This window comes from Misgurnus anguillicaudatus, chromosome 22 (assembly GCF_027580225.2).
Source record: "Misgurnus anguillicaudatus chromosome 22, ASM2758022v2, whole genome shotgun sequence".
NCBI classification, from domain to species: Eukaryota; Metazoa; Chordata; class Actinopteri; order Cypriniformes; family Cobitidae; genus Misgurnus; species Misgurnus anguillicaudatus.
Genome location: NC_073358.2, coordinates 3,843,722 through 4,105,000, shown reverse-complemented (window position 1 = coordinate 4,105,000; position 261,279 = coordinate 3,843,722). Strand labels below are relative to the sequence as shown.

The 261,279-nt window shown below is 36.4% G+C and overlaps 24 protein-coding genes, 2 long non-coding RNA genes and 1 other non-coding gene across 43 annotated transcripts in view; 12 read left to right on the top strand and 15 right to left on the bottom strand.

Moving 5' to 3' along the window:
- Positions 1-232, bottom strand: part of ap2b1 (adaptor related protein complex 2 subunit beta 1) — a 56,432-nt gene extending 56,200 nt beyond the window's left edge. For both annotated transcript variants that reach the window (XM_073861048.1, XM_073861049.1), the window contains exon 1: positions 94-232. The gene's annotated coding sequence lies outside the window, so the exon portion shown is untranslated. The remainder of the gene's footprint in view (positions 1-93) is intronic.
- A 47-nt stretch (positions 233-279) lies between these two features.
- On the top strand, positions 280-4,361 carry pex12 (peroxisomal biogenesis factor 12). Its single transcript, XM_055200471.2, has 3 exons — positions 280-640; positions 2,164-2,699; positions 2,794-4,361. Exons 1-3 carry the CDS (start codon positions 512-514, stop codon positions 3,179-3,181), a joined length of 1,053 nt encoding a protein of 350 aa, XP_055056446.2. The 5' UTR covers positions 280-511; the 3' UTR covers positions 3,182-4,361.
- Positions 4,362-6,097: 1,736 nt separating this feature from the next.
- Positions 6,098-7,386, bottom strand: LOC141358875 (uncharacterized). Its single transcript, XR_012365386.1, has 2 exons — positions 6,866-7,386; positions 6,098-6,459 (listed from the first exon to the last, which is right to left on the bottom strand). It is a non-coding gene; the product is annotated as an uncharacterized lncRNA (long non-coding RNA).
- LOC129441226 (Z30 small nucleolar RNA) lies at positions 6,610-6,705 on the bottom strand. The gene has a single exon (XR_008643403.2). It is a non-coding gene; the product is annotated as a Z30 small nucleolar RNA (small nucleolar RNA).
- A 3,450-nt stretch (positions 7,387-10,836) lies between the features above and the next one.
- On the bottom strand, positions 10,837-19,823 carry orai2 (ORAI calcium release-activated calcium modulator 2). The gene is made up of 4 exons (XM_055200466.2): positions 19,676-19,823; positions 16,921-16,966; positions 15,102-15,337; positions 10,837-12,739 (listed from the first exon to the last, which is right to left on the bottom strand). Exons 3-4 carry the CDS (start codon positions 15,330-15,332, stop codon positions 12,167-12,169), a joined length of 804 nt encoding a protein of 267 aa, XP_055056441.1. The 5' UTR covers positions 15,333-15,337; positions 16,921-16,966; positions 19,676-19,823; the 3' UTR covers positions 10,837-12,166.
- Positions 19,824-20,807: 984 nt separating this feature from the next.
- Positions 20,808-34,605, top strand: prpf4 (pre-mRNA splicing tri-snRNP complex factor PRPF4). The gene is made up of 13 exons (XM_055200463.2): positions 20,808-20,960; positions 21,576-21,772; positions 21,896-22,082; positions 28,822-28,909; positions 28,996-29,075; positions 29,263-29,356; positions 29,446-29,540; positions 29,639-29,697; positions 29,811-30,024; positions 31,438-31,560; positions 32,818-32,925; positions 33,007-33,125; positions 33,471-34,605. The coding sequence occupies exons 2-13, from the start codon at positions 21,610-21,612 to the stop codon at positions 33,662-33,664; spliced, it is 1,524 nt and encodes a 507-aa protein (XP_055056438.1). The 5' UTR covers positions 20,808-20,960; positions 21,576-21,609; the 3' UTR covers positions 33,665-34,605.
- A 103-nt stretch (positions 34,606-34,708) lies between these two features.
- On the bottom strand, positions 34,709-38,424 carry rnf224 (ring finger protein 224). The gene is made up of 3 exons (XM_055200465.2): positions 38,048-38,424; positions 37,088-37,292; positions 34,709-35,149 (listed from the first exon to the last, which is right to left on the bottom strand). The coding sequence occupies exons 1-3, from the start codon at positions 38,125-38,127 to the stop codon at positions 34,868-34,870; spliced, it is 567 nt and encodes a 188-aa protein (XP_055056440.1). The 5' UTR covers positions 38,128-38,424; the 3' UTR covers positions 34,709-34,867.
- A 15,695-nt stretch (positions 38,425-54,119) lies between these two features.
- Positions 54,120-58,339, top strand: LOC129440886 (uncharacterized). Its single transcript, XM_055200462.2, has 2 exons — positions 54,120-54,271; positions 56,124-58,339. The coding sequence occupies exon 2, from the start codon at positions 56,224-56,226 to the stop codon at positions 56,515-56,517; it is 294 nt and encodes a 97-aa protein (XP_055056437.2). The 5' UTR covers positions 54,120-54,271; positions 56,124-56,223; the 3' UTR covers positions 56,518-58,339.
- Positions 58,340-66,507: 8,168 nt separating this feature from the next.
- pisd (phosphatidylserine decarboxylase) lies at positions 66,508-90,290 on the bottom strand. Of its 7 annotated transcripts, XM_055200461.2 has the most exons (9): positions 90,183-90,290; positions 89,700-89,749; positions 89,034-89,188; positions 78,820-78,985; positions 74,730-74,966; positions 73,535-73,673; positions 71,917-72,066; positions 70,957-71,117; positions 66,508-67,472 (listed from the first exon to the last, which is right to left on the bottom strand). In XM_055200461.2, exons 4-9 carry the CDS (start codon positions 78,931-78,933, stop codon positions 67,248-67,250), a joined length of 1,026 nt encoding a protein of 341 aa, XP_055056436.1. In that variant the 5' UTR covers positions 78,934-78,985; positions 89,034-89,188; positions 89,700-89,749; positions 90,183-90,290; the 3' UTR covers positions 66,508-67,247. The 7 variants fall into 7 exon arrangements, with proteins under 7 accessions (XP_055056436.1, XP_055056431.2, XP_055056429.1 ...); XM_055200456.2 differs by lacking the exon at positions 78,820-78,985; XM_055200454.2 differs by lacking the exons at positions 89,034-89,188; positions 89,700-89,749; positions 90,183-90,290 and adding exons at positions 83,169-83,619; positions 84,516-84,724.
- A 3,088-nt stretch (positions 90,291-93,378) lies between these two features.
- On the bottom strand, positions 93,379-106,262 carry LOC129440884 (uncharacterized). Of its 3 annotated transcripts, XM_055200452.2 has the most exons (10): positions 105,901-106,262; positions 105,300-105,411; positions 104,954-105,145; positions 102,168-102,488; positions 98,766-100,446; positions 98,575-98,631; positions 96,477-96,684; positions 96,217-96,350; positions 94,396-94,467; positions 93,379-94,323 (listed from the first exon to the last, which is right to left on the bottom strand). In XM_055200452.2, exons 3-10 carry the CDS (start codon positions 105,135-105,137, stop codon positions 94,053-94,055), a joined length of 2,928 nt encoding a protein of 975 aa, XP_055056427.2. In that variant the 5' UTR covers positions 105,138-105,145; positions 105,300-105,411; positions 105,901-106,262; the 3' UTR covers positions 93,379-94,052. The 3 variants fall into 3 exon arrangements, with proteins under 3 accessions (XP_055056427.2, XP_055056426.2, XP_055056428.2); XM_055200451.2 differs by lacking the exon at positions 105,300-105,411 and having other exon boundaries at positions 105,901-106,261; XM_055200453.2 differs by lacking the exon at positions 105,300-105,411 and having other exon boundaries at positions 98,766-100,443; positions 105,901-106,260.
- A 478-nt stretch (positions 106,263-106,740) lies between these two features.
- Positions 106,741-108,907, bottom strand: LOC129439400 (uncharacterized). 2 transcript variants are annotated; one of them, XM_055198008.2, is made up of 4 exons: positions 108,751-108,907; positions 107,944-107,993; positions 107,842-107,867; positions 106,741-107,755 (listed from the first exon to the last, which is right to left on the bottom strand). In XM_055198008.2, the coding sequence occupies exons 1-4, from the start codon at positions 108,780-108,782 to the stop codon at positions 107,435-107,437; spliced, it is 429 nt and encodes a 142-aa protein (XP_055053983.1). In that variant the 5' UTR covers positions 108,783-108,907; the 3' UTR covers positions 106,741-107,434. The 2 variants fall into 2 exon arrangements, with proteins under 2 accessions (XP_055053983.1, XP_055053982.1); XM_055198007.2 differs by having other exon boundaries at positions 106,741-107,758; positions 108,751-108,906.
- Positions 108,908-110,958: 2,051 nt separating this feature from the next.
- Positions 110,959-114,698, bottom strand: hspb2 (heat shock protein, alpha-crystallin-related, b2). 2 transcript variants are annotated; one of them, XM_055200446.2, is made up of 3 exons: positions 114,316-114,698; positions 112,128-112,229; positions 110,959-111,480 (listed from the first exon to the last, which is right to left on the bottom strand). In XM_055200446.2, exons 2-3 carry the CDS (start codon positions 112,219-112,221, stop codon positions 111,065-111,067), a joined length of 510 nt encoding a protein of 169 aa, XP_055056421.1. In that variant the 5' UTR covers positions 112,222-112,229; positions 114,316-114,698; the 3' UTR covers positions 110,959-111,064. The 2 variants fall into 2 exon arrangements, with proteins under 2 accessions (XP_055056421.1, XP_055056420.1); XM_055200445.2 differs by lacking the exon at positions 114,316-114,698 and having other exon boundaries at positions 112,128-112,396.
- Positions 114,699-114,712: 14 nt separating this feature from the next.
- Positions 114,713-119,757, top strand: cryabb (crystallin, alpha B, b). Its single transcript, XM_073860532.1, has 3 exons — positions 114,713-115,074; positions 117,399-117,517; positions 117,888-119,757. The coding sequence occupies exons 1-3, from the start codon at positions 114,885-114,887 to the stop codon at positions 118,068-118,070; spliced, it is 492 nt and encodes a 163-aa protein (XP_073716633.1). The 5' UTR covers positions 114,713-114,884; the 3' UTR covers positions 118,071-119,757.
- Positions 119,758-121,010: 1,253 nt separating this feature from the next.
- On the bottom strand, positions 121,011-125,634 carry cfap68 (cilia and flagella associated protein 68). The gene is made up of 4 exons (XM_055200448.2): positions 125,498-125,634; positions 123,732-124,003; positions 122,405-122,474; positions 121,011-122,319 (listed from the first exon to the last, which is right to left on the bottom strand). Exons 2-4 carry the CDS (start codon positions 123,972-123,974, stop codon positions 122,159-122,161), a joined length of 474 nt encoding a protein of 157 aa, XP_055056423.2. The 5' UTR covers positions 123,975-124,003; positions 125,498-125,634; the 3' UTR covers positions 121,011-122,158.
- Positions 125,635-125,708: 74 nt separating this feature from the next.
- Positions 125,709-126,801, bottom strand: mia (MIA SH3 domain containing). The gene is made up of 4 exons (XM_055200450.2): positions 126,638-126,801; positions 126,289-126,422; positions 126,029-126,139; positions 125,709-125,940 (listed from the first exon to the last, which is right to left on the bottom strand). Exons 1-4 carry the CDS (start codon positions 126,759-126,761, stop codon positions 125,917-125,919), a joined length of 393 nt encoding a protein of 130 aa, XP_055056425.1. The 5' UTR covers positions 126,762-126,801; the 3' UTR covers positions 125,709-125,916.
- A 2,942-nt stretch (positions 126,802-129,743) lies between these two features.
- Positions 129,744-143,492, top strand: bicdl2 (BICD family like cargo adaptor 2). 2 transcript variants are annotated; one of them, XM_055200443.2, is made up of 9 exons: positions 129,744-130,373; positions 133,179-133,394; positions 133,613-133,729; positions 136,392-136,538; positions 137,986-138,132; positions 142,127-142,201; positions 142,284-142,366; positions 142,564-142,678; positions 143,099-143,492. In XM_055200443.2, the coding sequence occupies exons 1-9, from the start codon at positions 130,110-130,112 to the stop codon at positions 143,273-143,275; spliced, it is 1,341 nt and encodes a 446-aa protein (XP_055056418.2). In that variant the 5' UTR covers positions 129,744-130,109; the 3' UTR covers positions 143,276-143,492. The 2 variants fall into 2 exon arrangements, with proteins under 2 accessions (XP_055056418.2, XP_055056419.2); XM_055200444.2 differs by lacking the exon at positions 137,986-138,132.
- A 2,409-nt stretch (positions 143,493-145,901) lies between these two features.
- On the bottom strand, positions 145,902-161,488 carry crfb12 (cytokine receptor family member B12). The gene is made up of 9 exons (XM_073861206.1): positions 161,319-161,488; positions 159,183-160,504; positions 156,257-156,370; positions 155,920-156,049; positions 155,603-155,781; positions 155,163-155,311; positions 154,884-155,028; positions 152,195-152,337; positions 145,902-149,326 (listed from the first exon to the last, which is right to left on the bottom strand). Exons 3-9 carry the CDS (start codon positions 156,315-156,317, stop codon positions 148,748-148,750), a joined length of 1,386 nt encoding a protein of 461 aa, XP_073717307.1. The 5' UTR covers positions 156,318-156,370; positions 159,183-160,504; positions 161,319-161,488; the 3' UTR covers positions 145,902-148,747.
- Positions 161,489-163,510: 2,022 nt separating this feature from the next.
- On the bottom strand, positions 163,511-166,787 carry LOC129440876 (mitochondrial import receptor subunit TOM40B). Its single transcript, XM_055200441.2, has 10 exons — positions 166,581-166,787; positions 166,115-166,311; positions 165,961-166,028; positions 165,753-165,845; positions 165,553-165,654; positions 165,360-165,465; positions 164,582-164,704; positions 164,371-164,447; positions 164,184-164,286; positions 163,511-163,897 (listed from the first exon to the last, which is right to left on the bottom strand). The coding sequence occupies exons 2-10, from the start codon at positions 166,257-166,259 to the stop codon at positions 163,758-163,760; spliced, it is 957 nt and encodes a 318-aa protein (XP_055056416.2). The 5' UTR covers positions 166,260-166,311; positions 166,581-166,787; the 3' UTR covers positions 163,511-163,757.
- Positions 166,788-166,997: 210 nt separating this feature from the next.
- On the top strand, positions 166,998-169,077 carry ufc1 (ubiquitin-fold modifier conjugating enzyme 1). Its single transcript, XM_055200442.2, has 6 exons — positions 166,998-167,155; positions 167,358-167,425; positions 167,526-167,589; positions 168,279-168,355; positions 168,463-168,553; positions 168,671-169,077. Exons 1-6 carry the CDS (start codon positions 167,033-167,035, stop codon positions 168,749-168,751), a joined length of 504 nt encoding a protein of 167 aa, XP_055056417.1. The 5' UTR covers positions 166,998-167,032; the 3' UTR covers positions 168,752-169,077.
- Positions 169,078-176,994: 7,917 nt separating this feature from the next.
- On the top strand, positions 176,995-178,974 carry LOC129439399 (uncharacterized). 2 transcript variants are annotated; one of them, XR_012365384.1, is made up of 5 exons: positions 176,995-177,309; positions 178,070-178,140; positions 178,227-178,399; positions 178,490-178,703; positions 178,803-178,974. It is a non-coding gene; the product is annotated as an uncharacterized lncRNA (long non-coding RNA). The 2 variants fall into 2 exon arrangements; XR_008642801.2 differs by having other exon boundaries at positions 176,995-178,140.
- A 4,086-nt stretch (positions 178,975-183,060) lies between these two features.
- On the top strand, positions 183,061-191,006 carry LOC129440871 (uncharacterized). Its single transcript, XM_055200438.2, has 3 exons — positions 183,061-183,366; positions 189,239-189,340; positions 189,416-191,006. Exons 1-3 carry the CDS (start codon positions 183,351-183,353, stop codon positions 189,961-189,963), a joined length of 666 nt encoding a protein of 221 aa, XP_055056413.2. The 5' UTR covers positions 183,061-183,350; the 3' UTR covers positions 189,964-191,006.
- A 45-nt stretch (positions 191,007-191,051) lies between these two features.
- Positions 191,052-198,010, bottom strand: LOC141358857 (interferon alpha-inducible protein 27, mitochondrial-like). The gene is made up of 3 exons (XM_073860673.1): positions 197,986-198,010; positions 197,661-197,822; positions 191,052-192,677 (listed from the first exon to the last, which is right to left on the bottom strand). The coding sequence occupies exons 1-3, from the start codon at positions 198,008-198,010 to the stop codon at positions 192,589-192,591; spliced, it is 276 nt and encodes a 91-aa protein (XP_073716774.1). The 3' UTR covers positions 191,052-192,588.
- A 1,742-nt stretch (positions 198,011-199,752) lies between these two features.
- Positions 199,753-205,563, top strand: LOC129440866 (putative nuclease HARBI1). Of its 2 annotated transcripts, none has more exons than XM_055200427.2 (2): positions 199,753-200,044; positions 202,115-203,248. In XM_055200427.2, the coding sequence occupies exons 1-2, from the start codon at positions 199,841-199,843 to the stop codon at positions 203,204-203,206; spliced, it is 1,296 nt and encodes a 431-aa protein (XP_055056402.2). In that variant the 5' UTR covers positions 199,753-199,840; the 3' UTR covers positions 203,207-203,248. The 2 variants fall into 2 exon arrangements, with proteins under 2 accessions (XP_055056402.2, XP_073716327.1); XM_073860226.1 differs by lacking the exon at positions 202,115-203,248 and adding an exon at positions 204,953-205,563 and having other exon boundaries at positions 199,760-200,044.
- A 1,477-nt stretch (positions 205,564-207,040) lies between these two features.
- gig2p (grass carp reovirus (GCRV)-induced gene 2p) lies at positions 207,041-210,918 on the bottom strand. 3 transcript variants are annotated; one of them, XM_055200434.2, is made up of 2 exons: positions 210,894-210,918; positions 207,041-208,166 (listed from the first exon to the last, which is right to left on the bottom strand). In XM_055200434.2, exon 2 carries the CDS (start codon positions 208,142-208,144, stop codon positions 207,488-207,490), a length of 657 nt encoding a protein of 218 aa, XP_055056409.2. In that variant the 5' UTR covers positions 208,145-208,166; positions 210,894-210,918; the 3' UTR covers positions 207,041-207,487. The 3 variants fall into 3 exon arrangements, with proteins under 3 accessions (XP_055056409.2, XP_055056404.2, XP_055056405.2); XM_055200429.2 differs by lacking the exon at positions 210,894-210,918 and adding an exon at positions 210,732-210,874; XM_055200430.2 differs by lacking the exon at positions 210,894-210,918 and adding an exon at positions 210,832-210,855.
- Positions 210,919-211,624: 706 nt separating this feature from the next.
- On the top strand, positions 211,625-217,269 carry fdxacb1 (ferredoxin-fold anticodon binding domain containing 1). The gene is made up of 5 exons (XM_055200426.2): positions 211,625-212,158; positions 212,695-212,851; positions 213,005-213,208; positions 214,411-214,569; positions 215,748-217,269. Exons 1-5 carry the CDS (start codon positions 211,984-211,986, stop codon positions 216,790-216,792), a joined length of 1,740 nt encoding a protein of 579 aa, XP_055056401.2. The 5' UTR covers positions 211,625-211,983; the 3' UTR covers positions 216,793-217,269.
- A 1,637-nt stretch (positions 217,270-218,906) lies between these two features.
- On the top strand, positions 218,907-234,508 carry alg9 (ALG9 alpha-1,2-mannosyltransferase). Its single transcript, XM_055200425.2, has 15 exons — positions 218,907-219,219; positions 219,908-220,043; positions 222,721-222,855; positions 223,211-223,281; positions 225,385-225,473; positions 226,012-226,147; positions 226,284-226,371; positions 226,506-226,611; positions 226,835-226,957; positions 229,389-229,543; positions 231,249-231,378; positions 231,472-231,619; positions 231,723-231,852; positions 233,092-233,222; positions 233,711-234,508. Exons 1-15 carry the CDS (start codon positions 219,068-219,070, stop codon positions 233,832-233,834), a joined length of 1,854 nt encoding a protein of 617 aa, XP_055056400.1. The 5' UTR covers positions 218,907-219,067; the 3' UTR covers positions 233,835-234,508.
- An 8,373-nt stretch (positions 234,509-242,881) lies between these two features.
- ppp2r1ba (protein phosphatase 2, regulatory subunit A, beta a) lies at positions 242,882-259,878 on the top strand. The gene is made up of 15 exons (XM_073860288.1): positions 242,882-243,041; positions 243,635-243,728; positions 247,080-247,177; positions 247,274-247,506; positions 247,748-247,895; positions 248,121-248,276; positions 248,410-248,524; positions 248,768-248,838; positions 253,683-253,817; positions 254,478-254,651; positions 255,260-255,320; positions 258,008-258,162; positions 258,291-258,433; positions 258,484-258,575; positions 258,657-259,878. Exons 1-15 carry the CDS (start codon positions 242,964-242,966, stop codon positions 258,671-258,673), a joined length of 1,770 nt encoding a protein of 589 aa, XP_073716389.1. The 5' UTR covers positions 242,882-242,963; the 3' UTR covers positions 258,674-259,878.
- The last annotated feature ends 1,401 nt before the right edge of the window (positions 259,879-261,279 follow it).

Below are 261,279 nucleotides of genomic sequence, written 5' to 3'. Positions count from 1 at the left end.
TGGATACAGGAAAATGATCGACTGTAAGGTTACACATCGCCCTCTCTTTTTACTACAGACAGCTAATGAAAACACTAAACAATGCAAACTTACCAGCGATATATTAACTGACGAGAAATATAAGGATATTTTGTGAATGCAGCCCTTTCCAGCAGGGAGATGGAAGATGCGGTTTTAGCCACAGATTGGTCGGCGCTGGAAGATGGAGCGGACCCGGAAAAACAAAATGAAGAGCGGAACGAACACGCAGGGAAAATGCGGAAAGTCGGAGGCTGTTAGATGTAACAGCGGAATCGAATTATAGTAATGAGAAAAGACATGGCATTTCGTGGAATTAATATTGCTTTTTTGTTTGTTTTATGAAATTTTGTGTATTTTTTACTTTTGTGGAAAATGTGAAAATGAACATTCTTAAAAGTTTTTTCAGTACGCGTTAGTGTTAACTGTCAAAGTTTCCATTATTTTCATTTTTGCTCGCTGATTGCGAAACATCTTCATTGATTCAGCAGTGATGGCGGAGAGAGGTGCACATTTAACAACTGCTGCTACTGCTGAAGATAACAGACCATCAATTTTTGAGGTTTTAGCTCAGGACTCTCTGATGAGTGCTGTCAAACCTGCATTACAACACGCTGTCAAGGTATTTGATCTATTCAATCCTTGTGCGTTTACGACATCATGTGACACATAAATTATTATAATTTTACTGTTATAAAAGATTCACTGACCTAGTAGTCATTTTTCAATGATTGACACTTAACATTTGTGTGATTTGATGTAAATCTTGTTACTGGAGATTAGGGCTGTCAAACGATTAATCACATACAAAATAAAAGTTTGTGTTTGCATATTATATATGTGTGTGTAATGTTTGTAATTATTATGTATATATAAATACACAAACATTCATCTATATATTTTTAAAAAATTACATGTATATTTGTGTATATTTTATATATTTGTTTATATATATAAATTCTTAAATTCATAAATGTATGTTTGTGCATATATATATATATATATGCACGCACACGCACGCACGCACACACGCACACACACACACACACACACACACACACACACACACACACACACACACACACACTCATTTTGGGATGTGGTCCTGTTCAAGACAATCTCCTGAACTCCAAACTGAACGTCAGAATGGGAAAGAAAGGTTTTAAGCATTTTTGAGCGTGGCATGGTTGTTGGTGCCAGACGGGCCGGTCTGAGTATTTCACAATTTGCTCAGTTACTGGGATTTTCACGCACAACCATTTTTAGGGTTTACAAAGAATGGTGTGAAAAGGGAAAAACATCCAGTATGTGTGGGCAAAAATGCCTTGTTGATGCTAGAGGTCAGAGGAGAATGAACCGACTGATTCAAGCTGATAGAAGAGCAACTTTGACTGAAATAACCACTCGTTACAACTGAGGTATGCAGCAAAGCATTTGTGAAGCCACAACACACACAACCTTGAGGCGGATGGGCTACAACAGCAGAAGATCCTGGTGGTGCAATGTTGTGGGAGATGTTTTCTTGGCACACTTTAGGCCCCTTAGTGCCAATTGGGCATCGTTTAAATGCCACGGCCTACCTGAGTATTGTTTCTGACCATGTCCATCCCTTTATGACCACCATGTACCCATCCTCTGATGGCTACTTCCAGCAGGATAATGCACCATGTCACAAAGCTCGAATCATGTCAAATTGGTTTCTTGAACATTACAATGAGTTCACTGTACTAAAATGGCCCTCACAGTCACCAGATCTCAACCCAATAGAGCATCTTTGGGATGTGGTGGAACGGGAGCTTCGTGCCCTGAATGTGCATCCCACAAATCTCCATCAACTGCAAGATGCTATCCTATCAATATGGGCCAACATTTCTAAAGAATGCTTTCAGCACCTTGTTGAATCAAACAGTTCTGAAGACGAAAGGGGGTCAAACACAGTATTAGTATGGTGGTCCTAATAATCAGGTAAATGTATATATATATATTACACACAGTACACACAACAATTATGCACGCACAAACTTTTATTTTGTTTGCGATTAATCGTTTGACAGCCTTAGATTCAACCATTCAATGCATCCACGTGTTACATTCTGCTTTACAGTAATAGAGCAACCCAGATATCAATGCTGTCATTTTTCACAGATCCTCGCCACATCTAACCCTGCTCGCTATGGTGTTCTTTGGAGGAGGTTTGATGAGATTTATGCCATCCTAGATTTGTTGTTGCAGCATCATTTTCTATCCCGCACCAGCGCCTCGTTTTCAGAGAACTTCTATGGTCTAAAGCGCGTAGGAACGGACAGCACACGTCCTGCGCACCTGGGGCTCCTCCGTAAGCAGCACTGGCGCTGTTTGCTCCTGCTGGCCCTCCTGCCTTACCTTCACAGGAAACTGGAAAAAGTTTTTGCTCGACAGAGAGACGAGGACGATTTCTCCATCCGCTTGCCGCAGTCCTTCACGCAGAAGTTGTACAGGGCCTTTCTGGCCGCGTACCCTTATGTGTGCATGGCCTGGGATGGTTGGGTGTTTTGCCAACAGCTTTTGTATGTCTTCGGCAAAGCACGGACACATTCACCACTTTTGTGGCTTGCGGGGGTTAAACTGTCATATCTAACTGCTCATGACATCCGCACCCTAGATCTCAAGCCGTCAGGCCCGACATTTAACCCCAGTCAAAGGTAAGTTTATAAAAAGTGCAAGTAGTGCGTTTTTTAGGAATGGGAGTCTTTATTGAAATATATATGAGTCTAAATAAAACTGTTTGTTTTTCAGCATTGCAGAAAAATGTCAGCGTCTCATCTCTACAGCGGTGGGTGGTGTTGCTGTATCACTTTCAACCAGCCTCTCGATTGGAGTGTTTTTTCTGCAGTTTCTAGAGTGGTGGTATTCATCAGAAAACCAAAGCACTAAGTCTTTGACCTCCCTCCCAACCCCTCCACCACCTCTCCACCTTCATAGCGAGGAAACGTCACAAACACACAACAAAATCTGCCCGCTGTGCAGGAAAGTGCGTACCAACGACACTGCCCTTGCGACTTCAGGTTATGTGTTTTGTTACAAGTGCATATATGTCTATGTCAAAGCCAATCATAGATGTCCCCTTACCGGCTACCCTTCTGAACTGCAACATCTCATTAAAATATACACACCTGATGGATAGACTGGTTTTACATGAGGCACATTTTGAATTTTTTTTCCCCAAATGCCATATTATAAACTAATACAGCAAAGCTCAGTCTCACAGAATTGCGTACCTATAGTCACATAATTTTTTTATTCTTTTTCTGTCACGAATTTCCAGTTTTTTTGTAATCGTATCGCGAATTTCTGTTTGTGTGTCAATTGTCAGGTATTGGTTGCTCAACTGTTTTGTCCTATTTTCTTACCATTGTCGCTTCGGTTTAGGGTTAGATTTACATAAAATGACATATTTACCCAAACCCAACTCTAATCCTAACGGCAGGCGACAATGGTTTAAAATTTAGAAAATATAAAAAAATAAATCAGAAAAAATAGTATAAACCAATACTTAAAGTGACATGCTAACGCAAACACCAAATCTAACCCTAAACCGAAGCGAGAATGGTTTGAGGGTGGGAAGGAGCAGTTGAGTGGCCAATGCGTGATAATGACGCGCAAACAGAAATTCGTGATACGATAACAAAAAATAATAAAAAAATTATGTGACTATAGGTACGTAATTTGGTGAGACTGGGTAGCAGAGTAATTGTGTGATTTTACATTATTTTTGCACATTGTTCAGATAGGCTACACCCATATGGGTGCTCCTTTAAATTTCAGGTAAGAATTAAATGTTTGTGGTATTTGATCAATGTAGTCTACAAATTTTAAAGATACAAATATTTAATTTGGCAGTGAAGAGGAGTATTAAGGCGGTTTACATGGCATGTTTTTGCTTTCCTTTAATTAAAAAAAAAAATTATATATAATGAAAGTAAATCTGAAATTTGATGGTTATGTTTTGCCTCACATACTGTTCTAAAAAATTCTTAATATCTGAATTACTAATGCTCATTTAATGTATCCTAAAATTGGAAATCAAATTTTCTATAAATGTACACACAACTGGAACTTTAAAGGCTACCCAAAATGTGGGGAATGTGACTCTTCATGCCTGGCTTGTAACCGGTTTAAATAATTTCCATGAGTGTTTGATAATCATGTCTATAAATTGATGCAATGGAAATTTTAGGTGAAGTGAAAAAATTGCCTCTCAGATGAAACCTTCAAGACCAGTGGTGTAACTGTGAATTCTTTTAAATGTACTTCAAACAGTATTTGTTTTTAATTGTATTATAATTGTATAAAATTGTATCAAAGCTTCTTGACTTTCATCTCACCACACCATTCAAATTGTAAATTTTTAGATTGGGCAGGTGTAAAGCAACTTTGGACATGTGCATTACAAGATAAACATTTTATTGGTATGTTCCCTGAGAATCAAACTGATATCCCTTTGTAAAGCATTGCACACAGGGTCATTATTAGGCATAGGTGAACTAGGCGGTTACCTATAGCTTCAGAGGGCGCATATACATTTTAACTGCTGCTTAACTCATGAACACTGCAACAAAATATAAACCAAATGTTGTGTGTTTAACACAGAATGGACAGCGAAATAATTTACAAGCATCAGACAGGAGGTGGTATGTGTGATGTGCCCAAAAGTATTGGAGTTTTTAAAGCCACAACCTGCTTTCCTCTGTTTTTAACACATATTTTTAATGATAATTGACGTATACTAATTATGAAGCAATGCACTTGTGATGATTTGCCCTTAAGAAAATAATCCATGATTAAACTATAGTAAAAGTAAATTTGTGGTTACTTACTACAAATAAAACTATGTTCTTACCATAATAACAATGGTATTTTATATGTAGTAAAACTATGGAAATACAAACGGTAATTAATGTGTCTCACAATGGATATGAAACATGAGTTGTGTCTATATGCTAAATATATTAACCCGATTGTGAGGTTTACTTCAGAAATGCTAATGTGATGTGCAGCGGTACAATTTTTCCACAATATGAAATTGTGTTCCTAAAGTAAAGTTGAATGTCGATGTATAACTACAGTAATAATGTTGATTCGGAATAAGTTTGTCGTTCACATAGTATGGGGCTCTTCAATGGGGCCCTTGATTCATAAATTTACCATTTTCAGCACTCAACAACACCATTAACAATTTTTTTTCCTTTTATACAACAAATTTAAATGCTTTGAATTTAATGCATTTTCACTGTAAAAAATTCAGTAGAAATTTGCAGCTGGGTCGCCGGCAACCCACCGCAGATTCAAATGTATGTTACCACCGGCAACATTTTGTTCAAAGCTAAATGAACACCAAACATTTACAAGTCTTTGTACAGAACAAAACTAGAAAAACAGCATCAAGCAAAACATTCTGTGAAACAAAATCTGAAGTAAAAACAGAAAAAGTTTGATGATTTCTGGTTCCCAGAATGCTTTGCATGAGGCTGTTATTGTATAGTTTTCTTCTGTAAAGATAAGACTTGTTAATATTTAAAATTTACTCAACTTTGAACAAACTTTTGCCAGTAAATAAAATAAATTTAAATCTACGGTAACTTACCGGCAACCCAGCTGCAATAACACTGTAATTTCTATGGATTTTTTTACAGTGTGCAATCAGGGCTGTTTCTAGCCATTTTGACACCCGAGGCAAAACTCCTATTGGCACCCCTCAAACAAGTTCAAACACAACAAATTATGTAAAAAAAAAAAAAACGTGACTTATGTAACACCTTTGATTACATGTTGCATATATCATGATTTTTGCATAATGTGTTTGAACTTGTTTGGGGGGGTGCCAACAGGAATTTTGCCTCGGGTGTCAAAATGGCTAAACAGCCCTGATTGCAACAGAGTTACAGAAATTAACCTGTACAGTAAAATTAAAAAAAAAAAAATTCGCCACTTTTAACCTATGCGAAACAGGAACAAGTTATATACACAATGCCTTCCACAGATTAACCCCTAAACCAACTAGACAAATGCAAATAATCTAGCATTAAAAAGGTACTCTGCATTAATGGAAATGCAATTTATACAATAAATATTGACATCCTGAAGAGTGTGTTGCAGATGGTGGAGGGATGTCCTACGTTGAGAAGACATCAGTAAAGTTTTCAAAAACAGTCACATAAGCTGCCTCACAGAAGAAAAGCCTAAAAACATAAGCAGACATTACTTGTTGCAATATTTGTGTACACATTACTTTATTAACATTGACTCAACAACAGCCTGTTCCTTAAGATACCCATCTCCCCAACAAAAACATAGCAGGGCACAGAAGTGATGCACTACTCCCAGACTAAAAATACAGCTCTGGAATTTTCTCAGACCCATGAAGCCCATGGGACCATGTGTTTGGTACTCACCAAAAACCTCCTGAAAGAAAGAAAGACACTCCAAGTTTGTTACTGCTGGCAATTTAATTGTTGGTTTGTAAAATCAAGCAATGCAAAGAAATTAATTTCCTAACTTCGTAGTATTTAATGAATATTCAAGCTCAAGTTTACCATAAACCTGAAACATCAATAGCTCAGAGAGAAGATTAAACTCATTCAGACCTTGGTCAGTGATGCCACAGGGCAACAATACCAAGTCAGTTAAGTTCTCTTACTCATCATTGCTGCAGACATTCTTACCATATCATCATCCTTATTAAAGAAATCAAGTTACAGCAACTTAAGTCAGACACTAATGGAAAGATTGTCCAAAAGCACTGTCAACTCCCATTATTCCATTTGTGCTGACAATTTGAGTTTTAAGCTATAAAATATTTGCTTCATACCTTCATGAATCCTCTTCAGAGCTTTTCTAGCAATACCGTATAAAAGTCTTGTAGAAATTAAAACATTTAATACATTTCCTAAGGCCGGTTACGGAGCAGCAGGATAGCGTTCCTCACTTTGAGACACAGCCTTTTGTAGTTTATCATGAGATTGGCAGCACTCCAGGTGCACCTGTTCCCACTTTATCATCATTAGCCTGTGACACGAGGCAACTACATTTGAATTTGTAATCATACCCTGAGGATCAGTGTGGTAATTGAAAGAATTAAGTAGTGTCAATGAGGTCAGAATTGTTTTTTAACAGGCAGTTCTCAAATGGTTTTAGTGCTTACTCAGTCAGTGTACAGACATGCAACATCATAAAACACAGTCACTGTTAATATTATAAACAAGAGCAGTGTTTCTCAACAGATCAAATTTTGTAGAAAAGTCATGCCGTGATGGGCACAACCATTTCATTTTGCTGATGCTGTATAAATATGTGAAATTAGAAGGTGCATTGTTTACTCAAATTTTCAAAATTTTGTATGCATTATAATATACGAACTTTTGAAATGGATCAAAACCTTTTTTATAAAAGTTATCTTGCCCTGGTCTAGTCTACAATCTGCATCGTATATGAGGAGCTCGGATGCAAAACCCTCTAAGACCTTGTTCATACTGTCAGTCCAAATCCAATTTTGGTGCATATCCGCTTGGAATCCAGTCACATTTAGTAACGTGTAAACGGCCCAAAAACTGCATGAAATACATTTTTTTGAAATCCATTTCAGGCTACAGCCAGAGGTGGTTTGAAATCCATTTCAAATCACATTTCCGGAAATCCATTTCAGTCTGACCGCTCCGAATAGTGCTGTCACAATGATTAAATAATTGTCTCATCGCGATTGTTTGACCTCATCGCCATGAAATCAGATCACCCCAATGATTGCACATCTCTCTAAAAAACACAAGAGGGAGCTGTAGCGCCTGCATAAACGAGACTGTATGGCATTCCTACAATGCGATACATTGCAAAGCCTTTTAATACAGTGGAAAAACAGCATTTAAAGAAATGTTGCAAAACTTTGATAAGCAGTATGAACTATTATCATTAAATAATTACTTTGAAATATGTGTATTAATATTCACTGTTAGGTAAACCTCGCAAAAGATTTAATTTGAATAATCACAACAATGTACAGACGCGATCGTGCAGTGACGCGATACACATCTGGTCCGAACTTTACTTCCGGTTTCAGTTTTTTAAATGGTCTGACTAGTTGCTAAACTAAACTCTTGAACAATACCTTGTCGAAATGTGTTGTTTATTTTGCTTGTTATATAAATAAACAACGTTTAAAGTACTTTGTTGTCATTTATTCTTAGCGGAGTTTACCGGATGTTACGTGTTGACCACGAAATCCGCTTGTTTATGTTGTTACTGCTGAAACCGTCTATAAAAATTATTTCATGAACAATCAAAATGTATGAGAATTAAATGTCAAAGCAATAAAACAGACAATTAATCGTCATAACCGCCAAAGCCATAAAACAGGCAATTAATTATCATATTTGTCACAATTTATTAAGCAAGTAACCATTAGCCAAATGTCATAATCGTGACAGCCCTAGCTCTGAGCACATTTGTGTAGCTTTTTGGTTACGTCGCGCTGTCACGTCCCGTAAACGCAACCCCAGCACGAACTTTGGAACAGTCTGTTTCTGACAAAATTATAGGGGTTTGGGAAAGTCCACATATTGGGGAATATTTCTACAACGTCAGACGTCGAGACAGATTGTCGTGCCATCGCGACGTCATTGCCATAGAAACAGTGCAGATAATCCGGAACACGGCAGAACGTTATACGCACAGATTAGTTGTGATACACAATATGGACAGTGGGTCTGTCAAATCGGATATGCACCAAAAATCGTATATGGACTGACAGTGTGAACAAGGTATTAGTGCTGCGCCTGACGTTTTCCTGTAAATAAGCATTTTTTTATCAGACTCTTAATGGATTCAACAAACTGGTATCTCTGAATGGCCTGAAGCTGGGATTAAGTGTATCTGAAGCTTAAGTATTTGATGAACATATACGTGCCAAGATCACTGTTAATATTATCTCATTTTTGACAGAGGTGGCGTTTAGTGGCGTTTAGCTCCTCTTATATAACCTGTGTCATTCAAATTACAGCAATAATATTGGCAAACCTAAAAAATAGCACTTTTGGGTCATTCTAAAGAAACATCCACTTTTGGTATGTCAAGATGTCTTAAAAATTTATTTATTTTTCTAACATTTAAATTTAGACCACAGTATTAGATTACTCGTTGACTATGAGTACACTGACAGCTTAATGATTTTTTATTTTTTGTGTGCACGTACTTAAAGACTGCATACACAATTTTTTTTGTCACTGGCGTTACCTTACTTCTTTAGAAATATTAAAGGTGTTTATGAAATATTATTTATATTTTTCAGCTTTAAAGCTTAATTCTTAAGTGTAGCAGAATTCACTGCATTTCAATTACCATCATGTCACATGTGAAAGATTTTATTTAATGTGAAAGAAAAAAACACAGTAACACCAGTGACACAACAAATCACCAGTCACTGGTGTTACCCTTGCGGAAGGTAACACCAGTGACAGTAACACCAGTGACAATTTTTTCCAATAAAAAAGGAGGTCATGCCGGTGACTTAAACTAAAAGCTTCATATGAAATCATGAGATAAATGAAGATATCTTATAACTAAAAAGAGACTGTGGACTTACCATGGGCTTCTCTTCATAGATATCCAGGAAAGTGAAAGAAGAAAGTCAAGTGATGTGATTTTTATTTAAAAATAAGAGCTTTTTTGTTAAACGGTAACACCAGTGACACAACTCCAGGGGACCACTACTTTAATAATATATTTTATAAAATTAATTTAGCATTTTGTTTTTTAATGTAATTTACATAATATATCTGATAGTTATGGACACATTATTGTATTTTAAATGGAAGAAAACACTGTTTTTGATCTCAAAATAAAGCATTTTCCCTGTACATGACTGTGGGGACAAGCACTTCTGTGGTGCTTGTAATTCTAATTAATTAATAAAAATCAAACATTCCTACATTGATGGATCAAGAAGGTGTACTTGTTCATAGAACATATTGTTTCATTTTAAAATGTACAAATTTTTAACCCCAAAGTGTTTTTCAAGTGTAATAATTCTGTAAAGGCTATAGGGACAGAAAAATTGACATTTCCCAATAACCCATTTATGTTTTATGCACTGTGTGACATACTTAGTTTGAAATTAAAGGAACAGTATGTAAGAAATTTATATCAATGAATCATAAAATGGCCCTGATATGTCACTAGACATTTAGAAATCATTTTCATTTCAAATACTTATATCACTGACAACAGTGGTCTGGCCAGGATATTGTCATTTAAAAAGTGGAGTTGCAGCCCTCAACTGATGTTTATGTTGTCATTTTGTGTATTGGCCACCAGTTGTGTGATTGCAGTACCAGTTTTAGCCACAAGTTTTGTTATTGCAATACCAGTTTAGGCCACAATCCTACATACTGTTCCTTTAACTTTCATAGTCACTGTCAACTTATCCCCAGCTGCAATCTCAGTGCATGTGCGCCTGCCAATCACAGCTATGAAACCCGACCATACACGTTTCCAGCATGATCAGCAACAAGTTCATTTCACCCAAAGCACAACTGGGTATTGAAATCAGTTTAAGATTCCAATACACATCATAAAGGAAGTTAATATACTACCATTCACCAGAAATGAGAATGGGGTTTTACATACTGGTTTAAAATATGCCATGTTTGACGAGATTATTGTTGGTTGACTCATTTTTAACAAGATTTAAAGGTCACAGACACTTTTAGGGCAAAAAACCATAAAAAATTATAGCAATATACCAAGGTTCCAGCATTTAAGTGCTCTTACCACTAATAATATTAACAAATATTATAAAGTAAACAAAATAGGTTGTGTTTATTTGACATAAATTAACATACAAGTACAGACGAAGTGTGTTATAACATGCTACTCAATAAAACACTTCTAATAATAATAATTCCCCACATAAAGACGCCAGCTTTCACACTACATGTCCATTGCTTATCTACACTGACAGTGTGGCACAATGCATCCGAAATATCAAAAATGACCAAAGTATTTATTTGCACACACGCAACAAGAGCAAAGTGCTTGCAAAAGCCCACAAGCAGAGTACATATGGTCAAAGTTTCCTTATTTGAGCATTTACGCTTTAAAGGTGCAGTTGTAACAGAAGTTGTGCTTCACACAGTTAATTCAATGATATTTGCATTCAAAACAAAGCGTCTGTGGTAAGAGATGAAATAAAAAAGCAAACGTCTGTAAATCTCGCATTGTGAATAGCTACAGCAGATCGAACGGATGAATTGTGAACTATACTACAAGTGCACTTTTAAGTTTGTCAATTATTTAAGGCAGGCAGAAATTGGTGCAACTTCTTGTCCCACTGGAATGTTTTCCTGAATTCGACTCACGATTGTAACTCGGCTCGTAATTTTCCATTTGTTCTTCTCAGTCAAGTTTTTTCTTTGTATTTGTGCCTGTTCTTTACATATTTTGGTGCAAGTAATCTTTGTTCTTACCATTAATGGAGAAAATTTCAGTAGCACACAGGAACAACTTCCCTTGGGTTTTGTGTAAAATATGGACATTTCTTTTGTGCTTGATTATATTATACATGCAGAACCGTCATCAAGACAAAAATACAGCATTACATGTAAGCCTAATGTAAGCGATAGTTGCGTCAAATGCAGCAGCTTTAATATGACAAAATGGAGCCTTTGTGGAAAATATGTGGACAACTCTGCAAAAACATAGACAATCGTAAGTGGTGTGTCATAGCTCATACAGGCATGTTTATTACAAAAGCTAGATTATTTACTCTTATTAGAAACTCTGGCAGTGAGTCTGAACCTTACTGAAAACAAGTTTAACTCATATGGTCTGTGGCACGCTATCGATCCAGGTTTGCATTGCAAAACTCTAAATGAAGACAAAAGCAAGCATTCATATGACATTCATTTTTCTCATTTAAGGCAAAAACATAAAAATGGCACGTCCAAATGACCTACAGCCTAAAGAAATATAAATAAATAGCCCTTTGCTGTTGAAATCTTGTAAACTTTCTCTTTTTTGCTGTAAAGCTTTCTCAGTTATCTTTCCACCAGACGACAAGTCGTGTCCCCTCAGAAGTAAAAAATATGACCCAAAAGTAGTAGATGTGCTCACATCCTGGACATCACACCGCTTGCAAACCTCGCTCGTGTCCATCCAGTTGCACTTTGATCTTGTGCAGTTCCTCGATCTCTTGATGGTGCCGCTCAGTTTTGTGGCGTACCAGTGAGCGATAGAAGTGGATGGTGAACACCACAAAGATCACTCCAACCGGCACCATGATGATGGTGGAGGCCAACGCGGCCTGCCACCCGCTATGCCCTGGCTGGACCACGGGCGTGGTGCAGTTCTGCTTCAGGGCCGCCAGAACCGACGCGGACTGAGCCCCAGAGTCAACCGGTAAGAACTTGATCCAGCAGAGAAGCACCACCTCTGCCAAGAACAGCAGAATTCCCAGGGCGGTGGAAAATCCCCAGGCGAGCTCGATATAGTAGTGCATCCTTTCGTGGGGAGACTCGGAGACGGAGTTGAGATTGTGGATGTTGCTGACCGCTTCGACGTTGGGAAGGATGCAGGTGCTGATGAGGAGAGCGAAGAGGTGGACGGCCACCAGTATTGTGGTACACACGCTGAAAGCAATGAGAAGGAATCGCGGGTAGTTGTACTGCATCTCCAACTGTACCTCGACCATGGCCACCTGGTCAGGAGAACATTGGGAAATGGAAAATGGTTGTTAAAAAAAGAAACAGAAAATATATAGGGTGTAGAGATATTAAGATTTATTTTTAAAGGTTATAAATGAACTTTGGTCTTTTTACGTTTGTTTAATACTTCTTTCTTCAAATCAAGGGTTGTAATTAACTTTAGATCTGGTAAATGTAGTTCATGGATTTGAAAAAAAATGAAAAATTAAGCGTGGATTGTGTAACTTATAGAAGGATCTCTTGACAGAAATGTAATATAATTTACATAACTATATTATCAGTGGTGTTGTATAAAGACTTACATAATAAACTGTATCGTTTTTATCTACATACACCACAGGTCCCCTTAAGCTTTGTTTATAGTCGCGCTTTGGGCCGCAAAGCGTGCGTGCGCGAGGGGCAACCTTCCGATCTCTCTAATGAAGCCAATACGTAAGTGACTTAAACTGCAATTCATCGACTGGCCAAGATGGCGACGGCAGGCAACGCCTACTTTAAGCTTAAAAAACGATCTTCACAAAGCAATGAGTGACGTCACGGACACTACGTCCATATTTTTATGGTCTATGATCTCAACAAACGGACAAGGCGTTTATAGTTGACGTGCTCGCTGTTGCACTATTCTTTGAAACAACAGGGGGCGACGCAAGCAATCGAGTCAAAAACAAACACAAAGAGAAGTCGTTCCTGGTGCTTGTAACATCATAGCTTGATATATAAATATAAGAGCACGAATAAAACGTCAATCTCTTAAATATGTCTTTATTAAACATTATCATTTCATTAAAGTTTTACAAAGTACAGAAATCTCAAGGTTTGCATTTTATTCCTCAACCAGTGGTACATTTACTACAAATATAAGCCAATAATTCTTAATCATATGTAAAGTTTTTACATTAAGACTGTCAGATAAATAGTATATGCATTGCTTTACATGGATTGATCAAAGAGATACGTCACAGATTTGCCTGTTCGGCCAAAATCGCTGATTGCAGAGCCGACCAGTCACAAAAATTGCCTTGCACACCTCCATGCGAAATGAGGTCTTGCACACCCAACGCGCACGACTGCCCACTCCACGTTGACGTCATTTTTTTATTTTTTATTTGCTTATTTACAGAATAAAATAACAAAACAAGTTTTAATCACCCCCACCCAACCCAACTCTCCCTCATTCATTCAAACCACAACCACAATCATCCACCCATTCGTAGTGTTATGATGAAATAAATAAAACGCATCATGCAAACAAAATTGATAACATATAAAAATATATCTCAATAATACTGATTAAACAAAATTATAAACAAAAATGCAATACAATTAGCAAACGTCATTTTTGCCGTTTGCCAAGCTTTACTGTCATGTTTCTACAAAAGCCCTAAATGGACAAACTGCTCTACAGAGCGTGTTTCGTCCCTACGTTGTCTCAGATGACTTAATGTTTGTCCTGTGGCGGCTACCGTATTCGTTTTGAAATTGAGCTGTTGGTTGCATTTCGCAATCTAACCACTAGATGCCGCAAGAATTTGCATATACCACCTGTAAAGGTGCAATATTGGCTTCTTGGAGATAATTTTAGATTTTTTTTCTAACCATATAAAATGCAATAGAAGATGCAATATATCCTTAACCTATAGATGGCAGTAGTATTAAATAGAAATGTTGATGCACACACGCACACCAAAGGTCTTCTCTGGTTCAAAGAAATTTACCCGACCCGAAATGACCCGAATCCCTTTTTACATGAACCTGAGGTGCATAATTAATTTTTTAAGAAAGACACCGACCCGACGGAAACCTGAGAAAATTAGACCCAGGTCCGACGCAACGGCAATTTTTTTAACCCGATTGGACCCGAATGTAACGGAACCTACGGGTGTGCAGTCTGCAGCCCACATGCACCAGTCAGACAGAAAGAAACCCTGATGGCCTCACAACCAATTTGGTCCGCTGCTCTATTTATTTTCACCAAGGTAACCACTAAAATGTGTATATAAAATTGATTAACAGGTCTGCTCAATGAAAATTAACCTACCGCCAGCCACACAACTCGATGCACACACGTGAGTTAGTTCGGCAAAAACACATTAATTTTAAATCACCCAAAACCCAATGCTGCTAATATAACACACAACCCATGTCCGAGGTACATGTGAAACTTTTACATCCGAACCCGCTTGGGTATCGGATCGGACCTCTGGTTTTCGGATTTAAGTGGACCGGTGAGACCTCTAGCTCACACACACTGACCAAGGCAAAGGTAAGAGACCAGCTTTGTGTTTAGTTCTGATGTGCTGCAGCTGTTTTTGAACAGAAATACATTCAGTGTACATTATTTACAGTAAAACTTACCATTGCAAAACCAGACAGTAAGGCAGAGGTTCGACTGGAGGCTTTGAGCTTAGCCCTGCTGAGGTAGAGTTTTCTCCATGAAAGCGCCTGGACCGAGTGGTGGTTGGACGTGACCAGCTCCAGATAGCTGCGGCGAACCCAGTCTCTATAGTCCATTCCACTGCCATCCTGCAGTCTGTCAGGGCATCCAGGAGCTGGAGAGCCCATTGGCACGTTCAGCTCACTGCTCATATTAACTGCGAAAAAAAGCAGATTATGTTTTCGTTAAAGTCAACTAAATTTACCTAAAAGTACAATGGTCTTATCTTTGAGAATAGACCCTTTAACAGCTCACGTGATACTATCACAGCTGCATGTGCATTTTGGCAACAGATATGGTGTTATTCCCCATTGGTTCTAACGTGAAAGTTTGTTATGCATCAAAATGTCAGGTTGTTGCATTTGGTTGCATTAATATAATATACTTATATAATATGTATCTGGCAACTTTATTTTTGGCCATCTGCTAACATCTTCTATCCACTCCACTATAGTACATGGATCTGGTAGCTGTGTTGAAAATGTTAATAAGTCATCTTTTTAAAATAACTTTTCTGTCTGAGTTGCTTCACTGCTGATTCTTGCCATACTTCCGTTGCCAAACTGCGCACGCATACGTTGCCACGTCATCGTGTACAAACAGTAAAAGGGTCTGGGTGATTCTCACGAAACCATTGAAACACCACGGCACTAATGATTTTAGCTTTAAAATGTGTAATATAGTAACATTAAAAAGCATAAGAATTAACACAATACTATGTTCTACCTTGCACAATGTGTGATTTCAACATAAGAATTTATAATTGTAAATTTTATCTCATTTTCTGCTGAAATTCTCATTACCGCAATGTGTCCGGCTGTGTTTGAACATGCGTTATGTTGTAATTTAATCAAATTAACACAAAAATATTAAGTAAAAAAATAAATGGATGTATTGCTAGACTACTTTAGATGACAGAAAAAATATTTACTGAATATTCTTGTATAATAATAATGAAGAAAAATTAGGAAAATGATGTGTCCATGCCTGATGTTCTCATCCTCCGCAACACTTTCTGAGAACAGTTTAAGCACACATACAGAATTTTAATAAAGTTTGATTTTGAGTGACCAAGCACATGGACCAGTTACTTCAAGATGGCTACCAGGTAAGATCATTTTTTTACAGTTAATTTGAAATATTGTCTTGTCAGAATGCTTACACGACATTTTGATTATCATTACCGCAACAGATGCTTATTAAATGTTAATTTAATTAATAGAAGCATAATACTTTGATTTTAAATGCATGTGCAGAATCTCCAAATTATGTTCTTTCAGGTTTGTCATGTCATTTTGAAAATATGTCAGTGTTGATGTTTTCTGACTGTTGCGGTAATGAGATTTTTTGCGACAAATTTTTTAAATTATGTTACAAAAAGTGTTAAATGATAAGTAAAAGTTTTTAAATTAATGTTCCCATTTACTCCAGACTTTGTTTTTCAATGTCTGGTGGGAAAAAAAGTAAATGTAAGCAATTTTTACATTTTCATGCTTTCATGACATTTTTAAAACCAAGTTTTCGTGAGAATCACCCGTCTATAGGAGCATGAAAGTTCGATTTGAATCATTGTTTTCAATTTTTGACATGACCTAGCTCAGATATCAAGGTTACATTTTAAAGGAATGTTCTTTACATTATGTAGGATGATTTAATGTAGAAACAGTAAAATGAAATAATAAAAAAAGACTTTAGCTGGGTTTTCACAGGTAGGGTCACACATTTGAAACTGAAACATACCTTACTGGCTTTGCCTTGCTTTAGGACTGTTTGTCACCACACATATCTAATTAAGAAAGTAACAGTAAGAAGAACAAATGAGTAATTATTTAAAATTTAAACAATGGCAGTGTAATACATTGTCACCTTCAAAACATTACACAATTAAAAATAAGAACAAACATCATTTCATAATAATTACAAGGCCCTATCCAATACCTTAAAACAGTTGTTCTCAAACTTTTTCGGCATGCGCCCCCCTTGTGCCTTTTGTGGCCCCCCCCCAAAGAAAATGTATGACATAAAACATTCTAAAACATAAAATTTGAATTAAACAAAACATTAAATTATACAATGTAGTGCTGTTGGTCTGAGATTTGATTACACAGAATTTATGATATATGATTAATGAATGTATTTTATAAAATGTCATAAAACTGGGGCTCCCCAGCACAATCTTGCAGCCACCCAGAGGGCCACGGCCCCAAGTTTGAGAACCACTGCCTTAAAAACCCACAACATATTTTCATGTAATATTTAAATTAATTCTGTACTTCATTACTTTATATAAGGGCTCAACGCAAATTTTTTTTATACTGGCCTGGTTTTCACTTGACGTGCCTAAATTTTCACTGCCCGCCGCCGCACCAAAAAAAGATTTTAGCGTCACATATAAAATAATAATTCAAAAGTCAAATATAAATTGTATACCTTTACATATTATTCATAATTTGTTAAAGGTGCAGTGTGTAATTTTTAGAAGGATCTCTTGACAGAAATGCAAAATAAAATACATAACTGTATTATCAGGGGTGCAAAAAAACCTTTCATTATGAACCGTTATGTGTTTATTACCTTAGAACGAGACCTTTTTATCTACATACACCGGGGGTCCCCTTACATGGAACTCGCCATTTTCTGCCGCCATTTTTCTACAGAAGCCCTTAACGGACAATTTTTTTTACTAAGTTGTCACCGACGATGACATGTTTGACTGGTGGCAGCTACTGTAGCTTCTCTATGCTTTTCAGAAGCGAGAGGTGAGCTATGGACTAAGCTGTTGGTTGCAATTCGCAACCTCACCACTAGATGCCACTAAAATTTACACACTGCACCTTAAGACAATTGGCGATTTTTTATGTATACTCTAATTCTGAAATTTCACGCAACAGTGTGCACAACAACTAATAAGGTAGGAGAAACCTCATGATGACTTTAAATGTGTCTCGATGGTAACATTGCATAGGAATATATACAAACAAACAGCCACAGGCAAAAAATATAAGTGACTGAGGGCGAAATGTTTACTGACACGAGCGTCTCTTACGTCTCTGGCCCCGGGCCATCAGGCAGTCCTTTATGTTGAGCCCTGTATATATTTTAATTTATATATTTTAAGCAGGTACATAAGATTTCACAAACTGATTGTTACCTACAGACTTCTAATCTGTGGCATCTACTAAAAAATAACAACTCAAACTCTTAATGTAGATTTTTTGGTAGATCTGATATAATTTGTGATTCCCTGAAAACAGACTGCTCATACAGTTTCATCATTATCTTCATAACCATCTGCACCAGACAAGCAAGACTGCTTTCAAATGTACTGTAACATTTCCAAACAACCCGTGTTATTTAGTTTTCTACTATGGCCTAGTTAAAGACATATTTCCGATCCACCCTATATAATATGCACCCCGAATCCATGCAGAAAAAATAGCAAATGTTATTGACAGACACACAGATTGTCTGCATGGGTCCCCCAACCCTTAGAAAAATTAACCATTGTTTTATTATAGTAAAAGTATAGTAACCACATTTTTGGTAGATTGATTGCCATTTGTAATGACAAAAAAATTTAAAATGTAAAAAAATAATAATTGTTTAAATGGATAGTTCACCCAAAAATGAAAATTCTGTCATCATTTACTCACCCTCATGTTGTTACAAACCTGTATACATTTCTTTGTTCTGATGAACACAAAGGAAGATATTTTGATAAATGTTTGTAACCAAACGGTTCGTGGACCCCATTCACTTCCATAGTAGGAAAAATAAAATAAAAAATAATACTATGGAAGTAAATGTTTATTTTTGGGTGAACTATCCCTTTAACTATGGTTCCTTTAGTAAAACGATGGTGTAGTTACTATGGTTTTACTACAAGTGCCATAGTTAAATTATGGTTAATTTTTATAAGGCTGACATGAAAGTTAAAGAACACAAATTGCTTGGTAATTGCATGTTTTTTTTATATGTACCATGGTAATACATTGGGTATAGTAAAATCACCTTGCATAATAATCAATAATCATTCAGTACCACAGTACATGCTGTGGTATCGCTTTGGTAATGATCTGGTGCTTAAATAAAAACTAGTCTGTGTGACATGCAGTACCTTCACATAGCATTTATTATAGTTTTTAACTTCGAAAAGATTATTGTGACTGCTGTGCATCGGCTATTTAAATGGGCATCAAAAGTGCGCCACGTCAGACGCAAAGCGCATCGTCTCATTAAAAGACCCAAATAAAACTCCGCGTCCAGAGCATTTATGCATAGATGTCCACTAGATACGCATTTTTACGACATTGTCGGCTGCTTAACTTGCAAATCAGAGCTAAACCAAATTACCGCAGAGCCACTGATGTTTTTCTCATTAGATTTAAGTTCCCTTCCTGAATATCAGATAGCGCTCCTCTGTCGTTTTAAAGAGACGCATCACAAATCACATATTTATATGCACATAACTGTCAAATGTGATCATAGCACCTACCTTTGCTGCTTTATAATATTTGTCTCCACATCCACAAAAGGGGGAATAAATAAACAGTGGATTTGACTTAAGAGGGGTAGATACGGACTGCCCCGCTGCACGCTCACGTTTCCGCTCACTAGCTAGGCGTGTTGGCTTTATGCTGCGCAGACTGTTTAGTGAAAACATCGAAGTACCGCGAGAGCGATATAAAAGCTGAGCCTTTGAGATGCTCTCGCGATATTTTAATATCATACGCTGAGTAATCTGCGCAAAACAGCACAAAGCCCAACACGCCTTCTTTCTTGCGCTGTAACGGTGTCACGTGATCTTCTTTACGCAAAGAGGGCGTGACCGCTGTCTTAAAAGGATGTTTAAACAAATTTGGGAGTAAACATAATTGAGTTAAAACCTAATGTTAACAAAAACATTCAATAGGGTTTAGTAACAGAAAAGTTTAAACTACAAGAGTCTTTTTTGCTCAGTTTTAAAAAAAACATTTATGTCCTAAAACAAAACAAACAAGGTTACCCAAGAAGCAAAATAATACAACTGCGTGTCTTGCTTTAAGAAAAATTAAACATCAAAGCAAGAAAAAGCTATTTGCCTGTGGGGTAAGAAAAATAATCACATTTAAAACAACAACAACAACGAACGCTTGAGCTAGCAAGTAAATACTTTATCTGAAACGATAAAATTTGAATGCGTGTAAAAGAAAATTAGCTAAACAAACGTTTTTATTATTATTATTATTAATAATAGTCATTTTTGTTTACTTTGCAACACACAGCTAGCACAATAGGCGGATGTAACGTAATTGTTTGTATTGTATTATTTCGTACATCTATTATTAAAATGTATTTGTAAGAGCTCGTGCTTCTCAAACTGGAAATAAAAATAGAAAAAATAAAAAAATTTTGCCTTTCAAAAGCAATACGCAGTAATCTAGAATAAAACGTACAAAATCTATATAAAAACACACAGGTGTTTTTGACAATCGTGCATTTTTATTGGACTTGTGTAGACTTAGATCTATTTTATTTTGTTTTTGATATCTGTGTATATTTTCTGTGCTCTGAAAGTTTTTGTGTCCAAGAAAAATTACATGTAGCATACTTTGCAACAAAGGTTAATTCATTAATTTAGCCGCTAGATGTCGCTATTTGTAATGAAGCCGAACGGATATGACGACATATTGTGCGCCGTGTGCCCGCGTTGCCTGATCGTGTTTGTAGTGCACTTTAGTTTTTAAATAAACACATAATTTTAAAGAGAACATATTTGTTCTTGTGAAGGAGGACAAGGGGTAAGTAAACAGTTTATTTAGTTGAACGTTATTGATCACGCATAAAATTTAGCATGGCTTTATGCAAAAAGCATTGATTGTGGCGGTGTTATGGTAAAGTGGTGGTATGGTAGATTGTAATGCCATAGTAGTGTATTTATTTACTATGGTATCTACATGGAATTACAAGAAGGTACATCAATGTATATGATTCCTGTCTCGTCCCACAGAAACAGAAGTATACTAAAGCATTTACTGTAGTGAAATTCCTAGATACTATGTTTCTGAACCCTACCGTAGTAAATATTAACGTTACTACAGTATTTTTTTTCAATTTACTATAGCTAATACTATAGTACACATTAACAAATAAATGAATTACTATAAAATATATACTATAATTTAATGCAACTGACATTATACATACAAAACTTGGTGCCTATTGATTTGTGATATTGACCTTTATGCTATATTATCATGCTATAACCGATATCCAGATGCTTATAAATTAAGCAAAAAATGGCCGATAAATATCGGCAGCTAATACATTGGTGCATCTCTAAATATAAGTGGAGCATAAGTAATGGATAGGGTGCTTAAAACTGATTATAATCTAGTACTATCTTGCTTTTTTAGTTAGATACTCTGCCGGACATTTTCTCTTGAAAAGATGTCGGATGAAGACGAAGCCCCAGTTGTGAAAAAGTCCAGGATCTTCTATGGAAGCCTCGAAGATAAAGAGAGAGAGCGTCTTAGCCGTGAAGGAACAACATCCACTGCTAAAGATGCCGTTAAAGCTGGCATTGATGCTGGAAATATTAATATCTCCAGCGGTAAGTTGAAATGGTGTTTAATTAAAACTGACAAATCAAGAGGATCAACTTTCTTAACTACTACTGATTTCTGAAACAAAATTTTGTGCATCTGTGATAGTAAATAGTTTGTTTTCTCCTCAGGCGAGTTCATGGAAATGGAGGACCGCATAAGTGATCGACAGGCTGAAGTATTGGCAGAGTTTGAGCGTAGAAAGCGAGCCAGACAGATCACGGTCTCCACTGATGATGTGGAGGTCAAGGCCTGTCTGCGATCTCTTGGCGAGCCAATCACGCTGTTTGGGGAGGGGCCTGCGGAGAGACGGGAGAGGTGAGTGGCCAATTATTGTGGTACCGCCTGGTGGACAGTTTAAACAGAAGATTTTAATCATATTACACACCAGTTACCAGGCAGGGACACCAAATCGTGTGATTTTGTCAAGTGACTGCTTTTTATTATGTACAGTAGTCATCTGACAGTCAGTGAGGGATGCATGGACTATTATTTGCAGTAGGGTGTGTGATGAGATCGTAGGGGTGTGACGAGATCTTGTGCAATAAGATCTTGCTAGATTAAAAAGTCACATCGTGGTGAAAAATACCTGATACCAGCGTAAAGTTGAGTTTGCACCTTTTACAGTGCATGCATTATATTATTCTGTCTCTTATTGCATGTGCTTTTTTGTTTTGGTGTCCAATAATGTTCGTTTGGAAACTTAACGTCTGGGGTGGTTAATTATTAACGTGTAAAGCTTCTCAGTTTACATGATTTAATGTCTGCATTTTCTTGCTCAAGAATTACAGTGGCTGTATAATTTTTATTGTAAAGAAGTGGACAAATATTAAATATAAAGTGGATTTAAACATTGGGTCTCCATCACTAATAATTGCGTAAGTTTTTCGTATTACGCACACTTGAACTTCTCACAAAAACATTCCGCCTAATTCACAACATGAGTTTGTTCTTATACTTGTTCTTATGTTAGTGAATTTGGAGTGTTGTACATGAGCGGCACGAGGTTGGTAATTTGCTTAAAACACGCCCAAACCAGCTCCATATAAAGCCAGTGCTGTCCACCATCCAGAGTAATATTAAAGAACTATTGGATGCGTTAACAAATTTTACATTTAATTAATATGACAGAGACCCGTATCTGAATCTAAAATAAAACATTCAGGAGATCAAGTGATTGACGTTTGGACTTCTCATTACATTAGGCATTAAACAGACGCTTTTATATAGAAATTTTAAAAGTGAGGAAGGAAATCGTGAACAATTGATCATTATGTGCATCTTCTTTATATGTGTGGGAAAAAAGTAAGCTATAATAATGTATAATATAATGTGTATATAATAATAATAATACAGATCTTGTATAATAATATATAATACAGAAGATATTATAATATAAAACAGTGTTTCCTCTAGGATTTTTTCCAGCTGTGGCGGCAGGGGGCGCCCATGATGATTATAAATGTACTTTTTTTTTTTTAAGTAGAATATAGGCTACAGTAAACTAACATGTATTTTTTATCATTTTCATGCTGTCATTTACTTTTCCTTATATTTATAGCATATTGCTTTTCTATGTTTAATCTAAACTGTATTTTCTTAAAAAATACGTAAGTTTTATAGCTTCATACGGATCGTTCATTGTAGTTTTAATGTTGTGTGCAAGTTCTTGCTCATGTTTAGCGTTACAGAGCTGTTGCAAAGTCACGCACAGTCCTGTTTGATAATCCGCACCGCTGTGATTTGACACAAAACCTGACCAGTTATCCGACATCAGCAGCAATTTTTTCCAGCATTCCACATTCAGCCTGTTTGACATAAAGAGCCCGACCCGGTCACACCGCAAATCGCGCAGCTAAATATAAACCTTTAACGTAGAGGCCTGCACTCCCGCGGGAGTCCCGCGGGAGTCCCGCGGGTCCCGATGCAAAACAGTGCGGCGCGGGACAAATTTTGAATGGTCATTGCGGGAGCGGGCGGGATTAAAGAGATGCACTTGCGGGTGCGGGCGGGAGGGATGATACGCTGCACTCCCGCAAATTAAATATTAGTTTATATTACAAAACTTTAGATTTATTTGTTAAAAGATGGGTAAATGTTTTCTGTCTATTAGTTTTTGTTAAACGTTCTGTTTAATAAGTGAGTCATTTTACTAATTTTGTTCTGTTTTAACAAAAAAAAAATATATATATATTAAGCATTCTTAGTAATGGAAAATTTTGTCTTTCATTTTTTCGTTATAACGCAGATAGCATCCATCGAATTCGTTTTATTAATAAAACAAACTGTTTAATATAAGTGAGTTTGTCATTGTAAGCCTACTATTTTATTGGTGTTGATTTTGAGGCTGCAAGGGTCGCTCTGATAATAGTTATACATTGCGAGTTATAGCAACCCCGTCTGGCGGCTTGATGTGAATATAATTCATATTATAAACGAGTGTATTCAACTGCAATATGGCAATATATATCCTCACAACATTATTATTTCTCAAAACTTTGACAAAAATTATTTTTAAGGATTAACTGTATTCTTACAGTTATTCAAAGATGCACACATTATTCCGCATATGATTTGAATATTAGTCGAGAGTATATAACGGCAATTAACGTCTTATATGCCAATAAATATCCACATAACTTAATATAACAGCATAATGAAATGAATAAAAGACGAGGAAGTAGGACTGGCATGTAAATTGTATTATTAGCAAAATAACTGAAATAAACTCTGAGGTAAATGCGCGAGGTAAACACGTTAAAATAAATGAGCAATCACCGTGGAAAAAAAACATTATTATCTCTCAAAACTTTATATGACAAAAATTATATTTAAAGGAAAAATTCTTACAGTTTTTCAAAGATGTAAAGAAAGTATTCCACATATTACTCCCGTTTATGAGCACGTTCATCTCTAGCCTCGCTCTGTTATGTAATCTCCGTCTTTCAAACAGGTATCATTTTGTAAAGTTACTTATTTTGGGAAATTATCCATGATTTGATGATTTTATTATTATTATGAAAATGTTTTTTTTTTTTGCAGATTGATTGCGATTTGTATTACCGTTTTACTACAAATACAAGACCTTTTTTTTAACACGGAGGGCCGGTGGTATACGAAATTTCACGGTAGATTTTTTGGTCCCACTCCGCCCCTGATATATATAATGAATAATAATTAACAAACATTTAACAAATTCATTTTATTAAGAAATGGAAATATTTAATGTAGCCTACTGGGTAGGATTTTAAACGTCTTTGCCAAATATATTTTCGTTTAAAATATGCGGTGTGTTTAATACATTCAGAAGGTGAAAAAAATCCTCACCTGCATATCCCTAAATCCAACACATCTTTGTAAGAACGTAAGTTAAGTCTCCATGTTATTTTTACATTCTGACTTTAAAGAACAATTTGGAAAAAGAGATCAGAGCAGAGGAGCGTGTAAATGCTGCAATTACACTTGCTCAGACAGCAGCTTATTTTTAAAAGATGCTGTATTTTATTGCTCTATTCGCCAAGTGTATTTTAATTGGCCACACTATGAAATTTATATTTAAATTCAGAACTTTTTAAAATATTATTCAATTAAACTTATTCAAAAACTACTGAAAGGAAATAAATGTGTTTGTTTCTATTTTTTTAAATGGTGGGTCTTGAGATTACTTGTTGGGTTGAAAAAGTTTGTAAACCCCTATAATACATATGCAAGATTGATCAAAGCTTTATCAAATCTTTTTAATTTTTTTATTAGTAATTATACCATGTTATTCATGTAGGTAAATAACGTCGTAAGATACGCATACTTTGTGTCCAAAAAGAATTAATATAGTGGATTTTTTTACTTATAACATCATATATGAAACTTACTTTATTTTCCAATAAACTGATGAGTTTTGCATCAAATAGATTGTTGATACTCTTGCAATAGATGATTTATGACTATTCACAGACGATTCATTGTTACATCTATGACTTAAAAAATTACGATTTGTATATCCTTTTCTTTTTAGAGACCGTTCGCATCAAGTTGCCATGTTTATTTTAAATCTTGATGCGCGGCAAGCGCACTCAAATATAGACACGTCTGAAACAAAACTCGTATTTTCAGGCGAACCATTGAAAAGAAGAAATTCAGTGCGTCCTGCGTTTTCCATTTATTTTAGATGTTAAGTTAATGGACTCGAATGCAAAAATTCTTCCAATAAGTGGTCGGGACTCAGGACACAATCAATTTGGGCATAAAGTGGTGGGGCTGCTGTGACTGCAGGCAGCCTATGACAGCAACCTTCAACCTGGTGGCATGACAACAACCGGCCTCGTTGCAAAAAAACAGACCGGCCCATCAGGAATTCTCCTTGTCCGATTAGCCATCTAGGCCTGTTACCATGTATTGGTAAGGAATTATATGTGCACGCACGTTTTTTTAAGACCTTTCCTGAGACAGAAAGTAAACATCCATCCATCCTGCCTGCGGGCATTTGCGGGCGGGAGCGGGACAAAATATCACAGATGCGGGCGGGAGCGGGACTAAAAATTAAAAATCTTTGCGGGAGCGGGCGGGAGTGGGACTGAACATTGCGGGTGCGGGCGGGAGCGGGACTGAAAATTGTGTCCCGCGCAGACCTCTACTTTAACGTTCTTCAGACAGAGCTTAAACACAAATAAGCCATTTAAAAACTGCTACCTATCGGAATCGAGTCGAATTTGGTCTTGGATGTTAGACCTGCAGTTTAGCCTACTCTTGCTTATTGAGTCCCGACCTGCATGTACAACGCAAATGACACGTTAATATTATTACACCCGTTACATCAAATATTATGCGGTTCACCCGCGGGTACCCCGATCCTGCTGTCTGAAAACATATATGAAACCGTCTCACCGTCTGCCTCAAGTTTTTATTACCAACGTCCGTCTCTTCCACGGGAATAATGTAAGTTTCCTTCCAAACAGATTTGACTATTAATGTCTTGCAGCCCCATATAAGTAGTATTCAGTGTTTAGCCTTTTGTTTTTGGACAAACATCTTATCATTTAATGTGAAACTTTGTGAGGGTCGATCTGAGGCACAGAAGATTGACTGACAGCTGGGCGGTCAGCAGCGCGCTGCGCTTATAGTCTATATTCTGAATAACTAATTGCCTGATAAGTTGATAATATGAGTACAGTGATTCCAAATGAATGTCCAAAAAACTTGTAATCTGTTAAATCGAAAGTTTAATAATGTCTTTTCTCGCAGCCCTGCGCTGCGTCCGTGTATATGCGCATGTGAAAAGCATACGCGTGATGACTTTGCAACTTAAAATACCCTTAATTTATTGCCATACAGATAAAAGTAAAATAACATTCGAAACTGAAAATTGTTTTTTTTATTTGTGTAAACTCACAATAAGGAGAAAACCTTGTGCTTATTTAAAATCATTAAAAACATTACGTGCTTTCTGCTGCTTTGGTTTAACAGCGCCTCACAAAAAAAGAACAGCAACTCAAATACTTTTTTATTCGTTTTGTCAATCTGATAATTGTAACATATTTCGTGTAGGTTTATTTATTTTATTATATTTCTCAAAACAGAAACGTAGCCTAATCATCATCTGATTTAAATCTATTTGTGCATGAAACTAAACCCATGAAGGAAATGATAATATTTTAGGAGATTTATTTATTATAAATGAGTGAACAACGCGAATCCAGAAAGGAATTTATTTCTTTAAAACAGCCAGTCTGGCAGGGGGGACATTTCGGTAGCTTTATTTATTTTGCGAGCTGCCGCCGTGGGTTTTGTCTAGAAGGGATACAGAAAATGCTGAAAAGTTTAGGATTAGATTTGGAGGTAGGATTTTTAGGATGAAAACAGCGGCTCTGGCTAAATGAGAGACAAATACATCCTAAAATCCTGTGAAATTTTGTGTTTAGAGTTGGGTTTGGGTGAAGGATTAGGATAAAACAGTGCTCATCAGGCGAGATTTCGTTTGCTGTATCCCTTCTATCCACAACCGCAGGCGTGGCGGGGATGTTTTAGGCGTGGCGGCCCGCCACGGTTGAATGTATATAGCGGAAACACTGTAAAATATAATCATGTAAATTTTATATATCAACATTATTATAAACATTATAATTATAGCCTCGTATTTGATTATAGTGTACGTGATTATTGCGTACGAGTGGTTTTATTTTTTTTATTTTGATACGAGAGTTTTTGTTGAATCTCGATTTGTTCGTAAATACGTACGCACATCTCACACATAATTTGTGCGTACGCATGCTTAATGAATCAGACCCATTGTTTGCATGTTCTCAGTCTAATGAAAGTTAAATAACAATCGCTAGGCTGTCGGCGGCCTCTGCAGGTATTTGTTATAATAGTAGTATAATTGTTTGCTTTTATTATATATATTTTAAGGTTTTTGTTGAAAAAATGTGATGCAGATACTTTTTTTAACCAAATATTATTATTACCTTATCATTGTTATAGTGTATGTCATTTTAAAGGTTGTTGCTCACATGGGTCTATATTTATTATTTAATACCCAAAATGTATCAAACTACTTCATAATAAATTACAAAAATACTTGTTAGTCACAGTCCTAATTTAGTAAAGCATTTTAAAATGAGGTGATTTCAGTTGAATAAAATAATAAAAAGTGTAAAAATCTTGTTTTCATGGATCTCGTATCTCGTCAGTTGGCACACCCCTAATGTCTTGCCTTTTTATTGTTGGTGTGAGTTTTTTTTTTTTTTTTTTAATACCCATGACATTATCAAACAACAAAAAAATTTAATTGTTATAAACATAGATTTGTGAGCATTAGGCATAGTTCACGGTATAAACAATACACATCATTTTTGTCTAAAACTTTATGATGGCAAGGACCTACACATATGATTAATTTTCCCTAAAATAACCCATTTCCTAAAATATATATCTATCTTATGTTATATATAAAGAAACATTTTAGCTTTGTTACATAAATAGGCCTTGTAATATTATAAAAACAATTTTAAGGACTTTTACAATATTTTTTTCTCTGAAATTTCGGGTCTGATTACATTTACAGATTGAGAAATTTTCTTTCGGTGGTTGGTCCTGACGCCTTGAAAAAATCAAAGAAAGAAGAGGATAAAGGAAAACGCAGTCAAGATGAAGTAAGCATTTTGTTGACTTTTTTATAAACTCCAATGGTTTTGACAGACTCGTGGAATGAGAATTGTTTTGCATGTGTTTTGCGCAGTATCAGCAGACGTGGTACCATGAAGGCCCTTCATCTTTGAAGGAGGCACGTCTATGGTTGGCCAAGTATTCACTGCCCAGGTAAACAAAATTAGTTTGTGTCATAGTTTAACATTAAACCTGGTTCTTGCCATGAACTTGGCCATAGACGCTATCAAAGGGTTATAAAAGAAAAACATCATACATATTAATATACCCAACGTTAATATAAAATCAAAATATTTATTTTGCACGTTTAACATATGGGATCTGTTTTTATTTGCTCTAGAGCAGTGCAGAGGTTAGATGATGCGAGAGCCCTTAAAGAAGTTCCAGAATCTATACGAACAGTTCGACAACAAGAGCTTCACAAGAACCTTAGGGTACGACCGCATGTCATAAATGTGTAAAAATTGAATAGTTATGTGATATTGTGTATATATAATAGTTAATGTTATTTTGTTTTGTTCAGAATCTAAATAACTTCTGCAGCCAAATTGGCGATGACCGTCCAATATCCTACTGCCAGTTTAGCCCCAACTCTAAGATGTTGGTGACGGCATCTTGGTATGTTATTAATGATTTCTTTTATTCATTTATTTTTTGATTGAATGATTATATTATGTGTAGTAAAATGTATTCCCATTAAATGTTCCCTCTTGTAGGAGTGGTTTGTGTAAATTGTGGAAAGTCCCAGATTGTACACTCGTTCGCACTTTAAGGGGTAAATATTTTCTAGTTTTAATGTTACGACAGTCCATCTTTTGTATGTTGTTTATTTCAAAGTTTCAGTGTGTTAATTTAAAGAAAGCCTTGATTTCACTTCTTTATCTTCAGGTCACAATACCAACGTAGGAGCCATTAGCTTTCATCCTCAAGCCACACTGACGCTGGAGGAGTCAGATGTCAATATGGCCTCCTGTGCTGCGGACGGCACTGTTAAACTCTGGAGTTTAGACAGTGATGAGCCTGTAGCAGACATCGAAGGGCACTCCATGAGGGTGGCACGAGTGGCCTGGCACCCATCCGGACGGTTTTTGGGCACAACTTGGTAATATTTTTGTATAATAGTACAATATAATTGAATCTTTCATGCAAGCAATATTCTTTGTAGGGCTGCAACAACTAATCGGCAAAATTAATAAAATTGCCAGCTAGGTCCTTGGCCTTTCTGCAGAGTTTTGAATTCGGCTACGTTTAAACTGTTTCTGCGCGTTCAAGATGGAAGGATTTGGTTAAAATGAAGAATGAAATGAAACCTTAATAAACTATTTAATTAATAAAAGATTTACTGTGAAAATCACTATACAATACTTTTGAAAAATTATTTTTAATCAATGTTGTTGGTATTTGGGATGGTTTATTTAGATTGCATTTCATGCTTTAATATTAGTATGTATTAATATAAAGTTTGTATTTTTCTAATTGTTGTAGGGTTTCCTAAAAAATAGTATTGAACCACAAACTAAGTATCAGCAGACGTGGTACCATGAAGGCCCTTCTTCTTTAAAGGAGGCACGTCTATGGTTGTTTTAAAGGGACCCTCCACTTTTTTGAAAATATGCTCATTTTCCAGCTCCCCTAGAGTTAAACATTTGATTTTTACAGTTTTGGAATTCATTCAGCCGATCTCTGGGTCTGGCGGTACCGCTTTTAGCATAGCTTAGCATAATCCATTGAATCTGATTAGACCATTAGCATCGTGCTAAAAAATAACCAAAGAGTTTCGATATTTCTCCTATTTAAAACTTAACTCTTCTGTAGTTATATCGTGTAGTAAGACCGACAAAAAATTTAAAGTTGCGATTTTATAGGCAGATATGACTAGGAACTATACTCTCATTCTGGCGTAATAATCAAGGATTTTGCTGCCATAACATGGAGGCGCAATGATATTACGCACTGCCCGAAAATAGTCCTCTGCTATTGAAAGTTATAAGGGGACTATTTTCAGCTGCTGCGTAATATCATCAAGTTATTATATTAGTAAAACTCTGTACTTAGCACTTTTAAAACTACACTTCTACACGTGAATACCCCAATTTTTACTGCCTTAATTCGATTTTTCCCTTATTATAGCTAAATGAGTAATATTTATGTTTTTATTCGATTAGTCGATTAATCTGAAAAATAATCGCTGATTATCGATTATAAAAATAATCGTTAGTTGCTGCCCTAATTCTTCGTAAAGGTGCTGTGGAAAAAGATTTATTGTACAATACTTTTGAAAAAATACTTTTTAATCAAGTTACCCAAACATAGTTCTACCAATTTTAGATTAAACTAATTTTAAACATCTTTTCTAGTCTTAATTAAATAGATTTTATTGTCGCCATCAATATAGCCTTAGAAGCTATATTATTTTAGAAAGAAAATCGCTGTACAGATATCTCCCTGCTTTGTCATATTTTCTTTTACAAAAGTTTAGTCTTTTCTAAAATATTTTCTATTGTTTCTTTTTAAGTTATGATAACTCATGGCGGCTGTGGGATCTTGAAGCTCAAGAAGAAATTCTGCATCAGGAGGGTCACAGTAAAGGAGTCCACGATCTTCACTTCCACCCAGACGGCTCGCTCGCAGGAACTGGGTGAGGGTCTTACGCTAAAAACTCCACTGTGCTATAAAGAAACAGTCGCAGCGTTCAGGGTTCCCACGGTGCCTTGAAATCCTTGAAAGTTTGAAAATCTGGGGGAAAAAATTCAAGGCCCTGGAAAGTTTTTGAAAAAATACCTACATAGATACAGGCCATTGAAAGTGCTTGAATCTATTTTATGCAAGAAGTTTTCTGGAAAAAATCCATATTATTCCCTGTGTAGTGTAAGATAATATCATAAAAATTCTAGACTTTTTAAGCACACTTGCTAAACTGTTCACTTTAAATGCTTATATCTTCTGTATGTGAATGTTGATTCATACGGCCAAAATGCTTTTTTGCATAGTTGTGTTTGACACATGAAAACGTCTCTGGGTATGTATGTAACTTTTGTGAAGGGAACGAGACGCTGCGTCTCTCTTGCCATACTTCCTGCATCCCTATAACGCCGTCGTTGGCAATATTTCAGATAGCGATATACTTCCTGGCTCCCGCATCACCCTGTCTTTGTCATTAAGCCTCACCATTGGTTGAATTTGATTCAGACGCACTTACCCCTGGAGACGTCACCAAAGTGTCACCGCAGTGACGCAGCGCAGGTTCCCTCAAAAGGGAACTTTAACAATGTATCTTAAAGGGGTAACACGGTGTAACCTTGCTCTCACTTGAAATTTGTCTCCACATTTATTCTTTGAATTTAAGGGTATTGGACCTGGAACGTCCTGGAAAGGTCCTTGAATTTAAAGTTAACTAAGGTGTGGGAACCCTGAGCATTGTTGCCTTCACAAATGTTGCATGGTCAGCAGTAGTTTGCCTTTTTATAGTTAAATTCATGCAGGTTAATGAAATCTTTTCTCTCATTTATTTAAAACATAATCTTTGCATTTACATGTATTCATTTGGCAGAAGCTTATATGCAAAGAGATGTACAGTGCATTCATGGTATACATTTTATCAGTAATGTGTGTTTACTAGAAATCTATCACATGATGAAGCCAACGCTTTACTAATTGAGCACAACAGGAACACTAATCCTTAATCTGTAGTCCATAATAAATAAAGATTTGTTAATGAAGGACATTGACATGATATTATAGAAAAACAAAAACTACAGTTAATACAGCATTTGCATTACCAGCCCAAAGTTTACACCACTCCATATTGCTACAATTCAATAAACCTGCTTAGCTGAATGAATGTTTAGAAATACAGTTTATATTTACATGTGATTGGGTATTGTTTCACACACAGTGGTCTGGACGCGTTCGCTCGTGTCTGGGACCTGCGGACTGGCCGTTGCGTGATGTTCCTGGAGGGTCATCTCAAAGAGATATACAGCATCAACTTCTCACCAAATGGGTAATAAAGAGCATGCCAATATTTGCTGATATTCTCGCTAGATTATTCTTTGTTTTTAACTGTGCAATCTTTTTCGTGTAGCTACAATGTGGCAACAGGAAGTGGAGATAACACCTGTAAAGTGTGGGACCTTCGGCAGAGGAGGTGTATATACACGATTCCCGCCCATCAAAACCTTGTGTCGTCCGTCAAGTTCCAGCGTAGGTGTTCAAGATCCATGCTAATTGTACAGCATTACCACCCATAGTTCACCTGTCACTCTTATTTATCATCACTTCACAAAACTGACAGCTTCACTTACTAAACATTCACATTTACTATTTATTAAATTACATTCAACGTGATTTATTAATTCCCAACTTAAAGTTGAGTTCATCACAACACCTGGTGGCTTTCTTTTGCATCTGTAAACAAGATCATCCCAACATTGAGGACATTAATAAATCAACTTGTCTACCTATACTTTATACATCTTTACAACCCCTTGTGATGAATTTGGTAACATCGTAGAATGATGTCAAGCTAATGCCGTCTTTTTCTTTTAGCTACGGATGGGCATTACTTGCTGTCTGGTGCGTATGACAACACAGCCAAGGTGTGGACACATCCAGGCTGGTCTCCTCTGAAGACTCTAGCGGGGCATGAGGGCAAGGTTATGGGGCTTGACATTTCACCCGATGGACAGCTTATTGCGACCTGTTCCTACGACAGAACCTTCAAACTATGGATGTCAGAATAAGATGATAATTTCTACTTTGAGGGCACTTGAGTGTTCGAGGGACGTTACATTGCTTCTGAGAGGGATGTCTTTTGATTTTGAGAGTAAATGTGTTTTATACCAACCTAGGTGTATGTTGAAATCTTCAAAGGCATAAATCATACTGTCATATAATGGGATACTCTAGCCAAATATCAAAATGACCCCATGATGCTCACCCTCAAGCAATTTGAGATGCATATGTCCATCATGTTTCAGATGGAACACATTTTAAATGTCCTTGCTTTTCCAAGCTTTATAATGGCAGAAAACAGGGTTTAGGGAACAACTTGTGACTTAAAACCTCAAAAAGTGCATTCATTCTTCACAGAAGAATTCCAATGGGTTAACATAAGGGTAATTAATGCGATTTTGTAAGAAAATATAAACTTTGTAAACCGTAGTGGCTAGCTTCCGGTAGCGGCGCCATCTTGGATTCACGCGAGAGTTTTAGCGTAGTGAGCGCTTGTTGCCATGGGTACTTTGCGCAGTGACTCGTGAATCGCGTGAGACCAAGATGGCGTCGTTACCGGAAGCAAGCCACTATAGCCCACAAAGTTTAAATTATGGATATTTTTCTCACAAAATCCCATCGATTACCCGCTAAAGACCTTTATTAATCAATTGAAGCCGCGTGTATTACATATGTCAATTTTTTGAGCTTCAAAGTTTTCTGAGCCCTGTTTTCTCCCATTATAAGCTTGGAAAAGCTCCAAATGTGTTCTTCTGAAAGATGATGGATGAGTACATCATTGGGTGATTTTGATATATGGCTGGGAGTATTGCTTTAACTTACAATTCTGTTTTTATTTTCTAGTTTTTTAAGGCTTCAGCAGAACACAAGATTTGTAAATTGCATTTTCATGCTGACATGTTGTCCAGTCTTTGACAATTCGCTTTGATTAAAAATATAAAATATCAAATGTTCTGTGTAGACTTAGTAGTGCTTAAAACAAACATTACGTTGTACCCTGATATACATTTTTCTTTTTACCATATAAGGTAGTTCCTTCCTGTGACAGAATCTGCAACCCAAATGCAACCTGTTTTATTGTCCCAGGCATTTATGTGAAGAAAATTCAGATTTCGGCAATTGAACAGTGCAAACATCCATTATTAGATGTGTCTGGTCAAAGCCATATTTTTGCAATGTCTGACATGGTAATATCAGCAGGTTTATGAACATTAGCACCACCAGCAGCAGAGCAGACAGTGCTTACAGCATGGGCTCCTATGGAAACGACGTTCGGCTGTTGCCACATTGGCCCAGGCTGAGGGAGGCTGATCTGTGATTGGCTGTTTTATAAAAGAATTCTTGGTTTCCAGCGGTGCTTTCTGGCTGTAGATTCGCTGGTTTTCAACCTCGGCTTTAACACCCAGAAATGCTGCCAGGTCTAGGTCGAGTCCGGTTGCGCCCCCTCGAGGAAGGGGAGTGTTCTGCCTGCACTGTGGGCAGGGGATCCACACCTATGGAGGACAATCATGTCAATCAGAAATGTCTGACATGGTGGAGGTGTAATATACAGTAGATCAGCACATTGGGAGATGAGGTTATGTCATATTGGTCTTGCTGTTAAGTTTTCTTTTTCCTGCTGTATTGTACAGAATAAAAGTTTTTTGTTAAATTAGTGTATAAATGTTTGCAGAGGAAAATTTAAACGTGGCAGGGCCTGTGGAGTAGAAAGTGGGCTTGTAGAAAAAATCTGTTTCCAAGCAGGTTTCCAAACCTTACTGCCCTCCCCTGGCCATTAGTTTGGACAAAATAACGTAGTTGTGCCCTAAAACAACACTGTTGGTTGAGCATGCATGGACAATCTGAACAAACAGAAATGTTTAACATTACCTTACAGGAAAATCAACCTACAAATTGCTTAGCTGGATACTTAAAAATAGCATGAGAGGAATTTATTTAAAATCAAATTCACACACATTCATTTTCATCATCAAAAAATTCACTTGAGGAAATAACAATTAGATATTTATTTGTTAGTAAAGTCTCTAGAGTAATAAATACACTGAGAAAAAGGGGGTGTAACCTTTTTAAATAAGTTCTAATATGTACCGTTTTGTTACAGATAGGTACCAATATGCACCTGTTATGTACAAATGACAACGTTTGTACCTCTTATTTGTGTACACCACCATTCAAACATCTTAAAACATTTATATATATATATTTTTTTCTAACACACAATAGATTTGAATTATTTAATAATTAGTAGTTAATGCATTAGCTAACATAAACTAAAAATGATCAATACTTCGGTAACACTTTACAATAAGGTTAATTAGTTAACATTAGTTAATGTACTACCTAACATGAGCAAACCATAAGAAATACATTTGTTACAGTATTTATTAATACTTGTTAATGTTAGTTAATAGAAATAGAGCTTTTAATTGTTTGTTTATGTTAATTCACAGTGCATTAACTAACGTTAACAAGATTTGATTAAAGTATTAGTAATTGTTAATGAAGAAAAGATTAATAAATGCTAAGTGCATATCATTATTAGTTCAGTGGTTCTCAAACTGGGGTCCACGGTGCCAGGGGGGCCCCAGCTTTATAAAATACATTAATTTATAATAAATTTTGTGTAATTAAACACAAAAAAAATATATAAGCCTACTAACCAACATCACTACTTTTATATATGTTTTGTTTAATTAAAATGTTACAATTTAGAACTGTTTTTGTCATAAATTTTCTTTGAGGGGGGCGAAGGAATGCACCGTATACCACACGCAGAAAAAGTTTGAGAACCACTGTATTAGTTCATGTTAACTAATGTAGTTAACTAATAAACCTTATTGTAAAGTGTTACCAATACTTCTACAATTTTTTAAATCTTAGTTCATGTTAATTTTATTGTTTACTAATACAGTTATAAAATCAAAAGTTGACATTGGCATGAACTAAGATGATTTATTACTAACATTATTATTATTAATAATTTATTATATTATAATAAATGCTTTTTAAACAATACTGAATGAATTTTCATCTATTATGGTCTCTTATTGGCTGCTTTTTCTTTAATATTCAGCCATATATAGTCATATATATATTTTTAATAAAATTTAAATTTTCTAATTAAATAAAAATGTATTGGCAAAACAATATTTTTTGTCTATAAAAGTAATTTCAAACATTTAAACACACCTTATAAAAATATTAAGATCATGAGAAAATTTCAGTCAAGCATCAAAAAGTCAAAATGGTTGTGTAGGCTGATAAAAATTTCTCATTTTCCTTCACATGGATTTCCTAGAAATACATAAGCTTATAAAACTCTACAGTAGATTTTTAGAGATCAGTGATATCCTTCAGCATTTTGATATGAATTTGTAGCAAACAAACACCTCCACAAAAGTATCAGATTATTACATAGATCAAACAAGCACCTGCTCATTGATGACGGTGTCCAGCCGCTTTAGACAAGCCTGGCAAAAAGTGTGACCACAGTAGAGTTTCCGAGGTAGTCGCTCTCCCAAGTTATACACACTGTAGCAGACGATGCAGTCCAGTTTGCGACTGTCCCTGGAGTTCTGTGGCCCCGTCTCCACATCTCCCTCGACAGGAGCTTCAGACACGACAACATCCGAGATCCTAAACAATGAGGTCAACATGATACAAACATCTCTTTGTATTTGCCCGAGATAGAGAAGACATTTGGACACTTCCTGGTTCTCACAGTGTTAATATGATGAACTAACTTTATACATCTACTAAAATGACCTAGAAAAGTTGTTAGTTCAAGTTTTAGAATGATTGTGTTGGTTTGGTATTTCGTTTATTCATTAAAAGTGTGGCATAAGTGTCCGAATACCTCTTGGGCCAGTATTGGGCCCGTACTTTTTTTTCAGATTTTTTTTTCATTTCACTCAACCACATGCAAGGTCAGCTAGTGCAAGCCAATGTGTAAGCCGAGCTGGTTGTATCTGTTTACCATTAGGGACAGTCCTGAATTTTTATGCATGTAAGGTTATAGAAAAAGCTTTTCATCGTCATACAATCCTTTGTATTTACAACCAGTCACAAGACAAACAACCTCGACCACACAATGTGCCTAATGAGCTTTAATGGACAATGTTTTATTTGCATAATTTTGTTATTTCATCGTTTATAGTGAAAGCATGATACGTCAAGATTGTTTGTAATCATATAATTCATTTAATAAAATAAGCACAATTATATGAAATAAGAATAAATATATACTTTATATTCAAAATACATTTACAATTTCAAGCACTTTCACTATCGTTTGAATTTTCTTCATCAGAATTAAGCAAAAACACAAACGGTATCATTATAAATCTATATATTTTAGTATTATATAAGCAGTTTCCGTGAAGAACGTCTACCTGTCCTCTTCCTCTCCAGGTTTATTTTCTAGATCCCCGGTCTCTTGAAGATCTGATGTCCCACTCACAGTTCCATCCATGTTTAATGTACCAAAAGTCCAATGTCTACTAACATTTTACAGTCAGTTCTGTCTTGGTTTCTCCATGGTTCACGTCCTTTGTCAAACGGTTTTACACCTGACTGCACTCCCTCTCTCGCTGTCACTGAAGTTCCAGCAGCTCTGCCTTTGTTGCCATTTGCTCCCAACCAACCACAACTGCCTCTCTGAAATGGAGGGCAAACAATGGTGTACCTCTCCAAAGCGTTTAATATTTAAGTACTCCCTGTCGCTGTGAACCTACAGTATGCCTTACACACACACACACACACACACACACACACACACACACACACACACACACACACACACGCACGCATGTTCCTCCTCCTGAAAAAGTGATTGTGGGAGGAGGTTGTTGGCTTTTTTAAACGAGTCCAGAGTTGCATGGAGTTCTTGTATCTCTCTGCTCTTGGCATTGACAACTTCATCATATGCTCTTATTGGATCCCATAGATGTTTATTGTATTTCTTATGTTTGTGAAAAAAGTCCAAATTGATGGAGCATAGACGTGGCTTTTGAGCAGATAATGGTTTAGTTATCTTACAAGAAACACAAAATTTAAAATGGAAAATGAAGGGCATATCGCTTTTCACTCTCAAGAGCTGAAATTTAAGCCCAGTCAGCCTGTCATCCATGCGTCGCTGCCAAACCTTCATCACCCCTACACTACAGCTATAGTACTGCATGATTATAACAACAGATAACTATCATTATTATTATTGGCCAGAGTCAAATTCGTGTTGCTAGAGATTTTCTCTCATCTTAAAGCTGTATGGGGTAGTTTCCCAGACAGGGTTTAGATTAATCCAGGACCAAGCCTTAGTTATATTATGACATTTAAGTAGTTTTATCAACCATACCTTACCAAAAAACAATGCTGGTGTGCATCTTAAGACAAAATAATGGCAGTGATATATGTTAAGATGTGTCAGTACTGAAAAGGCAGGTGATGGGGTGGTTTCCAGAACAGGGATTAGCTTAAGAAAGGACTAGGTCTCAGTTTAATTACACTGTAAAACCTAACAGTTAACTTAACTCAAACAATTTAAGTAATCTGGTTGCATTAGACCATTTAAGTTTTAAAACACATCAATTTAAGTACTGTGAACTTGAGTCATGTGCAATTATGAACATGCATATGACTCAATTAGTTTAAGTTCAAAGTACTCAAATGTATGTGTTTTAAAACTAATGCAATAGGTTTACTTAAATGGTTTGAGTTGAGTTAACTTTTAGGTTTTACAGTGTAGGAAATATACCTTACTAAACAATGCACAATGATTTTCAAGAAAAAAAATCTTAGTATTTTTTTCTTGTATTCAGTAAAAATATCTTAAAATTTTTCAATTAAGATGCTTTTTCTTGATGATCAAAACAACCCAAGAAAATAAGTCTAGTTTTTAGACCAAAAATATCAAATTTAAGTGATTTTGTGGATAAAACAAGCTAAAAAATCTGCCAATGGGGTAAGCATTTTTTTCTTGAAATTTTCTTGAATTTAGTGTTTAAGAAAAATGTTCAAGATTTCTTTTTATGTGTGCATGCGGTAGTTTTACGTGTGCATGCGGTAGTTTTAGGTGCGCACGCGAAACTAAACTAAGTCACGCTTTTAGACCAAAAATATCAAATTTAAGTGATTTTATGGATAAAACAAGCTAAAAAAATCTGCCAATGGGGTAAGCATTTTTTCTTGAAATTTTCTTGAATTTAGTGTTTAAAAAAATGTTCAAGATTTTTTTTACGTGTGCATGCGGTAGTTTTAGGTGCGCACGCGATAGTTTCACGTGCGCACGCGAAACTAAACTAAGTCTAGCTTTTAGACCAAAAATATCAAATATAAGTGATTTTATGGATAAAACAAGCTAAAAAATCTGCCAATGGGGTAAGCATTTTTTTCTTGAAATTTTCTTGAATTTAGTGTTTAAGAAAAATGTTCAAGATTTTTTTTTACGTGTGCATGCAATAGTTTTAGGTGCGCACGCAATAGTTTCACGTGCGCACGCGAAACTAAACTAAGTCTAGCTTTTAGATCAAAAATATCAAATTTAAGTGATTTTGTGGATAAAACAAGCTAAAAAATCTGCCAATGGGGTAAGCATTTTTTTCTTGAAATTTTCTTGAATTTAGTGTTTAAGAAAAATGTTCAAGATTTTATTTCACGTGTGCATGCGATAGTTTTAGGTGCGCGCTCGATAGTTTCATGTGCGCACGCGAAACTAAACTAAGTCTAGTTTTTAGACCAAAAATATCAAATTTAAGTGATTTTGTGGATAAAACAAGCAAAAAAATCTGCCAATGGGGTAAGCATTTTTTTCTTGAAATTTTCTTGAATTTAGTGTTTAAGAAAAATGTTCAAGATTTTTTTTTACGTGTGCATGCGGTAGTTTTAGGTGCGCACGCGATAGTTTCACGTGCGCACGCGAAACTAAACTAAGTCTAGCTTTTAGACCAAAAATATCAAATTTAAGTGATTTTATGGATAAAACAAGCTAAAAAATCTGTCAATGAGGTAAGCATTTTTTTCTTGAAATTTTCTTGAATTTAGTGTTTAAGAAAAATGCTCAAGATTTTTTTTACGTGTGCATGCGGTAGTTTTAGGTGCGCACGCAATAGTTTCACGTGCGCACGCGAAACTAAACTAAGTCTAGCTTTTAGACCAAAAATATCAAATTTAAGTGATTTTATGGATAAAACAAGCTAAAAAAAATCTGCCAATGGGGTAAGCATTTTTTTTCTTGAAATTTTCTTCAATTTAGTGTTTAAGAAAAATGTTCAAGATTTTTTTTTACGTGTGCATGCGGTAGTTTTAGGTGCGCACGCGAAACTAAACTAAGTCTAGTTTTAAGATCAAAAACATCAAATCTAAGTGACTTTGTGCATGAAACAAGCCAAAAATCTGCCAATAGGATAAGCAAAAAAGTCTTGAAGATTTTTCTTAAACACTAAATTCAAGAAAAATTTGCTTACCCCATTGGAAGATTTTTTTGCTTGTTTTATGCACAAAATCACTTACATTTTATATTTTTATAAAACTAAACTTATTTTCTTGGGTCGTTTTGCTCAAGAGAATTTTAAGAATTTAAGAATTTTTAGATATTTTTCCTGAAAACAAGACATAAATACTAAGAATTTTTTTCTTGAAAATCATTTTTTGTAGTGTAGGTAAACAAGATTAACATTAGATTGGCAAAAACGGTGTGTGTTATGTGAGCTTTAGGTTTACAAGTCACCTTTTAAAATCTTACACTTCACTGTGATGCCATTGAAGAACCATTTATTTGATATGTTTTTATAGGGAACCTTTTTGTGAAACAGCAAGGTTCTTTATGGAACCATTTAGCAAATTTTTTTCTTCTATGACATCATGAAGCACCTTTATTTTTAAAGAGTGTTGTTATGGAGATCAACATGACTAATACGGGCTGTTATGATGAAGCGAGCATATTACAAGTCATCGTGAAACACGTGAGAACATGTGAGATTCAGCGTCATCGACGTAATGCCATATTTGAACTTGGATATGCGATGTGTTTAAGATCAAAATGTAAATAGTTTTTCACAAGCATATTGTTTTGCTTTAGAAGACCAACTGGAGTAATTTGGATTACTTCAAAGGGGACTTATCATCATGAAAATCTGACATTTTCCATGTTTAAGTGCTATAAATGGGTCCCCAGTGCTAGAAAATGTTAAAAAAGAACAACCCAGTAACTTAGTTTTGGTAAACCATTCTTTGCAAGCATGTACAAAAAATAGGTTTTTGTAATTTGGCCCCCCTTGTGATGTCAGAAGGGGATAATGCCGCCCATTAATCTGCACTATCCAACCACAGCACTGCCATTTAGTGCAGATATTTGCATTTTAAAGGACACACCCAAAACTGTGCATTTTTGCTCACACCTACAAAGTGGCATTTTTAACATGTTATAATAAATTATCTATATGATATTTTGAGCTAGAATTTCACATGCGTACTCTGGAGACACCAACGTTTTATTTCACATCTTAAAAGTCTTGTGAAATGTCTCCTTTAATGATGAATGTATGTACTTTCTGAAGCTTTTAACATTAAAATATACATTTGATTTGGGATGGCATGAAAGTGAGTCATTTTTACATTTAGATGAACTATCATTTTTAATCACTAGATGTCAGCAAAGAGCAAATATTTCACTTGTTCACCTTGCAGTTATTATGGGTAATAAATCACAAAAATATTATTCTTTGCTCTATCGTCTAGTTAAATTATTAAATGATAAAATGTTACATATTATTGTAAAATGACATAGATGACACAGTAGTTGCTACCAAAACAAGAGTAAATATTCAGTTGAGAAAAAAATTTTTTTTGGACAGCATTATTTGCTCCTATCTGATTTCACGTGTTGTTGTTGGCTATGTATGAAAATATTTCCCAGTTCACAACATCATGCTGCTGGCAAAATGAGGGCGATCAGACGTCATATCATGCTGTTGTTTTGCGTATGTTATTTGGTTTAACGTTGTCCATACGTGTGAACTCACCTTGGAAGACACCATGCGGTTTCTCAAATTTCTCATGCACTCCTGATATTTATCTCTCACATTAGCAGATTTGTGTTGCTATAGGAAATGATGACACATGCAAATCCCATGACATCGTAAACAGAAAGATGATAACCATGCTTTGTAGATTTCTTCAGGTTGTTTGACTTGTGGTGACTGTAGGCTACTGTTAGAAGCTGGCTGTCTTTTTTAATTAGAGACTCTTTGAACAAGAGGAAGCTGTAAAACCAAAGTCTCTGAAATGTAATGGCTCCACCTCCTCCTCAGGGGCTTTTGGCTAATTCAAATATTTACTGTTTAATGAAGCTGGTGTTGTTTTAAATAAACTCATGTGACCAATGACAACCATTCCTAAGATACACTCTCGAGTTTACTTACATTTAATGATGACTTTTTTATACGAATAGCTAACTGGAAAATGAAAATTTTTCAATAAATTACCCACATGCCATCCCAAAACTAGTTTTGAGTTTGACACACAACACATTTTGAGTTGTAGTAAATGTCCAGTGTGTGTTTTTAGCGACATCAAGCGGCCAGATGGCGAATTGCAACCAACAGAAGCTACGGTGGCTGCCACAGGACAACCATGTCGTCGTCTGAGAGATGAAACGCGCTATGTAAAACAATTTGTCCGTTTAGGGCAGGAGTGGACAAACTTTTCTTACTCGAGGGCCACGTGAGATTATGAAATAAACATGTGATTTATTCCAAATCAACACTTTGTTTCTACTGTACTTCAGACTTTCAACTACACTTTTATGAACACTTTTCACTACTTTCATATTTTGAAAAAAAAAAACCTCACTGGATACATACATACATTTGTATTACCACAACTTTACTACAAATAAAATACCTTGGTGTGACCATAGTAAATTTGTCGTTACCAGTGGCGGCTGATGACTGCTCTTCTGAGGGGCGTGAATTGAAAATATGTGTTAGGAGTGTCATGTGTGTTGCTCATGTTATCAAATATGTGTTTGTTGCGTCTTGTGAACCATGTGCATCATGCATCTTGTCAAAATAAGTGCCTGCTGAACACGCGTCGAAACGGTTTATGATAAAAGAGAGTCTGATTACACGTGATGCACATGGTTCACTTGACGCGCCAAATACATATTTTGAAATGACAAGCCACACACATGATGGGCTACATGTTGTAACAAGCTTTGCATCGTGCTCCCTCAAAAAAGAAGTCACCGGCCGCCACTGGTTGTTACAAAAAAATATGTTTAATGTAGTTAAAGCATGCTTCATTTTCTTAAGGGCAAATCATTTCATGTGCTTTGCTAGATAATTATTACACATCACCATGATGTTAAAAACAGTGGTAAGCAGTTTAAAAATGGCGATACTTAATTCTTTGCAAATAACACATACCTGCTTCTGTCTGATGTTGGTGACGTGTTTTGCTGTCCATTCTGTTTTAAACATGCAACATTCAGTGTTTATTTTTCTATTTTGTTGTCTCACTGGCGCATTTTTTTAATAATAGCGACATTGCTGGACGTTGGTGGTATTGCATCAAAGTATCATAAGTAATTCTGGACCAAAATCCTTTACTGTTTAATATAATTATAAACTGCTTCGCGGCCCAGATTAAAGTCAGTGTAAAGCAGGGCTAGTCAGCTGGCGCCCACGGGCCAAATGCGGCCCCACCAATCATCTTTATCCGGCCCGCCGGTCATCTTTGTCTGATTTGCGTGGTTACATTTATCTTTCCACTGTACATGGTACGGCCGATAAACCGGAAGGAGAATCAGGAAGGGGGTGCGTGAGGTACCAACCATCTGCGGGTGCATAATTACGGATCCAATTTAAGCTTTGGATTCATGCGAGACTACACCCCATATGACAAGCCGAACAGAAGTGATGTATTTCAGTTTGTTGATCAAAACACTGTGTGCAAAGTGAAAATGAGTAATCCTTTTTTGTTAAACTTTATCAGTAACACTTTAATCCCTTAGAAACGATTGATTACTGATAAGTAGATTATTAAATTTGTACATTAAAAGGCGCTTGGACTGATATTAGCCTCTCTTCCATTTTAACACAATTAAAATGAAATTTTATTACTGACACTCCGACAGTCGTGTCCGGATAGTGTACAATGGAAAGGTGGTTTAGCCTATATATCTTTAAAATATTAAAAATAGAAAATATGAGTTTACAGTAATTAAAAGGCAAAATACTGGATACAAAGAGTTTTTTTATGTGACCTAAAACAAAAAGTAACAAAAACAACATACATATATAATAGGTAAAAAATATATAAAAGGTAAAAAATAGGCCCGAATTTTATTTACAATTTTTAAATCTGGCCCTCGAAGACGAGTAGTTGAAGCCACTTGTGTAAAGCATGTTAACAAGGCAGCTGACCATATTAATCTTCCAAACCCCCCGCCTGTTTAGTCATTGACTGATAAGGCAACAAGTCTTAAGGTTTTGGACACAGCTTGCGTCATATGTCACAATGCACACATCCCAAATCATTGAAAATAAATGACGTCCGGCTACTTTGTTCCAGAAACCTCTGACGGTGTGAACGCCCCTTTAGACCTCCATCTGTGTCTGTTGTGGGTTATAAATCTGATTGCCTTTGCCAGCTGAGATACAAGCTTTTATCTGTCAGGTATGTCAGTAGATAGCTGTGTATATGTAGACAAAGCTGTTTATGTGTTCCTTTATAGCTCGGTGGTAGAACATTGCGTTAGCAACGCTAAAGGTCATGGGTTTGAACCCAGGGAACACTAATGCACTGTAAGTTGCTTTGGATAAGAGTGTCTGCTAAATGCAAAAATATCATATATAACAATGGATACATATGTTCAATAGCTACAGGCTTAAGGACACTCCACCCTTTTTTGAAAATATGCTCATTTTCCTGCTTCCCTAGAGTTAAACATTTGATTTTTACTGTTTTGGAATCCATTCAGCTGATCTCCGGGTCTGGCGGTACCACTTTTAGCATAGCTTAGCATAATCCATTGAATCTGATTAGACCATTAGCATAAGGTGACCAGACGTCCCCGTTTTCCGGGGACAGTCCCGTTTTTTTGGTGTTCTGTCCCCGACTGGAGCTGTCCCCGGAAATGTCCCGTTTTACAGCACGTCCAAAAAAAAAACAGCAAATACACTAAAAAACCCGATCAACATGTAGCGTTTGTAGTACCAGACCGGAGCAATCATGTAATGATTATTTTCACCAGCGGAGGGGGCCGCGAGCTACTGATTACTTGCGCACGCCACTGATTTAGCGATGAAGAATTTACTACCAGACACCTATGCGAGACACAGGCGTGCCGCACAAGCCCTGAAAAGTGAAGCCAAAACGTCTCGATCGCCCCCCAGTGACTGGTCCCAGTATAGGTCATAAACCCCGCCTCCCCTTGTTATTCAATGGGACTTGAGACCAACAAAAAAATGTATTACACTTCAATTATCTTTTTTCCGAAGCTGGTTTCTGTCATTCACTGTAGTTTTTATCACGCTGATGTACATTCAAATATTTGTTTTTAAAATAGGTTTGTGTTTAGTTAGTTATTTAATGATATAAAAACAGTGGTGTCACGTCATGATTGACAGCTGTGATATCGTGTGATATGCGCATTCTACGAGAGCGAGGGCGGGGTTTTGATTTCGCGGCTTTACTTCCTGCTCACTACTGCGCATGACTGGTCCCGAAATCGCTGCTCAAGATGTCAGCGCCATATCGGGACACTGGCGGCTTTACTTTTCACCAATGGAAGAGAGCGAACAGGCATCGTCCATCTTTTTTTACAGTCTATGTGCGAGACACATGAGTTTACAATGCTATGAAATTAGCTGAAGTAGTACCTTAGAAGTCATTTTTGATGAGGTATGTCTCTTGTATAAAAAAAGGAAAAAAAATTATATTTAGGCTACAGAAATTGTTTAATTAATTGAATTAGAAACATTGCAAAAATGACTTTCTTATTAGTAGTTTTCTCTTGTTTTCAGTACGAATATAAAAAAATTCTTAAGTCAAGATGCATTTTCTTGATGGGCAAAATGCCTTAAGAAAATAAGTCTAATTTTTAGACCAAAATATATTAAATTTGTGCTTAAAACAAGCAAAAAATAAATAAATAAATAAATAAATTCAAGAAAAAATCCAAGAAAAATATTTTTTGCATGTTTTAAGCCCAAATTCACTTCAATTTAATTTTTTTTTGTCTTCAAGCTAGATTTTTCTTAGGGGATTTTGCTTATCAAGAAAATGCATCTTGATTTAAGAATTTCTAGATATTTAACAAGACAATACTATTAAGTAAGAAGTAAGTCATTTTTTGCAGTGAATCCACAACAATAAAGAGAACAAACTTTTAAAAAACGTTTTGTCCACATTTTTTAATTCATAGATAACAACAAATGAAATTTTAATGATATTTTGACCATTTAACTAGGAAATCTGGTCACCTTACATTAGCATCGCACTAAAAAATAACCAAAGAGTTTGGATATTTTTCCTATTTAAAACTTGACTCTTCTGTGGTTACATCGTGTACTAAGACCAATGGAAAATTATAAGTTGTGATTTTCTAGGCAGATATGACTAGGACTATACTCTCATTCTAGTGTAATAATCAAGAACTTTGCTGCTGTAACATGGCTGCAGGAGGCGCAATGATATTATTATAGTCCCCTTAGTAACTTTTAATGGCAGGGGACTACTTTCAGGCTCTGCGTAATATCACTACGCCTCCTGCAGCCATGTTACAGCAGCAAAGTTCTTGATTATTACACTAGAATGAGAGTATAGTTCTTAGCCATATCTGCCTAGAAAATCACAACTTTTAATTTCCATCGGTTCTTAGTACACGATGTAACTACAGAAGAGTCAAGTTTTAAATAGGAAAAATATCAAAACTCTTTGGTTATTTTTAGCATGATGCCAATGGTCCAATCAGATTCAATAGATTATGCCAAGCCATACCAAAAGCGGTACCGCCAGACCCGGAGATCAGCTGCATGGAACCCAAAATAGTAAAAAAATCAAATAGGGGAGCTGAAAAATGAGCATATTTTCAAAAAAAGTGGAGTGTCACTACTTTAGGTTAATTCAGTATTCAAATCTGTGTCTCTAGAGGTTTTAAGAAAGTTTTTCCTGGTTCTTATTCTCACTGGATGGGTGATGCTGTTATGTAAGGTAATGCATGGTGTTTTAAAGCCTTTATTTGCTCAACGGTTTGACTCACAGTTCCAATAATAGATCAGATGTTTCCTTTTTCCTTGTTTATACTAGTCAACATCTGAAATGAATGAAAACAATTCATTTAAAGTTGTTCTAAGACAAGAACGAGTATTGTTTAAAATAGTAAGACTTTTATGAAGGGGTTTGATCCACTTCAAATCTTATTTTTGTGTTGTTTTCATTCTCAAAGATTAAACATGAATTATAAAACCAACAGTAGTGTTGATAAGGGTTACACCCAAATGAAACTCATTGAATAAGAGAGCAAGAATGAGAAGCAAAGATTTACAAAGTGTGGAATGTGATTCGTCCACTTGGATGTTTGACTTTGAAGTTGCTATTAGCCATTCTGGGTCACGGCCACATGATTTAAATTAAATTATAATGATGCCACAGTTTCCACAGAATCACATGACTGGATTACTGGAAATATGGCTTTAAAAATCATTAACATATAATGTTTGCTGCTTGGTATGGGTGTTAATATTTGACCCTGCCTGTGAAAACCCTGTCACATAATCTCATTTTGAGATTTTGAACAGCAAAGTTTGATTCAATCAATCTTCATGACATTACTCAGTCAATAGTAAAGATATCCAAGTTATATTTTCACAAAATGTTCTTTTGCAGGATGATTTTATGTAAATCATGGGTTATTACATATCACTCATATTTACGGTTAGGGTTTTTTTTATATTAAACTTCATGCTACACAAATAATTAATACCTGAATAATAAAATCAAATTTTTAATTGGGATCCTGAAAAATAATAATAATAATAATAATATTTTAATAATAATAATAATAATAATATATTATATCTATTGCTGCATTTTTAATCTTGCAAGTAAAAATCTAGATTTCTTGATTTTCCAAAAATTCGATTACATTTATACTTTATCACACACAGTAAATATGATTTTCTTTGATATTTATTCCACTTTTGGCAATAATCTCATAATAACTCATCTATAGGGTTTCATAACAACATGTTCAGACACACCATGAAGTGATGATGGAAGCTTTTGATTATTTCTATTGTTTTGTTCAGCCTAACCACTCTTAGTCTTTTGTTACTCGTGTTTGCTGTTACCAGGGCTACCTTTGATTGAAATGGACTGAAGTGGCTCTCACACCTTGAAATAACCCACTTAACCTATGAAAACAGTACACGGTCATGCACAGCATCATCTCCCATACATATATTACATTTCAATCGTCTACAAGCGAGAAACAAAAAGTAAGATATAAATTAGTGAGTTCATATGAATTTCTTCAACTACTCTTCTTCAAGGGCCAGATTTAAAAATATGTAAATATGATGCGGGCCAAACTTTTACCCCGTTTTTTACACACACACACACACACACACACACACACACACACACACACACACACACACACACACACACATATATATATATATATATATATATATATATATATATATATATATATATATATATATATATATATATATATATATATTTGTTATAAGTCATGTTGTTTTTGTTACTTTTTGTTATAGGTCATATATTAAAAAACATGCATTTTCAAAAAAGATGCACACATCTTGTATCCAGTATTTTGCCTTTTAATTACGGAAAACTCAAATTTTCTTTTTTAATATTTTAACATCAATAATAGTTTAACATCATCTATGAACCTTGCATAAAGTACTGCAAGTGTAAATAATCAACACATGCATTTTTGTATCACGTTTCTTTTGTTTATAACTGTTTAGCTTTTCATGAAATTTCAGTTTAATCGAAAAATCGTTTTTACATAAGAAGCTCATTCCAGCGCAAGAGCCTTTAATCTGCGAATATATGTATACTTTATAATTTACCTTTCAGTAATCAATCGTTTTTAAAGGATTCAAGTGTTTCTGATGAAGTTAAACAAAAAAGGATTAATTATTTTCACCTTGCACAGTGTTTTGACCGGAACACACTGAATTACATCACTTCCGGTCGCAAAGCTCAAATTGTATCCGAAAATTACGCCCCTGCAGATGGTTTTTTATCCATCATTTGTGATGTACAGTGGAAAGTAACCATGCTGATTTTAAATGAAACAAAGATGACCGGCGGGCCGGATAAAGATGATTGTAGGCCCACCAAACTAGCCCTGATGTACACTGTGAGCAAAAATGGTCCTAAGCTGTCAGTGGGGCAGTGCCCTTTGAAAAGGTCATAATATGTACCATTTGGTTACAGATATGTAAACATTTGGTGTCAATATGTACTTCTGAGGTATTAAATCTATATTACATTTTTATTAAAAAAATTCTGATTATTTACTCACCCCCATGTCATCCAAGATGTTTATGTCTTTCTTTGTTCAGTCGAATCGAAATAAAGTTTTTTTTTTTTAGAAAAAATTCAAGGATTTTTCTCTATATAGTGGACCTCAACCGTGGATCTTTAGTTTTTAAAATTGCAGCTTCAAAGGGCTCTAAACGATCTCAACTGAAGCATAAAGGTCTTATCTAGAGAATTTTTTGCAAAAAAATAAAAATGCAATTTTTAATCACAACTTCTAGTCTTTCACTAGCCGGCGTGAAGGTCGTATGCATGATGTATGCAAACTACCGCTCCAGTGTTTACAAGTGTGGAGCAAGAGGACCGCTCTGACATTGTTGTATGTGAAATGATACAAATGAATGTCTTTGTGTCAGTTTATTGTTTAAAATGGTCCACAAATGTGCATTTCAAATATGTAACGTAATACATAAGGTCGGGCTGCCGAGTCACACGGCAAGAAGTTTCATTTTTTTGATGATGGGTTCGCTAGATACGACCCTTATGTCTCAGTTGGGATCGTTTAGAGCACTTTGAAGCTGCATTGAAACTGCTTTTTTAAATGCACTGAAACTGTAAACTGTTTAGGTCCTTTAATCCTTTAATTTAAACTTTTGAGGTGCAAATGTGCACTTTAAGAAAGGGCACCGCCCCAGTGACAGCTTGGGACCATGTTTCGACCACTTTTTCTAATGATGTATGCCTAAGTGAGATTATGTGAGACTGAGTTATAAAGTCAGGTTAGTTCATTTAGTCTTATGTCACCATAATGCGTTTCAGATGTAACAAAGTTAAAGCATCCTCTCTGACTTGATATTCAGCAATGGTCACACAGAAAGAATGTGTTGAAACCTGTATGTGTGCTTCATTCTTACAGCATTCCATGAGGACAATAACTACATGCATTGTGTCCAAACAGGAATCACAATGACAGGTGCTTTAAAATGACGTGTTTTTACTGCATGTGGTTACTTTCTGTCTGCATTTAAAGGTGGAAAGGTCTGGGATTTAAAAAAGTAAACAAATATAGTGTAAAGTAAATGATGTAAATCATGTAAAAAAAAAAAAATCAAATACTGTAAAAGTGATACTAATCATGTTATCTCCTTTAAAACCGGACCGGTTACCTTAATTCCACTGAAGCACACAAAATGGGAAAACATGAATCTCTGTAAACCTTTTGTATTGAAATACATTAGTCTCTTAAACAACTCGGGAGGATGAGAAGAATCATCAGGTTTTGCACAAACCTGTGGAGCCCATGGCAGCCTAGGAAGCAATTTTGAGTTGATAAAATGTCTAATAGCCGTCCAGTAATGGCAAAATTTGGGCTGTCAGTAAAAAAATTAATAGACGTTGAACCGTAGCCTAAATGAAAATGATAAATTAAATACATAAATACATCTCGCACGTTATTTTTGCGAAAATGACAAGTTTATTTTGGCTAGAAGTGGGTAACTCATAGCCGGACTATATCAATATAGATAACCTAATCGGTAAAATGCTGCTGGAGGACAAGTTCAAAAGGGAAACAAACCAAATACTAGAAATGCACCAGCTTGATTTCACAAGTAATCTTACATATTTTACAAGTTGGCTAATTCAAACGAAGTTAATCGTGCAAAAACGTACAATTCTCATGAAAAAAACAACAACAAAACCGTACCCCTAACCCCGCATCTAACCCCAACGTCACAGGGGTCAAGGCAAAATCGTACCAAAACTTACGAATGTGGTCGTAGACTGTAAAAAGATTTCGTAGAAATTACAGTGTAAGTTGCAGCTGGTTGCCGGAAACTTACGTTGATTTAAATTTATGTTCACTGTAAAAAAGTTGCTGTATTTTTGCAGCTGGTTGCTACAGTAACTTACTGTAAAAGATAAAGTCTAAAAATGTTTTATGTTCATTAACTTCGAACAAAATGTTGCAAGTTAATAACATAAATGTAAAATCTACGGTAAGTTACTGGCAGCTAGTTGCCAGTAATACCCAGTAATACTGTAATTTTTACAAAAATTTTTTACGGTGTATTTACTGGCAAAAGTTTGTTCAAAGTTAAATAAATGTTAAATATTAACAAGTGAAGAGTTTCGTTGCAAAACGAGATAAATCCATTTTTTAACATTTTTGTCAAAACATGTTTGCTATTTTGTTATCATGTTATTATTTTGTTTTATGGTGCTACTTAGCTGTATTTTTTAAGTTATGAAGGTTTATATCAAAACAAACCAACTGCAGTTGCATTGAAATTAATTGGAATGCACAACCAAAAAACGAGATTTCTGAACAATTAAAAAAAACTGTGTTTATCTCGTTTTGCAACGAAACTCTTCAAGTCTTTATCTTTACAGAGTAAAACTAAAATAACAGCCTCAAGCAAAGCATTCTGGGAAACAAAATCTGAAGCAAAAAAACAGAAAAAGGTTGATGACGATTTCTGGTTCCCAGAAGGCTTTTTACAGAATTTTTTTTACAGTGTATGAATTAATACGAATTAGCCAACTCGTAAAATATGTACGAATTCTCGTAAGATAGCGTTGGATGCACCGATATTAAATGTTCTATACCAGTTATTCACACTGTTATCTGCCGATACAGATAGATAGTGGTTATATTAACTTGCATTAACTAAATTCTAAAGATTTCATTTTTTTAGAATGTTATCCATACAATATTATACATTAAACTAGCGATGACATTTTCAATACATTTTCTGTTATGCGATCGACATAACTGTAGGCTACTTTCAAGCTATCGTAAAAAAATCACTTTTATCGACCAATTCCGATTATTGGCAGATATATTGGTGTATGCTAATGAATTCAGAAATGTACATTCTGAAATTGTAAATTCAGATTGCTATGATAATAACTAAGTTGGTAACGACACGATTGTATCAAATTAAAAAAATGCTAAATATTTCACTATACACTTTAAAAAATGCTAGGTAACTCGATAACTCGGCATTGGGTCAAAAAGGAACGAGCCCAGCCCACTGGGTTGTAATTTAACCTATGCTGGGTTGTTACAACACAAAATGCTATGTATTTTAACCCTTTGTTAGGTCAAATATCAATTTTGGGGGGTTAACTGTAGCCCAGCTGCTGGGTTTGTCCCTTTTTTATTGGTGTTTACTTTTTGTATATGCAAATGGTGTACATTGTAGATGCTGGAATTGTAGTTGTCTTTTAATTAGACAAATCAATTTCATTTTTAAAATGCAACGTGAGGAATGAGAAAAATGTCAAAATAGTATATAATGTCATAACTGCTGCACCTTTACACACCATAAGACTCATTCATATGTTCTTAAAACTTTTCTGATGTAATTTCTAATTGCAGGAAAGAATATAAATATGAATGTAGTGTCATCTCAACTATGCAATGAATGCGAACTTTGGTATTTGATGACGTAAATCAAACAATTACAGAATTTCCAGCTTAGTTTCAACAACGGCAAAACCTCAAATAGCTTTTCATTGTCTCTCTCTCTATCTCTTCCACAATAATTGCAATGTACTTCCATTAAATAGCCTCCACCATTTTCTAAATACAGTCTTATGTGCAGCAATGCTTAAATGTGAGTACTGATAATGTTTAACCAAGGTAAACAATTCAGGTAGCCAACTATGTGTACAGGAGGTGTAGTCTGGTACAGAGCAGTGTTTGTCGAAAAAAAAAATGAGCGTCTTGTTGCATAACATCATGCTATTAACTTGAAAACTAAAACCAAAGTGTCTGCTTGGGTTTCTAAGTTTGAATCTGTTTTGTCAAGTATTGTTCTATAATAATACACAAGTATTGAAATGACTCTCACCTCCTCCCCCACACACGCATACTTAAATTCCCAAGGGTGGGGTTACATACACATTGACTGCCATGTGTAAATAAGACTCACGGTCGATGGGCTCCACCCTCAACCTGGAAGCTCAGGGTTCTTTCACCTTCTTTCAGATACACGGAAGAACACAACTCAGAGGAGACAACGGTGTGCAGCTGTTTCAGGAACTGATACTGGACTCTCACGGAAGAAATCAGAGCCGGGCCTCCTCAGGTAAGAGACGTTTAATCTGTATTTAAGAAAATCTTCATTGTCTGTGTTTGTACACTGTAAAAAAATGCAAATGGGAGTTAAAACAACTTGGTTTTGCAAGTCAATTCAACATACTATTTGACGTTTTAACATTCAAACAAGTTGATATTGTTTAACTTAATTGGCTAAGTTAAAGTAACATAAACATATATATTGATTTGAAATCCTATTTTACAGTGTACATGTCAAAAGTATCTGAACAAAGAAACATTTGATTAAGACAAAGGCAAAGAGAGCATGTAAATGCATTTCAAGTATTTCCAAATATCAAAGAGGAAACTTGATTAAAAAACACTGCAATGTCCAATCAAATTGGTTATGCAAGTCAAGTTTTTGACTAGCAGCTGACATAACTTATAAATAAAGAATAATATTTAACTTAACAAATTTAATATTTAACTTAATTAAAGTTAAAGTCAAACACAAATGTTAATAGGATTTTTAGGTCTGTCAAAAGATTAATCGCGATTAATCGCATACAAAATAAAAGTTTGTTTTTTCATAATATATGTGTGTGCAATTATTTTATTATGTTATATACCTACACATACACATGCATGTATGTATTTGAGAAACTTTTACATGTGTATTTATATTTATTGAGATTTTTATATATTTTATATTAGCCTATATATAGATAAAAAAATATAAACATAAATAACATTTTTCTTAAATGTATACATTCGTATATGTGTGTATTTATATATACAACATAATAATTACACACAATAAACATACAAATATATTATGCAAATACAAACCTTTTATTTTGTACGCAATTAATCGCGATTAATCTTTTGACAGCCCTAATGATTTTTTTAAAAGGGACTGTAAGTAGGATTTTATTAATCAAAATCAATGTCTTTATTTATAAATATGTTCTCGTTGGTGTCAAATATACGGAGCCCCTAAGGGGACATGGAGAAAAAATGTAATAAAGTTTAGTTTCACGTGCGCACGTGAAACTATCACATGCTCACGTGAAACTTTCGCGTGCTCACTTGAAACTACTGCGTGCTCACGTGGAACTTTCGCATGCGCACGTAAAAAAATACCGCGTTTAGTTTCGTGTGCTCACGTAAAACTTTCACGTGAAAGTTTCACGTGCGCACGCGATAGTTTCACGTGAGCACGCGATAGTTTCACGTGAGCACGCGACAGTTTCACGTGAGCACGCGACAGTTTCACGTGAGCACGCGATAGTTTCACGTGAGCACATGAAACTAAATTTTTTTTAACTCCAATGTCACCTTAGGGGCTTGGTACAAATGACCTCTGCCGACGATCTGACTTTTCTTTGTAAGCTTAGAATTTCTTCTCTTTACTTACATTGGTCGGGTAAGTCCAAGGAGGCTTCCAAGTCGTTCTGCCGCATTTAATAAACTATAATAGCAGAGAGGGACAAAAAGCTACCGCAACGCGTTTTCGTTCAGAACACGCGAACAAGCTGAAAAGAACAAGGAGATCAGTGAGTAGATAACGGCTAACGTAGTTGCAACACGCATTTGGAAAAGCAAGGCGCTAGAGAGCACTATTCGTTTAAATGCAAAATACAATTTCACCACTAGATGGGGTAAATCCTACTTACTGTCCCTTTAAAGTGAATGGACAAAATGTATATTGCTATATGGTGGTTGCTATATTATTGTGCATAAGAATCTATATATATATATATATATATATATATATATATATATATATATATATATATATATATAAATAAAATCTTTGATGCACCCTTCTGGCATGATGCTTTGTCAAACCCATTTCTCCCCTGTCATGTAGAAATTAAAAACATTTGTTTCCCCCCCAGAAAAATCAGCTTTTGGATCAGGAATGCCTCAAATCCAGCTTTAACTTCTAAAACGTCCAGGAATCTTAAAGAAGCTGATTTTATACCTCAGCCAAACATCATGAATATCTCACTTGAAAACCCGTATGGTGACGTCACCATTCCCCGTGCCAAGCTGCGAGACGACTCCAGCACCATCATCATGAACCCCATGGCCTTAGAGAGCTCCTACAACCGCACTAATGGCACGAACCCTTACGGCAGCTTCAAAACGCCAGGGTCCAACGTGCCGGTTTACGGGGAGACCAAAAACCCCCCTGCTTACAGCACTCAGGGGACGTACACGGTGAAGGAAGATGAAGAACAGGTGGGACGATGCTATGCCTGTTGCTGTCGTTGCCGAAGGAAGAAATGAGACCTGCCTTCCAGTGCAAAGGATTATGGGTTGTAAAGGATTATAAAAATGCAATAGAAAATGGGACACACGGAGATGGATGAGCAAATGTCTCCCAAACCCGGTTAAACTGTGTTGTTTTTTTCATAAGCTACACATAACACTGTGCTAAAATGAATGGATTTTGTGAAGCATCTATGAAGCTATAATGAACTATGAAATGTCACCAAAAAGGGTTGACCTCTGCATGGTGACTTAAATATGTACATTTGGATTCATTTCTCAGACATCGCCTGTGTTAAATGCTTTTTGTTGAACCACCTTACCTTTGTTTGCCTGTTACAATAGCTCTGATGTTTCTGTGAGCAAGAGCAAACAATGACATGCGTGACACTTAATTTTAAGTACTGCAACCAAGTCAAACACAACACGATATACTTCACAAGCACAATGTTTGCAATTTCTGCTACAGGTTTAAAAACTGAATATATGTTGAGTGGCTGAGGGCCGGGTGGACTGCAATGATGCTGCTCATCTCTTCATTTTACATTTATATCTGGGTGGGCTCCTCCAAGTTTCTATGGATCAGGACGTTGGGAAACAGCCCATTTTACCTTGAAACTAAAACTAGAGGAAAAACTCTCATTGTTTTGCAAACAGAAACACAAAGAGACACTTTCAAACTTTCCAGATAAATGATTGTGTCATTGTAGTTTCCATTGAACAAGATTTGCTGGCTACTCCAAACATACAAATGAAACACTGTGACAAGGACCTTTACAGACTTAATTGCATATTAAAGAACACAAATACTAAATTGATTTAATGATAAGCCATATTGTACAGGATGCATTTAATAAAACAGGAACACGCACAAATTTGTAAACACATGTATGCCAATTGTTTATTTTATTTTTCAAATTAATCTATTTTTGATTTAACCCACCCAAACTGGTGTGGTCAAGTGAGTGGGGCACCTGAGTTTACTTCAATATTTTGCATTTAAATTTTAATCTATCACGACAAACTATACATCGTTGGTTTATATATATTTTTAAACCTTTTAGCAGTAATAATAATGCAGTGACAGTAATTTATTAATTTGTGACAAGAGTATGCAGCAAACCACTGACACCTAGTGGCCGTTGTTGGTAAAAGTCACAAACCTTTGTGATAATTTTATGTATAAAATATACTCTTTATTGCATTATTTTTATTTATTACAATAAATGTAAACTGTTATAACCTCTAGACACTTCCGTGAAAAACTTTAAACTGTTTTCTTTAAAATAAGACCAAGATTAGGCTTTTAGTCCAAAAACTTTATATTAATTTGAAGGTGTACATCACTTTTTCATCACCCCCAACATTAAAAAAGGTCCGCGCCAGTTAAGGGGTTAAAATTGATTTTATCTCTGTAAACAAGTGTTTCTCACACTGTACTTATATTAAGTAGTCATACGCCTAGTTTCCATTAAGGTGACTCAGGCGATGTTGATGATGAGAAATTCTTTGTACCTGAGTAAGCGCACGCAGTCCTAGCGGCTCAACCGGTTTGGGACACAGGGCCTGTAGTTCTTGGAATAACACAGAACAAGGCAGACCGGTCGGTTAAAGGTGTAATCAAATGTGTTACCTTGTATCTGCAGCACAGTCCTGCAAAATTGAAGTTTGTCCAGTGTGTACACTTTACAGTATTTACATAGACACTTTACTGGATTTTTGAACTTGTTGTTAAGTTTAATAAACATGAAATGAAGTTATTTCTGATGTCAATGTGTTTGTGCAAAAGAAATGATAAAAATGTATTAAACCTAAACAATAAAAAATGCTGCTAAAGTGATACTGGTAGACATGATAATTTATATCACCTTTAGATCAGAACTTTTTCAGCATTTGGCCCCCCTTGAGAACGGTGCATCCCTTCATATTCCCCCCAAGGAAAATTACATAAAACATTCCATAAGTTAAAATATGAATTAAACAAAACATATTCAATTATAAAATGTATTGGTGTTGGTTAGTAGCCTTATTTTTCTGAGGTTTTATTACATAGAATGTATGATAAATTAATTTATTTTATAAAATGTCAAAAAACTGGGGACCCCCCTGGACCATCTGAGGGTCCCCGGCCCCCAGTTTGAGAACCACTGCTTTAGATCATTTGTAGATGAACACAGCCAGAATTCATCCAGCATTTATATCAATATGCCAAAATGGTAATGCTGTTGATTAGGCTATACTTAAAATCAATTAAAACTTTAAATTTTAGGGGTCGTTGCCTGGACTAGATTAATCCATGACTGGGCCTTAGTTATAAAAGGACATTTAAAGGTGCAGTGTGTAATTTTTAGAAGGATCTCTTGACAGAAATGCAATATAATATAAAAATTTACATTATCATGGGTGTATAAATACCTTTTTATAATGAATAGTTATGTTTTTATTACCTTAGAATGAGATGTTTTTATCTACATGCACGAGGGTCCCCTTATGTGGAAGTCGCCATTTTGTGCCACCACGTTTCTACAGAAGCCCTTAACGGACAAACATTTTTGTCTCCGACGATGACATGTTTTTCCGGTGGCAGCTAAAAAAGCAAGGGGTGAGCAGTGGGCTGAACCATTTGTTGCAATTTGCAACCTCACCACTAGATGCTGCTAAAATTTACACACTACACCTTTAAGTAGTTACAAAAACAATACTGGTGTGCATCTCGAGACAAAACAAGGCACTGATATATGATATTTGAAAATTCTGTCACAATTTTCTCATCCTCATGTTTTTCTTAACCTGTATGATTTTATTTTCTGGTGAACACAAAAGAAGATATTTTGATAAATGATGTAAGCACACAGCTGATTGTAACCATTGACTTCCATAGTAGGAAAAACAAATACGATGCAATTCAATGGGCACCATAAACTGTGTGCTTACCATTATTTATCATAATATCTTCTTCATCATTTATCACAATACTTTCATAAATCTTACCAGAGGCGCCATGCCCATTCAAACTGAGGCACGTTGCATGCAACCTCAAAATCAAAGAAGCGTCCATTAATCTGTTATTTGACTTTTAGGGCCCTATTTTAACGATCTAAGCGCATTGTCTAAAGCGCACAGCGCAACGTCTAAATGGGCGTGTCCGAATCCACTTTTGCTAATTTAACGACGGGAAAAATCGTTTTTGCGCCGAGCGCATGGTCGAAAAGGGTAGGCCTATTGTAATGGGAGTATTTTGGGCGTAACGTGCAGTAAACCAATGAGAGTCACAGCTCTCATTCCCTTTAAAAGCAAGTTGCGCTGGCGCTATGTCTAATCCCTATTTAGATGACGGACTTTGTAAACTGAAAAACTAAACGGAGGTAGAAGATCCCCAGTTTAAGATTAATGTTAAATAATTGTTTTGTTTTTCCTTTATATTTAAATTGTTATTTTTTTATTAAAACCTTTAAAACCCGTTTTCTTTTACTCATGGAAGTAAAAAGCAGGCTTGTAATTGCTTTAAATGTATGGCTATCCAATATCATCAAAAAATAATTTACAAGTATGTAAGATAAGGTTTGTACTCTAAAAATACTTTATTTGTAACAAACAGGAGATAAAGAAATTACAAACGGCTCTCCTCACGTTTCAGCACTTTGGACAGCGGTTTTTTTTAGCAAAGAGTTTTTTTAAGCATTACTTACAAATGTTTCTCATCTCGCCATATCCACAGGTACATCATATACAATAAATCCGTGAGGTAGCATTAAAAAAAAACATTTAAAAACAGACGCATTTGTTTAAAGCAAAGAATTTATTTACATATCAGGCTACAGGTGAAGCAGCTCTTTGCGCCTTCTAACGTCTCATAATCAGTCCTCATTTATAAATATGTCCAAGAGACTCAATAAGAATCTCTTAAATTCAATCCTTTGATCTTTCATATTTAAAAGCATTTTTGTGCTGCTGCGCATTTATGTACTTTGTGATAAGCAAACCCGCGTTGTCCTCCCGTTTATAGGCGCATATTACTAATGCGCTCTTTAAATAACATAAAACATATTGCGCCATTGACTTTAGACTTTAGACCAGGTTTTTGTTGGTCAATGGCGTAGTCTATTTTAGTTGCCTCAAAATAGCAACGCGCCAACAATGCGCCTGAACACACCTCGTTTTTCAGACCAGAACGCCCATGGGCGCAAAGGGGGCGCAAACATAGATATGTATATAAAGGCTAGATGGCTCGTCCGCGCTGCTGGCCAATTGAGTGCAATGTCCGCATTTTGGCGGCCATCTTACGACAGGGTGCTCGCTCACTCGTAGCATTGAGTTTTAATGATGCAGGTACTTTTAAATGACCATAACTTGCTTAATTTTTTACCGATTTTCAAACGGTTTGGTTTGTTATAAACGTCAAAGATGTACCTATGACACTGCATACCTATACTAAAAATAAAAAATAAATTCATGAAACATGTTAAAGCATCCAGAATTATAGCCATAACGTTTGTAAAAACCCAAACCGTTTGAAAATCGGTAGAAAATTGAGCAAGTTATGGTCATTTAAAAGTACCTGCACCATTAAACTCAATGCTACGAGTGAGCGAGCGCCCTGTCGTAAGATGGCCGCCAGGTGATGCCGTTAGGGACTCCGCCTTGAGCCATCTAGCCTTTATATACATATCTATGGGCGCAAATGCATTTGCTATTTAAACAACGCGGCGCTAAACGTGAAAATTAGGGTGGAAACTAGCGAAAGACACTTGCGTCGCGCATTGCGCTGCATTGCGCCGGGTGTAAGATAGAGCCCTTAATCTGTTTAATATGCACAATAATATCAATTCTGTGCTGCATCCTTGTCACTTTTCGAAGATTTTCGCCGTTTTGATCGTGTTAACATAATTTTTTTTCCTGGCGGCAGGCGCTGCAGACAGCGCAGTCGCAGACGTCATAGCGTCTGAGCGCGCTCACGGGCTCTTTGCTGTTGCTGCATTTTGCTATCTGAGGAATTAAAACGTGAAGAAACACTCCCAACATTTCCAAATCCCAGTACGTACGTAATGTGCAGGTAACCTCCTCTGTGTAGAAAATGTATGGTTTAAAATGTGACAGTCTCGACCATAGATATGTATATAAAGGCTAGATGGCTCAAGGCGGAGTCCCTAACGGCATCACCGGCGGCCATCTTACGACAGGGCGCTCGCTCACTCGTAGCATTGAGTTTAATGGTGCAGGTACTTTTAAATGACCATAACTTGCTCAATTTTCTACCGATTTTCAAACGGTTTGGGTTTTTACAAACGTTATTAACGTGGCTATAATTCTGGATGCTTTAACATGTTTCATGAATTTATTTTTTATTTTTAGTATAGGTATGCAGTGTCATAGGCGCATCTTTGACGTTTATAACAAACCAAACCGTTTGAAAATCGGTAAAAAATTAAGCAAGTTATGGTCATTTAAAAGTACCTGCATCATTAAAACTCAATGCTACGAGTGAGCGAGCGCCCTGTCCTAAGATGGCCGCCAAAATGCGGACGTTGCACTCCATTGGCCAGCAGCGCGGACGAGCCATCTAGCCTTTATATACATATCTATGGTCTCGACGTTATATACATTTCTAGATTCATCTTGGTACAACGCCAAAGGTCGCCAGAGTTCACGGGGGCGCGGAATCACACATGCTCACATGTGAGGTAAAATTTGATGCAATGCGCGTTTCTCTAATAATTTTATCTACATTTTTTTAATCATTATTGAACATTAAAATCAGTGACGTGGCTATAGCTTATGTCATTTTCGTTGTTTATATACGGATTTAAAAGTACATTAATTTCATAGGATGCAGTTAATGACACAATTAACAAAGTCATTTATTAAAACTTAAATAAATAAAACATGCAGTTTCAGATGTAAATATGATACCAATATGTCATTATTCCGATTGAATAGTTGATATAAAAGTTAGTCAACACTTTTATTTTGGAGGTTTTTGCATGAAAGCAGGGGTCTTCAGATTGTTAGAAATGTAAGTGCCACGGAAAAGACTGAAAGCTCTATAATATTTCTGTGAGCTGTGAACACGTGCCCCCTTAAACAAATTGGTGCATGACGCCGCTGATTCCTACTATGGAAGTCAATGGATACAATCAGATTTAAAAAAAAAAGATACAATCAGATGTGTGCTTACCATCATTGATCAAAATATCTTCCTTTGTGTTCATCAGAAAAAAGAAACTCATAAAGGTTTAGGCTAAGAAAATGATGAGGGTGAACTACCCCTTTAACACAATTTAGCATTAAGTTAATTTAGCAATAAGTCAATCTAAATTCAATCCAATTCAATACAAGCAATTAGTCAACAAAATAACTAAATAAAAGAAATGTAGCCTAACAAGATGTAGTATTTTATTAAAAGTAGTCTTATATAATTGCTGCTGATTTAAAAGACGTCATTGCGTATAGACTGCAGACGGCAATGACCACCAGCAGGGGGCGTGCGATCACTCGGTGGCACCAAATTATCACCTTATTCATGATCTTCACACTTTTCCAAGCATTTCTTATACAAGTAATTTATACTGTACTGTTTGGTAGCTTTTTCTCATATTAACGTTTAGCTTAAATGTATTTCCTAACACTGCAAACCCTGATGCTCTCTGGTCGAATGACTATTTATTTATAAATACTTACCAGTTGTAGCATTTAAAAGAATGTGGTGAATTGGGAAACCAAACATTTTTACGTGTACCTCGAGGCAGTATACAGCACAGCCCGGGAGTTTTAAAGTGGGTAACTGATAAGCTTTGATTTTATGTAGCGTTCGTAAGAACACTATAATAAAAACATACTTTGTATTTTTGATTAAAGTTTACTTTTATTGTATTGGTAATAATCGGAAACAAAATGAAGGCAGAAATTACTGTAACACTATTATTCTCTGTGGTCTGTGCTGTGATTGTATCTGGAGGAGAGAGAAGCTTCTGGAAGGTGTAATATATCAGGCTGTGTGTCTGTGAGGAGGGTTTGAGGGGTGTTACTGCAGCCTGATGTCGCGTGTGTTTCTAGTGCTTTCTCGGCTATCCCGTTAAAAGAAGTCTTGTCTGATTTGATGGTTTCATTGTTTTTTTTTACAGATAGCACTGATTAAACATTTCCCCCACCATCAAGAGTTTCGGTTAGAATGTAAACACATAGGAAAAGCGTGTTATAACTGATCACAATATTTAATTACCAAATAGTCCCTGCTCGTGACAAACGTATTTTTCAAAGTATTATACTCCATGTAATCTATATTATATGGTAATTAAAATTACATTCATCATAATTAGAAACGATTCGTTTTTAAAATATCTAGCTTTAGGATCAGGCAACTGGACATGTGAAGCATGTTTTTACTTTTTTTGGCCAGTGTTTCCATACATATTACACGTATGAGTGCCGCAGAGATGACGTATTTTTGTAGTCAAAACCCGGAAGCGAGTTAGCATTTTAGCACTTGTTTCATCATTCAAGTCTTTTTTGAATGGGGTTTACTCTTTCAATAAGTTCTTGGGTAAACATAAGACCAAGATATTTTATTTTACAACATAAACCAAACCCAACCCATGAGTTTTTTCTTACATACATCATCACGCACAAAGATCTCAGAAACAACACAACATGGGCTGAATTCCCCGCAAAGATTCATAATTCAATTAAAGGTGTAGCGGAGGATTTTCTCGAATTTTAAAAGAACCACCTTCTCCACATTTAAAAAAAAAATGCAATTGCACAACACTCCTGATTGACAACTAGGAGGACCAATTTTGATCATCCACCCGGAAAAAAAAATCCTCCGCAATACCTTTAATTTCCTTATGAGGGAATTGATTTTAAAGGGGACATTTCACAAGACTTTTTTAAAATGTCAAATAAGTATTTGGTGCCTCTATAGTACATATGTAAAGTTCAAAATACCGATAAATTATTGTAACATCTTAAAATGGCCAGTTTGTAGGTGCAAGCAAAAATGTGTCGTTTTTGGGTGTGTCCTTTAAAATGCAAATGAGCTGATCTCTGCACTAAATGGCAGTGCTATGGTTGGACGGTGCCGATTAAGGGGCAGTATTATCCCCTTCTGACATCACAAGGGGAGCCAAATTTCGATGACCTTCTTTTTCACATGCTTGCAGAGAATGTTTTACCAAAACTAAGTTACTGGGTTGATCTTTTTCACATTTTCCAGGTTAATAGAAGCACTGGGGGACCCAATTATAGCACTTAAACATGGAAAAAGTCAGATTTTCATGATATGTTCCCTTCAAAAGTGTTTAATAAAGTTTGGAAGAGCTGTCGGAAGCTTGGTGTTGATGTCGGAAGGTTAGGTTAACTCATACTTTATCAAAGTTGTGTTCATCTGTAAAGATTATCTTGTTAAACAAAACATGTAGAGGTCAAACTTTTGTATTATTGCTCATAATACAATTTGTGTTTAACAAAAAGGAGTAATGGGCTTTTTGACGAAGGAACCATTGTCTTGTTAACTCTATAGGAATACGCTACATGTTTTGGTAGGCCTGAGATGTTCTCTCGCAAAAGGCCCATTTGTTTCCCCCATAGACTTTTGGACTATTGCAAAAAAATAAGCTGTGTTTATTGAAAGTTTATGACACACATTTTGTCCAACAAGTTTAGCTTAAAAGATGAATATAAATATTATGAATTTTAAAGTGTTAATTACAGAGCCCCTAAGGGGACATGGAGAAAAAATTTAATAAAGTTTAGTTTTGCGTGCGCACATGAAACTATCGCGCATGCACTTTCGTAATTAATTTACACTTCGTAATTTACACTTCAAAAGTTTCATGTGTGCAAGCGAAAATTTCACGTGCGCACACGATAGTTTCACGTGGGCACGAGAAACTAAACTTTAAAAAAAAATCTGCACATGAAGGTTTCGCGTGAGCACCTTATGGGCTCGGTAGTAAATGCGTTTACTAGAAACGTAAAACGCCTAATTTTGACTTTTAAAAGTCGTGTTCATTTGAGTTTCGTGTTCAAAAAAGTTGTTCATTTGGGAAGATTCTATAATCCAAAAGTCTATGGGAAAAAATGAATGGGCTTTAGTGTCCCGCTAACTTCCAGGGTGGCCTACAAAAATACATCATCCCTGCTCTATTTCTAGTAGGGATTTGGGATTTCATGTCAAGTCACTGCAGCTTACTTCTTGACACATCATGAAACACTAATAGCATGAAGGAGGGTTTTAATTTCTGACGGAGCCATTGCTAATATTGAGATTTTATACATTATTAATCCGCCTTACATAAAGATGGTCAGGCGTCATTGCCCTTCCAACATAAAATAAATTGTTTCTAGTCTACATTGAAATTTCCCTGCTTGTTAAATAACTTAATCATATTACCTAAATAACTTGTATATTACCAGTGGACCTGAATAATACATTGCCATTTATGCATTTGGCAGACGCATATCAAAGCGAATTACAGTGGATTATATTCATATACATTTTATCATCATATGTGTTTACTAGGTTTGAAAACACATGACCTTTTGCATTGCGCCCTACCATTGAGCTAGACGGGAACAATGATGACCACATTCATGCTTTTAAGTAGTAACACTATGGCACATGTCCATTAAACTTACCATAGTACCGAATGACATGATGGCGAGTGTAGTTAAAGACATTTAAACCACAACATTGGAAATAATCTTCAAAATTTATTAACAACACTTACTGCGCTCTTTACTAGTGTGTAACTAATGTCTATGTTAAATTCATTAATAAGACTTTTTTCAAAAGATTTTGATACTTTTTTAAAAAGTGTGGCCAGGTACACAACAGTGTTTTGAGGCAAACATTAGTACAGTGGCCCAAACCTCTGGTAGTACCACAAGCGTGGTCCAGATCGAAGGAGATCAAGAAGTGTCTTCATCCTGGTGTGGAATTAATCTGTTGAACTTTTCGGATGCTCGTTTAAACAAAAATGATCAAGAAAAAGACTCCAAGACCAAAAGTATAAGCCCAAAGACAATTCTCATTTATATCAAAAGGGCGAAAACATGTTAGTAAAAATATATCTTGGGTTTTTGGCACTAATCAAATTCAGATAAAAACAGTAGAGCTTTCTGGACCACCATAATAATCCTCACCGTTAATCTCCCAACTAATCTCTCTAAAACCAACGAGCAAAGGCAAATTTTTACATTAGAGAACAATGGCAGTAAAAATTGTTATCAGGTGGCAATGATTTTGTCAAAATTGTTTGCACCTTTGTTATGAGAAAAAGTTGGATGGAAAGAACTGAATTAAAGAGGTTTGATAAACCAAAGACTCATAGTCTCTTGTACATTCTCCTTTTTTTACATGTCTCAATGCTTGCAGAGTCAGCTGTGCAAAAATGACTCCAGCCAAAGGCAATATAGACAAAAAAGAAACAAAAAAGTTTCCTTAAACTCAATAAAAAAATAATTTAGCTCAAAACAAAAAGCTGGATGGTGTTTCAAGGCAAACACATTACATCTTCACGATCTAAGCTTTGCCTTACAAAGTATTATACAAGAAAACGACAAAAACAAGCATATAAATGACCCCAATGGCAACAATGCATCAGTGGTGGTTTGAGCGAGTACATATGAACGCACATGTATCTCAGTTTAAACAGAGCACAAAAACGTGAGTGTATTAGTTTCCGAGACCCTGAAAGCATCTGCACACGTCTAGTGTGTCCATCAATCTGTTACCCCTCTTCTCAATTTCACATTGTCCCGAGGGGTTCTCCGAAACGGATCTTTTGGCCCGCTTGCAAATTAAAGGTGAAATTTCGTGGAGCTTCAAACAGCAGCACGATAGTAGACCCCAGGTTGAATTCGCCCAGGTGCTCGCCTTTCCTCATGGAAATGCCTTCTTGGTTGTTGTTTGTTACGTAGCTTAAGTCATTGAAAGTCCCTTTGCTGTAGCGAGGGCTGTTCGTACGTAATTCCTAAATGGGAAAAATAATCTTGTTAAAATCTAAACGTTTTTATCCAACGCAACTTGCAGTGCATTCAATCTATACATTTTTTATTAGTGTTTGTGTGTAATTCCTAAGACTCGAACCCATTGCATTACAGTCCAATGCGCTCTGCAAGATGAAGTACAAAAATATTTAACACTGATGCACTACTAGGGTTGCAAAGGGGCGTAAATTTCCCTAATTTTCCATGGGAAATTAATCTGGAGTAGGGATGCATAACGATTAATCGCGATTAATCTATAGCAGAATAAAAGTTTTTGTTTACATCATGTGTGTGTAAACTGTGTATAATAATTATGTATATATAAATATGCACACAGGCATGTACAATTTTAAGAAAAAAAATATATTTATATATTCATATATTTATAATATATTATATATTAATACTTATACACAATATTAATTATTTATTAAAAAATAAAAATGTATATACACATGTAAACATTTCTTAAATATATACATGCACGTGTGTGCGTTTATCCATACAAAGTTGTTATACACAGTTCACACACACACACATGATGTAAACAAAAACTTTTATTCTGCTATAGATCAATCGCGACCAATCGTTATGCATCCCTACTCCAGATTGTAAATATTCCAAACTGAAAACTTAACGTGAATTTACAGGAATTTAGGGAAATTATTTGGAAATTTAGGAAAATTTATATATCATATACAAACATAAATAAACATTCGGTTTGGTCATAACAGGCATGCATGCAGGATAATTTTTTTTTTTTTAAGAATCCTGATACTTAAGCTGATTAAGTCTGGATTTATTTGATCAAATAAATGAGCATAAGAGACTTTAAGATAGTAATTTGTCCAAACTTTTGTGTGGTCCAGAAAGGTAATAAAAACATCATCAAAGTAGTCCATGTGACATCAGTGGGTCAGTTAGAATGTGTTGAAGCATCCAAAATAAATTTTGGTTCAAATATAACAAAAATTACGACTTTATTCAGCTTGTCTTCTCTTCTGCGTCTGTTGTGAAGCGCATGCGCGAGACTAAAGTCACGTGACTACAGTGACGCGGGTGACGTATGACGCGGCTGGCGTGTTATCTGGTGCGCCTCAGCTGTTTTTTTTGTGTGCCCAGGTTTCGTTTACAGTCTGAGTTAGACACACGCTGTAAGTTTGAAAAAGAAAAAACTTCGCAAATATGTCTGAGGATAACACGTAATTCGCTTCACTGCAGTCAAGTGACTTTAGTCTCACGCATGCGCTTTCACAACAGACACGGAAGAGAAGACAATGCTGAATAAAGTCGTAATTTTTATTATTTTTGGACCCAAATGTATTTTCGATGCTTCAACACATTCTAACTGACCCACTGATGTCACATGAACTTCTTTGATGATGTTTTTATTACCTTTCCGGACATGGACACGTACATAGATTTTCAATAGAGGGTCAACAAGCTCTCGGACTAAATATAAAACATCTTAAACCGTGTTCTGAAGATGAATGGAGGTTTTACGAGTTTGGAACGACATGAGGGTGAGTCATTAATATATTCTCCTATAATTCCCATTGAACGTTTCCAGCCTTGAAAATTGCCAGAATTTTGCAACCCTATGCACTACACCTAAATTTATGATGTTTATTTATACATCCTTATCAAAATCATTGGTTCTTATAAAAAAAAAGTAAACACAGAGCTGTATAATGAGATAAGATGGATAATGCTGTATAATGGACAATAGGCTGTATAATGAGATAAGATGAGGGCTAGATGAGGGCACACCCCGCTACAGGTTACACTGTTAATGCGGTACTAAAATCCTACCAGAGATATCACAGAAGAGATGGGCCATTCAGATACGAATAACGAATAAATTAAATATTAACACATCAACAACGCTGCTGTATTTCCACCATACAAGACCTAATCAAATTTTTAAAAGGTCAACTTGGCTGTAAAAAAAACAACAGGATTTGAGCTGATGAACTTCCGTTTGATACTGGATATAATTTTACTTCCAATTTGAAATATGTTATTGAAACAATCAATCTAGGCAAGAAGTTTGAGATATTTCCAGCTTTCCACATTTTTGACCCTGTCTGTGAAATCCAGGTTAAAGTCTAAACCTAAATATGCAATTTGGAGCATCAAAGATGATGATTTCCCATTAATTTCAATCTTTGGCAGTCTTACTCAGTCAATTTCAAAGATATCAAGGTTATATTTTCACAGCATGTTCTTTACATTATGTAGAATGATTGTGTTTATGTCTGGACACAGCTTTCATTATGTTACTATACTACACACAGATTACCACCACCAATCCACTTAATCCACATGCGTAGTCATATCACCCATTAACCCAAATTGTTACACAATCCTGATCCTGTCTTGCTCTCTGTTAACAGAGAGCTTCCCATCTCCCAGTAGGAATGAGGCCAAACCCATTTTTGTGGTGTAGCTCTATATTTCACAAATGGCTTCACGGTGTATTTTCAAAAAGAAAATAACACAACAGTGATAGTGATGCTGTGGCTTAAACAGTTTCTGCAGTAATTGTTGGGCCAACTGTATTACTGTTGTTTTTTATTGCAATATTCGGTAATGTCAACCCCAAACCTATAAACTTTGATATATGGCCTAAGCTCTGGGGTAACCAATAACAATGCTTATACATACAAAACTATTATAAGACTTTAAGACTATCACAAAGTGACTTATGAAATCTCTTTAGATAAAGAGGTACGTTTAGATCCAAACATTAGCTAGTTTGCATAATTTTTATTAAAACCACAGGCTACAACCATTAGGATTGACTTATCAGGATTGTTCATGTGGTTTGTCACTGCAAGCAGAACTTGCCATAAGCCCGAAAGTCAAGTTTTAAAACAATGGGGAAGTTCACTCAATATCATATTTCATAAAAACCTATATTGCAAAAGATTGTGCTGATAAAGACTCGCACATTTCACCACTAATGTATTTCACCATGTTTTCTGCTGAGTACAGTGTGAAGCGCAGCCAAAACCTGTGAGGTTTCTGCAGTCCAGCATTGTGCTGCTTATGTATAGTGTAAATAGTAAAAAATTGCAACCCTACAGATGCATGATATATGAAACAGCCCTTAAACACTAATCATGCTGTAGAAGCTAAAGTAACGGCGCTTTTCCATTGGATAGTACAACCTGGGAAGGTACCACACGGCTGGGCTCAGCTCGCATTACTTTGGCTCGTTATGCTTTTCTCCATTGGATCATCAAGTGCTGAAAAATGAGCCAATTTTCAAAAAATCTAAGTGTTCCTTTAATGTATTTTATAAAATGTCATAAAACTGCCCCCCCCCCAGGCCCCCAGTTTGAGAACCACTGCTGAACACAGTGGAAAACCCTGTACTGAACCGTACCGGGCTGTACTATCAAATGGAAAAGCGGCATAAATAAGAACAATAATGCCTTCGAGCAGATGTCTGAGCATACTAACCTTGTCAAAGTATATGCGTATAGATCCCACATTCGTTGCCCCTACAGCTGTGAGTGAAAAGAAGCCATGTGTCCACTCCCCGCTCAAGACCACACGCTCATTGTGGCAAAAAAGTTCCTTAATCCAGCGAGCAACCCCTGGGTTCACTGACATCAGAGAACCTGCAACATAAACACATACATAATAGAAAGTTATATAAAATAATGTAATAGTAGCAGCCAAGTAGAGCGAGAGTCGTGTTGTAGTCAAGACCACCTAAACCGAGACCAAGTCATGACCAAGACAGGCCGAGACCGAGACAAGACCAAGACTTTAAAGGGTCGAGACCAAGTCAAGACCAAGACAGGCTGAGACCAAGTCAAGACCAAGACCAGTGCAAGTCACTGCATTTAAACACTTATGATAAAATGTGGAATATGCATATGATTAGGCACTTCTTGTCTGTGTGTGTGTGTGTCTGTGTGCATGCGTGAGTGTATGCCATCAGAGAAGTTAATAAAATAAAAGGCATTGCAGATTTGTGGGAATTTATCTTTGTCTATAAGCAAATAAAAGTGATCAAAGAGCTTAAATCAACTTAACTATTTATTCTGAACTGTCTTTCCATGGCTTGCCATCCACTTAACACAATGCAGCTGTTTTTAGTAATAAAATTAGAAAAATTGTCATTGGGAGCAACTTAAACAATGCTTAAACAATGCCAACATCATATGCCAAACCTGAATAAACTGCATAAAAATAAAGATAAAAAATAAATTTGTGAAGAGCCATCAGTTGTGGTCTTGACCGGTCTTGAAATAAAATTCAGAGTCCTCTTTGTCTGAGACCGAGACAGAGTAAAAATGCAGTCGATTCCAAGACGAGACCAAGACCTTTAAAAAGTGGTCTTGAGACCGGTCTCGAGAACTACAACACTAAGCGAGAGAGAGAGAAGAGAGAGAGAGAGCGAGAGACACTGACCTGGGAAGTGTCGTCTGTGTGCCACTCTCCAGTCTGTAGGTGAATGGAAGCAGTGGTAGTCTCCTGGAGCCAGATATACTACGCAGTGAAACAACTCATTCCCTTCCTTAGTGACCAGGGATTCCTGGAACGTCCCAGGGTCTTCCTCATCTTAACAGGACACAGGAAATATAATGTAAATTACACGAATACCGATTCTCTGGAAGGAATGAACATGAGACTGGCATGGGTTTGGGGTGGGACTGTCTGTTGGGTCAACCAATGGCAAAAATTTCTGCTTGAATGAAAATACGATGAGATGCTATGGATTTGGATGTTTGTTAGAGAAAGCAATATACAGAGAAAGATAATGGAGAGCTTAAAGGGACACTCCACTTATTTTGAACATATGCTTATGGAACTATACTCTCATTCTAGCGTAATAATCAAGAACTTTGCTGGTGTCACATGGCTGCAGCAGGCGTAGTGATATTACGCACTACTCGAAAATACTCCCTTTCAATAGCAGGGGACTACTTTTGGCTGCTGCGCAATATCATTGCGCCTCCTGCAGCCATGGTACACCAGCAAAGTCCTTGATTTTTACGCCAGAATGAGAGTATAGTTCTTAGCCATATCTGCCTAGAAAATCGCAGCTTTTAATTTTCCATCGGTTTTCATACACAATGTAACTACAGAAGAGTCAAGTTTTAAATAGAAAAAAATATCGAAACTTGGTAATTTTTTTGCGCGATGCTAATGGTCTAATCAGATTCAATGGATTATGCTAAGCTATGCTAAAAGTGATACCGCCAGACCCAGAGATTAGCTGAATGGATTACAAAACTGTAAAAATCAAATGTTTAACTCTAGGGGAGCTGGAAAATGAGCATATTTTCAAAAAAATTTAGTGCCCCTTTACATAAGGCATATCGCTGGATCGATATGCTGGATAGTGTTGATGAAACATTACTATTAACCAATCAAATTTCAGAATTAGAGGCTTTAACACCATTCATAGATATCCATCATTTATCTTGGGTAAGAATTATAGATGTTCATTTCAGTTCATTTTCCCAACCGACAACCGCAGCTAATGTTAACTGAACATTAACCGTTAACCGATACGATTTTAAAGAAACAGTATGTAGGAATGTGGCCAAAACTGGTATTGCAATCACAAAACATGTGGCTAAAACTGGTACTGCAATCACACAACTGGTGGCCAATACACAACATGACAACATAAACATCAGTTGAGGGCTGCAACTCCACTTTTTAAATGACAATATCCTGGCTGGACCACTGTTGTCAGTGATATAAGTATTTGAAATGGACATGATTTCTTAATGTCTAGTGACATATCAGGACCATTTTATGATTCATTTATATACATTTCTTACATACTGTTCCTTTAATATTAAATTGTCATTGAGTAAAATACAATTGATGGTTGTCTGTAAAAACAATAAAAAACATTTTATTTTATTTAAACGCGCAAACAGCAGTAACAGATCAACAACAGAACCAGAATTCATACATGATAAAATTTTCACGCAAGATTACATTATCAATGAGCAAGCAATTCACTTTTCAGGAAGGCAAAGGCAAGGCTACTGTTTTTTAATAAAGTACTCATTTCTGTTATTCAGGAGACTTTCAGTACAGGTGCGGGGCCCGAGGAACGTCTCGAGGGAGTATGTCACACCCTTTACCTGTTCCACCTCACAGTTCTTTACGTGACCAAAATGAAGAATCTTGCCATCAGCTGGGCTGATCTATGAAGTGACAAATGAGACTTTATGAGAATGCAAACAACTTGAAATCTGGGTTTCCCACATTCAAATATGATTAGTGAATTTAAAACTAGTTTGGGTTACACATATGCACATATTTTAGTAATAAGAGCAGATGTGGACAGTAGTGAAGTATTTTTACTTTCTACTTGAGTACATTTTTCAAGTATTTGTATTTTATGGGGTTTTTCTTTGTACATTTTCAAAGGATAATATCATACTTTTTACTCCATTAAATTTCATAAATAAAAAAAGTTTTTGTTTAAAATTTTATATTTAAATACATTACACATAATTTTACTTAAGAAAAAAATTACTTTTACTTGAGTAAAAGTACAAAAGCATACAATTTTCTTGTAATTGGGTATTAAATTAAATTTAATATTCAATATAAAAGAATAAACAGTATGATTCTATGCTCTGGAATGTAGTGAAGTAAATGTTTTCCCAAAGACAAACACTGTACTGATAAATTACAGATGCTTGGAAAATGTAACACATACTTAAGTAGGCTACTGTCCACCTCTGTATTTCACCCAACAATGGGTTAACGCCAGAAATGCACCGATATTACATTTTCCCACCAATACCAATATAGCTGGTTATTCTGACGGATATCTGTTGATGGTTATATTAACTTGCATTAACTAAATTCTGAAGATTACATTTTCTAAATGTTATTCATTCATATAATGACCATACTAAACATTAAACTAGAGATGTTACTTTACATTTTCTATACACTGAGCTGAAATTCATTGCATTTTCCTGTTCACTTTTGATTGACATGATATATCAGCCATGACTGTCCTCTGTTTTTAAACTATCGGCCGATAATTACACATAATTACATGCAACTAACCCTAAACCAAACCCAAACCCTACAGTAAGTACATGTTGTCAAACTGATTATACTCACTTACTCAAATGTATAATTACACACAAGAGGACTGTAATATAAAATGTAAATCTAGTTTGCTCAGTCATTGAACAACATGGATATCTGATTTTAAGAATGGGCTTTTGACCCGGACTCACCACGCAGTGCGAGTCGCATACTGGTCGGACCTGAGGTTTGAGTTTGCGCCTAAAAAACTCTCCCAGGTTTCTGTAGTGCTGTAGATCTTCCACAGCCGCTTCTTTCATGTTGACCCCAAATGTCCATATATACAAATTGTAAATAGGTTTTCGTAACCACGTGGGCAGGTCCACCTGATTTAAACGACCCCAGGCTCTGGAGAGCAATCTCGTGGGAATGGATTTGTAGATCGTAACCTGCACCCAAATAAAAAGTAAAGAAACAGCCATGAAACAATTGTGGTCAGGAATACATTTACAGCAATCCTACTAAAAACTTTGGTCCACTTTGATGGTACCTAATGTATCTTAAAGCATTAATGTAGATAGGTAAATGTATTCTGTAAGAACACAAAGTGTGGGAGGGCTTGGACAAGTGCAATAAAGTTTGCAAAGAATAATTGAGGACGGGTCGTTGACTTTTTCAAAAATCATGCACACCCAACGCTGGCAATGCAGCACAATGCGAAGCGGAGTGTGCATTATTTTTAAATAATTCAAAGGACTGGAGTCAATTATTTTGCTTATCCCACACTGACCACAGACATGGCCAAGACATTGCTTTGGTGAAATTTGCATTTATCAAAAAATAATGCATACACGTGGAACATTTCTCAACCAATCAGAATAAAGCATTTAACAGCCCTGTAGTATAAATAGATGTATACAATGAACCATCACTTTTAAAATGCATCAATAAAATATTAGGCATATATAACATGGTACATGATGTGCCCATAAAAAAGTAATTTTTAAAGAAAGGACAAAAACATTTATTTTTAAAGAGGTGTTAATTCTAGTGGTCAGGTAAAACCCTGCAAAAGTAACAATAGCAACAGTGTTGCTATGAGTCCCACACATGCAGCAGCGAGCTGTACCGTCTACCGTTTCATCCGCAGGAGTGTTTAGATCAGTTTAGCCTGCTGATCATTATTGATGTGGGCATGGAGTGATCCTATGGCTGGGATACAGGACAGGATCTAGCCTGAGTGTTCGTTGTAAGTGGATTACAGTAGTCAGCTTCAATCTCTCAGCTGATAGACAGGATGCTAAATGTGGAAACTCTTACAGGGTGGTGGGTTGCAAATGGTTTAACAGCAGGAAGTGTAGGCATTTACATCACACACATAACTTTGGCAGAAGAAAAATTAGTTATAGTGCATTTAAGGTATAAGGTGTTTATGAAAAGTGACGGTTGTTTTGTGAACGTCTCTTTTATCATAAACCCTTTTGACGCGTGTGCAGCAGACACTTATTTTGACAAGACACATGATGCACATGGTTCACATGACGCAACCACTGATCTATATAAATGACTGGATTGCGCATGACGTCACAACTGTGAAGCCACCGCGCCGCCATGTTGGTATACCCAAACATTCTATTAAATCAATGGACGCGATCAGATTTTAATGATAAAACATCACTTTACTAGTCTTCGTTTTTATATCTGAAGTTACCCTCTACATTATTACAACATAAACGGCCTAAGCATGTACATAGTTATTTACTGAAAGTTGTACATTTTAGTTTTTAATCAGTTATTATACATTCATCTTCATTACAGTATCAGATCAGCAGACAGACCGCAGCATATTTAGTATTAATGACAAACGTGCTCATTCTGAAATCTAAACAATTAATCATGCTTTGTACCGTATGTTCATGCAATAATTTGCTGGTTTTATGTTATCTAAACTTACAAGTTACCTAAACTTATTTAGAGAAATAGCGCTGACCGTGTAGCTGAATGTCAAAAAAACTTTATTTATACCCGTGTCATTAACAGAATGCAGCAGACACACTCACCTTAACGTTTTTTTTTTATAAATCCATTTTCCTGCCCGATTAAAACATAAACACTGCAAATAACACCAGAATTAACAGTTCATTTATGTCACATATCCTAAAAATAATCTTGCGTGACTGATACGCTGTAAAGCGGGTGAATTTAAAACATGATTTTGAATGGAAGTCAATGACGCCCTCTGCCGGTTGGGTATACCAAGATGGCGGCTCGAACTCTGCGCTGGCTTCACCTCACGCTGTTACGTTAAGCGTTCAATGCGCCATCCAGTCAATTATATAGATCAGTGGACGCAACGCATTGATATTTTGGAATGACCATTGCGAGTATTTTCTTCAGAAAATTGGAGACAGTCTTATTTTTTAGTTTGCAGCACATCGACCTCAACGTGCAGTAACATCATAATTTCTAAATTCATCCCTGTTTGGATTCCAAGGAATGAATGGGGCTAGGCTAAATGCTAACACATTCACGACGTGCTGTACAAAGATTAAGTGCACGCATTGAAAAAAGATAGGGATGTATTAATTCGTCTAAGTTGAGGTAAGAACATAGTAAAATATTGTTCCCACACCTTAGTTAACTTCAAATTCAAGGACCTTTCAATGACTTTCCAGGTCCAATACCCTCAAATTCAAGGACTAAATGTGGGGACATATTTAAAGTAAGAGCAAGGTTACATCATGTTGCCTTTTAAGATACATTGTTACAGTTCCCTTTCAAAGGAACTGCGGTGACACTTTAGGGACGCCTCCAGGGGTAAGTGCGTCTGAATGTGTATATCAAATTCAACCAATGGTGAGGCTTAACGACAAAGACAGGGTGACGCGGGAGCCAGGAAGTATATCGCTATCTGAAATTTTGCCAAAGACGGCGTTACACGGACACAGGAAGTATGGCAAGGGAGACGCAGCGTCTCGTTCCCTTCTCAGGGAGCAAGAGTTACATACGTAACCTGGAGACGTTTTCATTTGTCAAACCCGACTATGCCAAAAAGCATTTTGGTATGAATCAACATTCACATACAGAAGATATAAGCATTTTAAGTGAACAGTTTAGCACGTGTGCTTAAAAAGTCTAAAATTTTATGATATTATCCTACACTACTTTTTCCAAAAAACTTCTTGCATAAAATATATTCAAGCACTTTCAATTAGCTGCTGTATCCATGTATATTTTCAAAAACTTCCAAGGGCCTTGAATTTTTTCCCCCAGATTCACAAATTTTCAAGCATTTCAAGGACCCGTGGGAACCCTGTCCTTTAAGTCTGTGTTTTCTGAGTTGTTTGATACACGGCGACACAGCCCTCTCACGTGCGTATTATATTGCTTAGTTGATCTGTCACCTGTGCAGTTCAGACATACCCGTAACCCTTATGCGAACATCAGAAGGTTTATCTGAAGGCAGAATAAGGGGAGTGGTCGCGCAATCCTGCCACAAGACTTTTAGTCATTAATTAGAATTATACATAAACAACATTTACATTAACAAGCAATTTGTATATTTTCTGCTTCAACTTCCTGACTTCCACTGGATATACGGTATCTGTTTAAGCATTAACATGGGGTGACTGGTGAATTTCTGACTGGTGAGAGCTATACAATAGTGGTGTCAGTCCCACCGTGGCACTCTGCCTTCAACTGGGCCTGGACACAAAGTATTTCTCAGTTCAGCACAGCTATCAGGGACAATGACTCTTTCACATCAGTCCAAATGGAGCACAGAGCTCAGCGGGTTCATATGCAAGTAGCCATCTGCTGAAAGCCCTTTTTGCTGACCTCAGATCAGATTTGTAGATCAACTTCTTGGGGTTATGGTAATGGTTCTCAAAGTGGTTCCAATTTATCAATTTATCATAAATTCTGTGTAATCAAACCAAAAACAAGTCTACTAACCAGCAGCACTGCATTGCATCATATGTTTTGTTTAAATCAAATTCTAAGTTTGAGATGGGGGGAGCAAGCCAAAAAGTTATGTATACAAAAAGCTGATCCTAAATATGTACTACCGTTATCTAGGGCATTACACCTAAACATTTTAATATTGTACCCATCATCACAGACACAGTCACATCATCAAACCCAAGCACCATCCTACGCACCTGTTAACACCCAATGCCTGTCATGATTTGAAAAGCAAAATGGGCCTTTACACTGATGGATATCAATGTCTCTGGATAGTGAGATATAGCACACAACTTCAGAGGTATTTGGGGTCTATTTGACATTTCCACCCATACTTACTCTGCTTGTGGGCCTCCAGCCCACTTTGGCGAGAGGTTTGAGTGCTCCGAATGGCAGGATGTAGTACAGGAAGGACAGAGGCCATGAGCGAAGGCGGACAGTAGGCCGGGACATGCAGCTCAGCTGACCTAAACGCCGCCGCAAGGCCAGTTGTGGGAACTGCAACCTGAACAACACAACCATTATGCACAAAAGTGCGCAAAACACCTAGCTAGTCACGTATAAAAATGTTTAAAACAGAAGATGTGAAAAGAAAAAGTGGAAAACAAAAGACGTATATCCAGATACTTTGCTAAAGGATAAATCTCACAAAAACACAACCCAAAATGAAAAAGAATAATATTTTGCTTAGAAAAAAATTGAGGCAGGTGAATTATGCTGCATTTACATTGCATGTTTGAAGTGACTCAATTCCGATTTTTTCCCTCATGTGGTACAGATCTGATATGACCTACAAATGTTTAAGCAAGATAAAAGCGCATATATTCCGCATAGAGGCCTTATCAGTCCCTCCAGAAAAACGTGACTATAATCGCACAATCGCATGATTTAACGCATAATCAGCCAAAGTCTTTATATTTATGCGGGGGGCGCATTTTTTCAAATATGCCACACTTTCGCAGCATAAACTGCAGATTTCCCTGCACAAAATTTGCGGGGCTTGCATGATTTCATAATCCCCGCATTTTCGTAGCAAAAATAACATACATCTTCGCAGAAAGTTGAAAAATGTTGCATTTACCTCACACAAGCGCAGCCATGTCCCCTGTTGCCATGGGAACGTTATGAAGTGACGCGATTATGTGACGTGAACATCATTGAAAAGCTGCAAACAGTTTTTGCAAGTTCCTGCCGTTTTTGAAAGTTCCCGCAATTTTATTGCATAAAATTCCATAAATATCCTGCATATTCCCTCGCATTTTTTAAGAAAACGTGCCGTAAGATCAAGGATATTTGCCCGCAACAATCGCAAAAAAAACTACGTTTTTCTGGAAGGACTGCCTTATTCATATCTGGAAATAAACCAGATATGAATCTGATACATGCATTCACGTCCACAATGTGAGCGGACAGATCCGATGTTCCCATCTCAAGACGTGTCGGGTATCATTAAAAATGCGATGCTAGCAAATGCGCCAACTCAGGTGGACACCATCTGCGTTAACATGACTCTCCTTAGCAGCACAATGGAGGACGACGGCTCCGCTTAGTGGAGTAATATTAAAGTTTTATGTCTTGTTACAGAAATAAAGCTCTATAATCTTATATAATCCTTGTGTCGGTGTCCATTGCATATCACAACATTTTACATCCTCTGTGGTTTAAGCTGTTCCGGGTCAGTATGTCTGCATTGAATTGTTTTGCCGATTGTTTAGTCTAAATGCTGATATCGGTTACGAGTCGCTTTTAAAAGATGATGTACGCAGGTTGTCAAAAAAAAAAAAAAAAATCGGATACATGGAAGAAATCGGAATTGGGCATCAAGAGTTGCAGTGTAAATCCAGCTTTAGTATGCCAGTTTAATAAGCAGAACTATTATATGTAAGCCAGGTGTAGGTTGGTTACTCAAGGTGCTTTGTAATGCATTTGTACATCCCAGCATCAGCTCAATCAATGGTGTGGGGCAGGACCACATGTATCTAACCAATGGAAGAGGTGGGAGTTTCATTTTTGTAAATTCTCATCCAAATGCATTAAGCTAATGAGAATTAGGGTAAAATCCCTGACAATACAAAAAAATCCCAAAACAGACTGAATAAGATTATTAAGGCAACTTTTTCTCTAGATATTTTGGGGGATGTTTTTGAGAGATTCACCCTATAAGAACGAAGAGTGCTGCTCTGTCAAGATAGCAAAATGTAGAGTTTATAAAACATGCAAAATTATACACACAACCCACTCACTCATACCAAAGACCAAACACAGCAGTCCATAGAGAGAATAAAAAGCAGAAGAACTTTAAACAGTGGAATATGTTTAAAATAGGAAAAGAGAGGAACAGCAGGTCTCCACAGTAAACCTAACCTTAAGGTTATCTCAACTACACGATCCACATCCTCTCTGATGTTCAGCTCATCTATGTGCATTTCCCCATGCAAGGCGAACTTTCACCTGATTAACACCTTTGAGGTTAATTTAGGATTTATCGTCACCTACCAAATAAACTTGCTCTAGAAATGATGTGTTACCCGAACGGCTAGACTATTTATTCAATGCTAACGTGCACGCAATCTGTTCAGTAACAATCATTTTGATCAAGTGGGTCATGATGTTTAAACAGAACTACTGCACCAATGAGGGATATCCACCATCATTTTATTCATTTTTAGTACCTGTGAGGGGCGATAACATTTCGAATTTTGGATCATAACAAATGTTGCATGTAGGCGAACAGAACAAGGTATGCAAAAATGGTTGCCCCTCTATTTTGGATACACTGCCTGAATAAACCGATGTCACCTGGTTTGACTGCATTTCCGACCGTGCACCTTTTATTGAGAACGACACTAAGAGCAAGTGCTTCTGGCTAAAGAGAGATTAGCATTAGTGTGTCAGTAAACTGGGTCATATTTGGCCCTGAAAGTGATGAGACGGCACCAACCATCCACGGATGCAACTATGTAGGTCTATCTATAGAATATAATACTGCGTCCACCCTAATCTGGATGAAAACTTGCACTGACCTGTACACAAAGAGGACTTAGCAATAGACAATCTAACACAAACACTCGCTGACTCACCTGACTATTTCAGAAAGAGGGGAAGGGAATGCTTTACCCCTTTCAAAATCTGTATTCTTATGTTTTAATACAAATGCATTGGGCACCTGCACACAGTGTATAAAAATGAAGACAGCATGAACTCAATGACAGGCTAGTACATGCGCACCGTGCAATGTTTTGATCTCTATCGTAGCTGGGGAAACATAATATCCTCATAATCATAAACAAAAGTGCATCATCGTATCCGCTGATCTCATGAGTGGGCTTCTGCTAGATAAAAGTATACATTTACATCAATGGGATCAAACACATAATTTTTGCATTGCTAATGCAATGCTCTACCAATTGAGCTACAGAAACACCACTTTTACTATATATACACAAAATGCCCCATCTCCTGTAGATCAGCCTAGTAGTCATTACTTTACATTATAAGAGCGCAAATTTAGAGACCAAAATTATAGTAAGCAATAACTTAGCAAAGCTATACCCTGACTACAACCCTGAAAACATGCTAAAAACAATTCAGAACCCATTAGCATCCTCATAGCAATGCCCTTCACATCCACTGAAATACAACCCTATAGCATTGCATTGCACGGGTATTTTCAGGAAATGTTATCATACTATAATATTTTTAGTTTACATAAGCAGCTATAATGGTTGTATAACCCAGCTTACAAACTGGATGACCCGTCTATGACAGCTCTGCTATGTAAATGTTGTTTTTATTGATTAGCTACTTTTCCTCTGATAATTCTGAAAGTATCCGGTATAAACTCACAACGCACCTCATTTTAACGTCTGGAAAATAGCGTGCAATGCTCTCTTGCATCTCAATGACTTCACACAATGACTACTGGTTTTCACGACAGCTTTTAGTAGTCAGGTTATCATTCAATACAATTTAAAGCATTCCTCCCCTTCCCCCAAGCTGTCCAGCGCACATGAATAGACCACCGCAACTGCGATTCAGGGTCCTACACATACTGTGTATCAAGTAGAAAGACAAAGTCTTTAGATTCAGACTTCTTTAGATTATCATCCGATCTTTGTTTTCATCTCTCCCTCTCTCTCCTATACAGCCCCCCCTTGTTTCTTCATTGCAGACACACATTGGCCAATCACTGGCTGAATATGAGCCTCCCTTAACATCTTACTCGAGAGAAACAGCATCTGAGGGTGGCCTGTTTTGGATGAAGCGATTTAGATCACCGCATCCGAACTGGCTCACTTGCGATTGTGACGAAGCAAAAACGTAACGTTACATTACAATTAGGGCAAACGGGGTCGCAAAGCTTTGTGGGACAGTGATGGGGGGCCCGGCGAGCTAGATCCCTTTGCACAAACTCAGTAGTCTGCATCCATCCCTGTACACTGATTGTGCCTCTCTGCTGGGTTGCAAAAATTAATTCAATCATTTGAAACAAATCTCTCCAGTTCACTCTAGGTCTCCGTAATCCCCTTCCTCTCTCTTACATGCACTTTCAGCCCTCAAATGTCTTCTCTATCCACAATTGTTCTAAATGCAACCTATTCTTTAAATTACTCCATCAAAGCAAAATTCACCTGTCATCTCAACCTGAACTAAGTCCAACATCACAATCTCTCTCTCTCTGCCGGTACCTGAATCGGCTCCGGTGGCTGAGCTGAGTAGAGACCCCTGGGGCTCCAGGGCCTCCCGTGCAGGCGTTGTTGGCGCCGTTTGCGGGCTCCCCTTTCGCTCCTGCCAAGGAGCCCAGCGGGCGGAAACGCCGCGCATCAACCCTGACTCTGTGGAGATTGTAGCAAGAAGGAGAGCTGTGCAAAGACCTGCAGCATCTCACCATTTCCCCGTAGCGCTCCGCAACGGCCCCTGCTGCTGCATTAGACCTTGATGACACATAATGACTGTGGAGGGATTACTGCGTATCGAGCTTTAGCCTTCTCTCACGCTCGGCCCGGTGGTTTTCTGCTGCAAAGCTCAAAGACCAGCCCTCCTGCTCGTCACGTGCGAGCTGCTGAACTCCGATTGGCTGCCTGGCTGATAGGTCCACCTTTTCCTCTAAGCCGCTGCTGAACTGAAGTGCTGGTGCTGCTGGGAAGGCGGCGATATGAAAAGGGGGGTGAGGGAGGAGTTTGTAAACAGACAATCCTGTCAGCATGTGCTCAGTAGATCCTGAATTCCATCTCTGCTCCCATCCCCCTTTCACCCATGTCTCAATAATGAAGAATAATTCAAGCAACTACATCCCATGTTGATAAATGTTTCCTAATTTCCAAAATTATTATTTTTTTACTTTAATGGCAGACAACAAAAACAGCTAATTTACAAATTGCTGAAAATGCTACAAAGTAACTTGCTGTTTACAATAAAGCCCACCCACTGCTAAGCAAAGTGAAATCACATGAACTTCACACAACAGGACTTCCTAAAAAACAGGAAGTATTTTTTTCCACTCTACAAGCATCTTTTGACTCACACAAATAAAAAAAAACTTACTTTAAAAAAAAATCTACCATTCAATTCATAATGACCAAAACATCGTTAGCATTAGCAATCTATTACTGAAAGATAAACGAATAAAATTTAAATATATTCACTATAAAACAAACCCCATATTTAAAGGGATACTTCACCGATTTAGCATTCAGCTTTGTATCTGTAGAAACCCGGCAGTATTACTGAATGACCATGTTTCCCTCCCTCATTTCCCCCTGAGAGGAGAGATATCTGCATTTTGGTTCTGCAAAAAAGTCCTCCGATGATGTAATATGACGATTTTTGCATCATCGGAGGACTTTTTTGCAGAACCAAAATGCAGATATCTCTCCTCTCAGGGGGAAATGATGGAGGGAAACATGCTCATTCAGTAATACTGCCGGGTTTCTACAGATACAAAGCTGAATGCTAAATCGGTGAAGTATCCCTTTAAATATAAGAAATATTTATATAAAGAAACATATATACTGAAGTCAAACCTTTATACTCACTCGTATAAACAGACACACAATAGAAAGAGATTCTCCTCAGCGCTCACAGTCTCCTCACTGACAGTTACTCGCATATGAAAAGCTTTATAACAGCGCGTGTTGCGTGACGTCACCATTAAACATTAGCCAGACACGCGAGGAAAACATTTCACTTCCTATTTAACGACTGCGATCTAATCCACTCCCTAAGCAGACATATAACAAGCTAACAGTCCAAGTGAGAGGGGTGTGGATATATACACACACAGAAAGAAAACATAAATGACAATCGCTGAGGAAAACGCGAGTTGACTGCGTTTTGCGCACTTGAAGGGCACGCCAAGGGTCTTTCTTTCCGGAAATAAAGAAACGTATGTGATTTTCATGGCTCTTACCGCAAAGTCTTCTAATCGGTCACATTAAGAGACACAATTGCCATACACCTTACAATTCTCACTTTAAGGGTTCTAAATAAATAGGACATAGGGATGTACGCTTATTGGCATGCGCCCATCACCACCGCTTCACAATTGTTTTCGTATTGCGATTGCTATTCTGTTGCGACACATTATTAGTGTTATCGATTCATTTTGTTTGGTCTGGTGTGACTAAACACATCATGATTCATTTTTGGTGATGTCATTTTGAAAGTGTTTATTAAACCGGCATCTGGAATCAGTTAAACAAGATAAAACGAAAGTGAATATTGCTTAAGAACATGCCGTATAAAAAAATTAAAATCGTATTAAAACATCGATTAAAATGGCGTCGAGGTAGTTTCGTGACAGAGAAGATGTAAAGACTATTGATTTTATTTATCTCGGTATCTCCAGCCGGTAAATATAACAAAGGCGGTATTGTGTGAGAACATTCTGGAGAAGGGAACACCTACACATAACGCGCTGTTATCTTCAGACGCTTTCCGATTTGTTTCATCACGGTCTCTTTGAAAAAGGATATGTCTGACGAAGCGATTAAACACAAATTGAAACAATTGAGATTGTTTAATTTATCGTAACTAGCCTACAGCACATGCAGTTTAAAATTATAGGGTTAATACTTGTTTATATTTTTACATTTTTGAATAATAAACTCATGCAACCTTAGTAATAACACAAATGTAATTTTGGGAATTATGAAGTGACTAAATAAAGTTCAAAATAAATCTAACTCTGTTATATTTTAGCATCTTCGGTTTAGTCACCTTTCACCTAGAATTTATTAAAATGTTCTCTTGGCATTTTATCAAGAGGTTTTTTTAGGTCTCGCCCTGAGAAGCTTTTTCAAAACACAGAGTTAATATCTACTCTGAGCCCTCATTGACATTTATCAAATGCGTGCTTTTCAAAAACATAAAATTGTACTTTTTATTGAAAGAAATCAGTGTTGTCACATATATATATATATATATATATATATATATATATACACACACACACACACACACACACACACACACACACACACACACACACACACACATATATATATATATATGTGTGTGTGTGTGTGTGTGTTAAAAAAAACATTTAACCATACACCCTTAAAATTACACGATTTTTAAAGGAAAACAACACAGTTTTCAATATTTTACTATGTTCTTACCTCAAGTCAGACTAATTAATACATACCTACCTTTATTCAATGTGTGCACTTAATGTTTGTACAGCGCGTCGTGAATGTGTTAGCATTTAGCCTAGCCCCATTCATTCCTTAGGATCCAAACAAGGATCAATTTAGAAACCATCAAACACTTCCATGTTTTCCCTATTTAAAGGCACACCATGGAACTTTTTGGCCACTAGGGGGTGCTAGACATGTATTTTTCACGTCTAATGCCCCTAGAGGCCACTAGCGCCGCAGCACTGTCGCAAAGGAAAAAAAGACAACTCTTTAGGTCACAAAGTGTGCCTTCCAGCCTGTCATATGAATATAATTTCATGGGTTTTATTTTATTTCAAATGCCAAACGTTTTCAAGCCAGTTGCGACGTTGGTCGCTTGGTTAGAGTTTATATTAAAAGAAATATTGCCTTAAAGGGGAATCGAACCCGGATCACCCGTGTTCTAGGTCCATGACGCCACCACGGCGCTACAATGTCACGTGATACAAGTCTCTCTCTAAACTCTCAAAGTAGCCTCCAGTAAAAAACGTAAAAAATAGTGTTCGGGCGCCAGAACTGACTTATATATGCAAGCAATATAACATTGCTTACTAGTACAAAAGCATGAGGGCCAAGTCAGCATCGGTCAGAAAACCCTCCTCCTTCTTTAGTTCATGCAAGCGAGTGAACGCTGGCCCAATATAATTGATCCTTATCCTTCTTTTTATTCTGTCACTCTCCCCCCGATGAACACAAAGAAAAATATTTTGAGAAATTTTTGTAAACAATCCGTTTATGATGGGGCCCATTCACTTCCATAGTATTCTTTTATCCTACTATGGAAGTGAATGGGGCTCTCATGAACAGTTTGTTCACAAAGATTCTTCAAAATATCTTCCTTCATATTCATCAGCACAAAGACATTTATACAACATGAGAGTGAGTAAATGACAGAATTTACATTTTTGGTTGAACTATCCCTTTAAAAATTAGTGCAGTCAATGTCAGGACATCTTTGTATAACTTCATCAATGAGACACGTGTTGGTCTCTGGTTGTTTGGATTGTGGCTTTGTGTTACTGTGACAGAAGTGTCCTGTGTGGCTTGTTTAAGTCACAAAGTTCACCTTACGAGTTTGGGAGGTCCTGACTTAACAGCATTAAAACAGTTTTATGTGTAAATATCAGTGCCCGGTGGGGCAGGTCATTCACGGGTCATACCGAGTGACCATCAGACAGCAGCTCCACGTTGGAGGATAAGTCTTCATCTCTTTTATGTAAAAGATAAGGATCTTTATCTCTTGTATGAGAAAGATAAGCGTACAAAGCACATTTATACAACATGAAAACTCGAACAAAACCGGCCAATCAGACACCGGTGACATCACAGCAGAACCTCAGCACACGCTCAGGTGATTCAGACACTCAAACAACAATTGGGAGCTTGCCAGCATTAAAGGCCATGTAACAAGTACAGTACATTACATAACACCTATACCTCAGTTATTGTACTAAAATACTAGTTATTGGACTTTAACAAACCTAGTAACAAAATGTTTTACAAACGGACAATATACAGCAGAATCTTTTACATTAAAGTCAAATGTGATTATATCTTCCTGCATTGCCAAACATAAAGCAGGTGCATGCGGCCTGTAGAGTTTTATATTGAAAATAAAAATGCAACAAAGGGAATAATAATAATATAAAGATTAGCCCCAAAATTCTTGATATAAGCTTCTTTACTGACATTCTTAAAACGGTGTCAAGCTGACACATGCAGGTTTGAATGTTTGCATACCCTGTATTTGACCAATGACACATCACAATATTAACTTTGTCACATCGGTAAACATTGGTAAATTAAATACCACTGCATCTTAATACACTACAATAACAAAATATTTGAATAACAGGCTGAGACCATATTTACAGCTTCATTTTATGCTGACTAAATTAATCATGGTAAACTTAGGGGTATGCACATTTTTATAGTAGTAACACTTTATTCAAAAGTTAATGTTAATTTATAAAATAATTAATACGACTTAATTCACATACAGGGATTGTTCGCCCAAAAATTCTGTCATTATTCTCAAAGGAAAATATTTTTGTAACTAATATTTTTCCTACTTTGAAACCGTGTGGTTACAAAGACGGCTCAAACTACATTTTTTTATGTTCAGCACGCAGAACAAAGAAATTTATACAGAATTTAAATAACATGAGGGTGAGCAAATGATAACAAAAATAAAATATTTTTATTTTTGACAGAACTATCCTTTTAATTCAATTGTATCCATAGTATACAATATACAATAAACTAAACTAAACTAAACTAAACTAAACTAAACTAAATAAAATAAATAAATGTATTTTATTCTAATTTTTTTTACTTTGAAATATTAAAAATTAACAAAGCTTAAAAATGCTATAAAAGTATAATTTCATGATAAGCTGATGCATTAACTAATGTAAAGTGTTAACCCCAACGTAAAAGAAAATGTGTAATAAAGTGATTTCTAAGAATCAAAACGCCGTTGACATGTAGACAAACAATGAAAGTGAGATAAATTACACTAAAAAAACGAAACTTCGAGAGTCCATAATAACATTCTTATACCCATTCTTAAATAATATATTATGTACACACATATTTAAGCATGGTTTCCTCAAAAATACCTCATTATCCAGAGACTTTGAGGACATTTAACACAGTGATACCATCAGTGTCCCTACCAAACTGAAGCTTACAGCACACAGCTTCCCATACTAAATGAATGTGGGGCAAAAGGTTGTGAATATGAAAGACAAAGCGTCTGCAATGTTTTGCAATAGTGTCTCATGACCGTTATTCACACAAACGAAACCGTGTAATGGTTTGCAAAGACACGACCAGTGAAACTGGGGTTCAGCCCAGAATGAGAGCAGATCCCACCTGAACTTCACTAGCTAGCCGTGGTGGCACTTCAACACCGATCTTTTCCAGCTGTCGATCTTTATATCGGCCATACTGGTCGTACCCCAAGTAACCCCCGCCTGTAGCTACGAGGAGGAACAGAGGACGTACGCGGGCTTGCAGACCTGGAAAGCCTAGTAACAAGGAAACAGCAGTATGTCATTAAATGTATTAGTAATATATTCATATATATGAACTCCCACATAAAATGCCCCCCTTATTAAACCCCCTTATAAGAAATCACACACTATGTGTACTATAATAATATATTATTTATAAGTTGCTTGCAAATAATGTATTGCATAAGAATACATGGCTACTTTTGAATTGCCGCCAATTGCGAAAGATGGTCCAGATGGTCTAGTTACATATCCGCCAGTAGGTGGTTTCACCTCATCTGAACTTCATGGTTAATCCTGACCGGGCCATGCCAAACAGCCAAAACTTAAACCATTGGCAGACAACAGTCGATCATAAATGACAACACAGTGACATCTAACGGCTTCCATAAGAAACTACACATAAAATTCCCATACGGTATATACTTAGTGCGTGGGTTTGTGAAAAATCGGAAAAGGCTCAGTATTTAAAAAAAACAAAAAAGTTTTTCAAAGACAAGATTTTATTGTATTGAATTCCACTGACCTTCTGGAGATGACCTTTGATGACTCCATCTGACACCGTGTAGCAAAAACCTGCATAAAATAAGAATTTTACACAAATATTTGAAAATATTACACCAGGCATAGATGTGCACTACATACATACATTCATTTAACTGATTTTACAACTGGACCATTTTTAAGACTATTTATTTATTAATGTGAACTGTTTTTGTACTGTGACTTTGCACGAATATTTTATCACTAAAATAAGCATATTATTTTTTGCAACAAACAAATTCAATGCAAATCAAACCAAAATCTGGCGATGTCTCTTTCGTGTTCCCTTAAAGGAGCAGATGACCCTGAGGTTTGTGTGTGATAGGAAGAGATTAGCTGTGACTTGACTCAACATTCAACTATCATTTTAACTCATTTGACAGATTCGTCAGATTTTCTGGATTATGGGATAGTAACGTCTAACACTGGAGCTGTTTATATGTCCAAAATATCATTAGAAATGTACCTGCTTTTTGCCGTCGCTGTCAGTTGGGGAAGAATCACACTACGGACGAGCGCTGCCATGCTGTTTGTATGCGGCTGAATTTCTCCCATTTCATTGTTGCGGGTTTTCTTTTCCCCCGAAGGCACACTGGCGCCACCTGGTGAAACGGAGCGGGCTTACATTCACAAGTAAAGAGAGCGTAAAAATAAATCATTTCATTTCGTATAAATAAAAATAAATTAATAAAAAATATCTATTTTTTTTGTTTATTAATAACTTAACAGAAAACTTTATTTAGCGTTGACCATGTAATATGTCCAAAAGCCATGGTATGGTTATGTAACTGTTTAAAAACTAATGCAAAAGAATGACTTTTGCAATAAAAACATACAGGGTTTTAAGTATTTATTTTTTACATTTAAAAAAATATAAATCACATAAAAGCATCGAAAGGGAACATGCCTTGTACGCGTCTAGCCTTATATTAACTTCCGGTCTCTGTTTGTTATCGTTCTGACGTGCGTTACCGAAAGCAACTATGGTTACGATAGTTAGCTAACGATTAACCATATTTAGCTAACGATACTTTTGGAAAATGCACCCTGGCTAGTATGAGGTAATTATTACCTGTACATTTCAGATGTTTTATGTCATTGTAATGAATTGTCCACTAGTGTTGCCATAGTTTCTAAAACCGGAAACTGAGGATTGAGTGGAAGGGACGAGTTGTTAATAGGGCTTGGGCGCCGCGTTGCATTCTGGGACGTGGCGGCCATGTTGGTGGCCTCTCGAATGTAATCATACAGCAAGTTGAACGAGGAGAAGCGGCAGAGTTGGGAGAATTAAAAGAAAGAAAAAAGATGTTAAAATCCGGAAAAGTATGTGTAATTTACTGGGATACGTTAAACAGGGAAGCAGGGACCGGTATGTGGACAAAATCGGAACTATTAACGGTTGGGATCCATATGAAAAAAGAGTCATTTAAGATAACAGCGTGGTTGTTGTAAGAGCACGATTTCACGCCAATCTGTAAGCAAAGTCACGTATGACCTAGCTTCACAACTATCTTAGTTAATGCAGCAGTTTTTGCTGTCAGCAGAGGGATAGCAACAGAAAGATGAATGTTGAAATGTTCCCGTATTTTGGGCGAGTAAACCGGGACATTTCCCTTATGTTCAATGTTGACTTAAGCTATATAAATTAATATTCAGATGTTATACTTCACTGTCGTATATATAAATGTCATTTATATGTCATGTATACACATTACTGAGGGGTTGAGGTTAATGTTTGGTTTCCGATATTGAATAAAACATAATGAAGTTTTGTTCTTATCTGTCATTTTTAATGTAAATTACTTTTAATGTGTTACTTTATTATTAATACAGCAACGGTTTACCATGGTTGAAAAAATAACGACAAATTAATCAAATTAAGACACACGATTGAGAGAAAGTATGTCTATAAACAGAGCGCAGCATGGAGCGCAGCAGTAAAGGAGGCAACCAACATGGCCGCCACGACAAGTAATGACGTCACGACGCCCAAGCCCTATTAAAACAGATCTTTTTTGTGTGGATATTTTATTACAAAAGCCATGTAAATATAATGGCTTTAAACATCAACAATATTTTTGGACCAATTAGCCAAGAATAAGAATGACAAGAATAAATGTGTTATTAAACACTATTTTATTCATAAAATATATATATAAAATCACATTGATTGACAGCACTCAAGCAATAGTTAGTGTTGGTCTGAGCAACAGCAGCAGCATCATCTAATAACACTGTGTAGGTGTGATAAGGAAATAAAATATAAATACAAACTGAAATTTTCCATTATAAAAACAGCCAGTTTCACTACATAGACGTGTAAACATACAACACATCTCTTTAAAAATAAATGTCTACAGGTTGTGTTCAAGTCACATCTATTCCTCTAACAAAGAGATGCTCTTCAGGTAAAGGCTCAGACTCTTTGGGGGATCAAGTGCAGATCATTGACTAAAAGCTATAGGTAGGTCTGATACTACATTACAATTGATAAAAAATAAAAAAAAACTGGAAACATTACACGTCATACCATGTAAGAAATGTTGCATTGCTCTTTTCATCAAAAAAAGTTGGTTCCGGCAAACGGAATGATAAACCTATTAAAATCTGTCAAATCCAATTATTTACATGTGCTTTAATGTCTGCCAGATATTCTTCTTTCTTTCTTTTCTTTTAAACGCCATACCAGCTTCTAAGGCTATAATTATGGCGAGAATGAAGTATAATTAAATAAAGGAAGACTAGAAAAGATGTTTCTGCCAGATATTAAGCCAACTAGTAAAAAGCACAGATGCACTGCAAGCATTTATTAGATGTCAAACATGAATAATTAAATGATGATGGTGATAAAAATATTCTTCCAACTAACAATATGAAAAAAGTGGTCTTGTCCTATTTTTTTATTTGTATCGTAACAGTACTAATGCAACTTTTGTAAAATGTCATATATCTGAAGCTGATTATGAATAGGCAGAAAGCCCTAATTTAATGCTAAATGCTAGAAGGTTGAAAAAATAAAAGAGCTAGAGAAAGACCATTTGAATTTTGTCTTTTTATGGCAGCTGCCAAAACAACAAATTACACACAAATGTTATATTTGTAGGGTAAAATCAACACAATGTCAAGCACAATTCGTAAAATTTTTACGACATGGCTAATTTGTATGAATTCATACGATCACGTAGGTACATTTTGGAGATTTGCTTTCGCCCCAGTGACACTGGGTTTAGTAGTGGGGTATCGTTAATGTTTTTCTAATAATCGAAAGTTTTTGTATGATTTACTTTGTATGAATTAACACAAAATAGTCACATAAAACCTGTATGAAAACCCGTGAGATCAGGTTTGGGTAAAATATAGTGCTGCCTCACGATTAGTCACGATCTATCGTTATTTGCAGAATAAAGCCCTTGCCCACACAATATATGTGGGTGCACTGTGCATAACAATAATTATGTATATATAAATACACCCACACACGTATAATTTCAAGAATTTTTTTTATATATTAATGAATTAATTAATTAATAAAAAAAAAAAATATATATATATATATATATATACAAACATGTATATATATACACATGCAAATGTTTCTTAATTATATACGTGTGTGTGTGTATTTATACATAACCATTATACACAGCACATCCACATACACCATGCAAACAAAAACTTTTATTCTGCAAATGATTAGTCGCGACCAATCGTGAGGCAGCACTAGTAAAATACATAAAAAATGCGTACAGTTACCGAATACTCCACAGTGCCTTATAAAAAACCTAATGTAAAAGAAAATAAATACTTACAAGATAGGACTTTTGTAGCCCTGTCCTGCAAATCCTTTTACAGAAGAAATAGTTTAAAAAAAATGTTTAGGTGATACCTGCTAATCCAGATTTACTACACATGAAAAAATATAACCTATACAATCCAAGCTGCCAATCTGACATTAGTAGTCTGGGAAGAGCAGTGCTTGTTTATCACCATATTTTTGAGATCCATACGGACCAAAACATCAGAAATCAACTCAAACACAGGCTTGATTTTTGCACCCAAGCGATGCTTAGGATCATCTTGTTTAGCAATGTGTAAAGAATAAAGAAACATTGCTAAACTGCAACTATCACATTGTAAGGAAATAAAAGTGCTCAGGTACAAGTCAACTATAATGTGCTTGTATTTTTTCCACATGCTCACACTGCTTAAATGTCTTTTGGGTCAGCGTACTTCATAAACTTTTGTAAATTCCTCTTTGTACTTTCAGACAATTAAATGTTTCCTACATTAATACCAAACTTTAAGAGCCTTCACAAGAATCAAAAGCATGATGTACTTAAACCTCCAGTCCTTGGCGAGTGAAGTAGTCTTCAAGTTCTGAAAGCCTCTCAATCAGCATTACGTCAAGGTCAACGTCATCATGTTTACCCCTTCGAGCTCTTCCCCGTGGCCCCTTTGCTCGTAAGGGGCCGAGATTTGTTTTAGCCTTGCGTTTTCGTGGCAGTGTAAAATCTGGAAAATCCAGAACTCGCTTTCGTTTCTGCTGGCCAATACAAACCAGAGCGCCATTCTTTTCTTTCGGCTCTTCAAAAATCGTCTCCAGGCATCTGTGTGAGAGCACTTAAAATTAATTTCAATACAAAAGCATTAAAATAAACATAGCAAAATATACTGCATACCTGTTGGGGGTCGGAGATTTGTAATTCTTGTTGGTGTAAATTTCTTCTAAGCTGAATTCCTTTTTCTTTAACCTTTTGGAATACAAATACATAAAGGTTTGAATTGACATTTAACGTACTAGAGAAGTCAAAACTCAAAACCAATGAGTAGTAAATGGTATTAAAATGTGCTACTTGGTGAAGGTCCTAACCTGGGAAGTTATACAATCCAAAAATACATTTTATTATTAAGTAAAGTGTCCTGCATGTTAATAAGACACTAAATTCCATATGCCATCTTTGCTTTAAATATTTGTTACAATGGAAAAAGTCATAATAATTAAGATAAAAATGCACATTTTAGTCATGTCACCAGGATTGTCCCCAAAATCTAGTTACATCATCTACATCATCTCATTTTCTTTCCTGTATTTTTTAAGAAATTGATGCTATGAATGTGAATGTCAATCTTTATGTTCAGTCCTATAATATTTGGTTGATGTTATCGGTTTATTTTAAAATAAAAAAATTGGTAAATCACTAACATTTGCTCTGTCTCTTCATGCTATGAGCATATATGAAGAGTTTGGTTCCAAAAAGAGATAACTCAAAATTTCAAAATGTTTATTATTATTATTATGTTATCCTGTTTCTATTGTGTTTATTGTGCTACTTAGCTGTATTTTTAGTTATGAAGGCTTACATCAAAACAAACCAACTGCAGTTAATATTAATAGGAATAATATATAAATATTAATAGGAATCCACAATCAAAAAATTAGATTTTTGAAAAATGTTATCTCATTTTGGAACCAAGCTCTTCATATATTTAAAGCAGCTATGAGGGTTCCCACACCTTAGTTAACTTCAAATTCAAAGACCTTTCAAGGAGGTGCAATACCCTCAAATTCAAGGACTAAATGTGGGGACACATTTAAAGTGAGAGCAAGGTTACATTGTGTTACCTTTTAAGATACAAATCCCTTTCGAGGGAACTCGCGCTGCGTCACTGCGGTGACACTTTGGGGACGCCTCCAGTGGTAAGTGTGTCTGAATGTGTATATCAAATTCAACCAATGGTGAGGCTTAACGACAAAGACAGGGTGACGCGGGAGCCAGGAAGTATATCACTATCAGAAATATTGCCAAAGACGGCGTTACAGGGATGCAGGAACTATGACAAGGGAGACGCGGTGTCTCGTTCCCTTCTCAGGGAACAACAGTTACATACGTAACCTGAGACGTTGTCATGTGTCAAACACAACTATGTAAAAAAGCATTTTGGTATGAATCAACATTCGCATATAGAAGGTATAAGAAGATATAAGCATTTAAAGCGGACAGTTTATCACATGTGTTTAAAAAGTCTAGAAATGTTATGATATTATCCTACACTAGACTGAATAATATTGATTTTTTTTCAGAAAACTTCTTGCATAAAATAGATTCAAGCACTTTTAATGACCTGTATCTATGTATGTATATTATCAAAAACTTCCCAGGGCCTTGATTTTTTCCCCCAGATTCACAAACTTTCTAGGATTTCAAGGACCTGTTGGAACCCTGAGCTATATTTCATGCATTTGTTGCACATGTCCTGTTACCAAAATGGCTCCGTCCTTCATTGATTAACCATTTTAAAAAATTAACTAGTTGCGGTAGATTGACCAATACTCATTTTGAAAAGTAAAATGTGTGTGTGTTATTAGATTTAGTGTTTAAAAAACTTCAATTTTGATGAATTACAACATGAAAATGGCACTTATTCGGTGGAATGGCCCCATTACTATTTGTATTGTGAGAACTACAATACTAAACATACTATAAGGAGAAAACGCTCACCTCTTTGGTTTGGGAAGTCCCATTGGAGTAAGGTTGGTATCTGGTTTGGGAACGGTCTTACGGATTCGAATTTGGGAAACTTTTTTGGAACGATGGCCAGCTTGAGTGTCGGCATGAGCATCAAAGACATCCACCTACAAGAAACATTGAGTTCAATTTAAACTTCACCAGTGTATAAAGTAAAATTTTCAAATAAATTCCCATTTGAGGCTTGACACATTTATAAAGTTTTTGTTTAAACAGAAAAGTTGATAGGATACCTGCTCCATTTCTCTAGATGCCCCTTGGCTATGCAAACCAGGAAATTTAACATTTGCGCTGACCACAGCAAAACTGGGCAAAGATTCAGCTGGTGAGCCTTCTAGGTGCTTGGGGCTGATGCCGTGTCGTGAAGGGTAATCCATACTTTTCTCTGGTGTAAGGTGTTTTTTTGACAGGTGACCCACTGATGAAAATGATATGGCTTTCCTATACGCATTAAAAGAATAAACATGTTTATAAGAGAATACCAGCTGATATATTTTCATATTCAATTACATATTTAATAAGCACAATTGTGGATTTTGATTATAGGCAAAAATATTGGTATAATGCTTCAAAATTGACAATTATTATGGTAAAGAAATGGCAATTTACATATACACTGCAAAAAATGATTTTCAAGAAAAAAATTCTTAATATTTTTGTCTTGTTTTCAGTAAAAATATCTAAAAATTCTTAAATTAAGATGCTTTTTCTTGATGCTTTATTCTCTTGGGTTGATTTGCTCTAGTTTTTAGACAAAAATATCAAATTTAAGTTATTTTGTGCATAAATAAGCAAAAAATCTGTCAATGGGTTAAGCAAAAAATCTTGAACATTTTTCTTAAACACAAATTCAAGAAGAATTCAAGAAAAATTTGCTTACCCTATTGGCAGACTTTTTTGCTTATTTTATGCACAAAATCACTGAAATTTGATATTTTTGGTCTAAAAACTAGACTTATTTTCTTGGGTTAATTTGCTTTAGTTTTTAGACAAAAATATCAAATTTAGGTTATTTTGTGCATAAAACAAGCAAAAAAATCCGCCAATGGGGCAAGCAAAAATCTTGAAAATTTTTCTTAAACACAAATTCAAGAAGAATTCAAGAAAAATGTATGCACAAAATCAGTTAAATTTTATATTTTTGGTCTATATTCTAGACTTATTTTCTCGGGTTGTTTTGCTCATCAAGAAAGGCATTTTAATTTAAGAATTTTTATATATGTTTTTACTGAAAACAAGACAAAAATACTAAGATTTTTTTTTCTCAAAAATAATTTTTTGCAGTGTACATTTAAGCAATTAGCAGACGCTGTTATCCAAATGATATGCATTCAAGCTGTCTCTATTAACTCTTTCCCCGCCATTGACGAGTTAACTTGTCAATTAAGACAAGACGCTTCCGTCGGAGCCGATGGTGTAGTGGGCAGTGCTCCGACATATAGTGCAAACGCACTTCCGGCGACCCGAGTTCGAATCCCAGCTCGAGGTCCTTTGCCGATCCCATACCCCTCTCTCCACCCTCTACTTTCCTGTCGTCTCTCATAAAAAAAAAAACTACTATCTATCAATAAAGGCAAAAAATAATTATAAAAAAAAAGACAAAACGCTTCCCTGCCATTGACGAGTTTTTCCAGCAATCCGTATTTCCGCTATTATCTTACCCAATTTATAAAACCATGGTTATTTCTAACTAGTTTAACCATGGGAAACAACTAATAGCATAATACTTTTCATCAAGGTGCACAATGTTCATAATAAAGAGGTGCTGGACAAACCAAAATTTGTATAGTAACCGAATGCACAGAATTTGGAAAGCACCGCAATCTGGTTTGGATAAAAGCATCTGCAAAATGCATAAATGTAATAGTGTTGGTGAAAAATTGTGTTGAGCAAAATCTTATGCTGTGTTTACACCAGCCGCGGTAGAGGCGGCAAGCACGGGTGATTTACATGTCAATGCAAAGACGTGATTAGGCATCCTGCGGCGCGGTACGTGCGAATTGAGCGTTGCCGCGGGAAAAGTTGAAAAATTTGAACTTCGGCAGATTTAACCAATCAGGACCTTGCTATAGTAGTGGTGTGATTACAGGAAGCGAGCGCAGTCTCAGAAGAGTCGCAGAAGCCCCTCCCATGACGCAAATTTATGCGTGAATGTCTCGAATGACTAGAATTTCACACGCGAATGAAGCGAGTAAACTCAAATGTTCAAGTGTCAAACTACACGCGAATAGCACGTTTTTACCGCCTCTACCGCGGCTGGTGTAAACGCAGCATTATAAGCTACATGGCAAGGGATCCTAGAGGTAATGTGCTGCAGGGGGATATGCCCACCGTGTTGTAGCTCTTTTCCTGCTGGTTGTAGCTTCTTGATCAGTTTGTCGTGTATAGCTAACAATAAAGAAGATGTCAATCAAAAAGCGTGGAATCGCAAGTGCACGCAGCATGCAAGCAATAATCTGATCTGATTATGTAATCAATTTTTTTTTAAACATGCAAAACAAATTTTAGGAGTGTTAACTCACTGGTGATCATTGTCCAGACCCGGTGGAGCCGTGTGGTCAACCAGAGGCCGAAAAGGATACAACTTACATTCGCCCAAAATCCGACTCGTAACCATATGGACGCCTGGACACGACAACTCCATGAGTGGGAAGTTGAGCCGTCTGTGCCGAAACCACAGTCTGAAGGATGTCGGGGAAGATAATGCCAGGACAGTGCTAACACCTGACCCAGAGAAGCTACCTTTGCTTAAAGCATACATGGACGGGGTGGTGGACCGAAAAAGCTGAGATAAGCTAGGACAAAATGCAGTCTCTTTACCCATCAATTGGTTGAAAGGTAATGCAATTGAGTTCCTTAGTACCGGTTTACAACTGTTTGAGGTCTTTTCTTCCAGCTCATGAAGGGACAGAGAATATCCAGAAACATGGCGATTCTTACCGCTGTAGTGTTTGAGCTTCGATACAGTTCTGCTGTAATCCGTCCATTTGTCTGGTAGTACCGAGTCATTTTTGGGACAGTTTTTAGACACTAAGCGATGGGCAGTGTCAGACAGCCGATTTAACAGTTTGTCAGTATCATGGATAGACTTGAAATCGGCACTAAGTGTTTTAGAGGAACCATTTCTTGGGAGTTGGGAATTAGGATGCGATTGCGGAAATGTCAAAAGTGAAGAGGTCTGATCACCTATACTTTTTACCAACTGGTTTGGTAAAGTCTGTTCACAGTTTGAACCTTGCAAAGGATGTTTTATTAAGCTGTATGAATTAATGCCATTATGTTCCCCAACTTCCTCACTTTGTCCATTACTACCCAACTTTGTGCTTTGTGCAGAATCGCCACCTACTTCTCTGCACTCCATGACTGCTGTACTTTTACTCAACGAGGTAGTTAAAAAACTTGGCTTCTCATTGTTTGTGCCCATTTTTATTCTTTCCTTTTCTTTGCTCGCTTCTGCTGTTTTATAACAAGCTTGAAAATTTGCCAAGGGAACTGAGGGGTAGGGCTGCCCTCCATGCGGAAAAAATAGGGTCATTTGACCGGACGATTCCTGCTGGCTGTTGTTACCATTGACTTTCCCAAAATTTGACTTCTCAGAGCTCTTCGTTAGTTTTGAAAACGAATAAAGAGGATCCATATTTGTATCCGACTTTGAGCCATTAGTACCTGAATAGTGCAGAAATTGTGTGCTAAGGGAAGGCACCTGCGGGTGTTCCTGTGCATGTAAACACTGATTAGTCTTGGTAGAGTCTGCTTTTCCCACATTATCGGAGGACTGTACTTCCTGTTTACAAGTCAGTACCTGGTTGTCATTCTCATTTGGGCTGCTGATCACAGAATCGACCGATAAGCTTAATGCGACTCGATCTTTCTCAGCTACCAGTTCCATTTCCAGGTCTTCAAAGTCTGACACAGGTGAGTAGTTACCCACCAAATAATTCTCAGTATGTCCCATAGAGCAGGTTTTCAGCATTTCAAATGAGGAGCCACTGGAATTCCCATTTAGTTTCGGACAGCTGGGTTCCTCCGGCTTGTGGACAGGACTTTGCGAGTTTTGGGAAGGAGTTGACATTAGCCATGAAAAAACAGGGTCCTTTTTTGGTTCCGGAGAGAGTGCCCCGAGAAGAGAATGTGGTGTAGAGGAGAAGGTGTTTTTTGAGAGGATTCCTCCGTCGTCTTTTAGGACTTTGATGTCCTCTCCTGCTAGCACACAATTGTTACAGTTAAATAAATTACAGATTTAGTAAGTATTAGAGATGCACCGATCGACCGACCAGAGACTTCAATTGGACGATTTTACGCATGTCTCACAACATTCCAATTTACGAGCCAATCCTTTTGTTGCCAGTTACGCAATTTCCTGGATTACCATTCAAGGCCATGTTATAGTCGTGCATAAGGTCTACACCGTAGGTTATCCATAGCCTGTGCATAGCCTGACGTGCACCTCACCAAATTTTAACAGCATGTCAGTTCAACGCAGAGTGCAAGCGCTGTGATTGGTCCACTAGAACCCCTCCCGTCAGGTAAAAAAACTGCATCATAGGTATTTTCCGTTTGTGACGGTGAGAACAAAGATTGGCCAAGTTGAGGAGTGATTAAACTCAAACTGCAACACTTGGTTTAAGAGCACTTTATCGGTTTAAATGAAAGACCATAATTTAAAGGGACACTCCACTTTTTTTTTTTAAATATGCTAATTGATGATATTACGCAGCAGCCGAAAATAGTCCCCTTAGTAACTTTCAATGGCAGGGGACTATTTTCGGGTACTACGTAATATCATTGCGCCTCCTGCAGCCATGTTACGGCAGCAAAGTCATTGATTATTACGCTAGAATGAGAATATAGTTCCTACCATATCTGCCTAGAAAATCACAACTTTTAATTTTCCGTCTGTCTTAGTACACGATGTAACTACAGAAGAGTCAAGTTTTAAATTTAAAACACTTTGGTTATTTTTAGGCGCGATGCTAATGGTCTACTCAGATTTAATGGATTATGCTAAGCTATGCTAAAAGTGCTAGCGTCAGACCCGGAGATCAGTAGCCTAGAAATCTAGACGCACCCTAGCGGCCGCAAAATATATTTGCTGCCAGGGTTTAGTCTAGGCACTCACAATACACTTAACAGCTCCAAAAACCAAAATTTGGTCAGGCCTTAACATGATGACCAAAATTTGGTCAGGGCTTAACATGATGACGACAGAGCTGCCTGCGACGGTTCCTACTTGAAAACAAAGAATGGCTGCTGCTGCTGGCGAACAGCTTTCTTTTGAAGCGGCTTTGGCCGCGACTCTGGAGGACTTAGACTTATGTTTTTCTTTGAGTGAAGAGCAAATAACCCTACTGAAGTCCTTTTTAAGCAAGAAAGATGTGTTTGGAGTTTTGCCGACTGGTTACGGTAAAAGTTTGATATACCAATTAGCTCCACTGGTGGGGAAACGCATGGGACTCATACGTCACCTTCTTCGTTGCTCTGATTGGTCATAGCGCTATCCTATTGCGTACAGAGGCATTTTGAGGGACAACCTTATATCCCGCCCCTTGCATTGAGCCGTTTGTGTGAAGAGTTGCCAGACCTTACATCTTGATGTAGGTCTGGCTAACCAGGCTAGGAGATCAGCTGAATGGATTCCAAAACGGTAAGAATCAAATGTTTAACTCTAGGAGCTAAAAAATACGCATATTTTCAAAAAAGTGGAGTGTCCCTTTAATGCAGTTTGGGTGAAAGTGCAAAGTTATTATTAAAGAAAAGTGGATTTTTGCTTGTAGCCTAAATGCTGTCAATTATAGTTCTTAGAAAGAAAATGGTAATGTGTAAAAATCGGAATCTGCCAAGAAAATTGCAATCGGTGCATCTCTAGTAAGTATTAATGTTTGCATTAGTAAGTAACTGTTTACTTTACAAATATGAACATTTACCAAGACTGTGTGCATGCGAAACACTGTGTACATTTGGAAAGCCAAATGACAAGTCCCTGCCCAGCTGGCCAACTTTACTGTGAAGCTGAGCCAAACTGCGGGTATGCGCACTGCTTTGTGAACACAGCTGGTCCATCCTCTTCTCCACCGCCTCGAGACGCTGCGTCAGAGAGCCGAGAGTATCGGTCAGCAGACGTTTCATCTCAGTCTGATGGGACACAAAAAGCTGTTCAAGAACTCCAAGTTGTTCTCCTGATGGGCCAACTGGAGGAGCTGAATTGAAGGTGCCAGATGTCCAAGTATGTGGATTTTGTGGACCCTCTGCAAAGCAGGGTAGGAGTAAACATACTCGTAAGCAGTGCTGCTTAGTAATGTCTGAAAACACTAAGACAATTACTACCAATTTACCAATGATTGTGCAATTTTAAATTAAACAAAAACAATACAATGCAATACTTTTGGAACCAATTTTTACCACATTACACATCTACAATGTTCAATCTAGTATAAATGTCTGATGATAATATCAATCAGACTCAAAAATGCTCTTAATAGGGTTTGCAAAGGACAAATAAAACCAGAAACTGCACATCTCATCAGATATTTTAAACACATTTATAGCGTCCACTTAAATAAACATGATTATGCAAACTGAACTAGCATAGAGTCTAAAGGGGATCGCACACCAGCCGCGCAGCTAAGCGCCGAAATGTAACACATTGTTTTCTATGAGTGTACGCACACTGGCGCCGACAGGTGGCGCCTGTCCGTGCCGCCCAGCTGTGACTCAGGAAGTTGTTCAAATCCCTGTCGCGCACAGAGCGCCACTCACATAGTTTAACATTAAATAACATCATATGTGTCCCACATCATTAATGATTAACATTGGCTGCTAACGTATTTTACATTTTGAAGTAGACGCTATCTGACGAAGCTCGCGCTATTTAATGTGCACTTCCGGTTTACAATACCCCCGAGTTCTCCTAGGCGCGACGCGGCGCTGAGCAGCGCGGCCGGTGTGCGATCCCCTTAAGGGTGTTTTCAGACCTGTAAATCGATTGGTTCGGTTTGAATTCACAAGGCAATGACCGTTTCTCAATATGTGTTCTTGGCTGTACTTGTGTTCTTGTGAAACTTCATCAGTCGCAGCCCAAGTACTGTTCCAATTCTAAGTTCGCATCAAGCCAAGTTCACCTCTTGATCCGCCCATTTTATCAAGGATGCATCAGGAGGCGACTTGTGCGAACTTATGACAGCCAAGTTTCCCAGAATGCATTTTGCATCAGTGGCAATGGAGCTTAAAACTTGCATGATATTCGAAATATTACTCTTTCTGTTCATAAAATGTAGTTTTATGAGCTGTTTAGTCGAGAATATAGATGAACAAAATTAAATTTTGGGTGATTCTCAAGAAATCCAGATTTGGAAGGTGTCCGGCATCAGAATTTTTAAAAAGCCCTTAAAGCCAATTTTTTTGCACATATAAGATTAAGGTCTGAACTTACTATAACCATTATTTTTAGAGAATTTAAAAAATATTTCCTATAGAATTATTTAAATTATCATAAAGATTATCATTACCAAAATTATCATTACCGCAACATGATATTACATTAAATATATGCATTTACAAACTCGGTTTCGGTAATGAGAACTAAAAGTTGGCTAGGTACTATGACAAACAAAATTTAAATTTTTATCTGGAGAGAGATTTTATCTGCTTACCTGGTAGCCATCTTGAGTGTCACAGTCAATTATGTCCCTTCCAACTATTTTTTTTGTTGTTGAAAATATTAGTTCCTTGGCGGCTTAAACAATGATTAATAATTGTTGCGGAGGACGAGAAAATTGGTCTTGAACACATTTATATTCCTCACTATTGTCTCTACTGAAGCTTTTTATTTTCTAGATTTTTTAATGATAAATATTTCCATGTTAAAGAACCCAAATTCAGTCATGGACACGTTCCGGTAATGAAAATTTTCCCGTTAAATGTGGAAAAAACAAAAGAATTGGTTTGTATGATGTCATTTGAAATAATGCACAAAATAGTACATGAAGAGATGTTTGTAACTGTATGCTTCTTATTTGATACTATTACTTTGCATTTACCTTTTTTTATCATAAGTCTAATTTCGCGAGAATCACGATATGTGGTCAGTTAGTAAAGCCTAATAATCTCTTTATTATTCATATAAAGTATGTTATTTGTTATTATCCTTATAACTGATGCTAAAGTTAAGTTTCATAACTTAAATCAGATATATTTTCTATATAATCTTAACACCGTAGTAAATTACCTCGCTTTACTTTAACTGGACGTTTTACTTATGTATGTGCTTATTTCATGTTGTAGTATTAAAATAAATGTTTGTGTTTTATATCATACTTTTGTAATAAATACATTAAAGCTAGCTAATCAAGCATATTTTTGTGTTGCCTTAATCACATATTTCATATTATGCAATTAAAAGACATGGCGTTGAGGTGCCCACCAGAATTCATCACCAAAGAGCTATCAGGTATGTTCATGGTTTAAAAAGCAATACGATGGCCTGTTCGTTGGTCCATTGGGTCGGATTGCTTTCATAGATTTGTTTGCGTTGTTTTGGTGGGGATCCGAGCGTGATTGCCCTGTTCAGTGTTCACATATGCCTAAATAAATCGAACCAAGGAAGAAAACGCACCAGGTTCCGAAATAAAGGCTCAAGTTTGAAAACACCCTAAAAGTACAAGGCTTTCTGATTTGTTTCGGAGGTCCCACTTTGAATGAAATTCTCTTGTACCTTTCTCAAAGACTGTGGACAGCTCATTGTCATCAGATTCAATCTCCCTGCTGGTTTCTCTGCATCCCATGGCCAGCTGCTCCTGATAAAGTGAGAAGTGGGAAGAACGTCGACATGGACCAGCAGCAGACGCAGGCACCTGCTCCGTCCCTTTCTGGTCAGCCGGAGGATTGGATAACATCATTTAAGGGACTAACAGGAGAAAAGAAAAAGATCAAAGTCGGCACACACAACCTATTTTGGGTTTAACACTTAGGAAGGTATCACAATGTTATAGTATAGACCTAATGCATTATTACATAGTAGTGAATTATTACCATTCCAATGTATGATGGTATTTACATACCCAAGTCTAATACTTAGATATTAGACAGTAACATCATGGTGCTGAATGATTAGGATTTTCTGCCATTTACATCTCACATACAGGATTCTTTCAAAACCACTAAAGGGTGCTCCTGTGGTGATTGAATAGAGAAGAAATTGATTCCAAATAAATATACGCAAAATTTATTGTCAGTACTAACCGAACAACGGAATTGTACATATTTTTAACCGTATTAACATAATAGTGTTCTTGTAGCTTAGTTGAAAGCGCATTGTATTTACAAAGCAAAGGTCAAATAGGTTCAATTCATAGGGAACGCACGTACTCGTAATCTATTTAGCCAACTGCGTAAATGCATCATTAAACACCTGACAATGTGCGCACACGTTTACGTCAAAAACGTATCTGGTCAAACTGCGATTGAATGAACAACTGAAAGCAACTGAACTTATTTTGTTTAACAAATATATTTCGTACGATATATTCCTCGTACGATATAATCTTCAGACAATTTAAAAAAAATTAATACTTTAGAAGACAATTTCTTCCCTAATACGTTAAGCAGGGCCCAACCCGATTTTAAATAAATTAAAAGCATTAAAAAATTTTAAACCAGTACCTTGATTGCTGCGTCGAACTGTCCCTGATAAAAAGGTTATCTCCGGTGATGACAGCGCGATGTTATATCACTAATACTTGCAGAGGCATCCTCCAGAGTTACAACTCGGATGTGATTCCTTTAAACCCGCAAAGTAATTTCCGGGGACTCTCTGGACTCATGCTCACACAGACGGACCGATTTGCTGGGCAATGCCGTACACAAATACACCTTATTTTTAAATTTAGCTCAATTTAAACTGTTAAACATTTAAGACATAAAGCTAACAACCTCCCTATCCCCACAATATTTTGCGAACGACGAGAAGTGACGACAACTACACATGTAGCATAACTTCCGGTTAGGCAGCCAATTCCGTTCCCTTCTGGAATTTCTGTTCCCCCTTCAGTCGAAAAAGCGTTTCTTCTAACAGCGCATGCGCAGGCACCTAAGAACAAATAGGTGTTTTTTTATTATTATGGTATAGCACAAATAAACAGCTGGGTGGAAATAAAGCGAGAAGATGATTATACTCCCCAAAATTCTAATATTGTAATTTTTTGTAATGGCTGTAGGGTAGATATGGACACAATGATCTCGATCTGCTGCTCAATTGATAGAGCATTGTGGTATCAGCACAAAGCTCATGAAAAGTACAGATACAGATTGAATGCACTATAAAGTTGCTTTTAATAAAAGCCATGGCTCGTCACTTCTTTTCTGAGGAGGCACGAATACGCAACTAGTCAAAATTTATTTATAGGCTGTCGTTAAATTTATTGACTTTAATGTTATCTTATCTAAGTATTGTATTTGTTGGACTTAGCAGAAGATAAACCTTGTTACTTTTGGATGAAGATTCACCATGTAAATCAGGTGATCCTGTACAATGAGGTGATCCTTCTGTGGAAAGAATTGGAAAATTGACTTAATGCTAAATGACAAGTCTGGCTAGATCAAAACCTGCAGGCACCACAAACAACTGGCATAAAATGTCTATTACATAATAATTTTGTTGTAAATACCATCAAACCATAAACATAACATTTAAATAGTTAAATAAAAAATAATATTTAAAGGAACAGTATGTAGGATTGTGGCCAAAACTGGTATTGCAATCACACAACTGGTGCCCAATACACAAAATGACAACATAAACATCAGTTGAGGGCTGCAAATCCACTTTTTAAATGACAATATCCTGGCTGGACCACTGTTGTCAGTGATATAAGTATTTGAAATGAAATGACATATTTCCTAATGTCTAGTGACATATCAGGGCCATTTTATGATTAATTGATATAAATTTCTTACATACTGTTCCTTTAAAATAAAAAAATATGTTTTCAAAATGACTGTTATATATGCAAGGTTATTTATACAGAATATGAATTGCACACTTGCAGACAGTGCCTCGCTCAAAGGCACAAATATGACACAGCATAAAAATATAAATATAAAAATAAAGGAAGTAGATAGCAACTAACATAATAGTTCATCATAAAGACCATTATCAAAAAGTGTTATTACTTTTACACAACTGTAAGTGATCATTCTACTTGTGAAAGGACCTCATCTTTGGCCTCTTTAGTTCTCCGGGAGGAATAAACAGATCTGCAGGTTCAGCTGGTGTTTGTGTATTTACAGGTGTTTGTGTATTCACAGGTGTTTTAAAGTCTATTGTCGCATATTCTGTGGTGCTGTGATTGTTGAAAGTCTTATTTCCTTCATTGGCTGAACTATTGGACTGTAGGACTTGAACGTCTGCGTAGTGTAAACCATCATCACCATCATCAATTTGCTTTCGTACTTTATTGACTCGGGCATACAGTGGATAACCTGTCACGGGGTCAAATAATTGAGGTTGGGCAGGAGCCTGCTATGAAAAAAAGTCCTTGTTACAAAAACATAAAGTTGATTTATTTTTGATAATATTTCCAAAGAGCAATTAAACCAACAGACCTGGTGAGTAGAAACCCTTGATGGACCTATAGCGAAAATAGTGTATTGTTATAGTTACAGTAATAAAAATTGTATTGATAATTTAAAAAAACAACTTGTTACCTTTTCTTTTTGTTCGCTTGTGTGAAAGTTTTCCTGGATTTATTCCCCATCTATTAAAAGCAAAGCAAGAAAGAAATTATTAATTCTTTATTTAACCAGGAAAGTTGTATTGAGACTTTACAGTCTCTTCTTCCAGGGAGACCTGATCAACACAAAACATTTAAATAAAAGACCAAGTGAAACACATACAATGTTTCTTTAAAACATATCGTAAAAGACATTTAAAAGGTAGATGGCATTGACTCTAAATTAATCCAAACCCAGCGAGCATAATATAAAAAGGCACATTTTTCAAATTCTGAAAATACTTTCTGAACTTTTAAGCAAATGAAGAACTGAGTAATGTTTGGTTTATTTGTTCTGAAGTGAATTTCCCTAAATTGCATAGTTGATCATTAATAGAGTTAGATGATGTTACATTTTTAACTTCCTTGTTTGTTCCAGTCTGATAATACAATGCTTATTTTCTCTTTTCTTAACACTGCAACCATCAATATTTGATTTGGTTTGGCTAGTCTCAAATCTCATTTTAAAAGCTTTTTTTATAACTTATTAAATGTAAAAAGAAGGAAATTAATTAAGAGGACATCGACGACCAATGTTTCTTAAAAGATTGGCATGTTAAATACGTTCAACGTGGGACAAACTATTATCTATTTAACAACACAAATAAACCTTGTTAAAAGTGATTCCCTACCCATCAAACAGATACCTATTGTATTATCCTATTGCATTGCAATTGCTAAACACTTTATACTCTGTCCTATTTATTACATTCAGCTTAAATAAACAAATTAGGATACTCACTTGTCTAATGTTTTTGTTGCATTGTTTCCCATGGCAGTCCTTGTTTTCAACGCACAGTTAGTCTGCAGTTGAACATTTGCCCATATTCTGCTTCCTTGTTTCTCTGTAACTGGAATCCAAAGAAAGCTATATACCTTTGTACCTCGCTCAGCAACACCCCTACCGCTGAGACTGCCCTTGATGTTGTGAATGTTTAACTACAGTATATCTGTCCTATTGCTAATGTTAGTCTTTGCAGTCAGGTGGTCATTCATTCATAACCAGAGAGAAAGTATATATGTAGTATAATGAGATCCAGTTGCACCTGTTTGCAAAGAGAAAAGGTTTTTTGTTGGGTTGGAAAGTTGACATATATAACATGGATGAACTTGTTTTACAACTTCCTGCAAATGGTCAGCTGTTTTTGCACACATTTTTTACTTCACTGGTTTAGGTAAATAGTGCTATGGTTGTTGAACCTATTTTTTTTAAGTGCAAATTTATTTCTTAACATGAAAATCATGAGACAGAAATGCAGTTAAAATAGTTTTGATTGGAATATATGCCCATAAGGCAAAACATTTATTTCTTTGCCCAAAAATATGTTTGATACATGCTAAACAAATTTTAAAAAAAGTAAAATAAAGTTTTGTTAAAATATATTTAGTTTTAACCTTCATATATTAAAGAATTAGTCAATTTTCTTAAAAAAAAAAATCCAGATAATTTACTCATCACCATGTCATCCAAAATATTGATGTCTCTCTTTTTTCAGTCGAGAAGAAATTATGTTTTTTGAGGAAAACATTCCAGGATTTCTCTCATTTTAATGGACTTCAATGGACCCCACCACTTAACAGCTTCAATGCAGTTCAAAATTGCAGTTTCAAAGGACTCGTAATGATCCCAAACGAGGCATAAGGGTCTTATCTTGCGAAACGATTGTCATTTTTGCGCGCGTCACACGACCGGAGGAAGACGAGAAGTTGTGGTTTAAAAGTGCATATTTTAAACTGCATTAAAACTGTCAAGTGTTGGGGTCCATTAAAGTCCATGGTGGCGAGTAAATTATCTGGATTTTTTTAAGAAAATGGACTAACCCTTTAACATATATTTCAAAATGTATTTCAGGGGCAACAAAAACATTTCCCATATGGCAAAAAATATATTTTCCTGACCAAAATATAAAAGTTTGTAAAAAATATATAAAGTATAATGGTTAAGCGTGTAGAAAATATAAAATTATAAGTACATTTTTGCAGTTGAAAATATATTTAATTTTAATCTTTTTAAACCTGTTATGTTTACAAGTTTTTCTTCCAATGCAATGTGAATATAAATGCTTTTAAATATATTTCTTTTTTAAATATATTACAAAATATACAAAAAATTGCCAAAAATATATTGGTAAAAATACATTTTTGTAAACATATTTAAAAATATATTTCAGTACATATATATTTGGCCATTTTTTATTTTAAATATATTTTGAAATATATTTAAAATTATATTTGAAAATATATTTTTGGTGTATCTTATTTATTTCATACACATCCTTTTTAATTTTATTTTTAGCTCTTTATTTGCCTGTACTACTTGGCTCGTGACTCGTGCTCATACGAGGGGCGCAAATTCAAAATATGTGTCCGGAGTGTCATGTGTGTTGCTCCTGTTTTCAAAATATGTGTTTGTTGTGTCATGTGAACCATGTGCATCACGTGTTTTGTCAAAATAAATGGCACACGCGTCAAAACCGTTTATGATAAAAGAGACGTTCATGTTCACAAAATACATGCAAGACACTCCTTAACAGTAACCTCTGATTACGCATGAGATTATGTGAGCATCTGGCAAACGCGATCGTCTCTTTTATCACAAACCCTTCAGACGCGTCTGCAGCAGGCACCCTCCTTGACAGGACACATGATTCACATAGGATTACTCGACGCAAAGAACACATATTTTGAAATTACGAACCACAAACATGACGGGCTACATACATGTTGTGACGAACTTCGCATCGAGCGCACTCGAAAAAAGAAGTCACCGCCGCCACTGCTAATCTGTAAATCTGATACAATGCAAAATTGTAAAAAGTGCTTTAGAAATTTGAATTGAATTGATATGTAACAAAAACTTTAGCACTGATTCATAGGAGCTTATGTAAATGGTTATACAACATTTTAAGTTACATAGGTCTAATATATTGCAAAATCTGTAAATTTCAACTGTGAGTAGAAATATTTATTTTTTGAAAACCAAATATTACACTTTATGAAATGAATGATGATATACATACACCCCAACCATAATTGAAAAAACAAACATATCCATTTTAGGAGCTCTTGCTTTCCTTCTTGTCCACTTTAATCTTGAGCTTGTTGATCTTGGGCTCCAGGTCCTCCGCTTTCCGCGGTGCCTGGATACAGAGTATCCCGTCGTGAGAGAGAGACACCTGCACCAGCAGCGGGTCTACACCCATTGGTAAGATGTAAGTGCGGGTAAACTCTCGGCTCACAAAGCCATGCCCGTCCATTCTCTGAGCGTGTCGCCCAGTGACTTCTAACAAGTTGTCCACTGTTCGGACACTTATCTCATCCGGCGTGAACTGGCATACATCCAGCAGTACTCGATACCAGTCGTCTTCACTTTCTACCTGGGAAAAACCTCTTTCGAGCTGCTTGTTGATGCGGGGACGGATGTAGTATCCATGATACAGGACCGGGGCCAATAGGTCCTTGGGAGTCAGTGCTGAATGAGAGGGTAAACAAATTAGTAAACATTGAAGCATGTATTGTACCTTAACAACAGCTAAAATAAAAAAACATGTGTCTCAGGTCTGTTTATATTGGTGATGCCAACTTTATAGGATTCAGATTTCACTTTGGTTTCTATTTGTGCCTGTGTTGTGTTATCCTTCTTTTATAAATAGATGTGGGTGGTGTCTTTGACTTTGAACTCAGTTCGTGATTCGTTGATATGGAGGTCAATTCGTAATCAGTGATAAAGCAGGGTTATTTTTGTCCATTTGACTTCATGTCATGTGTGGGTTTCTAAATATAAGTCGCTGCTTGGGCGTCACATTTTATTCAAAAAGTAAATGCTGCAATAGCGGGTGTCAAAATATAAACATTAATAAGAATATAGGTGCCACATTTGATCTACAATTATTGGCTTAAAATTAATTAAAAATTATTTTTATCCAAACATCTTAAGCAACTAACTGTTTATATAAAGTACATTTGATCAGTCAAGACACCCAAAGCACATGGGAAAAAATAAACCACAGGTGTACAACAATACAAAAATACAGAAAAAGTGCACAAATCTAAATGTTCACATCTATTTAGACTTTATCTATTCAAAAGGCGGTTCAGACTTTTAAGAGTTTCACTTACCTTCTGCAAAGTTCTGATCATAGATTCGAGGGGGGCTACACATCTCATAATCCGTACTCATTGGGTAAGCATGAGGAATAGTGCGATCCGCCATTTTGACTTCTGTAGGAGGTTGCCAAGATAACTAGAGATTAGAGAGCTGTCTATATTGACAGATTTCAATTACACAGCAAATCGTGTGAGAGACGCAGAACGGATTTAAAGGGAAAGTGAATGGCGCCAGGGGAAGAGAAGAGAGGTTGTGCACTTGAGCTGCAGACAGATACACCACGATGCTACAAATAGCTTATAGACAACTGTTTGGTGTTGCATAGCCCCAAATAGATTTTAAAATAGTAGATTTATACTTTAGATTTAGAAATATATAGGTTTGGTATAGCTTTATATAGAATAGACTTATAAAATAGATTTATACAGGTTTAGAACTTGGGGGTGAGTAAACAATGACAGAATTTTCATGTTCGGGTGAACAATCCCTATAAAAAAATTAAAAAAGTAGGTTACCTGACTGCCTTAAAATTTTGAGTAAATACACCTGAAAAGATTTAAGTTGACACAAAGTTAAGGCAGCCAGGTAACCTTACATGTTTAAATTAAACCAACAATTTTTTTACAATGTGGAAAGTTTTTATTTTATTTTAAAGGGACAGTAAGTAGGGTTTTAGGTGTTTTATTAATCAAAATCAATGTCTTTATTAATAAATATGCCAGTGATCTGACTTTTCTTTTCTTCTCTTTACTTACATTGAACGGGTAAGTCCAAGGAGGCTTCCATGTCATTCCGCTGTATTGATAAATAGCAGAGAGGGACAAAAAGCACTAGCCTATCAACGCGTTTCAACAACACGTTTTCGTTCGTAACACATGAACCAGCCGAAACGGACAAGGATATCAGTGACGGCTACCGTAGTTCCAGAAGATTTGGAAAAGCGAGGCGCTAGAGAGCACTATTCGTTTGAATGCAAAATACTATTTCCCCAGTAGATAGGTGTAAATCCTCCTTATTGTCCCTTTAAATCAATTTGATTTGAGTAATTATTTTGCTTTAAACTATAAAAAGTGAAAAGTTGGATCAACTTAAAAAAATACTTCAATTGGTAACACCTAAAAAATTTAAATAATTTCTTAATTTTTAACATTTTTAAAAAACTTTTTTTTAACTTAAATTGTTTTCCACTTAAATATATAAGTTGAAACAACTTAATTTTGTTGGTGTTACCAATTGAAGTAATTTTCTAGGTTGATCTAACTTTTACATTAAAAACATTAAAAATTCAAATCCATAATTTGATTTTAAAGATTTATTATAAAAACTGATTATTAAGTTATGCGGTTTTTTCTTTCAAAATGCTTTAAATCTATTGAATCAATATATAAATGTTCATTCATCTTTGCCATGTTATATTCATTTAGTTGACTAGTGGTATACACTGATTTAAAAAAATAAACATTAATGTCATATTAAGAACACTGTCATTGCTGCGGTTATACTTGGGACGTCGTCGCTGAACTTTTTTGACAGTAATCAGCTGTAAAATGTTTTGGTCCTGCTCGATTTTCTTTGGCTTTTTTCCTTCGCCCGAGTGACACTCACGTAAATAATTTTTTTAACGTTTCTTCCCCACCACATGAGAAAAACTAGGATTCCATGTGTATTCAACTCGCCATCATTGTTGTTTACAATGCGTGGAATGGTGTGCTGTGATTGGTTGAGCGGATTAATTGCATTCTGCAGAGAATGAAGAGTGGCGTTTGTAGCGGATTTGAAAAAAAAGGGAGAAAAGATGACAGAATAACATGATATCGGATTTTGCGTAAAATTAAGAATTCAATTTTTAATACTGACCTGATACAATACTGATTTTGGCAGTAATCAAATAATTTATCTGTCTCAGTATAATATGCATGCAACATTAAGTAAAAACAACTTGGTTTTGTAAGTCAATTCAGCCTATTTTAAGTTTTGACCTGTGACAAGTTGACATAACTGATAAAAACAAGTTCAAATGGTTTACCTTAATTTGATTTGCCATAATTGTTTTTAATATTATCAGTATGTCAATGGGAACTTAATGTGTTTTAAGCATTTCCTTGTAATTCAAAATAAAATCATATTTAAGCAGATGATCATAAAACCACCATCATTCTCCATCCATTCACTGACAACACAGGAAAAAAGACTGCTTACCTCACCAAAATGTCCAGTCAGTGTGCCAGTCTGTGTAAGTCCGGTGGTTGTTCATGGGGATTGACCTTGTATGGTGCTTAACCCGGCACAGTTATTGTAGCTGCATTCATGGGCTTCTGTAAAGACAAAACCTCTAAAGGGGTTCAGAACCTAAATATGCACTGACGCATCAGGGCATGGACATCCTAATCTTTGCTGGCATCAAATGAACAATTTGGGTGCACCAAAATGCCAAGGGTCTTTACTTCACCTCATCCACCAGGCCAGACAAACATTTCCAGTTCTATGCACGCATGAGACCATCAGCACTATTGGGGGCTTGCCATTTAATCCCGCTGGTATCCGGCTTCTAGATAAATACAGAGAGTGATAGTGGGCGCAGGGTAGCAAGTGGATGACAGTGGGAGGGACGGAGTGAAAAAGAGGCAAGCAAACAGTTTACATCATTATTCCAGAAAGATCCACAGCTGGCTGGTCTGACAGAGGCTGTTGGTGTATTTAAGTGCGCAGGGAAAACAGGCAGCAAGATTTTAGAGACGGGACAGTGCTGTAGGAGACCCAGAGACGAAATGGACATCGCCATCCAGCATCCCTGGTTCCGCCGCTCTTTCTGGCCCTCCTTCTTTCCAAGTCGGATCTTTGACCAGCACTTTGGGGAACACATCTCTGAGAGTGACATGATTCCCTCGCTGTACTACCATCGGCCTTCTTCTTTTCTGCGCTGGCCAAGCTGGATGGAGAGCGGACTGTCTGAGATGAGCTCTCATGTACTGATAAACAAACAGACTGATAATTTTATAGTTTTGTATTTCCCTGCAAAGTGATGTTTGTGGAACATCTGTATTCTGATATTTTATGATATTATGGTGCTTCCATTGAATGTTCTCTGCCCACATCTGGGACTTTTACATATGCAATAGCAGTAGTGTCTGGTTCATTATAAACAATGATCCTGTTGGATAACCATTCATAGCATTTCTTCCATGACGATATAGGTTTGATTTCTGGTATAAAAGCTGCAGCATCATTGGGCTGGTACCCTTTCATAATGTACCCAAAGAGTACATATTATTACCTCAAATCTAGATATTGGTACTTCAAAAGTACATATAAGAACTTGTTTAAAGGACAGCTTCTGTACCATTATTTTTGACAATTTACTCATTTACATGCATACTTTTCTTCTGATGATCGGATCACAGAAAGGACTACACCACCCCTTTCAATACGATCGAAATTAGCATCCGATTGCCCTTAATCGTATTGATTAAGGTGTTTAAATTATGGCTTTTCAATACGATTGAGCAATAATCGTAGTGATTATTTGCTTGCATGTAAACGTTGTTTAAACTAGATCCAGTATCTTTAAGACAACATGATGTCACGGAAAGTTGTGGTATAGTACGGAACCATAAGGGGACATGGAGCAAAAATTAAATTAAGTTTAGTTTCGTGTGCTTACGTGAAACTATCGCGGGCGCACGTGAAACTATCGCGTGCACATATAAAACTTTTCGTTCAGTAGTTTCACGTGCCCGCGCGCGAAAGTTTCACGTGAGCACGCAAAACTAAACTTAACTTAAACTAACTCCAATGTCACCTTAGGGGTTTGGTAGTATAGTCAAGCAAAATTTTATTAATTTTTTTCGTGCTTCAAGCACGAATGTCTTTTTCGTGTCGCTCAGCACAAATTACTATAAATCGTTTTTCTTGTCCGTGGCACGACTTTCTTTTCGTGTCATTTTATGTATGGTGTTCTCATTTTTCCCCTATTTTTAAATCATTGTCGCTTGGGGTTAGATTTGGGGTTTGGTTTAGGATGTCTAAAAATGTAACAGAAAGTGATTCTAACCCCAACCCCAAGCGACAATGATAAGAAAATGAGAAAAAAACCAATGAGAAAACAATAAAATGATTGTCATGGACACGAATAAATGAATCAAATTTTGCTTGACTATAACACGACTTTCCGTGAGATCAGTCTGCTTTAAGTGCTCACATTGGCTATATGTTTACATGCAAAAATTTCTCAATCCAATTGAATTTAATCCGATTGCAGGTTACGACATGTACATTCTATATCCGAACCAAACATCTGCACAGCAATGGTTGCCAGAGTCGCGTATCAAAACCAGCCCAATGGACATTCAAAACTAGCCAAAAAGCATCCCAATGACTATTCATAGCCCAAATACCAATAACTATTCAACGAATTCTTTCATCTTTAACACTCAGAAAAAAAAGAAACTTTAAAATAGCCCAAATCAGAACTCCTTCAAAAATCAGAGGATTTGGCAACTCTCAAAATTGAAAAGTCAAAGTTGAGTTGGAGAAATTTATTTTTAAGACGTTTTCAAATAGAGACAGTTTCAGCAGTAACAACATAATCAAATGGCTTTCGTTGAACAAACGTAACTACCGGTAAACTCCAAAAAGAAACAATAAAAAAACAATAAAAAGTATTTTTAGAGTAGTTTATTTCTTATAACAAGCTAAATAAACAACAAGTAGATGAACTTATTTCAAATCATAGTTAAATTCAAAAAAACTACACTGAGCATCGTTGCTACCCTTACGGAAATTAACCATGATTTTACTTCAGTTAAAACCCAAAAACTATGGTAACTGTAGTAAAACCATGGTTTTGCTATTAGTAATTAAAGGCGGGGTGCATGATTTGGAAAAGCGAGTCAGGCCGACTATCAAAACACACTTGTAGCCAATCATTAGTAAGGGGTGTGTCTTCTAACCAACATTGTTGCCTGGGTTGCGTATGTGTGGGGCGGGTCTATCAAAAGAAGGTCCAGATTTTATTGGAGTGGGAGCGTGATAGGTTTAGGTGATTTCAAATATCAACATTGGCTTTCAGATATTATGCACTCCGCCTTTAATACACCAAAAAAACATGGTTACTACACTTTTGCCACAAAAAACATGGTTTATTTTCATAAGTATGTGTAAAATGTTTACTATACAATGTATACATGCATATATAATGAATTTGTTTGTATTTTCGAACATTTATTGTGAAGACTCAACATGCAGTATATTACCTTTATATTTCCAATTGTTTCCTTAGATGAAAATGGAAAAGGACCGCTTCTTGATAAATCTGGATGTCAAACATTTCACACCAGAGGAACTGTCAGTGAAAATCAATGGCGATTTCATTGAAATTCGTGCGAAACATGAGGATCGTCAGGTAATACATTCTGCAACCCAATGCCTAACCAAACTACACACAAATCCTCTGTGTCTATATTGTTTCAAATTTGTCATCACTAAGATAACAAACATGGTACACAAACTGGCCTTGATGTGTTTCAAGTAAACATTGAGTGATTGATGCATGGATTATCATCTGCTCAAACACATTCAGAAATGTTAAAACAATTGGGGTAGTATATCAAAAAGTATACCTTTGCATCTAAAGAGTTAATATTTGTACCTCACAGGCACATATTGGTATCATAAATGGTACATATTAGTAAATGTTTTAAAGGGCAGTGCCCCATAACAGCTTTGGGTTACAAGTGTAGCCTACAATAATAAATGCTGTTTCTTTCCTATAGGACGATCATGGTTTTGTCTCACGGGAGTTTCTAAGAAAATACCGTTTTCCTGCTGGTGTGGATCCAACCTCTGTCACTTCCTCTTTGTCTTCCGATGGTGTTCTGACCGTGATGGCACCACGCAAGCAGTCGGATGCCCCCGAGCGCACCATTCCCATCACCCATGATGACAAGAAGAAGTAAAGCAGGGAGACTTCCAGTGTTGCAACTTTAATTTTTTTAGTGTTGCAATGTTCTTTGTCTTTTCCACTCACTGTGCTTCTACTCAATCTATCCTCCAATGCTCAATATGATCAGGCTACAGGGGAATGAATTACCGGAAGGCCAAATGATTAAGTCTTTGCTATAGTTTAGGCTGGTTATTGGGTTGAAACTACACCAGTTTGGCAGCGGTGACAACTTAAACGACTGTTAACCATTTTTATGGAAATAAATGGTTACAATAAAGTATTGTCTCTGCTGTTTATGCTGCAGTAGGATGTGACCCTGCCACCAAACAAAGGAGTCCTTTGATATTTTGCAGCCAGTCTATGATGTTGGTCGCATGACATGCAAATAAGTCTTAAGTGTGGGATGATTTTCCTTAGAATCTATTAGGAACAAAGATCTTCAAAAAGGTCAATAACAAGTATTTTATGAATTAGATAGCAATGAGTTGATGAGTTATGTGTGTTATTTGCCACATACACAGCATCGTCTTATATCCGAAAGAGCTCAGTTGAAAATGGTTGGGTGTTTTTTCTTATATTGTTTTTCATATCCAGATATTATAGGGGAATTAGCAAGTTATTCTTTCATTTAAGGGGGATCATTTTGGGACCAAAGGAGCGAGATAAGTGAATAAGTCTTTCTTTTGATGGTATGCAGATGTGTTTTGTTCTGACCTGTTGGCAATGAGAGATTATGATCGGTTGTTTGATTCCAATTTGATGTTACACATTGCATATTTATCCAGACATAGAGCACCAAGGGTTAATAACACCTCACCATTGCTTAATGCAGAGTTAAAGAAGTAAAAAGGCATTTGAATGTTATTATTCAGAATGAAGAACTATAATGAAGCTTTATTTGTTTGCTCATTTTGTACGTTTACGTATGTGTGTTTGTGTGAATAAGCGCCAACATTTTCACATTGTTTACAATCAATGAGACTATTCAGTTTCTCATTAATGGCTGACTTATTCAAATACAGTAAAGCTGCTAATACCAAACTGTATCAGTCGTTTTGTGATAAACTGGAAAATATCTTTATTTCCTCATATCTCCTAACTAAAGCAAAGGCCTGCTACAAAAAAACTGCTGCATTTTAACAACTATAGGAGGATTAAGTGAGATGGAGCATATGAGCATTTGAAAAAACTTTCCACTGCTTTCTTATTAATCACCGCTCCGAGCATTTCATTAACTTTTTAATCTCATGAAATAATTATTAATAAAATCTTTAGTCATTTAAAACCGGAGTAAGCTTCTTTTCTCAGAATCCAGCTGTTTTCAACAATGTGGGTCCTGTGTTCCTCTTAAAGGGGACCTTTTACAAGACATTTTTAAGATGTCAAATAAATCTTTGGTGTCCCCAGAGTACATATGTTTTCAAGTTTCAAGTTTCAATAATTTATTGCCATACAACTCGGTACACGTATAGGAATTTGCTTCAGTGTGCTCAAACAAAAAACATCAACAAAGAACCAAAAACGTAGAACAATATATACACACACAATATTCCTCACAGGATAACACTAAACACTTAGCACTTAAACACAGAGAACACAGGCAGATACAATTAAAAAGGACACACTGCTCGCCACATACCTGGATGACAGACCAGGAGATTATATTGGCTGGTGTCATGTTGAGACTGGCATAAAAACATATTATATATATATGAAGAGCTCTTTTCCAAAACGCTATAAATCCATTTAAATAGTTTTCAGAAAAAGTACATTTTTTACCTAGACCCACACATTTTGTGAATATTCAATTTATTCTGTTATAATTGTTTTTTTGCTCAATCTGAACATGTTGAATAATGATTATTAAATCAAACGACAATATTGTTGATTATAAATTCAAAGATAATTTCATTTTTTTTCAAAATGCTATAAATCCATAATTTTCTTCCATAAATTGATGTTTTTTCTTTAAAAAACAAAAAAACAAATAAGAGAACATCCAACATATACTCAGGGACTCTACTATAAATGAATAAGTAAATTATTCAGATTGTGATATACATTGGAGCCAGTATGAAATAAACAGAATTACACATAACTAACTATTACTCCCTCCACCATTTCAGTTTTCTCCTTAGCAGGGCGTCAGGAACCTCTTTTGCTTACACATATATATATATATATATCTCTCTCTCTCGTCTACACACAGTTTGTATTAACCTCACACACAGCGAGCTCCCCTCGTTCTGTTCTCAATGACATACCATGTAACAACGCGCTCATAATGTCCAATCCAAAAAGCACAACTTTACAGATGTCCCTGCATTGGTCACTAGCCACATTTTGTACTTTTGCACGACATTGATCAATGTATCAAACGACAGTCTGTCTATCAGCAGGCTATCGAACTATTCAGTACTTTTCATGATACGTTAGCAGGCTTCTTCACAGGAATTAAACTTTATCGCGAACGTACAAAACAGTATTAAACGAGCCAGTTCTGAAACGAAAGTTGTACATACCAAACACTTTGATGAAGATCGCCTTGCAAACGGGTACCTTCTCCGGTTGATGTATTAACATGACATTAATCCTCATTTTGAGTAATGAATGAACATAAACAAACATCTGTTCAGAGTGCCGCCATTGGATTGCGTCGAACGCTCATCGAGTTCTGATTGGTCGAGAGGATAAATCGCGTTTAGGCTAAAAATAGACTCGGCGCTTATCGCGTTTTGGAAAAGAACGGCATCTTGTACCTACATTTTAACAAGGAAATGTAGTGATTTGGCATGAAACGTTCATGGAGCAGTGAATAGGTTCAATACACAGCCAAATGACATGACAAACTCATTTTTTTTTTTTTTAAATGGCGTTTATCGCGTTTTGGAAAAGAGCTCTTCATATATACACTAAATGGGTGGTATTATCCCCTTCTGACATCACAAGGTGAGGCAAATTTCAATAAGCTATTTTTTTTACATGTTTGCAAAGAACGGTTTATCAAAACTAAGTTACTGAGTTGTTCTTTATCATATTTTCTAGGTTGACAGAAGCAATATGGGCCTATTTATAGCACTTAAACATGGAAAAATACAGATTTCATGATATGTCCCCTTTAAAAATATGGTTCTTGAAAGGTAATGTTCCTAAATAATGATAATGGTAGTATATGGGGCGCATAGTATAAAAGATTACATACGAGGTCAATGCAAAGACGCGAATAGACGCAAACTCGCGCGGGGTGATGCGAAATGCCCTAACCTCAACAAATTCACATGTATTACTTTGCCCACGGTGAGGCTAAACAACAACAGTATTTTTACAACACCAATAACAGACAATTGTGCTTTTCAACCATACAGGGGAGTTGTGATCATGTCTTACATAATGGCACTTTAAATCCAGCAAATAATACACGCTTTGCGTTTGGTGTGTACACCCAATACCAAATGCAAAGCATTGCGTTCCTGGATCTAGATTACTCGCAGGATTTAACGTTGTGTCATGCTAATTTTTCCCTTGAGTTGAATATTTTCAACACGCGCGAAGACGAGTTTGAGGCGAATAGCATGTGTTTTTACAGCCATTGCGCCGTCCAATTCGCATTGCCCCATGGGAGTCTATTTGCATCTTTGCATTGATTTTGTATGTAATCTACTCGCGCAAACCGTTGAATTCATCGTGTTCCTCGCTCAATGTTACTTGCTGGATTTAAACTTGTTTGTGGCAATTGCACCACCCTATTTGCGGCATTCACAAAATTTGCGTTTATTTGCGTCTTTGCATTGACTTTGTATGTACTCGACTCGCGCAAATCGGTGAATTCGCGTTTGGTGTGTACGTCCCATTAGAGTGTATAGACATATAAACACATATACAGAACTGTATACCGTTTGTTATCAAATATGGACTTAAAAAAACACAAGTACAATATATTTAATATAATTAAGACACAATCTGACAAAACTAAAAACAGACACACACAAACATTGGTATTTTTACATTTCTACTAGACATGCAGGTTATTCCAAATAGCAAACAAACCTTTCCTTAAAACTGTAAATGAAACAATGATACTGACTAATTTGGTTATAAGTGTTAGCGTGAAAACATGCCGACAGATTTCCCCTGCACTTGATCTTTTCTGTGTTCAGGTTGTTTAAAATCCAGTCTGTAACAGGAATTTGGCAAACACTTAATGTGTTGGGGGTCCAGCTCTGGCTGGTGGCTTGGGAAGCTTCTGGACTCTTTCTTTGGTGCTGATAAATATAAAAAAATATTAGGTTATTTGCTAAGAAAATTTAATTTGTATAATACTTATAACATTGTTTATAAAAAACTTACTTGTGTAAATTGGTCGCCGTTCATCTTTGTTATAACTAGAATGATACGTTGTCTCAAAATGATGAGAGAACTAAAGAGGAAACAATTTATAACTTATTTTGTGATAATGCACAAAAACATCTGTCCCTATGTATTTCCACACGTGTATGAATGTGTAAATGTCACGTGGATTAAATAACAATTAAGCCAAAAGTGTGACATAATTGATGAAACATTTTTGTCCAACTGAAATGCTTTGAAATGCACAGCTTTGTTTGAGTCGTTGACTTATTAATTTCCATTAAAACAGGAAGTTAGGGTGGGGCATAGCTAGTGGCCCCTCCTTCTTTTAAAAGAGCCTGTAGTATTTAGATTACTTTGCATTTAATTGATCATAAAAATCTGACGAAACCTGAAGTCTTGAAAAATTATGTAATAAATCATTGATCTGTATTGGCAGTTTTAAATGTGCATATCTTCTAAATGCAAATTTTATGTTTACCCTGCTGCAAAACAGCTGAAACCAGAGTAAACTGTCTTGGAGTAGCAGGCTGTTTTACCCACTGTTTAGCTGGTCAAATATGTCTTAGATGGTGGGTCAGCTGGTCTTGACAACCTGACCAGCCAAGATCTGCCTGACCAGCTAAACCCAGCCAGTGGTTAAGCTGTTTTTCAGCATGGCTGAGGCACATTCCTTTATAGATCTCAGTTCCAACTAGTGATGGGCGATTTCGAAGCACGCTTCACGAGGCTTCGAAACATTTACGAATCTTTGGTTTCGAATCAGTGGTTCGGAGCTTGTTTCAAACTGGCCAAAGTCACGTGATTTTAGCAAACGATGCTTCATTACGTCATAACTGTTTCGAAAATCCGACGATTTACCACTAGGGGGAGTTTATCACACATGACCAGTGTAGGTGAACTCGGGTCAGTTTTATTATAAAAGTTCATAAAACATTCATCCTTCTAATTAATAATAACACTACCAATTTGTCTACTTTTTGTTTATAGACAGATTTAATGACAAAAATATGCTACATTAAAAAGAGAGTTCGTTTTAAGTGGTTGCCATATAAATAAAACTAAAAACACAGAATACACGTTTAATTATGTCTTAATTAAATTAAATACTTTATTTTTCTTAAAAACATATTTTTAGAACAATCTTGCTATTATTTTTTAAAAAGTTTTGGACAGATCTAGCTGCTTTTACACTATTTTCACCAGCTGATGTCGCCAGCGTCTATGGTGTTTCGAACGCTTCGAAAAACTGAATCAATTTGTGAAGCAATTGGTTCAATTGATTCAAAGCTTCGAAAAGCTTCGTTTCTCCCATCACTATACCAACCTGATGCGGCAGGGGGCGTCGCAACGCCACAGTCCGTCGAGTGTCAAGTCTTTCCTCACACCAGTTGCCAATGAGGGTGGCATTTGAATACAAGTCTTCATTAGTTGAACAACGCCAACCATACCTGCGAAATTTCTCCTCATCTGTGAAATCATACCAGATCTCACCCTGCCCAGATGCTCGAAGCATGTGATGAAACGGAGGGCTGGTTTGTATCTGTGAAAATTCCTTGTTTGTGGCCATCGTAACAGACAAAGCCTCTTACTATTGAGCTATGAAAAGAATAGAGAAATAAATTATTTTAGCCTTTGTCTTTCAGATTATGTATTTAGTGACGACTCTAAAATGAAAATTCTGTCATCATTTACTCAAATTTCATGTTGTTACAAACTTAATTTCTTAAATTTCTTTATTCTGATGAACACGAAGGAAGGAATGTTTGTAACCAAACTGATCATGAGGCCCATTCACTTCCATAGTAGGATAAAAGAATACTATGGAAGTGAATGGGGCTCACAATCGGTTTGGTTACAAACATTCCTCAAAATATTTTCCTTCGTGTTCATCAGAAGAAAGAAATTTATACAGGTTTGTAACAACATGAGAGTAAGTAAATGATGAGAGAATTTTCAGTTTTGGGTGAACCCTTTAATCTATTCTGTAATAGGCTATACAATTTTAAAATTGTGCATTAGGCCAAAAGTGGATCAGTATAGCTTTCACAGCGTATACTTTCAGTAAAAAGAAGTTATTTTTAAATTAATAATTATTATAGATGCAAATTAAAGTGTTTTGTAAAAGACATTGTTTTGTCCAGAAATTCTGATTCCTATCATATGTGAGGAAGACAGGACATGTTTTAAGTTTATAAAAAGTTTAAAGGGATAGGTCACCCCAAAACTAAAACTCTTGTTGTTTTGGATTTTCAGGATGCTATGGGAGTGGATGTGACAGCAGTGACTTTTTTTTCCGAGGGTGTAGGATGCGAAGTTCGTCACAACATGTATGTAGCCCGTCATGTGTGTGGTTCGTCGTTTCAAAATATGTGTTCGGCGTGTTGAGTGAACCTATGTGCATCAAGTGTTTTGTCAAAATAAGTGCCTGCTGCAGATGCGTCTAAATGGTTTATGATAGAAGAGACGCTCGCGTTTGCCAGATACTCGCATAATCTCATACGTAATCAGAGTTTACTGTGTGTGCAGCAAGCACTTATTTTGACAAAACACGTGATGCACATGGTTAACATGACGCAAAAAACACATATTTTGAAAACATGAGCAACACACATGACACTCCGAACACATATTTTGAATTTGCATTAGAGCAGTCACGAGCGCCACTGTGTGACAGAGGCGGTTACCATCCACTCCCATTGTAACCAGAAAACATATCAAGCTTCAAAATTACCCAAAAGTGTCAAATAAATAACTCTACTTGACTTCTGGGTAATATGACATTTAAAGAGACATTCCACTTATTATCCTACACTACACAATACTTTTTTTTTCCAGGAAACTTCTTGCATAAAATAGATTCAAGCACTTTCAATTACCTGTATCTATGTATGTATATTTTCAGAAACTTCCCAGGGCCTTGAACCCCCCCCCCCCAGATTCACAATGCAACATTAAAAGTTTACTACAATAAATTTTTTAACCATTTTCAAAATAATGTGATAAATGGTTTAAAAAATGTGATAAAACAGATGAAAATTGTGAACACAAAAAACTAAGTTAATACTATATTACATTTTTTAAAGCACTCACCTTGCTACAGGAACGGCACATATACACCCTGTCTGAGCTTCCTTTGGTCTCCATGGGAACACATATGACGCAACTTTAGAAACCAAATACCTGTGAAAGTCGCACCTAGATAATTACATGGCAGATCCAATCAATCCTTGTTTGAGCAGAAATTGATTTTTTCTTTCAGGTGCTTTGTTACCACAAACATCACATGATTCATTTTCAATGATTTCAGACCAATAAAGCAGCAGCTCATTTTAATTCACACATGCATTTACAGTCTCAAGCAAACCGTTACTCAGCACAGTCCTAAATGTTTTTAGTACTGTAAAGGTAAGTTGCATATTATTGGCAATACATGTAGCCTATACAAACGTCTTAAAGTGCAAAGTGGAACTAAGAATTGTGTTGCAATTCCTTGGGAGAATCATGCAATCCTAATGGCAGTAGAAGTCCCATTTCTGAAAAGAAAAAGAAAATTAAAATGACCACTTGTAGATTCTTTCTATTTAACTTGATTTTTGTTTATGTTAGGCTAATGGTACGCACGGTAGTTGTAACCTCAACCTCAGCAGGCGTTAATGCATACGTCTCTTCAACAACACTGCTCGGGAAATATCCCAGACGAGCCTCCTGAGCTCCATAATACGACCCTTGAACCTTCAGAAACAATTATCCTCTTTAATACATCAGTTTTACAGGGAAGGGTGGGGGGTGCATTTATTTTTGCTCATTTTGTAAAAACAAGTAAAGCATAAGTAAAGCAGTTTAGACCTCAAATCCCATTATAACACAATACTTATACTTACACTTCCAGCCCAGAAAAGGTTCCCTTGGTCTTTCAGCATTGCATACACATAGACAATTTGGCCTTGGTAGATTGGTATGAAGCGACAGTCTTGTGGATAATAATCATGTAGAGCTTTAGCAATGAGTATAGGATCTGTGTACACACAACCACACAGTTTAATGAAGAAAAATTGGCATTACACAGTGACAGCATTATCATGCAGTGTGGCATGCTAAACTCGCTTAAATAAATCAGACTTTGATATAACATTATAAGTCTCGCATAAATTTGCACCCAAATTACTCACTGTGCGTAAACACAAAATTCTATTTTTTATCAAAAAAGTTGAATATGTTTGCAGTACTCACAGTTACATTCTGAATCAGCGCATAGCTTCTTGTCTGAGAGCTTTGGCATATGCCTGGCAGCCGGAGTTGCCAGTGGCAGAAGACAGCACAATACCAGGAGAAAAGTCCAGTTGTGCCCCTCCATCTCTGTGTTTGATTCTTAGTTAGTCTGAAAAGTGGACTAAAGCTCAAATGGGAGGGGCCAAGTTGAAGACAAGATCCTCCCATTTTTAGAAAATATTTATATTTAATATTAAATTGCAATTAATCAAATGATCTGTTTTCTCAGATATAACACACAAGAAGATTTTTTATTTAACTTTTAACTTGGCAACAAAAATGACAAAAATGTACCATTTATTTGTAAATACAAAATGCAAACTATATAGCAATTAAAATAATACAGAATCTGATTTATTGTGAATAAAAGTGACTTATTTATTGTGCATTGAAATTGGTAAACAAACCTTTTTTTAAGCTGAGGTATATAATCTGAATCAGGACCTTTGGCAGTAACTAGCCTCTTTCAGGGTATGTGAGAAAAAACAGGAAATAGTGGGTGTTCAAATACTGTTTTTTTTCTATTCCTGCCTCATTTCCCATAAATACACACTCGATTCACACGTTCAGTCCACAGGTAGCACCTAGGTACCAAAACTGGAGCTGTTGCCATCAAGCAACAAGCCGTCCTTTCACAGCAGTTGAAAACGTAAAAATGTATGATCACTTTGGAATATTATAATCAATACAAAAAATATCTTATTGCATATCAAATATAATATGGTTTCTATTGAACTGTTAAAGGAAACAGATTTTTTATACAAGTATACCACCATTTATCTTAACCACGGACAGGCAGCAATAACAGCCACTGAATGGGTTCTTTATATTTTTTAAGTCAACACTTCATGTGGAAAACATTTGACCATAGTTTCTATGCCAAGTCTTAATTTTATTCAAGCTGAAAATGGCAGGTTAAAACTATTATAAAAATACAGGATTGTAATCACATGATTTTAATGGTAAACAACAACACTTCATTTTAGGACTTGCACAATGAATGCACAAATGAAGCCGCAATACGGCTATGTAACAAACCTAGTTGAATTAGATGATTTATTATTATTATTATTATCTTTATTTATGGATCCTATTTAAACCTATTTTCCTCCTTTTGATGTATTTTGTGTATTTTATTTTATTTTTTAAGTTGTATGTGTACGTTGTGATTGTGTGAAGCACCACGAATGAATTGCCCCAAAAGGGGATAAATAAATCACTAAACTAAACTACAATTTTCCTTTTTTTTAATAAACAAAAGACGTAATGATATCAAGATAACAATTCAGAAATTATTTTAGATTGGAAAATAAATGTTAACCGGACAGATATGCTTCATGTCTTTTCATTAACACACAAAGTGCAGACACATAAAGTGAAACTATACAGTATTTTAGGATGTAAAACGGTATTTTAATATAAATATAAGGAATTGGCATGTTATATTAAAATATTGCACTTTAAAGCATTAGCATGTTGAGAAGTTAGATTTTTTTCAACCAATATAAGCTTTTGTTTACTTAATTTTGAGAAAAAAATAACCGTAGTTCCAAATAGGCTTCGGCGTCGCAAGAACCCACAGCCGTATGACGCATCATATTTCGTCTCGCTCTCGCGATACTTTGACGTCATCCGGCTGTCGATCCTTGCGGCGCTGCATGAAGTCGAACAAGGTTATTTTTTTATTTTTTTATTATATATTGAACAAACATACAACATGACAAGACATCCAAAGAGGTAACATATTTAGGAATTTGGTTTTACATTACACAGAGAAAATAATAAAATAAAAGAAAACCAATTCAAAATAAAATAAAATAACAATAAATAATAATATTAAATAAATAAAAGTGAGACAGCATATACTAGTTCAATTTTCAATTAACTTCAATTCATTGGCGTATAACAGTGTATCTCTACATTTTCTGTTATCAATACATTGAAGAGACTCAATATATACATCAAAGTCAATCAAACAAGGTTTTAAATAATTTCTTTTACTTTTGTGAATATGTATTTTTCCAAATAAAATCATAAGATTCATCATAAATTTAACAGATGGATTTTTTAATTCAAAATATAAGATAGTTGAACAAGGCTAAAATCACCTGTATGTCTGACACCAGCGTCACCGGCTCCTCCCACCGAGTCAGTGACGTTTCGGGTAGGTGTGGCATAATTAGCCACAGCAGCGCTTCCAAGGCGACCCGTAGTTACCTCCCTGTCAGCCTGCCTACCAAGTTTGGATCAGGAACTTCACAGGTGAGAAAAACAAAGCGTTATTTATACTAAGTAAACAATTGGGACATTTATGCCTCGAGTGAACGTTTTCTTGGCGACTTTAGGGGGAAACATTTTGATAACAAATTCCTTTGAGTTCTTTAAATTGAGACTTGCAGTTAGTTGATACGAACTAGTATTTGGATTGTTTGAGGTTAACGTGTATACATTAAACCATTGAAACATTGTATTAACAGTTTAAACGCCACGTCATTGAAATCGTTTGATAATAACCAGTAAATGGTTAAGTAGAAACATTTTAAGTAGATGAGGTGCTGGTTTACATGACGTCAGTATATATGTCATCCTATCCCTGTTTCCTCTATCCAGAGCCACAGACAGGGAAGCAGGTTTTAATCCAACAACTTTTCATTTAATGTTAAACGTAAAGATATATCTGCAATATTTCAGTATTGTTCAGGGCTATTTATGACTTACCTGTCTATGCTCCTTAAAACCTGTTTAGCCATTGTAAGGGGTGTAGTCACCGGGCCATGGAGGAGTCTTGAATGACTACTGGAATGTGAAAAAGACACTGAAACTTTGTTATGTTGGTTATGTATACAAAGGAAGCCAATAGACAACAAAACATGGCTTCAAGGCGATGCTGGGTACAGTGTCGTGCCAACATCCATGCCATTGTTTGTAATGAAATGTATATTTATAGAAACAGAGAGAAGCTCAAGGGAGTAAGATATTATGAATGAATAAACTTTTTGCTTTGTGTCTGGAATTACGATGCTAAGTGCAAATGCAATTATTACTTATTTAATTTTTTTTTCAGTAGAAATATACAACGAAGGTCACCGAAAAATCAGACGATAAGTATTGAAGATAACACCCTTAGAAGAAGTTTCAGTACGCCTCAAGATCCACCCTACACCTGACACACACCTGGGTTGATCACAATTCAAAGGATGTACAAAGCCAGCTAGTTGCACAATAAAGAAACCATTAGTAAGTGTCAGATCCGTGCCACCAAGTGCGTTTTCGAACCCTACCTTAAGGAGAATACAGGAATCGGAAAACAAATTACATTTGCCTTACTAAGAGTAACCTAAGATGCAGTTTTGCAACTTTTGACACTGGCACAACCTGTAAGATCGGGAAGGTCATTGGGAGTGCTGATCATCACTGGACACGAAAACAACCCATGTATTCATCCAAGAAGGAGAACCTACCCTCTCCCATCCTGGAGGAATCATTCTTTCCTTTCTCTTCATCGAACTCTTCCTCTAATCAATGCATCATGGCTCCTGCCATAGGGGCGGATGATCTTCTCGCCTCACCGCAGGATGACCGTAGCCCGACGCTGCTGGAAAAGGACCTGATTTTGGCCGCAGAGGTGGGACAAGCTTTGCTGGAGAAAAATGAGGAGCTGGCTGCCCAGCTGGAGCAGATGGAAAGGGACATGGAGGTATGGGCGATATATACACCTAAATTCATATCTCGGTGATTAATCTACAAGGAGGAAAAATTTTAACATATAAGTCAAAGCCTCATTTGAGATGTCACACAATAAATATCAAATTTAAAGATAGGGGTTTCCTCCCTGTTTGAAAATACACAACAAGCAAGCTGGGCGGAAAGCTCACGTATGACCTCAGTGTGAGAGCTTTCGTTGTGATAAAGGAGGGTTATATCAGATTAGGCATGGTCCGGTATGAGATTTTGGCATTATGATAACCTTAAGCAAAAATACCACAGTTTCACAGTATTGCGGTTTTGACATTGCACCACTAAAATGTGTTATTTTTAGACGCCTACGTAGGGATGGGCGATATGGCCTAAAATCCATATGCCGATATGCATTGCTGCCTCTTGCGATATGTATTGAGATATGTTGCTTTTAATAGACTCGTTATATGGACCCTTAGGAAAGCCAAACTGCTAAATGTATTTTTTTATACAAGTAAACCATTATGGCCCTGGTAATGTCAATCCATCTACTAGAAAATGACAACAGTATCAGAAGCATACAAATCAGCACTACGCTGCCTCTCTCTCTCTCTCGTTTGCTCACGCATGCGCGCGCACACACACCGTGGATCAGCTCCTGCGTGAAGGCAAGAATGCACATCCTGGTGAATTTTGGAAGTTACACGACTGAGCTGCAGCGGCCTGGCATAAGATTTATAAAAACACATTTGAGAAGAAAGGCGCAACGACTCTAAAAGACTTGCGTGTTTCACAATTAAAGACCATAATGCCAATTCCGCGCGTGGAGCAGCAGTTAACTTATGTGCGATCTACCCGCATTGCCTTTGCGATCGACTGGTCAATCGCGATCAACGTATTGGACACCCCTGCTCTACAGAGTATATTTTCCGGCTGCTTGTTGGACAGCTTAAATCCAAACCAAGTCCAAATAGTAGATGTTGCACCGGTCTTTTCACGAGCTCCTCTATTTCGCTGACGCTTTCAGCCATGTTTATTCAAAATGACGAATATGATGATGCGTTGCAGCCGGCTGCAGCTCGTGGCTCTAAATTTTGCGGGTAGATTGTGTAATTAACATGCATTATCGCAATAGAATTAAAATCTCTATCGTATGCCAATTTTGTATCGTTTATACCGCATATCGTTTATATTGCCCATCCCTACGCCTATGTATACAAACAACAACTTTTTAACTGGACACAATTAGGGATGCATAACGATTAATCGCGATTAATCTATAGCAGAATAAAAGTTTTTGTTTACATCATATGTGTGTGTGAACTATGTGTGAATTATATATGTATAAATATGCACACATGCATGTATAATTTTAATAAAAAATATATATTTATATATTAAGTATTTATATTTATTCAATTCAATTTTATTAATATAGCGCTTTTCTCAATTGGTGATTGTTTCAAAGCAGCTTTACATTAATACAAGCAGTGAAAAGCACAGAAAATCGACACATAGCACAACATAGTACACGATAGCACAAGCAGCTAAATTTGTTGCGGCTATGAATCAACATTATAAGCGTGCGTGTTACTAATGTAATGTAAAGAAGTTACGCTACGTTTATATGTGTATATATAATATACATTATACATAAATATACAAATGTATATACACATGCAAACATTTCTTTAATATTTACATGCATGTGTGTGCATTTATCTATACAAAGTTATTATACACAGTTCACACACACATATATGATGTTAACAAAAACTTTTATTCTGCTATAGATTAATCGCGATTAATCGTTATTAATTTTATTTTATTTTTAAGAAACATAAAATATGTATGCCGGGCAAAAATAAATCCTTTTAAATTATAATTTTCTTCAAAATATATATATCTTTTTTATAATATATATTAAATGTAAATTACATGACTTAATGATTTAATTAATTTTGTGTAAACACAGCTCATACTTTGGAAACGGTATTCATAGAAAATGTTAGTTTCGAAACCTTGACTCTTTAAAACCTTGGTATACCTTGAACCCGGTAATCGGCCCATGCCTATAGACCATACCAATATAGACGGTATAGTCTCATCACGTGTCCTGCTGGGAAATAATACCGATATATTACCGAAGATATACCATCCAGCTCTAATTAATTTGGATATGGTAGTTATAGTGACCTGATGTGGAACTGTGTGTTGAAAAGAAGCTCTAAGATTTTGTCAGATTGCTAGCTTGATAGCTAAATTGTTTTATTCTATTACAATAAATACGTGGGAAAGACACAACAACATCATAACCCAATAAAAACACCTAATGTATCCCACAAAATATACCAATAAACCATGAACATTTTGGAAACTAATTACTACTGGTAATCTATACCAGGTACTAGAAGTATTGCTACATTTTAAAAAAGTTAATTTTTTACACATTGTTTGAGTTATGCCATTATGTGTCATTTTAACACGTGTATCACGTTTTGTATCAAAACAAATAAAAGGGACAACACAAGTTCTGTTAAAAGTTACAACTAATGTGTTGTTCCAATAATAACACAGATGTGTCTAGTTTGGGATAACACATACACTGTGTTGTCCCTAAAATAAAACAGATTCTGTTGTTTTGTTGAGTGTAAGTAAATAAGGAAAATAAAAAATAAGACATATAAGTGTGAACAGAACATATTGTTGCATTTCTTTTTATGATTTAATGAACCTGGAAAGATAATCAAAATTCCAGTGATAGGGAAACTTACATCATATCTCTGATTTAGCAATAAACAAAATACGTGTGTCTTTATAACAGGCGGCACAGCAGGAGAAACACCTGCTGCAGCGACGCCTGGAGGTACGAGACCTGGAGGCAATTCAGCGGGAAGCGGAATTACAGGCTGACATCACGGCGTTCCGGGAGCAGCTGGATCAAAAGCACGCTCAGAGTCGCGACCGGCGCCGTGAGGAGAGCGAGCAGCTCACCCAGCTGTCCAATCACAACCAAAAACTTGTTGAACAGCTGGCAGAGGTGATCAATCAGAAGTCAAAAACTAATACCACCCAAATAAAATGTCTTTTCAGAGGCATTCAGCTGTCATAGGCTAAATTTGTTTAGTGACGTTATGATAGAGGTGGAATAGAGGGTTGGAATGCAGAAAAGCGAGTTTAGGTATCTGTAACATTGTTGTCAGCAGTCCCAGAAAAGATGGATTTGGTCCAAACTTTCTCTCTCTCTCTTTCTTTCAGGCGGTGTCTTTAGAACACACTTTACGGACTGAACTTCGTACTTTAAGAGAAGAAATGGAGGATTCGAGTTTCAGCAAATCTATAAGCTCTGCTAGACTGGAAAGTCTGCAAGCAGAGGTATAAATAAGCCACGTAATGACTCAAACCAGATGGTCCAAATAGTAAAAGACCAATGTATCTACCATGCCAATTATATTTGAATTATTATATTGGGTTTCTTAATAGCCAATACCGAAATTGAGAAAGCAGTGTGGCCAATATGAGGCTGATAAAACACAAACACAAAATCGGAGATACTAAATAAACACTTATTATGCATAAGATTTATAAATATACCCTTTTTAAATAAGCTACTAATGCAAGACACGTACTGCCGATATGTTATTTTGAGGTACTGTTTAATTAAGACTTTGCTGAATTGAATAATTTTCATAATTTAAAGGGGGCCTTTAATGAAAATCTTGACTTTTTCCATGTTTAAGTGCTATAATTGGATCCCCGGTGTTTGTATCAACCTAAAAAATGTGTAAAAGATCAACCCAGTAACTTAGTTTTGGTAAACTAAGGTCATTGAAATTTGTTTCCCCTTGTGATGTCAGAAGGGGATAATACCGCCACTTAATCTGCACTATCCAACCACGGCACCACCCTTCACAGCAGAGATCAGCTCATTTGCATTTAAAAGGACACACCCAAAAATTACACATTTTTGCTCACACCTACAAAGTGGCAATTTTAACAAGTTATAATAAATTATCTATATGATATTTTGATTATAGAACTTTACATATGTATTTTGGGGACATCAAAGATTTATTTGACATCTTAAAAAAGTGTGCCCTTGCGAAATGTGCCCTATAAATGTTACATTGGCTTCACATCCAAGTGCCTTTTCATTATGAACAACAAATTTAAAGAACAGAAAGGTTTTTCGGGCGATTGAAATAATTTTTGCTAATTTTACCCATTCCTAAAATTTTGGTAAATTTACTGAATTGGTCCAAAACTGACATTTTCTGTTTTTAGACGTTTTGTAAATATTATACAAATTAGGTGTAAAAGTTAGCACATCTGCATTCTTCTTACTGGCCATTATTAACCTGTTTTCGTCCAAAGTCTGAGGCTACCATATTTTGCTAATGTAAATAACTTTAATTGGAAAAACTAACATAAATTGCTTAGTATTTGTCGTATTTTGGTTTTCTTTAAAGGGCACATATTATGCAAAATTTACTTTTACAAGGTGTTTGGACATAAATGCAATCCCCAAACCTAATCAGTCTCATTAGACATGCTGTTTTAATTCTCTTATCAATGTGATGTCACACTGATAAAGCCCCACCCATGGCCACTGAATGACAGTCCTATATTACCATAGTTTCCGTCCTCAGGAAGTTGTATGCTGTCCTCCATATCTTAATAGTGAGACACTATTGTTTAGACTGTATTCACAGGAATCAGACAGTGAGGGCTTTTAGTTAAAACAGATCTGTTTTAGTAAGGGAGTGAGGAGCAGTACACAAAAAACACACAAAAGCTTTTGCTCTCACCCAAATAGGTGTGTGACTTATATTACATGTTGTAAATGGGCATAATAAGTGTCCATCCCCACTTAGGAATGTTAAAAAGATGAAAAAAGCTCAGTAAACTTTATTTACATAATTAAATGCAAAAATACAGTGTTCCCCCATATATATCAACTAAAGCCCTTTTCACACAGACATTCCGTAAAATACACGGGAAAGGCACCCGGGATTTTTCCGGGATCCTTACATTTTTGTTCATTCACACTGCCACGATTACCCGGCATCTGATGGTCCCGGAAAGACACGTGATCTGTTGAAAGTCCCGTCCTCTCTTCTACGCAGCGTCTGAAGTTTGCATATTATATATTATTTCTCTCTCCAAGAACCACTAGTGTGCATTTTTGTTTATGATAAGATTATAAAGGAGCGTGTGACGTGCCGTTCTAATGCTGGTGAATGATCTCAGCTTCAGAGTGGATATTTGACGAGCTCCCTGATCTCTGCTTTATTACAGTTTTCAGACATTTCTCATCGTGATTTTTTATATGCATTTAAAACCCGCATTTTGAGGAGCTGAACGATATATCTTGTTGGGATGACGCGCGGGTATTTTCGTTTGATCTCCGTTTCAACGCAGTAAGTAATGAGCTAACTTACCTGATATCTGCTTCAGTCCAGTTTGCTGACATTTCTCATCGTGAATGTTGTAAATCCTTCATTTTAAAGAGTTGAACCAATTTCATGTTGCCATGACACGCATGTTGCCTCACTACGGCACGTGTGTCATTGTTTATGCGTCTCATTTATCATTTCCTGATAACTGCGTCAATATAGTTTGCAACATTTCTCGTGGTGAATGTTTATATGCATGTTATCTCTCGTTTTAAAGAGCTGAACCATAACTTTTGTTGCGATGATGCGCGCCTCCTCACTACAACACGCCCATTACGGCATTCTTTCGGCTTCTTGTTCACACAGAGGGTTATCCGTGTATCTGACTAGGTCCTCTTTCCGGCAACGATCCCAGAAGATTAACGCGATGAGTTTGTGTTCACACAGACGCTTGTCTGGCAATTTTACGGGTATTTTCTGGGACCAAAGGTCTGTGTGAATGGGGTTTAAACATGAGCATTGGCCTACATACAGTATAGTGATCAACCGCAACACTGGACAATATCCTATAAGGAAAACTTCAGCATTTGTGTTGAAATATGTTGAATAACATTTGTTTGCTTTTGATTTCCCAATTACAGAACACGGTTTTAAAAGAGCGATGTGCTCATTTAGACGACCGGCTGAAATCAACTCAAGAAGACAATGACCGTCTGAGATCTGAGAGGGATGGATTAAGAGAGAGAGTGATGGATCTACAGACCAGCCTGAAGGATAAAGAAACTGAGGTGATTATGATCTGTTAATGTGACTGGGGAGGGAAGGGATCTGTTGGTAGGTAGGATATATTCTGTGTGATATTTAAATGCAACACACACATTTCAAATTCAGACCATACAGTACATTCTACGTAAGAACAGATTGATGAGACTATTTCCATCTGAATGTTTAGTAACACGGTCAAGATCGGAACATGCGTGGATTCAGTAAATCTACATTAAACACATGCATGTTACACCTCAACGCACCTGCTTGCATGCTGTTTGTATTTGCATGTAATGAATAAAGCTTACATGAGCTGCGGTATAATCGGTGTTGCATGTGCTCTTGGGGACGCGGGTTTGAATCCGGCCTATTATGACTTGATCTCGTTCAACTTCTCACTTGAATTTTTTGTATACTAACACTAACCATAATAATAAAATGAACCATTATATAACTTATAACATCACCTGTTGGGATTCGTAATGTTTAAGAACAGTATAGGATAAGCTGTGTCATCCCGATTTTTTGTGACATGACCACATGGGCCCATCATATGCAGGTGCATTTAAATGACAGAATGATAGCTGAAATAACATAACTCTACACACATCAGAGGTTTTGCGTACACTGCAAAATCCCCTGTGTTAAATGAACACTTCTGGGTGTTTAAAAAGTAACACTGAAGCAGTGCAATCTATAACTTTATCCTCTCTATCACCATCTCTTACTTGTGGAGTTATTTATTAACTTAGGTTTAGATGTTGGCTGTTTCATTTAAAGTCGATTATGGTGATTAATGTTTGTTTTAGTTAGACTTTTCAGTGTAACACAATTCTTCAGAATATAAAACTTCTATGAGAGTGCTGGGTATCACATTATTGACAGAAAAAGATGCTTCTGATACGTGTGCAAACGCTAAATTAATAATTACATTTTCTTGATGATGATGATGATGATGATATTTAGACTTATGTACGAACCACCAACAAAGAATTGCACTATAGTCTTTCTTTTCCATAACAAAAAAGTTTTTCCAAACACAAAGTTATAAGAGTTAGAAAAAACTAACAAGCTAAGAGTCACGTCCAACTAGAACAAACACTGAACACCATGGTCGTGACTGAATGAACCAGCCAACATCTAAACTCAAGTTAAGAAAATGGATCTACTAGTAAGATGTTAAATGCAATTTAAGGTTTCAAACAGAGATGGTGATGAAGAAAGTTACAGATTGCAGCAGTGTTCATTTAGGGATTTTGCTTTGGACATGCTGCAAATCCAGAATATGTTATCTCGCATACTATTTAGGATTGATAGGTATGCCAAATAAATTGTATGCCAATTGGGAATTTAGGATGCAGTCTTTGTTTCATGGCACAGCTTTGAATGCTGGTCAGGCTTTATAGAGCTCAGACTGAGAGCATCCACACTTGTAGAGATTCAGTCCAGCTGTCTCTGGCTCTTTCACAGCTGGAACAGGAGCACAGCATAGTGTTTCAGCTGCGCACAGTCAACCGTACTCTGCAGCAAAAGGTTGAAGCTTTGGGAGAAGAAGCCAGTCTGGGGGAGCCTACCTGTTTCCCTTTGTCACTTCAAAGTGAGATCCAGCAGTCTCAGGTAGCTCTTATCCTTACTCGTGCTGGATGCTAGAAGTCACTGCTGCTTAGTCAAGGGACTAATTTGCCTAGGTGTGCATGCTTACAATAAGTTAAAATAATAGTTCACATGAATATTTTGCACACTCGCACTCATGCCATTAGAGATATGTATTCATTTTTTCATTTTTTTTTCAGTTGACGAACCAATTATTTTATATTAAAATGCCACAATTTTATTTTCATACGTAGGGCACAGAATTTTTATTGAATGAAGCTCTAAGCTTATACATCCATCATTAAAGCAATTTAAATGACTTCAGGGGGTTAATATATGATACGAGAGAACTTAACCATCATATTAGCAGAAACTTTTAAAAGAGGACACTTGATTTGACCTTGATCGAGGGTGAGAGGTACACAAACACGCAGACAGTAGCTGCGTTTCCATTACCCTTCAAATTGCGCAAATTGAAGTAGCGAAATGAAAATGCGCCCAGTTGAAACACAGCAATTTCTCAAAACGTTTTAATGCCAGGGTGAGGTGGTTTTTCAGGCAATTTGAACAAATATATCGCAAAACTGCAATGGAAACATTTACAGGTCACCTGACAGGCGTAAAAATCACATGATTATTCATTACATATGGCGTGGTATGTTTGTTTGGTGGACAAGACAGAGGAGTGCTGCGTCCGAAACCGCCTACTACATACTATATAGTACGCGAAAAGCAGTAGGCGAGGCGAGTAGTATGTCCGAATACATAGTATTCGAAAAACAGTATGCGAAAAGTACCCGGATGACCTACTACTTCCGGTTAGATTTTGCAGCGTGCATACGATGGACGCTTCACTATCCCATGATGCCCCGGACGAGGAGTTATCCAACGAAGAAGAAGAGGCACGCGGCTGTTTTCGCGCTGAAATGACACGACGTGATGACGACGTATGTCACGTGATGTAACAACATGGCGGATGTAGTACAACCGAATCTCATTCATACTACCAGGATTCATACTATACAGTACCTACTGTTTTAACGCCAAGTAAGCAGGTACTTCATCTAATTCAGTACCTACTATACAGTATGCGGTTTCGGACGCAGCCGAGGTGTGGTCATCTTTATGTGGGATCACAAGAACCGACAAGTGCATGACATCAAAATATCGCAAGTGCGATTTGGGAGTCGATTGGTTTTTGAGTCGCCTACGTGGTATTTTGATGTCATACGCATGTTGGACTGCACGGCGCCGTATGAGGCCGAACACACCCGCCGTCATGGTTTTTGTAATGAATTACGTTCAAACTTACGTTTTAGTCGCATAACATCGGTTAATGGAAATGTCGTCATTTCGCAAGAGTTTTTTGTCAACATTTAGAAAATAACGCAAGTTTTGCGCAAAACTTTAATGAAAATGCAGCTACTGAGTAAGTGCAATCCCCAGTTGTTCCAAGCAATGTAAACTTCTGTCACCATAATGGAAGGCCCGCCTCTCCCCTCATTTATTGGACAATGGAAAAAACGCGCTGTTGGGCCCTTTTCTTTTAAACTTTTTTTAAACTTCAGGCGCTCAGCGCGCTCCTGCAAAAATGCACGGTGCGGCAGGCGGCAAAAATGCGAGCTGTTCAGCCCGCATAAACAGCCCGCATAATGCTCACATGCGTTCTGTGTTATCCGCCCCTAATCCCAAGTCAAAGATTGAAATTAAAGTGAAATCAATTATTAAAATCAGTTCGATTGAGGCTTTAGCCTGGCAGGGTCACATACTATAACTTTTCTAAAATTGGCTCATTGGCATGTCTTGTGATAAACTATCATATAACAACTAGTCACCAGACATGCAAGAATAAATGAGATTGGAAGTTATTGACATGCGTTTTATGTCAAATTAATCATGTTTCTCTTTAAATACATCTGAGATGGCATGAGGGTGAGGAAATGTTCATTTTTGGGTGAATTATTCTTTTATAAATGGCTTTATTCTAATCTTTTCGTTACTAAGGCAGTGTACATATTTATTATTCCTCTTTTGAGTGCTTAATCCTGTTCTGTTTAGTTATTCTACAGTAATGACAACCTTATTTACAATACATCTATAAAGTATGTACAGAATAGAACCAAATATCACATTTGAAATGTCTTTCTCCTCATATGAAAGACAGAGACAGAGATATATGTGGTTAATACCACCAAACTTTGGTGTCTGAGTAAGTCAGGTCTCAATGTTTTCCATGCATTTAAGCTGAACACACTGAAAACACTGGTTGAGTATTTGACAAATAGGAATCAGTGAGATGTGTTATGAAAGTGTGGAAAGAACAGCAAACTGGACCTGCAACCTACAGCAAAAATAAAAATTTGATTTATGGTCATTTTGGTAAACTCTTGAATTTTCCCTCTGTATCTTTGCAATGCACCATCCACACTAATAAATGACTTAAAAGGTGCAGTACATTTTAGGAGGAAAGAAATGCAATAAACACCTTAAATAACAATCAGATATGTTTTTATTACCTACGAATGAGCTGTTTTTATCTACATACAGCACGGATCCCCTTACATGGAAGTCGCCATTTTGCACCGCCATGCTTCTACAGTAGCCCTAAATGGACAAACTGCTCTAAAGAAGCATGTTTCTTGTCCTGTGGTGGGTATCGTAGCTTCTCTGTGTGTTTCGAAAGGGAGGGGTTGCTCTGGACTGAGCCGTTGGTTGCAATTCGCAATCTTACTCCAAGATGGCGCTAAAATCTACACACAGCACCTTTAACATAAAATAACATCTTTTTGACGTCTTTTAAACAAATTGCTGGACGATAAAATATTTCTACATACTTTTAACACTTGATAACAACAAACAGCTTTGTTGGCATCTGTATTTATTCTTTACATCTGTCAATGGTTGCTGTCAATGGTTGCATTTAAAAAACGTGTGTGTCTATGATCCATAAGTGTTACATAAATGTGATCCTGGAGCACAAAACATAAGGGTCATAAGGGTCATGTTTTTATTGAGATTTATACGTTTTTTTTGTACCCATGTTGGGTAAATATTGGACAGAACACACGCTGGATTAAAATTGATCCATTTTTAACCCCAACTGCTGGGTTATTACAACCCATGGCTGCATAACAACAAACCAACATTGGGTCATTTTTAACCCAGCATTGTGTTTTGTTCAATATTTACCCAACATGGGTCAAAAATAACCCAGCCATTTTTGTGTGTTGAATAATAATAAATAAACTAAATAAATAAATAATATGTATGGTTTGTTAGGATAGGACAACACTGCAAAAGGTGACTTTTTTACTTACTATCTTTGTCTTGTTTTCAGTAGAAATATTTAAAAATAATTTTTTGTGCTTAAAACAAGCAAAAAATCTGCCAATGGAATAAGACATTTTTTGCTGAATTTTTGCTTTGAAACCTTGTATTAAGTAAATTCAAGAAAAAAAGTCTTATTCCATTTATTTTTTTATTTTTTTGCTTGTTTTAAGCACAAATTCACTTAAATTTCATATGTTTTGTCTAAAAACTAGACACATTTTCTTAGGTCATTTGCTCATCAAGAAAATACAGCTTTATTAAAATTTTTTAGATATTTCTACTGAAAACAAGACAAAAATACTAAGAAAGTTTTTTTTTTTGCAGTGAATATTTGGCTGAGATGCAACTAGATGCAAAAATCTAAATATTGAGATAATCTCCTTTTAAAGTGGTTCAAATGAAGTCCTTAACAACACATATTTCTAATGATAAATACATGTTCAATATATCTTCATGGAATATCTTCATGGAACATGATCTTTACTTAATATCCTAATGATTTTTGGCATAAAAAAAGCAAAATTTTTACTCATACACTGTATTTTTGGCTATTGCTTCAAATATACTCGTGCTACTTATGACTGGTTTGGTGGTCCAGGGTCACAAATGTGCTTGTTTCTTTCTGTCACGTTTTGAAATGTCAATGAACAGTTTTCACTCAGTTTTGTTGTATTTCAATCTTCGACAGGCCAAAGAAACCATCTTGGCCCATTCGGCCATTTTACAAGTCAAAGAAGAAGAGATCCAGAGGTTGCAGGAGGAGGTTAGGCCTTATTTCATAACATGTGACATCACAACAACACGTGTATAGAGTGTCTATATCTAACACTTTGTTCAATCACCAGATACAGGCCAAAGAAACTGAATTAGAGGAGCTGAGGGAGGAGACCAAGCTGTTTCGTAACAATCCTGGTAAACCTACGTACAGGTGAGAACTGGATCAAGGTGCAGCTTGTTGTATTCAATGAAAGGTGTGGTTTTGTTCTTTGTGTGTTTTGTTGAAGTGATAATCGGCTGATTTGTCAAAGACGGAAGGGCACGTTTTGTACGAAAGACTGGAATGTGACATTCATTGTTACAAACAAACACAGATTTATTTACATTCCTATTTTGTTATTAATGCAGTGCCTTGGAGGAGGAGATCATTTTGGCTCGGCAAGAACGAGATGCACTTAACCAGCAACTTCTCAACACCATCAAACACAAGGTGGCACTGTCACAGGAAGTCGAGTCTTGGCAGGTTGGTATTGTTTTGACATACAGTATATAAATTATGTTTTGTTAGTAAAGAATTATAAGTTTTTATAGCTGTTGTACTTGGGATAGCGATTTAAATAAACCCATAACAATAAGTATTACATTTGGCTGGTAGAGATAAAAATACAAAAGCTGTCACTGGGATGGTACCCTTTAAAAATGTCCATATATGTGCTTTTGAGGTACTTATATGCATAATTTACATACAAAGGTACGTAATTTTTAAGTGTCAGTGTAGAGACCAGAATAAACTTTGGGTTGGGCTGTTCCAGAAATCAACCACATAGCAATCCGCTAGCAGTCAGCAGTGTTGTTAAGTTTTGCATGGGGACGCACCTCTCACATCATCTTGGAAAAAATGCCTGGTCTTTTCCTTAAATTGACTTGCAAATTTGTGCCGTAGGAGGACATGCGTCTGGTGATCTGCCATCAGGTTCAACTTCAGCAGCAAGAGAGGGAAAAGGAAAAGGACATGGAAGAGCGAGGTTTTCAGAGAGGCTCTCGAACCACCAGGTCTCTGCGGTTACGTGGGGAAGATGGAAGGAAAAGCTTTTTTTCTTCACTATTTGGGGGAGATTAATTGGAGGACAATAAAGGAAGTTATAGTTGATTGCATAATATTAAAAAGCTGTGTATTTTTGATTCAGCATTGTAAATAATTTACAGAATCACCCAGTTGTGTAAATAGAAATCAATTAATGTACTCTACTTTGGCATTATTGCACATTGATGTTGATCGCTATTTATTTTCGGTGCAAACTTACAAGGCATCAATTTAAATAAATATATAGCATGTGTGTGTGTTTTGACTCTTTTATAGATGGTGTATATAATTTTATCTTTAAATTAAAATACATTTTTATACTGTGTTTACACCAACCGCGTTTGAGGCATCAAAATCGCGTCTACCGTGCCTAGTTTGCAGCTTGAACAGTATGAATGCATTCAAAGGCAAAATCTGCTTCTTGTGGGAGGGCCAAGTGCTATGCGGTTGTCTGTTTGCAAGATGGCTGATGTTGTGCATTTATCAAGAGAGTTACCGGTTTGTATTTGGTCACCTTACTATACTGGGATAATAGTTAAAAAAAGGCGGAAATGCCGCTGGTCGATAAACATCACTCTCATCACTGACACTCTTCCAAGCGAGGTCCTTTTTATTCCTGTCTCTATAGAAATAAGAACTTGTGTTGTATAGCTCCGGGTTACTGCTCACAGACAATATCAATCGTTCCTTCATATTGAATGAGTGACTCAGGGCGGGGGCTGCCTCCACAGCAGCAAGCAGGCTCCTGATTGGTTAACGCGACACGAAAATCCGCCAAAGTTAAAATTTTTCAACTCGGGCATCAGACGCAAATTTGCGTCAAACGCAAAATGCACCATTTGTGAGTACCACGCCAGGCGCTCAATTCGCGCGAACTAGATGCACAAATGAGGTGGAATCGCGTCTACTGCGCCGCGCTAAACACCTCATTCGCGTTGTGAGACCTCCAGATGCGCGTCAACGCGTCTTAACATTGACTTAACATTGAAATCACTCGCACTTGACGCCTCTACCACGGCTGATGTGAACGCAACATTACAGGCGGCTTTCATTAAGGAATAAATCTGTAGTAAACAAACATGTAATGAAAACCTCTACAATTTGATTTTTACACATGTGACCCTGTCTGTAAAATCCAGGTTAAAGGGGTCTTAAACTACTCTTCTTCTAGGGCCAGATTTTAAAAATGTAAATATGATGCAGGCGAAACTATCCTCCGATTTATATATATTATTTTGGTAACACTTTACAATAAGGGTTCATTAGTTAACTACATAAGTTAACATGAACGAATAATGAACTGTATATATAAATATAATGCTTATATAGCATTTATTAATCTTTGTTAATGTTAATTTTCAACAATTACTAGTATTTTATTAAAATCTTGTTAACGTTAGTTAATGCACTGTGAACTAACATGAATAAACAATTAAAAGCTTATTTTTATTAACTAACAATAACAAAGATTAATAAATACTGTAACAAATGTATTGCCCATTTTATGCAATTGGTTTAAATTTCAAGTAAAACTTACTTTTTATCTCAAAATTATGAATTTTAAGGTCATAATTATGACTTTTTATCAAATAATGTCATAACTTCAACTTTTTATCTCTTAAGTCATACACTGAAAAAAAAGATTCATTCAATTTACTAATTTTTTGGGGTAGGTGGTTGCAGTCAATTTATTTAAGCTACATTTAAACAAAAGTTTTTTGTTTTATTTTGTATTTAAATTTTTTTTGTTTAAATGTAGCTTAAATAGATTGATTGCAACCACTTACCTTAAAAAAAATGAGTAAATTGAATGAATCATTTTTTTCAGTGTAATTTCGACTTTTACCAGAACATGATTTTTTTCTTATGTGGCGGAAATGGGCTTCCATAAGTGTTACTAATAAAGTTCAACAAAAAAGAATGAATTATTGTCACCTTGCACACAGTGTTTTGATTGGAACAAACTAACAAACTTTTTTTTATGCATCCAAAGCTTAAATCGGATCCGAAAATTATGCACTCACAGATCGTTGGCCCCCATGCAACCCCTTTTTGACTCTCCTCTTGGTGTATTGGCCATCATTTGTCGTGTACAGTGGAAAGGCAAATTTAAAGTAACCACGCTAATTTTAAATCGGGCAAAGATGACCGGCGGGCTGGATAAAGATGATTGGGGGCCCGCAAGTTGACTGCCCCTGTCTTAGAGTCTAATTATGAGTTTAGGATTTCACATTAATTTCAATCTCTGACAGTATTAAAGATATCAAGGTTAAATTTTCACAGAATGTTCTTTACATTGTGTACGATGAAACAAAACAAAAACTGATGTTGGCTGGATTTTTACAGGCAGCGTCATAAATCACACAGTTTTTGTACTCTAACCTCACTACCCATAAGCAAAGCACCTACAATGAGTAAAGAATAATTGACAACGGGAAAGTTGAATTATTTGAAAATAATGCACACCCAAGGTTTTACCCGAAATTATTTTCAAATAATTCAAAGGACTGGAGTCAATTATTCCACGGTTACCACAGACATTGCTTTGGTGGTTAATTTAAGACATTTGACACATTAGGTGTGAATTTATCTATAAATAATGCATAGTTGTGTAACATTCCTCAACCACAATAATTCAGAATAAAGCATTTAACAGCTCATGATAAACAGTTTAATAATGCATCTATATAAAAACAAAGTGTTTTACAGATAACATCATATGCATGTACATAAACATTTTCACATACATACAGGAAAGGAGATGACATAAAAAATTAGCAGTACATGTTTAATAAATTTAGTGCACTTCAAGATGCAAGTTGCAAGCAAACACAGTACCCTACACTAGTGATGTCATTACAATCCTTAAATCAGATGTCTGCCATCCGACTTAATTCACCTATGTGCCTGCTGCGTTAGGCAGCACTACATGCAATCCAATTTATGTTATACTGATTACAAGATTTAAATACTTCACAATTTGGGTTTACATTATGCATTTGTATCACACTTTTATCCAAAGCAACTTAAAGTGCATAACATGCATATAAAGATACAGTTGTCGTTTTACATTACATGATATTAGTATGGCCTCATTTCTCAGTAAACAACAGACAAAAATAAATGTAAGGTTTGACAATATCCCTGTCAAATGCATTTTTTCCTTGTCTGAAGGAAATGACTACAGTCCAAACCAAAAAAGACTAAATTACCAGTGTCAGACACTAAAAACATTTGTATTAGTAATATACCCGACCTTGCCTGTATGTTCATACGTGTATGCATCAGTATATAGGTTACACACACAAAGTATGAGCAAGCACAGTTTTATTACTGATACTTAAATATGATATTCAATAGAGTAGACGAGTAGCCGCAGTAAATTGGCAAACTTCCAGGTCAATCTGATATTAAGCTGCTTCATGTAGCACCCAGAGTCTGTCATCAAAGTGTCTGGCATATACAGTTAATAATACTGGATTTTATAATACAACAAGATCCAAAGATATGTAAAAAAATAAAACACAGCTAACTCAAGTATCTGGAAAAAAATGGAGTGTCCCTTTAAAGAAATATTAACATTTTTATAAAAATATGCAGATAATTTATTCACCCCCATGTCATCCAAGATGTTCATGTCTTTCTTTCTTTGTTTAGTCGAGAAGAAATTAAGTTTTCCGAGGAAAACACACCAGTATTTTTATCACCAGTACTTTTAAACTACAACTTCTCGTCTTGAACTAGCAAACTAAAAAAACTAAACTAAAAAAACAAAACAAAACAAAAAACTTTTGTTTAAATGTAGCTTAAATACATTGATTGCAACCACTTACCTTAAAAAATTAGTAAATTAAATGAATCATTTTATTCAGTGTATGTAAGGCACATCACACCCCACTAAACACAGGACGTCGGATAGACATGCAGATCATGTCTATATTGGGTCCGTCGGTCCATGACCAATTCTGGACATCTATTCGACGTCCAAACTAGGTCCACTATTTGGACGTCCAACCATGACCCTACTTGGGCGTCATATTTACGGGCAACATTTGACGTTTGAACTGAGTAATTTTTTGGACGTCATTTGGACATCTATGACAGGCCTATGTCTATGTTACATGATTAGGCCTATAAAAATGTGTTTATTTACAAATTTCAGCATTATTGTACCAACATGATTAATACATACGAATAGCCTATTTTTACAGTACTGTTTTTTCTGCTTTCTTGAATTACATACAAATTCATCTAAATCAGTGGTTTTCAAACTGGGGGCCGGGGATGGTGCCAGGGGGCCCCCAGTTTTATGACATTTTATAAAATACATTCATGAATTCTGTGTAATTAAACCTAAAAAATAATAAGACAACTAACCAACAGCACTACTAGGTATAATTTTATATGTTTTGATTAATTAAAATATTACATTTTAAAACTGTTTTTGTCATAAATTTTCTTTCGGGGGGCCGCACGCTGACAAAGTTTGGGAACCACTGATCTAAATGTACAATTAAAAATCTGTAATTAAATGTGTAGTTCGTTATATTAAAAGTATATGACCATACTAACAATTTAACATGAAAATATTTTCACATATTCTCATAATGTTGAGTTCATGGTATGAATGCAATAAGTGTGCCTTATATACAATGTGAAGCTAATGCAAGACGAGAAGTTGTGGTTTAAAGTACACTGAAAAACATGATTCATTCAATTTACTAATTTTTTTAAGGTAAGTGGTTGCAATCAATTTATTTAAGCCAGTGGTTCTCAAACTTTTTCAGCGTGTGGCCCCCCTTGTATATGGTGGCCCCCCTTCGCGGCCCCCCAAATTTTTTTATAACAAATTTGTTCTAAAACATAACATTTAATTAGACAAAACATATTAAATTATACAAAGTAGTGCTGTTGGTTAGTAGCCTTTTTTTTTAGGTTTAATTACACAGAATTCATAATAAATTAATGTGTTTTATGAAATGTCATAAAACTGGGGCCCCCCTGGCACCATCTTGCGGCCCCCCGTTTGAGAACCACTGATTTAAGCTACATTAAAAGTACATTTAAAGCTACATTTAAGTTTTTTGTTTTGTTTTTCAATTTTTTTCAAAATGTAGCTTAAATAAATTGATTGCGACCACTTACCTTAAAAAATTTAGTGAATTGAACATATTTTTGGCGAAAATGACAATTGTTTCGCTAGATAAGACCCTTATGCCTCGGTTGGGATCGCCCAGAGCTGTTTAAAGCTGCATTAAAACTTCCACTAAAGTCAACTATATGGAGAAAAATCCTGGAATGTTCTCCCCAAAAAACTCAACTTCCTCTCGACTCAACAAAGAACGACATAAACATCCTGAATGACATGGGGGTGAGTAAATATCGGAATTTTTTATAAAAGTGGCGTAATCCTTTAAGGAACCATACAGTCAAAAATGGTTCTTCTTTGCCCTCATGTAGCATTTTTATTTTTAAGAGCACTTCAAGGGTTGACTTGACTGGTTCACCTCAAGTCCTTGGATCAGGCCTCGGCTCATAGCCATCACCTGTGAAAAAATCATCCCACGAGACATTGTCTTCTTCACCAGACGCCACACTTTCATGGCTATTGTCAGACAGTAGAGAAGACACCTCACACTGTCTCTCTGATAGACAATCTCTATCCAGCATTATATTCACAGTGCTTATGTGTGGTGTTTCAGATTCAGTAAACGGTAAAAGGTTTGAGGTAGGACATAGGCTCCTGACAGTGGCTCCTGAATGCATATAACCATTGCCAATTTCAGATATGTTTTCTTCACTCACATCCATATTAGCAGCTTCCTTGTAGTTTAATAAACATGGATTCAATGTTTCGGCATCCTCATAAGGTTTTGGTTGGTGAACAACAGCTTTTTGCTCATCGACGGATGATAGATTAAGAATAACATTTGTAGACTTCCTCGGATGATATAACAGAGTATTGTCCTCCTCAGATGCAGAAACACAGTCCTCGGTGCTTGTGAGATCATTCGACTTAGTCTGTGTAATTTGATGGAGATTCTCCAGACCAAATTTTAGGACTCTTTTAGTTCCTGGGATGACACGCTGCAAAAGACATGTGAATGATAACTGAAAACTATGAAACAATTATAGGTTATTATATATAATTTACACTCGCGGTGAAAAGTTTAAACACACTTTACATTTTATTTTAGTACAAGTAATGAATTCCTTTAAGGCAGGGTTTCCCAAAAGAATCGCAGGGGGTTTCGTGAGTTGAATTGAAAAAGCCCATGATATACTCACCTTCAAGCAATCTGAGATACATATGTCCATCATCTTTCGGACGAACACATGTAGAGTTATTTTAGTAAATGTACTTGCTTTTTCAAGCTTATAATGGCAGAAAATAGGGATCAGAGAACAACTTTTGACTTTCAAAAAAAATTCATCCATCCTTAACAAAAGTGAGGGGTTAATAAAGGTCTTCTGCAGGTAATCGATGCAATTTTGTAAGACAAAATATCCATATTTTAAACTTTAAAAACTGTAATAACTATTGAAGAGAGTCACTGCGCAAAGTACCCATGGTGACCGTGTGGATTACTTCTGTAAAAGATGAATGCACTTTTCTGGAGTTTAAAGACAGAAGTTGTTCCCTGATCCCTGTTCTCTACCCCTAAAAAAACCTGCAAGAGCAAGAACTAAAATAACTCCAAATGTGTTGTGTTCGTCTAAAGATGATTATAAAACGGCTCGTTCTGGTTCTTCATTCTGATTGGTTGAAACGCATTCTAAGCCGTGATAAAATACCCCGGTAAACCCACGGTTCAGACTGCATCACAAGTATCACTGCGCAACTGTTGTTGCGTACTGATTTATGAAAATAAACACCACAGTCTTAAATTTTTCTACCTTTGCACAATTATGGCGATATCCAGATAAATGTCAATAAATATTGTTGAGTCATTTCGTCAATAAAGAGAAAACGTTATCTGAGTTGTTTTTGTCTTATTGATATTTCCGCTATTATCCACTAGATGGCAATCTTACCCAACTTAAACACTGATGCATTCACTCGACACAACAGCGTTGTGGTGGATTTAGCGTGTAAGTTTTGATGGCTCTGAATCTGATCTCTTACAAAAGTTCTTCACAAAAATGGAATTATCTCCGCTTTTAGTTGAAAATTTGAGAGGTGATAACTGATAAGAGAACAAATGAAGGTAGGATGAAACTTTTTTGTTGTTGTTGTTTGAAAGCGGATGGTCTGTTCTTTTATTTGATATTTTATGTTTATTTAAAGAAGATCATTTCTGTAAAGCATTAAACTAAAACTGGGTAGCACGCTGACGGGGAAAGAGTTCAGCATGCTTCCAAGCATATTTGATCATCACTTCAACAGTTGCACGATATAAATGTTAATGTATAAATTAAATTAGATGAATGTTGATTTATAAAATAAACACCACAGTCTTAAATCATATTTTCATTGTGTCTTTGCTGCGTCTGTGTTGGTTGGGAACTGCGCTCTGTTGCAGCCACACTTGATTCTGAGGAACTACTTTGTTTGGCGGAAGAGTAATATTTGTACTAATATAATTACAAATTATTTGGGTTTTATTTTATAAAATCCCGCTAACGTTATGCATATGATGTAACCATTTTATAAACGCAATAAACCCCGCAAAGCAGCGGGCTACCAGTGCACTCCACAACAGCCAAGGGGGTTTAGGCACTCCGCTTCGTGTCGTGCCTAACAACGCCCCTTAGCTGTTACAAAATGCACTATTAACCCACTGCTTCTTGGGGTTTATTGCTTTATAGACACATGTATGTCAGATTGCTTTAAGGTGAATAAATCATGGGGTAATTTTGATATATGGCTGCAGTGTTTCCCAAGCTGGGGTTCGCAAACCTCTGGTGGTTCGCAAGGGAATTGCAGGGGGTTTGTGAGTTGATGAAAAACAATTAAATCAAAAAATGTAAACAAATAATTTTAAAATTAAAAAAGCTAAACAAAACTCTTACTAACAAAAAAATATATTTTGTATATTATACAGTGTGTACATTTTTTACCAGATGATGGTCCAATAACAGCTAATAATAACAATATTTATGTAAAAAAAAAACTACTGATAATTTTTTTTAAATGGATGTGATATTAAAGGTGCCACAGAATGCATTAAAGTAATCTGTTAAATTGTTCTCCGATATCTACATAGAATGTATGTGAATTTGGTAAGTGCAAAAATACCTAGAGACGGTTTTACATTTACAACCATAGGATTTGCCCTTGAAGAATGAAATGGTCTATTATTACCTTATTTGAAAGGGTCATGAATAATAATGTTGAGCTCTGCTCTGATTGGCTGTTTCACAGAGCAGCTCCTTCAGTAGCTTTGGGTGTGTGTATACAGAACTTATTTTTGAGTCTGTATCAGATTTTGATGAATAATCAATTGTTTAGAGATTCTTAATGGACATTTCTGAGTGGTAAGTTTGTGTTTTTTTCAATATGGACCTGCCAAATTAACTGTAACGTCAAACTTCAGCCTAAATGCTAGCATATAACATTATCTAGCATATAGCGCTAACTCAGCAGTCACAACTTTGTTTTTAGCATTGTAACAACATTGTACTTAATTTAATGTTGGGGCGTGTTATGTTGAGATTGGCCTGTTTTCCAGCGCCATCATGCACAAGGTTTATATTAGAAGAAGGAAACAAACACGTTTGAGGCTCACAATATGTCATTATCATGTAAAAAGCTCATATTACTTATCTATGTCTAGATAAATACAGTTTTACATTCTACAGCACCTTTAAATTACTTAAATATGAACAAAAATGTCAGGGGGTACTTCAAGTCAATAATTTAGGCCAAGGGGGTTCGGCCGACAAAAAAGTTAAAACCCTGCTAAGTAAAAGGAAATATGCGTAATGGACAATGATACTTAAGTATATACATACCAAAGCTTCTGGAATCCGGAGATCCTTTATTATATATTTATATCTATATCTCTTGTAAACACAAAGACAACTCAAAGTAACTGCAATAAAGAACACTACAGTCACAATGTACACCAATCCACCTGAGGAGCGTTCAGAAGAGTCTGTGAGTACATGGAGATTATTAGGATTTTGAAAGAAAGAAAAGTTACAATGCAAATAAATGTTTATATAAAAGAAGTTTTTTTTTTGTTTTTAGCGGCATCTAGTGGTGAGACCCTAAAATGCAACCATTGTCTCATGCTGCGTTAACACCAGCCATGGTAGAGACATCAAGCGCGAGTGATTTCAATGTTAAATCAATGTGAAGACGCGTTGACGCGTGTCTGGAGGTCTCGAGGCGTGAATGAGGCGTTTAGCGGGGCGCGGTGGACGCAATTTCGCCTCATTCGTGCGTCTAGTTCGCGGGCCTGCCGCGGTACGCGCGAATGGTGCTTTTTCTGCATTTTGCGTTTGATGCGAATTTGCGGCCGAGGCCCAAGTTGAAAAATTTATACTTTGGCGGATTTTTGGGCCATGTTTGTTTGTTTGTTTGTTTGTTTGTTTGTTTGTTTTTTATTATTTATATAGCACACATAATACAACAGAAGTTGCCCAAGGTGCTTCACAAACGACAAGCTAAAACACTTAAAAAAACATAGATACAAACAATGCAGTTTAAGAAAACATAAACAAACAAGAGACAACATAAAAACAAGAGACAACAACAGATTTTCACACTTTCACACAATGACCAAGTCGCTTCCGACTGGCCCCCATGCTACCTCTAATAAATGTGTCTTCAACAGTGACTTAAACACAGCCAGCGACTTTACTGACCTAATCATGTAGGGGAGTTCATTCCACAATATGGGACCAACTCGAGAAAACGCTCTGTCACCTTTTCGTTTTGAATTTGTTCTTACAGTCACCAAGACTGTTAACCAATCAGGAGCCTGCTTGCTGCTGTGCCGGCAGCCCCGCCCGGAGTCACTCATTCAACATGAAGTAACACTTGATATTGTCCATGAGCATTCACCCGGAGCTATACGACACCAGTTCTTATTTCTATAGAGGCAGGAATAAAAAGGAATTCGCATGGAAGAGTGTCCGTGGGGACATCAGGCAACCTGGTAAGTTGTAAATACACATTTCACTTTTGAGTCACGTGACATTTATTGACCTGCGACATTCCTGACGTTTTTAAACTATTTTCCCCCTATAGTAAGATGACCAAATACAAAACGGTAATCAACATCAGCCATCTTGCAAACAGACAACCGCATAGCACTTGCCCCTCCCACAAGAAGCGGATTTCGCCTCTGACGCCCGTCAAATGCTTGCTTTAACTGCACGTCGTCTTCGCTCTAGACGTGCAAATGCATTCAAACTGTTTGAGTGGAAAACTAGGCGCGGTAGACGTGATTTTGACGCGTCTAGTGTAAACGCAGCTAAAGTGGACATCTCACTCCTTCCTTTCAAAACGCATAAAGAAACTACGCTAGCCGCCACAGGACAAACACATCCTCGTTTGAGACAATTTAGTGACAAAATGCGCTCTATAAAACAGTTTGTCCATTTAGGGCTACTGTAGAAAGATGACGGCGCAAAATGGGGAAGAGGATCCGCAATGTATAGCCCTGTCCCAAATGGCACATTCCGAACTTATGGACTTCCTCAGAGTCCACACTTTGATGACATCATGTAGTGCAGATCTTAGAGACCCTTGACGCGAGTCCACTAGGGCGCACCGAAGTCGAATTTTGGGACAGACTCGAGCGTCACCTTGGAAATAGGAAGAGAAGTTGCCCATCAGTGTGAACTCCTCCCATCCATCATCGGATTTGTCTGATTGCTCGCAATTACTTCTGGGTTGGTAAAGTGCGCAAAGCCTGCAGCAGTGCGGGCTTCGCTGAAAACTGCATCAAGGGTGCAAAGGGGGCGCTGATGAGCACACTCCGGAGCGTAAAAATTACCCTACTACGGACTCATAGACTAAGCAAGCACGCGCAATTTACGGCAACGAGACCGAAAGTCCACATGAAGTGCGCCATTAGAGACAGGGTCTCTGTATATAAAAACGTTTTATTTATTTTGTAAGGTCTTTATATACCACTGATTAGTTATGTATATTATATTCCATTCCGTCCTTCTAAAAGTTACACAAAGATTTTAAAAGTGCATTAAAGGTATTGCAGAGGATTTTCTTTTTCCGGGTGGATCATCAAGAGTCCTCCTAATTGTCAATCAGGAGTTTTGCGCAATTGCATTTTTTTTTAAAGTGGATAAGGCGGTTCTTTTCCAAAATTCGAGAAAATCCTCCGCTACACCTTTAAGGCACTATTTTAATAAAAGCAAATCTGTGACTCAAATCTGTGACTCTAATCTACTATCAAGCATACTCATTTAAAAAAATGTGACTCTGCCTGTGAAAATCCAGGTGAAGTTTTTTTTGTGATTTACAATCTTCTACATGAGCTCATTCTGTGAAAATATAAACCTTTAAATATAAATCTTTAATATTGACTGAGTAAGTTCATGTCAAAGATTAAAATCAATGTGAAGCCAATAAGTGAAATCAAACTTTGATGCTCTTCATAATTAGATTATAAGACTTTATCCTGGTTTTCACAGGCAGGGTCACAAATTTGAAATTAAATTTGTCCAGTACCTGTGAGAAAGAAGCACTTGGTTGTATTGTAGTTGTTTTCACGCATGGCCATTTGATGACTAGCAGAAACATTAATGCAGTAGTTGCCAGGAGGCACGTCATGAAAAGTGTAGGGAGATGTTGAGGTTGATTTCTGTCCTACACACTGCCAAAAAAAATAAAAAAACATATTCAATTGTGAATACATACCACATAATGAAAAAAACTGTGCATTTTGAAATTACAAAGTAGTAAGTTGCACAAACATGGCAACAAAATCCTATAGCATAGGGCATTTACCTTAAATTTTCCTGCAGGATCGTTCTCAAAAAGATATAGGAGGAACTCCAGGGGTTTGATTTCCTGGTTTAATTCCAGCCTATGACTGAAATTGATGGTAATATTCTGCTGATTAGTTGAGATTTTTACCTCCGGGGAACTCAGACGAGCTACAGAAAAAACATACAGGGTCAAATATTCATGTCATATAGAGCATTATTCTTTGTGCATTTTTTGGCATGTATGTGTTCATTTTAATCCAGCGCTGGGTCAAAAAGGGGATGAACCCAACCCATTGGGTTGTTATTTAACCTATTGTTGGGTCAAATATAAAAATTTTCTGGGTTAATATAACCCAAATGCTGGGTTTGCCCTTTTTTGATTCAATGCTGACCCAATATTTTTTTAAAGTGTATTAATATTGTATTTATTTAGAATTTGTGTAACATTTCTGTACTCACTGTCATATAGCTGAAAAGTCTTTAATGTAGTTGTCCAGTTGGAGCTTGTCCGGTTAAGCATGGTCTTGACCCTCACAAAGTATTTTGAGAATTCATCAGGTTGTTGGTCAAAGGTCAGGTCACACTTCAGCGTGGATATGTTACCGCAGTTTGCAGAATGATTCCATTTTCTTACAGATCTACACAAATAATTCATTTTTGAATCATCATTGTGAATACTATTAACCACAGAAAATCTATTTGAAGTGTGACAATACACCACAAAATAACCAATTAGGCTACTGATGTTTTAAATACGGGCATTTAATGTACAGTACATGCTTTCTACAGGTGTAAACTCCAAGGTATATGTGGTGCCAGAAGGGTTTCCTGGTGCAGGAAGCCATTGAACGGTAGCCATCAAATCCAAGACTTCCACAGTCAGGTTGATTGGAGGAAGGAGCATTGCTGTAAATAAATACAAATAAAAGTTTTACATTCAGCGGTGTGTAAATGAATAGAAGGAATGCGACTGTCAACATGACAATAAATTATGTCAACCACGCATAATACAGTATGTGCAAAACATGGTATGGTATTTTTACTGACGTCAGAACTAATATTTCAGGTGCATAAAAATTGTTTATTGTAATCCTGTTCAGGTTTTTATACAACCTTTAAATGGCATCGGGCATAGGTGGAGAAATGTGAAGCAGCAGGTTATAAACCAGTTCATTGCGTCGTCAAACCCTCATAAAAGGGAAATCGAAAATGTTTCCTGCATCTTTCCTGCAAAACATATTACAATGTACTTTGATTTAAATAAACAAACATAAGTAGAAATGCTAAATATAAATATGCCAATTTTAATATGTTTGCTGGAGAACCCACAGATCAAATTTGGCCAATGTTAATTGCTGCTAATAAAATGGTTATTGGTTTCTCCAGGGTTCATTTTAGACTAGGGCTGCAACAACTAATCGATAAAAAGTGATAATAAATGTAGTCGTCAACGAATTGTATAAAAGCAAGGCAGAAACTTTCTGCGGGTTGATGTTTTTCTGTGAGTTAGAAATTCATTAGATGTTGGTATTTGGGCTGCTTTTGAAATAATTTTGAATGGGCATTTGAGCTGGTTTTGTTACACAGATCTGGCAACCCTGACAGGATAATGACGAAAGCAGAAGCACAAACAAATGCTGGTTATTAAAGTTTTCATTTCATCCTATAATATAAGTGAGTTTGTATTTAGAGGCCAAGCACAGACGGCGCGGAGGCACCTGTTGTATCTGTTCTGGTTCTTATTAGTTTTTACTTCCGACTGGGGGTCTATGGCAGCCCTTGGGGGTCTATGGCAGTCTATGTCCTTACGTTTTTGCTTATAACTTCTGACCGGTAGGTCCTAGAAATGAAATTCTTGTTTCTTCTGATTCCTTGGCTCAAGACTTGCATGCACAATTTAGTAGTTTTGAGATAGAAAAATGATAATTTTTGCCTAAAAATACTGCAACAGTACATCTAAAACCTTAAGTCATCATTGATTAATTCTTTAATGGCTTGGAGTATAATCATTGGTGGATGTCAATTCATGCCCTTGCAACCAATGAGAATACCTTATCAAAGTTTTTGCAAGAGCTACACTCACCTAAAGGATTATTAGGAACACCTGTTTAATTTCTCATTAATGCAATTATCTAATCAATCAATCACATGGCAGTTGCTTCAATGCATTTAGGGGTGTGGTCCTGGTCAAGACAATCTCCTCAACTGCAAACTGAATTTCAGAATGGGATAGAAAGGTGATTTAAGCAATTTTGAGCGTGGCATTGGTGCCAGACGGGCCGGTTTGAGTATTTCACAATCTGATCAGTATACTGGGATTTTCACACACAACCATTTCTAGGGTTTACAAAGAATGGTGTGAAAAGGGAAAAACATCCAGTATGTGGCAGTCCTGTGGGCAAAAATGCCTTGTTGATGCTAGAGGTCAGAGGAGAATGGGCCGACTGATTCAAGCTGATAGAAGAGCAACTTTGACTGAAATAACCACTCGTTACAAACGAGGTATGCAGCAAAGCATTTGTGAAGCCACAACACGCGCAACCTTGAGGCGGATGGGAAGACCCCACCGGGTACCACACATCTCTACTACAAATAGGAAAAAGAGGCTACAATTTGCATGAGCTCACCAAAATTGGACAGTTGAAGACTGTAAAAATGTTGCCTAGTCTGATGAGTCTTGATTTGCGTTGAGACATTCAGATGGTAGAGTCAGAATTTGGCATAAACAGAATGAAAACATGAATCCATCATGCCTTGTTACCACTGTGCAGGCTGGTGGTGGTAGTGTAATGGTGTGGGGGATGTTTTCTTGGCACACTTTAGGCCCCTTAGTGCCAATTGGGCATCGTTTAAATGCCACGGCCTACCTGAGCATTGTTTCTGACCATGTCCAAACCTTTATGACCACCATGTACCCATCCTCTGATGGCTACTTCCAGCAGGATAATGCACCATGTCACAAAGCTCAAATCAAATTGGTTCTTGAACATCACAATGAGTTCACTGTACTAAAATGGCCCCCAGAGTCACCAGATCTCAACCCAATAGAGCATCTTTGGGATGTGGTGGAACCGGGCTTTGTGCCCTGGATGTGCATCCCACAAATCTCCATCAACTGCAAGATGCTATCCTATCAATATGGTCCAACATTTCTAAAAAATGCTTTCAGCACCTTGTGGAATCAATGCCACGTAGAATTAAAGGCAGTTCTGAAGGCAAAAGGGGGTCAAACACGGTGTTAGTATGGTGTTCCTAATAATCCTTTGGGTGAGTGTATGAGTGTATATCTCTGCATCAGAACATCGTAGAGACATGGGGGTGGGCTCTATTGACTCATTAACACCACTTTAACATTTTGGCCCCGGTAATTGCTGCTTGCAGCTATATTTGTTTGATGTTGTTGGGTTTTCATAGAAATAGTACTAACCACAAACTAATCATCTGTTTTAATAAGGCGGAAATCCAGGTTTTTATTACTGTAACAACTCATGTATATCACTTTAACATCATAATAGCTTATTTATTTTGTTAATAACGAATAATGTTAATTTTCTTCTAATGTTAAAGGTCTGAAGTTAAAGAGTAAAATGAGTTTATTTATCTGTGGCTAAATTTTCCCAGCACATTCCTGTAGACTCAGTTTGTTTTGTTTATTTATATTTTGACAGGTTTTACTATTTAAAAGCTTTTATTAAAGGTTTAAAATATCAAAATAATAAAGATTATGGTAAAACTTTGTACTAGTGTGTGGCTTTTGCTCTTTTAAAAGTACACTTTTACACGTAATTTAGTGCCTTATTTAGCAATAATAAGAGAAAAATCGAATTGAGTAAATATTTATGTTTTTATCCAACTATAGTTGATTAATCGGAAAAATAATCGAACGATTAATCAGTTATGAAAATAATCGTTAGTTGCAGCCCTATTTTAGACCTAAAGGTACACAGAACAATTTCACTTTTACACTTATATACAGAAGTTACACTTAGAAATATAACACATCTTTATAAAACTGATCAGTTGTAGCAGATGTACTCACCAGTTTTTAGTAATCTAGTTCCTGCTAAACAAAATCTTCTTGAGGACAGCTTATGCGCTTTACATACCAGCAGCATGCTGACAATGTGTGTAAACAGAACGTTTGTCAACTCAAAGAGATATTTCCATATGTGAAAAACAAACACTTTCAGTCTATTCCATGAACGACGTTCGACAATATGTCAAAAAATCCAGGCTTCTTTAGTATTGATGTGTTTTGTATTTAAGCCGCTCCTACTACCTAAAATAGGAAAACAGGTTATTCCAGTGCAGGGTGGAATCTCACCTGTTTACATCCACCCAGAACCTTTAGCAAGATGAACGATAAGCATTGTCAACTCGAAATTAATACACTGTTTACATTAATGAAGACCATATTTATTATCCAACTTATGTCCACAAGGAATGTGAACATTTATTTGATTCAAATAATAAATATTTGTTAAAGCTTATTTTCACCTAGCAGCACAGCTGAACAACAAACAAAGTGAATAAATATTATGGAACTGATGATCAAACATGATCTGTTAAATAAAAAAAATGGCTTTCTGTGCATTTCACAGTGATTTTACACCACTGTTACTTCCTTATGCACTTCATATACTAACCAGAGGAAAAACTAATAGGGCATACACACCAAACGCAAATTCAAAAATTTGCGCAAGTAGATTACATACAAAGTTAACTGAAATGGGGCGATGCGAATGACGTGAATAGGGCGATGCAATTGCCACAAAAACACGTTATATTTGCCTCGTTATATTTGCCTCTTCGCTTAAGTTGAAAATATTCAAATCAAGCAAAAAATTCAAATGACATGAACTTAAATCCCGTGAGTAATCCAGAGCGATGAACTCTATGCTTTGCATTTAGTGTGTATGCAGTATTATCGGGCGTACACACCAACGTGAATTCACAATTTGCGTGAGTAGATTACATACAAAGTCAATGCAAAGACACGAATAGACGCAAACTGGCATGGGGCGATGCGAATGACGGGAATTGGGCTATGCAATTGCCACGAAAACATGTGATATTCACCTCAAACGCGTCTTTGTGCAAGTTGAAAATATTCAACTAAAAAATTCTCATGACATGAAGTTAAATCCCGCAAGTAATCTCAGGCAAGGAATGCTATGCTTCGCCTGTGGTGTGTATGCAGTATTATGGGGTGTACACGCCAAACGCGAATTCAACGATTTGCGTGAGTAGATTACATACAAAGTCAATGCAAAGACACACGAATAGACACAAATTGGCATGGGGCGAAGCTAATGACACAAACGGGGCGATGCAATTGCAGCGAAAACACGTGATGTTCACCTCAAACGCGTCTTTGTGCAAGTTGAAAATATTTTAGTTAAGTTAAATCCCGCAAGTAATCTAGAGCGAGAAACGCCATGCTTCGCATTTGGTGTGTATGCAGTATTATGAGGCGTGCACACAAATTGCGGTAGTAGATTACATACAAAGTCAATGCAAAGACACAAATAGATGCTAACTGCCACAAGGACAATGCGAATGACGCAAATCGAGTGCCGCGATTGCCGCAAAAACGTGCGCTATTCGCCTCAAACGCGTCTTTTTTTGAGTTGAAAAAATTTAACTCAAGCGAAAAATTCGCATGACATGAAGTTAAAGGAACAGTATGTAAGAAATGTATATCAATTAATCATAAAATGGCCCTGATATGTCACTAGACATTAAGAAATCATTTTCATTTCAAATACTTATATCACTCACAACAGTGGTCTGGCCAGGATATTTTCATTTAAAAAGTGGAGTTGCAGCCCTCAACTGATGTTTATGTTGTCATTTTGTGTATTGGCCACCAGTTGTGTGATTGCAGTACCAGTTTTATCCACAAGTTATGTTATTGCAATACCAGGTTTGGTCACAATCCTACATACTGTTCCTTTAAATCCTGTGAGTAATCCAGAGCGATGAACACTATGCTTCGCATTTGGTGTGTATGCAGTATTATGGGGCGTACACACCAAAGGCAATTTCAACGATTTGCGTGAATAAATTACATACAAAGTCAATGCAAAGACACAAATAGATGCAAATTGCCGTAGGGCGATGGGAATGACGCAAATTGTGCGATGCAATTGCCGCGAAAACACCTGATATTCACCTCAAACGCGTCTTTGTGCAAGTTGAAAAAATTTAACTCAAAAATTCGCATGACATGAAGTTAAATCCCGCAAGTAATCTAGAGCGAGGAATGCCATGCTTTGCATTTGGTGTGTAGGCAGTATTATGGGGTGTACACACCAAAGGCAATTTCAACGATTTGCGTGAGTAAATTACATAAAAAAGTCAATGCAAAGACACGAATAGACACAAACTGGCGTGTTGTGATGCAATTGCGCAAATTGGGCGATGCTATTGCCGCAAAAACACGTGATATTAGCCTCAAACGTGTCTTCGCGCAAGTTGAAAGTATTTAACACAAGCGTGAAAATTTTTCATGACATGAAGTTAAATCCCGTGAGTAATCTAGAACAATTAATGTGATGCTTTGCATTTGATGTGTATGCATTTTTATGGGGCATTTACACAATTTGCGCTCATAAATTACATCGTCAATGCAAACACACGAATAAATGCGAACTCGCATGGGGCGATGCGGATGACGCAAATTTGTGATGCGATTGCCGCAAAAATGCGCTATTCGCCTCAAACGCGTCTTCGCGCAAGTTGAAAACATTTAACTGTAGCCTCTTATGGAACGGCTGAAATTCCACAAGGGAGCGTATTTGTTCCTCAGACGTTGCACAATAAACGTGACTTCCGAATATATTTTTTATAAATCGTGAATGAAAAGTGAGATTCGAACGAATGTCCGTTAGTGAACTAATTGTATACAGTATTTAAATCGTAATTCGGTCAGAAATGTCAAGATTGCGAGATGAACAAATTGTTTTGGATTAAAAGGCTTGGATATTCCATTTTCTTGGACTTTTGGGGATTTATGAACAATTTGTTTTGGACAATTTCACCGAAGCAGATAAAGGGAAGATTTTGAAGGTAAGTAAATATCCTATATCGGTGCCGCCCAGGTCAGGTAACTAACAACTAGATTACAGTTTTATGACTGCTAAAAATCATATTATGCTTTGTGTGTGTGCTTAATGGAATCCCGAAAGTCTAAGCTTTCCAACGATGTGCCGCATATATATATATATATATATATATAATGCTTCAAAGTTACAATGACGTAATGCAGCCTCACGTGTAAGGGAGGGGGTGTACCGTGTACGGCACAGTGTTCCTTATCAGGTTAACGAAAAATTTGCATGCCATGAAATTAAATCCTGCTAGTAACCTTAAGGTATATATGTTTCGCATTTAGGGGGAACGCAACATAACATTAAATTGTTATAAAAAGTAACAGCTGCAACTTTGAAATGAAGGTACTTAATTGATCTTATAAAAGATTCTTCATCTGGTTTCCCATAGCCAGATAATCCTTATAGTTAATTGTTTATACATTTCATAACTTTATAATTTTTCACTTTATGACATAAAGCCGTAAAGGCAAATCAGAAAACAATCTGTACTAATGCAGTCTAGTAAATCAGATGCATATTATATTTCACTGTACTCTTAGTTATGCTACCTATTTTTCATTTTAATAAATTTGACTTTTTATTAAATAAAAATGTGAAAATCACCCATTAACATCGTTAAATGACTTTCTAAATACAACCAACAATGATGACGTCATCAAACTATTTGCATAATGTATTGCTATTTAATTAATTTTTTACATCTAATTAACCAACTACTGTATAGCAGCCTTTTCAGGTGAAGACAGACATGAAACTATTGTAATGAGGGGTAATGAGGTCATGAAATTAGTCAAACCCTCTGTGACTGTGAACCAATAGAATCTATGCATCACGAGCGTGTGCACTAACCAATGTGTCACAGCTCTGGGTTTGATGACAGAAAGTCCTGTTATATCCACAATGAAATATAAATAAATAAATAATAATAATAGGAATGAATCTGGTTCATTGATTCAACTCTGATAAGCCCTGGCCATCCACAATTCCCCATAATTCCCTTTTCTTTACATTCAAAAGGTCGTACTGCATGAACATATGTCAGTGGAGGAAATGCCTCGATGTAATAAATAAACTAGTTTTGTGACTTGTCCCTTAATAATAGCCTTTGCTATCCGGTCCAATAAGAAACTCTTTCATTTACGGCAAGATGACTGACTGTGTAGACTGTTACACTTCATCCCACAATATAGACGGTCGTTGTCTCTTTCCTTAAATCGGACAATCTCCTGTTAATCCTCAAATTATTTGCAGGACAGCATGGAAACATCCGGCTTTATTAGACGGGACAGAAGTGTAACATCAAGGAAATCATGGATGTCTTTGTGTTACCAGTCTGCAATCGAAACACTTCATCCCTGCTCGCCATGAACACCACGACTGTCCAGGAAACCAAACAGGGCGGCGGTCAGCCTCCGCAGTTGGTGGTGGACCGATTAGGCAGGCATGAAGGTGAATTTGGATGTTCTTGAGTGGTGCCGCTATCGAGTTAGGGTTCATATCTAACCTACATTGACTCCAAGGCCGACCTGCAGCTTGTCTGCTCTGTGATTGACGAAGGCTCCCATGATTAACGTTGCAGGAAGAGGACAGAGTCGCTTCTCGAGAACCCCACCGATGATACAGCGGCTGTCCAGCATTCCTTAAAACAACACAAAAAAAGACATTTTCTGAATCTACGCAACACGTTGAATCATTTTTACTCTTCACATTAGACATTATGTGGGTTGTAGTCATTCTAATTTGACATAAAGACAAAATGCATGCAGTTGTTTCATTGCATTGCGAATGATTGAATCAAATCACCATTGTGGATCATTTTTAGGCCGATTTCACCCCGCAAAACTTGAGGTTGGGTTGTTGAGAGTGTATAAGAGGACAAGTTTAGCATTGATAGGGTGTAGTACAGAAAGGGTTAAACATATTACCTTTAAAAACCATTCTAGCTTCCGGAAGTTCCATTTGGTAACCAAAAGAGAATGTTGTCTCCTGGGTCCTAGTGCTCGCCTCAAACTCCACTCCCACCTGAATCTGCAGAGATTACTTAAACAACTGTAGCATTACAAATACTATTACTGCTACGTCACGCCATTGAAAATATCACAGGCATCATACCTGTTTGTTGGCCTTGTGGTAGTAGCTAGCATGCGCGCCTCCCTTACCAGCATTTAGTGTTGCCACCCAATTTGGCCCTAAGACAGAAAATATTTGAGAGTCATATCTCAAGTTATTTATAAAAACAAGAGGAAGTTTTTCATAAACAGGATAAGTTGCTGTTATACAATCACGTGATGAGCACCGATCTAAAGCAAATATTTATTCTAACCCGAGTATTGGCCAGCCAGGGTAAGACTGCCACCTTCTTCTGCACGACCGCGATGGTACACCAGCTCTCCCCCCAGTACCAGCTGTGGGGATACACTCTGAAGAAAGTGCGCAACCATGATGACTGTTACAAAAAACAAAACAAAAGTGGAAATAGTTATTAAGGTCAACCAAGAGTAGACAAGATCATTGACATATTTCACCAGTTAAATTAACTCTTTCCCCGCCGGTGTATTTAAAAAAAGTTGCCAGCCAGCGCCAGCCTTTTTTATGATTTTTACAAAAGTTTAATGCGTTCCAGCTATCCAACGGATTTCGTTGTTTTATTAAAAAATGTCAAAAAGTGGTAACGCAGCTCTATTCAAATGTAAATACATATATTGAAAAGCTGTCCCTTGTGTTTAAATTGCCAAGTGATCTATGAACAGGGGCGTTGTAAAACTGCAAATTCTATAGATTTAAAGGGGACATATCATTTTTTTAAAAATTGAAAATTGAGTGTCCCTTTAATCTGCACTATCCAACCACGGGACTGCCATTTAATGCAGAGATCAGCTCATTTGCATTTTAAAGGACACACACAAAAAAGTAATAGCAGGTTTTTTTTTTTGCTTTGATTTGTAGCCTACCGGTTTGACTTAATGAACAGAAACTGCACGTCATCAACACAGGATGTGATGCCAATTATCCTGTAGATATACCTGTTTTGCATGAAAGCCATTCTTTTCATCTTACCATAACACTTTCCTGGTATCTGATAAGCATTCACATGATCATACCTGATTCTCTCAGAACATCAGGGTTGGCCATAGTGACTGCCGCCGTGAAGTCACTGCCCCTGTATTCAGTCTCAAACTGCCACGTGACAAACTGTGCCTGCTGAGTCTATCAAAATATGAAGTCCATCCACATAAATGACCAATGACACAATGTTTGATTCCACGTAACTGCGACTAAACCTTTAATACTAACCTGAAAAACTGCTTTAGCTCTTATCTTCTCACTTAGATGGAATAAAGAGTGTGCATTTAGGCTGCCAGAAGAGTCCATTTCACCAATAAGAATAGGGGAGTACTTAACAAACAGATCAGAGAACTAAGTAAATATCATACGTTTTAGAAATATGTAAAAAAAAAGAAGACCAGAGGCAGTGTTGGATACTGGACTCTTACTGTTTCTTTGCTGTCAGCGTCTGATTGTAGGTGTTCAGCATGTAAGCGATAAGCAGATGGAGCAACAGCACTCAGGTGAAAAGTGTGGCTGACCTAAGATCAGACAAATCTACAGATGTGTAACATAATCTTATTTAAAGCTAAATGTATTGAAACCACATTAGACATGAACACTATTAAATTCATAAACTCAAAGATATGAACAAACCTTGAAAAAACTGCTAAGAGTCTTGTTAATCACCAATTTGACCCCTTCAATCTGCTGTGGAAATACATCTAGATTGAAACAAACAATTACAATTACAATCTGACAAAAACAAATTTGAGAAAAAATTTTGATAGATAAAAAATAAAATTCAGACCTTTGCAGCTGCGGTGAAGGCCATCAAAGCTTCCCGGGTTAGGCAACCGTCCATCTCTTCTGTCAAACCGTGACAGGGGTCTTTCTTGGGGAAAGGGTGAGTTCTGACGCCCCGGACGGGTTGACAAGGCCAGCACACTGCCCATGGGAACCAACACGGGCAAAAGAGAGGGTCACACTCGTCCAACCTGTGGTCACCTTAAAAACAGTAATGCATAATACACATGCATAATATTAGATGAGGCATGATTCATTAATTATTTCAATATGATGATAACCATTCCACATCATGAAAATGAAGTCAGTTTATAAAAATATTTATTTTTTACATTTAATTTTTTACTGTAACGTTTACAAATTTTTGCATAATTATCAATAGATTTAACCGTCTCATCTAAACAATGATCTAATATAGTCATGCATTTGGGAGCATTTTAAGGTTTGGAAAGTGTCTCGTTTTTACTTACGCTGAATAAATGTGTGCTGTGCTATTAATATATAATACCTTCATATGCAAATATGATACGATATATATGCAGAAATCAAACTAAATTTATATAAATGCAGTGATCGCTGCAAGAAAATAAGATTAAAGGATGCTGAGGGATGTAATGACAGCTCTACTGGAGACTTCAGCGATAGCGGAAACAGCTGATCAATGCGGTTATTTCAAGAGGAGCAGCTACAAAATACCTCCGTGCGGAAACACACTGCCGTTCATAGTTCCACACCCCGATGAAATACGCTAAAACCTATATTTGATTGATTAATTAATCTTATTTACCTTTTTAAAATAATAACATATCATATTTATGTCATTCTAAACACGGTAGACATTTTAATTTTAATTCTAATTGTAAATAACAGGCCGTGACGTCATGTGTCACGCACTTCTGGGTTTCTCCTCCTGATAGTCAACATGGCAGATGAAGCCACTAGGAAAGTAGTCTCTGAAATACCGCTGTTAAAAACAAATTCAGGACCAAGAGACAAAGAGTTATGGGTTCAGAGGCTTCGAGAAGAATATATGTCCCTAATTAAGGTAAGTCATATTTTTATGGAGTTTTAAAACTAGCAAAAAGCTAACAGCAGCGACATGAATGAATTAAGATACGTGTCATTACTTTTGATAGCAGACATATGTTTTAAAGTAGATAGACGCATAATGTCTCTATGTAAATTTGTTTTAGATATATGCACATGTTTAATTCATATGAGTTATACTTATTGTGTTGTTTTTTCAGTATGTTGAAAATAACAAAAAAGATGATAATGATTGGTTCCGCCTAGAGTCCAACAAAGATGGCACAAGGTGAGTGTTTTGCTATATTATCTGATTTGTCTCTTGTTTGCATATATACATAGTGTCTTAAGCGTTTATTATTAAGCATGAAATATGTTTTTTTTTGCAGGTGGTTTGGAAAATGCTGGTATATTCACGAGCTTCTGAAATATGAGTTTGACATAGAATTTGATGTAAGACTTTTGAAAATTCAACCACTTATTGACAAGTCTGTGACACATGGGTCGTTGTTGGCATGACATTTTAAGCTATTGCAGAATTAAACATTGGTGTGATGTAATAATTTATCAAAGGTTAAAGGGTACATATCATGAAAATCTGACTTTTTTCATGTTTAAGGCTATAATTGCTTTGATCAACCTAGAAAATGTAAATTGACATTTGTCTCCCCTTGTGATGTCAGAAGGGGATAATACTGCCCCTTAATCTGCACTATCCAACCAGGGCACTGCCATTTAGTGCAGAGATGAACTCATTTGCATGTAAAAAAGACACACCCAAAAACGGCACACCTGACACCTACAAAGTGGCAATTTTAACATGATATAAAACATTATATGATATTTTGAGCTAGAACGTCACATACATACTTTGGGGACACCAAAGATTTATTTGACATCTTAAAAAAGTCTTGTGAAATGTCCCCTTTAATAAAATGTAACTTTCCCAATTGATATATAAGCTCAGTTATCAATATGCATTTGGTTTTTATGACCTCATATTAATTGACAGACTACAGGGAATGTACATTATTTAAATTTTAAATGTACAAATGTTGTAGAAAAGTTCATTGACGTGTTCTGTCAACCTCCGTTTATATTTTATCATATATATTTTATACTAAATTTATCCCAATGTTTAGATTCCAGTTACATATCCAGCCACAGCTCCAGAGGTTGCTATTCCTGAGCTGGACGGAAAGACGGCAAAGATGTACAGGTTTAGTGTGATTCATATGTTTATAAAAATAAGATATTTATCGGAATTGTATATTTTGTTTACCTTTTCTATTAGATCATCGTTCCAAGCTCTTTTTTTTATTATAGAGGTGGCAAAATCTGCTTGACAGATCACTTCAAACCACTGTGGGCAAGAAATGTACCAAAGTTCGGGTTGGCTCATCTTATGGCTTTGGGAGTAAGTTGAACAAATATGAATATATATATATATATATATATATATATATATTCTTATATATTATATAATATAATATACTGTATCCTATTTTAATAACCAATCTGGGTTTTTTTTAAGCTTGGACCATGGCTTGCGGTTGAGATTCCAGACCTCATTGCAAAAGGCATTATTCAACATAAAGATCAGCAAAATAGTTAAACATTGAAGTGGATTTTGCATTTAACTACTTTAACATTGTAACTGTAAACATTAAAGACAATTAACTTCAATTCTTTGTTTTGCCACCTATGCGAAACTATGAACATCAAATTCACCTTTGACATTTGTACAGATATCTATTGTAAGCCAAGTTGGTTTTAATATTATAGGTTTTTGTACTGGTTGTAAAATGGAATGTGTATGCTTTTCATCAGTAAATCATGGTACTGATGTGGGACCATTATATTTTTTGGACTAGGAAAGACTAGATTACAGCCCCTTAGATGAATAGTTCACCCAAAAAATAAAAACTTTTGCCATCATGAGTTTCTTTTTAAGAAGATATTTTAGGGTTTGTCGCTTTTTGACCCAACGCTGGGTGGAAAATAACCCAGCATTTTTAAGAGTGTACCGTAAACTATGTGATTACCAGAATTTATCAGATTATCTTTTGTGTTCATTAATATATTTTTTATATCATTATATCTAGTTATTAATCTATTTAATGATTCCCTTTTAAGTAAACAAAATTATTTGCTCACAATTTTTTTTCCGAGAAATATTCTGAAAGAATTGCAAGTCTATAAGGCATAATTTAATGTAAAAAAATCTACTTTCAAACTCTTACATCACTTTTCTTTATAATTTGCAATTGAATGCTACCGAACTAGTTATGATAAATGTTAAATATTAAAATTACAGAATGGGCACCATTACATGGGGGGGGCAGAGTATGCCAGGCATATGGGCCCATGAGAATGCTAGGACAGTCGTTCTCAAACTGAGGAGGGGGGGGGGGGTGAGATGGTGCCAGGGGTGCCCCATTTTTATGACATTTTATAAAATACATTAATTTATCATAAATTCTGTGTAGTAAAAACCTCAGAAAATTAAGGTTACTAAACAACAGCAATATGTTGTATAAATTAATATGTTTTTTTAATAATGTTTTATGTCATACATTTTCTTTGGGAATGCACAGTACAAAAGGGGGGACGCACTGCAAAAAAGTTTGAGAACCACTGTGCTAGGTGACAGTTTTATGACATTTTTAAAATACAATTTATCATGAATTATGTTTACTTAAACCTAAAAAAATAAGGCTATTAACCAACAGCACTACTTTGTATAATTTAATATGTTTTGTTGAATTAAAATTTTACTTTTTAGAACAAATTTGTCGTAAATTTTATTTGGGGGGCCGCGAAGGAATGCACCATACACAAAGGGGGCCGCACGCTGAAAAAGTTTGAGAACCACTGTGCTAGGGGGCCCCCACTGTCATCACTTTTTCGTTTTTCTTTTTTAGTAACTGTACACGTTTCAATTACTAACACTAGTTAAATTTAATACTACTTTTAAAAAAATCCACATTTGATGCTTAATTTCTATGTCAGCAACATGTTATTGTTATTAACATGAACCAAAAGCTACACCTGCAGCGCCCCCTAGACTTATTATAACAGCACTGCAGACAAATATTCCAGGGGCACACAATGACAAACAAAACAAGCAGTTTGTATCATTTATTTATTTATAGTCACTAAAAAAGGCAAAAATTAATATTGGGCCAGCTTACAATTCTGTAATCGCAATTGCATATACAGTTTTAGCCATGCACAAAGTTTAGCCATCACTATTACAGTCATGTCTGGTAAATATTTAAATCTTACCATATTCATTACCACCACCAAGGTACAACAAGATTATTATTATTCTGTACTATATTGTTGTTTTATATTTAAGATAAAGTAAACCGAAATCAAATAAACAGAAAGACAAGAAAAAATAAACAGAATTAGAGATATAGAAAGGTACATCACTAATAAAAAGTTTTTTAGGTGGGGCAATATATTAATACAATGCATAGTAGAGCCAAATGATGAGTCTGCAAATATAATGTTAAGTGCAGAATGAAAATCTCTATATATTGTGTTAAAGAGTCAGGTGATAAAATAGTGCAAACTTTGAAGACAAAATATTACAATCTTAAAATGCTGGCTTATTTTTAACCCAGTGTTGGGTCAAAAAGGGCTAAACTGAAACCATTGGGTTGTAATGTAATGTTTCAACTCAAAATGCTGGGTTGTTTTAACACATTCTTGGGTCAAATACAAACATTTTCTGGTTTCATTTAACCAAATGGCTAGGTTTGTCCTTTTTGACCCAACGTTGGGTTAAAAATAACAAAGTAATAGAGCAGTACAGAAAAAGATGAAATCACAATATGAGAGATAATTATCTAAACGTACAGTGTAATGTTATTAGGAAATCTACAACCACTACCCAGCCAACATTGATATGTGGGCCCAATGTGGGTCCCATCTGGGCAGCATGGGTTACATGTGGGCATGGGCTTCACATGGGCAAAATATGTGGGTCCCATGTGGGTTTCCCTATGTGGGCCCCATATAGGTTTGCCCATGTGGGATAATAATGTGGGGCCCTCGTGGCACCTATGTGGGAAAAACATTTTTATGCTTGAAATACATCTTTATACATTTACAATCTTAAAATAATAACTTTTGGTTGATTGTCACTTTTATACAAAGAGCAAATGATATAACAGATATGATTCTGATCAGTATAAAACCTTTTAAATAAAAATGCATTATTTTTTACATTTAATTAACGTTGAGATGTGGGTCCCATATGGGCAACATGGGTTTAATTTGGCCATGGGCTTCACATGGGCAATATATATGGGTCCCATGTGGGTTGACTATGTGGGTCCCATATAGGTATGCCCATGTTGGATGATAATATGGGACCCATATGGGACCTATGAGGGCAAAATAATTTCATGCTTAAAATACATTTTATATACATTTAAACTCTTAAAATTATTACTTATGGTTGATAGTCACTTTTATACAAAAAGCAAATAATATCACAGATAGGATCTGATCAGTATAAAACATTTTTAATAAAAATGCATTATTATTGTTTATATTTAATTGTGATATTTATAATGTTTACCTGCCAATTATTAATTTTAATTTGCACAGCTGACCATGAGTGAAAATAAGAAATGTCAGAAAGTTCATCAGTTTGTTAGTGTGTTAACTAAAGAAATGTTTCAAACATTCTGAAAGGAGTCTGATTAGTGGAGTCAGGTGTTTCATATAAGGAGATCTGCTCACTCCTACGACACATTACGCTTGACAAAGTAGTCCTGCTTGAAATGTTCATAATTGTGATTTTTTTTTCACATAATATAAACTCTCATTTTAAATCATCTTTGCTAAAATAGGCAGACTTTTAACATTACAACTATAAAGATGATAAACATTTAAATGACAAGAATTCACATTCAGGCGCAAGGATACAGTTTCTACCAGTCTATGGTTTCTACCGGAGCAGCAAGAGTCTCTCACAACTGTTACACTTTTTCTGAGTTGTGTTTGTAGAAAATGTAATATACGGTACAAGTTCACGGACTGCACAGCGATGAATCAAAGCAAACATTGGACATTTAATGAGTTTGGCTGTGGATGCTTTGGAAGTTCTTCATAAAACGTTTGAGCAAAGATTAATTGATGATCTGGGGCCTGTTGCACAAAAGTAGAATTAAGACAGCCAGGATAAATGACTGACCAGAGGGGTATTGCACAAAAGCAAGATAAGGGATTAAGCTGGGATTTTCCAGTTATCCTGGCTGAATTTAGCCCTGACTCGGTTGCATGAGGGGAGGCTAAATTAATCTAGATGAAGTTACTATGGAGATTTACTCTTTGCAGCTAGCCTGCTCCAGAGCAGGCTAACAACCAGGCTAAGATTAATCCTAGTGATTAATTTAATTCAAAGAACTTTATTAATCCCAGGGGGAAATTGCTTTAATGTTACAATTATAGAAAAGAAAGAAATTAAAGAAAAAAGAAATAAAAACATAACTGCCCATCCATGATTTAAAAATTAATAGATAAGAAAAAAAAACTATAACTTTTCCCGTATAAAAAAAGGTAATTTACTTACAATAGTGCATTGTCCCAGCACTTACAAAGTGGAGTTAAACAGCCTCATGAGCACAGGTATAAAGGATCTGCTAAAACGCTCAGTAGAACACTTAGCAGTGATCCGTCTCTGACTAAATGTACTTCTCTGTTCGGCCAGCACCCTATGTAGTGGGTGAAAGGGATTGCTCAGAATTGAATATAGTTTTGACAGTATTCTTTTCTCAGCCACAACAGAACAGAGTGAACAGAGTTCAGCTCCATACCAAGTACAGAGCCAGCGCCTCTAATGAATTTGTCCAGTTTATTTCTGTCCGCCACTTTCATACCTCACCCAACAGACCCACAGACACCACAGACTCATAAAACATCCACAGCATGGTATAGCAGACTATACCATTTCAGATAAATCACTTCTACAAGATTGCAAGTAACAGGAACAGATTACTCCATAAAGTGTTACATAAGGGCAGTCACAGTAGAACAGGCATTATTTTGTGTAACAGTTTTCCCTATTTTTTTGGATGCAGTGGTTGGCACCCACCCCTATGACAGATATATAAGATTTTTTTAATGTTAAACTAAGTACAGACAATAAAATATGTCAGCAGATACTACCTTATGTGTAGATTTATTTCTGCAATCAAGCCATTAGCATTGCAAAATGTCATTGATCTTGATTTTCTGAAAGTGATGGATGGTCCAAATTATTATGCACATGCTATTTTTGTTTGTTTTTTTAAAATAAAGTCAGTAATTTTACAAATTGTATTTTAATCTCAATAGTTATATGACATTGTGTATGTTATTCAATTTAAATACATAATTTGACGTATTTAAAATCTCAAAAGATACTTTATTACTTAAAAAATATGCAAATTATGCTTTTCCAAATTATTATGCAAAATGCACTTTATCAAAATTCAGTGTGTTAAAATAATCCACAAAACAGATATGTGTCAAATGTGCTGCATAGACAGATAATAAAAAAATCATTGTAAATCAAATAATGTATTTAAGACAGGTTACATAATTATATATGAGCATGTTTTTGACATGACTTTTACTGTCCCATTTATTAAACTTGTAAGTCTACAGTTTTTGTCTTTATTTCACTTGAAGATGCTAGTATTGCATCCCAGAGTTTATGTTTGAATATGAATTATAGTGCTGTCCACCTCACAGATCTTTCATATAATGATAGTCCATAAAGAGGTCAGCGGATAGTATTCATACTGTACCTTAATTTTTTTCTTATTTCATGGCCATATTAAAATAGTCAGTGTTGCTTTTTTGCAGCATGCTATATTGTATTATCCTGCATGAAAGTAAATTAATTTCAGAAGACATGATTCATTTTTTTCCCATGCCCATCTTTAGGGTACTCTACATATCTTCCAGATGTCCTTTTGGCCCCCTCAGGGGACCTACCATCTTACTTCCCAATATTCCAGTCCAAACCAGCCTTGTTTGAACATGGTGGCTATTTACCAACAATCCAGAATATACTATTCAGTGTTTTATAGCATGTCAATGAATACAACTGTTTGAAAACTTTATGAAGCTCACAGTAAATGTAGTATTTTTGGAAGCTTTAGTTTGGGGGTGGGGTTGAAATCCACTTGTATGCACTGAAGGATCCCATATTGAGGGCTTCTTGGTATTACAGAGACACCAGCATGTTTGCTTTTTAGCAGTGGCATTTTTTATTGTTGCCTTTTCCTAATATTTTCCTTAAAAAATTCTTCATGGTCAAATCCTGTACATAAATCTTATAATAATTCAATGATTTCTGTTTAGTTCCACCAAATATAAATTGTTATAGGAAATAAATGGCTTTATTAAGATAATGCACACTTTTTGCATCAAATACTGTAGATACACATAGTAGTAGTTAAGTGTTTGCAGTTTCATGATGAATTTTTATCAATTTTTGCATCAGTGATTCTGTGATCGATCCCGTGGTCTGTTTAAGAATTCCGTCAACGTGCACTTATCCTAGCTAGCCAACCTGACTTGACATAGCTGCACGTTCTCATCCTGGCTTAGCAATCGTGCAACAGACTTAGCCAGGATGGGCTGATTAAACTAGGTCAAGCTGGGCCTTTTCTGTTATCTATGGTGTAATATTTGTGCCTCAATCCTGAGCGAATAATTTTAAGTTTTGAGCACAGAGAACTATATTTTGCAAGCACATTACATTATATTTTGAACAGAAATTAACAAATCGCAAAAAAATTCGTTTGAGCAAATAAAAAACGATTCCGTGCTCAATAAATGTATATGCTTGTTTGCTATTATCCATATATTTACGTGCAGAAATAATCCGTGCTCTCTCTCTCTCTCTCTCTCTCTCTCTCTCTCTCTCTCTCTCTCTCTCTCTCTCTCGCAACCTCTTCTGTGCGCGCTCAACTCGATGCACACGCTCGCTCAACTTACAACAGCTTAACAAGTGTGCCACAAAATCAACCAATCAGAAAACTAAAGGTAAATTTTGATTGGCTGTTGGTCTCCAACCAAATCGCTAGTATAACCTATCTACAGCATCCCGGAAGCTTACTGAAACAAATAAAAAAAAATAACTGACTACAGCACTAATGGATTAAAACACATTTTGGTAAGTTTTTTTTATTATTAACTTAAAAGTGCCTTGATAGTTTTGTGTATTATAATGCTGTTGTGTTGTTTAACTTACAATATTATATTGTGACTAAAGTTAGCTTGACTTATCCTTTTCAAAGCACAGCTGCAGACAATGCCATCAGAACAGCAACCCTTAAATGTCCCACCACAGCCACATTTGAGTAGTTTGTAATATTTTGGTTAATTACTGTGATTATTACCTTTATTTTGTTTGTCTGCATTCTTAGCGTGCAAACTACATTTCGTTGCTTACGTTAACTAATTTATATAAAAAAGCAGTAGGCTAACTCCCAGGATAACTTTATTTAGCAAACTAAGCGAACAATAAAGGCTTAACTTTGTTCTTCATAATGATTTAAACGTTATTTAAACTTATAACGTTACCTTGAATGCACATTGCTGCCAGAAATTTCAGATGTTAAATTGAAATTGGTCTTCTTGAGGCTTAGGGAGGATGTATGAGAGTTGCAATCAACATACAAAGCACATGTATTCCATTACAGGAGCAAGAACAGATATGTTAATAGTTACATTAAGTAACATTTTGCATTATTAGCAGAATTAAAATAGTAATTCATTTAAAAAAAAAAAATTAGTTAACGTAAGCAACGAAATGTAGTTTGCACGCTAAGAATGCAGACAAACAAAATAAAGGTAATAAACACAGTAACTATAACCAAAATATTACAAACTACTCAAATGTGGCTTTGGTGAGACATTTAGGGGTTGCTGTTCTGATGACATTGTCTGCAGCTGTGCTTTGAAAAGGATAAGTTAAGCTAACTTTAGTCACAATATAATATTGTAAGTTAAACAACACAACAGCATTATAATACACAAAACTATCAAGGCACTTTTAAGTTAATAATAAAAAACTTACCAAAATGTGTTTTAATCCATTAGTGCTGTAGTCAGTTATTTTTTTAGATTTGTTTCAGTAAGCTTTCGGGATGCTGTAGATAGTTCTACCGGACAGGCTTTGTGGCCAGTTGCATAAACATAGCCGTGACTTTAAGACTGCGTCTTAAGAATGATTCTGACTAACTAGCAATTATTTAGGGCTAATCAGTCTTATTATTTGGATTTAAATTAGACCAATCTACCTTTCTATGGAACATACTTAAAACAGTTATGATCAGTCTTGAAGAAAAAAAATCATGACTAACTTTTAAGACTAGTCTTAAAGGTTTATGCAACTGGCCATTGGTTATACTAGCGATTTGGTTGGAGACCAACAGCCAATCAAAATTTACCTTTAATTTTCTGATTGGTTGATTTTGTGGCACACTCTTAACGCTGTTGTAAGTTGAGCGAGCGTGTGCATCGAGTTGAGCGCGCACAGAAGAGGTTGAGAGAGAGAGAGAGAGAGAGGTTTGTGAGAGAGCACGGGTTATTACTGCACGTAAATATATGGATAATAGCAAACAAGCAAATATATTTATTAAACACGGAATCGTTTTTTATTTGCTCAAACAAAATTTTTTTTTGCGATTGTTAATTTCTGTTCAAAATATAATGTAATGTGCTTGCAAAATATAGTTCTCTGTGCTCAAAACTTACAATTGCTCGCTCAGGATTGAGGCACAAATATTACGCCATAGTTATCCTGGCTTTCTTAATTCTACTTTTGTGCAATACCCCCCTGAGCTCAATGAAGCCAAAACAAGTGCGTACAGGCTTAATTGGTTGCACAAAGACCAAGCCAGGATGATCAGACACGGATTCATCAAGCCAGGTGAAACCAATCCTCGATAGGTGCGCGCTCACGGCTCACTCAACTAGACCCCGCCACCGATCACAGATTCACCGATTCACCATGGCAACTAGCGGCGTTCTTTTCCCCGTCAGAGGCGCAAATCCATACGAGGAGGTAAAATACATAATTAAGAAGAAAGGCAACACCGCCACAGTGATAAAGCAAAAAGAAAAACCGTGGCAAAGTATTGCAGACCGCCTGAATGCGTAAGTAGTGCACAATTACACACTCACCGCTCTGCTGAAACATCACAATTACAATTAAAATATTTAATTCACATCTCCAAAAACGCAATTGTACTCTGATAATAAAACAGTTCATATTTTTATTGAAATGGACTGCAAATATGAGTGAAATTGTGTAAAGTTACTCCATCACACTGGATAAGGCTTCAATAAATTATTATGACAGCCTTACATTAATTTATTACTACGCTCATTATGTGCTTCTTATGTTGTCCACCGTTGACTTTTTTCTGCTTTTATTAATGTAAAGCTGGTTTGAAACAATGATGCAATTGTGAAAAGCGATTTATAAATAAAATTTGATTGAATAAATAGATGAGCTATTAATAATAATCAATTTAATTTATAAAGCGCCTTTCAAAGGACCCAAGGTCACTTGCTCATTGCACTGCAAAAAATGACTTTCTTCGTGTTTTTGTCTAGCTTTCAGTAAAAATATAGAAACATTCTTAAATTAAGATGTATTAAAAGTTTTCTTGAAATATACTTTTTCATAAACACTTAATTTAAAACAAATTTTCATATTCCATTGGCTGATTGATTTTTTTTCCCTTATTTTCCTAGGTCATTTGCTCATCAAGAAAATGCATCTTAATTTAAGAATTTTTTATGTTTTTAATGAAAACAAGACAAAAATACAAAGTAAGTCATTTTTTGCTGTGTGACTCCATTGAATGTTCTTGTGTGATAAAGAAAGTCTCTCTCTTTGTGTGTGATGTAGATTAAATATGACCGGGCCAAAATGGTCACAGCAGTAGGTCAAAATCAAATACAAGAACATTCTGCAGAATGGTAAGGGCCCTGACTAATACTTAATAATGCACAAGCATAGATTGTACCCAGAAGATGCCTGCTTACACATTGTCTGTATGTTTTAGCAGTGAAAAAGAATACCCAGAGACAAGGCACGGGTGGTGGGTCACCAAAAGCTGAGCTCACCCCAGCAGAGGCCAGCTTTGGAGCTAAATAAAGGCAGGCCTGTTGGAGGGGATCCCTGGGGGAAAAGAGACAAGCATAGGTCCCTCCCAAGATGCCACCCGCTTCAAACAAGGTATGTTCTTCCATCTCTACATGGGACACAATCACATTCATATTGAATCTATTTGGACTGTCTGACTTTGGTTTGCCTATTGCCTTGCAGTGTCTGGCAGCACTGTGTTCCTGTTAAAGCCACCAGCATGAGCACAAGACGATGCTGATCCAGTGAGTACTCCATCAAAGGCCTGGCATGTCTTGTCTACTAGCTTCAATATGAATCTGATTAAATGTGATAGGGTCAAGGCCCCATTTCATCAGCACATAACGACGACGATGATGATGAGGAGACCATCTCTCTGGATTCCAAAAGGCATAAGGTATCATGTCAAACTTGTGAAAGTACTATATAGTCTACATATATAGTCTGGTGAGGAGTCATCATTTGGAGCCATCACAAAATCTCATTTCTTTTACAGGACCCAGTGTCATTGGTGCACTGGACTGCACACACATAAGGATAAAAGCCCCCTCAGGTGGCAGATTTTGTAAATATGAAATCTTTTCACAGCATTAATGTTCAGGTGAACATAACTTTTTGATCTCTTCCATTGAACACTGGGAAAATGGCCTGGCTCAGTCCATGACTCCAGAATCCTCTGTGACTTGTGTTGTCCTCCACAATGTGGCCTGCCTGAGGAAGGAGAGGGCCCCCAGAGTGCCGCCAACCATGGACTGGGACAATCCGGAAATCTTCCCTGATTACAACAGTGGTCGGCTGCTGAGAGACCAATATGTGTTGAATTATTTTAGTTAGTATGTGTGCTTTCAAATTTTTTTTTGGCCTCTCTTGATGTTTGTGCTGTATACTGTGTGTATACTGTTTGTAATACAAGCTTGCAGGGATGCTACTGCATCCATTAATTGTCTTGTTTTCAGTTGTCTGAAATTGTCTGTTCAGTTAGTGTGTGTATGGATTTGTCCTGCATTTATTTCAGTGTGCAGACATGAGGGGGTGTTATATACAGACCTTTGGTTGTATAATATGATTTGATTCTGTGCTTTCCATCTTGTAGAGTCACTGTGTGACTTCAGTTTCGAAAAGAGCTGATGGTTTACCTGCTTTGTTTTGCCCTTATTCAATAAAGGAACTTAATGTTACACTTTGTGCTTTTATATTTATATGGAATGTGTATTTTATATGACAGAGTATAAGGGCCACACCGAGTAAAGGAGAAAGTCATACATTTGAGGCTGGTTCTTTCTGTGGAAAGATGCATATTGTTCTTACAGTCCTGATACTTGTAACAATTTGATGCTGATGTACCAAAATATTAAGTATGTCCTTGTTTCTGAAACCATACTGACGTACAATTTCACGAAATGCCCCACAACTGTTATTGTAACAACTGTGCTCCTCTAAAACAACAAGTTACAATATTACAACTTCATCCTTTGTGGCCCTAATGTTCTATCATTTTATATATATATATATATATATATATATATATATATATATATATATATATAGCCTCATTCTATTGGAAACTGTAAATTATCTAATGATAGCCACATTGTCAAACACTCATAATTTATCCAAAATTATTGAAATTATTAATCATAAACATAAAAAAATGACAGTGGGTCTAGTTATATGTGATAACAATGTATATTGGGCAGTGAAATAACTATTGGTTTTCTGTTTGTGGTGACTGCTGACTGACATAAGGGACGAGATTAAATAGATCCTGGAATTTAGCCTGGTCTGGAGCAGGCTAGCTCCACAGAATAGATGGTAATTTATACCATAACATATCCTCCTGCCCCCTATCCAGCTTTAGTGCAACCGGATCACGGATCAATTGAGCCAGGATCACTAAGATATCCCGGCTTAATCCCTTATCCTAGTTTTGTGCAATAGGCCCCAGAATTAAGACCATCTCCATAACAGTGAGCAATATTTGTGTTGTTTTTGAGTCTCAAGTATTTTAAGAGTTTGACTTCTTTCAATGCTTATTTTAAGTGTTATGTTAAATTGTTAGTCATTACCTGCATTAGCAGTTTTGAAATGTTCATGATTATTTTAGCATTGAAAGTGATATAAATTGACAATAAAGTATTTTGATATTGAACCTTTACAGTTTTTTTTTTTCATTTTTCATATTGCACCTCCTTCATGTTTTGTGATGTTATAGATGAATGAACTGTTGAATATTTATGCTGAAAACTGATATTTACCGAACTGAAATTATTTTGCTTTATCGGTTTTCAATTTAAAACAAATATATTATTTAAGTAAATCACAATTAAGCATTAAAGTATAATTATTACATAATAAGGGACCAGTCCAGTACCCATAAAAAACCCATACTGGGACCTGGTAAATAATGTGGCCTTCATTAGTGGGGCCAATATGGGCCCCATGTGTGTTGCCCAGCTGGGGACCAACAGAATAATGAACAATGAATTCTCTCAAGATGAAGAGCAAAAAACAATGTGTAATTTGTAAATGTCCTATTCTGCATTTTGTATAGATGACCTGATTTTTAAAACTGTTTTTTTTTTTTTTTCAAATAAACTATTCAATACACAGATAGTATCCTTTTTGAAGCTGCATTCTTTTGCTTGAGTTATTCATAAATTTTTACCGGAACGGTCAGATAGCGTTTACATGTTTATGACCAGGGAATGGGTTACCTCCGGGGCACGTTAAATCATGTACTCCTACCACATTCCAGCCTCTGACAGGGTTAATCGACGCGTTGAACTTTTCATTTATTTTTCATTCAGACCTTCTTGGCTGTAAGTGGGGTTAAAGAAAGGACCTTATCTAACAATACTTCTATTCATTTTGAGTTCCTCCTGCTGATCCATTGGGCCAGTGCTTCTCAAATAGTGGGGCGGGACCCCCAGGGGGGGCTCGAAGCGACACCAGGGGGGGCGCGCGAGACCCCGGGGAAAATTCTTTTTCAGGAAGTGATTTTTTTTGCACTGTCACTTAAAGACATTACACCCCAATCACGCTGATAAGCCGCTTGAATTTTTATTATTATTTATTGATTATATTTAATTGAATTTTTCAGTATCAAATGGCCAAAAAATATTATATTATATTATATTATATTATATTATATACTGTAAATAAGGATTTTTTTCAGGCAAATTGATGCATTTTAAGTCTTTTTTGTTATAGACTAAAAAACAAGGTAACACTTTATTTTACGACCCGCAAAGTACCGCGTAATTAAACCGAATTTACAGCGTACCTATTTGTAACAACAGGGTACCTCTACAGTACCTACTTGTAGGTATAAGGGAATAATATTTTAAGTTTGGGGTAATACGGGGGTAAGAATATATGGAAAATTATTCTCTAAGTATTTCATAACTACAGGGTACCTATTGTAATATTACGTGGTATGTATGACTTAGTCAAGTCTATGGGGAAATTATGTTTTATTTTTGTATTTTATTTTATTGTGAATTTTTCATATTGACTACTGAGTGTTGTATACAGTCGATGTCTACGAGCCACATCGGCAAATAAATATAACAGCGCATCACTTTTATTTTAGTAGCCTATATTACTTGCTTTTAATAACAAAAGTCCAGCTGATTTAATGTGGTTATCTTTTTTTTAGGTAAGTACAATAAAAATAACAACTTATTCCCTATTTACCAGGAAACTCTTACATTTGCGGACATATTTGAAGTGGTGCTTTGCAATTTATTTACTTTTATTTCAAATGACACAATAATGACCACAAAGCAGCACGCTATTTGTTTATTTTTAATAGGTGTTATCATTGGTAGAATAAAACTTTGCAACGTGTGTAAACACAAGTATTTTAGCCAAATATAATTTATGCAATGGCAAACCAGAATGAAACAACAGCAGATATCAGCTCCCGCTAAAGCAAAAGACGACTACATGCGTAGGCTAGCAGCTAGGCTACTGCGCAGGTGTAGAGCGCGCGGCCGTCTGCAGGAGGTTTTCTGGAACGCGATCCTGAGGTGAAATTTCTTTAGAGGTTTTAAAAACCGTGACAGAAAATAATTGAGAAGCACTGCATTGGGCAGATTTTTGTATTTTCTGTGTTTCACACATGCATCTCTTAATGTCTTCCAAGCTGGAACATTACAAAGCTTCCGGCCTCTGACAAGAGGCATGGAATTGTGACAGCAAGGGTAGGTTTATGTATAACAATAAACAGCAAGTAGGAAATGAAAAATATGTTGTCAGGAATAGAAAAGAAGATACAGCAATTTCACGCATCCGAATGGGTCATACTAGATTGAATCATTCTCTGTTTAAAATAGGAAAACATGAATCAGGGCAATGTAATTATTGTATTCAGCCAGAAACCATAGAACATGTATTAATAAAGTGTAAGAAATATGAGAATGAAAGGTTAATACTCATTCATGGGTGTTGATGCATTAATAAATATATTATATATTGTATAAATATATATATAATATAAATATATATATTATAAATATATTGAAAGAACAAGAAAAACAAAGTATTATATATGGTTCTATTATAAATAGGAAATAGGAGTATTTGATAGAATTTAACCTTTATTTATTTATGTATTTTTACTGTTACGCGAATGTCATACGCCTACCAGTGCTTCACACTCCAGTCCAGTTGGTGGCGGTAAATGCACCATAAGTTGGTTTGCCATCCGCCATAAAAAGTCAATAGAAGAAGAAGGGGCGCCCCCTCCCATGAAGGTCGGAGCCAGCTGCAAATGGGTGGAGGTTTAGCCGCAAGTGGGCTGTACAAACTTCCAGAGGATTCACCACCGTCCCATTTGAAGCGGAAACTTCTCCTACTTGCACATTTCTGAAATCCCTCCTACTTGCGGCATAAGCTCCTCCCCCTTGTGGCATAAGCTCCTCCCACATGCAGTCTCCGGGCTGCAGCGATATATATACTTGGAAACCATCATTCGCTATAAAACACGGAACCACCCGCTTTCATACATCCAATTCAACAACACATTCAACGAAACGTAAAGATGGCACACTGTGGCGGTAAGTGAAGCGATTTTATTGTTTCTGTTGGCGTGATTACAAATTTTATGAGAAGGGGTTTTAACATTAAGTGGCATTGCATCTTACGCACAGAAGCCAGTGGCACGTGCCACTACGTTTTGTGGCTCGTACCAGTGGCTCGTCGAGTGGCACGTCGAGTGGCACTCCGGTGTCCAATGGCTCATGCCACTTTTTAGTGGCTCGTCGAGTGGCACTTCTGATGTCCAGTGGCTCACACCACTCCGTTCAGTGGCTTGTCTAACGTTACTGATAGACACATGTCAGTAAAACTTAGGTCTGTTGGATTGAGGCATGTGGCACTAATACTAGTCACCGATCGAGCAACTTACGCGTGCTGCTGCTATGTTCATTTAATTGTGACACAATGATTTTCTGTGTCCTTTTTGACTCTGGTGTTTCAGGTAACCGAATGCGTAAAATGCATCGAGAGCTAAATAGGACATCTTGATGCTCGTTCAACAAGGGATTGTATGATCATAATTCACAATTTAAGTATTAAAAATTTAAATATTTAAAATGGGAAGGCAAATATTTGATATATTTAATAAAGCACAGCATTTGTCTGAGCAATATTGTATAATACTGTTAGTTTTTAATATATTATTTCTAAATGTGTTAATTGTGAAAATTTAGTCTGTGAGTGGCATGTTTTTTGTAACCAGTGTCAATGTGTTGTATTTAATAAAAAGTGTCATTTAGAAGAATCTCGCAGAATATTATAATAATTTTTCTTCAAAGTAGGCTACCGCATTTACACAAATGCACGCCAAAACAATAGGTGTCAGTCCAACCATGTTGGTAGTTTACAACATACTTTTTTTTTTATTCACAATTCTTTACAAATACAATTTACAAAATCTCTCGCTGGGAGACTTATGTGTAGAACAAAATTGAACACAGTTATAACAGAATAAAGTAAATAAAATAAACAGAAATAAAATAATTTAAAATAAGCATTAACAGTCCATAAGGCATGTCAAAGTTATCCACATAAGTATACTGTTCTCAGTCTACAATTTTCCTTAAATTAAAGTTACATGGAAGCTTATAAATTATAATGACAAAAATGTTGCGACATCTTCACATAGAGAGTACATCTTATCACTGGAATTTATCAGAAGTTTCAAGAAGCAAATTATTCCCTCAATTCAATTTTAAAAACCGGGATGGATTTTTGTTTAGCCATTTACATTTGTGAATATGGTATTTACCCATAATTGTTATAATATTATAAATTCTAAACATTTCTTTGGGAAGATTTTCATTACCAAAAAGAATTTGCTTTAACTGTAGTTGTGTAATATTTTCCATTTTTGTTCCCAACCAGTTCATGACATCTTGCCAGAAATGTTTTATCACTACACAAGAGAAAAACAAATGTTCAATATTTTGTCTTCCTGGGAACAGAACACACATGGCTCCACTTCAAAACCAAATCTCTTTTTAAGCATTTCTGCTGCTGGGTAATATCCATTTATAATTTTAAATTGCATTTCTTTAATTGTAGGAGGTATAGGCCATTTCATGAATTTTATCTGACATTTTGTCATCATAATGCCTTATTTTTATATTTTGATCAAAACCATAAAATAGTTTACTTTTGAATATTTTGCTAATATAATTATTATTACATTTTTTCTATTTAAGGGAATTTGATTTAATTGCAATTTAGGCAAATTTATTTGACTTTTTGAAAAATGTAGATAGTTTTGTATCATATTTAATAAAGCTATTGGTATTGCTTTACATAATCTCTTTTTGAACTTTGTATATTAAATTTCATTTCAAAATCCGTAAAACTAAGAATGTTCATCTAATATATCTGTGATAAAAATGATTCCATTTTCAAACCAATTTCTCAGAAAAAGTGATTTCCTATTTACTGTTATTATTCTATTATTCCACAAGGGGGAGCCATGTGGTGTAAAATTATGAGTAAATACCATCTTCCAATAATGAAGAACTTGTTTATGAAACTCAGACAATTTAACAGGCAAATTGGAAACCTCGAAATCACACTTTAAAAGAAATTCTAAACCTCCCACTTTATTAAAGATATTTTTGGGAATATGATATAGAACTAGGTTTATCTAAAAAACCTTTTATCCAGTTAACTCTAAAAACTTCAAAGTCAATTGTTTTCAACCCCCTTTACTATAATCCTTTACAAGCTGTGATTTTTTTGATGTAATGAGTTTTATTACGTTAGATGAATTGATAAATTATAGTATTTGCTTTTCTTATATTATGTGAACTAATATAAAGAGAATAGCATGGGTAAATTAATTTAGATATCCCTTCTGATTTTGACAACAGGTTACGTCCTAAAATAGGAAAATCTCTTGTTAACCAATGATTTAAATTCCTTTTTATTTTTTCAAATTTCCCAATGATATTTTTGGATTCTCTTATTGCCAAATTTTTTGATAAATAAATGCCCAAGTATTTTACATCATTCTTAACTAGAATCATCTCCAAGTTTGTTTCAATACAATTATACAAAGGTAATATTTCAAATTTTTTAAATTAAGGCAAAGGCCTGAAGCCTTGAAAAAAACAGAAATCACATTTAAAGCCTTCTGTAGAATTGATTTGTCCTTTAGAAATATCACTGTATCGTCAGCAAATTGGCTTATTTTCAAATCGGTGTCAACCAATTTTTATCCCTTCCAGGTCTTTATTATTTACTACAAAATATGCCAAAAGCTGCGTACAAATAATGAATAATTTTGGGGAAATTGGGCATCCTTGCCTTATTCCACAAGAGACATTTATTCTAGGAGTGATATCTGATTGTAATAAAATATAACTATATATTTGGTCATAAAACATTCTGATTACCTTACAAAAACTGTTACCAAACCCAAAAAGTTGGAGCGATTTCAGTAAAAAAAATCATGTTCTAAGGAATCAAATGCCTTGAAAAAAATCAATAAACAATATAAGGCTTTCTGTGTTAATAAGGCTTTGGTAATCTATCATGTCCATAATTAGTCTCACATTGTTATGAATTTGTCTACCTTTAATAAACGCTGACTGAAAACCATCTATTAATTTATTCAAGACATTTTTTACTCTATAGCATATACCAAAGCTAGTAGTTTATAATCATTACAAAGTAAATTTATAGGTCTCCAATTATCTAGTAGGTAGTTTACATCCTATGTTTAAAAGCAATGTCCTATTACATATTTTACAACATGATATTTACACGGTGTTGACAGTGCAAATACGTCACGTGCCCTTCAAAATTACATTTTATATAGATTGTTATCCATAAGAAATAAGGGTTGTTAATTTTTACAAATTATTATTTCACAATATTTATGAGAATTAGTAATTATTTTAAATAAATTAAATTATTTCAAAGCAAAAAAGATTTTTAAGTAAGCTCCGACAGAAACACTTTACAAACGATTAAACCAATCAGTTATTTTATGCATTTCAAATGGATCTAAATGTTGCCTACAGTATGCTTTAAGAGAAGGGGCAGTTTTTTTTTTACTTCGATCTCATCTTTCATTTAAAGGGTGTGAATATCTAGACTCACTTAAATTAGGCCTACTACTTAAAAAAATAGATAAAAAAAATATTAATATAAAGGAAAGGCACAATGTTCACACGACCATGGCTCAGACAAATACTGTGCTTTATTAAATTAAAACACTCAAAATATTATGCATTTCCATTTTAAATATTTACATATTGTGATCATACAATCCCTTATGAACGAGCGTCAAGAAGATATATATAACTCTCGAGTCATTTTACGCATTCGGTTACCTGAAACACCAGAGTCAAGAAGGACACACAAAATCATTGTGTCACAATGAAATGAACACAGCAGCAGCACGTGTAAGTTACGCTCGGATCTGTAATGATCGATCGCTGACTATCAGTGCCACATGCCTCAATAGAACAAACCTAGTTTTACTGACATGTGTCAGTGTACGAGCAACTAAACGGAGTGGTACGAGCCACTGGAAACCGGAAGTGGCACGTGCCTGTGGCTTCTGTGCGTAAGATGCCTTGCCACTTTATGTTAAAACTGCTACTGGATTTCTTATTATTTAAAATATTGCTAAAATTGTCACCATGATGAAGATTTTCTGATTTGTGTTTTTCTGCTTATGTGGATATAAAATTAAAGGAGCCGTATGTAAGAAATGTATATCAATTCATACATTTGAATAAAATGGCCTTGATATGTCACTAGACATTAAGAAATCATTTTCATTTCAAATACTTATATCACTGACAACAGTGGTTTGTCATTTAAAAAGTGGAGTTGCAGCCCTCAACTGATGTTTATGTTGTCATTTTGTGTATTGGTCACCAGTTGTGTGATTGCAGTACCAGTTTAAGCCACAAGTTTTGTGATTGCAATACCAGTTTTGGCCACAATCCTACATACTGTTCCTTTAAGTTTCTAAAAACTCTTTGTCTCTAAACTTAGCGCTAGGCTACGTTAAACCGGTTGTAAACCTGCAAGCTTTTATATGATATTCTCGGGGGCGGAAATGAGCTTTACTACGTTTTTTTTCTCATATTTCTTATTATTTAAAATATTGCTAAAATTGTGAGATAGGACCAACTGCAGAAGCGCAGAACCATTCGTCATGGCAGTCTGAGACTGACAGTCTGAGGCCGGAAGTGGCGGAGTTGTAATCTCAGATCGGAGATGGACGGAGAATGATTAAACGTTAAAATCTATTAAAATGCTTTTTCATTCAAATCAAATGCTCAAGCTTTATTTTTTAAGATTTGTGTTAAATTTATTTATATTCATTACACATAAAAATGGATAATAAACTATACATTTAACTAAAAAAAAAACTATTAACAATTGTCTGTAGCAAATAACAAATTTTACGTTTTACATTATTTTACAGAAATACATAACACGCATAATTTACATGCATACGTGTGTGTGTATATATAAAATATAATTAATCTCAAATGGCAAAAAGTGCCTCAGTCATTCTGAAATCGCCCTATATATTTATAAATAATATAATAATATACAGTTGCATTTCAAATATCGTAAATATATCTTTTTAAATTAAATCTTTTTAATACATTTCTTAAAACAAGCACAACACGCACTCTGATCTCACGGTACTTTGAAGTCGAGTGAATCACTCTGTGCAAGCATTTATTTATTTTTTTGCTTTTTTTCATCGACGTGGGTCTTGATCACAGCTCCTGATATAATGGGTATGATTTTCTAACAAAGTTAGCGTCTGTACGGAGCATAAAAGACAGAAAACCCGCATGCCTGCATAATCATACCACCATATTATTTACAATATTGCTGGGCAAAGATTAATCGCGATTAATCGCATAGAAAATAAAAGCGATTTTTTTTTGCATAATATATGTGCGTGTACTGTGTCTAATAATTGTGTATATTTAACCACACACACACATTCATGTTTTCATTTCAGAATTGTTTTACTTATATATATATATATTAAACATGTAAATATATATAAACATGTAAATGTTTCTTAAATACATAAATTAATGTGTGTGTATTTATTTATACATAATAATCACACAGCACATACTCTTATATTATGCCAACAATCACTTTTATTTTGTATGCGATTAATCACGATTAATCTTTGCCCAGCACTAATTTACAACGACACAGAAGTAGCGGAATGCAAAAATAAAATAAAAAAAGAAGTAGCGGAATGCCTTATAAGGCCCACTTCTGGCCTCAGACTGTCATGACGTATGTTTCTGCGCTTCTGCAGTTGGTTAGTATTGGAAATTGTGAAGATTTTCTGATTTGTGTTTTTCTGCTTATGTCGATATAAAATTAAGTTTCTACCTCTGGTGATAGATCTGACCGTCGAACACGAGGGGGACAAACTGATAGATCTTTCAGATCCCTTGCAGGAGGAGGGGTTCGGCGTTGATGCAGCAGAGGTCCTACCACTATACGGTGAGTCATCTTTTGACTCGTTGAATATAAACTGTATTCGCAGCTTGCTTATTTCTGCTATGTTTACTCACGCAGAAAACTGTCTCGGGTGTAGCGATTGCGAGCCTGGCTGTAGCACCTCACGCCAGAACGGATGTGGTCGTTCATCTTGGGCTGGTGATCGTAGCGCATGCGCTGATGATGAGGCAGACTGGTCCAAGTCGCAGATGAACGCTTGCGATCAAGCTTCCTGGGCTGATGACAACGGATTACCATCGAGCGGTCAGCAGACACCGAACACTACTCATCCTTCTGTTGATGAAAATAATGATGAAAGCTCAAAAAAAATCCTAAAAGAAAATCCTCAACTGGTTCATGAATTTCGCAACAGAATACTGGCTCAATATGAAGAGATAAAAAAATATTTAGACAATTGTGAGCGTGAGCTTCATAGAAGATTTGACACTTTCGACCGCAAACTACAAGAGTTAAACGATCGTTTATGCCAGATTTACGTTCTGCTAGATGCTCATGACGGTGCTGTTCAGACGAGTCTAGATAGACAGCGTTCAGCCATAGAGGAAATAGCTCATCTTCTTCGGTGTTTATTGGTGGGTGGCAAACCAACTAGTAGGTGCATTTAGTAGGTGCATTTAGTAGGTGCTTCATGAGGCTTCGAAACATTTACGAATCTTTTGTTTCGAATCAGTGGTTCGGAGCTTGTTTCAAACTGGCCCAAGTCAGGTTTTTTTTTTGCAGTCAACAATGGTACAATGAAATATATGCAATTAAACAAAAGTATAACATTTTTTAAATCAACAAGCCAGAGTTATATAAAATAAATAAATAAACAAAGAGAGCGAGAAGGGAAAAAAAGAAAAAGAAAAAAGATGTCATTCAATTAGCAATGTCATATTTGCTTGCAATCATGTGAGCTCTGTCAGATTTTTTTACTGTTACAGTTCTTTAGCATAGTACAGTAATTCTTAAGCTCATTTTTAAAGTGAACGAATTTTGGTTTGGAGTCAGACCATTTTACTTTATGAATGTGAAATTTCCCCAGTAAAATCAACATCTGAATAAGATATTCCTTTTCTTTATCAAGTGTTTGATCATTGAAGTATATTAATATGTCCAGTCCAGTTTGAAGGATCCTACCTTAGATCCTCACGTGCAGAATGTTTTTATTATTGTGTTTTTTTTATCTTTAATCATTTATTTACATAATCATCTTGATCATTAGTTATTATCCATTTAATTATTGTATTTGATTATTTTATATTATTTTATCATTATCAATTTCATTATTATCAATTTTATTATTACATTATTGTTTATTAATTCATTTATTCATTATTGTTTTTTATTCATTATTCATTCATTATTATATTTCTGTATTTTATTATATCATTCATTCATTCATTGTATTTCTATATTTTATATGTCTCTTGGTGGTTCAGTTTCACATTTGGGAAGTTTCATAGAGTTGTTCTGTCTGTGTGTAAACAAGATAGATAAAGAGAATGTTTATGGAAGCCCAAGGTCTAAGGGATGTTACAGCTGAGCAATTTTGGTTATAACAAGTGCATTCTGTATTCCTGGGGTGGACGAGGTTTGAACATTGAGGCATATGCAACTGAAACTAACTGTCCATCAATAAAACTCTGTTCTATTTTATCATCTAAAACCTCCGTCTCACGACTCTGTTTACGACTCTGTTTATGCTCTCTTCTAGCAACAATTGATCAGCCTTGTATCTGACAGATGCTTTAACAAAGTAAACTTATATTTTCTGACGTGATCTGGTGTACGGGGCTGGATCGTTATATTTTTTCTGTGGTGTGGAGACCAGATCTAACAAGGGGCACCATTACGGGGGACGGGGTTGGGGGGCTGAGTATGCCAGGCATATGGGCACATGAGAATGCTAGGACAGTGGTTCTCAAACTGGGGGGCATGAGATGGTACCAAGTTTTATGACATTTTATAAAATATATTAATTTATCATAAAAAAACTCATAAAATAAGGATACTAAATAACACCAATATGTTTTAATATGTTTAATGTTTTGTTTTAGAATGTTTTACGTCATACATTTTCTTTGGGAATGCACAGTACAAACGGGGGGCCGCACTGCGAAAAAGTTTGAGAACCACTGTGCTGGGGGCCCCCACTGTCATCACTTTTTTATTTTTTACTAACTGTACACGTTTCAATTACTAACACTAGTTACATTTAGTACTACTTAAAAAAATCCACATTTGATACTTAATTTTATGTCAGCAACAATTTATTTTTATTAACATGAACCAAAAGCTACACCTGCAGCGCCCCCTAGACTCCTTATAACAGCACTGCAGAAAAAAATTCCAGGGGCACACAATGACAAACAAAACACGCAGTTTGTATCATTTAAAATTGAGTCACTTAAAATTAATATTGGGCCAGATTACAGTTTTAGCCATGCACAAATAAAATTTAGCCAGCACTATTAAAGTCATGTCTGGTAAATATTTAAATCTAACCATATTCTTTACAAGGTACAACAAGATTATTATTATTATTCTGTACTATGTTGTTGTTTTATATTTAAGATAAAGTGAACCGAAATTAAATAAACAGAAAAATAAGACATAAGAAAAAATAAACATAACTAGAGATATAGAAAGGTACATCACTAATAAAAAGACCAAATTAAACAAAATTTTTAAGGTGGGGCAATATATAAATACAATGCAAAGTAGAGCCAAATGATGAGTCAATGCAAATATTATGTTAAGTGCAGAATGCAAATCTCTATATATTGTGTTAAAGAGTCAGGTGATAAAATAGTGCAAACTTTGAAGACAAATATTACAATCTTAAAATGCTGGCTTATTTTTAACCCAGTGTTGGGTCAAAAAGGGATATACTGCTTGTAATGTAACCTAGGTTGTTTCAACTCAAAATGCTGGGTCGTTTTAACACATTCTTGGGTCAAATACAAACATTTTCTGGGTTAATTTAACCAAATGGCTAGGTTTGTCCCTTTTTGACCCAACGTTGGGTTGAAAATAACAAAGTAATAGAGCAGTACAGAAAAAGATGAAATCACAATATGAGAGATAATTATCTAAACGTACAGTATAATGTTATTAGAAAATCTACAATCACTATTTAACAGATGTTGAGAAAAACAGCTATGCAATTATTACTATTTGTCTCAATCGAAGAACTTATTTTAATTAATGAAGACAAGATTTAAAACTCAAATCCTCGGTTACATAATTTACTGGCTAAACATGCTTACAACTGCACCCACGGTGGCCCCCACAGCACCCACGATGGCATTGCCAATGAAAGGGATTCCTGCCGCACCTAGAGATAGTAGTAGTAAACATAGGGGACACACTGCCAAAATGATTGATGGTGCCCTTTGACCTTAGGGGAGGGGCTGACCTTTTGACCTGCGAGGGAGGGGTGACCTTTGACCGGACCACCCACGTCGTGAACCTTTGACCTCCGGGGAGAGGCTAACCTTTGACCGGACCGTCCACGACGCGTTGAACTTTTAACCGGTACGCCCACGTCACGTTGACATGTTTATGTCCGGATTTATCTCCGGGGCGTGTTAAATCATGTCCTCCTACGATAAAACAATAAAAACAGTGTGGTCTTCATTAAAAAAAAAAAAATGCTCCCATCATAATTTATATAAGGTGGGGCATAATATGTATAATAAAAGCCAGGGAAATCAGAGTTACGACAATCACAAACATGGATAGGCCGTGCAGCTCATGCGATACTCCGGTGAGTGAATGGTGAAACAGCACGGAGCATCCAGCCACGGCGACGAAAAAAATCAACCTTCAACATGCATTGAAACTCCAACATGCACCACCCCAGAACGCGCGACATCGCTACAATCCGCCATGCTGGCATTGAAATACCGCGAAACACAATTTTTTTATGTGAAATGACCAAAGAAATCAAGTGTTCTTTCTTTTCTTTTAAACGTCATCCTGACTTATGAGGCTATATTCATGGTGAGAATAAGCTGTAATTATATAAAGCAAGATTAGAAAAGATGTTCAAAATGAACTTTCTCTAATAATTATGTATGGACACGACCGATCAAAAAACATGTTCAAAAGCATCAACACAATAAAAAAGGTTTCTCACAGCGGCAGATGAAATACAATCCAAAAGAATAAAGAACAATGAACTCCGCCAAGATGAACATTTTGTAGGATTTTCTCTAGAGAGTAAAATTTGAAGTGTAATTTTTAAATGTCCTATTCTGCATTTTGTATGGATGACCTGATTTTCAAAACAGAAGTTATGTTTTTTCAAATAAAAAAGTGGTCTTCTGCCACTTACACAGATCGCAGTCCCCAAAGTTGCATTCCTGAGAGATGCTTCCACTCCGAATCGTAAATCGTTTTGGTAGTGCCCGTGTGAGGACCGAGATATTTTGTTTTGTAACTCGTAAAGCATGTCCAGTCCTCCTGCGATAGCAGGACAGTGTTTATACAAGGGGCCTGCATTAATGCAGCTTGCGTTGCTTTCATCATATTAATAAGTACAGCATAAGTAAAGACAAAAAGACACATACTACAAAACATTACCTGTCTAAAAACTGAGACTTTTAACTTTAGGTTATTAGTATATTAGGTTTAGTATAGTTTTCAGACTTTCAGAAAGAACTCATCAACTTAAAGAATAAAGCACTTATCAATCACATTTATTTTAATCTCAAAAACTCAAGTTTACGTCTAGTATTTATTATTGCACCTGAAATACAAGTACCTGAGACATGCTTACACTCCTTAGCCAAAACACTGAGGGGCAGTTTCCCGGACAGGGATTATCTTAATCCGGGACTAGGCCTTAGTTTAATTGGGAAATATAACTAGTTTTAACAAACATGCCTGACTAAAAACATTACCTGTGTGCATTTTGAGGTAGAACAAAGGGCCCTGATGTATTTTAAGATATGTCAGTGCAAGTTGTTTTCAGTTTGGACAGCTCTTAAAAATGTTTTAGTCTAGGACTAGTCTAATCCCTGTCCGGGAAACCGCCCCTAAAACATTTAGTGCTTTTGCATTTAATACAATATTCAACAACACTTGACAAATCACTCCATACAAGACAATCAAATTATATACATTCAATGAACACAACATACAAAGTCTAACTTCATCACATGCTTTGATGCACTCATTTCTCTGTCTCTGTTGTTCTTAGTTGTCAGTTATCGGCTATGTAAACTGTGTATTAAACTCACACTACTCTTTACCCAGAATAACATGTACTTCTTCCGTGGTGACAAAGCGAGGTACATGATTTCTTTAATTTATATAAACACAAGTAAACTTTTTTATTGTAAAATAATCAAATAAAATAGTAAGACTAAAGACATAGGCCAGGGGTCTCCAACACGTCGCTCGTGAGCTACTGGTAGCTCGCGTCTTAATTGAAGGTAGCTCGCTCGCGGGTTTATTTATTTATTTATTTTCTGTGGTTATGGCGCATTTGGATGTCTGGTTAGTGTTACAAGCGCCTGTGGTAGTAAAGACTGGGTACGTGTTTGACGTCGCGTTGAGCTGTGTAGACCGGCGTATCATATGACATCAGTAATTTAACATGTATGATTAAAAAAAAACAGATAAGTCCGCGCACTCGTGCCGGACGATCCGCGTAACGCGGTGAAGCCCGCGCCGCGACCACGTCCGGACGATCCGCGACGCTGTGAAGCACGCGCCCCGGCAACCGGACGATCCGCGCAACGCTGTGAAGCTCGCGCCGTGGCAACCGGACGATCCGCGCACATCTCGAGTCGAGGCACTATGGTTAAAATGGATGCCGTCATTTTCGGATTCATTTTTGATACAACGAAAATACAGTCGTTGTCACAGGTTCAATGGGTTATTATCATCTCATATTTAAACATCAAATGTCAAGAGATACCAGAGAGCCATACGTGACATACATGCACATCCCCATTATGAATTAAAAAAGCAGTAAATACTCTATGTTTGGATCATCTTTCTAAATCTGATCTTTAATAATTGATTTTTTTTTTATTCAAAATGTGGTATTTTTGGACGAATCCTACAAGAGGTGATAAAAAAGTATTAAGACAACATGAACGTTTTTTTTGTTGTTGTAGGATGTGTTCTTTCATTTGATGTATCGTATGTTTATGTTTAAAGAAAAGCATTTTCTGGAAGGTATTACAATTTTGTGAAAAATAAAAAAAATGCTTGCACTGGCTGGCAACTTAAAAAAAAAAAAAAATGCTGTCAGGAAAGAGTTAAAATCACAGTGAGTTAATAGACCGGTGTCTATTAACTCACTAATTTAGGTATAACGTGACACAAGTAGCTCTCGACCACTTTTATTTTTTAGAAAGTAGCTCTCCAATGAAAAAAGGTTGGAGACCCCTGCTATAGGCTAACTGATGATCCTTACATATGAAATACCCGCACAAAATCATCTAGGTATAGCCTATTCTTAAAGCGACGTTGGTTTTATTACACCATAATATAAGAAAAATAAATCAGTATATACTATAAAGATTCACTTTGCTATCATTTTCAACTAATGTTGATTTATTGTGTTGTACTCAAAACATCTGAACTTCAGTCAGCTTTTTGGGGGGCTGATCATAATGCATCTTGTATGGAGTAATTTGTCAAACATTACCAAATATTACATTAAATGCACCAAAAGTTTTAGTGCCTTGGCCAAGGAGCGCGAGCATGTCTCAGGTACCTGTATTTCAGGTGCAATAATAAATACTAGACGAAAACTTGAGTTTTTGAGATTAAAATAAATGTGATTGATAAGTGCTTTATTCTTTAAGTTGATGAGTTCTTTCTGAAAGTCTGAAAACTATACTAAACCTAATATACTAATAACCTAAAGTTAAAAGTCTCAGTTTTTAGACAGGTAATGTTTTGTAATATGTGTCTTTTTGTCTTTACTTATGCTGTACTTATTAATATGATGAAAGCAACGCAAGCTGCATTAATGCAGGCCCCTTGTATAAACACTGTCCTGCTATCGCAGGAGGACTGGACATGCTTTACGAGTTAAAAAAACAAAATATCTCGGTCCTCGCACGGGCACTGCCAAAACGATTTACGATTCGGAGTGGAAGCATCTCCCAGGAACGCAACCCCAAGGACCACGATCTGTGCAAGTGGCAGAAGACCATATCTTTCTATTGAACAGTTTATTTGAAAAAACATAACTTCTGTTTTGAAAATCAGGTCATCTAACATTTAAAAATTACACTTCAAATTTTACTCTCTAGAGAAAATCCTACAAAATGTTCATCTTGACAGAGTTCATTGTTCTTTGTTCTTTTGGATTGTGTTTCATCTGCCGCTGTGAGAAACCTTTTTTATTATGTTAATACTTTTGAACATGTTTTTTAATCAGTCGTATCCATACATTGTGCTAAGATTATTAGAGAAAGTTCATTTTCTAATCTTGCTTTAATTACAGCTTATTCTCACCATGAATATAGCCTTATAAGCCAGGATGACGTTTAAAAGAAAAGAAAGAACACTTAATTTCTTTGATCATTTCACATAAAAAATTGTGTTTCACAATATTTCAATGCCAGCATGGCAGATTATAACAATGTCACGCATTCTAAAACGGTGCATGTTAAAATTTCAATGCATGTTAAAAGTTAAATTTTTTCGTCGCCATAGCTGGATGCTCCGTGCTGTTTCGCCGTTCACTCACCGGAGTGTCGCGTGGGCTGCACGGCCTGTCCATGTTTGTGTTTGTCGTGGCACTGATTTCCCTGGCTTTTATTATATTATGCCCCACCTTATATAAATTATGATGGGAGCATGGAATTTGTTTTGATGAAGACCACTTGTGTAAACACTGTTTTTGTTGTTTTGTCGTGGGAGGACATGATTTAACACGCCCTGGAGATAACCCCAGACATAAACATGTCAACGTGACGTGGGCGTACTGGTTAAAAGTTCAATGCTACACGGGCCGTCGGTTCAAAAGTTCAGAGCAGCGTGGGCGGTCGGTTCAAAAGTTCACGACGTGGGAGGTCCGGTCAAAGGTCACCCCTCCCTCGCAGGTCAAAAGGTCAGCCCCTCCCTCGCAGGTTAAAGGTTACCCCCTCCCTCGCAGGTCAAAGGGCACCATCAATCATTTTGACAGTATGTCCCCTATATTTACTACTGATAGTAAATAGGAGTAAAGAAACAAAAAGCATATATGATGTGTAAACTATAGTTAAAGCTGCGTGCGCTCCATGCACAAACTGTTTCATAATACTATTTTACTGTTAAAGGATTTATTTCATGTTGATTTTTGCTTTACCAGCTGATTGAAGAAGTGCTACCAGAGATCCGCCTGCGACCCCCCCACCACCAGCAATAGCTGCCAATGACATTAAAGAGGAGGCAATAGAACCTGCAGTTATTCCACCTGCAGTGAAACCAACAGCAGCCAGAGCAGCAGGAGCTGCTGCAATTGCTGCGACTGTCAATAGAAAGATTACATATTTCTTGGTTCAGAAAGATACTCATAATGCAGATCATTGTTTATTCCATAGAGTGTGTAAATGCCAATAAAACATGCAAATAGGTCTTATGTTTTTTGATAGTAACAAAATAAGCCATTCAAGGATAATATTTGTTTCTACCTGCTCCTGTACCTGTTGCGAACATAGTAACTAAGAGGATGAATAAAAACAGAGAAAAGTGTTTGTTAATTGCTAATAATTTAAAAATGATATTTAAGAATGTACATTTCAATTATATTTGATGATACTTACAGCTGGGGTTCTAAAGCTCTACTGGGTGGATATTTTCAAGGAATGAAACTAAAAGTTATTAAACATAGACACACCACAAAGACAAACATTTAGCCAATGAATGGAGCTAGCTGGAGGCAAAACAAAGGGAAAACTGAGGTTTTATGTGTATATAATAAGAATTTAAAGGACAAATATTTCTTAACAAATAACATAGTGCATATTTTTGTCTGTAAAACACCTATTTCTTATGTTTATAAAGATTTTAAGTATTATTTGGATACAATATCTACTTCCAGCAATGTTAAAGCCTTTAAATTGTCAACATTGTGTGCATCTTATAATATCTGTTCCTTCCAATAATGCACAGTTGACTGTGTACTCTGTGACTTTGTGCCTGGTTGTTTTATGATGCAAATTACTCCTGGCCCTTTTTTAAAAAAAATGTGTCTGTTTTTATTTTATTTATTTTTGTTCCTTATTTTTAGTCTTGTGATTTTGTTGTTAATACGGTTACTTGTTGATATTCCTATTATTTTTTTAAATAAATAAAAGTATTTTAATTACTAAATACATTTTGTAGAAAGTAATGCTCAATTGAATATATTTTTGAATTTGGAAATATATTTAGTTTCAACCTTCATATATCAACATATATTTTAATATGTATTTGAAGGTCAAGCAAATATATTTTGAATTTTACATCCCATATGGCAAAAATGTATTCTTTGCCAAAATATATTTTATATATTTGCTAAATACGTAAATTTATGAAGTATATTTTTTAAATAGAAAATATATTTAATTTTAACCTTTTTAAAACAGGTTCATAACATAAATAAAGTTTTTCTGCCAGTGCAACGTAAATATATTTCATTAAATTAAAATATATATGGATTGCTAAATATATTTTTAAAGCTTTAAAATGTATTTATTTATTTATTAAATATATTTTAAAAATATATATTGGTGAAAAAAAATATTTTTGTAAACATATTTCAAATATAGTTTTTGGCCATTTTTGTATATTTTGAAATTAATAAAAAAAAAAGTTTGCCTATGGGATAATATTTATTTATATGGTATTTTGAGCTACAACTTCACATAGGTACTCAAGGGACACCAAAGATATATTTGACACCTTAAAAAAAGGCTTGTGAAATGTCCCTGAAAAGCATCCATCCATCATAAAAGTAATCCAAAGGACTTCCTTATATACTTCTAAGAAAACCATGTACAACTGGGAAAGGCATGAGAGTAAACGATGAGAGACCTTTTTGTAAACTATTCCTTAAAAGAACTTGTTTAAATTAAAAAAATAAGCTTGTTTGACTTCTAAAGTTTATGTGCTAGGTGGAGGTTTGTATAATATTTTAAGCCATGTGGTCTTTTGAGATACTGCATAGATTGACCACTAGATGTCACTAAGTGATTACTGTGGGTTAAGGTTAGTTGTTCCTGTGAGAAAGAAGAAGCAGTGAAGTTTCTTTCTTTGGCTTCAAGAGCCAGATGTGAACCATGAGCTTCAATCAACTAAAGTTCTGAATTACGTTATATAATAGTAATTGAGTAATCATTTTACAAGATACTACAGCTTTTAACAGGCAAGGCGGGGTCAATACCACTAAACCCCGCCCCTAAGGCGGCTCCCTGGATCAAACGTCACACAATCCAACCCATTTCAGCGGGAAGAAGTAAATAAACTCACCAGACCAAAAAGCTGTGTAAGCTTGTTCATGTCGTCATGGAGAGAAACGAAGAGGCAGCTTGTTTGCTCATTTTGCTTTGTGTCTGGTGGAAGATGAGGCAGCGAATCCAAGATGAGAAGATAAACGCTGAGCGGCGTTTACGCAGACAGCGCATGTTGGCGGCGAGGCGCGAGAGAGCGATGCAGAGACGAGCGTGCGAGTTGCAACGACAGCGAAAACGACAACTGTTGATGGCAATGGTAAATCTTTTCTTAATAAACATTATATAACTTATTGTTTAAGCGTAGCTGACATTAGCATGCAGTGGCCTGTTACAGCACGACGAACTAGAATTCTTGATTCTGATTGGCCAGTCGCGACTACATTCCGAAATTTGTTATTCGATAAAAAAAACCTCACATAACACGCTGTTTCTGCTTATCTCATGTTAATGTGGAGCACATATAAAGTAGTATTACATCATTCCTTCGTATATCTAAAGAGTATTTAGTTTAATCAGATTTATAAAAGACAGACCAGGTTTATCCTTTAGGCGTAAGTTAACGTTACCTCGGGCGGAGCGAGTCACGAGCAAGCAACACAAACAAAACATTATCCCACTATCTCTGGATGACCTTTATGATTCACTACATGTTGGTATCGTTACATTTATATGCACTTTGACAACAAAACGCAGACGTTTGATGCAGTTTTACTTACCATTTGTGACTCATGACATTTTAACAAAATCCGAAAACGTGCACAACTCCGCTTCTACCCCGGATAAACAAACTATATCCATCGTGTTTCCATAATGCTGGGTTATTTGGGAAGCTGCACAAGCTTAAATTTCCCTCACAAACACACTTCTTTGGTGGCGTTGATTTCGTGTCAGTTCTTGGTTGGTGTGCGCTATTCAGGTTAAAGTGCCCATATAAGGACTTCCTCTGTACTTCCTGCACTGAAATTGCCAATAAAAGGAATACAGCAAGATTGTTACATGGATCGTTGACGTGACATTAATTATTTTGTGTCCATATGGTTCATTTAAATGTGTATGTGGCGTTAATGTGGTGTAACCGGTCCGTGTCAATTGTTGTATTTTTTTTAAATATAAATGTATTCATAAAAATGTGGGATAAAATATAATCATGTAGTTTAGTGTAATATGATTTTTTTTACATACATTTTTAAATAATTTGTCAAATATTATTTAGAAAACAGAGCTGTTTTCAGCATGTCAGACTCGGGACAAATATTACAAAAGCGCATTAAAATGTACATTTAAAAATAACCAATGAAATTATATTTAAACACTTTTGATGATTATGCTTACATGCCATCAAGGTGGATAAAATATTTAGTATTTCTCATTCTTTGGCGCAATTGGGCGGTTACCCCATTTGACATTTTCAGGTCCATTCAGTCTAAAATTTTATAAAATGGTGCAAATGTAATTTTTATTCCATAAAATTAACATTTACACCATGGGCATTGAAATAAACCTCATGTGTGCTATTTTTGAATTTCTCGTCTTGCCAAAACTTTTGTCACTGACCCACATATGAATCTTTCATGTTCCGAAAACTTGTACAAACCCTGGCGAAGTGCATTCGGCACAGACATGCGTCACACATCCAACTACTTTTTTTGACACTTTGCCTATGTTTAGCATGAGGAATCCAACTCTTAAACTGCGTTAATGAGTCAGAATGAATGAAATTCCCTTAAACCCCCCTCCCCAATAACAGCCTCCATGTTCTGTGAGTAATCTTGACAGTTTAATATTTATAAATGTAAATAAGCAATTAAAAGCATGTATGGGAAGAATAACATAAATGGGAGAATGAGTGATTAAACCAAATTGCATGTTCATCTAACTTTAAACTAGTTTAAACGCTTCCTCATGGAAGGTTTTCGCTAGGATGTGCTTTTCTTCGTGGAAGGTTTTTATTTCTTACAACTGAGAATTTTTTTTATTAAAACAATATTTTGTATGCATATATTTACAAACGTGGCATGTAGCATTGTAATAAGCGGGATCATTTACATCCAGCAGATTTTTGTACTTTCTTTAACAGTAATATAATATACCTTTCATCAGTTACATACCAGATGATGTAAATATACTATATTTGCTTATATGCTATATTATTTATTTATTTATCTATTTAACATTAGAGAAATAGTGTTTAATGTGATAATGTTTACCTCTCATTACAATACAGATGCTGCATATCCCTCTTGCTATGTATACGTGTTTACTGTATTCGTGTATATCTTTAACACAATTATTGAAGTAATGTTTACCTTCATTTAATATTTTTTAGATGATGCATCACTATTACACCACTATAAGGCGTCCCCCCAGGGTGTGGGCCTACCCTCGAACAGGTGACTGGTGGGAGAACACCGCACAAAGATTCACAGATGACCAGTGGCTGGAGGACTTCAGAGTTTCCAGAGACACATTCACATACATTTGTTCAACTCTGAAGTCTGCACTACAGAAAAAAGACACGCGATATCGACTATGCATACCTCTGGAGAAACGGATAGCCATTGCTTTGTATAAACTGGCATCATCTTCCGAGTACGGCACGGTGGCTAACCTGTTTGCTGTCAGTCGGACTTCTGTTTGCCACTGCGTGCACGACTTTTGCAAGGCTGTGATTGCGATTCTTCGGCCAAAATTTATCCAAACACCCGACCGGGCCAGACTTTCTGAGATTGCAGATTTTTTCGAGGAGAAGTATGGAATTCCCCAATGCGTTGGCGCTATACATGGCTGTCACATCCCTATACTGAAACCTTCACAGTACGAGTCAGATTTTGACAATGGAGAAGGCTGGCAATCCATAATTTTACAAGCAGTTGTGGATGGTAAAGGGATGTTCTGGGACCTGGATATTGGACAGCCAGGGAGCAAAGATGACTCTAGTGTCCTGCGAAAGTCACACCTTTGGACTTGGGCCACAACTAGCGATGCATTTTCTAGCAGAGTTAAAGACGTATGCGGAACGGATGTAGGCTACTTTATTCTTGGTGACTCTGCTTACCCATTACAGAGATGGTTGTTAAAACCATATCCTGGTACTGGCAGGATTACAGACGGACAAGAACTGTACAATGCAAAAACAAATCAAGCTCATTGTGTGGTTAAGCAAGCATTCGGGAGGTTGAAAGGGAGGTGGAAGTGTATCAGTAAGAAAAATAATTGCAGTGTTAATCTTGTGATTGACATGGTGGAGGCATGCTGTACACTACACAACCTGTGCGAATTACGCATGGACAGATTTTTGCCAGAATGGGGTGCTGATGGTGGTAAAGTTCTTGAACGACCACCTTGTGATGTTGATGATGATGGGTCAGATGCAAGAAATGCCCTGGAACAGTTGTTCATGCAACAACAACAACTGTAAGATATTGTGTTTGTTTGCTACAAATAAAACAGTTTAAATGAAGTTTTGGTGTTTTGTGCCAAAATGAGTTACTTTGTGCCCAGCTCTCCCCTACATGTGTTCCTTAGGTTTAAACCAATGACCTTTTGTGCTGCTAACGCAATTCTCTACTTTGATTATTTCGCTACTTTATTTTGATAGTTCTTAATTTGGACGATTTCTGTAGGATACGTTTACAGAGTCTGAATACAGTACACATCTGATTTTAAATATGGCCCCTGGGGTGAACTGCAGCCCTCCCTACATGTGCAATAATATTTACTTAAAAAAGCGAATGGTTGTCCAAAAGTCACTAGTCTTTTTGCTATGCATTTGTAGTTAATGTAGTATTACGTCATTCCTTCGTATATCATAAAGAGTATTTAGTTTAATCAGATTTTTTAAAAGACAGACCAGATATAGTTAAGTTTTAACAGTATAAGTTAACGTTACCGCGGGCGGAGCGATTCACGAGCAAGCAACACAAACAAAACTTTATCCCACTATCTCTGGATGACTTATATGATTCACTACATGTTCATTTCGTTTACATTTATATGGACTTTGCAAACTAAACGCAGACATTTTATGCAGTTTTACTTAACATTTGTGACTTATGACATGCCCAATTTGAACACAAAACCCAGCGTTTAACAAACACACGCACGCAACTCTGCTACTACTCCAGATAAACAAACTGTATCCATTGTGTTTCCATAATGCTGGGTTCTTTGGAAAGCTGCACAAGCTTAAATTTCCCTCAAACACACAACCTCTTTGGTGAGGTTGATTTCATGTCAGTTCTTGGCTGCTGTGCGCTCTTTAGGTTAAAGTGCCCATATAAGGACTTCCACTGTACTTCCTGTACTGAAATTGCCCATAAAAGGAATGCAGCAAGATGGTTACATATGAATCTTTCATGTTTGAAAACAACTTCCTGAAACTTGTGCATTCGGCACACGTCCAAATGCTTTTTTTGACACTTTGCCTTTTGTTTAGCATGCATGAGGAATCCAACTCTTAAACTGCATTAAGACAGAATGCATGAAATGCCTCCCCCCACCCCAATAACAGCCTCCAGGTTAATTTCTCACAAATGAGCTAAAAATGTATTAAAACAATATTTCATGTGCATATATTTACTAACACGGCAAGTGGTCTTGTTTAAGCAGGATTATTACATTCATTCAAGAGGTGATGAAGCCACACTAAATTGGCGACACTGGTTGCACTGTGATTGACAAATTGCTTGTCTGTATTTGGCTCAAATTGTCTAAGTAATTTTTTAATCATACTGCAGTTTTATAATTTACAGCAAATTATTTAATTTCCCCAGTTATGGACCACAGACCACACATGTGGAATGATTCTATTGTTACATCATTGTAGAATGTGTTATGATGTCATCAGTCTGCCAATCTATACAAACAGCACTCGGTTACAGAAATTCACTTTGCAGTCTGCATACTGATCGAGTCGTTTTAAGCAAAGTAAGTACAAACATCTTAACAACAAAACAAGATAATCATTTTGGTCACCCTAATTACACATATTTGTTAATTGGTTTATGGAGGAAAGCAGCATCACTTTAAAAAGATTTGAATGTAAAGTTTTGTGGATTGTAATTTGTATTTAAGCAGAAACAATGCAACCTGCAATATTCAGTCTTATCCACAATTAAATTTGTGGATAAACATTCCCTTCAATTCAGTTTTTTTCCTGTTACAGATGGCAGCTCAGAATACGCAAATGAAAGACAACATGGTGGTGATAGTGATGGGCAATCAAACGCTTAGACTGGTTAAAAAAGAACCAGCCTATTCGATTTATTGCATCACTTCTGAAGTCACCGATTCAGCCACTCAAAAGGACATTTATCAAGATCTCCCAAATGTCCCACTGTACGCTGACACCCCCAGTCAAAAAGAGGAGGTCTCCAAAACCTTGACGGACCGTTCCATGGTTAAAAACTTTGGGCAAGACCTATATGACAACCTAGTCCATGCACTTCAAGGAGAGGGATCTACAAGTTTGACAGCAGGGAGCCCAGCATCACCTGAAGACGGCAATGTCATCCAGGCCGTGGTATCAGATGTTGTGAAACTATGTGGAGCGGTGGAACCTGAACCCTCACCGGAAAGTGTTTCTGAGACGGCAACACTTCCAGAAACAATCGGAATGAAGGCAAAAACGGTGAAGACCTTCTTTCAAACAAAGTGGAACAGGGTGAAACGTCCCTTCACCTCCGGCCTGAGGTCCGATAAAGTTACACCGTTCAACTAAAATGAGATGAATGTATTCTGTTCTATGCAACAAATAAATTTTATGTGCAACAAAAATTATCTGTGCAAATTTATGAAAAATACAAGATCATTGCACTGGCCACAAATACATGTTAGGTTGTAGAGGGCTTACTTCTTGCATTAGCTGGGCGGCATACTTTACCAACTCAACATCATATTGTGGAGGTTTCTCGGACAGGGTTTAGCTTAAGGACTAGGCCTGAGTTATATCAGGACATTAGTTTTTACAAACATACCTTACAAAAAACAATACTGGTGTGCATCTTGAAACAAAACAATGGCACTGATATATGTAAAGATATGTTATTGTAAGATGATTTTAAATTAAGGCAGCTCAAAGGTGTATTTTAGTCTGAGACTGGATAAGCCCAGTTTGAGAAACCACCCCATTATCATCATATACTGTTTTTGATAGTTACCCAATTCAATGCAAAAGTTGCAAAAATGCAACTGAAACAGGCAAGACAAATATTTTTATTGTATTTACTACGAATACTACAAACTAAATTTTTTTTTTTTTTGCTTACGTTTGAAACTAGCTTTTTAGTACAAAACATGTTTTGCATACATTTGACAGGTCTTGCACTGATTTTGTAATTTGTTTTGACACACTAAAAATAAATGATTCTGACCCTACTTAAATTTAACATAATTAAAATGTGCGCATTTAATCTATTACAATATTATTTTTGTTTTAATGAAAAGTGTGTTTTAAATCAACTTACGTGAAGTTGACTCATTTAAGTTGGAACTATTTGTGTCGTATTAAAGCAATATTGCTAAAACTGGGCAGGGATTTCCCAGCATGCTTTGCATGAGAGTAAATATTAAAATAACAGGTTATTTTATGCCGTTTTAATTAAGATAAGAAAATATAAGATTATGCCATAATCAGCATCTGTTTTAGTGTTAGTTATGGTTAGCTTGCTAATGTGTGCTGTATTATAACTTCATATTTTGAAATTTGGATAGAACTAACATGATTAGATAATAGTAGCATTGGTGAATTTAACTAATTTTTACGCAGATCAACTTAATTTAATTGTGCTTAAGGTAACTTAAAACAATTGAGTAAGTTCAACTTCAAATTTACCACTTACTTCGCGTTACTCTATTTTTTTACATTTAATGTGTAACACACCTTCTGTGTTATTATTCATTGTGCTGCCCACCACGGTCCTGCAACAGATGAGAAATGTCTTGTCTGAAAGTGTTCATTTTTCACAAAATAGAGTAACGCGAGTAACAAACTCATTTAAATTTCAGTAGTTGTAACTGCGTTACTTGATTTAAAAAAATACTTTGTAACATGCTTGTTACGGCTAAAAGTAGTGGAACTACAGTAACGGAATTTCTTTGTAAGGCGTTACTCCCATCACTATTTTTGTGTTGTCCCTTTCATTTATTTTAACATGAAATAATGCATTAAATGGCATGACACACAGAATGTGTAAAAAATTAACACATCATTCATTTTTTACAGTGAAGTTATACTAACACAGGACATGTGAGGTGAGAGTCATAAAAGTTTAATCCCAAAGTATAACACACCAGGGGGTCAGCTTTATCCAAATTAACATCATTTGGAAACTCTTTGGTCTTTAATATCAAATATTGACTTATACTGCATAAACCACCAAGATTTACAGTACTACATTTTAAAATCTTAAATGATTGAAAGAAAGTGTTGAAATTGTCTAACCTGAGAATAGAAGCAGGAAAAACATGATTATGAAAATGTTTTGCCTGATTTAAGTTTTAACATGTTTACATTTTCACATTCTAATAGGCTTGGCAAACAAATCAAAGAAAGTAAAAGTAATTGATAAAAATGTGGCATATAGATGTTTCACTTTCCTGAGAGGTTTGAAGAAAGAACAATGTAAACTTATATTGATTAAGCACTTTTCAGTTCAAATAAACTTCATGAATTAAGCATTGACATATACATTATTTATATTTACATAAAGCCCCAGGTATTACACCTGTGTTTGGTCATAAGAGTGCAGACAGTATCTCCACACCCCCAGCAGGCCTGTACAGAATGTGCCGGTCCAGGTTTACCATTACAATATTGACAAGCACCCGAGTTTGCAGATTTCAAGAAACTTTTTGGGTTTGAAGTAATGAGCTGCTTGAGATTATTTAGGATGGCTGTGTTTGGTGCTAGAGCGATATCTACGACCTCAATTCGCTTTGGGTCCCAAACACAGTCCTCTTCTAGACCACTTGGCACAGCTTTCATGCCGCATTTAGGTGGGACCCAAGCGGTGTCGTAGCCAGCGTTATGCCAGGTCTTCTGTAGTGGATGGTTGTCCTTATCGATTCGTTTAATTTTTCCGCAGTCTACACTTAATTTAAGCACTACTCTGTCAGTAGGTGGGGAGTTCAGAGGATAGCGTTCTGCTTTCTTTTGATCGCGGCTCACGTAAACTCCAGGTCCCAGCATTCCATCTGGTGATTGCGTGAAGCCATTTTGTATGATCAACTGAGCTGTTCGGACTTTGGTGCCATGATACATGGTATAGCGTTTGCCAGATGTGGCTTCCTGATCTGCCTGAAGGTGACTGTCCTCGTCATAGTGCACCTCCCAGCCAAAAAATTGGATGGAGGACATTTTGGATTAAAAGTGGTATATGCTGTGGATTAAGTGCATAAATAATTAAATAAATATTATGTTAATTTAAAAAATTATATTACCAGTGGAATCTTAATTATTATTGTTTTCCATTTTAAGTCATTAAAATGGGTATCAAAACAAAACATATATACCGATCATACCGATCAGCCATAATATTATGACGACCTGCCTAACATTTCGTAGGTTCTCCTTTTGCCACCAAAACAGCCCCGACCATTTTTCCTGCTTCCAACACACCAACTACACTAGTTCTCAAAGTTGATGTGTTAAAAGCAGGAAAAATGTACTTTGACATGGGCCAAATTGTGATGGCTAGATGGGTCAGAGCATCTCCAAAACAGCTCTTGTGGGGTGTTCCTGGTCTGTAGTGGTCAGTATCAAATGAGGTCCAAGAAGGAAAAGCGGTGAACTGGTGACAGGGTCATGGGCGGCCAAGGCTCATTGATGCCCGTGTAGTCCGATCCAACAGACGAGCTAGTACTGTAGCTGAAATTGCTGAAAAAGTGAATGCTGGTTCTGATAAAAAGGTCTAGTGGAGTCCATGCCTTGACAGGTCAGGGCTGTTTTGGTGGCAAAAGGGGGACCTACACATTATATTAGGCAGGTGGTCATAATGATATGGCTGATCGGTGTATACTGTATATGACCTGCCTGTCAAAACCAGGCCCAAAGGAAAACACCACCGTTTTTCAATGTTTTACTATGTTCTTACCTCAACTTAGATGAATAAATACATCCCTTTCTTTTTCAATGCGTGCACTTAAAGGAATAGTCTACTCATTTTCAATATTAAAAAATGTTATTACCTTAACTAAGAACTGTTGATACATCCCTCTATCATCTGTGTGCGTGCACGTAAGCGTTGGAGCGCGCTGCGACGCTTCGATAGCATTTAGCTTAGCCCCATTCATTCAATGGTGCCATTTAGAGATAAAGTTAGAAGTGACCAACCACATCAACGTTTTTCCTATTTAAGACGAGTAGTTATACGAGCAAGTTTGGTGGTACAAAATAAAACGTAGCGCTTTTCTAAGCGGATTTAAAAGAGGAACTATATTTTATGGCGTAATAGCACTTTTGGGAGTACTTCAACTCGGCGCAGTAACACCCTCCCTCTCCCATTATGAGAGGGAGAAGGGGAGCGGACTTTTCAGGCGAGTCGAAGTACTCCCAAAAGTGCTATTACACCATAAAATATAGTTCCTCTTTTAAATCCGCTTAGAAAAGCGCTACGTTTTATTTTGTACCACCAAACTTGCTCGTATAACTACTCGCCTTAAATAGGAAAAACTTGATGTGTTTGGTCACTTCTAACTTTATCTCCAAATGGCACAACTGAATGAATGGGGCTAAGCCAAATGCTACGTGCACACACACAGATGATAGAGGGATGCACCAACAATTCCTAGTCAAGGCAACAACATATCTCAATACTGAAAATGAGTAGACTACTCCTTTAATCTTTGTACAGTGCTTCTTGAATGTGTTAGCATTTAGCCTAGTCCCATCCATTCCCCAGGATCCAAACAGGGATGAACCCAGAAACCACCAAACCCTTCCCTATTTAAATATTATTACATAAGTAGTTAAACAAATAAGTATGGTGGCACAAAACAAACGTGGCGATGTTTTAAGCAGATCAAAAATGAGAACTATGTTGTATGGTGGAAGAGCACTTAGGTGAACATGGTCTTTAAATAAGGAAAACATGGAAGTGTTTGGTGGCTTCTACATTCATCCCCGCCTGGATCCCAGGAAACGAATGGGGCCAGGCCAAATGCCAACACATTGAAAACGGTGGTGTTTTCCTTTAAGTCTCATAATCTAATTTTGACAGTAGGAGCATCAAACCATACTGAAAAATCCAGCTAAGATCAGCATAAACTGGTGAGCTGGTTAAAGCTGGTCTCTCAGCTTGGTTTTAGCTGGTTTTGCTGGTGAAGCAAGCTGGTCTAGCTGTGTTTTGGTCTCTTTTTAAGCTGGTCTAGCAGTGTTTTGGTATTTTTTTAAGCTGGTCTAGCTGGACTTAGCTGGTCAGGCTGGAAGACCAGCTGACCCACCAGCTTAAACCAGCTACTGCCACCTTAAACCAGCTAAAACTAGCTACCAGCTTATGCTGGTCTTAGCTTGAATCTTCATAAAGAAAGTTTGATTTCAACCATTAGTTTTACTATGATTCAATCTTTGACATGGCCTCACTCATCAATATTAAGATATCAAGGTTGTATTTTCACAGAATGTTATAAGATGACTTTTACATGTAGGGTACATAAATACACTACAATTTAAAATAACTCTACCTTTGTTAAGACAACATACGTAAACACAATTTACATGTATTTAACAAATACGTAAACATTTACCTTTTAATAACATTTAAGCCTACATCAATATCTTTAACTGGTGTTGTTTGCTGTTGTTTAAAATTAAATAGCACATTACGTATTGCAATAACAACGCGTGTCCACTCCAAAAAAAAAAGTATGTGAAGTTGTCAATTTAAATGGTTTTTCGATATCGACACATAAGTTTTTTTTTAAATACTACAAAAAGAAAAACATACCTTATACGATTCTTGTAGATAAACAAATAGGAAATGACACGTATGTCTTTCGTCTTTGTCTATGCCTATGCGTTAAGCTTACTCTGAAATAGCAACAAACCTTTCACTTTCATTTCTTCTTTACCAGTCTAACCCATATAGACTGTAAAACTAGGATCTAACCTTGCTTTAAGGAAGTAGGAATCTATGGAATTATGTATCAAAAACCGACAACGGATACATCTTGTAACATTACTTCACATGAATAAATTACGTCAGAAACAGTGCTGTATCTATCTTTAAATCATGTTATTTAACTTTTTAATGTTCGTGGCGTGTCAATCAAACCATATAAACCTGCCTTCTTTTACTAGCACTCTTTTTATTGGTCCGAGGCTATGCTTTTTGGAACGCTCTCGCGATACTTTGATGTCATACATACGCCGACTGGAAGACTTCATCCGGCGCTGCAAGAACTGACCTACTGTCTATGGAACTGACAGAGCTGGATGACGTCAAAGTACCGCGAGAGCGATTCGAGAAATCTTACGAAGTAGTTTAATTTCGACTCGCTCTCGCGGTACTTTGACGTCATTCGCTTGTCAGTTCTTGCAGCGCCGTATGAAGTCGAACAGGCTAATGTGGGTCTAGCATGGATATAGTTTCTAAATACTAATAATACTTCTATTAATTTAGCAAATTATCGTATGATGTTAGGAGAATATAATCGTGCTAATATTTTGAAATTAATAAAAAAAAACTCAAAAAAAAATAATAATAATCGTGCTAATATTGTGCGAGCACTATTGTTCTTCGGAATGCTTTTTTAATCCCATTCAAATCCAACGTTTAACAAAATTACGAAGTGAATGCTGCATCGCATTTTAATTTATGCTAGTTTTTAAGGTTCAGGGGGCGTCGTTCCGTGCGTGCTGTTGCATGCGGCACGCGTTCCCCTAGGAACGAAACTTCGGCGCTGCGCGGTAGCAAATGACCGACCCCCTCTTTCTCAACCGCACTTTCTTACGTAAACGGATCAAACACCGTGAAGAAACCCTTGCTCTTTTGTAACCTTTGGTTTTAATGTTGTAATTAGATTTCAGCATCTAAAGCGACAGATGTCATTAGGCGTCATGGTGACATCCACACACAGTGTCTATCCTGGTTAGATCGGTCTCGCTAGTCGATTAAGCGTCGTAATGCTTACTTGAAATATGTTGAAAAGTTATGTTTTAATGTGACTGTTCGCTGTGTCGTTTAACGTTACGTGGAAATGTTCAAGACACGCGAATTTCTACTTGTAGGGGAAGGCAACTTCTCGTTCTCCGCAGCCTTGATCGAGAACGCGGGCGACGGTGTCGTTGTGACCGCGACTTGCTTTCAAAGCGAGGAGGATACGAACAGACAGGAGGGTGCCGCATTAAACATACAGAGACTACGAGAGAGAGGTCAGTCATTGTTTGTTATGCAGTCTGATATTATTGCTGCAAGATTGCCGTATGTTCTTATGGGGATTCCGGTTGCTCAGTAGATAGAGCATTACGTAAACAGCGCAAGATCATGGGAACATGTACTAAAAGGATAGGGCATTGCGTTAACAGCGCAAAGATCATGGGAATATGTAGTAGCCCACTCATACCTTGAATGCAGCGTTATTCGCGTTGGATAAGGCGCCTGCTAAGTGCATGAATAAATTACTTTGCTTTTGTCTTTGTTTTCCTGATGTATGCAATTGAAAAGATGTTCCCAGTTCGCTTTTAATCTACCCACAGATGTTCGGTTTTGTCTCTAATATAAGCATTTTCAAGGATACCCATTATTTCCACACTTCAAGTATCATAGCTTTGAATTTGCATGTCTGCGGCCAAATCCATGAGTCGGTTGCTATGAAACGGGCAGGGGGGGGGTTAAAAGCCTCCTTGAATTCTTTATGATAATTCTCAAGATGTCTTGATTTAAAGATTAATTCTGTGCTTGTTTTTAGGATCAATAGTTCTGTTTGAGGTGGACTGCACACGCCTGAAGGAGTATGAAGACATCAAGCATCATCTTTATGAGTGCGTAATCTTTAATTTCCCTCACTGTGGGCGTAAAAGTGGTGTGAAGAAGAATCGCATTCTGTTAGCGAAATTTTTCCAGAGGTAAGATTGATACTCCTGTGGCATCAAGGTCTTTAATGTGCATGTTACATAAGCTTCACTTCCAGTGTTGTGTAAAAATTATACTACTTTTTTGTGTTTAGTGGTCCTCTGATCTTTTATTTATAATGCATGGATGGTTCGTGTTTTTTCTAGTGCTATTGCAGTCTTGAAGGACAATGGGGAAGTGCATGTCACCTTGTGCAACGGGCAAGGTGGCACTCCATGTGACAGACCAATAAGAGAATGGCACAATAGCTGGCAGGTGGTTGCCATGGCAGCAGAAGCTGGACTAATTCTAAGTGAAATTCATCCTTTTGACTGTCAAATGTATCAAGGTTACAGATGTACAGGTTACAGGTAAACAACTTCATGCAATGCTCGCCTACACCGTTTGTGACCCTGCCTGTGAAATTCCAGCTAAAAGTTTCATTTCAGTCATTGATTTCGAACGTTGATATGCAGTGGTGGCCGGTGACGACTTTTTCGACAGGTCACAATATGTATTTAGCCCATCGTGTGTGGTTTGTCATTTCAAAATGTGTGTTTGTTGCGCCATGTTAACCATGTGCATCACGTGTCTTGTCAAAATAAGTGCAGGTTGCACACACGTCTAAAGGGTTTATTAAAGCAATAAGCCCCAAGAAGCAGTGGGTTACCAGTGCATTTTATAACAGCTAAGGGGCGTTGTGTGCCTAAAACCCCCTTAGCTGTTATAAAATGCAATGTAACCCCACTGCTTCGCGGGACTTATTGCTTTTATAAAACGGTTACTTCATATACATAGCAGGATTTCATAAAATAAAACACAAATAAGTTGTAATTATATTAGTACAAATATTAGTCTTCCGCCAAACAAAGTAGTTCCTCAGAATCAAGTGTGGCTGCAACAGAGTGCAGTTCCCAACCAACACAGACGCAGCAAAGAAAGAAAGACACAATGAAAATATGATTTAAGACTGTGGTGTTTATTTTATAAATCAACATTCATCTAATTTAATTTAGGGTTAGGGTGTGGGTGAGGAGACGGGCAGCGGAGTTTTGAACATATTGCAGCTTTTGTAAATCAGTGGAAGGGAGACCATATAGGAGGCTATTGCAATAGTCGAGTCTTGATGTAATAAATGCATGGATGAGGGTTTCAGCAGCAGATGTGGGCCATAGACGAGCAATATTTTGCAGGTGGAAAAAGGCAGTTTTAGTGATCTGTCGGATATGAGGCTTAAATGTGACACATGATGCACATGGTTCACATGAAGCAACGGACACTTATTTTGGAATGCCGAGCAACACACGACACGTCGAACACATATTTTGAATTTGCGCCCCTTGAAAGAGAAGTCACCAGCCGCCACTGTCTATGTGACCTTACTCAGTCAATATTAAAAATACCAAGATTATTTTTTTCACAAAATGTCCCTTACGTTATGTAAGATAAATCACAAAAAATCACTTTAGCTGGGTTTTTTACTTGCTGGGTCACATTAATGATGTCCTTCTGATGTTAAAATGTTATTTATCATAAGTTAGTGTTATTGGTATTCATTTATTTCCTTGTTAAGGAGTCAAGACAAAGGTTTTCATGTAGAGGGAGGTTTGACGCACATGTTTACTCGGAGTCTCCCATACACCGTGCCAGAGAAACTGAAGATGGAGAAAACAATTGGGAAGGAGACAGTTTGTTTTGAGATTTCAGCAGAGTTGTCTGAGTATTTAAACAGGTGATTTTAAATTGTTGCTTGATGATAAAATCATTTAAAATATCTCTAAAGTGTCTTAATAATATTACATTCTATAAAAAAAATCTATTTTCAGGATGCCTGTTTTCAAAGAATAAAATTTTTAAAACCAAAAATCTCAGACAATCAGCATAAAAGTCCACACTCTTACAAAATTATAGCCACATGATGTAAAAACGATAACGCTTATTGCCATTTTTTGTCTTTGATGAGTGAACATAACCAGAAATTCACCTAACTATAAAAGTATAAATACCTTCAAAAATAGACAGCTTAAACATTTTTACACCTCAAATAATCATCTGCAATTAAAAAAAAAATCGACTTACCTCCTTGAATAATTGGGACATATCATGAAAATCTGACTTTTTCCATGTTTAAGTGCTATAATTGGGTACCCAGTGCTTCTATCAACCTAGAAAATGTGGAAAAGATCAACCCAGTTAAGTTTGGTAGTTGGCAAGTTTTGGTAACCCATTCTCTGCTAGCATGTGAAAAAATAGGTCATTGAAATTTGGCTCACCCTGTGATGTCAGAAGGGGATAATACCGCCCCTTAATCTGTACTATCCAACCACGACACTGCCATTTAGTGCAGAGCTCATTTGGATTTTAAAAGGGCACACCAAAATTTGCACATTTTTGCTCACACCTACAAAGTGGCAATTTTAAAGGAACAGTATGTAAGAAATTTATATCAATTAATTATAAAATGGCCCTGATATGTCACTAGACATTAAGAAATCATTTTCATTTCAAATACTTATATCACTGACAACAGTGGTATGGCCAGGATATTGTCATTTAAAAAGTGGAGTTGCAGCCCTCAACTGATGTTTATGTTGTCATTTTGTGTATTGGCCACTAGCTGTGTGATTGCAATACCAGTTTTGGCCACAATCCTACATACTGTTCCTTTAACATGGTATAATAAATTATCTATATGATATTTTGAGCTAAAACTTAACATAAGTACTCTGGAGACAACAAAGATTTATTTTACATCTTTAAAAAAGTCTTGTGAAATATTCCCCTTAAGTAAATGTGTAATTTTTGTAACATACATGGAAATGTGTGCATATCCTTTTGTCCATAATTTATGGTGAGTTTAGTATGTACCTGTATATTAATGTATTTTGTCAACCCATTCCTCTCTGCTAGGAATTTCCTTGGTCCGCAGTCACATCATCCTGTAAAAACTGTCCAAGAGTTATTGCTCAGAGAGTTAAAATCAGTTTGGCCCGTATGCACCATAAACAAGGAATTCCCAGAACTGGTAACCTGCCTACCAGAAACGCTTCAGGAATATGACCCCAATCTGTCCCACTCAGAAGTTTACTGGATTAAACCAACACATACCTATTTATTTGACCAGAATGACCGTGAGCAAGTAAACGGTGAGCCTATGGATGATCAACTGAGCTTTACTGGCAGCTATGCACTACGACCATCTCTGCTGTTTCATGTCCAGGAGATCACCCAGAATGAAGACTTCAGCCCTGGAACGCTTCATGCTGCCAGTGGTCTGGTTTTTCAAAGAGTACCCATCTCCTCGAGCCGTTCTTCTGCTTTCCACCAGCTCCTATTGGTGGGAATGTTCCCCTCAGAATCCCACCCTCTCAAGTGCTTCCGGGATTCTTTGGAGTCGCTGCTCACAACTTACGGTGTCTCCTTTGAGGAGATGCAAACAGGCCAGCAATTTTGGATGAATTCAAAGACGCTTTCAAAATTTGGACGCGTCACATCACTGCCCTCCTTAGCTTCAGACCTTGAAGGTTCACAGTTAATTGTTGTCGCAATAAACTTAGACCATTTGGCTACTCTGATCTTCGGCATCTCTGACTGGCGCTTGCTGTGGAGCGCAGACCCTCGCTTTCTCCGGCAATTTGAGCTCAATCCCCTTGGAGCTTTCTGTCCGTTTTCCCTGTACCCACCAAGCTACATACATGACATCAGTTTCTGGATGGATCCAGATAGCTATGAGGAGCTTGATTTCCACGCAGTTATACGAGAGGCTACTTTGGGCGCCGTTAAGGATGTGGTGTTAGTGGACCGCTTCAGACACCCGCACATGGGTCATGCAAGCCTCTGCTATAGGCTCACATATCAGTCACCAGACCGTGCCCTCTCATACAGCCAGGTTTTGGGATTACAGAGTCAGTTACGGAAAGTCTTACCAATGCGTTTACAAGTAACCCTACGGTGAACTAAAGAGGCTTAAATAGTGGATTTACAGAGCATATCAAAGATTATTTATACAGCTGTATGTTTACAGTATATAAGCCTAAAGGTTTTATATATGTTAAAGCAGATGAGTGATTGTATACTTCACTTAAAGATTTGTTCTGCACAATGCACAGACATTTCTTTTTTTAAAACTGAATGTATATTTTTAGTGTTTACAATGTGTGTATTATGTCTGGTAAATTACTCAGAAAATGAAGTTATTCCAGCTGTTTGATATTGTGTTTAATCACAATATGTTTACATATTGCTATTTTTATTCTAAATTAAACATATATTAAGTTATTAAGTATCAAACATTTTACATCGTAGCATCACAGGGTTATAAATCTCAGTAGTACAATGCCACATCCTCTTGCATTTGGTGAAATTAAAATGTTAGTTATATAATTGCATATAATTTTAATTTTGCATGTTAAAGCAGTTGCAGTAATTAAAAACTTAGTCTGAAGCTGCATTTAATACTGTGATACATTTTTCATAATATTGTGTAATTTGTGACATTTGTGACTTTAAATTGTTATTGCTGTATATAAAGGAATAATTCACCCCAAAATGAAGCTTAAGTTGGATATATTTCAAGTTTAAATATGATGTTAAAGGTTATTTACAACAGCTATCATATAAGTACAGTACTTTCTTTCTGCCCTTATTTTATGAAAAATATCAGTCAGGAACTGCAGCAACATCTTCATTTTTGGATGAATTATTCCTTTAACATTTTTATATTAAATATAACAATGACAGGCATGAAATCCAGCAGTAAAGAAACTTATGTTTAGGACTGCTGTGTGTATAATCCTAGGGCTCCTCGTGGGAAATGTTTACATTTTCTTAACAAATTAAAATTAAAATGCCATACATGTCTGTGGTTATTCATAAATAGATAGAGACTGTAATGTTCAGTCTCAAACAATGCGTCATTAAATGGCATTGGCATGTATAAATAAAACACACACTGTAAAAAATACTTTGCTGCCTTAACATTTTTTGTTTAAATCAACTCAGATTTACAAGTCATGTCAACAGAGATGAGATGTCACAATTTATAAAATATAGTTGAGAAAAGTCAACTTAATTTTATAAGTTATAACAACTCACCTGTAGTTATAACAACTTATCTCTATTCAAGATAAATAATAGTAAGTTAAAATGACTTGTAAATCCGAGTTGATTCAACAAAAAAATTTACGGCAGCTAAGAATCTTTTACAGTACAGCGACAAAACCAAAAATCATTATTTTTGGTAATACCAGTTTTCGGACATGATAATATAGTTTTTTGGTCATGTTTCATTGAAACTGTAGTATTCTGTATCTTGTAAATGTCCTTGCTATATCATCATTTAGGTAGATCAACCATTATTATTATTTTTTTGCAGATAGATTACCATTTATATTACCACAGTTTAAAGGGATAGTTCACCCAAAAATAAAAATTCTGTCATAATTTACTTTGTTGGAACAAACTGTATACCAGAGGTATCCAACCTTTTTGTGAGCAAGGACTACCACAATGGATAAAACAATGGCTACTTTTTTATATAGTTTACTCAAATTTTTTTGTTTTACTTGTTAATTTTATTTTATTTTACTTGTTGATATGTTTTATCATTTTTTGTATAAATGTAACATACATAAAAAGCCAAGCTAATATAAAAATATGTAGTAATATCACAATTAAGGCTATTAATGTGCTTGGGGGGGGGTAACTCACAGACTCGGTGCGGGCAACATGTTGGAGACCTCTGCTTTATACATTTCTTTGTTCTGATGAACACAAAAGAAGATATTTTAAGTAATGTTTGTAACCAAACTGATCATAGGCACCATTGACTTCCATAGTAGGATAAAGAATACTATGGAAGTGAATGGGGCCTCAGATCGGTTTGGTTACAAACATTTCTCAAAATATCTTTCTTCTTGTTCATCAGAACAAAGAAATGTATACAGGTTTGTAACAATAAGAAAGTAAGTAAGTGATGACGGAATTTAGATTTTTGGGTGAATACCCCTTTAACTACAAATGTGTTGGTGCGCTTGCTGTAATATGTGTTGTTTTCATCATCATTTTTTGCGTCATTTTATGTCCTATATGAGTAACATTACCATTTTCACTAGTTTAATTGTTTAAACAGATAATAGTAGGCTAATTATAAGAACTAATTCTCTATGGCTCCCCATTGAGTTTCGCTGTGTTCAGTGTAATAATGACGCCACGCGCCGCCAGTAGAAAACATGGCGACGAAGGGACTCCGTCAACGCAACAGACGGGGAAGCAAACAAGATGCCAATAACGTAAACAACACACCTAGCACAGACAACCGAGCGACGAAAGACGACAAATGTACCGAGGACAACAAGTCTAACGTTAGTGACCAGCGAAATGAGTAAGTAGCCGTAAACCCGTCCACAGTTCAAGCGCGATCTACTGTAATGCGATGACAGCTCAGTGCTAGCTTCATAACACCAGGTACGATAAATGAGTAAAATAAGGTGTAATCTTCATAGCCTTGCATCGGAGAAGACGTGAATGTTAATGTGCGCTATCGTGCTTGTCGTTTTAAAGTCGCTTTGTGACACGTATACGACGTTTCCATTCATCCATTCACAGCTGATATACCCGGCGGTATGCAGGTTAACACATACCATTAGATATGTCAAAACTAGAATCATTTTGTTCACTGACATACTATTACAGTTTCTTTTAAACTGCAAACATGTCTTTGTTTTTAAAGAAGATAGTGCTGACTATTTTAATAACGAAACATAAACATTCGGTGCTGCCAGCAGTCTAGGTTGACATAAGGCGCGCGTGTCCAATTTCATAATCGTCATCATTAGTTGCCCAGGTAAATGGAATTTCACCGTTGACATCATTGTCATTTTTATGGGATCATCTGCTGTACATGTTTATCATCTTTACTGATAATGCAAATTACTTATTTGATTAATTTATGCCTGAAAAAGTACAATAAATAACCCTTTATGACACTGTGCTGTCTCCCATTTGCTTATTAGTTTGTATCAAGATAAGCACATTGACATTTCCTCCTATACCCCATCTCTCTATTACAGGTCATCCAGTAAGGCAGGACAGGTGTGGGCTCCTGAGGGCTCCACAGCCTTCAAGTGCCTGGTTTCAGCCCGCTTTTGTGCCGCGTTACTCAGTAACATCTCTGACTGTGATGAAACCTTTAATTACTGGGAACCAGTGAGTTGCACATTTTTATTCTTCACCATTTTATTTTATATATTTATGGCTTCAATCAATGTCTCTGTATATTGACATCTATTCAATGTCTCATCATTTGTACAGTATGCTGCTAGGGTACTACATTTGTCTTTCTTCCATGACATAAGTTATAAAAAAATATGATTTGCATTTATGGTAATATTCAAATTCTTGTCTAGTAAAAGGTTTGTAAGAATAAGTAGGGGAGAGCGGGTTAAGTTGTCACATTGTTCATAAATCGAACACTATCAGGCACATATCAAAAATGAAATAGCCACCATGTGTGACGACTTCTTCTATAGTGAACTTCGTGTTCACATGTGGTCAAGAAGATCTCTTTAATCTGACGTTAGCACAATTTTCTTATTTTTTGGCTTAAAACGTAAAAAATGAGCTGCATAATGATTATTCGCAATTAATCGTTTGCAGAATAAAAGTTTTCGTTTACATCATATATGTTTGTGTACTGTGTATAATAATTATGTATATATAAATACATTACACACACATGCATGTATATATTTAAGAAATGTTTACATATGTATATACATTTGTACATTTATATTATATAAAAATACTTAATATATATAAATATATATATATGTATGAAGAGTTTCGTTGCAAAACGAGATAAATCCATTTTTTTAGATTTTTGTCAAAACATGTTTATTATTATGTTATCATGTTATTATTTTGTTTTATGATGCTACTTAGCTGTATTTTTTAAGTTATGAAGGTTTAAATCAAAACAAACCAACTGCAGTTGAATTGATATTAATTGGAATTCACAACCAAAAAACGAGATTTCTGAACAATTAAAAAAACGGATTTATCTTAAACTCTTCATTATTCGGGCTAACCCTGCTTCCGAGCAGGGATTCATAATCCTAGGTTAATTTCAGGGATAACCCTGCATCTAAATTACGATGTGACACGATCCTTAACCCAGCGTTAAAAGCAGGGTTTAGAACAAAGATAACCAAGGGTTAAGTGCAGTGTGAAAAGCCCTAGAGGTAATGAGTTAAATTTAAAATGAAAATCAATAATCATTCAAAGTAGTTCTGTTCTTCTTTTTCAATTCAATTTATATAGCGCTTTTCACAATTGGTAATTGTTTCAAAGCAGTTTTACATTAATAGAAGCAGGGGAAAACACAGAAAAATCGACAGACGTCAGTGCAAAATACAGCGGCTGGGTGATTCTCACGAAAACTTGGTTTTAAAAATGTCAAGCATGAAAATGTAAAAATTGCTTAAATTTACTTTTTTTTTCCCACCAGACATTGAAAAACAAAGTCTGGAGTAAATGGGAACATTAATTTAAAAACTTTTACTTATCATTTAACAGTTTTTGTAACATAATTTAAAAAATGTGTCCTAAAAAGTCTCATTACCGCAACAGTCAGAAAACATCAACACTGACATATTTTCAAAATGACATGACAAACCTAAAAGAACATAATTTGGAGATTCTGCACATGCATTTAAAATCAAAGTATTATGCTTCTATTAATTAAATTAACATTTAATAAGCATCTGTTGCGGTAATGATAATCAAAATGTCGTGTACTGTAAGCATTCTGACAAGACAATATTTCAAATTAACTGTAAAAAATTGATCTTACCTGGTAGCCATCTTGAAGTAACTGGTCCATGTGCTTGGTCACTCAAAATCAAACTTTATTAAAATTCTGTATGTGTGCTTAAACTGTTCTCAAAAAGTGTTGCGGAGGATGAGAACATCAGGCATGGACACATCATTTTCCTAATTTTTCTTCATTATTATTATACATGAATATTCAGTAAATATTTTTTCTGTCATCTAAAGTAGTCTAGCAAAACATCCATTTATTTATTTTTCTTAATAGTTTTGTGTTAATTTGATTAAATTACAGCATAACGCATGTTCAAACACAGCCGGACACATTGCGGTAATGAGAATTTCAGCAGAAAATGAGATATAATTTACAATTATAAATTCTTATGTTGAAATCACACATTGTGCAAGGTAGAACACAGTAGTGTGTTAATTCTGATGCTTTTTAATGTTACTATATTACACATTTTAAAGCTAAAATCATTAGTGCCGTGGTGTTTCAATGGTTTCGTGAGAATCACCCGGCTATGATTAAACTTTACAAGCGAGCATATTAATAATGTAACGTATAGAAGAGGGTGCTAAGTTAAGCCTTTAAGTTGAGTTGAAAAGACCCCCTAGGAGAAAAACCTCCAAACCTTTTTAGCCAGGAGGAAAAAATCCTAGGAGGAAAAAAACCCTTGGGAGATATATATGTGTATATGTAAACGGACCTACTTTTTAGATAATTTAGTGTGACAACTTACCCGCTGATGGGGCAAATTGTCACAAGTGAACTTTCTTTCTTCAACTGTCTACAACTCCGTAATTAGATAAGATATGAAAATGTAATGAATACAACATATGTGACTTCCTTCTATTATTTGGTATGAGATTTATACCATTGTGATGTATAGTGCTCAGTAAATGTTAGACAGTATGAAAGTGTGACAACTTACCCTGCTCTCCCCTACATCTTTTTCCCTGGAACATAAACTTCTCCAACTAGCAATAGCAAGTGGCAAATCAATATCATTCATAGGACATTTTAAAAGTGACTTTGTTTCATTTTTCCTGACCAATTCACTACCTGCTGTACGGAACAGGGATGCAGACATGGGAATATTCCCCAGCCTATGCGATTCGCTCCTACGCGTATCTATGGCTCCATGCACTTCCTGCCTACTTCCATGCCAAAATACTACAAACCAACAAAGTAATTTATTCATTAGCCCAAATACAGTACTAGTTAACCCCACTGGAATGTAAAAAACAAAACAAAAAAAGCTTATGCATAACCAGTGTAATTTGATGTGTTATTGCTTTGGTACCTCCAATGTTACATTTTATAGAAATGTCACATTTTAGCATCTCAGTCACAATCATTTTCACGAAGACTTCTACCTTTACTTTTAAATAGCAAAATCTAAAATGTAATTTAGTTAAGTCTCCTTGATCAAAGAATGTTATATAGATATTTAGGTAAATGCAAGTCGATTTATCAAGCCTGTATAAACTACTTCTGTCCTGTTTTGTCTTTCACATGTAGTTTTTCTGTTCTTCTAATTTAGGTCCTTGTGTTTTACTTCCTGCGATGCATGTTAGCATTTACCTGTTGTGTATGTGAGCTCTACTTCTACAAGTAAGTGCATCATCTTACATATACCCTACATATATATGGTTACACCTACTGTGTATACGGGTCATAACCACTGTTATATATAGATCAGTAGTCATACCACAGTATTGGCCCACCTTTATTAAAATATATATTCAAATATAAATGCAAAATTAAATCTGTCCCCTTATTACATTAGGAGTGGAACCAAGGCGGTATTAACAATCATTTATGATGGTTATTGTACCACCGCTATGAAAATATATTATGTCCATTCGAAAAAGCACCAAATTTATGCGGTATTTGTCAATTTTCCCAACACACCACATTTCACCTGGCCACTTTGTTCTTATTTGACAGTGATGTTACGGTACATTCACATGGGACGAAAGCGTTAACGCTTGATGGAAGGCTTGTCTGAAGCGTGGCCAACGGCCAATCACAGTGAGAGACAGAGCGCAGCGCGTCATAACCTGAAAACCACGCCCACCGGGGGGAAAGCAATCCAACCGTCTCCATTGACTTTGTATTGCGAGAAGCCGCCTCCTTGTCATTTCTGGCTTATAACAAAAAACTGAATAATGCCTAAAAGCTGCTGTGTGACAATATGTACAGCTAACAAGCCAAAGAACCCAGAAATAAGTTTTTGTAAGCTGTCAAGCCGTAAAACCCAGTCTTTAAGGAGAATAAAGTGGATCGCCGACTACGTTTCCCCCTATTGGATGCAGTTTTACTAATAGTAGTACTATGAAAAGTTGCCTGTTTCCATTTCTGTGTCTTTAAACGCTCGTTTTTTGAAGTCGACAGCTTTTTTTTGGCTTGTTAGATGTACACCTTGTCACACAGCAGCTTTTAGGTATTATTCTGTTTTTAAGTTTAATCTGTAAATAAGTTTTTATAAGCTGTCGACCCCAAAAAAGAGCATTTAAAGACACAAAAATGGATACAGGCAACTTTTCATAGTACTTCTATTAGTAAAACTGCGTCCAATAGGGGGAAACGTAGTCAGCTGACAGCTTATAAAAACTTATTTCTGGGTTCTTTGGCTTGTTAGCTGTACATATTGTCACGCAGCTTTTAGGCATTTCAGTTTTTTGTTATAAGCCAGAAATGACAAGGAGGAGGCTTCTCGCAATACAAAGTCAATGGAGACGGTTGGATTGCATTCCCCCCCGGTGGGCGTGGTTTTCAAATTTGCATAACTGCGCTCTGTCTCTATGCTCCGGTCTTCCATATGCATAAGGCGATCTGATTGGCTGACGCCAAGCGTGCCGCACAAGCCCTGAAAAGTGAAGCCAAAACGTCTCGATCGCCCCCCAGTGACTGGTCCCAGTATAGGTCATCGCCTCCCCATGTTATTCAATGGGACTTGAGACTAACTAAAACATTTAATTTCACTTCAATTATCTTTTTTTCGAACCTGGTTTCTGTCATTTATTGTAGTTTTTATCACGCTGATGTAAATTTAAAGGTTTGTTTTTAAAATAAGATTGTGTTTAGTTAGTTATTTAATGATATAAAAACGGTGGTGTCACGTCATGATTGACAGCTGTGATATCGTGTGATATGCGCATTCTACAAGAGCGAGGGCGGGGTCTTGATTTCACGGCTTTACTTCCTGCTCACTACTGCGCAGGACTGGTCCCGAATTCGCTACTGCGCAGACTCAAGACCCAAGATGTCAGCGCCATATCGGGACACTTCCGGCTTCACTTTTCACCAATGGAAGAGAGCGAACAGGCGTCGTCCATCTTTTTTTACAGTCTATGGCTGAATCCCAAACCGCCTACTTGCATACTATATAGTACGCAAAGCAGCGCTTTTTACATACTATATAGTATGGAAGTAGGCGGTTTGGGATTCAGCCTATGGCTGACGCTTGCGTTGCGATGGCACTGACCTGACGCCGACGGATCCACAATTCAGTTCGGCAAAGCATGACGTCGCCCATTAAAAGTGAATGGGCAGCATAAATACTTACGCCCCGTGTGAATGTACCGTTATAGAAGTTGTGAATCTGAAAAATTAATAGGACAGTTCTTCGAAAATGAAAAAGTTACTGATAGTATTGCTATGATACCAGTATTGTGTTTTGACCCATTTATTAATTTTGTGGTTCCACTGCAGGGCTGTGTGTAAAAAGTTTGGCCTGCATGTGGGGCGTCTCCTGCTAGCATTCCTCGTCTTGAGTGCGGGAATGTTCTGCTCCTCTGCAGGTGAGTCAAATATTAAAGAGGACGTATCGTGGAAATCTGACTTTTTTATGTTTAAGTGCTATAATTGGGTCCCCAGTGCTTCTATTAACTTAGAAAATGTGATAAAGATCAACCCAGTAACTTAGCTTTGGTAAACCATTTTGGCTCCCCCTGTGATGTCAGAAGGGGATAATACCACCCTTTTAATCTGCAGTATCCCACCACAGCACTGCCATTTAGTGCAGAGATCAGCTCATTTGCATTGTACAGGACACACCCAAAACAGCACGTTTTTGCTCACACCTACGAAGTGACATTTTTAACATCTTATAATAAATTATCTATATGGTATTTTGAGCTAAAACTTCGCATGCGTACTCTGGAGACACCAAACGATTTATTTGACATCTTAAAAAAATTTCATCTTGTGAAATGTCCCCTTTAAATAATATGATCACAGGACAGTTGTTATTTTTGTCCTTCTTTGACACAATTGTGGGTATAAAATGCATACTTACACTGTGTGTGTGTGTGCTTGTGTGTATGTGTTTATATGCAGCTTTCCTGCCCAGTACCTTTTGTATGTACAGTACAGTGGTAGCTATGACTGGCTGGTTCCAGGGGCGCCCCAGTCTGGCTGTACTGGGTATTGCAGCGGGTGCCATAGTGGGCTGGCCCTTTAGTGCCCTGCTGGGGTAAGTAAGATGTAAATATTTGTTGTATTTATAGAATAATTATTATAAACTGTCATATGCAATCTATACTATACTGAAACAAGCCAATAGTTCATATCAGTTATCTGTTAGCAAATGTTGACTTGTGTTTTTGCAGCATACCCATTGCCTTTGACCTCCTGTTGCTGAAGAGAAAGTGGAAGAGTTTTATCTTGTGGACTCTGGTGGCATTGGTGCTTTTTCTGGTTGGGAAACGCATTTATTTTTAATATCTTTTGATCTGCCTGGCGGCGTCTAGATTCTGTTTATATGAATGCAATGTGAAGGTGGCATTGTAATGAATAAAAAACACATTCTCATTGTTTTATGTTTCATGCAGGTTCCTGTTGTTTTGGTTGACAGCTACTATTATGGCAAGCTGGTAATTGCTCCCCTGAATATATTACTGTACAATGTGTTCACCCCTCATGGACCGGATCTCTATGGTAAGTGTCACATTTTTGTGTTGAATTTGTTGTGCCTGTCACAAACACGTCTGGGCTTTTGACTTAAAAGTGAAATATTTAACCATTTGAATTCAGTTTGAATGAGGTGTGTTCTTATTTTACATGGAAATGAGCCACTATTTGTTGTTATTATTTTTCAAAGATAACAGCAATGACCAATGCTTATACCTTTTTTATTAGTTGATTTGTTTTTTTCTCGTAGGCACAGAGCCATGGCATTATTACTTTGTAAATGGTTTCCTGAATTTCAACATTGTATTTGTGTTGGCCCTGTTTTCTCTTCCTCTCACTGCGCTTATGGAGGCACTTCTGCAGAGATTCAATGGTACGAATTTGTGCTTATGATGTGTACAAGATTTTTTTTAAGTTTATTAATTTCACTTTTAAGGCAATGCAAAGGTTATTAGTCAGTAATTGAAATGCCTTATTTTCATATTCAAATGTCACTTTAGTCATTTTATTGATATTTAACATATTTGACTGTCTTTCGATGCAAAACCCTCTAAGTGCATGAACGCTTTTTTGGTATAAACCTCCACTTATAAAAAAATTCACCTCTTTGGAAATAGAAAAGAGTTACAAACAGTGTTTGAGTTATGTCAAAGATTACGGGGGTCCCCTAGCTAAGCCCCCCGCCCAAGCCCCCCTCCGTCATTATAGGGTCGCTGTGATTTCACAAACTAAGATGGTTGTGAATTGAACGTTGCCGCGGCAAATGCGCGAGTTGAAAAATGTGAACTTTGGCGGAAAAACACGCTGCGTTAACCAATCATGAGCTTACTCTAGTAGTGACGTGATTACAGAAAGCGAGCAGAGTCGCAGAAGCCCCTCCCATGACGTAAATGTCTCGATGACTTGAATTTCATGCACAGCTTTCACGCGCAAATGAAGTGAGTAAACTCAAAATGTTCAAGCGGCAAACTAGTCGCGGTAGATGCGATTTTGACGCCTCAAACGCGGCTGGTGTGAACCCACGGTAACAATTTACCCTTCAAATTAGTGTGAAATAATAGTTTGAGAAGAAGCCTCTAATCCAGGGGTGTCAAACATGCGGGCCGCATGATGATCTATACAGTTTTATTAAATATTAAATACATATTTAAAAACCCTTTCAGATGGGTGTCTAGTTCGTTTTTAATCTGAGAGACTTGCGGAAAGCAGCAAAACGCGGAACATAGACTAAACACGGTGCCCAAAAATCTTGCTGTTTTATTGTTACCGCTCCGCTAAAGATCCACTGATTCCGGCGATCCACTTCGTGTTTTCCCGACCGCTCCGCAGCATCTCTGTGTCGGTGTCCACTCTCTGCCTGTAGAGCGAAGACGACAGTTTCCGAAGTTCGTTGCATTAACAGGTAGATTCATTACATTAAATCAGTTGTTAAACCGCAGAATTAGTAATTTGTAAGTTTGTTTATGTATTTCTTCCGGTAATGATTTGCTGTCGGTGTTTTAAAAGTGCTAAAACAACAACAAAATATCCACATTCTTAGTACTAACATTACAATGCTTGTCTAATCGATTTAATGTTCCCGATCAGTTCTAAGTTTATATAAACATTAAATTTGCTGTTGTTGGCACACGTTGTAGAAAAAAATTACAAAAAACAAGAAAGTGCCTTCACAAAATAACGACAGAGAAGGAAAAGGGAGGCTGCTAAAGGCAGTTCAACATTGCAAACATGGATTCAAAGCTCCATCAAGCCAACAGGTAAATCATATTGAATGTTTAGCAGACTTTAATTCTTGTTATTATATTTCCCATTATAATCACTTGTCTAAGTTGATGCTAGTAATATAACACATCATATTTATAATACTTTATTAAAACCATAATAATAGTACCACCCCACTTAGTGCCATTTTTGCTTTTGGGCCACTGCCCCATGTAGCATTTTCATTTTCTAAATGACTGTTCTCATTACAAATATATATTCCAAAGAAAAGTGAATGATTTATAAATAATTTTGGCATTAAGGCAAAAGAAGTTAAATTAAAGCTTTTCAACCTAAGGCCAGTGGGTTTTGTACAGATGTAAATTTGTGTGTATAATATGTACAGTATGAGTGTGACTTATGAAATGTAGTTTTCACAGAGCTGTGTGTTTCTCTAGTTTTCTTGCTAAACAAACTAATTAATTGTTTGTTTAGTTAATTTTAACACAATTATCAGCACACTAAGGTTTAAAAAAATTATCCGGCCCTCACTTCGTGCCGTCATTTACCATCCGGCCCTCAGCCTAAAATGAGTTTGACACCCCTGCTCTAACCCAAACAATTTTAAGAAAAACCAGGGGAACCCCTAATTTATATTTTTGTGCTTAATAAGGGATCCCTCAATGCTTATAGGAGGTCCGGGCCCCCTCAGCCCCCCCCCCCCCCCAATTCAAACACTGGTTACAAAACATTGAAAATAATTGATCCATGTCAATGCCACATTCGGGTTGCACTCACAAAAGACACAAGTTTAAATGTAATCCACAGTCGTATTGTGCACTGTCATTCATCCGCTGTGCACGACGTGGTGTTTAGTGGATTCTGCTAGCAAAACTGTATTTCTGAATGGGCTGAGTTTTTGTATTTGATGAACATATAATACGTGCAGAGAGCATTCGATTATTATCATATCTTATTTTTGACGTAGGTGGCGTTTAGCAACTTTTGCATCTGAGCTCCTCATATGTTGTTTGGCAGTATATAAGATATTGTGTAATACCACAATGTAAACCACTTGTTCTGACTTATTGCATGTATTGCAGTACAGAACCTCGGCCGGCCATACTGGTTAACCCTGTCACCAATGTACCTGTGGATGCTGGTGTTTTTTACTCGGCCACATAAAGAAGAACGCTTTCTGTTTCCTATCTATCCTCTCATATGTTTGTGCGGGGCTGTGGCGCTCTCCTCACTTCAGGTTCGTATTTTTTTCTGGATTCTGGTTAAACATTTGAAATAACAATGCATTGTTCAGTAAAATCAGTATTTCATTTATCTATTTAGCTGTGTAATACAGTCAGCTAATGTAAATAAATAAACTGCGTATAGTCAGCTGATGTAAATGTCATCTTGCTTACTACTGCTACTAAAGTACATTATGGTACATAATTATTTATCTAGTTGACCATAATTACATGGATAACTGTATCTTCTTATGTTAAAAAAATTACTATCATGGTGTCATGGTAAACGGTTTTAGATGGGCTTTGTTTATAATTCTAAGTCAGTAATTATTTAATCCATTTAGCAGATGCTTTTATCCAAAGCGACTAACAGTGCATTCAAGGTATACATTTTATCAATAGCTTCCCTGGGAGTAAAACCCAAAACCTTTGCAGTGTTAACTCCCATTGATGTAGCTTAGTGCTGCTGTCTTATAATGTTATTAAATCTTTTTATTACACGGCTCATTGGAATGCTTAATTCTGATTGGCCAGTTGTGACATTTGCAGGTTTGTTATTCCTAGATTACAGTACAACCACTGAAAACAAATAACACGATAACCCGCCAGCATTTTTTGTGATTTTTTTCAAATGAAAGAATAGACCCCCTGCTTTTAAGCAAACAAACAAACAAAATGGGAAAGAAATGTTTCATCTTATCTTCATTTGTTCTCTTTTTATAACCTCTAAAATATGGGTAGGTTTCTTCAAAAATACAAAATTTTGAGCAAAAAGCTAAAATAATTGCATTTTTGTAAAATATTTTTGTTAGAGATCCAATTCAGAATGATGAATAAAAATTAATAAAATTAGCATTCCTATAAAATTAATTAAATTAGTTTTTGCTTCAGTTTTTTTATAAATTGGGTAAGAGCTCCATCTAGTGGATAATAGCGTAATTACAGATTACCGTAAAAACTTGCCAGGAAAGCGTCATTGGCAGGGAAATGGTTTTTTCTTTATTGACGAGATAACGCGAAATAGTTAATACCTACACATATGATGTTTTATTTACAAATTATTAAACCACATTGTCTGTGACATTTGAACATTTTGTCTCATCTTAAAACCGAAAATAAAGCTGTTTTCCTCGCGGACGACCTGCATTTGTTAAAAATTAGAAAATAAAATATTTCAAATCAATATTTATTGTTCCTTACCTTACTTCAGTGCTTCTCAAATTGTGGGGCGGGACCCCCAGGGGGGGGGCTCGAAGCGACACCAGGGGGGCGCGCGAGACCCCGGGGAAAATACTTTTTCAGGAAGTGATTTTTTTTGCACCGTCACTTAAAGACATTACACCCCAATCACGCTGATAAGCCGCTTGAGTTTTTTATTATTATTTATTGGTTATATTTAATTTAATTTTTCAGTATCAAATGGTCAAAAAATATTGTACTTTAAATAAGGATTGATTTTTTTATTTCAGGCAAATTGATGCATTTTAAGTCTTTTCTGTTACAGACTAAAAAACAATGTTAATAAAGTTATTCTTTGTTGTAAGTTAATTGATATTTCTTTTATTTGTGTTTTCTTTAATGTTAATAAGGATACAATGTTTTGCAGATGTGTAATTTTATAGACAAATTATACTATTTACAGTCGCGGCGGAGAGTTGGAAATTTGAGTATCATATTTAAATAAATAATTTTCGTACCTTTTTGTGTTTATCTACATAGAAGTGCTATCACTTCATATTCCAGCGCTATCGTCTGGAGCACTACACCATCTCCTCCAACTGGCTGGCTCTCGGCTCTGTGCTGCTGTTTGGAGTGCTCTCACTGTCCCGTTCTGTGGCTCTCTTCAGAGGTGAAGACAAATTATCAGATTCATTTACACACACAATCACTGATGATGAGGAGAGAAGCAACTAATAATAATGATGTGCTCGCTGTCTGTTAGGCTATCATGCACCTCTGGATTTGTATCCGGAGTTTCACCGCATTGCTAAAGACCCCACCATCCACATGGTTCCAGACGGCAGACCGGTTAATGTTTGCGTAGGGAAAGAGTGGTACCGCTTCCCCAGCAGTTTCCTGCTTCCCAACAAGTGAGGCTGCATTCAAGTTAAAAAGGAATAAATCTGTAATATACAGTACATTTTAACACTATTTATCCTTCTCACTTTCTTTTGCCTCTTCTTTAATGAACAACTGGCATTTACAATTTATCCAGTCAGAGTTCAGAGGCCAGCTGCCGAAGCCGTATGCCAGCGGTCCTGATGCCACCTGGATACTCCCAGCAGACATGAACGATCAAAACCTCGAGGAAACGTCACGATATGTGAGTGTCAGACTTATTAGCTCTTTCCCCCGCCATTGACGAGTTACCTCATCAATTAATGCAATTATCTCAGCTTTGTGCTCAAAATTTGGTATTTTTGAAGAAACCTACCCATATTTGAGAGGTGATAAAAAGAGAATAAATGAAGGTATGATAAAACTTTTTTGTATTTAAAAGTTGTTCTTTTATTTGATATATTGTTTGTTTTTATATTTAAAGAAGAATTTTTTTCTAAAAGGGATTAAACTTTTGTAAAAATCATAAAAAAATGCTGCCGCTGGCTGGAAACTTAACCCTAATAAGACCCTTGGTGTCAATTCTACCCCCAAGCCACTTTTCTTTAGTTTAAAAACATGGTTTCCTTTATCTCAGTGGAATACGATTTTGTGACTTTTCCAGAGTATCTGTCAAGATTAAAAAAAAAATAACTGGGCTTGATTCGGTCGTTCTAAAGAGGCGTAAAAAAATTCACTTAAATAAAAGAAAAACACTGGCGGGGAAAGAGTTAAACTGTGTTAATAAGTCAGAATGCATGAAATACCATTAACTCCCCCCAAAACAATAATTATTTTTTTATAATGTTTTTATATAATTTTGTGTTTGTTTTTACAACATCTCATATTAAAATAATAATAATAAAAAAAAAATAATAGAGTTAGTCTATTATTACCTGAAATTCACAAATAATTTTTGTAAAATGCATAATGTTATTTTTTTATATGGTACTTTTGTATAGCTCTGATAAATATATATATATATATATATATATATAAATATATATAGTTCTGATAAAAAGAAATATGTATACTTTGTAATGCACTGTTGTTTTGGATGAAAAGAACATCCATCAAACATTAAAATGATTGAAATGACTCCAGTGAATAGGTTTTCTGAAGTGAAATGATGCATTTGTAATAGATAGCGATTAATATTTTGAGCTTATTTATTAAAATTGAAACAAGCAGATCTGAGCAATACATTCAAACTTGATGGAGCAATAACTTTTTTTTACGTTTAATGACAAAATACTGAATATGAAATATGCTAGTTGTGAGAATCTTTGAGATTTGTCTGCATTTCTTTCAAAGGTAGATGATTTGAAATGTGGGTTAAATTAGTCTTTTAATAATAAGCATTATCTAAAATCCTTTATGTAAATGTTTGTATTATTGTTCGGGGTGTATGTGACAAAGTTGGGTTTGTCACTAAAAATTATTTTTAATGTTCTCTGACCCACAGGTTGACCTAAAACAGTGCCATTATTTGGTGGATCTGGCCACAGACATAGAGGCCCCTCGAGAACCAAAATACGCCGCTAACAAAGAGGAGTGGAGCGTTATTGTTGAAAAGCCTTTTCTAGACACTACCGGGCAAGTATACGTGTACTGTGGATATTTAAAACCATGCTTGATCCCAGTGGATAAACGTAATTTTGATAAATAATAATAATAAAAAAAAAAAATTTGCTATAAGGGTCAAAGGGTATTTAAAAAATTAATGGTATGTTCTTGTCCACTAGAGGGCTCCCTTGTATTTTTATATATTAATACTTATGACATCATCGTTAACAAGTCCTCAATCATCCTCAATCAGTAGGGTCTGTGGTTGTTGTTATTGTTTTTTAACATTAGAAGCTTTTATATATAGTTCGTAATTTATGAACATAAATTGCATGATGTCATTAACCATCATTTACTCATAAATCAAAAGCCACTATCCTAAAAAACCCATTAAACATTCCAGAGGGAACCAGTGGTTTAAAAATGCTTATTCTTTTTTTATGGATTTTGCAAACCTGCGGCTATACTGCCATTCCTGATCCTGGTACTTTTCTTTTTTATTCTGTTCTCCCACACAGGTCCTCGAGATTCTTCAGGGCCTTTTTTATCCCTTTTCTGTCTGAGCAATACACCACCTACAGCAGATATGTCATCCTGAAACCACGGCGACCCAAAAACACCCGAAAAAGAACGCAACTGTGATGTCCTGCTCCTGCTGTCGTCATCGTCATCATCAGCATCTCTTCTAGTGCTTTGTCATAAAGCCCCAAATATTCCTCCTCACAAACTCAGTCTGTGCATACATGTGTATGCTTGTTTGTGTATGTGTGTACGTTTTTGGTTTGGACCAAGTGTGGCGTTGAACCATGCCGAGCATGGATGCCTTACCCATTTTACCAATAGTGACCCGATCATCTTTCTTCCATTCTGCCTACTGTTCCTTTTTACGACGTAGCTTAACATAAATGCCTGCTCGGGCTTCTCGGCATCCTTCAAACAGAAGAGTGCTTTCTAGAAAACCCTTTAAGGACAACAGTCCATCATCTTCCGTTTAAAATCTCATCTGATCTGGGACGTTCAGCTGTACTCCATGAATGCAGGCCCAAACCAGATTTCATTTTGCATCATCATCTGGTGTTCAACAGTAGACATGAACTTCTCTTAATTTGTCCTGTTTGAAGAACTGGTCCAAGGAAGTTGCACCCTCTCAGGATGTAAGATGCACCAAAAAATCTTTCTGTGCTTTGTTAAAGTGGACATTGTGAAGTCAAGTTGCACACGTGGACAATGAATAGTTTACATTCCAAATCATGTTTGTCATATTGATCATGTCAATGTTAACTGGGATTGAATCAAATAAAAAACAGATTTATTGAGTTTGGGTATGCCATCACAAAACGTTTTTGTTTTTGGAATAGATGCATTATACATCATCCTTGTGAACCAAAAGTTTTGCATATCATGGAAAGTGTGGAAATACCAAATAACCATTTCTAGGCTTGTAAAAAAAATAGTAATTATAAGTATTTATTTAAAAAATCAGTAAGGTTGTCCACAATAATTATACTATAATTATAATTATAATTAATTATATCTGACATTGTTTTTGAAAATATACACCTGTATCTTGTATGCATGTATATTTTCAAAAACAATGTCAGATATAATTAATGAAATCATTGAAAGTGCTTGAATCTATTTTATGCAATAAGTTTTCTGGGGGAAAAAATCCATATTATTCCCTGTGTAGTGTAAGATAATTTCATAAAAATTCTAGACTTTTTAAGCACACGTGCTAAACTGTTCGCTTAAATGCTTATATCTTCTGTATGCGATTGTTGATTCATCCCAAAATGCTTTTTTGCATAGTTGTGTTTGACACATGAAAACTTGTCGGGTTACGTATGTAACTGTTGTTCCCTGAGAAGGGAACGAGATGCTGCGTCTCCCTTGCCATACTTCCTGTGTCCCTGTAACGCCGTCTTTGGCAATATTTCAGATAGTGAAATAGTTCCTGGCTCCCGCGTCACCCTGTCTTTGTTGTTAAGCCTCACCATTGTTTGAATTTGATATACACATTCAGACGCACTTACCCCTGGAGGCATCCCCAAAGTGTCACCGCAGTGACGCAGCGTGAGTTCCCTCGAAAGGAACTGTAACAATGTGTCTTAAAAGGTTACACGATGTAACCTTGCTCTCACTTAAAATTTGTCCCCACATTTAGTCCTTAAGGTTATTGGACCTGGAAGGTCCTTGAATTTGAAGGTAACTATCTAGGTGTGGGACCCCTGTGTTTACAATTTTAACCCTTGTGCATTTTTCCAATTCACTACCCTTTCGTGTTGGCAAAAATGGCCACTAAATTAAACGGCTGTAAAAATGTATCAGATTAATATTTTTTTCAATTTTTGCATAAATCTGTTAATCAACCTCAGTACTGATCAAAACTACCAAATGTTTCCAAAAATGTCATGATTTTAACTCTTTAATTGCCAAGCTCATAAGCGATGCCACTAATTTGAGGAATAAAAAACACAAAATGATTTTGGTGCCACATGGTGATCAACAGTAAAAATGACAAATTTTACTTCTTTGCAAAAGGTAAAACCGCAAAGAATCAAAAATGCATGATAATGTGTCATGGCTTTGCAATCAAAAAATGTTGTTATAATGGAAGTCAATGGGACAAAAATGGCCACAAACAATAAATGAGGAAGAAAAAAATAAAATATGATGCTGCACAAAAACTAAAAATGCATCAAAGCCAATGTTTTTACTAATCTACATGCCCAAGACTGTGAAAAAGGTAAAAGAAAATCCAGTCACTTTTTATATTGAAAATCTGTCATGTTGTGTGTTTTTTCCCAAATCAGTGACACCACTTATAAACTTGGCAATTAAAATCATGGAATTTGATCAGTACTGAGGTTGATTAACAGATTTATGCAACAAAAAAATTGGAAAAAAAACATCCGATACATTTTTACAGCAGTTTAATTCAGTGCCCATTTTTGGCCACTAACAACACGTAAGGGTAGTAAATTTGCCCACGGTATATTGTTAAGTTTTTGAAAAATTTCAAAGCGTTTTCTTAAAATATGTGTAAATATAAGATTTGTCACCAAAAATCATTCCATTTGCTGAAACACAGAAAGATGTGGCCAAATTAAGACTAAAAAATAACAAAAATGGCCCCGTTAATGCAATAGTAATAGACTAATAAACTAATGGGCTATTGACAACATGGGCTGTTTTTAAACGGAGGTAACATTTGTATGAACCTTTTTAAACAAATTTTGTAATTATATATATACTGCTAAGGAATGAGCTTATGTGATATAATGCTATTATACAGAATATATATATTCTGTATAATAGCATTATATCATTATATTCGTGAAAAGCAATAATGATGCCGAAACTGCTAAGGAATGAGCTTTTGTGATATAATGCTATTATACAGAATATATATATATATATATATATATATATATATATATATATATATATATATATATATATATATATATATATATATATATATATATATATATATATATATATATATATATTATATATTCTGTATAATAGCATTATATCACATAAGCTCATTCCTTAGCAGTTTCGGCATCATTATTGCTTTTCACGAATGCCTGAAATGTGTATAGAAAAGTCACAAAACCACCTAGAGCATGAGTCTTCCAAAATATTGTTAGATTTTTTTTAAAATAAGGGTAAAATCTATTCCGTAAATTAAAAATGTTATGTGATATGCAGCATGTTAACAGTATGTGACTGCAACAAAAAATGTGTAATGTAACCATTATAACAAAGTATGTAAAGCAGATCTGGTCCCTGCTCCTCCTCCCTATCCATTAATAAGGGGTCCTTGGCCTAAACAAGGTTTAAGACCTCTGATATAGAGCCACTTTATGTTATAAACATCTTAAGCTTTCTTCAGAAAGTCTTCTCGCAGTATATTTGCTTCATGATGTATAGTTATTTGATGCAGGTGTACGTTGCACACAGATCTGTCACTGAACAGCATCATTTAGAAACGCAAATCATTTTCCCTGTGTGTCACTGATGGTTCTGTATAAGAAACAAATAGGTATGCTCTCCTTGATAGATTGTGGGTGTATGTAAACATGCTTTTTTGGCGATGAATGTTGAGGGATTATTAAGCTGTCTACAGTGACGACATCTTAAGCCCCACAACACTACAGGGAACCCTGATCCTTTTTAAAGCCTGGCATTGAGGCTGTACCCTATGACGCAGAAAACCCTTTGAAACATAGATGAGACATACTTTCCCAGGAGCTGCCTGTTCTCTGCTTTTTAATTGCTAAGTAATTAGGCGTTAAGTGGAGCAAAAAATCCAGAACAACAAATGTTTCAAAAGTTGACAATTTCAAATGCACTGCATATAAACTTTACCTTTAAAAGACTTCTGTTTTTCAATTTCAGTAAAAAGGTTGTTACTGGGTCAGTACCCTTTAAAATGTCCTATATGTACCATTTATGTATAGATATGTATACTTTTGGTACTAGTACCGGTACTGATATGAACTCTTGATGTACTTTTTGAATCCACCTGGGACCATTGTTGACCTTTTTTCTGACAGTGTTTATATTAATTTTCTTTTACAAATTTTATTATATTGGTGGTACTGACTAAAATCCAGCATTTTTACTAGGGCTGTAATACTCTTTATCTTAATGCAATGGTCTAAAAATTAAATGCATTCATTGTGGAAATTAATAACCAACTCAAAATAATTGTAGGATATTGTTATAGTTAGTTTCAGTATTATAAATAGGAACAAAATGATTCAAACTTAATCAAAACAATGACCAGATTTTAAAATTCTAAATGCATTGCATAGTAGTGTCATTATTTTTAAAGAATCAAATAGTATCTCTGTTAGAACAAATATCTTCAACATATTTTTACATTTAAATTACTTTTAATTTATTTCACATTACTGAAGTAATACAATACAGTGGCGTAGCGTCTGGGCATGCAGGGTATGCACGTGCAAATGGGCCCGGGCCAATAGGGGGCCCGGCCCTGGGCCCGCCCCAGCTTTTAATTTACATTTTTTTCAATTAATTTTTGTTTTTGGCAGCAATAAATATAATTTTGTATGCATATCATGTGTAGTGATTTCTTATTTCTCCGTAATGTCTAATTTCTACGTCAGATCTGCGTTTATTATTTTTTTGCACTCCGCGGCTGCCATAGACTCTTACGCCATCATTTCTTTACATGACGCATCGCCGTGCCAAAAAAAAGAAAACACAGTGTGAGAGGTTACTATAGCGGCTATCTATGTGAACATTAAGGATGGACAAATATAAACAAAAGTGGGGCCTCGAAGAGAAAATAGAAGGCGGAGAAGTTAGTCACGAGTCAAAAACTACACAAAACATTTAGTTTTTCTTTATTTAAATCTACCTTTTAAATTAAAAAAGTAAAGTAAAAATATTTGACTACCTTATTAAAAGTATATGTTGTTAACAGACCTGCGCGCCACAGTTAACAGTGCCAACGGGCAAGGTTGGGGGGCTTTGGCTCAAGGGGGCCCGTAATTTCTTTTGCATATGGGCCCGGGACTTACTTGCTACGCCACTGAAACAATATATAAATTTAAAGGGGACATATCATGAAAATCTGACTTTTTCCATGTTTAAGTTCTATAGTTGGGTCCCCAGTGCTTCTATCAACCTGAAAAAATGTGAAAAAGATCAACCCAGTAACTTACGCCGGTTTCACAATGCAAGCCTGAACAGCGCGTAAGGAGAGCATTTGCTGCGTGTGGCCATTGTGCTTTCTGTGCTCGCATACTGTGCAGTTTAATAAAAATCTCAAGTTCACATTACTTTATTTTACATGCATTTATGAGCAAAACTTTTCAATGCGCCTTTTGACGTCAGTGTAATTTGTTTAAAATTTGTTTCGTGCTGTTCTAATCCGTGTAATGACAGATATAGACACAATTATAGACATAAAATTATAGACATTATTAAATCTGTTTCTCTGAAGTTTACGATAAAATGAAACATTACACTCAGTGATTGACAGTATGACGCAATCGATCGTGTTTCCCTTCAACAGTTTAAGCATAAGATTTAGATTTATAGATGTATCTATAGATTATTAAGATAGATGAGGAGTCATTTAGTGCTGGGCAGAGAGTGAATGACAGCGAAGTCAACAGTGTTTTTAAATATTTCATTGCTTTCTTTTAAATTGCTCAGAGGCATGACTGTTTAAAATACACTTGGCATCACATTCATGATTCTATGGTGAAATACACTTTTTGCGTCAATCCACGAGCATTTAAAACCATAAACAAAGCCACTTTAATTGAGCGTAAGCAGCAAAAATAGAGCCGCCGCCGAAACGACCGCCGCTCCTGCTACGCGAGGAAACGCTGCTCACGCATACGGTGTGCATGCTCTAACTTGTTAACATGGGTGCCGGAAAAAAACATGTGCCGGATACGCGCTGTCCACGCTTGCGGTGTGAAACCGCCGTTAGTTTTGGTAAACTTTTCTTTGCAAGCATGTGAAAAATAGGTCATTTGAATTGGGCTCCTCTTGTGATGTCAGAAAGGGATAATACTGCCCCTTAATCTGCACTATCCAACAACAGCACTGCCATTTAGTGCAGAATTCAGCTCATTTGCATTTAAAAGGACGCACCCAAAAACGGCACATTTTTGTGAAAACCTACAAAGTAGTAATTTATTATCTGTGGGGTATTTTGAGGTAAAACTTCTCATATGTAATCTGGGGACACCAAAGACTTATTTTACATTTTAAAAAAGTCTTATGAAATGTATATGTTTGTTAGCCATGCATTTTATATTAAAGTATCACTTTTTGCATAAATTGAACATTTTCCTACATTTCTGTATATGGTTTATGTAACTTTAATTAGATAGGGCACACTTGGCATTTAAAACACATGTGTGTTCCACTCTTTAAGTCCACATTTAGGTCAGTGATCCACTGTCTGCACAGAGATGATGAAAGTAGGTAAGTGTATTGTCCTGCTGTTTACTTCTCAGTACTGGAAGGATCAACCACCTGGCACTTTGTGTCGGCAGATGACAGAACAAAACCACCCTTTTAAAACAGTAAGCCTGTTTTCATGCAGTGTATTAAATGGGGCAGTGCAGGCTGTCTTTGCTCTCTCTCTCAGTAATACCATTTAAAGGTTTAGGGTCACTTGAGTAAAATGTTTTTCTTGATTTTACGTTTTATTTAAAGGTGCATGTGCATGCTTGGATGTCTAAAAAGCAATTTGATAGACAAAAATAGAATTAAAAAAAATAATAAATAAACACACATAGCCTTAAAGCAAACTTAAAATTGTATTTAATAAACTTTTTATAATGGTCACTGAATAATAAAAGTATGTTTACTTATTCTAAAACCTAAAAAGGTGACCCAAAACTTTTAAATGGTAGTTGCAAAGCTTTAAGCCTACTTCCTGAAAATGCAGAAAAAAATCAGAGCTTCAAATACAGTAGATGTCATTTTATTGTGATCTTGTTAACCTCCCTAACGCAGGGACGGATTATGGCGATGATGTGCCCTGGGCACGGATGTCTCAAAGGCCCCCTTTATCAATTTTTTGGGCAACAGCGTTGCACTTGTATGCACAGGGCTCAAGTGTTGGTTCGCCTCTATGCCCCATCTTACAGGATTAACAATGGCACTACGCGGGGAGAGAATGCACACAATATTCTGTACTTTCACACCAAAAATTGGTTTATTTATATCTTACCAGTATCTGTCAACATACAACATACTGTACAACATACTCAATCAAAAAGATTCTGACCTCTCCAAATCATATCACAGGAGAAAATTCCATAAATATTTTACATTTCTACATTTAGAAGACATTTTATTACATTTCATGTGTAACTGTCGTTCACCACAGGCATTTAGGGGCTGGACACACCAAAACTTTTAAACGCAGCTGAAAACACCTTGAGGATGCCGAATGCCAGCTGTTTTTCAGCCGAGTGCTTTGGTAGCTGTGATACTTCAGCTGTGACCCGGTTGGTTGCTGTGGTAATGTCCTGCCCCTCCTCCACTGTAACTGGACGGCTGTGTGAGAACTGATATTAACCAGCAGAGCTTTTCACTCAAAGTTAAATATTTTTGAACTCTCGGCGCTGAGTGCGAAAAAACCCAGAGCGCCGGTTTTCAGCACGGAAAAAATCCGCTAGCTTGCTTATTTGAAAAACGCCGAGTTTCCATTGGAATCAATTGAAAACATGCGCCGGCCAGGGGCGTAAAAGCTTCGTGTGTCCAGCCCCTTAGCTTAGAACAAAAAAGTTGGTTTAAAATCTTAGCTAAGGGGTATCTTTCTCGATTTCCTCTGAGAAAACGCTTCCACAACATCATCAAAATCCAGTTCCATCACAAGATCGCATTCAATGGCCATTAAAGACAGTGAATGTCATTGACACATTTTGCTTCTTAGTTCATTTTTTACTCTTGCCATTAGAGAAAATGAACATTCTCCTTTACAGTTGCTGACTGGCAGGGTGAGAAAAAGCTGTCCTTTTTGTGCTTTCTTATCATTGATCCACTTGGTTGTGGTTTTAAACTCATTTTTGTTTTTGAGTAACCGTCTTCTACGCGTGACTTTTATATTACGCAATGCTTTTCACTCGCCTCTAGATGTCATTTTTGTTTTTGAGTAACCGTCTTCTACGCGTGACTTTTATATTACGCAATGCTTTTCACTCGCCTCTAGATGTCCCTCTCAACAGCGCAGCAATACATTAAAATTATTATTTGATTTATTTACTAGTTAATACTTTGCAACTGCAAAAAATCAGATTATTACTCAATATTTAACACAATTTTACTGAAAATAAAATTAAAATATTTATTTGAAAAGAATAGACACAGTAAATTTGACAGGGCCCCCTGCTGGCCCAGTGCCCTGGGCAAGTGCCCAGTAGGCCCGTGCGTTAATCCATGCCTGCCCTAACGTGCACAAATAGCGTCTTCAATGTCAAGTCACTGTATCAGGGCAATACAGTTTTGTGAAGATCATCCTTGTTTAAAACATGAACGAACAAAAGCAGGCCTAGAATGAATAATGGATCAGTGTGTTATAATTAAAAACAAATTAGCAATTGAATGCAGAGCAGACGGTACAGGCAGGTCCATTTAATCATACAATACATTTTTTTTGTGCATAATGATTTTCTCAGTTCTCATGACCCTGTATATTTTCCAAAATATTGACATTATTGTGTTTTTTCATCATTAATGCGTCCATTAACATATAGGGAGATCTTGCCTGTTGACATCTACCCTACTATTTTTTCACATGATATATGATGTGTTATCTGTGTTATGGTTTATTATAGTTATACATTTCAACTAAGATACAATATAATAATTAACATTTCTTTATGTGTTGTGGTGTGTTCTGGTGATGCGCAGATTGCGAATGTGTGCACCAGATGAGCGCGCATCAGGGTTCTGGCTAGAGAAGATACAGCTATGGACAAATCTCGCGAGATGTTGGTTTTAGAGTTGGACTATCCCGGAAAAAAAGCGGTTCTGGCTAGACATTATACATCGTAAATGCCGTGGAAATTTGGGTTTGTGTTAGGGTTGGGGGTAGGATTAAGGAGAAAACAGCACTAATACGACGAGATTTCACGAGATTTTGGCCGTAGCTGTATCCCTTCTAGTCACAACCGCGCATGCAGGCTCTCTCTGTCACTAGGCAGCTGTAAAGAAACCCCGTAGCAGGAACTAGTAGCCAAACAGCCGTTAGCATCCAAGATGGCGGGCGCAGACAGCGACGATTCTCTTTACCCTATTGCCGTATTAATTGATGAATTAAGGAATGAAGACGTTCAGGTAAACTGAAATATGCATTTTCACGTTAACTTCACGTCTGAGAAACGGTCTCGAGCATTAATAGCTGTGTACAACTAATATGAATCCATAATGTGGGCCTGTCCTAGTTTAGCTAGTCGGCTAACTGTTATGTAGACCGGTTGAGAGGCGATTCTGAAGGATTACATGTATCAAGTTCACAGGCAGCTAACACATTCAAGTCTCACTTTAGTAAAACTTAATTATCTTTTAAATAGTTAAACCCCATGTGTAAATTAGAAGTATTAAGTTACGTCTTTTTGTGTACTTTGTGTCATTCGCTAAACTGTTAGGTGTTCAGTTATTTACCTAGTAAATTAGTTAGGTAATTAGCTTGCTTACTAATATAGAGATGTTTAAGCTCAAAAATCCTCAGCTCAAAGAACACGATAGGAGATTTATAAGAAAAAAATAAGAGCATTTTCTTTTTTGTTGTTTTTGGTAAATTTTTCCTTTAACTGTGAAAGCAATGAGTGCTGGCTTGTTGTTCAATAAATTGTCAGAACAGGTCAGCAGTTTGTTTTGCTTTACTATAAAAGCACTAATTTTTGACATCTTGTCTTTTTTCTTGTTAGTTACGGTTGAACAGCATTAAGAAACTGTCCACCATTGCCCTAGCCTTGGGTGTTGAGAGGACACGCACAGAACTTCTGCCTTTCCTCACAGATAAGTTTCAGGGACAGTGCTGTTTAATATTGGTAGTTGGTAATTACATGCAAGCCAACTACCAATATGCAGGATGCACCAATGTATGGGTGCTATAATTAGGTATGATGACCAAATTTTCAAAAACCCCAAAGTTCAAAATCCCATGACTAGACAGAGCAGACATTCCCATTTACAAAGATACCTGGATTGTAAAAATCCGTTGAGGATTGAGAAAGTTGATATTTTTAATATATCAGAGGAAAAAGTTATATATGAAGAGTTTGGTTCCAAAACGCGATAAACGCCATTTAAAAAAAAAACGAGTTACTGCCAAAATCAGTATTATATCAGGTCAGTAGTTAAAAGTAAATTCTTAATTTTACCCAAGATCCAATATCCGCCGTGTTATTCTGTCATCTTTTCTCCCTTTTTTCCCAAAATGCGATAAACGCCACTCCCCCTTTTTTACAGAACGCAATAAATCCTACAGCGCACCATTCGCGCAATGTAAACAAACAATGGCGGCGCGCTGAGTACACAGAGTCCTAGTTTTCCTCATCTTGTACTTCGTGATCAACAAACAAAACAAAATAATACTTTAATTGCATTGATAAACCTGTGATGGTTTTCTGTGATGCGAAAGAAACGTAAGCCATCAACATCTAATAATTTCCCTGAGAGGCACTCGGGAGAAGGGTGCTTGTTCTCCCGACAACATCAAGTTTCTCATGCTAACACATTGACCCGAGGTGATCTTATTAATAACTTTACATTATTTTAATAAAAGTCAACGAAAATCGAGCTGGACCAAAAACATTTTACAGCTTATCGCTTTGAAAGACGTTAAGCGACGACGTCAAGTATAACCGCAATGACAGGGTTCTTAATATGACAAAGTGTTTTGATTAATGACATTAATGTTTATATTTTTACTAAGTGTGTTCAACTAGTCAACTAAATGAATATAACATGGCAAAGATGAATGCACATTTATATAGGCTATTGATTCAATAGATTCATAGCATTTTGAATAAAAACTTGTCATGGAAAAAATAATCCGTTTTTATAATAAATCTTTGAAAATCAACTTATGGATTTGAATTTTTTATGTTTTTATAACCTAAAGATGCTATGTGAAAGTTTGTAACAGAAAATAGTTGTTTTCATCTTGTCACTTTCTTGGTATAGAAAACACGTTTTTACCAAAATTTGTCAAAATGGATTTATTGCGTTTTGGAACCAAACTCTTCATATGGATGTCTATGGAAGGTGTGTGACTGAAAATGCTGCTTATTCACATGTTTTTGCTTGTAACTTTCTCATTTCATAAGATATTTGCATGAAATTTTAACAGAGGTAGAATTTTGTTAGTTTTTTTACTAATGAAATCATAAACATTTACTGTTTTAGTTGAAATGGGCCATTTAGTTGAAATTAGTTTGTCAGACTCAGACCCATGGTTTTCACACCAGTCGCGCTTGAGGCGTCAAATTCGCGTCTACTGGGTCTAGTTTGCCGCTTGAACACTTTGAGTTTACTCGCTTCATTCGTGCATGAAATTCTAGTGATCGAGTCATTCATATGGTAATTCGCTTCATGGAAGGGGCTTCTGCGACTCTGCTCACATCCTGTAATTACGTCACTACTAGAGCAAGCTCCTGATTGGTCAACAAAGCACATTTTTTAACTTGCGTGTTTGTCACAAAACGTCTCATCGCGCCGTGAGACCTCCAGACACGCGTCAACGTGTCTTCACATTGACTTAACATAGAAATTACTCGCGCTTGACGCCTCTACTGCTGCTGGTGTGAACGCAGCATTAGAACGATGCCTGCATATTCTAATGTTCTGACGGGACTTTTACTAATCTACTACCACAAACGTGAAGAGGTCTTCTCGGGTCCAAAGAAATGTACCCGACCCGAAATGACCCGAATCACTTCATACCCGAACCCGACGTGCATAAATAAAACATTTTTAAAGAAAGACCCGACCCGAGACAAACCCGAGAAAATTAGACCCGAGTCCGACCCGAACTAGTGAAATTTTTTTTTTAACCCGACTGGAACCGAATGTAAACGGCACTGACGTGTGTGCATTCTGCAGACCCACGCGCAGCAGTCAGACAGAAAGAAACTCCGGTGGCCTTGCAACCAATTTGGCAAGCTGCTCCATTCGTTTTACTTTGTTATCTGAAGACGACACCAACGTAACCGCTAAAATGTACATTTATAATTGACTGACATGTTTGTCTCAACGAAAATGAACCTTCCGACAACCACATAATGTCGCAGATGAGGGGTTTGAAAAGGACATTGACGCACACAGGCGAGAGAGTTCGTGTCCGAGGCACATGTGAAACTTTTAGACCCGAACCCGATCGGGTCTCGGGTCGGACCTCGGGTTTTCGGATCTAAGTGGACCTGTGAAGACCTCTAACGTGAATACCAAATTTCCGTGATTCATCCTTCTCCTCCATAGGTTTTGATGAAATTTCATCAGTACTAAGATAAAAAAATCACAATGTACAGATTAGCTGGCCAATAGCTGGGACACAGTAATTTTCAGATCTACGAGTTTTGTACAAAATCATAGCGTTTGAGGTAGGCAGGATGTCTGGAGCTACAAAAATGTGGAAAATGTTTTTTTTTTTGCCATAAACCACGTACCATAAACATACCATAAACACGAATGCATTGTATTTTACCAAATTTACAAAATAACATTGTTTTTTAGCAATGAAATATGTCCCCAAATGTTTGTGTATGATATACAAACATAAATTATTTACATTTCCAAGTAAGTTTCCCATTTGGAATATTTCCAAAATTTCCCAGATGAAGTTCCCATGGAAAGTTTCTGGAAATTTACGCCCCAGTTGCAACCTTACATATTAGTCAATCGAATATTGGTATCAACACAGATATATATATAGCCAAGCATCTCTAGTTAATAATAGTTAAAGGAATAGTCTACTCATTTTCAATATTAAAATATGTTATTACCTTAACTAAGAATTGTTGATACATCCCTCTATCATCTGTGTGCATGCACGTAAGCGCTGCAGCGCGCTGCGACGCTTCGATAGCATTTAGCTTAGCCCCATTCATTCAATGGTACCATTTAGAGATAAAGTTAGAAGTGACCAAACACATCAACGTTTTTCCTATTTAAGACGAGTAGTTATACGAGCAAGTTTGGTGGTACAAAATAAAAAAGCGGATTTATCTCGTTTTGCAACGAAACTCTTCATATATAGCCAAGCATCTCTAGTTAATAATAGTTAATAACTTCAAAATGCTTGTATCATAATTAGGGCAGGGTATCGATAGTAATTTGCTGCTATTTCTTTAATGTTGTCCTAAACAGATACCATATATGATGAGGATGAAGTTCTGCTTGCCCTTGCTGAACAACTGGGAAACTTTACCTTGCTGGTTGGAGGTCCAGAATATGTGCACTGTCTCCTGGTAATATTCACAGTGTCTTTTTATTAAGAAATTTATCGTAAGAAATAATTATGTAGTATTCATGTTCTTGTCACTGACTGTCCCGTGTGTTTTCAGCCCCCTTTGGAGAGTTTGGCAACGGTTGAAGAGACAGTTGTGCGTGACAAGGCAGTAGAGTCCCTGCGCAAGATTTCTCACGAGCACTCCCCAGTAGACCTGGAAGTTCACTTTGAGCCCTTGGTAAAGCGTTTGGCCAGCGGTGACTGGTTCACATCCCGCACCTCTGCCTGTGGACTTTTCAGTGTTTGCTACCCACGGGTTTCCAGCACGGTCAAGGCCGAGATTCGACAGTAAGTTTGTTTTTGACGTTTATTGCAAAATTAAAACGGATTATTGACATACAATCCAGCATCTTGGATCTTATTGGTTATTTTTTATTGATTTGCCTTTTTTTCTATTTAACCTATGTTCACAGTGAATAAGCATGTCAATGTAAATAAGCTAAATATAATTACAGAACTGTTATGTTGAAATCTTTCTTATATGCTGTTTAATTGGAAACATGTTAACACACGTACCATCTTTCCTCAGGCACTTCCGCACCCTCTGTTCCGATGACACTCCCATGGTGCGACGTGCAGCTGCCTCCAAGCTTGGTGAATTTGCCAAAGTGTTGGAGTTGGACTATGTTAAAAGTGACATCATCTCTCTCTTCACTGCACTGGCATCTGATGAACAGGTCTGGTTTCAATAATACTTTGTAAAATATACACGCGCTAATGGCGTCATTACTGAAACCACAGCTAAAGGCAATGCGTGCGTGTTCCATGAAACGACCACTGCAGTCTTGAAAAGTTTTCATTGTGTTTATGTATCCAGGTGCTACAGCAGAAATGTATTATAACTGTATATCTGATTGCCAACATTTCTATCATGAATTTTTGTATGTCGCATTTTTTTGTAGGACTCTGTCCGCCTTTTAGCTGTAGAGGCTGGTGTGAGCATTGCCACCCTGTTGCCTCAAGAGGACCTGGAAGCTCTGGTAATGCCCACTTTACGCCAGGCAGCAGAGGACAAGTCCTGGAGGGTCCGCTACATGGTTGCAGACAAATTTTCTGACGTAAGACGAAAGCAAATCACCTCTTTCTCTACCCGATCTACAACTTGATCTGAATAACTAGTATCGACCCTGAAAAACACATTATTTTGAAATTGAAATATGTAATGACATGCTTGTCTCTCTGAATTTATAGTTGCAGAAGGCCGTGGGTCCAGAAATCACAAAGAATGATCTAGTGCCAGCCTTCCAGAACCTTCTGAAGGACTGTGAGGCTGAAGTCCGAGCTGCTGCTGCAAACAAGGTCAAAGGTGAGATAAGATGCTGAATCCTTTTAATCTTGACTTTTACATGGAGATGTAAAAAAAATTAAGATTATAATTTCTTTTTCAAAGCCTTAAATGTATTCACACATAGTCCAATGGTTTTCAAAAGCATATTAAACTTTACTGTGGTATCGAAATTGCTACAGAAAATCCCAAAATTGCACAAGCATTAGTATTTGTAACTAAACCTGGGGTGTCCTTAACAGATTATATTTTTTTCATCATTAGAGTTCTGTGAAAATTTACCAGAGGACAGCAAAGAGACCGTCATCATGACACACATTCTTCCCTGCATCAAGGTAAGATGTGGTTTTGTCAAGGCTTGTTGTTATTCATGTCAAACATCATCTCTCTGCCATCTGTCACTTGTAAGGATGAATACTTGAGCTTTGTTGCCCTGTTTCACATTAAAGGAATAGTCTACTCATTTTCAATATTAAAATATGTTATTACCTTAACTAAGAATTGTTGATACATCCCTCTATCATCTGTGTGCGTGCACGTAAGAGTTGGAGCGCTCTGCGACGCTACGATAGCATTTAGCTTAGCCCCATTCATTCAATGGCACCATTTAAAGTTAGAAGTGACCAAACACACCAACGTTTTTCCTATTTAAGACGAGTAGTTATACGAGCAAGTTTGGTGGTACAAAATAAAACGTAGCGCTTTTCTAAGCGGATTTAAAAGAGGAACTATATTTTATGGCGTAATAGCACTTTTGGGACTACTTCGACTCGGCGCAGTAACACCCTCCCTCTCCCATTATGAGAGTGAGAAGGGGAGCGGTCTTTTCAGGCGAGTCGAAGTACTCCCAAAAGTGCTATTACGCATAAAATATAGTTCCTCTTTTAAATCCGCTTAGAAAAGCGCTACGTTTTATTTTGTACCACCAAACTTGCTCGTATAACTACTCATCTTAAATAGGAAAAACGTTGATGTGTTTGGTCACTTCTAACTTTATCTCTAAATGGTACAATTGAATGAATGGGGCTAAGCTAAATGCTATCGAAGCGTCGCTGCGCGCTCCAGCGCTTACGTGCACGCACACAGATGATAGAGGGATGTATCAACAATTCTTAGTTAAGGTAATAACATATTTTAATATTGAAAATGAGTAGACTATTCCTTTAAAAGAGTAGTCCACTTTAAAGATGGGGTCCATTGACTTTTCATAGTAGGAAAAAAATACTATGGTTAGTCAATGGGCCCCATTTTTAAAGTTGACTACTCCTTTAAAATTGGTGTGCCTTGCCAATCCTGGATCAGTTACAGGCAGATAACTCAGCAGATGTTTTCTAAGCATTTAAGATGTAAACCAGATCAGACTAGCAAAGGGTCTGTGTGTCTTAACACTGACCTACAAGCTGTAGCTAGGGTCCGTTTCGGTTTATTAATGTCATTGGATTGTAAACATTTTCGAGTGGTGTCTTGCTGTGGACTTGGACCTCTTTGAGAGTGCTTATGCTTTTGTATTGGCAATAGGGCTGGTCCGAACACCATTTTTTGAGCTTTGAAGCTTCGGTAGTAATCAACACCGAATATTCAAAGCTTCGGAGGGAGCGGGCTGAACATATTCTTTTCTCTAATAAAGGCAGGAATCTCTGTGTATGTGTCTGTTTGCATTTATTATGTCGAGAACCGTTCATCCTATTGACTTCACGCGTGACGGATGTGTTGCTGCCAAACGAAGGGAGTGCAGTGTCGTATTTTGTGCCATATAGACAGACGACACGTTCAAAATAACCGGACTACAAAACATTGCGAGTCGGGATTGCGCCTTTACGCGTGCAGGGCTTATATGCTTCGGGAACAGTCACTGCACTAGTGATACAAAACACAAGTCTGTTTTTTGAAAATACGCTCATTTTCCAGCTCCCCTAGAGATAAACTTTTGACTTTTACCGTTTTGGAATCCATTCAGCTAATCTCCGGTTTTGCCGGTACCACTTTTAGCATAGCATAGCATAGCATAATCCATTGAATCTGATTAGACCATTAGCATCGAGCTAAAAAATAACCAAAGAGTTTCGATATTTTTACTATTTAAATATAGATATAGATGGTAGGGGAGAGCGGGGCACAACCTAACACTTTTTGGTTTTGGTTCAATCATTCAAAAAATATTTGAGTTTGATTAATTATATTTTTACACAAGCAACACACACGTCTCTGCTACAAATGAACTTTTGAAGTTTGTTTCTATTACTTACCATTATTGGAAAATTACACCAAACGTGACAGAAGTGCAAACGTTACAACTTACCCCTTAGAGGTGGGTTTAATTGTAACAGGCAGGGGGTTAGTTGTTACACTTGCTAAAAATTTGCAGGCAAATATTTCAATACTATTTCGTCTATATACTTGAGGTGGATATTGTTTATATATCTGTCTATAATAGACATGTATCCACACTGTATTCATTCATCCAGCCCTTTTATAACAATAGTTCAATTATAAATGGATACAAATGTCTAAATATGTGAAAAAAGCAGCACAATTGACAAAAAAAATTTTTTTTTTATATGTGACCCAGTCTGTAATAACAATACTACAGTTTCAAAAATCAAATTCTGAGATGATGAGCAGTCTGTTTTCTGTCATTCATTTCATTATGATTTCAATCTTTGATGTGACGTTATTCAATTAATATTAAAGAGATGAACAAAAATAAATTTGACACACGATTTTTGATAAGACAGGCACATTTATTTTGTTGGCAGGCAGCAATCATTCGTGTGTAGCCTATTTAAAACAACGGCAAGAATTACGCTAACTGTTTTCGTATTGTAAGTGCTGAGGGGTTAGTACAGCTTTACAATTAAAGGTGCAGTGTGTAGATTGTAGCGGCATCTAGCAGTCAGATTGTGAATTGCAATCAACAGCTCAGTCCACCTTTCACTGAAACGCATAGAGAAGCTACGGTAGCTGCCACAGGACAAACATGTTGTTGTTTTAAGACAAAACAGAGTAATGCAAAAAAACGCAGTTTGTCCGTTTAGGGCTACCATAAAAACATGGCGGCACAAGATGGCGACTTCCATGTAAGGGGACCCGCGGTGAATGTAGATAAAAATGTTTCATACTTACATAATAAACACATAACAGTTCATTATGTAAGGTCTTTATACACCACTGATAATATAATTATGTAGATTATATTGCATTTCTGTCAAGAGATCCTTATAAATGTTACACACTGCACCTTTAACCCGCTGGGTCAAAATATTTTCAAGACCACCAAAAAAGTTGCTAAGACCTGCAGAGATATTTCAAAACAATGCTATGTTTTAGTCAGCAAGACACTGATTAATATGACATGGCATTGGATTTGGTTTCTTACACACCCAACATAGAAACCGAAAAAAAACCAAATGATGAAAAAAATTACTTGCATGCCACGAAAACACTCGTTCAACAATAACTCTCTGGAAAAACATTTAACATTTCCAGTAATTTGCGGGAGATAATTAATAATTGGAAGCATGAAAAAAACAGAAAATTAAAACGCTCAACCTCGTGCAACAATGTAAACAGTCCGTGTTACAAATAACCCCGTGTTAGTTTTTGCCCCACACACCCCTATTATCTCATCCTGTATCCCAAAAAAATACAGATGTTATGGGTTTTATAAGTTGGGTAATCCACCACCTGGTGGATAATAGAGGAAATACGGATAGCTGGAAAAACTCGTCATTGACAGGGAAGCGTTTTCTCTTAAAGGCACACCATGGAACTTTTTGGCCACTAGGGGGTGCTAGACATGTATTTTTCACGCCTGGCGCCCCTAGAGGCCACAAGCGCCGCAGCACTGTCGCAAAGGAAAGGAACTGGCCAACCTTAAAACTAAACTAAAAACTAAACATTTAAAACGCTAAACGATCAACATTTTGAGACAACAGGGAGAAACGCAGTCATGTTACAACTTTCTGATGAGGAACTCGTCGTGGCAGAAGCCATTTCTCAATCTGAAGGTTGCAGCCTCCGGATGTCGTATTTCTAAGCTGTATACGTCATCAAGACTGTCTTATTTCACAATATTAACAATTACAAAGTTGACTATTATACTTAGTTAATCCTAAATTGTTGCAGTATGCTTATGACTTGCGAATGTAATGCTCAGTTTACCTTAATAAACCAGGCTTGATGACGTATGCAGCCTGCATATTTGACCTCCGGAGGCTGCAGCCTTCCAATTGAGAAACGACCAGAAGTATTTCCTTGCCTTTTTCCAAACAAATATTGTCTCTCTCTCCCTCGCCACCAGGATTTTCCGCAATTGCGCTCGTTTTTCCTCTCTTTTGTGTGAAAATTGTCGCTCCAAATCCAAGTAAACTGATGTGTTTAGGTCTGCCGCTTTGTAATACGTCACGTGAGTGACAGCGGAACGCAGCAAATGAGGAAGAGAGAAATGCTCGGATCTGATTGGTGAATGAATAGGGTTTGGTTTTACACTGTGTGAGTTTGAGCAAGTTTGACTGCTATAGCATCCTGGATCGTCATGTAAATACCATAGACACAGTAAAAGAAAGGTAAATACGTGAACACAGCGAACTATAAGCAAGATAATCGCCGTCATTTATAAAGAAGATCGCATTTATGTATAAATCAAGATCGTGAGTTTATATAAAAAATTGCCTTAAAGGGGAATCGAACCCGGGTCGCCCGTGTCATCGGTCCGTGACACTAACACGGTGCCACAGAGTCATATAATAGAAGTTGCTCTCTACACTCCTTAAGTAACCTTCAGCAAAATTCACATTAAAAACAAATTGTGAGGAGGAAGTGACGTATGCCGTAAAGCAGTCGAATTTTGTAGTTTTTTTGTGCTCTGGTTACTACCAGAAACCCTAAGTTTTAAAATACGAGTTAAACTAATACAGACCCCGTCAGGCTATGGTAGACATGTTATTCAACCTATTTAAAGTCGATGTACTATCACAAGGGTCTTGAAATTTTATTATGAAGGTTGAAAAATTACATGGTGTCGCTTTAATTTACAAGTGGGGAAAGACTTAAGTGGATACATGAAGTTGATAAATACAGTACAGATCTTGGTGTTGAGTGCTTGTTTTGATTATTGAGAATTGCTTTGATCAAGATTGTATTGATAAAATTGTATTGTACGGTTTACTTTTGTCAATAGGAACTTGTATCGGACACTAATCAGCATGTCAAATCTGCACTGGCTTCAGTCATCATGGGACTCTCCACCATCTTGGGCAAAGACAACACCATTGAGCATCTGCTTCCTCTTTTCCTGGCCCAGCTAAAAGATGAGGTAAGCTTTGTCTTTTGTATATGTGTGTGTGAGAGAGACAGGTCTGGCCGAGGTAATTTGCGTCATGTTTCAGTCACAGATGAGACTTCTGTGCAACTGGCCACTTTGATCCTGTTAAGGTGAGACGTTGCTAATGCTAGCCTTTTAGTGGAAAGCACGAAGCATTGAAGTGACAGATGAATGGATGAGTACAGCTCACTATCTCTCGTCTCATCTCTTTATTTAGTGGCCCTTTTTTGTTGCACGCTGCCGTCTGTATTGTGATTCGTCTCTTCTTTAGGCTGTTAGCGAGAAGTCTTTGAACATCTGTCAGTTACGTTGACTAAACGAAATAAATAGAACAAAGCAAACTTTTAGATTGTAGCTTGCATTGATCTGTGTTTAGTTCACCTAAAGTTTATCATTAGTCATGCACTTTTATGCTATTTTTGTCCTGTGTAATACAAAAGTAGTGAGTTTTAAAGAATTTACAGAACCTGTATTGACAGTCGGCTGTCCAATTCCAAAACTATATATTTTTATTTCTATTCCCTCAAGTAAAGAAGTAGTTTTATTTGCTTATAAAACCTCAGGTTACTTCAACTCAAAATGAGCTGGGAACACTCTTGTTGTGTACATTTTGAAATTGGTCTCTAATATATACGTTTGTCCTTCGCTTAGTGTCCAGAGGTTCGCCTTAACATCATCTCCAACTTGGACTGTGTAAATGAGGTTATTGGAATCCGCCAGCTTTCCCAATCTCTTCTCCCTGCTATCGTTGAGCTGGCCGAGGATGCCAAATGGCGAGTGCGACTGGCCATCATTGAGTACATGCCCCTTCTGGCTGGACAGCTGGTGAGTCCCAACCCATCATCAATGTCCTTAGGTGCCGTATATTAAGTAGATATCAAAAAGTTCTGTTGGTCAGACTTTCGATTTTCTTTAAAGGGGACATATCATGAAAATCTGACTTTTTCCAAGTGCTATAATTTTGGTCCCCAGTGCTTCTATCAATCCAGAAAATGTGAAAAAGATCAACCCAGTGACTTAGTTTTGGTAAACCATTCTCTGCAAGCATGTGAAAAAATAGGTCATTGAAATTTGGCTCCCCTTGTGATGTCAGAAAGGGATAATACCGCCCCTTAATCTGCACTATCCAATCACAGCACTTCCATTTAGTGCAGAGATCAACTCATTTGCATAATAAAGGACACATGCAAAAATGCTATATATTTAACATGCTATAAATTATCTATATGATATTTTGAGATAACACTTCACATACGTACTCTGGGGACACCAAAGATTTATTTTGCATCATAAAAAAGTTTTGTGAAATGTCCCCTTTAACATTCAAAGCATTTTAAATGATTATCCTATTAGGTTATTACATCCAAGTCGCCGTGAGTCATGTAAGCTAATCTAACCAATGATTAATTGTGTTTCTTCTCTGGTGCTTCCAGGGTGTAGAGTTCTTCGATGAGAAGCTGAATTCTCTGTGTATGGCGTGGCTCGTTGATCACGGTAGGTTACCTACGAGTGACTTATTGGGTCTCACTTAAATGAATTAGAAGCTTTGGTGGATGTCTTATTAGACAATGTATAATACTTAAAAAGTATTATTCCCAGATGGATCCACATAATATTTTGTGTATGCATTGTAAACAAACATACACTCCGTGTGTTTAATAAACCCCTGTCATTGATGTATTTAAAGTGCACTTATTATGCAAAATCCACTTTGACAAGGTGTTGTCATGTAGCGAGGGATGTCATTTTATGCAATTCCCTATATTTCATCAATCGATCATCAATCGAATAATCATTAACTGTAATAGTGCAATAAGTCTTTACTGCAGTGGCATATAGCCAATTACATTGCGTAAATGGCAATCAAAACAACAGCTTCCTCATGCGAATTAAAAGAGTTTTTTTTTTAATTAAGTTTTATGAAAAAAATCCATATTATTCCCTGGGGCTGGGCTGGTTTTTATTTTTATTTACCGCGGTCGGTAATCAACAAATTCCCGCGGTTTATTGGCAAGACAACGAGTTAAATAACATGCATGATTTATTTATCTTCAATACAAAACACGTGCAAATTACTTAAAGAACATGTAAAGTGAATTATTATTTCCTTCCACATTTCTTTAATTTCAACATTCAACAACTTGAAACATTAATATTATCAGTTAAAAAAAGTTAACGCATTGTGCGTGTCCACACGTGCCGACAGACATTTCGCCACTTTTCTATCCTTAATTTGTGAATAGCCTGTAAATGACGCAAATTATTGCTGCCCTGACGGTCTGGTAAAATAACCATTTGTATGAGAAATGTGGCCGTGCTTGAGTATAGCTGGGAAGCTGCATGCGTGTGTGTGCAAGATGACGCGGTCCGTCTGTATTGCGCGCACCCGGGCAGTCCGCGTCTGTCTCACGCGCACCCGGGCAGTCCGCGCACCCGGGCAGTCCGCGTCTGCCTCGCGCGCACCTGGGCAGTCCGCGTCTGTCTCGCGTGCTTGGACAGACCGCTTCTTTCCTCGACCCTTACCATAAACATCTGTCTTTTTCCACAAACAGAGAAATAAGATGCAAAAGCAAAACTTTTTGAAATTTATCCTGCTTTAGAAATGGCCACTGTTGTAGGCTAGATGAAAAAGAGACATTCTAACCTCTTTGGATATTAATTCTCGCACTGATCGCGTGCTCTTTATGTTGCGTGAAAATTTGATAATGTATGAAACCTGATTCTGTTGTTGATCTGTTGCGGCTGTTTGCACGTTCAAATTAGATAAAATGTTTGCATTACTTTAAACGGGTGACAGACAACGTCACCTGTATTTCTACTCAATGACAATTTAATATTAAAATCATATCATTTAATATTCAGTTAACAAGTTGCGGTTGTTAACAACCTGCGTGTATAACATCCCCACATATACACACAAGTGCAGGCCAAAATTTCAAGTTTTTTTTTTTTTGCGGTCATGACGGTGAAGAGCTTAGACCCGCTGCATGGGTCACATGACCGCGGTAATCCGGTTACCGCCCCAGGCCTATTATTCCGTGTGTATTGTAGGATAATATCATAAAAATTTAGACTTTTTAAACACACATGCTAAACTGTTCGCTTTAAATGCTTATATCTTCTGTATCCGAATGTTGATTCATACCAAAATGCCCTGTAATGCCGTTTTTGGCAATATTTCAGATAGCGAATGCCATTTTTTTGCGTTCACAGCCAGCCTCTTCTCACATGACGTTTAAAAGTCCAGGTGTGTGCTTGGCATCGAGCATCGTTGTGATCATGGCTGGTACGCTACATCCTGCGCTCTCGCTAATTTTTTTTTCTCACGCTGTACATGTTTTGTGCAGGCACCGCACACATGTGCCTAACCTTGCTTTTTCAACCATCGTCAAGTTTATCGATTTAATTATTATCGACAATTAACCAAAGATCATTTTCTGGCTCCCCTATAGTTAAACATGTTATGTTTAACGTTTTGGAATCCATTCAGTCGATCTCTGAGTCTGGCGGTACCACTTTTAGCATAGCTTAGCATAATCCATTGAATCTGATTAGACCATTAGCATCATGTAAAAAATAAGAGTTTTGATATTTTTCCTATTTAAAACTTGACTTTTCTGTAGTTACATTGTGTACTAAGACAGACTGAAAATTAAACATTTTCTAGGCAGATATGGCTAGAAACTACTCTCATTCTGGTATAATAAATAAGGACTTTGCTGCCGTACCATGGTGCAATAATATTATGCAGTGCCCGAAAATGGTTCCCTTTGGTAACTTTCAATAGCAGGGGATTATTTTCGGACACTGCGTAATATCACTGTTGCAGCCATTTTTGAGCGCGATGCTAATGGTCTAATCGGATTCAATGGATTATGCTAAGCTATGCTAATATGCTAAGTGGCACCGCCAGACTCTGAGATCAGCTGAATGGATTCCAAAAAGGTAAAAATCAAATGTTTAACTCTAGGGGAGCTGGAAAATTAGCCTATTTTCAAAAAAAGTGGAGTGTCCCTTTAAAGGTGCACACATGAAACTGCAAAATGCCCCACCCATATGATTTAGACATGCTATAACATTATCAATGGGGTACCTTCACAGACACATCTGGGACTTATAATACATCTTGTAAAAATACCGGTCTGTCAGTAGACTAATTTGTTGGTTTTTATAATCCTCAGTATATGCCATTAGAGAGGCGGCCACATGTAACCTGATGAAGCTGGTGGAGAAATTTGGAGCCGAGTGGGCTCAGAATACCATTGTGCCCAAAGTACTGGGCATGGCCAATGACCCCAACTACCTGCACAGGATGACTACCCTATTCTGCATCAATGTGAGTCAGTACTTGCGCAGGCTCTGACATTTAAATCTGTCACATTATATCATATTTGTAAATGCATGAAATCCATGACATTTAGCTCGCAATAATAAAAAAATTAATATAAATTCCATGGTTTTTAGTCTCTGTCTGAGGCGTGCGGCCAGGATATTACCACCAAACACATGCTTCCTGTAGTTTTGAAGATGTCCAATGACCAGGTGGCCAATGTACGCTTCAATGTAGCCAAGTCACTTCAGAAGATTGGACCTGTCTTGGATAGCAAATTAATCTTGATGTAATAGTTGCGTTACTCATTAAGCTTTCCTTTTACAGCTGTCTCCAAACAGAAGTAAAACCAGTGTTGGAGAAACTGGCATCGGATCAAGATATGGATGTTAAATACTTTGCCCAGGAGGCCATCAGTGGTGAGTTAACTCATCTGATGCTGCATAAATTACATCATTCTATTGAACCTCACAACATATTTTTTTGGTTCCTCCATGCAGTTCTTGCCCTGGCCTAATGTACCTTCTTGCCGAATGTGAAATCCACCCTCAAGCTGACCTCCATTTGTATTTATTGACGTCCAGGATCATCCACTGGACTGTTTATGGAGAATCAATGTGTTTTGCTCCCTCGGTGAGAAATGTTTTCGGGAAACTTGGCTTCTCTCAATGTTTTGTTCGACTGTAGCTCTCGTCACCCTCAGCTGTGAATGAAATTTGACCACATACAGTCTCGCTCTACATTCTTAACCTGCGATAATGCTGCTGTGCCCTCTTAATAGGTCTGTTTTCACTTGTTAAAGTCGCACCTTCTAGATGCCGTTTTACTATTCACGTAACAATGTAATGACTACTTAGCCTTTATTGCATCATAGGTTTAGAGAAGATATTTTATTAAATACAGTGAGGAATTTGAACACCCTGCTATTTTGCAAGTTCTCCCACTTAGAAATCATGGAGGGATCTGAAATGGTCATTGTAGGTGACAATGGCCTGGACATGTGCTGGTTTAAGCAGGGACGTGGGAGAACTTGCAGTATAGCAGGGTGTTTAAATATTTATTTTCCTCACTGTATATCGGTCGAGATATGTTAACCTGTAGTAACTTCAGTTGTCCTGATGGTTGCAATGTTGCTTAAGTGTCGAGTTTTGACCCACACATGCGTAAAGAAAGGTAAAGGGCACAACCATCTTTTAAATATTTTGTTTCCTGTACGTTGGTCCTCAGGCTGACTGTTATGGACCCCCTGGAAGCACTGTCTGCATGCCTCTTCATTCAGTGGGCATGCTTAAATATTGTTCTTATCTTCTTAAAGGGACCATGACAAATGTGACGTCCTTCCTGTAACAGACACTCATAAACGGCCCTATATATTTTCTGGAAGCAAGTTTTTTTCTTTCTGTGCCATTTGATCATATTGCACATTTTTTCTGTGATTTTGTAACTTCTCTTTCATAAAAATGCATTTTCATGTGTCAGTAGACATTGAGGAGAACCCCATTAACCACAGGGGACATTTTTGAACTTTCTCTTATGTTTTCAACTAACACAATGTGCTTTGGCTGTGATGTTGACCTCTGCAGCTTCTCTTCAGTGCGTCAGTAAACTAGTATCTTCCGTGTTATCAGTGTCATTAGAATGTGTGCTTTGGATTTTATATGAATATGGTCACATTGCCCTTGATAGTAGGGGAAACTCAATAAAGAACAATATATAACCTGATTTCACAGTTTGGGGTCTTTTTGTAATCCATCAAATCATATACAGAACAGTAAATGCAATGTATCTGCTGCACCAGAACAAATAACCAACAATGCATTGTATGGGTCAAATTATATATGTTTTGGGCTGAAAATCATTAGGATATCAACAAAAGATCATGTCCCATTGTGATTTATTTGAAATGTTCTACCATAAATATGCCAAAAATGTATTTATGAATAGTAGCATGTGTTGTTAAAGCAACACCAAAGAGTTTTCTTACCTTAAAATAACGTTTCCAAAAAAGTTTCAGTCGTTCATCCACTCGAAACAGGATGAACGGCACTTTCACATTCGCTTTGCAGCCCTCTATCGGCCAAAACCGCACTAAAGAAGTTTCCAACCGTCGAGTCGCGGACCTGTAGTTCGAGTGAAAACTACAAAAACTTGCTTTACAGCAGACCTACAATCCAATCAGAGCCAGCTATGCTGCAGTATTTACGACAGTGGTAATGGACAATTCCGCTTCTAACCCGTAGGGGGAGCAAAGAGCAAAAACTCTTTAGTGTTGCTTTAAAGACTACGTTTGGACAACTTTTAAGGGGTAGTCTAAAGCTATTTCTGACTTACACCACTGAAGAGTTCAACATGATCGCATGGAAAGTTGTGTTAAAGTCACGCAAAATTTAATTAATTTATTTGTGTCCATGGTACGAAATTCAGCTTTTATTCGTGCCTTGAGCTGAATGTCTTTAGTTTATCAGATTTATAAAAAAGACTTTTCAGAGATATGAAGGATGCAATACTACTCTATATGTACTTAAGATTAAGTTAATATTAGAAATACACCCTTTAATGGCAATTTTCTGGTTTTTGAACCCTTGGATTTCAGATTAACATATCAGCCAAATATTGTCCAATCCTACCAAATCATACATCAACGGAAAGCCTATTTATTCAGTTTTCAGATGATGTATAAACCTTGTGACTGGTTTTGTGGTCCGGACTCCAGGGTCACACAATCAAAGAATGTAAAATTTAGGTGTCACAAGATCTCATCCAATCTTCAGTCACGTAAAGGATTATTAGGAACACCATACTAATAGTGTGTTTGACCCCCTTTTGCCTTCAGAACTGCCTTAATTCTACGTGGCATTGATTCAACAAGGTGCTGAAAGCATTCTTGAGAAATGTTGGCCCATATTGATAGGATAGCGTCTTGCAGTTGATGAAGATTTGTGGGATGCACATTCAGGGCACGAAGCTCCCGTTCCACCACATCCCAAAGATGCTCTATTGGGCTGATCTGGTGACTGTGGGGACCATTTTAGTACAGTGAACTTATTGTCATATTCAAGAAACCAATTTGAAATGATTCGAGCTTTGTGACATGGTGCATTATCCTGCTAGAAGTAGCCATCA

What these genes read in the sequence shown, in the direction of transcription:
- orai2 (XM_055200466.2), bottom strand. Translation starts at nt 15,332, where the DNA reads ATGAGCAGTGAGCTGAACGTGCCAATGGGCTCTCCAGCTCCTGGATGC. An exon ending in TACTGTCTGGTTTTGCAATG is followed by an intron (nt 12,740 to 15,101) that starts GTAAGTTTTACT and finishes TCTCCTGACCAG; the next exon opens with GTGGCCATGGTCGAGGTACA.
- cfap68 (XM_055200448.2), bottom strand. Translation starts at nt 123,974, where the DNA reads ATGGCCACAAACAAGGAATTTTCACAGATACAAACCAGCCCTCCGTTT. An exon ending in GACGCCCCCTGCCGCATCAG is followed by an intron (nt 122,475 to 123,731) that starts GTTGGTATAGTG and finishes TTTCCTCTTTAG; the next exon opens with TTCTCTCATCATTTTGAGAC. An exon ending in ACGGCGACCAATTTACACAA is followed by an intron (nt 122,320 to 122,404) that starts GTAAGTTTTTTA and finishes TATATTTATCAG; the next exon opens with CACCAAAGAAAGAGTCCAGA.
- gig2p (XM_055200434.2), bottom strand. Translation starts at nt 208,144, where the DNA reads ATGTCCTCCATCCAATTTTTTGGCTGGGAGGTGCACTATGACGAGGAC.
- ppp2r1ba (XM_073860288.1), top strand. Translation starts at nt 242,964, where the DNA reads ATGGCGGGCGCAGACAGCGACGATTCTCTTTACCCTATTGCCGTATTA. An exon ending in TGCTGCAAACAAGGTCAAAG is followed by an intron (nt 248,525 to 248,767) that starts GTGAGATAAGAT and finishes TTTCATCATTAG; the next exon opens with AGTTCTGTGAAAATTTACCA. An exon ending in ACATTCTTCCCTGCATCAAG is followed by an intron (nt 248,839 to 253,682) that starts GTAAGATGTGGT and finishes TTTTGTCAATAG; the next exon opens with GAACTTGTATCGGACACTAA.
- LOC129440866 (XM_055200427.2), top strand. Translation starts at nt 199,841, where the DNA reads ATGGAGAGAAACGAAGAGGCAGCTTGTTTGCTCATTTTGCTTTGTGTC. An exon ending in GACAACTGTTGATGGCAATG is followed by an intron (nt 200,045 to 202,114) that starts GTAAATCTTTTC and finishes AATATTTTTTAG; the next exon opens with ATGATGCATCACTATTACAC.
- crfb12 (XM_073861206.1), bottom strand. Translation starts at nt 156,317, where the DNA reads ATGAACTGGTTTATAACCTGCTGCTTCACATTTCTCCACCTATGCCCG. An exon ending in ATGCCCGATGCCATTTAAAG is followed by an intron (nt 156,050 to 156,256) that starts GTTGTATAAAAA and finishes ATTTATTTACAG; the next exon opens with CAATGCTCCTTCCTCCAATC. An exon ending in TCCGGATTCCAGAAGCTTTG is followed by an intron (nt 149,327 to 152,194) that starts GTATGTATATAC and finishes TGTCTTTTGCAG; the next exon opens with CGTGTCATCCCAGGAACTAA.
- mia (XM_055200450.2), bottom strand. Translation starts at nt 126,761, where the DNA reads ATGGAGGGGCACAACTGGACTTTTCTCCTGGTATTGTGCTGTCTTCTG. An exon ending in CGCTGATTCAGAATGTAACT is followed by an intron (nt 126,423 to 126,637) that starts GTGAGTACTGCA and finishes GTGTGTACACAG; the next exon opens with ATCCTATACTCATTGCTAAA. An exon ending in ACCTTTTCTGGGCTGGAAGT is followed by an intron (nt 126,140 to 126,288) that starts GTAAGTATAAGT and finishes TTGTTTCTGAAG; the next exon opens with GTTCAAGGGTCGTATTATGG.
- LOC129440876 (XM_055200441.2), bottom strand. Translation starts at nt 166,259, where the DNA reads ATGGGCAGTGTGCTGGCCTTGTCAACCCGTCCGGGGCGTCAGAACTCA. An exon ending in GAGCTAAAGCAGTTTTTCAG is followed by an intron (nt 165,466 to 165,552) that starts GTTAGTATTAAA and finishes ATATTTTGATAG; the next exon opens with ACTCAGCAGGCACAGTTTGT. An exon ending in AGCTAGAATGGTTTTTAAAG is followed by an intron (nt 163,898 to 164,183) that starts GTAATATGTTTA and finishes TGTTGTTTTAAG; the next exon opens with GAATGCTGGACAGCCGCTGT.
- alg9 (XM_055200425.2), top strand. Translation starts at nt 219,068, where the DNA reads ATGGCGACGAAGGGACTCCGTCAACGCAACAGACGGGGAAGCAAACAA. An exon ending in GTTAGTGACCAGCGAAATGA is followed by an intron (nt 219,220 to 219,907) that starts GTAAGTAGCCGT and finishes TCTCTATTACAG; the next exon opens with GTCATCCAGTAAGGCAGGAC. An exon ending in ACTTCTGCAGAGATTCAATG is followed by an intron (nt 226,958 to 229,388) that starts GTACGAATTTGT and finishes CATGTATTGCAG; the next exon opens with TACAGAACCTCGGCCGGCCA.
- fdxacb1 (XM_055200426.2), top strand. Translation starts at nt 211,984, where the DNA reads ATGTTCAAGACACGCGAATTTCTACTTGTAGGGGAAGGCAACTTCTCG. An exon ending in ACAGAGACTACGAGAGAGAG is followed by an intron (nt 212,159 to 212,694) that starts GTCAGTCATTGT and finishes GCTTGTTTTTAG; the next exon opens with GATCAATAGTTCTGTTTGAG. An exon ending in TTGTCTGAGTATTTAAACAG is followed by an intron (nt 214,570 to 215,747) that starts GTGATTTTAAAT and finishes CCTCTCTGCTAG; the next exon opens with GAATTTCCTTGGTCCGCAGT.
- cryabb (XM_073860532.1), top strand. Translation starts at nt 114,885, where the DNA reads ATGGACATCGCCATCCAGCATCCCTGGTTCCGCCGCTCTTTCTGGCCC. An exon ending in GAGCGGACTGTCTGAGATGA is followed by an intron (nt 115,075 to 117,398) that starts GCTCTCATGTAC and finishes TTCCTTAGATGA; the next exon opens with AAATGGAAAAGGACCGCTTC. An exon ending in CGAAACATGAGGATCGTCAG is followed by an intron (nt 117,518 to 117,887) that starts GTAATACATTCT and finishes TCTTTCCTATAG; the next exon opens with GACGATCATGGTTTTGTCTC.
- hspb2 (XM_055200446.2), bottom strand. Translation starts at nt 112,221, where the DNA reads ATGGCGGATCGCACTATTCCTCATGCTTACCCAATGAGTACGGATTAT. An exon ending in TGATCAGAACTTTGCAGAAG is followed by an intron (nt 111,481 to 112,127) that starts GTAAGTGAAACT and finishes CCTCTCATTCAG; the next exon opens with CACTGACTCCCAAGGACCTA.
- LOC129440886 (XM_055200462.2), top strand. Translation starts at nt 56,224, where the DNA reads ATGAATATCTCACTTGAAAACCCGTATGGTGACGTCACCATTCCCCGT.
- LOC129440871 (XM_055200438.2), top strand. An exon ending in AGAGGTCCTACCACTATACG is followed by an intron (nt 189,341 to 189,415) that starts GTGAGTCATCTT and finishes TTACTCACGCAG; the next exon opens with AAAACTGTCTCGGGTGTAGC.
- rnf224 (XM_055200465.2), bottom strand. Translation starts at nt 38,127, where the DNA reads ATGGATGGAACTGTGAGTGGGACATCAGATCTTCAAGAGACCGGGGAT. An exon ending in CCTGGAGAGGAAGAGGACAG is followed by an intron (nt 37,293 to 38,047) that starts GTAGACGTTCTT and finishes CTCATTGTTTAG; the next exon opens with GATCTCGGATGTTGTCGTGT. An exon ending in ACACCGTCATCAATGAGCAG is followed by an intron (nt 35,150 to 37,087) that starts GTGCTTGTTTGA and finishes TGTCCTCCATAG; the next exon opens with GTGTGGATCCCCTGCCCACA.
- pex12 (XM_055200471.2), top strand. Translation starts at nt 512, where the DNA reads ATGGCGGAGAGAGGTGCACATTTAACAACTGCTGCTACTGCTGAAGAT. An exon ending in CATTACAACACGCTGTCAAG is followed by an intron (nt 641 to 2,163) that starts GTATTTGATCTA and finishes CATTTTTCACAG; the next exon opens with ATCCTCGCCACATCTAACCC. An exon ending in ACATTTAACCCCAGTCAAAG is followed by an intron (nt 2,700 to 2,793) that starts GTAAGTTTATAA and finishes TTTGTTTTTCAG; the next exon opens with CATTGCAGAAAAATGTCAGC.
- bicdl2 (XM_055200443.2), top strand. Translation starts at nt 130,110, where the DNA reads ATGTATTCATCCAAGAAGGAGAACCTACCCTCTCCCATCCTGGAGGAA. An exon ending in TTGTTGAACAGCTGGCAGAG is followed by an intron (nt 133,395 to 133,612) that starts GTGATCAATCAG and finishes TCTTTCTTTCAG; the next exon opens with GCGGTGTCTTTAGAACACAC. An exon ending in GTGAGATCCAGCAGTCTCAG is followed by an intron (nt 138,133 to 142,126) that starts GTAGCTCTTATC and finishes AATCTTCGACAG; the next exon opens with GCCAAAGAAACCATCTTGGC.
- ufc1 (XM_055200442.2), top strand. Translation starts at nt 167,033, where the DNA reads ATGGCAGATGAAGCCACTAGGAAAGTAGTCTCTGAAATACCGCTGTTA. An exon ending in AATATATGTCCCTAATTAAG is followed by an intron (nt 167,156 to 167,357) that starts GTAAGTCATATT and finishes TTGTTTTTTCAG; the next exon opens with TATGTTGAAAATAACAAAAA. An exon ending in TCCAACAAAGATGGCACAAG is followed by an intron (nt 167,426 to 167,525) that starts GTGAGTGTTTTG and finishes TTTTTTTTGCAG; the next exon opens with GTGGTTTGGAAAATGCTGGT.
- pisd (XM_055200454.2), bottom strand. Translation starts at nt 83,371, where the DNA reads ATGGTGAGATGCTGCAGGTCTTTGCACAGCTCTCCTTCTTGCTACAAT. An exon ending in GCTGGAGGCCCACAAGCAGA is followed by an intron (nt 74,967 to 78,819) that starts GTAAGTATGGGT and finishes ATTTGGGTGCAG; the next exon opens with GTTACGATCTACAAATCCAT. An exon ending in TATGCGACTCGCACTGCGTG is followed by an intron (nt 73,674 to 74,729) that starts GTGAGTCCGGGT and finishes GTCACTTCATAG; the next exon opens with ATCAGCCCAGCTGATGGCAA.
- LOC129440884 (XM_055200452.2), bottom strand. Translation starts at nt 105,137, where the DNA reads ATGATGTTATCCAATCCTCCGGCTGACCAGAAAGGGACGGAGCAGGTG. An exon ending in AGGAAAAGAGCTACAACACG is followed by an intron (nt 96,685 to 98,574) that starts GTGGGCATATCC and finishes TAATGCGTATAG; the next exon opens with GAAAGCCATATCATTTTCAT. An exon ending in CATCTAGAGAAATGGAGCAG is followed by an intron (nt 96,351 to 96,476) that starts GTATCCTATCAA and finishes TGTTTCTTGTAG; the next exon opens with GTGGATGTCTTTGATGCTCA.
- LOC141358857 (XM_073860673.1), bottom strand. Translation starts at nt 198,010, where the DNA reads ATGTTCGCAACAGGTACAGGAGCAG. An exon ending in CGCAACAGGTACAGGAGCAG is followed by an intron (nt 197,823 to 197,985) that starts GTAGAAACAAAT and finishes TTCTATTGACAG; the next exon opens with TCGCAGCAATTGCAGCAGCT. An exon ending in AGCACTTCTTCAATCAGCTG is followed by an intron (nt 192,678 to 197,660) that starts GTAAAGCAAAAA and finishes TACTATCTCTAG; the next exon opens with GTGCGGCAGGAATCCCTTTC.
- LOC129439400 (XM_055198007.2), bottom strand. Translation starts at nt 108,782, where the DNA reads ATGGGAAACAATGCAACAAAAACATTAGACAA. An exon ending in GCAACAAAAACATTAGACAA is followed by an intron (nt 107,994 to 108,750) that starts GTGAGTATCCTA and finishes TGCTTTTAATAG; the next exon opens with ATGGGGAATAAATCCAGGAA. An exon ending in CAAGGGTTTCTACTCACCAG is followed by an intron (nt 107,759 to 107,841) that starts GTCTGTTGGTTT and finishes TTTTTTTCATAG; the next exon opens with CAGGCTCCTGCCCAACCTCA.
- prpf4 (XM_055200463.2), top strand. Translation starts at nt 21,610, where the DNA reads ATGTCGGATGAAGACGAAGCCCCAGTTGTGAAAAAGTCCAGGATCTTC. An exon ending in ACTCGTTCGCACTTTAAGGG is followed by an intron (nt 29,698 to 29,810) that starts GTAAATATTTTC and finishes CTTTATCTTCAG; the next exon opens with GTCACAATACCAACGTAGGA. An exon ending in GGCTCGCTCGCAGGAACTGG is followed by an intron (nt 31,561 to 32,817) that starts GTGAGGGTCTTA and finishes TTTCACACACAG; the next exon opens with TGGTCTGGACGCGTTCGCTC.